This window comes from Danio rerio, chromosome 7, assembly GCF_049306965.1.
Source record: "Danio rerio strain Tuebingen ecotype United States chromosome 7, GRCz12tu, whole genome shotgun sequence".
Classification (NCBI taxonomy): Eukaryota; Metazoa; Chordata; class Actinopteri; order Cypriniformes; family Danionidae; genus Danio; species Danio rerio.
In genome coordinates this window covers 26,666,881-26,955,238 of record NC_133182.1, presented here as the reverse complement: position 1 = coordinate 26,955,238, position 288,358 = coordinate 26,666,881, and the positions used below count along the sequence as shown (strand labels likewise).

The 288,358-nt window shown below is 35.6% G+C and overlaps 6 protein-coding genes across 33 annotated transcripts; 2 read left to right on the top strand and 4 right to left on the bottom strand.

Moving 5' to 3' along the window:
* The first annotated feature begins 29,572 nt into the window (after window positions 1-29,572).
* alx4a (ALX homeobox 4a) lies at window positions 29,573-60,356 on the top strand. Its single transcript, XM_001340930.8, has 4 exons — window positions 29,573-30,229; window positions 47,335-47,645; window positions 54,945-55,073; window positions 57,034-60,356. Exons 1-4 carry the CDS (start codon window positions 29,881-29,883, stop codon window positions 57,349-57,351), a joined length of 1,107 nt encoding a protein of 368 aa, XP_001340966.1. The 5' UTR covers window positions 29,573-29,880; the 3' UTR covers window positions 57,352-60,356.
* A 1,311-nt stretch (window positions 60,357-61,667) lies between these two features.
* ext2 (exostosin glycosyltransferase 2) lies at window positions 61,668-105,131 on the bottom strand. 3 transcript variants are annotated; one of them, XM_073906521.1, is made up of 16 exons: window positions 104,966-105,131; window positions 102,431-102,849; window positions 101,988-102,326; window positions 99,615-99,838; window positions 99,037-99,126; window positions 96,546-96,662; window positions 96,267-96,462; window positions 93,370-93,509; window positions 91,277-91,370; window positions 85,720-85,851; window positions 77,556-77,745; window positions 73,480-73,646; window positions 70,893-71,036; window positions 70,624-70,752; window positions 65,823-65,905; window positions 61,954-62,913 (listed from the first exon to the last, which is right to left on the bottom strand). In XM_073906521.1, the coding sequence occupies exons 3-16, from the start codon at window positions 102,300-102,302 to the stop codon at window positions 62,775-62,777; spliced, it is 2,160 nt and encodes a 719-aa protein (XP_073762622.1). In that variant the 5' UTR covers window positions 102,303-102,326; window positions 102,431-102,849; window positions 104,966-105,131; the 3' UTR covers window positions 61,954-62,774.
* Window positions 105,132-105,326: 195 nt separating this feature from the next.
* On the top strand, window positions 105,327-108,274 carry si:ch211-107p11.3. The gene is given in 5 exon segments (NM_001386565.1): window positions 105,327-105,802; window positions 105,873-105,943; window positions 107,242-107,427; window positions 107,510-107,568; window positions 107,682-108,274. Coding segments are annotated over 5 exon segments (642 nt in total). The 5' UTR covers window positions 105,327-105,641; the 3' UTR covers window positions 107,847-108,274.
* A 5,133-nt stretch (window positions 108,275-113,407) lies between these two features.
* On the bottom strand, window positions 113,408-195,813 carry tspan18a (tetraspanin 18a). 26 transcript variants are annotated; one of them, XM_073906417.1, is made up of 19 exons: window positions 195,684-195,813; window positions 191,296-191,426; window positions 191,135-191,217; window positions 190,906-190,963; window positions 190,441-190,546; window positions 190,087-190,245; window positions 189,292-189,403; window positions 187,560-187,688; window positions 183,841-184,198; window positions 183,563-183,678; window positions 178,231-178,364; window positions 144,079-144,153; window positions 127,238-127,333; window positions 122,649-122,843; window positions 120,514-120,588; window positions 120,330-120,428; window positions 118,053-118,214; window positions 115,660-115,743; window positions 113,408-114,055 (listed from the first exon to the last, which is right to left on the bottom strand). In XM_073906417.1, exons 12-19 carry the CDS (start codon window positions 144,079-144,081, stop codon window positions 114,008-114,010), a joined length of 762 nt encoding a protein of 253 aa, XP_073762518.1. In that variant the 5' UTR covers window positions 144,082-144,153; window positions 178,231-178,364; window positions 183,563-183,678; window positions 183,841-184,198; window positions 187,560-187,688; window positions 189,292-189,403; window positions 190,087-190,245; window positions 190,441-190,546; window positions 190,906-190,963; window positions 191,135-191,217; window positions 191,296-191,426; window positions 195,684-195,813; the 3' UTR covers window positions 113,408-114,007.
* A 68-nt stretch (window positions 195,814-195,881) lies between these two features.
* cd82a (CD82 molecule a) lies at window positions 195,882-226,429 on the bottom strand. The gene is given in 9 exon segments (NM_212661.2): window positions 195,882-197,097; window positions 199,475-199,558; window positions 201,349-201,522; window positions 201,896-201,994; window positions 205,189-205,263; window positions 205,546-205,670; window positions 213,881-213,953; window positions 219,352-219,423; window positions 226,331-226,429. Coding segments are annotated over 8 exon segments (771 nt in total). The 5' UTR covers window positions 219,415-219,423; window positions 226,331-226,429; the 3' UTR covers window positions 195,882-197,019.
* A 4,567-nt stretch (window positions 226,430-230,996) lies between these two features.
* On the bottom strand, window positions 230,997-282,590 carry tp53i11a (tumor protein p53 inducible protein 11a). Its single transcript, NM_001013352.2, is given in 8 exon segments — window positions 230,997-232,341; window positions 234,297-234,398; window positions 239,734-239,824; window positions 244,602-244,650; window positions 244,856-244,914; window positions 254,206-254,372; window positions 278,142-278,249; window positions 282,521-282,590. Coding segments are annotated over 6 exon segments (537 nt in total). The 5' UTR covers window positions 254,308-254,372; window positions 278,142-278,249; window positions 282,521-282,590; the 3' UTR covers window positions 230,997-232,207.
* Between the last annotated feature and the right edge of the window lie 5,768 nt (window positions 282,591-288,358).

The following is a 288,358-nucleotide window of genomic DNA, read 5'->3' as shown; positions in this document are numbered from 1 at the left end:
ATTATGGGCAAAATATTTATATTTCAAAATGGCCTCAATTATGTTGAGCACTGTATATCCATCCATCCATTCATATCCATCCATTCATATATCCTTCAATCCATCCATCTATCTATATTCCATCCATTGATCCATTTTTCTGTGCAGACAGATAATTTATTTGACTCATCCATCAACACAACTGCATATCATACTACATATCTTTATTCTTTCTATAAGACTAAATACATATAATAATGTCAGTAGTGGAACAAATCCCTCTGTGAGTGAGGGCCACTCCTTTACTCTTTGCTACTTGAAGGATCAGACATGCTCCTCAGACACGACCCTTTGACCTCGGCCAGTAAACAGCACTCATAGCTATAATTGGAATCACTTGTACCTACGCAAGATGAAGAGAGCTTTGTTAAGAGCAAACTCTCTCTCTCTCTTCACTACCTACATTATTTCAGCAGGACGTATCACTCAAATGCTATTTTTAGCATATTGTAGAACTCAAGTAATTAACATCACATCACACACTGCAGCTGTGAAAGGACAGATAAAGCAAGTGTATAGTACATATAAACAAATATATACAAGATATTTATGAAAAATTATACAAGAAAAAAATATTACTGAACCAGGACTCTTCTCAATTCTATTTCAAAGTTAAATCACAGTTTAAACAATTTTAATTTAACCAGACACTGCACTCCAATATTGTGAACTCTAAACTTTCAGAGTGAAATAAAGCAATAACTGCCTTACATTGTATTGTATGTTTTTATGGCAAAATCTGTAGAGCGTTAGTTAAAGAACATCTTCCATGAAGTCTTTTTGTAAATTTCCTACAGTAAATGTCAAAACTTCAGTAATATGCATCTGAGAACTTAAATTGCATTACTTTAAGGTGATTTTTTCAATGTTTAGGGTTTTTTTGCACCCTCAGACTCAAATCCTCAAATATTTGTATCTGAACTGAATACTGTCTTGTTCTAACAAAACCTACATCAATGCAAAACTTCTTTTATTCAGCTTTCAAGTGATGTATACATTTCAATTTCCAAAAATCGATCCTTATGACTGGTTTTGTGGTCCAGGGTCACATATGTATGTGCACGTGTAACGCATGTGCCATCTGGGATGAATTCAGTTTTATGACAGATGCCCATAGCGGAGCCAAGTGTTCATTATGGCAGACCACTGGGAATGAATGAAGCTGTGAAGAAAGGACAAGTAAGAGCTGCAAGTGTCCCCCTAAATTAAATAAGGAACATGACTCTGATTAGGAGCCTATTTGAAAGAGCTTCTTTCTGTCCATTCCAGGACATTCTGAGATGTTAGTGGCACACAGACTCCCTTTGTTCCCCACTTTGGAAGACCTCTGCCATTGGAGTTGGCGCTATCGCAAGGCTGACAGCTCTGGTAAAACTTTGGCAACCGAGCTCACAATAAATATGCTGAGCTGCGTGGTGTGGTCCGGGAGAGCTTCCGAACAACAGCATTTTCCAAACATTCGGGGTTAACTTGACTCAAGTGCAGGTGAACCATAGCGCACAGTCTAAAACTCAGAGCAGAGAGCGAATTTCCTGGAATCTTTGTTTATAAGATTGTATTTTCTAATATACTGCCAGATGCAGGAGGCAGCATCTGTGAGACAGAGTCAAACAGGAGAAGATATTTCTTTTGACATAAACAAAAAACACTAATAATTTGATCCATCCCATCTATTGTATATTATGAATGTTTTTGATTGGGCTGTATGTCTCTTGAGCCAAAAACTGCGTTATGTACTCAAAACTGTAAAATTAAGCAATTTAATGCAGTGAAATTTGATAACAATACCATGATGACTACTGCTAAAATACAAAAAATAATAATAATTATAATTATAATAAAAACAATTCATTTTCTTTTTGGCTTAGTCCCTTTATCAATAAAGGGTCGCCACAGCGGAATGAACTGACAACTTATCCAGCATATGTTTTACATAGCAAATGCCCTACCAGCTGCAACCCATCCCTGGGAAATAATAATAATAATAATAATACTATTATTATAGAATAATAATACAATTAATTTGATCATTAATTGAAAAGCAAAACAGGTGTTCAAAATTAATCTGAATGAATCTTGGTTATTATTATGGTCATTTTAATTTTTGGTTGGTTATGCTTTGGTCTAAAATAACTAATTTAGAAACTTTTAAATACAGTATAACTTTTAATCTAAGATAAACTGAGGTCATTGCATTTGGGAACAGAGATGAGGTTCTCAAGGTGAACGTGTACCTTGGCTCTAAGGGTCAAACAACAAAAAATAAGTTCAAGAATCTTAGTGTGATTCTGAAGGCAGGTCTAAGTTTTTAGTAGTCATGTCAAAGCAGTAAATAAATCAGCATACTATCATCTCGGAAACATTGCAAGAATTAGGTGCTTTATTTCCAGTGAGGAAACTTGTTCATGCTTTTATCACCAGCAGGATAGATTACTGTAATGGACTCCTCACCAGTCTTCCCAAAAAGACAGTCAGACAGTTGCAGTTAATCCAGAACGCTGCTGCCAGGATTCAATTTAAGAAAAGTTTAAATCCTTGCTTTATTTACCTTTTAAAAAATCACTATGCAGCATGAAATCAATATTATTTTGAAGTCTAGTAGCATACAAATAGTACCTAAATAAAACTGACACATTTTGAACAATGCACTTTTTGTGCTCAAATAAAGCACTTATACTATGCATCTTTTTTTACAATTGGAAAAAAGAAGTGGTATGTAAATTTACTAAAATAGCTGTTAGAAACCTTCAGTACATGTGTTCATCAGACTGTATCTCCTCAAACAAGGAGAGCATTGTCTCAGAATTATAATTCCAGAAAGTTTGATTGGCATGAGGAAATTTGAATGGCTCCACACTGCCATCAAATTCAAAACATACTGTATACTCATGGGATGTGTGGCTTTTGACCTATTACTTTTCTGTATCGCTACAGGACTAGTTTAATATATTTCTTCATGAAATAATAAAATGTTTAGTGTGATGCATTTTTTTTACATTACTTAAGCATCTATAACTTGTTTTTGTTTTTAACATTGTAGACTTTAGACAATGGATAATAAAGTCTAAAGTGTCCTCTTTCCAAAGATACATGAATTGTAAATGTAGACCAAATTATTTAGCAACTATTGCTGTTTTCGTTTGGGAAGGTCATTTTTAAGAAAGTGCCTCTGACAGTGAGGGACAGTTATAGTCTCAGAAAACCTTTTACTAATATTGCATTTTGCATGCTATCTTCATCATATTCGAAATATAAACTCATGTAACACTTGGCTTTCAAGGCATATTTTTTCTATGTCATTATATTAATGTTTTCTTTTGTTTGTATATGGAAAAAACAAACAAATATTGAACACAATACATTTGGTTTCTAATTACTTTAATGTTAACTCATTTTTTTTTGCATTTCTAGATGGACCTTGTAAGCTTCAAAGTGTCTCCTTTCCAATGATACCTAATTTATGTTATATCTCACTGGGGTCAAGAACTGTTACTGTTTGAAGTTTGGTAGGTGTAAACCCCCAAAAGTGAGTTCTGAAAAAAAAAAAAACACAAGTGAACCAGAAATTATCATAAATATCTTTATGTTAAAATGGTCTATATTACAAAAACCTAACAAATTTGATTTGTTGTATTTTTAATTTTTAAAAAGTATTTGTTGTATTTTTAATAAGCACTTTGGAGCTACTGTATAACACTAAATGGGCTATAATTTGTTTAAAACGTGAAAGCAATAATTCCTAAAAAGAGCATCCAAACAGTGCTTTCCTTAGTTTCAAAAGTCTGTGATGACATGACGGCAAAATGATGTCAACACCATTAGCAGTGGCTGACCAAAGTGACTTGTGGTCCATTCTGAGTCACCAGACAACCTTGATGTCACTCACTAAATTCACCCCAGCCACTTTATAAACCCCGACAAACAACTGAATGTTAACTTCACAATTGGCCCTTCAACTGCTTGTAAGAAAACACTGCAGCAAGCCGATGCCAACAGCTTCTACCATCGTGACGAGTTTAATAGCAGTGTTTTATGTCAGAAACACCAACTCTATCATTAAAACACAGGCAAAGATATCCATAAAATTTGCAGCTTGTTGAGCTTCCTACAGAAGCTCCTAAAAAAGGAGCAGCAGCTTTCACTGTGTCCGCACTGGCTTTCCCTCAGTCTAGACCCAATAATATCTTTGCATTTGGTCCGTTGAAATTAACCCAGCAAAGTGAGTGATGTGGTCCCGCGCTTGTTAAACTGGTGAACATAGTGAAGGCTCAGTGTTGAAATGGCCCAGTGTGAATGTCACTTGGCTAAATCCCCATCTCCAACTCCTCACCAGATTCTGTAAGCTCTTTTCTGTGGCATTCATTCTCAAATGTTTTATGTGGCAGGCAATGTAAAATGAGATTGTCATTGAGAGCTTTTAACAACTGTTTCTCTTTTTCAAAATAAATGTTCTGTTAGTCATGGTAATTATTCTATAGTAAGACCAAGAGAGAAAGAGAGAGAAAGAAAGAGAGAATCCACAAACCTTCAACACCACTGCAGATCCAAGACAGACAGGCGTCTCTCTTCACCACGAGAGAGAGAGAGAGATCGAACAAAGAGAGAAAGAAAAAAGAAAAGAAAGAGAGAAGGAAGGAAAGAAACAAAGAAGTAAAGAAACAAAGGGAGTAAGGAAAGAAAGGAGGAAGGAACGACTCATTTATTAGTTTAATGAAAAGAAACAATGAATGAAATTAGAAATAAAAATTGATTTGTCAAAATAATGAAAGGAAAGGACAGAAAGGAAGGAAGAAAAGCATGAATGAAAAAATAAATAAATGAAAAAGGAAAAACTGAAAAGAAAGGAAATGAATGAATGAATGAATGAATGAATGAATGAATGAATGAATGAATGAATGAATGAAAAAAATGAATGGAAAAAAGAAAGAGAGTTACCTAATGAATGGAAAGAGACAAAATAATGAATAAAAGGAAGATTAATGAAACTATATGTTTGAAACGAATAAATGAATGAATATCAAATGAAATTAATGAATGGAAGAAAAAATAATGAAAAGAAAGAAAGAATTAATTAATGGATGAAAAGAGAAATTAATGAATAAAAGAATAAAAGAAAGGAATGAATAAATGAATGAAAAAGGTAAGACAGTGAAGAAAGAAAAGAAAATAATGAATGAATGAATGAATAATTGAATGAATGAAAAAGAAATAAATGAAAAAAAGAAATAATTAATTGAAAAAAGATTATTGAAAAGGAAAAAAATGAATGAATAAAACTGAAGGAATAGGATTGAATGAATGTATGAATTAATTAAGTAATTTTAAAAAATTAAAAGAAATGAATGAATGAAAAGAAATGAATGAATGAAGTAAGATTATTGAAAAGATTTGAATTAATTAAATATATGAAACAAAATAAATAAATGAAGACAAAACAATGAAAAGAAAAAATGAATAAAATACTTAATAAATGAAAAAAATGAAAAGAAAGAAAGAAAGAAAGAAAAAAAGAAAGAAAGAAAAAAGAAAAAAAGAAAGAAAGAGGAATGAATGGACGAAAGAATGAATGAAAAAATAAATGACTGAATGAATGAATGAATAAAAAGATAGACAGAAAAGAAATGAATGAATAAAAAAAGATTATTGAAAAATAAATGAATCAAATAAATGAATATAAATGAATGAATAAAAAAAGAAAAAATGACTAAATAAAATGAATTAATATAAATGACTAAATGACTGACTGACTGACTGAATGAATGAATGAATAAATAAAAGAATTAATGAATGAAAAAAAATGAAAAGAAAGAAAGAATCAAACAAAAAAAGAGGAATTTTAGTTGTTTCATTTGATCATAAAAACTACACCCATGAAAAATCTCAATCAAAGTAAACAAGGACATTAACATGACAAAATTACATTGCAGTTATATTTCTCATGAACTCTAATTAAAATGGTTCTTAAGTTAAGTACGAATAGTTTTTTTAATTATCACTTTATTTTAAAAAAGCCAAGGGACTCTTAAAACAACCAAAAACATCTCATGTAGAGATTTTATGGATACTAAAACTCACTGCCAACTGAAATACAATTTGTGTATGAAATGACTATAGTTAACATCAAATTAGATCCAAACAATATTATAAAAGATAAGCAGAAAAAAAATGACCAGGATAATTAAGATAACGTTTGATAATAAAGACCAAGAGTGGCCTATATAAATGCATAAAAAAATGAGGAAACAATCTATCATCAATCTTTTCGTGAAACAAACTATTATCTGTCACCAGTCCTATGTATACATTCTAAAAACATGTATTTATAAATAAAATATTTTGTGGCTGCAGAAAAAAAAGTCGAATTCCTCTGCACAGAGGCAGTTCAGTTCGGCTGCATTCTTTTGCCCTGACCTGTCTGTGACCAGCCGGTCTCTTCCTGCATGATCCTCTTAAACCAATGTTTAATTAAATTATGCTCCAGAGCCTTAGGGGAGGGCAAGGACAAAGGGGAGACACAAACCCCAATGATAACGTTTCCACTTGGAGCCCCGGTGGCAGTAAGAGCATAAGAAGCAGAAAGAAAGGAAGAGAAAGTGTAATGTTTATGCCTGACTGCCCAATGGCAGGTGGGTGACCTGTTGCTCTGTTTGTGCAAATGGGCAGCATTATGCATTCAGGCTCTGGCTTAAGGCTGTTTGACCAAAACTCTACACAAGAAGAAATGAACAAAAATTTAGCATAAACACACATTTAACAGGCTGAGACCTTATAAAAGATTTAAAAGATTGATAAAAGAAATAAAGATTTAGATATTTTCATTACAATATCTGGGGTCTGGGGGAAAGGGAAGTCTGGAGTTCTCTCCTAAAGCAAGTCACACACTGGATGCGCCGCTCGGTGCCACAACTAGATGTGCACATGACAGTTGGACTTATCGCAAACCAGATGCGCACATTTGCACATTAAAAAAATATATTGATAAATATGAATATTTATTCAACAAGAATAGCTACATTACATTAATAAAAAGGATAGTAATATTGTTTATATTGTGGCAAAAATATTAGGAATATTGTTTTTTGTTTGCAAGGCCACATTAAATTGCTACAATTTTGCAGTAAACATATTTACAATCTAGCAAATTATAATTAAAAAATGCAACATTGGCAACAAGAAAATATGTTTCTTGAGCACCAATGTATTGGAATAATTTCTGAATGATAACTGATGTTTGACTTCTATTAAAATGAATGTTCTATTTCTATTCTACTGATTTGTTAACTAATATAAGATATAAATTTAAATTCACATCAAGGACTACACACCTAAACTAACAACAGAACTAACAGCATCTAAAAAGTTCTGCAATCATTCTAACTGTATAGGAATAGAGATGTCAAACAATATAACAATTTTGACAAAAACTATATAATTTGAATCTTTTTAGATCATATACAATAAATGTTCAAAACAGATGATAATTCATCAATTTATAATTTACTGGCATCTAAAGTGACGGACAACAAAACCGCAGCACTTGCTCATAATAAAGTGAACATTATCATGCATTGGTATAGAATAGATATTATTGTTTTGTGTGAACAGGCCTTAAAAGAAACAACAGGGACCTAAAATAAAAGTTAATATATAGAAATATGCCCAGAGATTCTGAGGTCATGATTGAATGGATAGAAATGAATGAATGACAAGAAAGACATGAATAAAAAGAAATAAAGAGGTGAATGAAAAAAGTAAGAAAGTCACTGGTTCGAGCCTTGGCTGAGTCAGTTCGCATTTCTGTGTGGAGTTTGCATGTTCTCCCCGTGTTCTCGAGGGTTTCCTCTGGGTGCTCCAGTTTCTCCCACAATACCAAACACATGCGGTACAGGTGAATGGGGTAAGCTAAATTGTTGTAACTTTATGTGTGTCAATGGAAGTGTATGGGTGTTTCCCAGTGATGAGTTGCAGCTGAAAGGGCATCCGCTGCGTAAAGCATGTGCTGGAAAAGTTAGCCGTTCATTCCGCTGTGATGATCCCAGATTAATAAAGGGACTAAGCCGAAAAAAATAAATGAATGAATGAATGAATGAATGGACAGGACAAAGGAATGAATAGAAAGGAATGAATGAACAGAACAAAATGAATGAATGAATGAATGAATGGACAGGACAAAGGAATGAATAGAAAGGAATGAATGAACAGAACAAAATGAATGAATGAATGAATGAATGAATGAATGAATGAATGAATGAATGAATGAATGAATGAACAGAACTAAACAAAATGAATGAATGCGTAAATAGAAAGAAATTGATGGATGGATGAATGGATGGATGGATGGATGAAAAGAAACGAATAGAAAGAAAGTAATTAATAAATGAATGAATAGAAAAAAGAATAAATGAATTGAAAGAAAGAAAGAAAGAAAGAAAGAAAGAAAGAAAGAAAGAAAGAAAGAAAAAAAGAAGGAAGGAAGGAAGTAAAGAAGGAAGGAAAGAAAGAAATAAGGAAGAAAGGAAGGAAGGAAAAAGGGAAGAAAGAAAGAAAGAAAGAAAGAAAGAAAGAAAGAAAGAAAGAAAGAAAGAAAAGGATGGAAGGATGGATGGATGGATGGATGGATGGATGGATGAAAAGAAATGAATAAAAATAAATGAATGAATGAATGAATGAATAGAAAGAAAGAAATGAATAGATGCTCAATAATAATGATAACAATAATAAGTAATGATATAACAATAATTAAAGAAAAGCTATATTATTTGAATAACTTTAGATTTTTTATATATGATGAATGAAGCAACAGACAACAAGACTACAGCACTAACTCAAAATGAAGCACACATTATCATGCATTGGTATAGACAGCGATATGTTATCATTCTTGGTGTGAACAGGCCTTAAAAGAAGCTACAGGGACCTAAAATAAAAGTAAATATATACAAATATGCCCACAGATTCTGATCTTTGACCCCTGCATGAATTTCAGCCGCTGGTCATCTGCAACACTGCCCTCAGCCTCAGGAGTCCAGCGTTTGCCCACAGCCGAGTTCAGAGGTCACAGCGATGACAGCGGGCACCTCACTGAGAGAGTGCGGCCCACCTCACTAACACAACAGCAGACGATCTGTTCAACCATCTTCCAGTGCGGGACTGAGGCTCAGGCCCACGCTTGAGAAAACAGATACAGGCTCACCCCATGACCTTTTGGGATCACACTGAGCTTTCATCCCTTCCAAACGCTGGCCCAGAGAGACCGAGCCTGTTTTTCTTGCAACGGAATCATGTTTGACACTGGCAGAAACAAATTATTTATTCTCTACTTCGCAACATTACAGTTTGCCAGATTCATGGAGAAAATGATCTTGAACTTATACAGCGATCCTCCAAATGAAACGGACGCCACATTCACCTTCAGTCCCTGACATTGTTTGCTTGAGGATTCAAACAAATCACGCTGCATGTTAGACTGCACGTCCTCCCACAACTATAACACAGCAAATCAAAAGAAATGTTTGTTTAGTTGAACTTTTCCAAAGGACCAGGGTTCTTTCAAGGATTTAGAGAAAGTGATGTGTTTAGTGGGCAAGACCGTGTTTAGAGAGATACACATTTAATATTGTGTTAGAATAGAAATAAAAAAAGACACAAAAATGCAGCCAAGTCTGTAATTCCAGCCTAATCTCACGAGGAAACGATTTTAAAAAGGAGGCGTGGCACCTAACCCCACCCCTAACCCCAACAGTCATTGGGTGATCAGCAAATCGTACTAAATTGTAAGAATTAGATCGTATAAATTCGTACGAATTTGCCACTAAATCAAAAAGTAACGAATTGCCGTGAGATTGTGTTGGTAATTCTCCAATTCATGTATGCTCCATGGTAAGATTTTTAGTTCAGATCAGTCAAATCACATTAAAAGGACTACTTGTCAGTTAAGCCACTCACCCACTGGCCTTCATTGTTAAAGATGACATTTTATCTTTGGTATCACATTAAAGACAAGCGGTTGCACAGCGGATGCACATCGGTTGCACAGCGGAATGGACCACCAACTTATCAGCATATGTTTTATGCAGCGGATGCCCTTCCAACCACAACCCAACACTGGGAAACACACATATAGGCAATATGAAAGTAAAGGTGCCATTGAGTGGATGTTTGTAATTACCTATGCATAGTGAAACTCAAACACCATTTTTCCCTCCTCCTTATATAAATCTTGTTCAAGTAAATGTGCACAAGAAAATGTGCAAATCAGAACAAAAGTTAAACTGCTACAACAAAACCAAAACAATCAAACGGTGCTTCTTTATGAGATAACAATCAATGATAATATATAAGTTTCCTTTTACAGCTTGCCTTGTATTCAAATGATTTTGGGACTTTTATTTTGAAAATTATATTTTAATGGATTGTACACTTTTTCACAATGAAGTCAGTTAACTTATTTTATCAAAGCTTTTTAGAATACAAATGTCAAATATGGGAATCACTTGGGCCCAATCCTAATTCTACCTCTTAGCCATTTCCCTTACCTCCCAATTCTCTTTAGCTTGAAGGTGTAGGGCTAAGGGAAGGGGTAGAAACCAAGGAGTAAGAAAATTTCCCAGAATACACCAGCCACAACGGCAGGATATAGCTGCAACCGGAAGTAAGAAGATCCACAAATTAGTATTTATTACGACAAGTCATTATTACGAATTTTTATGAAAAACAAGCACGTTTTAATATATTCATAACCGCGTTTGTGTTTACTGTCATGCTTTAAAAAAAAAAAAGCTAAAATACAAACCGCTTAATTTCACTATCTATAATTCCTAATAATAACTCCTGTATAGCAGTCCCAATATTCTGACACTCGATGACGCTCAAATACCCTGTCAGAAAAGTCTAGTAGCTGGGAATGACCTTTTTACTGCTATAATCAGGGTTTATACGGTCATGGAATACCTGGAAAAGTCATGGAATTTTGACATGGCATTTACCAGGCCCGGAAAACTTTCGGAAAAACAGAAAAACCCACAAAGTTTTGGAAAAGTCTGTGAAAACAGATATCTGTAGACTTAAGGTTCTTTACATCTTTTCTATCCTTAGCCAATCAAGTAAACCTCTGTAAACAGACACTGTAAAAAGGCCATTATCAGCCACTAGAGTTTTCTGACAGGGTATTCCATTCCATTGGGATTGCTATACAGAAGTTATGGATTATAGATAGCGAAATCTAGCGTTTTTTTATTTTAGATGTTTTTTAAAAAGCATGACGATGAAACATGTTCGCGGGTATGAATATAGACCTGTTTATTTGTTGTAAAAATTCGTTATAATGATAAAAATACTAAATTATGGATCTTCTTACTTCAGGGTTTAACTATGTGGCTGGTGTATTCTGGGAAATTTTCTTACCCCATGGTTTTGAGTGTGGTCCTGAAAAAAATCTTTGTTCGAAGGGCTATTTACCCCTTCCCCTTAGCCCTACGCCTTCAGGCTAAAGAGAATTGGGACACTGCATTACCTTAGCCAGATACCTACTATGTAGATAACAGAGAACAACTTAAACATATTTTATCAATGCATTCTATGACTATAGCTTTAATAATTAAGTCTCCGGGTGATGCACTGAAATCTTATGAAGTAAAACAATCAGTCTGTTTATCAGTCTGTAAGTTTAGTTTGTTTATATTTAAAGAAATAGATGAGGCGTTTCACCAAATCAACCGTCTTTAATAGACTCAAACTTTCACTTTCAGTTTTACATTTACACTACCTGAAAAAATTATTGTCATTGATCCCAGTTGTAAGAGCAACATATAATAACTTGACTTCTAGCTCTTCATTTGGAAAAGCGGCAGAAGGTATGAATCATCTGTTGAACTGCATCATTATCATCACAAACACTGCAAGAGACCTATTGGAGCCGGCATGAACTCAAGATTCTCATAGAAATCAGTCAAGTTTGGTAAAGGAAAAATCATGGTTTGAGGTTATATTTAGTATGGGGCCGTGCGAGAGAGCTCTGCAGAGTGTATGGCAACATCAGCAGTCTGAGGTATCAAGACGCTTGTGCTGCCCATTACATAACAAACCACAGGAGAGGGCAAATTCTTCAGCAGGATAGCGCTCCTTCTCATACTTCAGGTAATTGGCCAGCCCAGTAACCAGACATAAACATTGTTGAACATGTCTGGGGTAAGATAAAGGAGAAGGGATTGAAGATGAATCCATAGAATCTTGATGAATTCTGGGAGTCCTGCAAGAACGCTTTCTTTGCCATTCTAGATTACATTATCAATAAGTTATTTAAGCCATTGCAGAGATGTATGGATGCAGTCCTTCAAGCTCATGGAAGTCATACACAATATTAATTGTTTTTCCAATGCATCATGACTTTATATTCTATACAGTACATCGTTTCTATTAGGTGACAAGCCTTTTGTCCAAGCAAAGTCAGACCTTACTGTCCTACTTAAATATTTAAAACTCAAGGCATGATCATATTTTATTTTGGTAAAATAAGGGTAATCTTGAGGCCTTTGCCTTTCATATAAGCCACTTTTGATACCAAATGATCAACCAGAAGTCAAGTTATTAATTGTTGTTCCTAAAACTTGGAAAGGTGACAAGACCTTTGTCAGGTAGTGTGTATTACAAAACAGTGAAATTACATTCATTTGGTGAACTGGTTGTTTGAACTACTTCATTATAATGAACTGTCCAAAAGAACCAGTTTGCAGATAGGAAAATATCTGCAAACATTATCTAAATAATGTCCAGTTTACTCTGTACTAAGAGTTAGTTGACATGCATTTTCAATATTGCTTAGTCAACAGAATGTCTCATGAAGACCATCAAAATAAAAGTATAACCCCTAAATGCGCCATAAATGCCCTGAACATGTGGACTCAAAAGCCTGTTGTGCTCTGGGATGTGTCACAAATCTACTACCTCCTCGACTTTAGCCCACAATAAAGCATTTGCACAATGTTTAAACGTATCCATTATTATTGCCAAGTTATTGGAAAATGTTTCTGTGTAATACCACTGTAATTCTATAGTATATTAGTGATTATAATGTGGTAAACAAAAGATTTTAAAAAATAAGATAAAAGTAATACTGAAAATAGTCACAGTTGCTCACGATTGAACCAGAAATCTTGAAAGGCAATTCCATAATGATGCTCAACACAAATATATTCCCACTGGAAAAAAGCCGCTCCTGGTGGGCATGGAAATCTCAGAGTAATACAATTTTGTGCCAGAATTCCTCTTCTCCACAATGAGCTTTTATATTGGCTTATGTAGCATATGTCAGAGCAGCCTGGGAATAGTATGATTTCTGTATTTAATATGCCAATACACTGTAGAACAACTCCATCCACCAGTTTGACAAACAGATAATATAATCTTCAATAAGCGCAAAGTGCTTAATCCAGTGCTAATCTCAACAGGAAACATAACTAATTAACTTATTGGCAGAAAAGTATCTTATTTCAACAAGTTCATATGATTTAAATAATAAAATATTTAACAATTTTAAACTGAGCCATGTCCTCAAACCCTAGCGTTAGGGGGGATGAGAAAATTGTACAAAAATATATAAATGAGATTGTCCTCTCTCTCTCTAGATTTATCCTCTTTCTTTATCTCTTCCTTACTCTAGCACTTAAATCTCTGAGCACAAATTGCATTTGTATAATTACCGCTTCTTGTGTGTATTGTCTCTTCTTATTGAATTTAATTGTAAGTCACTTTAGACAAAAGCATTGTTAATAAGTGTTAATTTAAATGTATATCTTGTCATCATGTACATTTGTCTTTTGTGGACAACCAACCTTTTGGGAAGTCTTTAATTAGTGATAATTGTAATATTCTTAAAATCACAGATATGGAATGATTGGTGGGGATGAAATTTCAGTCACTTTAAAAAGGATCACCATTTACCGTCAACTAAAATGTTTGACTGGGATGGTCAAATAATCACGAAGTTTACCAGCAGGTGCCAGATTAACACCAAATAACTAAATATCTAAAGTGCTCCCAAATTTTAATCAGTGTTTGTTTATAAAACTCTTATTAAGTTTCAAAATCTTTTATTTTAATATTAATTTAATTAACATTAATATTTAAAAGGTCATGTTTCAGATTATTGTCACTCATGAAATGTGCTTAAAACTGCAATTTTACTCACGTTACAAAAACTTCAAATAGGAGGGTTGAAGGTTATTTTTTATCTCCACTGTTTACTGACAATATATATATATTATATATATATATATATATATATATATATATATATATATATATATATATATATATATATATATATATATATATAAAATGTACTTATGAAAGGTACCACACTAGTTACAGCTCTTGTACCTTTATTTCTGAGAGTGTACAATGCATTATTATGTACATACATGAGTTTACATTAAATTATCTGCATGTAATTACATCTCTAATACATTTCTGAAAATTACATTTATCATTACGCTGTTTACTATTCCTTATACCTTAATCCACCCTTAAACCACCAAACCCGTCCAAAACTTTACCCGTATCCCACCTTAATACTGTAGCACCATAAATTGTGCAATTCAATATGAACACACTAAGTAAAATGTAATTTTTTTAAATCACAGTAAATAAAGACACTTAATTGGGAATTATTAAGTACGAGACCTTTAATGATATGTTCCCTCATGATTTGATTTTCACCAAGTTGAAAAAAACAACACCACATAATAGTAAGTGAGTCACCAATTATCTCAATTTTACTTCAACTTGAAAGAAATCTAATTCAGGAAAAAGAGGTGGCGTTAAACCGTTACAGGCATGCATTGACCCATTTCAACTACTTCATGAGACTAAATGAAGTTTACTTAAACATTTAGGATCTTGATTCCAATAAACCCATTTTCCAATAAACCTGCATTCCATCTTTTTCAAATAGCCAGCGTCTTAATAGGGTTTTCTTTTATTCACCTGACTCCACACAATTTGAACCAAATTCAGGCTCATTTGAACATTATGGGCTTGTTTTCCTTTCTTAAACAAAGGGGAATTGGCAAAATGCTGCAGAACAATAATAAACTTCAGAGTTTAATAGCCTCACATGAACACAATGACAACCATATTCCTCAAGAAAAAAAGAGCTAAAAATGTTTTAAAAAGCGCCAGCCCGGCATCACTCAGCTGAAAACTTATTAAACAAAACCAATACAGACAGACTAAAAAACATATACATGAACAGATTTTGCCTGGCACAAAATGTTCTAAAGAGTTGACAATTTCATTGGAAAATGTAAGACTAAATCTCTCACTTCAGCACCATTGTCAACATGATGTACATCAAATCAAGTCAAATGGATCATCATTCTTTTCATTACAGGCCAAGATGTAGTAAGAAATGACATTCAAAAAAAGTTCCTTTCTCCAAAACCTCAATACATAACAGAAGTACAATGACTGCAGCTTTCCATGCCATACAAACCATAGTAAGCAATCATTACTTCTAAATATAAAAACAAACAGTACTTAAAGTGGCCGATAAGCAGATTGGAGGAATCAATTAGTTAAGATTTCAGTTTAAGATCAGCGCTCGTCTGAATAACGAAAAGACAGACAACCAACAGATGGATTTCTAACTCACTTCTTACGTTTTCCTATAATGTACAGACAAAGCTGAGAAAACCATGTGTCCTTGGTTCAGATTGAAAGCATTTGGCCACCAATTAGCTGTCCTTAAGATTGAATCTGTTTTAAAGAAAATTCAAAGTCCCGGTGTTGCAGTGGTTTGCCAACCCTTGTCCTTTGACTACTGTCATAAAAGAGATCCTTGACTAGCCTTAAAAAAAACCTCATATTCCACTACTTCACACACTATATATTGCAATGCACTGGTCATATTGGAAAGATAATTCAATGCATGTGAACTTTAGAGATTGATCCACCATCAGCGGATCACTAAGCAAGACATCTTCTTTTAAAATGGAAATAGTAAACAAATCAACATGTTACACAATTCTACAGAATTATAAATATTGTTTTATTATCAGATGCTCAAATATATTAGAACCAACCACAGAACCCAACACATCGCACATCTGGCTTTTCCCAAAGGAATGAGGGTAGAGGGGAAAAAAGAAGACAATTGCTGGACATTTGTGTAATTTATTCAGAATAAATTGCTACCAAAATTGCTGTCTGCAAGCCATTTGCACAGCATTATCTGTGAGAAATGTTTGGAGATTCCCTTCGTTACAGGCCTAAAATGCGCTTTGAGGTGTCATGGAAGGATAAACCCATTTTTATTATTGTTGCTGTTGTTGTTATTATTATTATTATGCCATTTTCAGTGAGCAAATGTAACCTGCAGTATGTTCTTAAAATCTAAACCACTATATAAATATAATTTTACACAGTTTTGTAAAAAAAGGAGTTTGTTTATGTTTTGTTTTAAAAAAATTCTGTAAACTACTGATGAAAAGTACATTTTTATTTTAAATGTTAAAATTGTTTTAAAATGTACAAATATTTCTCATTACTTTTTTATTTTACTGAAATTTATTACATTTGAAAGAGCTCAAAATGTATTTAACTATATATATATATATATATATATATATATATATATATATATATATATATATATATATATATATATATATATATATATATATATATATCTTGTTTGTGTCAATGAACACTCAACGGCCACTTTATTAGGTACACCCTACTAGTACAGGGTTGGACCCCCATTTGCCTTTAGAACCGACTTCTTTGTGGCATAGATTCAACAAGCTACAAAGCATTTAACAAGGCATTTGCATCCACAAAACTGCCACTTACTGGATATTTTCTCTTTTTCAGACCATTCTCTGTAAACCATAGAAATGGTTGTGCATGAAAATCCCAGTAGATCAGCAGTTTCTGAAATACTCAGACCAGCCCGTCTGGCACCAACAAATATGAAACGTTGAAAAACTTATTAAACAAAACCAATACAGACAAAAAAACATATACATGAACAGATTTTGCCTGGCACAAAATGTTCTAAAGAGTTGACAATTTCATTGGAAAATGTAAGTTTAATAAATGTAAGACTAAATCTCTCACTTCAGCACCATTGTCATGGTCTCACTTCAGCACCATGATGTACATCAAATCAAGTCAAATGGATCATCATTTTTTTCATTACAGGCCAAGATGTAGTAAGAAATGACATTCACCAACAAATATGAAACGTTGAAAATCACCTTTCTGCCCCATTCTGATGCTCGGTTTGAACTAAAGCGGATTTTCTTGACCTTGTCTACATGCCAAATTTACATTGAGTTGCTGCCATGTGATAGGCTGATTAGCAATTTGTGTTAATGAGCAGTTGGACAAGTGTACTTAATAAAGTGGCCGGTGAGTGTATAATTACACACGCATATATTTTTTTATTTTGGGACTCACTTCCACATCTAACTTATGATGCTGGAGTGGCTGCCATGGGATAAAAATTAAAAGCAAGACACTCTCAGCACTCATAACTCTGCCCAAGCATGAGAAACACCAGTAATTTACATACCAGTGGTCAATTGTCAGATAGTTTTGGTATGATTGGTGTTCCTCGATTATAACTATGGACTTTCTGTGCATCTCTGCATTTCTCAGGAAAAATGCTGATACAATAGCATACTTTGTTTTTGACCAAAAATGTTTGAATGACAAATACTTGCAGTGACACGGATTCATGAAATGTGCCTATTTTTTGTTTTAGAGTGTTGAGGACTCTCACTCCACTCTGAAACACTCAAAGTATTTCTTTTGATCAATAATGCTGCTTCTTTTCTCTTCTTTTCCCCAGCTTTTCCCCCTTTTTTAACTGCCGTATGGCTCATGTCGGGTGTGCTCTGAATTTGATGAAGTGGCATAATTCACCCAACTGATCATATCACTAAAGGAGTGATTGCAAGATCAAGACCAGACTCCAGCACCAGTCACATATGGGAAGCATTTTTATAAATCTTAATAAACTTTCATCTACAGATTAAGGGGGTCCTGAGCACAAGCAAAAAAACTCCAATGTGATTAGCAGAACCAAATCCAGTGAAGTATACCAGCAAAATAATAATAATAATAATAATAAAAAAAAATTGGTAACACTTCATTTTAATGGCCATTTTTAGACATTCTGTTGACAACTGGGTGTTGTTAAGGTGCTAAATAAATTATTTGCACATTCAGAACTCCTGTTTTTTCTGAGATGATTAATCAGAATGCCTCTGATTGGCTACTATGTTCAGTAGTTACACAGAAAAGTGTGATTGGTTGCAGTGCGTATAGTGGCAAAAATAAAAAGGTGGTAAATCAAAAGCAACACGCTTAGATCTAAATGTAATGCCATGATATGACAGTTTTTGTTATTTTTCCACAATTGACTGTATAGTAGTGATGATGTCAGCAATAGTTTAAAGGCATAGTTCACCCCAAAACAATATAAATTGTAGTAATTTACTCTCCACTTGTTTATTACCTGTTTGAGTTTCTTTCTTTTGTAAAACATAAAAGAAGATATTTAAAAAAAAAAAAGGTAACCATCGAGTTTTTTTTCCTACTATGGATGTCAGTGGCTTCTGGCTTCCAATATTCTGGCCAAAAAGAAAAAAAAACTAACTTTAAGTTTGAGACCAACCTAACAGTGAGTAAATGATGAGTAAGTTAATTGTGCATGCGGAGCATCATAGGTTTTTTCAAGGTTTTACAATAAATCAAACCCCAATACCCAAAACCTGCCCCAGACAGGTTTAGGGAAAAATAAAAAATTAAATAATAATCATTATAAAATAATAATAATAATAATAATAATAATAATAATAATAAATAAATAAATAAATAAATAAAAAAGAAACCAAATCAAACACCAATTCACGTTCCACAGCTTCAGACTTCCAAAGCTTCTTACATTTCTCACAAAATTCAGAGGATTTTTTTCAGGAGCCAAACATGTTACATGGTTTTTTAGCCAAAGTCCAATAGAGGAGAAATTTACATTTTTCCAACATAAAGCAATACAACGCCTTGCTTGTATTAAACATAAATCAACCAATTTTCTTTTTTTAGTAGACAAAGCACAACTGTCTTCATACATATTTAATATACATAATCAAGGACTTAAAGGAATTGGAATGGAAATAAATTGAAAAATATACAAAGTCACCCCTACCCAAAATTGTTGTACCTCCTCATACTCCCACACACAATGAAAAAAGTACCTTGTATCATATTTTTTGGACTATTTTTTTTATATTTTGGGCAGCCTTTCTTTCTACCAATTAGTGTTGGGAGTTACGTAATAATATTACTTAAGTAACGAGTAAAGTAAAACATTACTTTTGAAAATTAAGTAATTTTGAAATGCTGTCAGTGGCTTTGTTGTAGTTATTGTCTTTATACTGGAGTTTATTTAATTATCTATTTTTTTTTTCTTTTTTAGCTGTCACTATTATGTATTTATTATTATAATTCATCTACTATTATTTTTATGTATTTATTTGTTTGTATGTAAATGTAAACATTCTAAGTGAATGTTTTGTTTACTGTTTATAAAAAAGTATTACTATTTGAGTTACTTTTTAGTTTCGTTAGTTCGCTTTTTAAAAAAAAATTGCTGAATTAAAATGAACGAAGTCACGTTGAATCACACACGCAATGAGAAAACTGCTGAGACTACAGCTCTGCACAAGACTTTTGGCCAGCGGAGAAATTAAAATGGTCGTGCCGAACTCAGTCTGGTTCCTCAAGGTTTTTTTTCTTCACTCTCCTATTGGTGAAGTTTTTTTTCCCTCTCCGCTGTCACCACTGGCTCGCTTGGTTCAGGATCTAAAAAGCTTCACATCGATGAATTTGCTCTTCAGTGTTTGGACTCTCAGTAATGATTTCAAACCACACTGGACTGAACTAAACTGAACTGAACTTAAACACTAAAAACTGAACTACCCTGATCCAGTTACTATGACCATTTATGTGAAGCTGCTTGACACAATCTACATTGTAAAAGCGCTATACAATTAAAGCTGAATTGAATTGAATTGAATTGAATTCAATTCAGCTTTATTTGTATAGCGCTTTTACAATGTAGATTGTGTCAAAGCAGCTTCACATAAATGGTCACAGTAACTGGAACAGTGTGGTTCAGGTTCAGGGAATTGAATTGAATGTAGAGCTCTGGGGTCAGGAAGTTTTCAGAAGATACCATCCTACATTCATTTTTTGTGGGTTTTTTTAAAGGTAAATTAGGCTATGCAGTGTGTTGTTAATTGCAGAGCCCCTTTATTTAAAAAAAAAAAAAAAAGAGGAAAAAACCTTCAAGTTGAGAAAGAGATTAAGCCTAAACAGGTCAGACAAAGTAACACAAAAGTAACTTAAAAGTAACGTAACGCATTACTTACCATAAAAAGTAACTAAGTAACACAACTAGTTACTTTTATAGAGAGTAACTCAATATTGTAATGCATTACTTTCAACAGGAACTTTCCCAAACACTGCTACCAACCATAACATAAGAGTCACCTGTAAATGACTTTTGCTGACACACTGTTACTTCTTCTCAAAGTTACTTCTAGTCAACAGAACATCTAAAAGGCAGCCGCCAAAAACTCTCAAATGTAACCGAAAAATTTAATTCCCAAATTTCTCTCCACGGATGAAAGTTGACACTTATCGAGTTCCCATCTGCCAGTTCTTTGGTCTTAACCACAGCTTTTACAAAGTGTGTCTGAAGAACCGGTCAGGACGGGGTGTTGAAGGCCTGATCTGCCGCTGGGGGTTAAACTATCTTTGACCACGAGGACAGCGGTGAGAACGAGAACTGATGACTCTCTCGCCTCCCTTCCTCGAGTCCTGTTTATTCAATTAAAGATCAGTACAACCGCTGCCTTTTTTCCCTTCTCTTTCTCTGTTTAATTTGATCAGAAAATCTGCTGATGCAGGCTGCCCCCAACTCATGTGAAACCAATTTCAGCTACACATAAAACTCTGGAGTAGAGCTCCAAATAGAAACGGCTCATCCTCGCCCAGGAGACGTTCTCATGTCTGGCCGAGTCAAAGAGTTGGGTGCCCACGTGACCAAGCGAAGGTCAGAAGCCAAACCCTGAGCCGGTTGGGGTTCGGCATTGGCAAAGCTGTGTCTCAGAGTGAACAGACACCACCACAAAACGACATAAACAAGCCTTCAGCCAAGTGTGTGCGTCATTTTGCATATGAGAGGACCACAGCATGACTGTGGTGGAAGAACAGCATCTGGTTAACATGGTGAGGTGATTGCAGAGATTCCTCCTCCAACTCGCACATATACGAATGATTCTGATGGGAAACAAGGATTGCCTTTCAAATGATTCCAGGGAAATCGAGACCTGATCATGGTTTTAGAAGCTGTGGTGTTGAACATCAGCTCCAGCAGTGCCAGAGAATAACAGGTTAAAGGAGAGGTTACGCCTACAGTTACTCATCCTTGTGTCATTACAAAAATGATTGACATGAAGCTTAAAAGACACGGAGATATTCTCAACCGGTTTCAGTCCATACGACTGACGAGAATAGAAGCTAACACTATGCATTAAACCAAACTTTTTTTTGAGTATGAACTTATCTTTAATAAAGCATTTACAGTCTTTCTTTAATTATTTAATTGTGTCTGCTAGCAAGCATTTTGCAATCTACCATTAAAAAGATTAGGATGGAAGGATTTGTTAATTTTTTTATGTGCGCTTAAATATATCTTGTGTGCTCCAAGGATACACTTATTTGTTCAAAATGCAGTCAAAATAATAATACTGCTTACTGAAATATACAAAAGTTGCTATTTTATTATACTGTACGTGTTCTGTTTTAATATGGGATGCACTCAGCCATTACTCCAGTTTTAATTTGTAATTCTTCTTCAGAAATAATGTGAATATGCTGAAATTATTCTTTCTGTTCATGTTGAAATCACCCGTATCGTTTAATATTTTAAATCTAAATTAAGGGGTGCTCAAACTTTTGCTTATGATGTGCCAAAAACCAATCCTGGTTGGGTTGTGGGTCTAACGCAAAACTGTCAAGGCTAATTTTCATAATTTATATTAAAAAGATTGCTTTAATTGTATAAACTAATGCAATATTATTATTATTTTTATTTGCAACAATATTATTTGTTTATTTTTTACATTTTATAATGAACTTAACTTAAACAATTTTACTTATTTATAACTTTAATGCTTAAAACACTAGTGAATTTGCACCTGCCTTTGATATCCACACTGATATTTTCTGCACTGTGCTCTATCCGTCAAGTGACAATATCTTCATTTAAAAAAATCGGATTTATTTACAACATTTATTTGAAACATTGAGTTAGCTGCTAAGTTGTAGCTTAACAAACTAACAAACATACAAACAAACAAACAAAGAAACAAAAAGATATATTAAAGTAGAAATTGCAATCTCTATAAAAGGTATTCTGTCCAACCCATCCCCATCATTCTCCTTCTCTTCCCAGATAAGAAAGGTGGGCCAAATTAAAGGTTACAACGGGCCAACTTTGGCTCGCAGGCCCTAGGTTGGGCATCTTTGATCTTAATCAATACAACTCACACAAAGAAAAGAAAAGAAACCCAATTTAGCACTTGATCAGTAAGAGTTTCTTTATTTGAAAGTTGACACTATAATACATTAGATTTTAAAATGTAATGTTTAAATTACAAATACTTTTATTTTAAAAAAGTGACGTTTTACATAATGTGAACATGATGAAATTCAAAATGCAATAATTTATAATCCAATCATTTATAATCGTAATTCAATTTGCAAATGTGTTTGTTCTCCAATATAATATCTCTCATATTTAAATTATTACTTTAAAATGTTCTCTTAAATTTAGGTTGGTCAAACATGCAAATGGAAGTGCTATAAAACCAGCATCAAACAAACAGTAATGTCACTCTCTTTGAAAAAACGAAATAAGTTTCACATTTTTTTTTTTACATCACACTGTTAGATATTATCCATGATAATTTAACACAGAAGTCTGCAGAACACACTGACACTGCAGCTTTCTTCAACATTCATTACTGCGTGGACTGTTGGTGTTAACTGTGATTTGGAAATTAGGATAAATTACAAATCAAACGGCACGCATGCCGAAAAAGCAATGTGAGCAAATCTGGGCCGCGTTCGAACTAAATGCATGGCGTTTATTGCACACATGCACACACTCAGATGAAAAAGTGAACTCAGTGCTGAGGCCTGCACTTCATCTGAACATTGAAACGCATGTCAACTTTGTTTGATGGCCAATTAGTGTTGTTTATTGCCTCGGAAAGCCTGTTTGGATTCTGGTAGAGATGCACTTCATACCGAGCATGCAGAATGTCGAAAGAAAAACAGGGATAAAGTGGCAATTTAAGCACAATGGCATACCATTTCTTACGCCTAAGGCAAAATCTTCATACCAAGTTTGATTCACAGTACTAAAATAAAAGAGGAAGCAACTTTAATGTTATTAGCCAAATTGATTAATAAGAGCGTGAAGAGCCTCTTCCAAATAAAATGACAGAGATCATTTCCTTGCTTGTTTTTCCTGCTGTCTGTCTTCGCTGCATCTGCACTGTGAGTTATTGTGAGCTGCCGTTTCTGAACAAAACCATCAATTATGACTCACTTGTCACACCACATTAACATCTTCAAACGGAAGAAGCCAGTGCCACAGGCCAGTGCCCCGTGTGACCAATAATGTGTTTTCGTCAATGGTCAACTTCCATAACTTTTGAATGCGCTTTGAGTAATACAGAAATAGATGACCCTCTGATTTACTTAAAGAAGTCCCATTGAAAAGGCTGTCAGAGGTCATTTGTTGACACCGTAACCCTTTTAGTATTGACCGCAAGAAAGCATAAATATTATAAAAATAGATGCAATAAGCATTAAATTTGGAGATAATTTGTCACATCTGCCATAAATCGAACGTCATAAAAAAGACGTTCAGATGAGACGGTATATCATGAAATAATAAGCCATGGCATTTCAACATACTAGACTATTTTACCTCAATACAAGCCACAAACAATAAGAAACAAATCTGTTATGCCTTATATGCAAGTTAAATGCTTCTAGTGCACATATGGTAAGGTTTTCCAAAGAGCACAGTCTGTAAATACAAGATTCATAACATGGCCTGAATCCATTCTTTTTCTCTTTGTTGTCTTTATTTTACATTTTGATTTTTTGATTTTTATTATTATTAAAAACGTCCAATTTTATTGTCAGGTAGGTTGTTTCAAGCACATTTTCTGTAATTATGTACAGTATGTCTATACTTAAAACACTCTTTTTAGACCTTTTAGACTTGGTGAATAAATATATTGAGAGATCCTCTGATTTTGCTAAATGTACCTATAAATGTGTAAAGAGTATTTGATTTTAAAAGCTAAAAGCATGCAAAACTGATTTTAGAATATCGCTCAATCTTTGAAGCACAACAAATACTCTTAGTCGAATGCAAATCAACAAATAGTGAACTTTTTTCAGTGATGCAAAGATTTCAACAATAATATAATGAAAGAAAGAATCATATAAGAGTGTGTTAATGTTTCAAATATTTGTGTTTATTGCTGCCAGACCTCACCATGATTAAATGCCTGTAATAAACATATGGTCTCACGTCCAAAGACCAATAAAAGGTCATAGAATTATTGATATTTAATTCAGCAGAAAACAGAATGACATCCCTGGATAAAGGCTTTCATAGGGCTCTGCCACAGAGATTTGGTTTGACGCTTGTGTGCATACGTGTCATAAACTTTCTTTTATATATCAGAAAAATTTGACAACCTTTTTTCCAAGTGGACTTTTTAATATACGCATGATTAAGGCTAAATAATTTTTAGTGTTTCTAAACATTTAAAAAAGAAGCAGTTAATTACAAGGGATAATGTAATTTAATCTAATTATTAGCCTTTTTTATTTGCCACTAATTAATCATTAGTGGCAAATAAAAAAAGGCTGATAATTAGATCAAATTAAATGAAAATGGCTAATTAGGAATAAGAATAACAAATGTTTGCTGTAAAACTAAAGGTTGAGAAAACGTAAAAAAAATATTGGATTTGAAGCAATACTCATAAAATATGATTATTGGGTTGGACATGAAGAAACCATAATTAAAATAAACTATTCACATGCACACACACACACACACACAAACATTTTATGACTAAATTGAAGTATTTATACTAAAGTTTACCAAAAATTATAAAAAGACAGTAAATTACTGTTGCTATAATGCCTAATCTATATGTCCATACAAGTGCATGCTTAATGATCTGCAAAGCTTACATTTTATAAATTGTATTTTAAAGAATGAGCAGGCAAACATAAATGTGATTTGAAAAAAATTAAGTTAAACTTAGTAATTTCAGCCCTGCAAAAAGTTAATAATTATGAATTAAATGGCAATCAACAGATTATTTATATTGAAGAGAAAGTTCTATAACAGTAACATGCAAAGCAGAGAATAAGTTCATTTGTATTTTACTTAATTGAAAGAAACAACAAAATCAATAAATGTGAGAATAAAAAAAATTACAGTTGTATATGCAAATGATTATGGGAGTACTAGAGTACAAGACTAACCTATAATTTCAGGTTCATGTTTAATTCCAGTGTTACTTGCCATTAATTGTGAAATTCAAATCTCAGCAAATTCTGAGATTAAACAATACAAATTAGATTACAAAAAAAATGACAAAAAGATTGAACAACAAATTCATACAAAAGCAGTCGCTTTACAACACTCACACAATGCCCAAAAACAATTCATCTAACCCTTCTATAAAATAAACATCTTTAAATTCAGTTTGATTGCAAATTCTAAAATAATCAAACAAAAGCAAGGAATTGATTTATGAAAGATGAGAGCAGATTGTGTTAATAAACTACCTTGACATTCAGACAGTGGAATAATTTTTTTTTAAAAGACACTTGTTCAAGTAGCCTATATATATCCAGCCATATAGAGGAAGACGGGCAGGAAAAAAACTGTTGCTGCTTCACATGTATTCTGCTATGGCATGTGCGCCCCTAAACACGGTTTTGCTCTGCGAATAATCTTCAAAACAAAAAGTAAGGTCACTTGAACACAACCTGATACAAAAATAATACTAGTAACACAACATTATTCCTGCTCACTCCAGATTTTTCAATTAATTACACCAAAAATTTATTTGTGAAGGCAGGTTAAGGGAGACGTTTCACCTATGTGATTTTTTTTCTCTATCTGATGCCAGAACATATGCCATTCCCCTCCAGGGCAGGAGAATCTAGACAGAAAATGAATAAAGAGCTTAATCTGTTCTGCTTTACCCAGCGTGTAAATGATTATTAACATGATGTGCGGACAAGTGTGAAAAGCAAGTATGCTTTTGATCGGCAGCCTTTGTGTTAACTATAATGAAAACAGGACATCCACGATTAACGGTGTTTAGGAGGAATTTTGAGTCCGTAAGTTCGTTAAAGTCATTTTATATTTGCCGAATCTGTTACAGAATATTAGCTCTTCACACCATTATAAAAAGTCAATGCATCTTTTTTATGCAACCTTGAGTTTTTCGATTTTTTAATTAAAATAAAGGGAACACTGTTTAGGATCATGTTTTATAAATACTTTCAAATTGGGAAACGTTTAATTAATATTACAACAACAATTAACTACCTAATCGTTATTTATATTATTATTTAATATTATTATTTATATATAGGCAATATTTGATAAAGTCTCGAATGAAATATTTTAAATGCAATAAAAAGGGCGAAATTGGTCATAAAACCCATTCAGTGAATTATTTTCTACTTTAAATGTAAGAAAAGCAAAAATCGTTCATCGGTGTATTCCAAAAATAACCTGCTCTAATGAAATAATCCCAGACACGTGCGCAGTGTTGAGACATTCGACAGCAATAAATAACTGGAGAGATAATAAGTCAAACATGTTTAAAAAATACCCAGGAGTGTTCGACATGAAAATGCAGCCGGTTCTGGCGGGTCTGTGTTTATCATTCACGAGGGAAGTCTGAAAATTGAGACCCAAGGCTTAAACCTGAGGTAATTCAATTACATTTAACCTTGGGTTCGAAGCGAATCTAATCAATGCACTTTTCTCCGAAAGTGAACTTTTGCGACAGATATTTGCGCATAAAGTGACCTCAGAGTTTGCTCAATGAGAGAGGGAAATGCACACATTCATTTAATATATTAATAAAAAATTGTGTCAAATAAATTAAATACCTTCGTACATGATCAAACAAAAACGAATTAGGTAAAATAGGTAATTAGGAAAGAAATATGCATACAATAATTATTTGGGGAAAAAATCTGTAATTGCAAAAAGGTGAAAAACTAATTAAATATTCTATAAGAATGTTTTAAATCAGTGATTATTAAAACTAATTTGAACTAAAGTAAAGACTATTTCTCGTTTTAAAGATATTTACAATTAAGTTTAGCTGATTTTGAGGCTGTTGGACTCAACAAAAAATCCTTTTTAAAAATGATTTAAAATAACTAGTCCGTGTTTTATTATCAGTGACAAACAGTACAGGTGATATTAGCAGTAGAAATACCAATATCAGTTCAGTATTGTTACAAGCGCAAGCATCAAACCCATGTGGTGCATTGCAGAAATCCAATTAAGCTCGTGTTTCCTTTATTAAGTCAAATATTTGGTTGCGGTGGACAGAATGATCACTTCTTTTTTTAGACGATAGTTTTTCTTCATTGATAGCGTACGACAGAACTTCAATGCAGCACCAGAAATAAATGCTCTATTGAATTTTATAAGGAACGTAGCTTATACTGACATGGTTTTATGACGCTCTTTATTCTCTCTCTCTAATGTTTTCGGCTAAACTATTGCCCTACAGTGCCATTGACTGCAACCCCCCAAATCCAAGTGTATTTAAAATAATCAAGGCTTTAAATTATTAATGTCTTTTCTAAAAACTAAAATAACAGTTGGAAAATGAATCATATTTATAATAATATTTGGAAAACACTGCGGTGTAAAATTGTGTTTATTATGCAGCTTTCACTGTACTGGATAAAGTTGGTTTATTACAGTTTGTAATTTAGACAGGTTTGTTATTCCCATTCTGCTTTTCGTGCTAAACTACTACTGTACAACAATGAGTTTTTATTTATTTATTTTTAGTTTTACGAACGGAATTAAGGCAACTGTGTAAACATTTGCAATAAATTAGATCCCAAACTATGTTTAGCCAATTCAAATCTTTATTTAACCAGCTTAAAAGGATGTGACTGAAGGCCCATGCAGCTTGTTGCAAAAAGTAATTCGATTAAACACTTAGCATATGCAATAAATAAAATGTTTATTGGTTTTCCCACATAAATTAGTTGACATCTCGCTCACCAAATAAAAAGGCCTCGAGACTCATCTTGTCTCTGTTGTGGGTTCGGATTAATAGCGTCAAAATCTTTAAATTAAATAAGACCATGCAAAGGTTAATTTGCTGTAAAAACACGATTGTCTCTGGCAGGTTAATAAACAAGACTTAACATGGCAAATTACGCATATAATTATCACAAATTTACAGATTTCTCAATAAAAATACTTTGTTGAAATTTAGTTGTAAAAAGTGATATTTCAAACGATTAAGTTATAAAGTTTAGCAATAAAGCAACTAATTTTTTAAACTGCAAAATGGATGTTAAACATGATGAACTTTTGTTCATCATCATGGCTAAACGTCATAAAGTATTACTTGCGCGTACATTAAATACATCATGAACACGTCATAATAAACAACATGCAACAAATAGGCCAAACGAGTAAGAAAAATCTAAAAGATTTGTCAACGACATCATTCCACGCTGATTTTTAAACAGCAAATAAAAAGATCTGACAGACCCCACCAACAAATATGCCATACATGAAACATGATACAGTGTTTGTAGTAAGAGCACCAGGAACTTCCCGAAAACAAATGAGAATTTAGTGACAAGCTCAGTGGAACGAATTTTACGGTTTTAAATTATTTTAGCCTTAATATTCAAAGTTTAACAGTTTCACCTTTCAAATTACTGTATAATTTAATGGATGGCAACATAAAGATCAACACAATTAAATATATATATTTAATAAACAGTCAAAACTAACAAGCATTCGTAATAGAAAAGTAAAAACAAGAGTATAAGAGTGAACGCGCATCAGTGGATTAAACACAACAAGCATATAAAACCATAGAGCTTCTAGTCTGTCTCTTTGTTGGCAGGATAAAACCTTTACTTAAAAAGCATTGCGAATCAACCATTAAATTGCTCCCTCCGTGTTGCCCTTCACATCCAATCAGTTATACATTTCATATCCTAATGACATTAATGTCATGTGTTAAGTCCCCCCACATATTTCCAACAAAACATTTTTTCTTCTTAGCAAAGGTCTGACCTCACCCATTCATTTCATCTACATAATAACCGAGGAGAGGTCTTGACGTGCGTAGTGGTCTATAGCGAGAAGATCTGGGCTGCATCTTCAGAAGACGCATTTTTCGTTACTCCTCTAACCTTAAGGGGGCTTTTTAGCTTTTGGTTAGCTATCCGTTTCTGGAAAACATCTGAATCATTTTATGACCAAAGCCAGCTGCTCCACAAGTCTATGCGCGCGTGCGTGTGTGTGTGTGTGAGTGTGTATTCGTTTGTATGAGGAAGAGGGAGAGAGTGTGAGAGTATCTGTTCGCTTTGCTCTCCAAAAAGGAAGAAAAAAACGTTTGGACGTCTTTTTCCTCCCGAAACTTTTTTTTAGGAATGAACGCCGAGACGTGCGTTTCATACTGCGAAATGACATCCATGGATTCATATTATAGCCCATCTGCACCGCAAGGTAGGGATCACCAGGCGAACCCTTTCAGGACATTCCAAGCGAGTGACACCAAATACAGCCCCGCTTTCCTGACCAACAAAGGTCAGGGGTACGGGGAAAAATCTGGGAGCCCGTTCCAACAGGAATGCCAGTCATTGGATGCCACTGCTGGGGAAGGCACCTTTAACAAATACCACCTCTTCATGCAGAGGTCCTCCTGCAAAACTCCTCCAGACAGCAGCAAACTCCAGCAGGAAAACAGCGGACACAACGGAGGGCTCATCGCGTGTTATGGTGAGTTTGAAACGAAGCATTTGCAAAACAAGTCTTGGTGTGCAGAGAGAATAAACTCAACATGTCTTGTACTTTCTCGTCTTCGATACAAAACAACAGCAATGAGCATATAGCTTCCGTTACCTAATGACATTCGCGTTTTTATGACTGTTAAGACAGGATAATCTGCAAAGCCTTTCAATAAAAAAACTACAATTAGACCAGAAGATATTTTTTTACGTGAGAGGAGGTTATTCATATTGATAATCACATCAGCGTAAAGTCAATCTGTAGGATAATATTTACAAAGCAAATGCAATAGGCTTCACAACTTACTACCAATATAACTGGCTCAGCTCTCACAGTAACACAATTAGGAAGAGGCATAACCTCCCCGTTATTGCATTTTAACTTTGCGGACCGAATTAAATTATATTTAATGCGATAATCTGAATTACAATCCTTAATACTGGATATGAACCAGACAATTGAATTAACACGTTTTGGAAGGCAAACGCAACTATTTTATGCGCTTTTGTCGACGGCACATTAAATAGATAGTTTTGAAGTTTTCTAACGTGTATGGTTGCAAGCTCAAAACTAGGTATATTTCCCCCCCATAACTATTACAAAAACAAGCAATTTCTTGTGCAAACCGGAATTAGCTAGGCCTATTTGTAATAAAACATGAAATATGCCGCGAGGTATGGCACATCAATTAAAATCTTAGTTTTAATCATAAGTTAAAAAACACACCACTTAAATTAGTACAAATGTATTAAAATGTGTTAAATATTATACAAATGTATTAAAAAGAGAAAGGAAAAAAATAGGCTATATATTCCTTGCAATCTGTGAATGAAACTACTGTTCGATTGAAACTAGAAACTGGAAGCCAGGTATCAAAAGATTTTCAGGATTTCCGTTCTTTTGACATCCATAACTATATAATAATAAATAATAATAAATAATAATAATAATAATAATAATAATAATAATAATAATAATAATAATAATAATAATAACAACAATAAATTATTGTTATTATTATTAATATAATAAAAAACAGGAGGGAAAACCATTAAAATATTTCCGGATATATGTAAACCAAAGGGTCGATAGCGGTAGCCCATAATGAGGTTGGAAAAATGTTTCAATGTGTTCGTAAAAGTCTACTGTAAATGTTTGTTTTAGTTAATGGATCTTTAACAATGCACATATTTTAAACTGACACTAATGTGTTTGAGATTAAAGGAAAAATTTATAGACAAATGTCTATGAAACATGTCAGGTGTGCTGTGCGCCTATTTATTTAATATACGCAACATGAGCTGTCTGGGGTGTAAAATAGTAGATCAACAGGCTTATAACCACAAAAATAAATAACTATTTTAGAAGTGGAAATATATTGGCTAAAAAAAAGGGGGAAAAAACGAAGTTGGTGCATAAAATAGTTTATGAACATGTTATTTAACTCTAACATTATAAATAATTCTATAAAAACAAAAACGAGTTTTCAGATATCATACAATCTCTTGTGATTTAATAAAAGAAATGATGAAAGCCTAAAGAATTATAATAGAATTTTGATACTATTCTAAGATCTCAATCTGTGATAGGCCTTAAAACCTTATGTCCTATGCACGTGAGGAAAAAGCAACATGCGCTTTAGTGGTCTAAAAGATCTTAATGGCAGGCCTACATTGCAAAACTGATCGTTAGAACATTGCAAGATTATTGTTAGGCCATTAGTAAAATAAATAAAGAAGATACATTTTAAAAGTGGAATAAAAACAATGACTATTATTATAATTTATTATATTTATACCAACACTGTCAGATATTTTAGAGAATAATGACGTAAGTGTGTACAATTTTTTATAAGGACAAAATACAAAAGCGTCATCGGTCTACAGCTGCAGCTTTCGGCAACGCGCTGCATAATAAACGGATGACGCAACGAGATATCGACATACATTAGACTTAATAATGGTCTGTTGTGCAGATGTTGTCAAATAAAAGTCCCATTTCCAAAACTAATCAAAAACTCTCTGACAAGGACAAAAGTATTATAGCAGCCGCTTAACAGAACCTTTAAAAGTGAATGGCAAAATTAAATATGCAAGCCTGTGGTAAATATTTTGCAACAGCCTACTTTAAAAAATGTCATGCAATGTCTGACAGATAGGGCTTGAATCGATATTTAAATGTGATTATCATGAATGCACATTAATAAAATGCCTGGCTATATACATGACAAAGTTAAAGTCTTACCTGGTGATGGTGAGCTCAATACTTAAATACTTTTTATACAATTATTAAATTAATAATTGAGCTGCAAACAGATTTAACAATATAGCCTGTAGATTATATAGAATGTGTCAGCAGTAAACAGATGGATTTAACTCAACAGCTCCCTTATAAATAAAGCTTCATGAAAAAAATAATAGAAAACAGTTAACATGAAGCAAAAAAGGAAGTCAGTCCATGCAGAGCAGGTATTCTGACTCAAACTGGTAACAACAAACATGTGTCATGTTAAAAGTATCCTGCTTTATTCACAACTATAATAAACGGTTGTGGCAGAATATATGAGTTTATTTGCATCCTGTCTAAAATAAAAAAGCAAAAGAAAAAAAGGGAGTCTCAGTTCAAATGGATTGTTTTTTAATAAGGCATAATGAATGCATGACTGTAATTGATCTAGAGGTTAGTGAACCTTGAGTAACTGGCTGCAATTCAAAACACATTTTATCCATTTATTCATATCTACAAAATTAATTAGTTCATGACTGTTTGTGTACTTTATTTATGGTATTAATATGTTTGCAATGGACAAACTTCATGCAACCTTTGAATGCTGCCATAAATAATTCTTATGTCGATCATATAATTATTAAAATTCAACTTTGAAGCAATAAGGTTGGCGGATACAGATAACTACATTTCACGACAACAAATAAATCAGAAGAAATGGTTTTTAAAGACTCGTATAATTATCAAAAAGCAAATCATAACTTAATATCCAGATTTGCATTTAAATTTACAAGAGCTTTTTAAAAGGTGACTCACTCATCTCTAAAGAGACATCATTGCAGCACCACAACATCCAAAAAATAAATTTTTGGGGCCAAAATTAGAATCGCAAAAAGCCCATTTTGTGCATTTTAGTTTTATGGCGTGTGATGCCTACAGGCGAATGACAACCAGTTAGTGAATAAACAAATAAAAGCCTCTGTTTAAACCAGAATTCTTAGCCAAAAAGTAATAATACTAATAATTGTGCGAGCTATAGGCTTATATCTGCTGTAGGAGCCGCATGCAGTCACATTTCCCTCGAGTGTGATTATTTTATGCTGAAGAGAGTATGTGGTTTTCAAAACAAGCTTTTGACTAATTCCTCCTTTGTGGTCAGAACCAATAACAAAGGAAAACGACACTCTTAGGAGGGAGCCCTTCATCACCTCTTCACTTTACCAGAGCAATGTGTCCCATTAGTGAACACTGTCCTTGCAAAAAAAAAAATGTAAATAAAAAATAAAATAAAATAATATTTTTATTCTAGGTCAGATGCAGATAGACAACAAGATCCCTGTTAATCAGGATTGAGCCCAAAACCAAAGGGAGTCTATGGAAATGTCAAAGTATGACGACATTAGGCATCCTTGTAAAACAAATGCCTTAGACAAAGACAAACGCATCACTATCATGGCATCTGATCTGGCTTGCAATGTTGATGGAAGTAATTGCAAAAACTTATCAACATTGGGTAATGTGGTAATATCAACATTAACGACTCCAATTAAGGACGTACTCACAGCAAGTGCCTGCTTTAGGGGAGGTTGTGATGAATGAGGTATTTAAGCAAGTCAGCATTATTATACACTGTAAAAAATGCTGGGTTCCACACAATCGAATTGGTTAAATTTGACAAATTTAAGTGGACTGAACATAAAACAACCAAGTTAAAGCAAAAAGAAGCCAAATTGTTGTTTCAGCTCATTTAAAAGAAGCAGCTTGAACAAACAGCAAATGTCTTTTTTTAAAAGTGTAAGCCATTGATATTTGAGGGTTTAATAGGGTAGATAGTACTGCTTGGGTACAATATTTACAGTGCAATAAGAAAGTTGGCTAATAATCAGTTAATAAATAAAGACAGTGTGATATACAGTGTTGTGCAAAAGGCAGAAGACATAGATCACGGTTTGTGTTTGGTTATCTGTTCTTTTTCATTATTATTTTGTCTAATGGTGGTTGTGTGTACCACTATGGCTCACGTTTGTTCAAACTATTATATTCACAATTTAAAGTTCCTCTTTAGTTTTGGCAACTGCAAAGCAAAATTGACCAAGTTAGTTGTTGTTTTAATACTTGCTTAGTGACCTGTTAATCATTTCTTTGTCTCAAATACTTATTGTGTGAATAAAAAAACGACTGCAGTAAGTGTAAATAAGTTTTAAGAGCCTTTTTATAATCCTAGTTTGTCTTTGGACGGATTCATTAATTCTCATTGCTTGTAAACCTTTTTTAAAGCACTGTTAGTAAATCTAGCAAACTATGGTTTATGCGCTTCTGAATAACTATATTAGAGGAAGTCACTCAGCTGCATTTCTTTAATGAGCATTCACAAAGCAGCGAGACTTTTTTTTCCCTGTTGTTAAAGAATACTTAAGCATAAAATAGATTTAAAACGTAAAAGTTGGCAGAAATATATTAGAGCTTTTTAACATTTTTCTGTCAAACAAACACATCAAAAACAAATGAAACTATTATAGATTTGACATGCTGAAAATGATTAAAAGTTTAATTTGCATTACTGAGGTGATCAGTTCTGAAGCATGCATTAAAAGTCTGCTTTAAATTAGTTTAACTATGAATACCCTTTATTTGATCAATTTATTTCAGTAATAATTCACAATGTGTGTAGTGCTATACCATAAATTGAATTAACTTGAAAAATTATTACCCAATAAATCCAAAGAACTTCAAAATATCACTTACATAATTACTAAAACATTAAAATGTACACGTCATAAGAGATTAAGCAAACAACTTAGTTTCAGTCAATTCAAACATTGATCAAGCAACCAGGCTTATTGCACCATAAAGCCACTAAGGAACTGCATAACTTTAAGAGAGAAAAAGACATATTCCCATAGTCTGTTGATCTAAAAAGAGTTGACAAGGACTTGGGTTCACTTTACGTGTTTACTAAAATTTGGTTTTAAAGTTTACATTAGAATCAGTCGGCAGTTTGTTTCAAAGACAATTCTATTTAAACAGCATAATTGAACCCTAGTAAATTCCCTCTAATACATGCTTGTAGCCAGGGGGGGTTCTGGTGGTTTGAAAGACCCACCCCCCCACTGACAAAGTCCAGAAACTGTCCTCTATATAAACTCATTTATCTGATTTTTGTCTGCTATATGCCACCATAAATTGTGAAAATTATAAATAGTAGAAGGCTTTAAGACAAATTTAATCTTTAATTATAATTTTAATTAAGTGGCCAAATTCTGACGGAGAAAAGTTGAATGAGCTGGCCAGTTTTTATTTGCCCATAGGCTAGAGTTTTTGTTTTAAAACAAGTTTTACCAGATTCATATTTTGTTTTAAATTATGGATGATAATAAATTTGTATTTAAAAGTAAGTATTTATTTATTCATTTAAAAAAAATGCTAACCTCATAACAATATTTACAAAAGTGGTTTAACTTTCAGTTTAAATGCAAGTTTGTAAATAAATATTTCATAGTAATATAGTATGGTGAGCACTTTGACAAAACTGTAGGAAATATTTTTGGTGCATTAAAAAATAGTAGTTATAATCACCATCCGACAAGCTGATCCAGCATTATTGGTTAGCTCTTAAAAGGTCACTAAAATGCATAATTGAATAGAAAATGAGGCGAATAACTGCAAAAAAGATCCACTTTTTCAGAAAAAAACCCCACCACTTTCAATGGGCTGGCTACGGGCCTGTAATGGGTTCGGCTGAGCATTTGATCTTTTTGAAGCAAACCTATCGAAATGCGTTGCTTTATTACTTTACTTATTTATTTTAGGAGAAAATGAAAATTATCTTATGCGCTCACCTTCATGTTGTCACAAATACATTTCTTATGTAAAAGGTAAACAAAAAATGGTTTTACAACAAAAAAATGGTCTCTATTGACTATTTTCTAAAAATAATAGATGCCAATTTAAAATGACACAAGGGTGAGTAAATGAGAGAATTTTCAAAAATCTCTTTAAGCAATAATAAATGTTTCTTAACATTAAAAAATGTAATGCATGCTTTCATGCCACTTTATCTTTTGGCTCTTTTATGTATTTTTTTCTTGTCATTATCTTACAAGACAGTCATTAGTTAGATTTATTTATTTTTTTTACAACATTCCATAGTGCTTGTTAACTACAGCAGCGCTTTATTATGGTTCCTAATGCCGTCCAGGAGATTCCTGATTTTACTGAGGGATTGGGAAATGCAATGTCAACTGCTAAACAAACAAAACAATACAATGAAAAAATAAAAGAGTAAACAAGCAGCACATAGAGAACAAGCTGTTCCCACACATTTCAATTCTGAAACCCTCATGCCAGAGAAATACTCAGTGAGAACTGACATATTTGAGCTTGAGGATGTTCCAAAATCAAAGCCACAGCTGAAATCACCAAAATCACCAAATTAAAGCACTTACACGGAGTGCTTTAACTCCCTATATATTATTTTCAGAAAAAAAACTCGAATCTGATCTCTCCCTAATCATAATAAAGGCCCAAAACAAGCAGTGTTAAACTAGCAGATTTTTGATCTGGCACTGGTATTTTTACTTTTTGATGGTGCATACAGATTCAAAAAGTATTTGACACACTCGGGTTAAAGCAATCTTTTTGTGCCAACACAAGAGATCTGGACGAGCTGTGATTTATCGCGAGAAGCAGCTTAAAGGAAATGCTGTGTTTTCTTGCCCAGCATGTGCTCTTTGCTGCAGCCTGCTGGGATAAATCGTCCTTCAGGACTAGCGGTGTGTTTGGACTTCTCTGCGTATACCTATCAGATTCTCACTACCGGGCTTTTTTCAGCCGGCACCAGCTGAGACGCAACTCTCCCTCTGAAACAACCGCCGTCTTATGCATCATCTTAAATAGAGTCCTGCAGTTCCCCAACACAAAAACAAGAAGTGACCCCTAAAAACGTAAAGCAACTCAAAGGAGACAGTCCCTGTGGTTTAGTCAGGCAATGTTTAGAATGGAGCCGCTGTTGTCACATCTGCCTTCGAGTATGTGATTTGCTCTGGTTTTGCAAATGGCTGCGTGCGCAGACGTTTACTAATGAGGCTCCTTCTCTACTAATATCTTGTGGTGTCACGCTCACAATCACCAATAAAGGAAAACCGTTCACCGGTTCCATATGCCACCAGCCGGAGCCACTCTTCATATCACAACCTATCAATCTCTCCGTGCTGTGTCCGTCTGTAAGAGCCTGAAATAATTAGATAGCGGAAGGCAAGTTCAGACTGCTGGCCTGGCTTCAGAGCACAATGCTGCCTATTACAATTCAATCCATATTTTAAGCACCAAAAACAAACCTAATTACAGATAGAAACAAAAGCTTAGATGAGCAAACACTCTTCCGCCATTTGCTTTCAGTCATAATAAAGATGAAACCAGGGCCGCTCTACACCTTATTTATGCATTTTAATTTTTAGGGCTTTGGCATATTTCATCATTAACCCTTCGTAGAGACCCCAGGTAGCCTAATTTATAGTGTTTCTTTTATTTGCCTGCTGCTGACCCTAACAATCAGATTCAGTAAAAAAGCATAGAGGATGCCCTGCCGCTTTACAGCTAGTTAAATTACACTTTGATGTGTTCCCCCGTTTTCAGCTGGTACTAAATGACTGCCCCTTGTAAAGATCTGACCCTTGCTAACTCATGGGGTCGAGCACCGACATCCTACAAAGCCAGGAACTACTGGCGTCTACCGTCGAGCGCAAGGCACCTTTTTAGTGCGTGCGGGTCTGGAACCACTGTGTGAGCCATTCATGCATATTTTATGAAAATATATAGTGGTGCCCTTTTCTCTTGATTTACGGGATGTATCGAATGGCGACCCATTTGAAGATATTTTACTCTGGAGTCAGAGGTAAAAGTAGATGCTGTAAAAGAGGTTTACAAGCCCCATTCTTGCTACGCATACAGGTGTGAATCTACTCAGGTTAAAAAGCCAATTAGTCTTTTTCTTGAACCTCACCATCTCCTAACCTACAGCTGAACTTCACGTCCTGCCTGGCAAGTGCTGAGGTGATAAAACGCTTCACTATGGTACTGCTGTTATACTTATCTGCATAAGTAATATTTTACATTAGAAATCCAGATGCAAAGTTTCTCTCTTGCATCACTGGAAAAGTAAATCATTGCTTCTTACTCTGTAAGAAATGGATGTGTGAGTCTTGGAAACAATTTTATCAAAGCTAATGAGCAGATATCTAAACGGAAAACACACAGATGCCATTATATGTCCACATGGAAACGATATTAAATAGAAAGATCTCCATCACCTGAATCATTTGTAGGTAAACATGGTAACTACTAATAACAAAAAGGAGAAATAAAGCAGTTTTTTGCTAGCTATACTACTAAAGTGTGGTGGTCAGAAAGTTTCAATACTTTGACACATTTATTATAATAAATCTAGCACAGGGGTGCCCAAACTTTTTTTGTATAAAGGGCCAAGAAACAAATATCAAAGAGAGCCATGGGCTGAGGGTAAATATCCCACACTTTACATTAAAGTTGCCCTGGGTAATTTCCTTATATATTTTATAATATTCTAAAATAAATGTAAAACATTACTTTAAATCGTGTTAACTAACGCAGTATAATTTTTTGAATGATAACTTATAGCAATAAAAACAAACAATCCTATTTATAACATAGTAGAGTTCAATTCTGAATACACTAATCAAGCAGAATCTGCCTTTGACTTCATTTGCCCACTAAATTCTCTGTATTGTCAGGTGACAGTGTGTACATTTAAACAAAATCATATTAATTTACACTATTTCATTGAAACATTGAACTTCAGTTAGATTGTAACAATAAAACAAACAAACACAGAGCTACATCAAATATGAATTGATAATCTTGAAACCATCCCCATCATCCTCTCTCTCTTCTCCGAACCAAATCAAATCAAATCACTTTTATTGTCACATTATCAGCAGCACGGGTATTATTATGAGTGAAAAGCTTAGGTCACCATCAAAGGTTACTAGGGGCCAACTTTGGCCCGTGGGCCCTATTTTGGGCATCTCTGATTTAGCAAATCAGCATATTAACATGATTTCTGAAGAATTATGCGACAGTAAGAACTGTAGAAATGGAAATATTCAGCATGGCCATCAAAATAAATATTATCGTTTTAAGATGTGAAGATATAAGAACTTTGAACTTATATTTTACTAATATTTTATGGCATTTCAGTCAAGCTAATGTTGCTTTGTCAAACATAAGACTTCTTAAAAATCTTTATAATATGTTGAATGCATCAGACAATGCTATTTATTTCATTATAGAACCTCTTCATTGAGCAACTTTCCATCATAGTGGAAAATTTTTCTTTAGATTATTCTAAAGAATTTATAGATTACTCAAATGTTTTTCACACTAAAATAAGGCTCTTTTCAGTAAACAGTAAGTGAAAGGTACTTTGGGAAAACAAAAGTCGTTCTTCTATGGCACCACCCTAATTTTTTAAAGATGTACAGTATCAAATTGCAGCATATCTATGATTATCTATAATAAACACTAGAAAGTTTAACCTTTAAAAAGGCAGCGTAAAGCTATGAGTTTAAAAAGGGTCAATGAATAGTTTCCCTGTTCTGAATTGTATTGACAAATAGTCAATTTAGGGGATATTTAAAACCTTTAATTCTTCAGTGCTGCTAAAATATTGTTTCCTTTTGCATTAAAATTGAGATTTTCCCGATATCAACTGTGGTATATGGTTTTCCTAAACCTACACATGACCTCATGAAATTTCAATGTGTCTGACAGCATGGCAAACAGGGTTAAACAGCAGGACCATGTTTGGCTCTGCACTTTGCTGAAATTTTCAACCGCTACCCCCCTCCGAGCTCCGGTTCAAGACTTTTCCGATTCTGACAGAAATATTCTGCCATGAGATTTCATGCCTAGCAGGCAGGTCATGTTACTCGCCCATATGGTGGAGATACAGGGGCAGCCAAGTCTCTGTTCACCTTGAGCAGCGGAGAAAGCCTGGCTTGAACCCTCGGTGGACTGTGAGACTGTCACAATACTCCGGGTCTGCCAAAAGCCATCAGTGACACTGAGCATAAACAAGAGCCTTTGATCGCCAGGCCTTGATTTCAAACAGGCTGTCAGCTTTTCCATGTGGGGGCAAGAGGCGTGAGGCATCTAAAGGGACAAGCTGAAAATATTTATGTTTGAGTAAATATGCTGCTCCCAACTTGCTTAACAAGATGTGTCAGTCCCAAGCAATGTGGGAGCCATTATACCCCCAGGCCTGGCTCCAATGTCTGCCACTATTGAGTCCATGGTGCCTGGAGAAGGCAATGGGAAACAACTTGGGGGGAAAAAGCATACACAACATGCTTTGTGGTCAAGAACAGGAGCAGTCCCTAAGGTGTACTTATTGACAAAATGTAAAGAATACACGCGTCTAGACCAAATGCTAGGGTTAAAGGCACAGATCACTCAAAAAGATAAAAATTCTCTTCATTTACTGTATTGAACAGTGCAACATAAAAGAAGATATTTTGGGAAATGTGCCACAAAACGAGTCACCAAAATATTTAGTTGCTAATGTTCTTAAATATATATATTTTTTGGAAATGGTCACCAAATAGTAGCCAAACTAGTTTAGTTAGCAAAGAAATATATACAAGTTAGAAGAAAAGAGATCAAGTAGTTGAGTTGTCAACAATCTTCAAATTGTATTTTGTTTAAAAGAATAAAAGTCACCAATATTCATCAAAAGTCATCATACTGTATATATTTCGTTTAGCAAGTCACAGACAAAAATCAGTCAGTAATACAGGTTTGTTTTTTATGACATGAGGGGGACTTTTTTTCCCAAAGTCAAATTTAAGCACCCTCCATGTGCATTTTCAAACTTTCTCAGCACTTTGCAAATGTGGTAAATTACAAACTTACATTAACATTCATACTTCATCACATTATATCAGATACAATATTTTACACCAGGGATTCTTAACAAGTGGGGCACGAGATTAAATAAAATTAACTCTCTATATTACACTATATTTTTTTGATTCAATTAATAATATGCCATAATAAAATGATCGAAGTATTGCCCTTTCTCCTGTTCTCTAAACGATTACTTCAGACTCGTGTAAAAACAGCCCCATAATCGCACCTCAAACCTGAGAAACCCTATATTAAAACTGAAGCATTTTCAAGATATTCCAGCACTAATAAAACCCTGCATCTGCAAGGAAGAAATTCAGCCAAAAGTCAAAAAGCTGCTTCCATTTCATGGAGAATGTCATATATTAAAATAAAGATTTTACCCTAGACAGACACCATACATGATTCACATAGTCACAAAAATCTGTTGTCTTGATCATAGTTGACGTGGTTATTGGCATGTGAAAAGAGTAGAACATGGCGGAGTGATAGGCTGGTTGTGCCAACATGTTCTCAAAAGAACTGGAATAGGTAAATGGACATTTCAGTTGTGCAGTTGCGGTCATTAACTTGGTGGTAATCAGAGGATGTCATCTGGTTTAGGCTTGCGTATTTAGAGAACAGAAATATTATTTGGTCGTCAATTTTTACTACAGCTGTGCTTGAAGTCACTGAACAACTTGTAACAAGAATATTAAGATAGCCAGTGTGGTATTTGACCTGACTATAGTTCACTGTGATTGAACAGTTAGCTAAAAAAGATGGTGAAGAACACTGTATTTATATATATACAATTTTTTTTTTTTTTTTTTTTTTAAAGGTCACTAAATAATGTTATTCTAAACAAAGTTCCATTTATAAATTGAAGCAACAAACTATGATTCAGGTTTGCAAAAATGGTTGATGGCAGGATTTTTTGGTTGGGTGATCTACTTTATGGTCAAGGTCAACCTTAAGGCCAATCAAAAGTGGATGACACTAAATACAAGTGTAAATGAGTTATGAGAAATTTTGAGCTTGTCCAGCTTTCAACTTAAATTGCTTTCAAAGTCTAGATGCTAGTGGAAGTGGTTGAATGTGTTCAAAAAGCCACAAAAGACCATCTAGTCTTTACCTACACTCAAAAATGGCACTTGCTGTTTGTTCAAGCTACATATTTAAAATGTGCTGACATGACAATTCTTTAGTTTTCTGGGGGGACAACTTAATCATTTTATGTTCAATCAACTCCATGTTGTTCCAACACACGATTGTGTGGAATCCAGCCTTTTTTTAAGTGTACCAACCTAATTCTTAAACCTCAATACTGTTGTAGGGCTCTAGCCAGGCACGATTTAAACATGACATCTCAATAGCTAAAATCTTGAGTATGCTTTGAAAATCATGTTGTTTATTTTTATTAAGTCATTTATTGGGGTTACCAGTCCTGATACTGAGCACAAACGCATAGCATTTCAAACAGCTTGCACTTAACAGAGTTGAAAAAAGGTTTCGTTTCTATATTGTTTTTTTGTTGTCTCCTTTTACGCTCAACTGTAAATTTACAACCTTATTACACAATATGTGACCCTGGACCACAAAACCAGTCATAACCAGTGTAAATCTTTGGATATTGAGACATATGCATTATTTGAAAGTTTAATAAACTTTCCATTGGTACAGGTATTGGTATAATAGGACAAAATTTGGATGTGATACAGCCAAATTTAAAGTCTGGAATCTTAGGGTTAATAAATAAATAAATAAAGATAATAAGAAAACTGCCTATATAGTTGTATAAAAGTTGTTAGCAATGCATATAACCACTCAAATATTGGGAAATTTAAGGAACATGATCTTTACTTATTCTTTTAATGATTTGTGTCATAAAAGACTACTTGATTAATTTAACCCATACAGTACAATAGCCAAAAATATACCCATGCAAAATTAGGTTTTGTAGTAAATAGTCAAATATTAGACTGAAAATATCATAATTGGCACAGGAAAGTGAACTAAAGAATGGATTAAGGTGTAAATGGGAATGTGTCTCCCTCCTCTATATGTGATCTGATCTAAACAAAATGTAAGAAACTAATATGCACCCAGTTAGAAAAGATGAAAAAAAGTACTTTATGGGCAATGGCTTATTAAAAGTGCTGGCAATTTGTTTTTCCCCCCATATTGCTAACAGCATATCCAGGACCACCTCCACCCCTGTACATTACCCAACATGGTTCTGTAAGGAGCCCTGTGGTGCTGAAAAAAGCATGTGTTCCAGTAGCATTTACCCATCTGCCTGCAAGCTCAAACCCGAGAAGGCTTTAATCAAGTCTCACATTAGAAATTGAACACAGCTCAACACTGCATCCCCTAAAATAACTTTCCATCACCGAGCACTGAGCTAAAGACAGACATTAAGCACAGGGTCGCCACTGGAACGCCCCCAGGGGAACCCTAATCCAGCTTTACACCCTATTCCTCCTTAAAGCCAAGTGAGTGGAACAAGGTTAAACAGCCCAAAGTTTGCCAGTGCAGCCATCATTATGATTTGAGCGAGCAAGTCGTTCTTGGTAGCTCTTCCACAGCATACAGACAGGTAATGAGTACCGAGAGGGAGCTGGAGGAATGACCTAATGTACTGGAATCCTCACTTTCATTGATCTGACTTGAATTTATGACCGGCACGCTGACTGGGGTTTCACAGCTGAGCCGCTGTGTGTTTTCAGTGGCTTGACGCAGAAAATTACCACTCTAGAGTCTTGTCACTGGGCAAGTGCAGCCCTGTTACGAGCCAAGCTCCATTTTGCACCCTTGCCACAGACTGTGCATATGTTTGAGGCCATGCTCATCAAGCAAGGCTGCAACACTCGGACTGTGCCTAGGCGGGAAACCTGTAATTTTCTATCAGTCTGCAATTACAGCCACGGTGTCTGTTTCACATGAGTAGCTGATTTATGAGCTGAGACTGGCAGTCGTTACTGCGGCATGTCTGACACCAGGCCTTACAGACTTTCTCCCTCCGTAAACTCAGTGCAGACCGAGTGAAGAATAATCTCAATATTATGATTGAAGAAAGCATATTTTTATGAAGTACAATTAAATTTGGAGTAGTGGAGAGAGCACACAGAAAGGTTGTGTTAATTGCAGTGGTGTAAAGTAACAAATTACAAATACTCAAATTACTTCAATTGAGTAGTTTTTTTTTCTGTGTGGAGTTTGCATGTTCTCCCTGCTTTCGCGTGGGTTTCCTCCGGGTGCTCAGGTTTCCCCCACAGTCCATGCAGTACAGGTGAATTGGGTAGGCTAAATTGTCCGTAGTGTATGAGTGAAAGTGTGTGTGGATGTTTCCCAGAGATGGGTGGCGGCTGGAAGGGCATCCGCTGCATAAAAAACTTGCTGGATAAGTTGGCGGTTCATTCCGCTGTGGCGACCCTGGATAAATAAAGGGACTAAGCCGACAAGAAAATGAAATGAAATGAGTAGTTTTTCTCAGAAACTGCAATTCACGTAGTTTTATAAATGTGTTCTTTTACTTTCCCCTTGAGTAAATATTTACTGCTGTTTGGGTACTGCACCACTTTTCTTCAACCTGTAGTCGCGACTGATTTTTTATTGTTTATAGGGCCGAGTATAAAAATCAGTCCTGTGATTCCCGTCTAATCTAAATCACATACAGAAATAAATCACATCATATTGAGCAACCTCAAGACATGGACACTTTATAAATGCAGCAAACCATTTATAAGCATTAACACTGTCCAAGAAGATATCTCAAATCTTTGCACGCAATGACCCAGAGATGGTTTAGACTGCTTGTCAATGATGAGAAGAGGAAGGATGCCTACTGATGACTGAAATACCAAATATTAAACAAGAGCTAAATGCACTACAGAATTTTACGTTTTCGCAAACAAGCACAAATTGCATGAAAACATTTCAACCTTTCACGATGTAATACTCACTACTCTTGAGTACTTTTAAAAGGGCAACTTTTTATAAACATACTTTTACTCTACTTGAACTACATTTTTGGGTAAGTAATGGTACTTTTGATTATGATTTTTCAGTACTTCTTCCACTACTGGGTAATCGGGAAAAAAAGGTTACTTTACAATAAATAACAATTATACAGTATTTATTAATGTAGCTTTTATTTGTTTTGCAATTTAGATGCTTGATCTTTAATCGTTACCTAATCTTCAAGTATTATGAACAAACATAGTATGTTATTAAAGTAACATTAGATCAATAAATGATGAAGGAATTGTGTATTGTATATTGTAATTGCATATTTTATTTACATCCTGTAATTTTTTTGTATATAGTTAACTACATATTTTAATTGCAAAAAATCAATGTGAAAATATATTAAAACTGGAATTTTAGATTTTTTAATTATTTAAATAATTGGTGAAAATGTTCCAATTTCATTCATTTCAACAGACACCTATTTAAAAATAAAAAATCTAGAGTTGTTGTAAACCATGTCAAGAGATTATGCAGATTTTTAAAAAAGATTTATTTGCTGATAGATTGGTAAATCCTTATAGTTTGAAGGTAGTCTAGATGTCATCATCAGTATATGCTAAATAAATGGCTCATTCATTAAATACTATTTTATTAATTTGAATAATTTTTGCTGTAAATGTGCTTGAATTGTTTTGTGTACATAAAATATTGCTATACTGAATTACACACTTGTAAATTATTTTGTTGCAAATCATGATTTAAAAAAATGCTCAGGAAAATAAGTGAAATAGACCCTTTCTAATCGTACAAGAATCCACTTTTACTGTTTAACAATAAAGCCACGTTCACACTGCACTTTTAGGGGCCGATCACACCGAATGCGGTTTATGCGTTGAGAGGTGCCTCTTTTAAATGGTTTACTACTGGCCGAGAGCGTTTTGCGCGCTGCTTATGCGCCCTTCTCGCTTCACGTTTTTACCGCCTGCTGGGCCTTGCGTTTTTACCCTTGCGGGCTGTGTGCTCTCAATTGAAAAAAAAGTCAACTCTGAGAGAAAGAAGCGCAATACATCACTCTCCTCTTTTTTATTCTCCAATCAAAGGAAAGCAGAGGTGGAGTTTCCGTTGAGGTGCCTGCAGTGTTTGTGTGGTCAAGACAACAATGGAGATTTTCGAAGATGAAGCAGAGACTTGAGGTTGCCTTTTTTGGGTTATCCAGGGCTGTATGAGTTGACAAATTATGAATATTACAATATTATTAGTTATTAAAATTTTCAACAGCAACACTCTCGAACAATACCCAGCTGATTTAGTCGTTGCCAAGCGACATTTAAAAAACGCACCGCTTTCGGTGTGATCGGCCCCTTAGACTTCCATTCATAAGCATGCAAATATGGCAAATTGGAAACGCAAGCTCATGCTGCAAGTTTCGCAGTTTGCTGCATTGCAAAGTTCAAGCTTTGTGAACATGTAATTGCATGAGACCAATCGAAGGTTGGTCATAAACAATGCCATCAATGACACAATGGAGTTCAATGCTGAATACACTAAGCTGCCACCTGCATTTGCCCTGATTTGCTCGCTGATGTCCTGTGCATTGCCCTTTTTATCAGTTGCGTGACAGTATTTACATTTTTTAAAAATCTGATTCATTTACAAACAAAAAGGTTATATTCAATTAAAAACGACTATCTTTGTCAAATATATTCACTCTAACCACCTCCCCATCATTCTCCCTCTCCTCAAATGAGGTGGTGAGGCAAATTAAAAGTTAAACCACGGCATAACTCACTTTACTTCTTATACCTTTACTGCTTTGATGCTTAGAAATCATCAGAAGCAATAAAATCAATAAATTAATACTAAAAATAAAATGTTGGCTTAAGTAGCTTGAGATAGGCACCACCGTGCCACGTGCAATTATTTTCATAATCCTCCATTTTCAAGTAATTGACAATCTCTGCCTCTTCTTGTGTCTGCAGGTAAAGACAGCACAGGGTTGACAGATTCCGAGTTGCCCCAAAACAGTGATCCAGCAGGGATGGATGGCAGCTACCTCAGCGTAAAGGATTCAGGAGTGAAGAGCCCGCAGCAGGCAACCTCAGAACTGGCCTCTCCACTGGACAAAACCGAAGGAGAGAGCAACAAGGGCAAGAAAAGACGCAACCGTACCACCTTTACAAGCTATCAGCTGGAGGAGCTGGAGAAGGTCTTTCAGAAAACACACTATCCTGATGTCTACGCCCGGGAACAACTCGCACTGAGAACTGACCTGACAGAAGCCAGAGTACAGGTAAAAAGCTCGACATTTCAATACCATGTTTTGAATACGTCTGTGTGAAATCAAAATTTGCAATGTTTATTTTGCTAGCACACATTGTTAGACTAAAGGTGAACAATGAATCTATTCAAGCTAGTTTATTTACAAGAAATGTTTGTTTTGATAATCTTTCATCAAAGTCTGACCAATTGCTTCCGTGTTTGGAGTAGCAGGTCTTCTATGTTGATATCAGTTGGCAGCTTCAACCAAAATATTCTTAAGCCCACCCTTCCCCTACTCAAGATTCAGTTTCAGTTAGATGCACGAAAACATACCGAACTAAAAGTCTCAGTAACTTCCATTTCACACCGCCTAACTGTGAGATTGCATAAACATCAGAACATTTCAGTTCATTTGAAGTTAAAATAGCTGTCAGACTTATCACAACAGATCATAAAAGTAAAAAAAAAAGCTTTCAGATTAAATATGTGCAGAATTATTATTATTTTTTTAATCCTCTACTCAAGAGTCTAGCTGTTTTAAACTTAGGCTATGTCTGGAAAACCAGAACCTTTTTTGTGACCGGCACCCCTACATTTGCATATAATCCCTCCAACACGACTGCTGCATTCCTGCACCGACAGACAGACCGGGAGATCCCTTTACCCGACCCCAAATGTGCGCTTTACTTAGAAGCCCTGGATTTACACTGTTTGTCTTTCATTAATGTCCCACTCAGGAAAGAATGTGTCCCTCCCTGCTCTCAAGGGTAGGTGAGAAAACCTGGCCTAAAGCTCCTTTACATGGCGAGGGTTTACTTATGACCTACATCCAAGTACACGACTCTAGAATGATGGGTAAAGAACCACAATGGCTGGTTTTGATGATAATGAACACCGTCAAACGTTTTTGTAATTTTGCTTTGCGTGGAAGCACAATGAACTAGTCTAAAGATAGCAATATGTATTGCATGTAAAATGAAAATTAATTATCAGTTTTGGTAAAAAGAAAGCTTAGTTGGATGTGCTCCAACATTGTGGAGTGATGCATTTGTGCAGGCAATTGAAGTTAAAGTATGGCTTGAGTAATTTGCTGAATCCACCCCCTTCTTTTTCCAGTAGCTTCTTTTCTCTCCTGTCTTAATAAAGTAAAAGAAGCCCAAATAACAACAAGGATAGATTAAGAAATCTATGAGAACAATATATTTGCAAACAGACTTAACTATTTAGGCAAGTAAATTACACTGTCTAGAAATTTTTTCCTACTCGTCAAATGATTTGATCTTAAAATATCTATGTTGGAACCAAGGTTATAATAGTTTTGGATTTTACATTAGTTTTGGTTTTTATTTCGTTTTGGCTTTTTGTTTTCAAATTTTTAAGATTTAAGATTTAATTTGTTTTAAGAGGTAGATTTAGTAGTTTTCATTGGTTTCTATTTTTGTTAAATTGCTTAGTTTTAATTTAGTTTTTATTCGTTTTAATGACTCAAACTCAAATAATTACAGTAGACACATAATAATTCCAAGCTCTTTGCTGCATGGAGGAGAACTGGCTTGATCTGGCCAATGGCATCAGGATTACAGACACTGAGGTGCTGTACCAGTTAAACACCTGGCAGCGCAAAATAAATAGATTTACTTCTAAAAGGCTTACAGTAGGCTTATGTAATAAATACATTTACAAAGATGAAAACAAAGAACATTTTTGTTATAAGTTTAGTTAGTTTCAGTTTCATTTTAGCATAATTTTAGTTCGTTTAAATGATCTGATAATCTTAATAAATTTATTTTTGGACCAAGGTTAGAATAGTTTTAGATTTTTCATTAGGTTTAGTTTTCATTTTGTGTTGACTTTGTTTTTAAACCATACAAGTTCATTTTAATTCGTTTTTAGAGGTAGATTTACTAGCTTTTATTCATTTCTATTTTTTTTTTTAAACTGCTTAGTATTAGCTTAGTTTTTTATGGACCCTTTTCACGAGACTGTTATGACACGTTTAACAGTCATCATAGTCTTAAACCCTTGAAAGTTTTTAATATTTAGATTTTTTTTTAAATGTATGAACATTTATATGCATTAATGAATGTAGTGTATAATATTTGCAACAAATTACAAAAAACGAATTACTGATTATGCAAGTCGTTTTAAATGCAGCGTCTATGGGGGTGAGAGTAAATTTGACATTATTCTCTCTGGGTGCCGTCATCAGTCTCACGTTTTTTTCTGAAAGTCTTGATAACATCATTGTGAAGTTTTTCGTTTAATATTTCAGCAAATAGAGTACTCTCCCACTCATTGCGCTCTAAGTTTACCCAGCTATGATGCTACTGAGAAACCTGGAAACTTGAAAAGGGTCTATTAATTTAGTTTCCGTTTTTATTTGTTGTTTTTGAGTAAATTAGGATGTTTGTAAGGTGCAAGATTCAAAATCATCAGAATAAATATTGCATAATAAAAACTTAACCACTGTGGCGACCCTGGATTAATAAAGGGACTAAGCCTAAAAGAAAATGAATGAATGAAAAACTCAACTAAAGATAGGCTACATTTTTTTGACACAAGAACACTACCCATCTACCACTACCATTTACCCATCCTCAAATTTAAATAATTAGATTAGAAACATGATAATTCTAAGGAGGGGAACTGGCTTGATCTGGCCAATGGCACCAGGATTACAGACTCTGAGGTGCTGTACCAGTCAAACACCTGGCAGCATGAAATAAATAGATTTACTTCTAAAAGGCTTACAGTAGGCTTATGTAATAAATACATTTACACAGACAAAAACGAAGAACATTTTAGTTATAATTTTAGTTAGTTTCAGTTAGTTTTGTGTGTACACAATACAGTTTCAGTAAGTTCTAGTTTTTTTTTTTCAGTTTACAAAAACGATTTTCAATTCTATTTTTTATTTTCGTTAACTGTACTAACCTTGGTTTGGACACAACTCGGGGCAGTAGCAATCAAGATCGTCTAATGACTTTGTTAAATCGTCTAATGACTAAGACTAACTAGCAGTTAATTAAGTAGTTCATTCATTCATTCATTTTCTTTTTGGTTTAGTCCCTTTATTGTTTAGGGGTTGCCACAGTGGAATGAATCTCCAACTTATCCAGCATATGTTTTACGCAGCAGATGCCCTTCCAGCTGCAACCCATCACTGGAAAGCACTCATACACTTTCATTCAAAAACATACACTATGGACAATTTAGCTTGCCCAATTCACCTGTAACGCATGTCTTTGGACTTGTGGGGAAAACCGGAGCACCTGGAGGAAACCCATGCGAACACAGGGAGAGCATGCAAACTCCACACAGAAATGCCAACTGACCCAGCCAAGGCTCAAACCAGCAACCTTCTTGCTGTGAGGCGACAGTGCTACCCACTGTGCCACCTATTTAAGTAGTAATCCGTCTTATTTTTCAGACTCTGAATAGAACGTTTACCACATATTATATTAGTATCTGAAATCATAAAGTTATGCCAACATTTTTAAAAAGACTATCAATGATCAGGACACCACAAAAGCATAAAACAACTGACTCTTTAATTACGTAAAAACATAAATGTATCCAGAAGAAAAGAAAAACGCTAAATGATTTTGAAGTAGAAGAGGTGAGATTGAGTGACAGCAGAGGCAGACCATCAATCCTCAAAGCTACTCTGGACTTCAAAGTTTCTTTTTCCCCTTTTTTTCCACCAGGTTTAGCTCAGTGTTTCTGTTCTCTCTCCCCTGGTGCTGGAACATAAATAAAGCTCCATAATAAGCCTCCAAGCTGTTTTAGCTGTCAACATCTTTACCAATTACGGTGTTACTTGTGTGCATGAACAACATTCAAAAGATTTAAAAATAACTTTTCTAATATGTTTCATACAGGTGCTGCTTAAAATTAGTCAACTTGTTAATACTGGCAGTCTTGTGATGAATCAGAAGAAACCAATAAAAGGAAAAAAACAGGATTTAGATACCATAAAGTGAGCCTCTTTTGTCTCTTTTCTCGTCAATCAGGTTCAAAAGTGAACATTTGGTTCATGCATACACAACACAACTCAGCATTGGATCATCAGAAAGTAGCAAGAGAATTTCCCCCACTCGTCTACAAGAGTCTACCGGGTTGGAGAGTCAGATATGAAAATCCAGGGGCTTAAGAGTCAGGAAATTAAACACAAAATGAAAACAAACTCCATTTTGAACTTTATTCTCATTCTCTCATCTTCCACGCATAGATTTATGAGAGGAAGACAGTCTGAGAAAAAGGTAGATATAAAAACAGCAATAAAAAAATCCTAGAGCATTCAATGCATATTAAATAGACGGCATCTGTATCAACATCATTGCTTCATTACACAGGGATGCTAGTGGAAAGCCACCAAGAGTAATAATCACTGGGAAAAAAGCGCAATTCAGAAAGCAAATGTTCCCTTTTTTACTCCAGGCAGTTAGTTAAGCTCTACAAACATATGATGTGGAGCCAAAAGGATGTTGATGTCCACCGGTGCATTATGTGCGAGCAGAGCTGAGGTGTTATCAGGTTACACTGAGAGATAGGCTGACGTCTTGCTGGCAATGAATGCAAAAGCCACAAACTGATTGACCAAAGAGCCATCCCAAGATGCAAGTTCAAGCTCCGTGACGAATTGAGATTGCAAGACAAAAGAAAGTCTCCACTAGAAAAAAAAAAAGAACTTTCCACTCCACAAATCAATAAACAGATAGTTCTAAACAGAGAAGAGCCAGGATTAAAAGAATGGAATTTTGGCAACTCTTCAGACTGCAAGCCATGAGAAATCACTTTGTGTAATTTGTTCTCTAATTCTCAGGTCTTTAAATAACAGCCATCTATTCAGGGAAACAATGCATTGTTTTACTATGAAAAACCAGAAAATAGAAAAAATGCAAATGCAGATACAATCCAATTCAGACTATTTATTAAAGGGATAGGTCATCCAAAAAAAATAATTATGTAATATAATATTTATTCTCATGTCATTTAAACTTGTGAGTTTGAAATATTTTAATAGTATCTGGATGCAGCCTTTATGATGCAAGCTGAGATGGCATTACTCAGCGATGCAATGTCAGACACAATGCAAGCAGTGGAGTAAGTAATGTCACTGTGACGGATAGGGTTAGGGGCGGGGTTAGGTGAGCGCATTAAAAAGCATTGGATGCAGCTCAGATTGCACTGCACCAGACCCCTCTCAAAAATTTTGAAAGATGTTCAAACTCTTTTTGCGGACCAAATCAACATTGCAACCCAGTGCCTTTCATTGCATTATTAATATGTATTCATATGAGTTCAGCACCAAAACAGAAAATCATACAGGGGTGCGTTTCCCAAACAACGACAAAACTCGTAGCTGAACTATCATTGTACGATGCATCATTTGGGAAAAGAACAATGTAGTGACGAGTTTTTCCCAAAATCCGTAGTTTCTCTGTTCTTCTTTATAGAAGAACCCCATAATTTCGTTGTGCAAATTATATTTTTTTACATTTTTACCATATTTGTTTTGGTAAAAACATGCACTTGTTTTTTGTATGAATTGAAATATATAAATGGCACAAATATTATTGAGAACAGTACATATTCTATTCTTAAACATAAAATCACTTATAAAAGCTAACACATTCTAATATCATATAAATAAGGCAAGGCAAGTTTATTTATATAGCACATTTCGTACACAGTGGCAATTCAAAGTGCTTTACATAACCAAGAATAAAAGAAACAAGTAAAAATAATAAATAAAAACAAATAATAAAACTGATTAAAAAACATAAAAACAGGTAAAATGTGATATAAAAGAATGAAGAAGAAGAGAAAAACATGATAGTGCAATCTTTCGGACGCAGCACAGTGCTCATTCAGTAAAGGCACAGCTAAACAGATGTGTTTTTAGTCTTGATTTGAATGTGCCTAATGTTGGAGCACATCTGATCATTTCTGGAAGCTGACTCCAGCAGCGGGGGGCATAGTGGCTGAAAGCTGATTCACCCTGCTTTGACTGAACTCTTGGAACTTCTAGTTTGTATGATCCGAAAGATCTGAGTGGTCTGTTGGGTTTGAATTCAGTGAGCATATCTGTAATGTACTGAGGTCCTAGGCCATTTAGTGATTTATAGACCAGTAATAATACTTTAAAATCTATTCTGAATGTAACTGGGAGCCAGTGTAGAGACTTGAGGACAGCTGTGATGTGCTCTGATTTTCTGGTTCTGGTCAGAATTCTGGCTGCAGCGTTCTGGATGAGCTGCAACTGAATAATGAATAATGAGGCTATTTATTAAGAAAATCCTACTTTAATATCATGAAATGGTATGATATATCAATAATATCAATAATCATAAGCCACAATTGTGTTCAAAATTACATCAATGTTTTTAAAGTGCACTGCAAAGGGAGCGCAGTTGTAAACATGAAGATCACTTAAACTGAACTGTAAAAATACTTTGAAAGCAAGTTACACCTAAAAGAGATTACTTTAATGTCTTTTTTATTTTTAATAATTCCAGGTTTGAATGTTAGAATGTTCTAAACGAACAGGACATAGGGGGGACAACTGGGAATAGAACACCGCCAGGAACTATGTTTCTAACTACAGCTCCAGAGGTATAGTTGCAAGCATACAAGTTTGCGAATCAGTTTGCGAATGTTCGTTGGAACAATGGATTTGGGTAATGCCAAATCAACAAACTATGCTTGTAATGACATCCTTATTTGGCTAAAGATGGTTTTGGGAAACACACCCCGGTCGAGAATGACATCAGAGTGAGCAAATGAATTTTCATTTTCACTAAAAATCTCCTAATTCATCAAAGAGAGTCTGTAATGGTGGTGGAAGAGGAGTGACATGGTTCTCTGAGGCCTCTGGCCCCGGCGGGTTCCTGCTTTCCCCTCCCTGCCCCCTGCTGCTGCTGATGGCTCTGATAGAAAAGAAACTCAGAGGAGGCCATCACAATCTGTCAGCTCCCACAACATCAAACAACGGCCAGGTCTCACTGAACAGTTTCCAGGAAAAGATGCTGAAAAATAATACAGACTAGGGGCTTCCTACATGAGCTCTAGACTTACAACTGAAGGGACAGACTCTCTCACCCCAAAAAATTTGCAACATGATACCAAATGAGCTAGACAATGTGATCACATACAAAGTAAAAATATGATGCTGATATTGGATGTTTATTACTCCATCAATAAATCTTCACTAAGAAAACATTTCCTGTCTATGATGTAATGCCACAAGTGGCCTTCTAGCATGAAGTCATTTAATCATTTGCTAATGCGATAGCCTCATGATTAAGAGTTAATGTCTTACTTGCAGGTGTGGTTCCAAAACCGCAGAGCCAAGTGGCGGAAGAGAGAGCGTTTCGGACAGATGCAACAGGTCCGGACACATTTCTCCACAGCCTATGAACTTCCACTTCTCACTCGGCCTGAGAACTACGCTCAGGTATAGTGCTGTCTTCACTTTAGCAATGGCACTGAAAGTCAAAGAAATATCAGTGATGAATATTAAGAACAATTAATGCTGATAAAAGTTGCAAATTGTAAAAAAAAAAAAGTAATAATAATAAAAAATAAATGTAAGAGAAATTGGTACATATTAAATAGTTCCAATAATTGTTTAATATTCCAGCACCACTGAAGTAGTGGATTTCAGTGTAGAAAATCTCTATTTTATAATTACACATGTAAAAAAATAGGTTTTGTAACTGATTTTCATTGGCTTTATAAAAAACACAGTCTACCTTAATGAATCTTAAAACCTTTAAGTGCCATCTGAAATTTTTAATTCATTATTCTCAGGCTTCAGTGTGTAGATTGGTCTTTTGGATGAGATGTTAAAACGAGGTCCTGATTCTCTGTGACTCTCATTAAAAATCCCATTGCACTTCTCAAAAGAGTTGGGGTGTAATCCGTGTCCTGGCTAAATTTTCTCCATCTGCCTGTACCCATCATGGCCTCCGAATCATTCCCATCCATCGATATAGCTGGTGTGTGGTGAGCGCACTGGCGCTGTTGTCCTGTGGCGGCTGTCGCATCATCCAGTGCTGGTGTTGAGAGACCCCCCTTAATGATTGTAAAGCGCTTTGGGTGTTTAGCCATACACAATAAATGCGCTATATAAATACACACAATCCATTCCATTCCATTTAATGGCAAAGAATATGTTCTTTTAAGTTAATTTTTACAAAAAAAAAATTTGAGAAGAGCATGTGATATGATTGATCACGGCTGGCCTCTCATCTGTAATCAGCAATAATCCAATCAGATTGATTCAAGCCTACAATAAATAGACCGATTTCACCCTACCAACTTTTCTTCGTTTTGGAAGAATCCCCCCTTCCACCCCATCTCCCCTGTTTCCTCCCTTTACCAGGGGGAGCTCTAGAGACCTATCTGATCTTGGTCACCCTTATATGCTTATTGACCAGGCCGGAGGCATGGGCTCAATTATCTCCGAGCTCAGGGTTCTTTCCCATGACAGCATGCCAAACCTGCTAATAGTGTCAAGAAATATCTATGTGTGAACTCTTGAAATGCCAAGTGAAATAACTGATCATAAACACTGGAGGCTAGAATTTTTTTTAGATAGTACTAAAGAACTATTTACCATTTCAAACATGAACATGGGGGATCAAAATTTGAGCCATTCTGTTTTATAAAGAAATATTTGGGGCATTTTTGGGACTTGAACTCAGGTCATCTAGAGGGTAAACATGCTATCAGTTCTGACAACATTTGAGTCGTCTGAGTTTCCTATTATTTGAGAATTTCTAACAATCGACAAATAGATTAGAGTATCACTGACAATTTCGGGACCTAAAGAAGCACAATATGGAGGTCAGGTCAGACGAGGGCTGTGGCCGAAGACGACACGCCTTCACAGGAGAGCCAAAGAATCTCCTGGATTTATTATGAATATGTGGCCGGGTCGAAGGGCAGGGGTGGCTCTTTGGGGAGCGCGCCTGCAGCTGTGGAATGCTGCTTTGCTCACATCTGGGGCATCTCCCTGAGAGGGCTTTCATCTCCCTCCACAGCCCTCCCTCAGACCCCCACCTCCCCAGGCCCAGAGCAGAACACAGGCCTATCAATTCACTCTCCGCTCAGCAGAGGAGGTTACTCTGGGTGTTGAAGGAGCGTACAGAGACAGAGGCATTCCTCCTCTGCACAAGGCAGGCAGCTCCCACTCAGTACGGGACCAGATGAATGCCTCACAGCTCCTGATAAATCTCCAGGTCGAGTACCACTGAGGATTCTGCACCTTCGCCAATGCAATATTTCAAAACAAGCCAAGTCGGATTTGATAAATGCTCTCATGAACATAAGTTACTTTCATGTTATTGTTGCTGAAATTGCAGAACATAAACACACTGTACCTTAACCTTCTGCATTGGCCTTTGTTGCAGATTCAGAACCCTTCTTGGATAGGCGGCAGCAGTGCAGCGTCTCCAGTGCCTGGCTGCGTCGTACCATGTGACTCGGTCACTTCCTGTATGCCACCTCATCCACATGCTGCTAGCGGAGTGTCTGACTTCTTGGGTGTGCCCAGTCCTGGAAGCCACATGGGACAGACACATATGGGCAGCTTGTTTGGGAGTCCAGGCATGGGCACTGGCATTAATGGGTACGACTTAAACATGGACCCCGATCGGAAATCCTCCAGCATTGCAGCACTGCGAATGAAAGCTAAAGAACACAGTGCAGCCATCTCTTGGGCTACATGACTCCCCCAACATCAGGACGTTATCTCTGAAGTCCCTCAACAAATAAGAGGAGGAGCAAATGTGAACATCAGTTAGCCACCAACGCATGACCTGCGAACGAGGAGTGTGTGGATTGATAAAGACAATGAAGGGTAATAGAAAAAACCATGAGATTTATTTCGATCTGAAATCTAGAGAGACAAGGGTAAATCAGAGATCATAAAACGGAGAATGTTCTGGCTTTAAAACAAGAAAGAAATACAAGAAAGAAGACAGAAACTTGACATTTGAATGCATAAAAGAATTACACAAGTATGAAAAAAAAAACACACTGCACTTATCCGCCACCAGTGTCCCATTTGTAAACACACATGAATTTATCTAAGAGCATCTGGCTTTGGGCTCAGCAATATCAAAACTTGTTAATTCTTGTTCTGTCACAGATTCCTTTTTCCATACATGCCAATTCAACAAGATTCACAATACAGAGTTTCTCACAATCTCATTGTAGCCTATTTCCAAACAGCTAACTAGACATCTAAAGAAGGCTTCCTGGTTCCTTAACGTATTGTATCCGTGGTACAAGCAGTCTACCAAGTGCCTTAACACAGTACAAACAGAAAATTACATAATTAATGACCAAAAGATTAAGAGTGGGATTTTCGGTCGAGAACGCAATCCATCACTTATAATTTCTCTTTCAATTTTACTGCAAGAAAGAGTTGCTCTAAAGCCTTTTGGCAAGATACAGATCCATCATAGCAGCTGTTAATTTGAAAGTCAAACATCACAATAAACTACAATCTACAATGTGTAAAGGATTCAAAACGAGTTGAGGAATTTGTTTAGATTGCAATATCTTTGCATCTTTTCAGCAATTGTTTGTTCTGTAGCTACCCTGGCCCCAATCTCTACGTCCAGGGTGTGTAAAATGTACAGTGTTGGGGCTGCCTGAAATTTGAGCCATGATTCATTCATTTATTGGCAGTACTTCTCATTTTGCCATCTTAAATATAACTATCAACTTGCCGATCTGTGCCTCATCCACCACCATTCTGATTGGAAGCAATACTGAGCTCTGGCATGTAATCACTGACTTTGCCATCCACTAAGGTGACAGAAATAGAAAGCCCCATTTCAAGGTAGTACAAGCTTTCTGATTTTACCAGAGTCAGATTCAAATCAGGTAAAACAAAGCTGTTTGAAATCTGCAGCCGAATTTGATACGTTCTGCCCCTTGGAGAAGCCATTTCTAATTTGTAAATGAGAACCACATTTCCTTTCCTTCCTTCTGCTATGCAATGTATCTGGATCCCCGGAGATATGTACATATACACACAACTTTTTTATTATAATACCAGAGCAGTGACTTACCTGGATTAGGGGGGTCACAACATGGAATCATGTTTCATATCGAGTTTGTTTTAAGAATGACAGAAAACTGGAATTCTATTACATATTGTAAATACATAATGGACTAATTGAAACACGTTAGAGTCTTACACTTAATGGTGAGGTTATACGATATCCAAAGTATAGAGGCTACCTGAAGTTTGAGCCATGCTTCATTATTTTTGCAGAAGTCTTCACTGAATCACATGACTGAGAATCTCATCCCTCAACTCACAAAATGCACTTCCTGAAAAAAAAAAAATCTGCGATAATGTTAATGGGATTTCCATTAATGCTCTTATGCTCTTATGCTCTTTCAGACCAAGGATCTACAATGATAATACAAATCAATCTAATTTTAAAAATAGAAACAAAGGCATCACTTTCAAATTATCTCCAGCTGATACACTGAATAAATACTGACATCAGAATCCAATCCATCCTAGTTGAAAAAGCTAAAGCATTAAAAATAGTGGTCAAAATGGACCTTAATGTGCATTGGTGAGGATGGCAATAAACTTACCATTCCTTAAATCACAGGTGTCAAGTTCCAACACTACTCCAACACACTTACCTGTAGGTTTCAAACAAGCCTAAAGGACTCAGTTTGATTAGAAGTCTTTAATTAGGGTTGAATCTAAACTGTGCAGAGCGGCAGCTCCCCGAAAACTGCATTTGACACCTGTGCCTAAAATGGTAAACATGTAACTCTTACGGTAAACTTACCATTCCTTAAGCCTTAAAACTACCAATTGTTACTAAAGTAGGCCCGACCAGCAGATTCACATCCACCAGAGTGACAGTTCAACCTTCAGCCCTCATTGACCACCATGAGAAGTTCTGCCAGTGCATAGATTTGGTCTTTAAGAGGTTAGTGAGAGGGTGAAGCGACTAAAGTGTTCCGGTGTTCTGGGAAAGGACAATCCACACAGCTGTGTGTGAAGTAAATGCAAAACAAACATGCCTTGCTCATGCTTCCCTTCAGCTGTCATGGCTCTTCTTTCAAAGCCCCTTGCTGAACAGCGACGACCCAGCCAAAGCATCAGTCCTCAGCGACTCCGAGTCACTGCACACTCGTGCTCTCTGGCAGTCTTTTTAATTAACACTGAGACATCTGTGGAGAGGGATTCTGTGACAGAACAGAGCAGCCTGGACTCTCTGTTTGCCTATCTATAACTATAGTGGAGCCATCAGGGGCATCAGCGAATTTTAGGTCAACACTATTATTAGTTTGTGTAGAACCAGCACATTTACATACCATTAAATGAGCTAATCTGCATATCACCCAAGTCATCACATTTGCTTTTAAATCTCATGTATTTTGTTCAAAGGTAAATAAATGTAAAATAGTCATTGAATAGTTCAGGATTGTAAAGTACCATAAAAATATGGCATTTGCCAAAACGGTACCTTGAAGATGCCTACGAGTTACAGAGATGCTTGCGTTTCTGTTCCATCTCTCAAAACGTATACTACTGAAGAAGGCATATCCAAGTACTACAATAATATAATGCTTTGTTTTGCGTGTGGTTGCATGTGTACGGTTTTCTTTGGATTCCTTTCTTGCATAAAAAAAAAAACTCTTGGAGCCGTTCTTTTGTAAAAAATATCCTTATTAGAAATATATTATTTTATGTGTGACTGAGGGTTCTTGCTTTTGTTGTATTTTGTTGCTTTTGTTGTGGGTCTGGGGTTAAAATGCGATAGGTTTTGGATTTGTGGGTATGTAAATGAACCTAAAATAGTTGTGATGGCTTTAAGCTAAACATACGGCTTTTGAATCGTTTTAAATAATTATTTACTTTCAAGCTTGTTTATGTTCTATATATATATATATTGTGTGATTTACAACCGTAAGTTATTGCACTTACAATTTTATTGTTTGAATTGCTTTGAGAACATCGGATTTGAGTGGAATATCACTATAAAATGTATGCACTCATTTGGCTATCAAGAACTCTGAGAACATGTTGGTAAAGTACAGAGGGCTGGTAAATGTTGCGAGTTTGCTTTTTTCAGATTTGTTTAACCTCTGTAAAACAAACTGTATTATTTGTTTTACTTGCTCCAAAGACAATAAAAAAGCAGCAACATTTCTTTAAAAATGACAGAAAATGTTCTCAGAGTCTGATGTAACTTATAATAAAGATATACTGAAAACGTAAAGTTCCAATTGGCTAAAGATTGTGCTTTTAACTAGGATTTCCCGTTAATGGGTTACAAAAATCTAAAGTTAATAGCTAAATACAGGTGCTGGGTATTCTACTATAGATGTTTCATTTAATTTCATTCATGACATTTTCTGTGTGCTCATTTTTGTTTGTTTAAATCCAGATGAATAATAAAAAAACTAATCATACTAAACATTCCTGTGCATTATTTTAGTAGCTACATTTTTATAATTTGCAATCCATTAAAAATTAAACTGAATGCAGCTTGTGCTTTATATAAAAAGGTAAAATCTAAAACGTGATTGATTTTGCCTTTACAGAATACCTAAATGTCATGTTCAGCTCAAAGATTAGTGCTCCATTTCTTATACATTCTGTATTATTGATTGCTGTACTTCTATAACAGCTCCTAGTCTGTATAAAACACAAGCTGCAGATAATCTGACTCTCTGTGTGCGATTGGTTATTCAGTGACATTTCCAATACTTAACATGTTGCTGAAACTTCCTTACCAGATTTTCACTCTCTTCACGCAGGAAGAGTCAGAACAGAAATAGATTTCTCTTCACAAGTTCACTCCCCATGGAGATGAAATGAATTTATCTCAGACGCGCAGGCTCCCGAACCTAAATCACTCAAAAGAGCTCAGACATCTGCTTCTGGGCCCAGACAACAGAGGCAGCTGGGGAAAAAAAGAAGACAATTCATCCAAACTACGCTAAGTCAACATACCTTCGAGTTAGGGATGAGCATGAGAACTTCAACACTCGGAAGTGACATAGACACATGAAAACTTTATAATATCTCTCACCAATCAAATTCCAGTGTGCATATTTAATTCTATTACTTTTTTAGATTATAGAAAAGGATGATTGCTTGTATCACCCAGGAGAAGAGTCACTTGTTGAAACCAAACTAAGGATACTTTTAAGCAATAGAATCTTAGTAATAGTCTTAAAAATGCAATACTCACATTGTGAGATGCTGCAAACTAAGCAAAGGTATTAAAAAGTCAATTTAAAAAGTATTTAAACAATATACACATTCATACTTAGAATAATTTAGTGTTACACACTCACTGTTTATTACATATAATACATCTTACTATAAAAAAACAAACAAACAAAAAACAAATCAAAGGAGGAAACTGAGAAACCGAAATGAGACTAATAATCTTTGAAATCTTGCGGTATATAACCGTATCAGCTGTACAGCATATAATTCTGCAAATAGTGTATTTTAATATCTATTAATACGCAAATATGCTTTAACAAAGGAAAGACATAATAGCGAACATTTATATAAAATACTTTTTCTTTTCTCCAGCAACATTCAAAAAGTCAGCAACTGAATATAAAATGAAATGTCAAACTGATAGCACTCAAAGTGTAATATTAAAATCAGTGACTGTGCAAAACAATATCTCATGTACAAACTAATTCCGACATCCCAGATATTCAGTTCAAGTTATGCTACAATTTGTTCAGCATGATGCATATCTTTAAAATAAAAAAGTTAAATGTAAAATTACATTAATACATAGTCTCCACTGTTTACCAGTGGATTGTGATACACCTCAGAGTGTTCACTTTTCTCACACAGATACACAGGCGTCAGCCACAAGGAAGGTTTCGGCTTGTGACCAGTCCTCATAGAAATCATCCACTGCTTTGATGCGTCGCAACTGTTGTTTCAGCAACTGTCCTCAAGAGTGAAAACATAATAAGTTATACAGTGTGTGAGTTCCCATCACAAAACAGTGGAACAACACTCCTCCAGAGTCATTAGGTCAGATAAGGAACATAAAGAGAAATCCCGGAGTGCCCGTAGCCTGTCTGAGAGAAAAAAAATAAGTGGTGGGAAAGAGTCGCTGTGGTAGTGTCACAGACTGCCAATGTTGGGGAAACTTTTGAGTTTCTCTGGGAAGTCGTCTTTGTAGAGTACAGGATCAGCACGGTGCTCGACAACCTTCAGAGGCATGGTGCCGAACACAGAGGCGAACTTGTTTATGCACTCAGACCTGGAAGGAAAAAAGAAAGAGGCTGAGGAATAGGGCAATGTGGATAATCCTGCTGATGTCGGGAAATTTGCCTTCTGTTGAAAAAAAGAATTGATAACGAGACTTCTATACAGTCGCCTGAATCCTGAGACACAGTTGAAAGCAAAATTTTCCTTTTAGTTATTTAAAAAATATTTCCCCAAGCGCCGTTTAATGGCGTACAGACTTTGACACATTTTTAAACATAATTGTTTTAATAACTAATTTATTTTGTCTTTGCCATGATGCCAGTTCATAAGCAGTTCACAGTCAAATTTAAGACTTTTTAAGACCTTTTTAAGACCATAATAAAAGGAATTTCAAACTTATACAGGATTTTTTTTATGTTATACTATATCATAATAAGTTATTTCTAGGGCCAGACAGAATCTGCAGACATTTGCAGAATCTGCAGACATAAAAACTTCATATATGAAAAAAAAAAAAAACTTTTTAACTTTTAGTTAATGTTTACAACGCAAATCCAATTAGATCCAAATAATTGGTAAACAAAGCAAGCCTCTTATATAATATATCTACTAAAATACAGATATTCTTACTTTACAAACTGTATTGTAAAAAAATCATATGAACATTTTCATATTAGTCAATATTATTACTGAAATGAATATAAAAACTGAACAAATATAAATTTAAAGAAGTAAATACATAGATTCTATGATGGGCAAAAAAAACTACAGAAATGTGCAAAACTGTTGTGGTTTATTTCTTAGCCACATGTCTTAAATGTATTGTCAAAACAAGTAAACTCTAGTTTTCAACTTCTTTTAAAAAAAAACTACACTTTAAAAACCATAATAAACTACATGTAAGAACAACAGTCTGTCCAGGTCAGCATCCTCACCATATATAGACTATAAATACACTGAGAATTTTTTTAGCAAATATTATTGTAAGGACCATAATTGAACCGTATTGGTAATTAGAGATATAAAAAGAGTTTTGTTAAAAGTTTTGTTTTGATGAACTGTTGGTGATTGGATGTGTTGGTCCTATACAGTAGCTGTCACGACATCTATTTTTTGATGGGTGATATATTGCACCCAAATTAATTGCGATAAACAAAATTATTGGCACTTTATAACTTATATCACTAATAAAAAATAAAAAATAAATTTTTACAACATAATAGTGTGATGTGTTTAATGGCTGCATCTCTTTAGCTAAATAATGGTGCCTGTCTATAAGTGTGTGCAGTTTTGCGCTATCACATCTATATTTGCACTGGCAGGTAAATAAAACCATTATAGTTAACTGTCTGGAAGACCACTCTCCAGTACCAACTAAAGTTTTCTTTCCCATGTTAAAAAATGGTTGAGGTGTTTATGTTTTTGGTGTGATTTAAGATTAGCTGTGTTGCCCTTTTTCATTGCCACTGTTCTGAAACAAATTCAACATTTCAGCTCGCTCACATTAACGGGATCTCCTTTTTTCATTCAACTTAAAGCCAAATTGTTCCCACACCAGAGCTGAAGACTGTGGCTTTGAAACCAAGTACATCGCGACTTGTTTATCCTAACTGACTGTGGTTCCTAAAAATGAATCAGTGGGTTCGCGTCTTGCCTTCTTCACCTCCACTATCCGCTCTTTCTCTCTGTCTGTGTGTGTGTACGCAGCGTGCGTGGAGGAGATGCTGCATAAGCCCCGCCTTCCACAGAAAGCAGATGCAGTGTGTTTGACAAAAAAAAAAAAAAAAAAAAAACATAACTTTTTATATTATGCAACCTCATCATCATCTTAAATTTCTTAATATAAAATGTACAATATATATCACGCCTCCAAAATTAACCACACTCATCTTCATATATTGCTCAAGTCAATATATCGACTACCATGACAGGCCTAGTTTGCCCGAATGGGTAGTTTTACATGGGCATAAGAAAATTAAAACTTGTTTAAAAATGATTTAAGACCTACAAGACACAATTTCACTGAATTTAAGACTTTAAGGCCTAAAATTTCGATTTTGAAATTTAAGAATTTAAGACTCCGCAGACACCCTAATGATATTTTACAAGACACTAGCATTCAGCTTAAACGCTATTTTAATGCTTAACTATGTTAATAGGGCAATTTACTGGACAACAGTGATTCGGATTGCAGCCAATAAATATAACACCCTAAAAATGACATATTTTTAAAATAAAATTAAAAATTGCTTTATTTATAACCAACAGAAATAAGAATTTATCCAAAAGAAAAACACTTTTAAAAATTCTTGCTCTCTTAAACATTATCTGGGAAATTAAAAAATTTCACAGGAGGGCTAATAACTTTGCCTTCAATTGTACCCACAGAGTGTAAAACAAACCGTTTTTTGTTTTTAAAATACATCGCATTCCCAAGACTCTCTACTTATGACAGGAAACGTATTGAGAGAAGCATAACCAGAGGCAGGAAACCCTTCATCAATCTAAACAAGTGTGACCCTTGGAGAGGTTCAGGAGTCAGAGGAGCCTCTGATTGGCTGCTACCACTCCATATTCACTTCAAGGTCAAACATTCTCTCGCAGGCTCAAAAACAGAGTGGAAGAATGAAACCAATCATCAAGACTGATTATGCTTCAGCGGATGAGGAAACGGTTGTGATTTTCAAGGAGAATCAATTCAAGCCTTTCCAATACTTAGCCTGGTTCAAACTTGAACTGAAACAGAATGAATTAATGATATGTGGTCAATGCCTGACAGAGAGGAAAGTCACAGTTGTTTGAGAAGGAACAATTCTTAAGGTCCAGTGAATTTGAAAGTTTTGATCTAAGAGCACAGTAACGTATCTCCTGCGCTACAATAAGCCAATGCTGAAAAAAACCCACAATGTATTTCATATGCCAACAAAAGGAAATCCAAATATACTGTATGTTATACTGTACCTCTCCACCATGTGTGTCTGGTCCAAGGACAACCCATCAATTGCTGTGCACTCCGGGCATTTAAATTTCTTCCGAGGAGTAACCTATAAAAAAGTAAGAAAAACAAAATGTGATGAACACAAAACTTTAGCTGTTAGCTTTATTGTGAAGTTGCTGCATTTAAATTAATTGTCATACCACATCAAGCCTAATCTAAGAGCGAAAATTGATTTAGTTTTCAATTAATAAACATTTAACAAATAAGAACATTCTCATCCTTAAAACAGTCTAGTGGTTCAATCATGATGGGAATTCTTCTGTGCGCACAAAAAAACAAAAATAATGACTTGATGAACTGACAGGAGAGATCAGCATGACGGGTTTCAGGCCAATGAGGAACTCAGAGTTCGTGCATAGAGTCCATTCAACCGCTTCTTCTCTTCACTGTGCTCTGTATGTGTGTCGAGCAGCTGAGGTATACCCCAGATGCGCTCACACTTTGTCTTAAACAAAGGAAGCAGCATGTGGGCATCTGGATTATAGATCAGCACAAAGTGCTCTTGTTAATGCATACCCTGAACTGACTCTCAAGAGACAAAAAAATTACAAGTCATTAGTTTAGTTTTTTTTGTGGACATTAATAGCTTTATAACACTTAAGACACACACAAAAAATATTAATTGGTATCTTTTAAAATATTGTTTTGGTATCTTTATGAACATGTCAGTAGTTTGGAACAACATGATGCTAAGTTGTGCCAGAATTGTAATTTTTGAGTCATGGTACACAGTCTTCCTTCTAGTGGTATGCAGAGGAATCACTGAGTAAAAAAAATGTTTAAAACACAAAGCCTTCCACACATACAATCACACCAGTGTGATTAGAATGTTTTGTGAATCTTGTCATGAGCTGCTAAAATAAAACATGCTTCTCGCAATGGCTCGAGCTGAGACAGACAAAAAAATGTGTAGTGCTCATGAAAAAAAAAAAACATTATGAAAAAACGATATAACAAGGAGTGCACACAACTGGTCTGCATAAGAATGTAAAATAAAAATAGTAGGCCAGATACCTGCCAGAGAGGCGCTTTTGCAGATTAACTCTGTTGGCATTTCAGTTACTGCAAACTCAGGAATTTCCCTATTCTTTATCATTAGTAAGGTAATATGCATGCAATACCCATGCAGCTTTAACATATTTGAAGCTTTGAGGAAGAATTGTTAATGTTTAATCTGTATTTATACACATGTTTAAAGTGTCTGACAATAATAGATATTCTTATTAAGAATAAAACTGCCTGTTTTTTTAACTGTGCAGGAGCTGAATAATTAGGCCTACTGTATCATTAATATCTGGTACTTAGAGAAACAAATACTTTCTTTATATATGGTACTTGGTGTAAAAAAAAAAAATATGATCATTATATGATACATCATATATACACCATTAGAAATGTAAAATGGTAGATGCACATTTTACCACCACAGGATTTATCTCCCATTGTTTATGTTGACAATATTCCCATTCTTCTCTGCATTTCTCTTGAAATGGTTAAGGGCTTGACATGCAAAAGGTAGGTCTTCTGTTAGTTTGCTACTGTTTGACACTCTTGAACATGCAGTGGAAGTTTGTAGGTGTGTAATATATACACAAATGTAGATAAGCTGCATAGCAACTGCCTTATCAAGCATGAAAATGTCCATAAAAATCTCACTTGTAAAACACTACAGCTACAACTACATAAAATACTGAAATATAGAGACTGTAATGTATTAAACATGCTCATAACTACATTTTGCTTTTTAGAGTATTCATGTAAAATTCACTATTAATCTGCTATATAATGTCTTAATTACTGAACACACTCCTAAATAAAAATGACTATCAAAAATAAAGACATGGTTGACATTACAAAGCAGACTTCACAAAACTCAAACATGTGCCCGTAGCTCCCAATTTAAGGTTGAGAAATCACGACACAGTTCTCATATTAAAAAACAACAAAATCTGACAAAACATTGATAAATAAGGCTGTTTTAATAATGAGCTGGAACTGCAGTGATGGGCCTCTCTGAAGTGTGTGTGTGTGTGTGTTTGGGAGCTGAGTGGGAGGAGATGACTTGATGACAGGTCATATAAGTCAGATGTAATGAGAGAGCCGTCCATGCCCGTGGCCTAGCTAAATGACCGTATCTGCCTTGCTCATTAGACCAATGATGTACGACCCATCTGCCCCATCCCTCCTTCAACACACACACACACTTGACTGACACTCTCCACAGTGGGAGCACCAGGAGGTGTGTGTGATGTGGGGATGTGGAGGAGAGAGGGGAGAAGGTTCACAGCGTAACTGACGGCAGAATGAATGTGCCCCAGTGAGTTTATGAAAACAGAGCACACAGGAGAGAGGCAGACAGTGACACGCAGATAACAGAGGTTAAGGCCAGGCCTTTACAGGCCGAACAGCACCTGGACAGAGTCACTGTAGACCTAAGACTGTATAGGCTAGAGGGGGGAGAAGGGCGAAAGCTGATCAGAGACAGAGCACCAGGGCACGCTGTCAGGACGGCCACATTCTTTTAGGGAGCGCCCTCATTAATTTTATAGACAATGCTTTTTTTTCATTATTTTATACATTTTTATTGTGACCTGTTTGTCAGTATGTATGCTAAAATGGCAATGGTTTTAATAATCTGCTGTTTTAACACCAGATTAATGTGTTCCAGTGTTAATATTTCATGCTGGTGCTAGACTACAGGTGATTCAAAAAGCACTGTCCCAATAATAATAATAATAATAATAATAATAATAATAATAATAATAATAATAATATATTATACAAGAGTTGTGAACTTGTTCACCAAAATAAATGTGATTTGATTTGTTTATTGTAAAAAAAGAAAGGCATCAGAATCCAAAGGTTTGGGGCAAGCAACATCTGTTTTTAAAAGAAATAAACTTGCTGAACTTTTATTATATAGCACTTATTTAGTATATAGTACCACACTTTTAATGTATATAGTTGCTGAATTAAGGACATGTATATTAGGGTTGGGTGATGTCGACCAATTGGCATGGTTTGATATCTAAGGTGAAACATCGCAATGGAAGATAGCATCGTTGTCGTAGGTGGCAGTGAATTAATTATTTATGAATAATTAATTAATTCATAATAAATTAATTATTTGTAGCCTACAGATTCCACTACCTGACCCGCATGGTCTTTGTTTTACCCATAACCAAACCATGAATAAATAATAAGTTACACACAAATTACCATCTGTCAATCACTTTTTCCATGGGACTCTAGCATGAATAGGCAGAGTGATCTGTGTCATTATAATGGCGTCGACAAACCTGGTTGGTCAAAAAGGTGAACAACCAACAGGAACCAACTACAGTATCTGAGGTTTTGCTAAAATTACTAAGTACAAGCGTGAAAGCGAAACATTAAAGCAGTGCACTGACGCTGTGACACGTTACCTGATAGATTCAAAAGACCAAAGAGTCACTAGATAGAGACAAGATGAATTAAATATCATGTTTAACAACTATAGTGAAATGCAATCCAGTAGTACATCCTTGATAAACGTGCACTGCTCTCTTTGGTTTTGTGCTCAAAGCACCCGCTGACTGCTGGAGATCAGATGCTTGGATACGCTGCAGTGCATGACAGAGTGTGTGTGCGTTTGTGGTCACGTGATGTGCGTTCCCAGCAGTATAGTGTGGATGGAGGGCTTTTCAGAAATGCAAGGTGAAACGCCAGTGTGGATGTGGATCGTTTTCGTTCTAAAATGTCATTTAAAGAATAAGACATATTAGTGTAAACAGGGCCTAAGTGTGTATTTTTCACAAATGGGTTGATGCTGCGATGGGGAAGAACGAAGAATAGCCATGTTGGCTCAGCATCGTGATGTCTATCGCCCATCGGCGATAGCATTGTCTATCGACCCAACCTTAACGTACAGTATATACGACAAAAGATTTACATTTAAAATTTAGTAAATGCAGAACTTTGCTTCTGTTGAAACAATGAAAAAATAATGCTGATTTTACCAACATTTTAACAACAACTGTTTACAATATGATAAAATTAACTGTTTCTAGAAAACCAAGTCAGAAAGTCAGAACGATAAAGAGTCATGTGACACTAAAGACTGGACAATTGACTGCTGTAAATTTGACTGTCATCACTGCAATTAATAAAAAAAATTAAGTATATCAACATAGAAAAAAAGCGGTTTTACATAATACTTTTTTATTTTCTATATTTTTTATTCAGATTTTTGAATTTAAAAAAGCCTTAGCAACTATAAGACACATCTTTTAACTAAACTTGTCAAATTCAAACAAACCCCAAACTATTTAGTCATTTAGTAGACACTTTTGGGAAGCTATTGAATAGTAGTATATGTGTCAGTAACATTAAGAATTCAGTTTTTCATTTTTGTTTGATGTGAGTGGACTAAAGGAACAAGTTTGTGTAAGTAAACACAAAAAAGGCAGCAAGCAACATCTTGTCCTTAGATTCCATTTACATTTTACATTTAGTAATTTGGCTGACACTTTTGTCCAACGCGACCTACAATTGAGGAAAATCAGAACTGTTTGTGCTCAGAAAATTAACGCTAGCGTAAAGAAGGGGTAGTGTTTTTTGTATACTGAGAAATCTGTTTCTACAGGTGGTTTATCATACCCACTCACCTATGTGAATTACGTCATAAACGCACAATTTATTTATTTTTTAGATTCTCTGTAGACCCAAAATAAACGTGTGCTATCAGAACACAACTGATTGTATCATACTTTAAGTTTATGTTACCTTTATTGGTGCTTTTCCAGTGATGTTGGCCACAAGGAAGTTCATAGCAATATCCTCACAGTTCATGTGAGCATCCACCCAGTTCTTGATGTCTCCAGGCATTTTATAGGTGTAGAGATAGTTGAAATACTGGAGAAACAAAACATTAAACTAGTGATAAAATGTTTCTAGCAAAACATAACATCAGCAATTTAATATTTGAAATCTCAATGAGGATTTAAAATTGCAAATAAGACACAGACACAGAGGACGGGGAATTTATACTGTACCTTATGGTAGAAAGCAGCACCAGTCAAGACCATGGATACTTCATTAGTCCATTCAGATTCGTATTTCCATTTGCCCATTTCATGATCCCATAAATGGAGCCGACCAGGATATCCAACCAGCCTGTCAGGGAACTCACGCCATACCTACAAAAAGAGACACAGATCCTATTTAAGACAAAACATAAAAGCATCACAAATGCTAGAACCATAAAGAATTTTCAATTAAAGTCAACTCAAATAAAACTGCTTTCAAAGAATGCTAAACCTTGCATATCAAGGGTTAAATCAATAAAGTTTAGGTCTAATGGTTTGTTAATCCCAAAAATGACAGGCAGGCCTAACAGGACGTGATGAAGGAATTCTCGAATGTCATTCCCGAGTGGCATAAGCAGCTTGTGTTTTAGCCAGGCAGCCATGACTAAAGCTGTCTTCCATTTCATACAATTATCCATAAATTACGCTTCATTCTCTCAATAGTGTATAAATGCCTGCAGGTGAGTTGAAGGCAAGCCTATAGCCATGGACAGCATTGCTTGTCCTGTGGTCCTTCACATATTAAAAAAACCTCAACTATAAATATGGAGACATCAACTGTAAGGAATGCTTTGTGATGCCGAACGCAGACCATAGTTGAGTTCCGAAATCCTGCACTGCATGTGTAAGCTCAACATGAAGTAGGACTGATTCCAAAAAAGGTACTGGGATACTTCTGATGCATCATCTTATGCACAGGGAAGAGAATTAACTCCAGAATAATGCCTATTCAGTGAATGTGGCAAAAAAAAAAAACTACTTCAGTAGAATATATTGCACCATCAAGATATAAGTTGGTCATCCAGAGCATCCTACATTACCATGTAAAAAGAATGAGAAATTTAGTAGGAATGTCTTTCTTTAAAACAAAGTAAGTTTGCTAATGTTTTTTGCTGTCTACTAAATTTCAGAGCATTTTTAGCCTTGTAATTTGTTCGCTTTGTTCATACACAAACCAAATTGAAATGCATTTATTTCCCCCAAATAGCATGATAACTAATCATAATTCACAAACTACTTTTGCTCTGTTAGAATTAGAGCTTTCAAAGTGATGGGGTCAGTAAAATCTTTTTTTTTCTCTTACGCTTAGCAGTCAAGTTGTGAAACATTATTTCAATTTAAAACAATTCCTTTTTGTTTTACTATATTTACATTTAAATTTATTCCTGTAAAGCTGATTTTTCACTTTCAGTTTTCAATAACTACATTTTCACGCAGCCTCATAATGCTATTAAAATGAGATTTTGCAATCAAACTTTCCTTCATGTACACACAATACACAGATCAAACAAATGAATTATATGAAGGTACGCCAAAAAGAAAGAATACAGCTCAATGCTGCCTAGACACGTAATGTAATGTTGTGCTGTCAACATCGCACTCAGTAACTTTAACTTTGTATTAAAAAACGTATAAAGAGCACCTGCAGATCAGCCAATAAAGTTTTGTAGATATCGCCACTGTAGGACTTTATGTTGTTTGTCTTATTTCCATCCATACTCCAAGCAATGATAAATTTCTTCAACATTAATCAATTTTAATAAATTTTCTAGTCTAGCCTTAATAACTGGCAAATAACTGAGAAAACAGCAATATTAAAGGCTGCATTTTTATGATGTCATCATGTAGACTTCTCAAGTATTTTACACCATTAAAAAAACTAAAATACAAGACACTAAGGTATTTTCATACAAAATATTAACCAATTTTCATAAACCCTATCAAATACAAATTTCTAGTTTATATTTAAAATAGGTATTTGAAATAAATGTATCATAAATACTGCCCATCCCTGTATATATACAGTATATATAGGCGACGCAGTGGGCGCAGTAGGTAGTGCTGTCGCCTCATAGCAAGAAGGCCACTGGTTCAAGCTCAGACGGCGTTTCTGTGTGGAGTTTGCATGTTCAACCTGCGTTCACGTGGGTTTCCTCCGGGTGCTCTGGTGTGTGTGGATGCTTCCCAGAGATGGGTTGCGGCTGGAAGGGCATACACAGCGTAAAAATGTGCTGGATAAGTTGGCGGTTCATTCCGCTGTGGGGACCCAGGATTAATAAAGGGACTAAACCGACAAGAAAATCAATTTTATATATATATATATATATATATATATATATATATATATATATATATATATATATATATATATATATATATATATATATATATATATATATATATATATATGCATGTATAAAACCCATGACATGTGCACATGTAAATGTAATTCTTACTGTGGATCTTTCATAAATCAATCTAATGAGTCAATTTGATGCTCAAAAACAATTTTCTGAAACCTTTTTAATGGGCTGATTAATGTTTTTTTGGGGAAAAAACTAATACTCTTTGATGAATAGACCAGTGTTTATTTGAAGTCATTTTTGGAGCAATTTAATGCATCCTCAGCAGAAAATAAAAGTATTAACTGCTTTCAAAAAGTGTTGTGTTATATTAGATTACAACTGATTTGCGATCTAATGGGACTTAAAGACTTATTGTACTAACTTACTTGAAGCAAATTGTCATAGCAAGTAGTATACGGTTTCACTACCTCATATCCAAACTGTAGCTCATCTGAGGTTAACATGATGATGTCATCGTCAATGGCCAGGACAGCTTCTGTCTCGATCTCATCAAACGGAAAGAAGCGATTGCTGAGCTTGTTTTCTTTGGTGCGGACCACTTTAAGAGGCACTGCGACTTTGGGCCACAGCGACTCTGTAACAGAGAGAAGGAGAGAAAGAAAACAGTGAGCTAATAATAATACACTGTCGGTTTCAGAGGAGATGAAAAACTATGAGAGATGGCAGCAACTGTGGAAAAGAGAGCGTGGGTGGATAAATCTAAACACATCACTTGAGTAAAAGCACATATGAATCTGACCACACTAGCATTCTTCTCAGGGCAGAAGATACAACGCTCTTTATTTTCACTTGTGTAAGAGCTTGGGAGGAGTTCAGAGCACGCAGAAGACAGATGGCACGCACAGCGTCACCTAATAAAACTGAGGAGAGAGAGAGTCTAGTGGAGCTCAAACACAGAGACCCTAAGACTGAGAGTCAGCTATGATACCTCTACCCCAAAGCTGGGGTGTAGACCCTGGAAATCTCCAGAGATATGGAATGAGCTCATCTCTATCAGGCCAAAGCAGTACAGCCCACAGTGCTCGTCCACAAGATCACACAACAAACTATGATGGGAGAAGAAATGAAAAGTATTTCCTAACTGCCGGAAAATCTCCCCAGTCCCAGACAAAGGCTGAAAGAAGAGCCAGCCCTTCACATGCAAGGAAACTGATACTGTCACCACATCCAAGCCTGGCACAGTCCATTCAACTAAGATGAAAACAAACACAGACAAGTTGGGCTACAAAATCATGCAAGACTGCAACAACCAACCCTTACCAGCGAAATCCAGAGTGGCACAATGCGCAATCTTAGATGTTCACACATCATAAATCTGCACCATAAGAAAATGCAGGAATCTTGACTGCGCCAAAGCAACTTGTGTGAATGCTTTTTAATGGGCTGTAATCACTTCCTTGCCCTGTACTAAAAATTTACATGGGCTGACTTTATGTTTGAGCATTTTTTAAAGAGCTTTAGCAAAGTATATCCCTGGTGACACCACAAAATAAAAGCCCTCCATTTGAGAATCTCTCTAAGCACAATCCTATTGTTAGAGTTGGCCAGCACCTCATTAAAATGACAAACAGGCAAGACTTGGGCCAATAAGGCTGCTGAAAATAAACAAACATAATCAGCGATTGGAAAAGGGTGTGGAGGAAATCCATCCTCATCAGGGCCTGAGCCCCAGGTTGACCCGTGAACAGACCTTATTAATTCTAATAGGTCACAAAGCTCGAGCCTGGCTTCAGCGACGCCTCTAATCAAAGGCAACAGCAAACCATTAGTGTACTTCAAAGAATTTCCCTTCATAATGGTATTACTCAAATCTATGGAGAGGATACGTTCATTTCCCCATTGCTCTTTTCTTTTCCCTAGCGACTTCATAAACATACGCATAGCTAATCGCCTTGTTAGGCAGTATCATTAGAGTCAGAGCCACAATAAATAACTACTAATATCAGCTTATTTTGACACGTCTAATGGGCCATAAATTTGACCAAAGTTGTTAGAAAGGGAGACTGTTATGGAAACGATCCTTTCAGTTTGACAAAAAAGTTTAAGGGTGGACGTCTGGTGAAAACAGGCCATATATCAATATGAATTCAAATACACTACATTCGTCTAGTCTGGAATAATCAGACTTCAACAGCTCATAAGAAGTCAACGAGAACTTTTTTTGGTCGTCTATATGCCAGTGGATGTACCGAATGTTTGGGTTCTCACTCCATATCGGAAGATAAACCAGAGAGGTTTGGCCCGAGACCAAGGCACATCATGCTTTCAATTCTCCGACCTCAAGAGGAACATGATTTGGCTACTCACTAGCTTATCATTCATCTGTTCCATATCAGTGGTTTCATGTCTTTTGTGAGAGCTGCACAACTGCATTTCATCCTGGTGTCACATTTTCATTGTTTAATAACAGAGGCTGTCAGAACAACATTGCAGACATACTCATTTTCAAATTAAATAATTTCTTAAATAACTGGAATACATTGTAAAATACAAATCTAAATCATTTTAATGTTGATTAGCTTCATGATCTGTTAATACCTCATCTTATATCGCTGATAGTTCATTTTTAAACTGTTTTTATATCTAGAATATGAATAATTCAATACACACTAAAATGAATCATTTTAAATACTAAAACTAATTTAAAACGCATCATATTATAAAATACATTATGAAAATCTATTTACATTTAGTCACACATTATTTTGATGGTCTGCTTGTTACATTGCATATACATGCCAACTAATTATCATTAAATTATAAGTAGACTGTTAGGTTGAGGTTAGGGTTAGTGTAAGTTGACATGTACTTGAATAGTTTCTTATAGTCAGTTAAATGTCTGTTGAAGGAGCAGTATAAACAGATATTAAGCAGACAGTCTACTAATACTCAAATGGACCACAAAATAAAGTGTTACCCAATACATTTTTTATATTTATATTTAATTGTGTAAAGTTTAGTGTTCCATGAGCATGACAAAACAATGTGTCACGCATATTTACTTCATAGCTTCCTGAAGTACTTGCTTAAACACACCAGTGATTAGTTATCCATTGCTACAACAGGCCCATCCAAGTAACTGAAGTCAGTACTATATGGTTGGTAGGAACGGTTTTTCTTCACGGAAGTTTTGCACTTGATGAGCTAATCATATTCTAATTTCAACAATATTTTGCGTACAATCATTTAATTATGTCAACCAGATTTGTATATGTCATATAATTATTATTACAAATGCAGTCTTACATTGTAATTATTGTTACAAATGCAATCTTACATCTCTGCAATAAATATTAATTATACTAAACATAAAAAAATGGACTTGCAAAAATGGACTGAGTATGTCAGTGTAAACTATTTGTGATAATGTACTTCAAATGTATTGTGACTTGATTTAGTAACCCATATAACAACTGCTTTGTTCTTTGTTTTTATTCATTAATTTTTTCCCCTTCTGTTATTTTATTTTCTCTTAAAAAAAAAGGGGAAAAAAAGGATTTTAGCATTAACAGAACAGCAAAACGTCACTGTAAAAGAAGACGTCATGCATATAACAATCCAAAACAATCTCAAATAAATATTATTAAAAACCTAATTATTCATGAGGTAAAAAGATGAGTGGTATAAATGGAATGACTGGTACCATATCCCTTAAATCTTTGAATAGTCTGCATTTTCTTACAAATGCTTTTTGTTTAGCAAGCCAATAAAATATTCAAACTCTATATAAAAATAATCTATATTTTCGGTCCAATACTTCACTTACGCGAGAGGAAGCTGTGTCATGAAAATCTAGACAGTTGTTATCTCAATATAATCCCTTTCACTGTTATACAAGACACCTATGTGTAAAACTTGTATTTAAAGTCCAACTTTGACTTAGTCTACTTCGCAAAACAACCTGGAAGTACATTATCCCTTACATTAGGGCTGCACGATATTGGACAAATCTAACATTGCACTATTTTTTTTATTCTGCAAAAAAAAAATACAATTTAACTAGACGTGTTGAATAATTTTGGAAAGAATTTATCATTTAAGACTGAGATAATTCTGCAGCGGAGTGCATATGCATGAAATATAAGAAACAACCTACAAGAATAGATAAGAAAATGAAACTGATAATAAATAGAGCGCTTGATTGTTTTTCGAGGAGTCAAACTGTATTCAGGTATACAGTAGTTGAATAATCAAATGTAAAATAATAATGCATACTCTTCGTTTTATAAACAATTAAATTCTGTACTATTTCTTAGGCCTGAATACTTTTAAATACACAGTCACGAGACTCAAAGACACTTTTATTATTATTATATTATATATTTTATTATATTATATCATTATAATCCAGACTCAATATTGTGTATACTTGTGATGTGACTACTGCGAATGATCACATTGTGATATTAATGCTGAAACGATATATTGTGCAGCCCTACCTTACATAATGCATCACTTGTTTAAACGACAGTGTAACACTAACCTTCAGGTGGGCTTTTGTTCTGGTTGTTCCACACCACCAGTAGTTTGGCCAAACTGGGCACCTTGGAGATCTCAGTGATGACCCTAAAAAGGCTTTCAATACGATCATAAGTCAACACGACAGCTGTGAACCCAGGAGAGCGTGGCGGTATGAGAGGAAGGAAAAGTGGACTGTTCACACTCGACCATTTCTGTAGGAAAAACAAAAACAAAAACAAATCTAAATAAATCAATGAGAACTCAATTGAATAATTGCAACTTTCCATGACTTGTTTAATGTCCTGAAGTGCAGTAAGATAATCACGAGCCTCTGCCAAAACGTGGCTTTATTTGGAAACACGCATGGACTATAAAATTCAAAGATTACTGAGAAGGCTAATAACCAGCAGTGGTGGGTAGGTGATTAAAAGTGGCATGGAATGTAGAGTGCACAACCAACAAAGTTTAGAGCGGAGTTAACAAACAGCTGGAACAGCATGCCATGACCTTTCACTACGCCAAAGCGTTCACCTAAACCTTCTCATTCAGACTCTGGCAAAAACAAAAAGTACTTTAAATTATGATTTTGCTCTCTAAAACCATAAGAGCCACCATCAGCTGGACATGAAGCTACCCAATAAAGCATCCCTATTGTGACAGACCTGTAAAACTTATATCGCCATTTAATCCTCTAAATGCTTTGTGTGCATAGGTGCTACATTCCTTGCTTTAGTCGAAATTTCAAAAAGTGGATGGATTAAGAGAGAATGTTTTCCTTAGCTGACCTGAGTGAAATCTGGCGGGGAGCAGAAGACGACAACGTGAAGATTCAATGCACTGCGGTCAGATATTAGGAGCTAAATTAAATACTTCCTTGCTTTAGGCTCTTTGTCATTCCATGGCATCCGTCCATCCTTTTCCTGTTAACTGTTATGTATCTGAATTTGATTATAACATTAAACTTCCTGGTGTTCCTCTTGAAACAAAACGCAAACATATGGCATCCACTGATGCTTGGTCAAAACATCAACGGCTCTTAATATTTCCCCTAAGGAAAAAGGAGTACTGAAACTGGAGATTTAATTCCACTGTTGAGCATTTATAAAGCAACAACTGTCATTACTAGTGAAGTCAACATCAATTCAGTACGTTTAATCTCATCAGGAGTCCATCAGGATCAGTTGTACGTCCAACTTTGTTTTTTTTTTAATCTACACAGCTCCAGAGGATTCAATTTCATATATCAATTTATAATACTCTGAATCATTTGAGGCCATGAGTAGTTGTTTATAAGATCTAAACTCTTGCTATTTGGTATACAAACATAGATTTCCTCAAAATAGCACTTTATATCAGTTACTTCTTTATCACCTATGTGCTTTTACAGTTTGGGCATGTATAAAACTTGTTTACTGTGGCTGTTAATCCATCAGACCACCACCAAAGCAAGCTCAAGTTTTAATGTAAAGTGATACACCTATTAATGAGTGCAATTGCGATTCTAATTTGGATCTCTTTTGTTGCTATTTATCCCGAGCAGTTTTGTTGAGAGTGGAATTTTATGATTGTACTCCAGCAACCTCTGATACAGCAGGGGTGCAGATGAGTCCTGGCAGGGCCGGGGTGAAGCAGGGGTGCTGGGACGCTATCGGCGTCAGTGGCTGTCTACTGCCAGTGTGGGGCTTGGCTCATCTTCCTGGCCCGCTTTAAAACAGCCTGTAAACTCCCAAAGATGCACGGACTGGAGCCCAGATCAAGTGACGCTGTAAAGTAAATATTGCGAGTGCTTAAAGGGCCTCTGATGCGGTCATGAAGACTGCTGTTTATTGGCCTGAAGGATAAGGACTGAATGCAGACTGAGTACACAGGCTTTCTTTTCTGTTTCATGATATCTTTGTCAGTAGGGAAATTATGTATATAAATTAATTAATTAATAAAAAATATTTTAATTCAAACAGCTTGGCGCAACTTTAGTAAGAAATATAGTTTCAGATCGGTTTAATTGACATTTTTCCAAAACTCAACAATTTGCATTGAAAAATTTGCATTGGATATGAACTGAATAAGGGAGTCACCGTTGTGCAGTAGGTAGCACGATCGCCTCAGGGCAAAAAGGTCACTGGTTCGAGACTCTGATGGGTCAGTTGGCATTTCTGTGTGGAGTTTGCATGTTCTCCCTGTGTTTGCATAGGTTTCCTTTGGGTGCTCCCCCCACAGTCCAAAGGCATGCACTACAGGTAAATTGAATAAGCTAAATTGGCCGTAGTGTATGAGTGTGAATGCAGGAGTGTTCGGGTGTTTCCCAACCCTTGCGTAAAACATATGCTGGATAAGTTGGTGGTTCATTCTGCGGGGGCGACCTTTGATTAATAAAGGGACTAAGCCGAAAAGAAAATTAAGGAATGAATAAACTGAACAACTTTAGGTCTAAAGAATGCATATTTAATAATCCAAAGTGTTTAATAACCTGGCATGCATTAGAGGCAGCATTTTAGTCATTCTCAGTAGGGTTGGGTACCGAAACTCAGTGCCAATATGGCACCGGTACCTATGTAACCAGTATGTCCTAACCACTATGTCCTGGACCGAATCAGCATATGAATTTTGGTGCTGCGACAAGGACATAAGAAGCATCAAGGGGTGCATCAAAGGGACATATAGGTACACGTTGTCATGCAATGTCTTAACGGACACCGTCGTCGACGTTAAGCCTTTGTTCTTGTTACTTAGGAATTTATAGAACGCAAAGCACGTAGTATGGTGCACATACAATCAACTTAAAGGCAGAGGAATCACTAAGTTAAATATTTAATATAAAATATGAATTGATGTATACTTTAAACTTAATTATATTGTTCAATTAAAATGATACAAATATTTTTTCCACGATAATTTTGTGGCTCAAAATGATCGGTTTAGGCACTGGTACCGTTTTAAAAGTATCGATTTAGCACCAATATTGAAATTACCTTAAACAATATACCTAACCCTAATTTTCGCAGAACTGTAAAATGAGGAATCAATATGACAAATTTGTGGACAATAATGTTTTCAATTATTGTTGTTTATTTTTATTTTCTTTTTTACTTTTTTAGTGTACAGTATGATTTGAATCTGATAAAGAGTGAAAAGGGCCAAAATATTTTACTTAAGTCAATCGTTATTTCTACCAATCAAAGACAATCTTTAAATTCATCAGTATTAAATTTTTACTTTTGGTGTGAGGCCCTTGTTTATTTAAAATGTATACTAAAATATTCCTCATAAAAGCATGAATAACACTTGCTTTAATCAAGGCATGAGATTGATAAAAAAAAAAAGAGAGAATCAAAAGGTCTCACAAAATGAGACCAGCACCTACAAAATGCTATGGCACTGACAGCCTGCAGCAAGGCTGTGGGTCCTTTACACCCTCCTATACAGCAGCTGCTGAAGGTGCCCACAAATAGAGAGTCGTGGTTAACCAGCTCCCTTGCAGCGTCCGCCATGGTCTGTCACCATGGACACAGCCGTCCTTCATACAACATCAGTCAACCATCCTGCTAATAAAAAGCAAACTTTATACGCCAATGGAAATTTCTTTGAGGTGCCTGACATGGACACCAAAAGCAGAGGGGGAAATAATTAAACTACCACTGTGACATATAAGTGGTAAGATGAATAAAGAAGAACACTGGGGTGTGGTGCATATAAGCTTAGTCTGAACGCTCTGATCTAATTGGGCAGGCTCCAGTGTGGTTCGGCGCATGTCGACTCTTTGTGATTTGTTCAAGTAAATAAGCAGGAAAACAAGACAAATTGTTTTTTCGACATCAACAGAGGAATATTTGCTCGCGGTTCATCCACTATTTAAAACAAGCCATAAATGACCAGGTTCTTAACTTGGGTTGCTTCTGAAAATTGGTAGTGGGCTTCAGTAGGACTGGGCAATCTCAATAATTATTTTACATTCTGAACGATAACGATATACATTTCAATATCAGTTGTTAATGCTTCCAGATTTAAAAGAGTAACCCAAGAATAACTGAAGCCACAAAAATGAGAGGGTCCATTAAATAGCATAACATATTTTCGGTCAATGAATTTCGTACATCTCTAATATCAACATACTTTTAGATTCCCATTTTTTCACTCATTTCTGATGTGTGATTGGCTCTTAGATCAATATAAGTAAAAAAAAAAATTTAATTAACATATAGGCTGTGTTCCACTCCAGTTTTAGGCATCCACTCGCAAACTTTCACTTGTTGAATGAGAGAAGCCTCCATGAATATATCCAGCTATAGCCATTTTAAATCCCAGAATGCAATGCGACTGTGACATCACAACACTGTAGATGCTACAGTTTACTGCATTCCATTCCATTCAGTAGTGGACACTTGTTCGTAAGTTTTTAGAAATATACTGATGAAAATATACAGATGATTTACTTAAATAGCCACTTGTAAAATTAGGCATTTTTTAAAGATTTTATGATTTTCTTTGAGTTATAAGAGCTGTAATATACTGAACTATGCTTGAGCTTTGAGATTTGGCTTAAAAAAAAATGTAGTAACATTTTAAAATCCAGAGGTCTGTGAAAGACAAGAAATGTTTAACCCTTTATTTCATTTTAAATGATGACGACGCTAATTCTGTTCATATTTGTCATGTGTAACAGAGAAATTGCAACATCACAATGCAGATTTGATCAACTCAAAATAAGTCCAAGTCTAATATAGGGCTGGACAATTTGGCAAAAATTTATACCACGATATATTTCTTCATTTCGGTTGATATGATATAATTCCGATATCGATATGGACAATATTAAAAACACAGGAAAAAACTGCCAAAACCGCACACAATAGATATCTGTACCTACAAATCTCTGCAAACTGAATATGCAAAGTATATCTTTTTTTAAGTGCATTTTTACTCGGGGAAGCTTGTTTATTCACATCTGTATTCAGGGCACACTTCAGGGCAAACTTTCTGCGATGGAGCTAACCAACTGCTGTGCTGGGCTCTGGCAGCATGTCTGTGATGTTACTTGCGCCTCTTTCTGATGGCTGAGCACTGACCGTCACTCCGTGACAAATGATACAATGATAAGATCTTATAAATATAATATATGTATATATATATATATATATATATATATATATATATATATATATATATATATATATATATATATATACACACATATATATATATATATACACATATATATATATATATACACATATATATATATATATATACACATATATATATATATATATATATATATATATATATATATATGTATATATATGTGTGTGTGTGTGTGTATGTAAATTTATATTGAAGTACCGGAAATAAGTTTAGAACTCATATCACCGTTATTTAAAATTCCATCGCGACATATATTGATATTGAATTATTGTCCAGACCTAGTCTAACGTCTAAGTTATAGTGCAAAAAGTCCCATTTGAACTTCTTCATTTTATCATGGTAAGGAATATAATGATCTAACATCAAGGTCATTACAATCGTCTTGGTTACGAAAGTGCGTGAGTTTGTGATTCGTTTCAAAGATGTTCCCACTGCATGACTATCTGGGGTAGCGTTTCGCTGCTGCTGTGTTTACACTGCAAGTTGGATCGGCGACAGGGGGTTTCACATTGCATTTAAAATAGGAACATTGTGTTGGTCCACAAATTACGTCTCAACCAAACACACGCAAAATGTGACATGGAAACAACGTAAGGTCACGTAGTATATTTTTTGTGATTAACTACATAATGAGAAAGAAGCCTTTTAGTGGGGAAGAAAATGTACTTATTTTGCTCACCTGCCCTTTGAAGGGAATTAGCCATTCTCCTAAAATTTTTTTTTTCAAACAGACTGAAAAGAACCGCTTTTGACTTCTCTTTTTTTTTAACTTCTCCCCCATCTTCCACTGGCCTGCAGATACCCATACCAGTGGATGCTGCTCTCTCATTGGCTCTAGGAAATCGCCAATGTTATTTTCAATTAAAACACATGTCATACGGCATGATTTGAATAACTGACAACTCCAGATATTTAGCATGCCAAATATCTCACTGTTGTCAGCGACCCATCAGGGATTCTCTTAGATTGTGTCTTTGATAGTTCATACTGTGTGATTGTGACTCACGTGAACGAGGATCGATTTTCTTGTGATTTCAGGCATTTATCATTAATTTCTCAAAACCTGACGTCAAGTCAAAATCAGGGCTAAAACCATGCAGCCTGAACTCGACATTAAGTACAATTGCTCATGAAGAGCTTGTTTTGGGCACCAGTTTTCTTTTGTCACACGTGAAAAGAAGAGTTTACAGGCGGCTCAAGTGACGGTGAGGGATTGCAGGCCGTTTCATGTGGGCCGAGGGGGCTTGGCGAGTCTTGCAGCTGGGATCATACTAGTACAGCTTTGGGATTAGTGGAAAATGGAACCCAGATGAAAGCATGGACGCCTGTTCAATTGCAAAGGCTCAGTGCACAGAACATTTACCTCTAGATTCTCATTGAAGCTGATGGGCAGCGATTGCGAACATCACAGAGACCGGGCTAAAATAAGAGCAGCATTCTAAGTGGCAGCGGCTTCCTGCAGATTTGGACTGTCGGGAACAGGCAGCGGTCACGTTGCTTTAGTTTTCATCCCTCAAACACATGAACAGAGCCTGCCTTCTTTCCAGCTCAATAGGATGAGAAATGTATATATCACCAGGAGACATGATAAAGTGCATGCGCGTTTACAAATCACACATCTGAAGTAGAAGCTTATTTTCTCCTGCTCTATTAACTTTTCCAGCATTTAAAAATCCGACCTGGCATCCCAAAAACGAGTGATGTTAAAAATTCTTCACAGATAATAAATGTATGATGGAACATAAAGCATTCGTTTGGTAAGCAAAGCCTCAATGCGAGTTCCCTCAGAAGTCAAGCACAAAAAGCTGCTTGTCCTGATGTTGTCTCCTAAGGCAGAGCTGAAGAAATATGCTTTCAATTATGTCCCGGTGGATATAGGGAAGCAGAACAAGAAATGCACTCGATTTATGTACTGCTCTGGTTCTGTGCAGTGTGTTCTTACAGAACATTCAGAAAGTATTTAATATTTCCAGTAATATCAACAACAGAAAACAAGACTATTGGCCTACTGGGGATCTGGATCCCTCTTTGTGATCTGATTTGTAGCAAGTTGATGAGAACGGGAGAACCCCTAATGAGTTGCTGTTTGGTGCAGTGAAGGCAACATTTAATGCAAGACTTTGTGCTGTGGTTAAAGAGATAGTTGAAACTGAAAACTCTGCCATTCACTAGTCAGAAACCTGTTTGAATTTCATTCTTCAGTTCACAAAAAAAAGAAGATATTGTGAAGAGAGCAGAAAACCTTTAACCATTGACTTTCACAGTTTTTCAGCTTCCTTCAAAATATTTTCTTGTGTGTTCAGTAGATAAATAAACTCATAAATGTTTGGCGCAAGTGAAGGGTGAGTAAAATATTTAAGTCAACTATCCCTTTAAGACGTTTCAAAGGACAAATTAACACCTTAAAAATGTCTAAAAATACCTGTCATTACCTGTAGAATTTGCAGTTTTACAATGTTCTACAAACACACTTAATATTCTCACACAGAGCCAGAAAGGCATAAAAATGAACCTTATTCACATTCTCACCAAATCTGAACAATGAAAACATGCAAATTAAACAGACTGAGCTAGGTTATTAGGCGGTCTAGCAGGTTAATTGGTGAATCACAGCTGAGTATTGTATAGTAGGCAGCTTTTACGGATTACCAAGAATGTTATAGCTGTAGCTCTCATCCTCTGTCTGAGAAGTTTAACCTTCTCCCTTCAAGTCGAAGGTTTCAGATGTTTTTTGTATGACATTGTTTGTATCAAACTTTGCAGCAAAAAGAATCTACCTACGGGTACCTATAAAGTCAACTGATCTGAACTTCTTTAAAATGAAAATATTAAATTGTTTACATTTACATCCAAATAGTTACATTTACATCAATATTATATTTATTTATGTGTAGAACTTTGTTAATGTTTAAAAAGTCAACAGAATGGATTTTTTTAATGACTTTGAATTGGTTCCATTAACTGTGTTTTAGTCACCAAGAGATAATATATGGGCTGTGGGCAAAAACACATTTTGTGCATGATAAAAAAAAAAAGAGGTCACTTACAACCACAGGAGGATTGTTCCATTCTTCATAGGTATGAGCTGCATAAGGGTAAATGCGATCATTAATGATCTGGAGAGTCGTCATGCCAATAGCCTTCATGGAGCTGAAGTAGGCTTCCCAAAACCAGCGAGCCTAGGAAAAAAATAAATAAAAAGCAAGGCATTCAATTATTAGTTGGAAAAAAAGACAAAGCACAGACAACTAAACAGATTTGAGATTTTTGTCTAATATATTTGCTTTAGTAACTTTTTATGGAACCGATAGATAACAAGAATCAATAAGATTATTTGGAACAAGATTCATTAGTATCTTTGTTTTTCATCCAAAATGTGTATAGTAACAGATATTTTCATATAGGAACGTGTACCATAAGACAGAAGTGAAAAGTATGGTCTATGTATGTTCAGAAGTGTGCTGAATAAACAAGAACACACACACACACACATGTGCAGACACACACACAAACCATGTAAACGATACAAACCAAAAGTAAAAGATAAGGCACTCACATCCTTTTACTCCCACTGTCCTGCTTATGACTTTATGACCCAGACACACGTTCAAAGGCAAAACAGCCCATTAAAAGACTGGTGACATGACTGCAGGGACCATTCGAGATGGTTATGAGCCCTTTACACTATCAGTCTTTTAACTTTTCCACTCAAGTGGCACTGAGACTGCAGCTTGTTTAAGAGCAGAGGTCAGGTCATTTTACTGCACACAAGCACAGGGAGACGCGCTTCAATGCATTACATTTTTCTATGACACTGCTAAATGTAGATATAATGCTAATGCTGTACAAAAAAATTAAGTGTACTGTCCACTCCAAGGTTCAGGTTTTATGGTTAGTTTTAGAGAATCATTATTTTTAAGAAATGTATTTATAAAGAATAGAAAATTCTTCATTGACACAACAAATTGTATTTCAAATATATGATGTTCTTAGGATCATGTTATAGGGTATATGCGGAAGTATGTGAAAGGACTTTTAATTTGTCAGTAACCTGGGTTAAGCGCTTCCGGTGAACTGTATGCCATTACAAAATCAGTGCGTTTGAGGTCTGTTTTCTTTAAAAATCAGCGATCTCCACTGGCTGAGTGATACCCAATATTAAGTGGGTCTCAGATTGTACAAGTGGCACATTAACCAAATTAAATGCATTAAATTACATCTGTCCATGCCATGTCTTTAAAATATAAACATTTATTTTACCCCAGTATATTTGATGGAGTTTCTTTGTTAGCCTGCCGATTCTGATGTGCGCATGCGAGTAAAAGGCTTTTTGTCTCGCTTTATGCTTGAGCAACTAAATGAATGCCAAAGTCTATTGAACTGATTGTATTTGAATTACATTACAACATCGATACTGTAAAAGGAACCGTATAAAAAGAAGTTTGATGCACTAGCTCTGCATATACTCAACTGATCAAAATTAGCGAGAATAGTAATATTCTTCAAACTTTAAATCTACCATTAACATAGAAACATATTTTTGTGACAGCATTTTACAATAGTTTTATTACTGCAATGTGCAGTATTTATTAATCAAATCAGTTCAGCTTTACTGACCTTAAACCTTTTCACAATATTATTTTAAATTACAGACCCCAACGTTTTTACTGTGTGTATATATTCATATGAACAAAAACCTACAATATCAGGTAACTTTTAATAATTCATTCCTGATGGTGTTTTATTTTCACCAAATGACTAAAAGCAAATTTCTAAAATTGTTCATTTCTTTCATCAATACTGTTCTTTCGTCAATACTGACTCTTTTCACTAATACCCAAATGACCAATTATATGGGAAGACCATTGTCAAAAAAGTGATTATTAAAAGTGGACGTGCTTCAATGAATTACATTTGTCCATGATACTGCTATATGCTGCTATAATGCTAATGTCTCACAAAAAATAAGTGCTAAGTAATTGTCCAAAGTTCAGGTTTTATGATTTTTAAAAATATATGTATATTGTGTAATGTACTGTACCAACAGTCTGTGATAACAAGATTATTTTTTACAGCATGCCATGGATGTATTATCTTGAGTATCTCAAGTAACTGTAAAGAATTCTTAACTGACACAACAAATTGTATTTCAAATAAACAACGTTCTTTGGTGTGCATGTATGTATACATACAAATGGCACGGAAGATTAATAATGAATTCTTGCCATCACAAAAAGGAACATTTTAACAATTTTAGTACTTACTTTAAAATAGTTTATAAAATTAGATCAGCTTGAGTGACCGTAAACCTTCTTTCAATTTGTTTTTAAAAGTTACAGACCTCAACATTTTTTACTGTATTGACTAATTAACTGAAATGACTGTGTATATGAAGCAAAAACCTAAAATATCTGGAAACTACTAATTATTAATTAATCCCTGACAGTGTTTCCACCAAATAATCAATAAGGATATCTCCCAAATTTCTTTTATCAATACTGTTGACTTCTCTTTACAGAATGCCTAAATCACCAATTACTTATCATATGAAATACCATAATCAAAGAAAATAATTATTAAAAGTACAAATTAAAAGGTAAACATTTTACAAATAATCTGTCAATACAAGAACACACACTCTTTGCCCTCTACTGCTGATCCATTAACAGACCCAAAGCTCCAGCAGTGAGGGGCGAGGAGCACATAACAGTTAATCACCCATAAAACAGAGCTATCTCCAGCTAGGCGGCGCCATGCCGCAGTGACCCAGCTCCACCCTTCCTGGTCCTGTTTGACCCTGTCCTCTTTAACAGGCCTGACCAAGAGCATGCTGGGGACAACCTCATTACCTGGGCTGACCGCAAACAGCGTCAGATTGGCTCCAACTACAAAGAGTCAAAAGAGACGTGAGTGAGCACTGAAAGAAGAATAATGGCTGTCCTACACTTTCTTGGGCCAATTACTGAACACCGTCAGACAGATTTAATGGTCCTCCTCTTAACAAAAACTGTTCAAAAATGATTTAATGCAACATTTTATGAAGTAGAAGTTTGTGCAACACATTAAAAGCAGGGAATCCTCTGACCATTCCAATTAATCTCTCCAAAGTGAACTAAACTTGCTCGCTTTTGAGGGTTTTTCATTTCATTGACCGCCGTGTTTGTTGTCATATACCCAACCCAGAAGTTCAGCACATCAGAAGAGTGCTGTCGCTCCCCCTTCCACCGGCCCCCAAGGGCCTGGCCCTTAAACCTTAAAGAAATACAACTACACAAAAACAGCTTTTCTTTTTATGGAGAGTGGAAGAGGATTCAAAAAGACTTTCTGATCCCAAGGGGAGCACAGCCGCCCATAAATCAGCTTGTGATGAAAGTTTCTTTTCCGACCAGGAGGAGGCAGAGAGAAAACCGCACCCACCAAGCACTGAACCCGCCCCGTTTGAACGCTTGCAAGAATTTTTATGAGGAGGGAAGAGACAGAGTCTCGTGAGAGGAGAAAATATTGGCTGCTCTTCACACACACACACACACACACACACACACACTTAAGGTTGTTCATACAGTTCACTAGACAGTACACTCTTAAACATACATGGAGCATTGCTTTCAATACCCCCTAAAAGAACACTGTTTGTTCCTATATAAATATTCTGAATGGCAAGAAAAGAATTTAATGATTCCTGTTCCAGTTAATCTTACTAATTGTGGTTGTCTATTAGTTTAATAAACAATTTCTATAGTTTTTTTTTTACAAATCTAAATTGTATAAATCATTCCAATTACAATATATAAAGCATCTAGCAAAATATATGACTTCAATGACTTTCAGAAGAGGCATAAAATGAAATCTAAAAAATATCCCTAACTTTATCAAATACTACATCAATAAAACCATATAATGTGATTTTTTAATAAAATATGGACATGAATGAAGTGGGAATATGCAATGGTTTATCTCAAGGGGCTATTCCATTTAATAATTTCAAATTCAAATACAGTGGATATTTAAATACACCATGTCAAATTAATAAATTGCCAATAACTACATTAATGTATGTCTCACAAGTCATAAGTCATTAATTAAATCTGGAATGATTGCACAGTAATGTTGGGATCTACCAAAAATATATTTTTTTAATAAAACAGCTAACATCGTTTTAACTTAAGAAGAACATATTCATTATAGTCAGAAATGAAAGATAATCAAACCGACTGCACTACAACTGCAGAGCATTGCTCAATAAAAACATCAATCTCGTAAAAGTTATGTGTAATGAGAGTCTGACTGCACCCAAAAATAATCATGATGCACAGCAACCAATGTCAGAGTAGTTAAGAGCTTTTAAAACTGGATGCTTGAAGATCACACCATAAAGCACAGTAGTTGGCTGCTCCCTCTATGGGCCAAAATGCAAAGAAACAACACTACATTACTCCTTACAACTGTCCTTCTGACTCGCATTATTTGTAGCATCTGCATTTTATGCAGCCCTACACTGAAAGTTCAAGGGGGTTGTTTTCTGGCAAGACCAAGAACAAAGTAGTAGGATTTTTTTCTTGATCCAAGTCAGGTATATATCAAGAAGCAGTTCTTTTGTACAATGGCAGCCATACAATCGCTCTGCTGTCTGGAGGTGGTATAGGCTAGTAAGAAAGGAGTGGATCAAGATGTGTTCAAGTGTGGGCTGATATCTAACTGGCTTCATGCCATGTCATAATTCCAGCACAAGATGTGTTTCTGCACACTAAGACCTAACACCGTCCAGAAACCTCTGGAACTGAACTATAGCATTCTCCTCTCACTAAATATCGAGATTGAAGTTGAGGTTGTTCTAAAAAGCCAATGCCAATAGAAGCAGAGTGCAATTACTATTAATTATGGCTAACATATAGTACTCTCCATGGAAATTTATAAACCATAATTATTACAGAGTGAAACCAAAAGATCTCTTTACATGTAGTCCATGTGGTTTAGCCACTCAAACATAAGCGTACAGCTGAAAAAGCTAAAGAGAAAAAAAGTAAGTGTGTGGTTAACAATTTGTTTGGATAAAGACACATCACTAATACTTAAAATTAGCTTTCATCATGATTTACTACAGTGGGAGAAATTTCATCTTCAGAGAATCAAAAGCACACACTTGTAGGAATATTGTTTTTGGCATTAGCCCACCTGTCTAACAGTTATTTTCATAGTGGAACTAGCACACCATTGAAAGGAAGAAAGAATGTTAGAGGAGAAGAAAAGAGGTTGTGACTCCTTTAACCTCGTCTTCACCTTGTATTAAGCCTGAGAGGGTTGCTTGCATATAGTCTGAGAGTGACTCCGCTGCTATGGAACTGTTTCGACAGCATTTGGTACTGTTTAGTAACTGTCACACTGGGCTGATGCTTGTTGGATTGTTTTTCACAAATAGCTCCAAGTGTATTTGTAATTCTGATCAAACTTTTGCAGAGAAGAACAGAGTGAATGTTTTAGAAAAACAAACTGTCTACACTTTAAATTTCGGCCCTTGGATTGACCCTAGATACAGTCCAAAAAAACAGATGAAAACAATGAATCTAAATGTTTAGTGTGACTGCAATGTTGTAAGTGCATTCTCACCTGTCTCTGCATCTCCTCCACTTGTCTGTGAGGTATGCTCTTCAAAATGGTGTACATCTCTGGCAACTTTTCTTCTGGAATGACAACAGACGCCCTGCAAGTACACGTACACACACACACACAAATGGCACTCCATACCTTAAATTTCATTTGGTCAATATGAACTTGTGATCACTGACTCAAGACCAAATGGGAAATTAGAAGCATGGCTTTTAAAGATATTTTAGGGATATCTGCTCAGCTAATGTTTAAAGTATAGTTTTTAAAGGTATCCCCATTTAATGCATTTATTTTAAAGCACTTATTTAAGAAGTTTTGCAAAAGTGTTTCTTTTTGTCACTGATTTTAGCAGCCTTGCTTGTATGCCTACTTTAGTAAAACTGAAAACATTTATAATAATCAAATATAGATCAAGAGGTGGGAAATTAGACCATATTACTAAGCTAAATAAATAAATAAATAAATAAATAAGCTACTTTTGTAAGGCGATAAATAAATGGGGCCCTTGGGTTTGCTATAGCCCCAGGGCCCAAAATGTTCTTAATCAGGCCCTGCTTATGATAATGTTAAAAATATACTAGTATAATTCATAGCCTTACATAAAACACCATCAGAATGAAAACATCCTAATTTGCTTTATCTTCCAAAAAACATCATTTATCTACAATACAATTTGTTGTGTTTGCTTCACATGCATGCACACTGCAATTTGAGCGTTTAAGGAAGGTAAACGTCCTACTATTTAAAAAATGATTGCAATACTATTGTAAATTTTTTGCATTGTTACTGTATGTTTGGACAATACATGCAGCCTTGCAAAACATAAACAGCTTTCAAAGACATTTAAAAAAATTAATCACAAATAATAGAGCTGAACGATTAATTGCAAAGGCTGCTATGTAAATTTGATATGAATACATAAACATATTTAAACTCCTTCTGGGCGCAAATGCATGACTGTCTTCCAAATTTTTTTCACAAATCAAATCTTAAATGTATCTGTCCAATAATTAAATAAAATGTATATTTTCACAGATTTGCCAGGCCTTTATTGTACATCCATGTAAAAATATGGTAGAGCTAGGGGTTGGCAATACTGTATGGCAAAAATATAATTTCACAATTTTCTGATAATGGTTTATAATAGTTGACCCAAATATTAATAATTTACTTACTCTTAAGTTCTTTTAAACAAAAAAAAAAAAAAAAAAACTGGGTAACAGTTGCAGGTCTCCACTGACTTCCACAGTATTTCTTCTTGCTATCAGTTTCCAACTGTTTGTTCACCCACATCCTTCATTATCTCTCTCTCTCTCTCTCTGTGTGTGTGTCTGTGTGTGTCTGTGTGTGTGTGTGTGTGTGTGTGTGTGTGTGTGTGTGTGTGTGTGTGTGTGTGTGTGTGTGTGTGTGTGTGTAAAACTATTAAAGTCAATAGAGGTAACATTTTTCAAAATATCTTCTTTTGTGTTAAACTGAACAAAGATTTTAAAAAAATTCTAACTGGTTTGAAACAAGTCAAAGGTGAGTAAATTATGTCAGAAGTTTTGTTTTGGGTGAACTATGCCTTTAATCAAAAGTGACAGCATGTTGAGTATATTAGACTGCTGTCCCCTAAAGACCTATAAACATTATGCATCGGTTTGGTCTTGCTTCCTTTCACTTTCGACACAAAACCAAATATGTTTATGTGTAAATATTGGGTGGTTTTGACAGTTTTGGCTTTAACACGATCAGACATTAAAGATAGCCTAGTCCTGTAATTAGGTGCTGTTTGACAGGCTTTGTAGTGGCGCACATGTATCGCTCTCCTCAGGTGTGTGTATGTGTGTGTGCTCGCAAGAAATGGGGAGGTACATTAGCTATTAATACTTAAGCCAAAATGGTTAAACTAATGTACAATATGAATAAGTGCTGTGTTAATATTTGATGTGAATTTATATGTCGTGTTGTAAAATGTTATGATTCAAATAAATTTCCTGTCAGTATCTACTTTCCTATCATAAGGAATCTTAAAAATAAATAAATAATAACTCATCAAGTGAAGCAAATGGCTCATAGTCACTCATGACTGAAAAAAGCTTTTTGGTGTATACCTTTTCCAGTCCAGCACTTCAGAGAAAGGCAGAATATAAGAATCAGCCATGATGACAGGGACACATCCCGCTTGCAGCACGTCACTGAGCGTGGCTTGGCCTAATCGAGCCCCACGCAGAACCACACAGAATGACGACTCCTACAGAATACACAGGGGACGTATTTGTCATCTTCAATTTTGACACACTCCCAAACCACTTTACTTATGCCATAACCCCAGACAGCAGTGTGAACTAGGTGTGTGGTGTAATTGAAGGGGTTGTAATGAAAGGTGCTCAGATCAGAGTTTAGAAGGGCTTTGTGTTGAAAAGAGGGGGTGATGGCTCTCACAGGGATTTGGCCTCCGCTCCTCCTCACTGTGGAACGTCTCCCAGATGTGCTGCAGCACCCAGCCCAGATGATAAGCATACTTCCTGTCTAGACAGGGCTGGACGGGGAGATGAGCATGGTGGACAGGAACAGCGCTTTGTTTCTATCTCTTACACCCATGGAGAAATGTATTGAGGTGGTGAAGATTGCATCTGGCTGGGTTGCAGATTTAAAGTCTCTTGGAAATTTAGAGGCACACTAGGGTTAATTTGCTGTAGACAGTAGCTATGTTTCAATCAAAAGATGCGATGTAAATGTATGCGTGACACAGTATTATAGCATAAAAGACGTGCAAATAAAGCAGCACTTCCATCCCAGTAGTCAAAGAGAACAAAATCGTCACTTCCTGATTATCTGGCGTCAAATATTAACAGTAAAAACGCAATTTGCTGCGGTAGGAGAAGCTGTGTCAATCTTTTTTTTAATTAATAAATGACTTGTGCCTCAGAGGACAATGCTGACACGCAATGAACGTATGGTGGCGTTCGAAGGCGTGAGATGCGGAGAACAGGCGGTTTTGGAGGTTATTAGTAACATAATAACATTAATACTGAGATGGTTAAGTTGTTTTAGAATGATCAAAACAACATTTCCGTTGTTTCACAATGTGCTCAGCCTGCTGGTTTGTCCATTTACACACATTTTAATCACCACATGATCTCTTATAACAAATTAACATGACCTTTCTTAATGTGCATACTGGAATTTGTTCGATTTGGTGGAATTTGTTTCCATCACAGTTTAAGCACATCTTTTCTTATCGAATAAAAAGTTTATCCTATTCGGTTATGCGCATGTTTTTGTAAGCATTTTCAAAACTTATGCACATCTTGACATTTCCATTAACCCTTTTTTTTATTTGCATATCCAAAATGTGCATAAAAATAGGTGGATGAAAATGTAGCCTGTGATGTGGGATCATTAAGGAGTAAATTCAGTGCAGGGTGTAGAACACTTTTAGTCATCAGAGAGTTTAACTATTGTTTTGACTTAAAGAAGACGGGAGTCAAGTTGTTACATGCAAAATAAATAAATAAACATTATTTTAAAAAATATGTATACTTATTTGTAATCCGTGCATTAGGTCTTAGTGACAGTAACCCCGTAAACATGCTGTAAACTGTGTCAAAATTAATCAAACAACAAAAAGCTCTAATAAAATTAGTTACTGATCTTGACGGAATTACTGTAGATTAAGCTTAAACAAAAATTTACCTAGAAATGTTAAGATTGAGCAATATAAATTTACATTAGATTATTTGATTTTTATCATTACATTTGACCCACCTAATATAAGGTTTTTGCTATTAGTAAATTGACCTAAATAAACGTTTATAATTTATATTAATTAAGCTAGTAGTGTTTGCTCTTAATTTAAAAAAATGGTATTTAAATTGTTAGTCATAATAAGCTCAAGTTACATGGGTAAAAACAAAGACCAGAGAATACACAAGACGTGTCACTCATTTAGTCTTGAATGGGGAAAAGTGTAATGGTCAATATGGCAAATAAAGCCCCACCTACTAGTACAGTAGCCAATCATTGATCGATATAGACTTATGTTTTGATGGTCAACAAACACACATTAATCTCAACGAACACTTGCTTTACAGACGTAAAAAATATTTTCAAATAAAGCTTGAAATCTCTACTTTAAATGAAGTTTGTGCACTTGAAATCAAAAGTTTTTTGAATTTGTAATCTGTATGAAACACGAGGTACAGTCTTGTCAAATGCAAATCACATGACAGCAACTACTCAAACTTGACAGCAACTCTTTGTTTAGATTCACCATCTAGACCAAGCTGTGAATTACTTCAGAAGAGCAGCACGATCGGATGAGACATTATTAAGAGGATGATAATGTGTAGAACGGCCATAAATGAGGTTGGTGTTGTGATCGGTTTCCTTTCGAGTGCACATGCACATTAGCTTGGGCAACATGAAACTATGTTATATTTGTTTGATTCAGACATTTAGAAACTAAACTTATGAGACAGTTGTTGTTTCATTTTGTTGGTGATTTCAAATATGTAATGTAATTGTAAGCTTGGCAAACAGTTTTGGAGAATTGAAAAGGTTTGCCCATTGAGAAAGAATGCCCGAGCATACTGCCCGAAAGGTGTTTCAAAGATGGCCACCGAGTGAAATGACTTGCCTTAAAGGGACTTTGGTCCAAAACAACAACCAAAAACAAAACAACCATTGTAATTTATTTATATTATTTTAATACTTTTTTTTTTAATTTGGGGCTAAATCATTCTAACATGTGAAATATGCTGCCTACAACTATGTGGACACATTCATTGTACATATCGCTGTCAATTTTACATTGTCCTGTTTTTTTGGGAGTATGCTGTTGTAATTTGTTCTGACTGTATTTTGCACTGCCGTTGTAGTTGCACTGTCTGGAGCCAGCACCTAAGCTTTTCACTCAACATAGCACACGTGCTGCTGATGATGTGACAATAAAAGTGATTTGACTTGATTTGATTTACATGCAAGCTGAATGTTGAGACACACCAACCTGTAAAATTTGTGGGTAGTCGTACACCTGTCCTTTATAGCAGCGCTTTCTAACCGAGGTCAAACCCTGAGAGAGATTACTGCATTTGTCTAACAGGAGCAGGGCCTCCCCATTCTCATCCTTCAGCCTTTCCAGTTCCACACGGTATTCCCTATGAATGGCTGTCTGAGATGACAGAATGAAGTAGCGCCGAGGACTGGAAGAAAAACATTTTATGAGATGCCATTTTGCATTTTTACATAAAAAACAATTGGCCAGCGTCAATGAGCAGGATCTCACCCGGGTTGCCTCTCAGGAAGGTCCACCTCAGCAGATAAAGGGCTATACACAGGTATGCTGACATCATAACCTTGTCTGTAGGTCCATGTGGAGAAGCCTCCCCCAGCCAGCAGGGCTCTGTGGGAAAAAAAACAACCCAATGTAGATGACAACGCTGTCAGCGCGAGCATCTGCAAAAGGCACTGAAGATAAAACACATCCCCAATCTGGTTTTACATGACTAATGTGCGAACATGCCACTCCGGAGCATTTAACAGAGTTGCTTTTGCGTCCTGGTTCTACAACGAGTCTATAAAACTTCAAACGACGCTCGGTTTGAGGGAACGAAGTGAGTATTGGGAGAGCTGCAAATATGGCCATGCAACATACACTGTCTTTTTATCTCACCCCACACATATGCGCATACGGGCAGCTGGTTCTGATGAGGCTGCACTCCAAATGGAGCACAGCTGGATGAGCCCAGGAAATTCCCTACAGCTCCAGATAAGTGTTCATCATTTCAGGGCTTTCTACTACACAAAAACTCACCTTTTCCACCCAAAGCAAAAGATCAGCCAAGTAACAGGGCTGAGAAACATGGACTATGTTGCAGTAAATGCCACAAGATTATATTTGTCGACTTGCTTTAGGCGGTTGTGTGTTCTTCCTTTTCATGACCTCTTTCACTGGATCTTTGAACTCACCAGGTAGATTTACAACGATATAGACAAACATACACATTACGATTTTATATATAAAATTACGATTATGTATGTATATATGTATATATGTGTATATATATATATATATATATATATATATATATATATATATATATATATATATATATATATATATATATATATATATATATATATATATATATATATATATATATATATATATAAAACAATTCTGAACAGTCAAAAGCGATAAATCTTTGACAATGATTTGTGTTAATGATCGGCATTTATAATATGTACTGCAATAATTTAATACGAGACTGATGATAATAATACAGATCTAGAATGACTGTGGACAACCATGAGTTCAAGCTACTCTATTTTACAGGAATAAAGTAGAGAAACAATTCTTTATCAAAGATAAATGTATCAATGTAAAAGATAATGTATATAGATAATGATGAGCAGTGCATTTAAAGCCCAAAGTGACATTGCAGTTCTGCAAGGTCAAACATAGAGACACACTGCCCTCAGCTGGCAGACAACACATACATTACAACAGGGCTGCTCAATCCTGTTCCTTGAAATCTACCTTCCTGCAAAACACAGCTCTCACCCTGATCAAACACACCTGAACCAATTAATTAGGACCTGAACAGCACTTGATAATTACAGGAAGGTGTGCTTGAAATGGGTAGCAACTGAAATCTACAGGAAGGTAGATCTCCAGGAACAGGATTGAGCACCCCTGCATTACAATATCGAATCAGATATTAGCCATTAATTTAAACTATTTAAACCTCAGACTGTTTTTCTGAAGTGCATTGTATTAAATGCATGTTTTAGTACAATTTAAATGATATTAATGTGAACAATTAATGTCTCAGAATTACAAAATCAAATTAGGAAAGGGATTTTTTTAAAGATATAGTCATAAGCTCATGTAATAGATAAGTTTTAGTTGCTGTTCTAATGTTGTAGTATACTGGCATTCCATTTGGTATTGGGAAGACCATTTCACCACCAAGCAACGGTAAATGAAAAGGAAGGGGATTTTGAGCCTTTCTGTGATGGTATCACGAAATCAAGTCCAAATTTAACTTAATAAAAAACGTCGTTTTAGCTGTATGATGAACACAGCTGAAAGTGCAAATGAAACTTATTCTTTCTGGAAAGCTAGTACATTAATGATTTAACACTAACTTACTAAATTGTGGGATAAGTAAAAATTTGTGGTTAGGTCATTAGTTCCAGTCTGCAAGTATTGTAGTTTTGTCATGTTAAATAATAAGATGGTAACATACAGTAATTGTGTCAAATGCATGTTTTTGTACAATTTAAATGATATTAAATATAAACAATTATGTCTGAAAACTATAAAATTAAATTATCAGTTACTTTAGTCTAGGTTTTAAATTTGTTTATTGTTTGGACTACATTTGGTTATTACCACTGAAACCGCAAATGCAAACTAATCTGTCTGCAAAGGTAGTAAAAGTTTGAAATTTTTTAACAGTAACTTACTGAATTGTGGGATTGGTACAGTTTATTAGGTTAGGTCATTTGTTCTAGTCTGCAAGTATTGTAGTTTTGCCATGTTAAATAATCAGATGGTAAAATAATACATTCAAGAAAAACTTTTTGATAACTGATCAAAGAAAATGTTTTTTCTAAGGAAATTCTCATTTTTGGTTAAAGTTCGTTGTTTTTTGACACACAGTTTGACAATGTAATATAAAACATTTCATTTTCATTCAATTAACCTCAAACATTTGAATCGCAGTTTACATTTAACATATTATCAAATGTTACCTTCTACTTAATCTCACCTGTCTCTTGGCACATCCAGAGCTGTATTGTAGTCAGGAGGTCCTCCAGGAAGCATATTAAACAGCAGGTGGTTCATGCCTTTGTCCCACCTGAAGAAGTATGAATAAACATGCTTAATGTTTATATTGAAACAGTCTGTTATGATTTACAGTAAAATTTGTAACTAATACTGCACATTCCTAAAGCTTATTCTTAAAGGGGTAGTGCACTCAAAAATTTTAATTAACTCATCATTTACTTACAATCTTTTAGTTGTAAAAACTGTATGAGTTTCTGTCATCTGTTAAACACAACAGAAAATATTTTGAAGAATGCTGAAGGCAAAAAAAATTACTATGACATGAAAGCAATGGGTCCCAGCAAACAGCACATTTCAAAAGATCTTTTTTGTGTTCAACAGAAAAAAAAAAGAAACTCAAATAGGTTTTGAACAAGTGAAGGGTAAGCGATGAAAGAACATTCGTTTTTGGGTGAACTAACCCTTGAATAAAAAAAAAGTAGAGAGTGGAAGATGTCAATGCACTTTAAAGCAGAAGCAGGTAGCGATTTGCAGACACTAAAGGATAAACAGTTCTACCTAGGCAGCATGGCCAGTGCCTGAGCAGTTTCTCGAATACGCAGAGAGTTCTGATTCAGCACATCAATAGAAGGTACAAACAGACACGCTCTGGACACATCATCAGTGTAGAAGTCACTGTCCGAGATGGCGCTCAGCAGGTCATTGTATTCTCGAGACAGGCCAGTGCTACTGATGGGCACTCCTACTTCATCCACAAACCTCTGAAGTGGATAGATGTACACCTGAGTAGAAACAAACAACCACACCGTTATATACTAATGCACTTCTAGTGAAATCATAGAATAAAACTTGTGTGGCTATAATATTGAAATAATATAATAATTGAATATGTATATATACTTTCCAACCATAAATGCTCATATTGCACTAGCTCTGCAACATAGGTCCAAGAACTAAAGGGCATGCAACATGATATTTATATGTGAAGTCATAGATGCAACTTGCAGAGCTCCTCTAAGACTTGTTTTTCTCTTAAACTTTCATTTCTTTTTGACTAAAGAAAGAGACATGAACATCTTGAGTGACACAGGGGTGAGAAAATGATCAGGAAATATTCATTCTGGAGTAACATTGCTTTTAAGCAAACTACTGTATGACAGGCCACAATACATAAAGTGTTAAATTGCTATTATCAGATGCTTTCCTAAAGGTGCATGTTTTTGATCTGCATTTCTGTGGGGTTACCGAAGGATTGATAAGGTTAATAAAAACCCTCTCCCATATTTTGAATTTGGACTTACTGTACATTGATTTGGCAGATGATTTGACCCAAAACAGCTAACATATAAGAGTAAAATCAGCACTTAAAAATCACCAGAGCAGCAAAATGCATTTGCCATGACAAGTCTGAGTTAGTCAGCATTTTTTTTCACTATTATTGAGTCCTTTGGAGTATTTGTAAAAAAAAGTGTCTGCTACATTTTCACTGCATGGTTCAAGTGACCCAATTGCGATTTTTTTTCTCCCATGTAGCACAGATCAGATATGGTCCATGTTCTTGTAAGCAGGAAAAAAAAGTAGTCATAATACATGGCCTTGATCTTCAGGCCTTGCTCATATGTGAAAATTTATCCAAAAACAATCGAATGTTTCCCTCATATCTGGAGTCTAAGTTGGATGGAAATTTTACTCGGCCAATGCGAGTAAAAGAAAGGTAACGAATGACGTAAACTCTGATGCTTTCACTTCGGAACAAAGTTCTACACAAGCATTAATATAATAATAATAATAATAATGCATTTTATTTAAAAGCACTTTTCTTGAAACTTAAGGTCACTGTACAGAACAGCAAGAACAGTCAGTTCAAATAAAAACACCATAAAAGTCAATACAACACAATACAAATTTTAAAAAGCGCAGTTGAGTTAAAGAGAGTAGGCTGTTCTAAACAGATGTGTTTTGAGTTTGGATTTAAATTTTAAAAGAGAGTTTAGATTACGGAGATCAGGAGGAAGTGAATTTTAAAGCTAAGGAGCAGAGTGGCTGAAGGCTCTGCTTACCCTGGTGGCGGACAGGGAGAACAGTGAGGCGAATAGAAGAAGAAGACCTGAGTGTTCAGTAAGGTGTGGCGATATGAAAACGACTAGTAAGGTATGGAGGAGCAAGATAGTTGATGGCTTTAAAAATGAGAAGTATTATTTTATTATTAATTCTGAAAAAGATCCAACAACTTAAGTCTAAAATACAAGGAGAAAAAAAAAAGCTTTTATATTGTCATGTAGCACAAGTTAATGGATTTAAGCACGTAAACGAGAGAGAGCGAGTGCAACATCTGTTGTGCAAACATATAGACTAATAGAGCTAAAATTGCATAGACCACATGCATAAAGCATGCCTTGGAAACGACATTAAAATGCCTACTGGTTTAAAAAATCTTGATTGAAAGAAGATGGCCAAATAAGCGGTCAGTCAGCGCCTGCTCTTTATTTCTTTGCATGTGCAGTGCAAATGCAGACAAAAGATGATGTAAGTGGGTCGTCAAAAAAAACAAAAAAAACGGATGCAGTCACAAAATTGAATTTAGCAACAAGATCTGCAGTGTAAATACAGCCTGATAGAGGAAAGAGTATGTTTCCTTATGAGTGATTGCCAAGCCCACTCACCTGTGTGAAGCACAGCCAGGATTGCTCAGAAACATGGAGTGTTTATTGTTTATTATAGTGTCTGATGCATAGGGAGAGGAAAGATTGTGTCTCTCACAGGTGGCTTGTTTATTTAGTGTGCATCGTGAGCTGATTCCGAATGTTCACTAACATGATGTTTCAAATTTGCAAATGCTACTGCAAGTTTTCTTAATTAAAAGATGCACAGGGATGACATCCAGCAAACAAGTTTAAAAATTAGATAAGACATTCTCTGTTTGTGCATTACCTTGATTTTGTTCTTAGGATTATATCCACAGCGATAAACATCAAAGCAGGTGTGCATCCGGCAGCTCAGGTCACCCCTCCCAGGAATAGGACTGTTCACAGGAATCCTGACCAAAGGAGCATCGTGCACACTGCGGCGGTCCAGACTCCATTCGGCTGAAGACTCAATGGAGTGAGGCCAGAACTGGAACATCCCTGTTGCGATCAATCCCAGCAAGACCACAGAGAAGAGGGTGATGTAGTAGATCCGGTGTTTAGTCTTCATGCGGGGTATGAGAGCAGGGCCCCGTGAACCGTACTTCCCTGATGCACACATGATGAGCCTGTCCAGACAAAACCACTGCGAAAGGACACAAAATAGCCCCTCAGAATACACTAACAGCACTGATGTACTGTATATGAACATATGTCAGAGAATATCATTAAATGTTCTCAAGGACATACATGATTTTAATAAATTAATTAAAGCTGCAAGCAGCGATGATAGGGACCTCGCACCCGGGCTCACCGCCCCCGGTGGCCTCAGGATGACAGAGAACAGCGAACAATATTAATTTTGGCCGATATATATAAACAACCTGAGAAAATCACACATTTATGCCAAACTTTCTCCTGTCAGCAGGTGGTGCTATGACTGTGACTCAAGATTGGCATGTAGATACCTTCAGTAGAGGAATTTTATCAACCATGTAAAGTTTCAAGCAGTTCAGACATTCTGTGGCTGAGTTATGAGCCAAACTTATTGTTGCCAGCAGGTGGCGCTATGACTGTGACTCAATATTGGCATGTTGATGTCTTCAGAGGCGGAATTCAATCAACCATGTGAAGCTTCAAGCAGATCAGACATTGTGCGGACAAAACCACTGCGAAACGACACAAAAGAGCGTCTCAGAATGCATTAACAGCACTGATGTACTGTATATGAACATATGTCAGAGAATATCATTAAATGTTCTCAAGGACATACATGATTTTAATAAATTAACTAGCTATATGCTTGATTTAAGTGATTTCAGAAATTAAATATAAACATGTTGTTACTGATTGTTTAAATTACAGTTTATTATATATTTGATCCAACTAATTGAATGGAATTTATAATGCAGTTAATCCATCAAGTTGAAATCAATTTATTATGATAATTATAATCAAGGATTAATACAAAAAATATATATAAAATAATAAAAATACTAAAAAATAAATGAATTACTTCATTCTAATTTATGAAATCTGAAAAATTTAAATCTGATTCATTTATTCAGTTCTACTTATTTCATGTTTTGTATGATCGTTCTAATTCTGATTTTATAACTGATGAGTCCAAAAATTTTTTAATTACTTTCATTGCTTGTTGAAATTCTGATATGATATATGGTTGAACAGTCTAATGAAATTATTCTCATTATGATTAATCCTAGGTCTGCACGATATTGGAAAATCCAATATTGCAATTTTTTTTATATTGCGATATATATTGCGATATGAATACATTTTCACCAGATATCTCTATTTGGAAAAAATATATAAATGTTAGATCTGTTGGGATGATTCAGCAATGGGAATGCATCTCCATAGAATCTAATAAATAATCTATACATTTTTTGGAGTCCCCTGACACATTTACACTGTGGTTTGTGCTATTTGCAGTGCATTTCTGTATTTGCATCTGTTAGGAGTATTTTCATGCACATGTTTAGTCAGAGAAAAATTCATGTTTACTATTTGCATCTCCATAAAAACCAATAAACAATCTATAAATTTTTTGGGGTCTTCCAACAAATTTTCATTGTGACCTGTGCTATTTGCAGAGCATTTCTATAGTGAGAATTTATGCATAACAATCTATAAACACACTCAAGAAAAAGATACAGTTGAAATAAAGTGTTTTATCACTTTACGAGTCTGACAGTATTCAAGTACAGTGACTGAAAGATAAAATTAAAAATAATTCAATAAAATTAATCATAGTTAAGGTCACAAATGGTACAAGTTCTTATACCTTAATGCTTTTAAAAATCATAATACAATCACGGTAATCAAAAACACAAGCAAATGATAAATTATTATACAAACTTAACATCACATATCCTGCGATCTCATTAAAGCGAATAATTACAATTGCAATATCAATGCGGAACCGATATATTGTGCAGCCCTAATTGATCCCAAATTAAAAGAATACAATAGTAATTCATTGTGTATTTTCAAGTTATTCCTACCTGAAAGTACTTGAATTAATCTGCTCTAGTAATTCTCCGTTTTCTGTGAAAATACAATTATAGAATTCTAAACTTATCAACTAACTTTTTCTACAACTATATACTCTACTACAATATACCACAGTTTGCTGTATTAAAAATTTAAGTATACTACAGTATTTCTAGTTTATCAGTTGAGTAGTTAATACTGCAGTATGCAGTAGCATTCTTTAACAACGTGTTTTAAAAACTAAAATACATACAGTATAATACACGATTCTATAGTATGCTTCAAAAGCACTTTTGTATTTATTTACTATGAATTACTATAGGATTTATTCATGTGGGATTTCATCAGAATTTCTAGACTGATTACATGACGGACTATTCTAACGTTAACGTTAATTGTTCTTTAGATAACTGCAGAAACTATTCACAATGAAATTACATGACTGTTCGTTCAAAAACGAATTGTCAATCAAAGTTATCAACTAACTTTAAATCAATCAATCAATGTTATTATGTGTTAACGTTGCAAATATTCTATAGTAAGTTAATGGTCAACCTAACAGTTACGAATAATTCATTAATGCAATTTTTTGCTATTTACTTATGCCAAAATCCACTTATCTCTATATGGTTCATCTTTAGTAATAAAACCAGGCCGTATTTGACCATCCTAAACAAAATAAGTCCTTTCCTGAGTTGAATACAATTCCAAAACACACTCGCTAACGATAGCAGACAGGCTACGTTAGCCCTCATAAAAACATGAACTAACCTTCACGATGTCCAGCTTACGGCCTCAAACTTCAGCACGCCGCAAACATTATTTCATTTGTCGTTCCAGTATGGTGAATATTTAAGTTGAATGTTATTTATCATCCCACAACACATTCCTTACACTAAAAGGACAGCTGACAGGAAAGAAGAGATTTGTCTGTCCTTCGTGTATATTAACGCACGGATTTCTTGTCACTTGGGTTGCGTCGCGCCATCTGCTGTAGAGGAAGAACGAATGTAATCAATGACTGTGTCTTAAAACCTACAGAGCCACCTATATAGACAGCATGTTTGGTACGACAATACTTTGCTTCGCTGTCTAGATAGCTAGCTCGTTCGGTTATTTTACACACAACCACAAACAACAGCTATCATCTCACCGATTCAGCCACCATTTTTTCATACGGCGTAAATAACTTAAAAGTCTACTATTGTACATTATTTCGAATATTAGAGCAACCTTTTCTATAAGCCTAATGTTTTTAAGCAAGAAACAGGCATCTGGGTCCCGTTCTTCGACCGTGGTTTAACAAAGCCCGAATTAGTTCGCATAGCCCGGGTTGAGCTAGCTCGAGTCCGTACCTGAAATGGGGTTTCGGTCCACATCTCGGATTTAGGTTTCAGACTATTTACAAACAGACTGTTGTTTATTCTAACAAAAAGTCAAGATGAACATGGCTAAGCAGCGTGCTGCTTATTTCAGTGCTGCTGAATTGCAACTTTTAATGGAAGGATATGACGAAGTTAGACATTTAATAAAAACCAAAGGGAATACTATAGCGGCTGCAAGACTCCGTCAGGATGCGTGGCGAAAAATAGCCAGCAAACTAAATGCGTAAGTACAATTAATTTTTAATTACAACAATTCCGCTCCGCTGTTCTTCAATCCTACATTTTAATGGCAGATCCAATCCTTTGGGACCAAGACGAACGTGGCAGCAGGTGAAGACGAAATACAAGAACGTCGTTCAAAGTGGTTAGTCACTTTTTTGAGAGGTTTAAAATTGTTAAGATTAATCTACCTTGTTGTGGTTTAAGTTCCATAAACATTATAATGAGGGGAAATTTTAAAATTATATTGTAAAAATGTTAATTGTTAATCAGGAATTGCATATTCTGTTTCTTTTTCTCAGTAAGATATATTATGTACTTCATTATTGGCAGTACTTTATTTTACAGACCAGTTCCTCGTGTACATTAAATGTGCTACTTATTATTATAATTGCACTGGTTAATACCTAGATTCTCAGCATATCACAACGTACATCTCGTATGGCATGTGGATTAAAAACAAATGTTCATTATTCCTTAACTGCCCCACCAGGAAGAAAATAACATCCCAACACATCCCATAATTTCTAAAAATACCAGCCTCTATCTAAAATGTCAGTTTATGGTAAAAGTACCAGGAATTAATACATATAGTGTGAGAAATCTGAAAATTTGAAGTGTAAGACCATTTTATTTAAAAATATAATCAAAATAAAACAAATTGAATACTAAATCATAATTTCTTTTTTAGTATGCCTTTAAATATTTCAGATTCTCATAGGGGTATGCAAGAGGTACATACATTAGGAGCACATACAAAGAGAACAAAACAACAACAAAAAAAAGATGAAAAAACAAAAAAAACAACATCAATACTCTCAGGTGCACATGTTTGCATGTACAGTATGTGTGCGTGAGTGCATGTAAAGGTAAACAGGTGAACATGTCAGAGTACACACATAAGAGAAAGAGAAAATAAAAGATACATATCATAAAACAGCATGCATAACAGTCAATAAATGAAGCAAATAACTTAGAAATAAAACATAGATAGAAAGAGACCAATCAGTGGTGAGAGACAAGAAAGTAATGTAATGATAGTAATGTTAACAGTAAAAAGAAAAAAGGGCAACCGTAATAATAACACTGATAACTATTGTTTTTCTTTCTTTTTTTTTTGTACAATAAAACCAATGTGTAGTGCAACAGGATTATGTTTGTTTGATTTTTTTTATAAACCTACAATGCTGTAAAGTGCAAGCCATTATTTAGGACAGTCATTCTTTAAATGACACTCATTATTTAAAAGAGTCAAAACTTAGTCAACCATTTGGTAGAGATGGCAGTTACTTTAAAATTATTATCATCAACCTTTTCCTTGTTTTTCTGTGCAATCTTTTGTAGACCTTTAGCACCCTCTAGTGGGCCTCTTTTAATTTAATAAAAATTAAGAGCTTTAAATGTTTGTTTTTATTATTAACTCCATGAATACGTATAATTTAGCAAACAAGAGAAAGGCTGCATTGAAGAAGATGGGATTGGTCCAAACAAAAGAGGAGTACATAGATGAAGAGGAGCCACCAATAGAGAACAATGTAGACGGTCCTATCATAGAGAGCATAGTTGGTGGCTGCAGCTCTGATCCAGGAGATATGCCTGATATGCCTGGCTGCAGCAGTTATGTCAAAGGTATATGTGCACCACAACCTTCAGTTGTCTTCATTAATTGACCCTGCTGTAAATATACATCATTGACACAACCTCATTTCAGTGATTGAGCATGGAATTACCCTGATTCAACCACCGTTATCAGATGAAGAGCAGGACTCTGTGAGTTTGCTGCTGTTTAATTTTAAAATCATTGAATATTGCTGATTAGTAAATAAATAATATAATATTTAACACACAATACATGATAAATAACTAATGCTGTCTTTTTAAAGGAACCTGTGGAAGATGTAAAGACTTTATACAAGAAGTATCTCCAAACAGAGATCAACAACAGAAAGCAGGAAATGGCATACAGAGCCTTGAAAATGCAAAAGGTGGAGAAGGAAATACAGTTGTTGGACAGAAAGTTGGATGTAAGCGTAACTGTGGACTTTTGAATATGAATCATCAGAAGGAATGATGTGTACCCTTTAAACTTTTTTGATGTTTGAATAAATATTTCCTTAGTTCAGATCAGTTGTGAAAACTGATAAATGAGAAGATTCTTAGTTTTCTATGCGGTTAATTTCTGCAGTTTTAGGAAATTAGTGATTAGTCAAAGGTATTGTGAAATGTAATTAAACTGAACAGGATGGAACTGCAGCTTTATATGGATCAAGTGCTATATGTCACATTTTTGTGACCACATCAAATGAAATCTACAGAAGTGATTTTATATACACTGAAATTCTTAGATCTAAGTGTAGACTGCTGTTGTTAATGACTTTTGATGTCAAATATGAATGAAATGTTTTAACCTGCAAAAAATGGCATTCAATGTAAAGGTCCAAACTTTGATTTTGCATTAAATAAATATAAATAATACACTAAAATATCTATGTTTTTGTAATGTACAAAGTGTTTGCTGTATTACATTAAAACTAAGTGGTATTGTTTTTCTTATGCATTGAAATAACCAGGGGACTTTTGGCCCAGATATTCGGTTTGTTAGAGTTCTTTCATAGTAACAGCATCTAGAGGGCATTTTGAAATCATTATAAAACTGACATCATCAGAGGGCACCATGAGGACAGTGTGGTGCTACAGAAGGTGAGTTTATTGCTTTTAAATATGTCACAGTGTGAGAAACTAGAGAAGTATAATACAACATACTTGAGTAAACTCACAAAAACAACTTTATTGATGATTTTATTTTAAATAAGTCATTGTTGATTAATAAATATATTTTTATTATTATATGATTATTGTTAGTAATTGTGTTATCTTTATTTGTCAAGAGCATGGTTTAATATATTTGGCCTTGATAGCCTGCAATTTAAGCCAAAGTCATTCAGGGTAATACAAAATCTCCAGTGTTTTCACCATGCACGTCAAGATTTTGGCAAATACGATGTGATCCTGTATTAACATCTATGTTGATCCTGAAACATAATTTTTGTTCAAAAAAATAATCCTACTTTCTATTTCTAAACCCAACCATAACTGTAAAATACTCCCAAAATCAGAGAGGAATAATAATTGGATAGCAATCATGTAGAAGTGCATAAACCTTGAAGTCTTGAAAACTTGACATATACAGTAAACATATCCCATACAGTAAACATCCTAGGATCAACATAGATGTCAATCCTAAAACTTGTCCTACTTGGTGAAATAAGGTTGGCGTTTTCACCACAGTGTCATCCGTTACACTGAATGACATTGTACAGTAAATGTATATGTTACAATATTCACACCGTATTTACATTTAATTTAAAATATTTTAATGCAATTTAGTATTTATAAGTATTATTTGCGTTATTGACTTAAGCAAATTTAATTGTGAACCAAAGCAAATAGCCTAATATGACTATGCAAAACAAATTTAACAAATAGCCTAAATTTCCAGAAAAAGAATAGGAAAAAGCATATTCCTATTTAAGCCCTTCTCCACTTTACATCAATGATAAATAACAGTCCATAACAATAACGATTTGTGTTATTGATTTATTTAGATGTCTGCAAACAAAGGCAGGGTTGCTAGGCATCGGCAAAAGGTTAATGCAGTAGCTAAAGCGGCACTCATAGCAAGGAGACGGAAAGGGTATTGAGGATTGCAATTCTCAATAGCGAGGAAGACATTAAGGCAAATCTCCACCAAAATACTTAGGAAATATTTCATTTTTGTTGGCACAAGTGATCATAATTATTAACACAATTTATATATGTCACCAATTATATTTATGTCTATTATAATGTTAATAGGTTATATGTCATAAGCATCGAAATCTACATTTCAGCTAGCAGAAGAGAAAGCTGCTTTGGGCGCCAATCATCCATAAGGAATTTATCTGAGGCTGAGAAAAGACGAAAACAACCCTGCTGAAAAATCCAGCTTAAACCAGCCTAGGCTGGTTGGCTGGTTTTAGCTGGTCGACCAGCCTGGTTTTAGAGGGGTTTTGGCCACTTCCAGGCTGGTTTCCATTCATTTCCAGCCTGGTCTAAGTTGGTCAGGCTAGGAGATGACTAGCTAAAACCAGCTTGACCAGCCTAGCCAAGCTGGGAGTTCAACCAAAACCAGCTATGTCCAGCTTAAACCAGGCTGGTCGAGATGGTTTTAGCTGGATTTGGCTGGTCATTGTCCAGCCTGACCAGCTATGGCCCCGTTTACACTAATGCGTTTTAGTTTGAAAACGCATAAGTTTTGCTACGGTTACGCCATCCGTCCACACTACGCCGGAGTTCTCGAGCGCCGAAAACGGAGCGTTTCGAAAACGCTGGAGAGGCCGTTTTCATTCTAAAACGCTGCAGCTCCGTCTCAGTGTGGATGGGGAAAGACGGAGATATCTGAAAACGGAGGCGGGGCTGCAGACATTCGCCTCTCTGATTGGGGCTTTTCCTCAATATTAAGTAGCCTAACACACAGTTCAGTCCTGAATCTTCTCCGTGTAAGTTCAGACTTCGCAAGTTTGATCAAGGCTGCATCTCTTCTTCTCAGTTTGATATGGAAAACATACCGAGGACACGCGTCAATCTTCACAGGGAACAGTGTACTTTATAACTTCATTCACATCAACTTGGCTACGTTGTTTCACTTTCTCAACAATAAAATGTAAACTTGATATAAGGAACTGCCTATTTTTATTTTAATATTAACAACTAAACAGACAGCAGAAATGTTGAGGCGTCGTGCTGCATGAGAGTCATCTTCACTGTGTGCATATTTATAACAAAACGGAGCCGATAACAACTGCCTCCTTTCAATTTCAGTGAAAATACGAAACACACCCTCTCTTTTGCTGAATATCAGTTTTAATAATCGATAATGGCCATTATAAAAGTATAACATACAATAAGTTTATACATTATAGGAAATAAAGGCAAGCGATCAGTCAATATACAGAATGTAGGCTACGTGCTTACATTAATCATTAACTTATCTTTGCGCTCAGCCAAAACACGTTACCTGAGAACAAGTAATAGATTCCAGTGACCAAAGTCAGGGAATATGTCGTTAGATAAAGACAACAAGATGAATGAAATATCACGTTTAATAAATATAGTGAGATTAGATCCAGCGGGAGATGCTTGATGAGAAGTCCGACTAGCAGAGCTCTCATCTGGGTAGATGGGCTCCAGCGATTACCAAAGTGTGTGTGTGTGGTCACGTGATGTGCGTTTTCAGCGTTTTGGTGTGGACGGAGAGCAGTTCAGAAACGCTGGGTAAAACGCGAGTGTGGACGCGGATCGTTTTCATTCTAAAACGCCGTTTTAAAACTAATACGCACTAGTGTAAACGGGGCCTAAGACTAGGCTGGAAATGGCTGGAAACCAGCCTGGAAATGGCCAAAACCCCTCTAAAACCAGGCTGGTCAACCAGCTAAAACCAGCCAACCAGCCTAGGCTGGTTTAAGCTGGATTTTTCAGCAGGGAATGGAGAGAAAATCAAAGAAAACAGAGCAGAAGCAAAGATGTTTGGACCAAAAACAATAACCCGAGAGATTCCACATTAGCTTGTGCAGAATGAGTTTGTTGAGGCAGAACGATGCTTGCATGTTTCGGTTCTTAACATCCAGTTCTTAGTCAAATAAGAGACATATGCTGTATTATCACCAGTATGTCATAATTAACAACAATAGAACAATAGAATTTATATCCAAGTCAGCAATTATATTTAAATCTATATGTTATAATGTTAATAGGTTATGTCAATAACCACACATGAAATCTACATTTCAGAAGAAAGCAAGCTTTGGGTGCCAATCCAGATCACCCGGCTCTCGGGAATTTATCTGAGGCTGAGAAAAGACGAAAGCAATGTAGAGAGAAAATCAAAGAAAACACGGGGCAGAAGCAAAATGTTTGGACCAAAAGCATTAACCCAGATGAATTCCATGTAGTTGGTGCAGAATGGGATTAGTTTGTTGAGTATGCAGAAAAGTGCTTGTTTCAGTTCTTAACATTCAGTTCTCAGTCAAATGAGAGACATTGCCTGTATTGTATTATCACCAGTTTATTTATTTGAAATTTCACTGTGTGTTAGTTCTTTAAGTTTTAAGCTCTCAGTTAAATGCGCGATTTAAATTGCAACCAACGTTTTTGTTTTATTTATCATCCAGTGCTCATAGTGGCCTACCCCCTACCCAGCCAGTGCATTCAAAATCACTACTGTCTAATTGGGAATACTGATAAAATATATCAAATTTGGACTCAATTAACAACCATTAGAAAAGTATGTTCAATTTAATATAAATAGAACTAAAACAAATAGAATTTGAAAGTGTGCCCATCATGTTGTCATTATCATGAACTTTCACAAAATATACCGTGGCCTCATGGTATGGTCAAACATTGTAAGTAGCCATCGCAGGTATGTTTCACCCACTGTTTTTTGAATACTGTGAACATTTATTGTATTGTATAGTAATTGTAAGAGGGCTGAATAGGTGAACTTCTTTAAATATTTATGATTATATATCAGGATTATCTGCCACTCTTTTTTTAACTACTGAGCTGCAATAAAGAATGTTTTATATAAATCTACTGTTCTTGGCAATATTTACAAGTCACATCATTTATGCTTAGCAAGACCCCAATTGAAAACTGGATGTACTTTAGGGTAAGTAGAAAAGGTATATCTGTCAATAAACTGGATAGTAATAATTTTTGGCTTCTCACATTGTTGGATTCTCTGTCCCTGCAGACATTAGACATCTGTTAAATAAGTATTTATAAATCTTGGTTCCCATTTCTGATAGATCTCATTGAACTTTCCCACCTCATTATGAAAGTGCGCATGACCTGAATTGATTAAGCTACAGATTACAAAAGCAGCTCTATCTTTAATCTACCACTAAATGCAAGTAACAAGTATAAATAGCAGTATTATAAATAGCTTACTCATTTACTGTTGATTTTTCTGCTTGTCGAGCATGAAAACAAAATTAAATGAGCTGTTAGCACTCAGAAAATAATTACAGGTCATCAAGCAAATACAAATCACTGAACATGTTGATGCTCTCAGTGGTCAGGAGATTATTAGCACTTATTTAAAAAAATATATATATATACTCTGGCAGTAAATCTAATGACAAGCTTGTTCAACATACTAAAGCATCATAAGAAACTCAAGTGAGATTTAATTTATCCCTCCATACATCACGTGGTTCCTGTTGTGGCCTCATATATATCACCTGCAAGTACATAAGAAAATAATCAAACTGAGATTAAGGCACTTTGTTTCTTACCTGTGTGTTTTTTGCATTGAAAGAAATCAATGCACTGGCCTGATGTGTCCACTGATGCTGCATTTTCTGTGTATTTCAACTGTAAATCCTCTTTTCCGCAAAGATTTGTTTAAAAATCCTAGATATTATTTCATGATGCATTTCGCTGTAAATGATAAGAACATCAAGATTCCTACCTCCTAATTCAGTTTGGCCACCTTGTCACGACAGTTTTTTTCTCTCGTCTGCTTGATTTGAATGAATGAATGAACACAGAAAAAACTATTTGAATACACAATCAGGATTTTCTTTTTTATTTTAATATCATTCAATGTCATGTACAATATACAACACAATTACAGCACAGTTTTGGTAAAATCACAAAATATTCAAGGTTGCAACTCACAAAAAAACATTACTTTATAGAAGCTGCTGGCCTCTCAGATTTTTTTACAGAAACACAAACACACACACATAAATCAAACGTCTCTGTTTCACAGACACTCTTCCATTTGCACAGTGTATTTCGTAAGCATGGCTCCGGAGCAGTGGTGAACAATCTACTGTAGATAAGAGGTACAAATCAGTCTTTTCTCATCTATAAATATTCAACCAAATATCAGTGCAAGGTGTCCCTCTGTTGACCGTAAAGGACTGCCATAGGTGCAACTCTTAATTAACTAATGAGTTTTGCTTTTGTTTTTCACAAATGAGTACCTCAGAGTCCCAGCTGTGAAGTACAATTGACAAATTTTTGGCAATTCTCAGATATTCCAACACAACAATATACATAGAGATGGCAAATATATAAGTGTTTTCTTGTTTAAAAACCGTCTTCCGTGCCATACCATGTTCTTCCTCCTCAGAATATCTTTATATACAGCATGTAAAGATTACTGGATTCCCCGAAACAAACACATAGCAAACACCATGGCAAACAGCTGAGAAGAGAGAAAGAACAAATAAAAGTTAGTTTAATGCAAACATAGTAACAACTACATTAAAGTTGCAAAAATACAGTAACAATTTATAGTGATGCTCCTCTTTTAACATTCAGTTAACTACAATTCTAAAAAAAATAGTTTTTACATTTTATCAGCTAACTAAAATTGCTCGAAATAGTTTTTACAATTTATCAGCTAACTAAAATTGCTCGATATAGTTTTTACAATTACTCAGTTGGCTACAAGTGGTCGAAAGGTCTGTTGGAGTCCAAATGACATCTATTGAGGAACTGTATCAACAACGATGTTTGTCTATAGGGCAAATAGCATTTTAAGGGATCCAACCCACCCTGGCCATAGTCTGCTCACACTCATACATCAAGCAGGTCTTACCGAAGCCTGAGGAGCAAATCAGTGCAGTTGTGCAATTTTTATCCTGTCATTATAAGACTTTTAAATAAAACCATATTTTAAATACTTTTGATTACTAGTACGTAATAGTAAATGTATAAAAAGTTAAACTAGCACATATTTACAATATTTTAACTATTATAACAAACTGTTCAATAGTTATTCAATTATGTATTTATTCCCTTCTGTGATTTATATATATATATATATATATATATATATATATATATATATATATATATATATATATATATATATATATATATTTATATTTTAAAACTATATTTTTATATATTTATAAAATTACAAAGCTTATGTTAGGTTTTTAAAGTATTTTTGATGTTTTGTTGGGTCCGATGTAACAATTTCGTTCTGCATTACAAATTATTGTGATGTTTTGAATGACAAAAATAAAGGAAACTGAAACTAAACTGAATTAAATGTGCAGCTACATGCCATTTATAAAACAATGATACTACTACTACTATTATTATTAATATTAATAATAATAATAATAATAATAATAATAATAAATGATTGTCTTGCAAAATCTTAATTCAAAGTATTTTTTGACTGTCTGCTTAACCTGTCAATGCTCATTTATGGTCCCCTTTAGCTTTCCTGTTAACTACATGTAACAATGCAACTAAATGTGAACTAGCAGTCGGTATTAGTAGCATAATTGTTGCTAACACTTTATTCGGATGATGGTCCCCTTTAGTCATTCTGCTAATTACGAGTAGCTTACAAGTAAATGCCAACTAACTCATTAATTAACAGTCTAATAATGCTCTGAAAATATTTATAGTCTAAACCCAGGGGTTCTCAATCTCAGTCCTGAAGCTCCGGTGTCCTGCAGATTTTAGCTGTAACCCCAATCAGACACATCTGTGCTGGCTAATCAAGCTCTTAGGCTTTCTGGAAACATCCTTGCAGGTGTGTTGAGGCAAGTTGGAGTATAAATCTGCAGGACATAGGACCTCAGGACTGAGTTTGAGAACCCCTGGTCTAAACTAACCAAACACAGTACGTTTACTCCCAGCTTCACAGCCAAGCTACTCTTGCTCTCTCCACTAGGTGGTGCTCACAAACTATACTTCTTGCGAAACGATTTATCATTATTTTTTAGATCTACATTCTCACGTCATAGTTTGCCTTTTATATTAAAAAGCAAAAACTCATAACCTTACTTCAATTGTCAGGACCACGATTGCAAGTGCTCCAGCCATATAGATGTACGTCTCAAAATAGTCCACCACTGCCGAGTAACAGCCCTGTTTCAAAGAGGATTTTATTATGAGAAAACAAACAGATATTGCATTTTTAATTTATTACAAGCTACTCAAAGTTATTCATTTCTTAACCAGTTATAATTCCTGTATCTATATTGGAGAAAGTGTATGAGTCAAAGATGAAAAGTGTTTTTCAAGCATCAAAACAATAAATGTTATATTTATATTGTTTAATATTTGGATACATTATTGTAAGTCTTGTTTTCTGTACACAAAATAATGATTAAACACTAAATACACGATTTACAGAAGAGTGTTATTCAGTCTAACAGTAGGTTAAATATTATTCATTCATCAATTTTCCTTTGGCTTAGTCCTTTTATATATATATCAAGAGTCACCACAGTAGAATGAACCAACTTATCCAGCATATTTTTTATGCACCCATACACACTCACACCCATACACACTCACATTCATACACATACACTACGGGCCAATTTAGTTTGTTCAATTCACCTACAGTGCATGTCTTAGGACTGTGGGGGAAGCTGGAGCACCCAGAGGAAACCCAAGCCAACACAGGGAACAACGCTAACCACTGAGCCACTGTGCTGCCCCAGGTTAAATACCAAATTATTGCTAATTTTAAAGCATGAATCATTAGACGATATATTAAAATGCTAATGAATTGTTATTTTAAATCTCAATTCATTGCCACTGTTCTTTAAATTAGTATTAGTACTTAGGGATGGGCAAAAATACATTGAATTTTTTTAAAAATAAAATGCGAAATACTAAGTTTAGGTGTATCAAAATAAACTACAAAATACAACAGTCACAACGTATCAATGTAAAATAGAGTATTTTGTGTTTCTAAAAGACTACAAAAAACTTTTACAAAAAAGCATAACATTTCTTTGCAAATCTTCCATCAATAGACCTATTGGATCAAGCCCTTCCCCATTAAACTGACTTGGTAAAGTAAACAATATTTGATAACAAACGTGACCAGAAATATTACCATCACCTCTGTACAATGTTATTCAACCTCTTAATATTATAAGAGTGTTAAATAAAAAGTTCATATAACTTTTCACAGAATTTTTCAGAAATCTATTTGTTTTGCTGTTGAACTCTTCAATACTCAATGTTAAAACTGTTATTAGGAGTTTTTGATGATCAAATATTTGTGTTTCATGTCACATCTTAAGGCTTCATTAACTATACAGTGCACCAACTGATTAACTACTGGGATTAGAAACAGCCAATGAACTACTGTGGGAATTGCCACTGTAAGACTTATTTGTATGTTGTTTGTTTCACCGACAAACATTTGGCAACAGCAATTCATCCAAAACTACTATAATTATTACAGTATACACTTTCTCCTAAGATTTTTTCAAATCTTTTTTAAATGAAAGAGTCAATAACATCCAAAGCACCAATCAGCAGTGCATTTACAGTTGAAGTCAGAATTATTAGCCCCCCTGTTTATTTTTTCCCTATTTTTTCAACACATTTCTAAACATAATAGTTTTAATAACTCATTTCTAATAACTGATTTATTTATATTTGCCATGATGACAGTAAATAATAAAGATACTTCTATACAATGATAATTTTCACATTAAAATGTTTTCTAAAAATTAAAAACTGCTTTTATTCTAGCCGAAATAAAACAAATAAGACTTTCTCCAGAAGAAAAAATATGATCGACATACATGAACATTTCCTAGCTCTGTTAAACATCATTTAGGAAACATTAAAAAAAGAAAAATATTCAAAGGGGGCTAATAATTCTGACTTTAACTGTATATGATGTCTTGATGTAGATTTCTAACAAAGTATTTTACAGTATTTTACAAATACAAAAATACAAGACACTAAAGTGTTTTGATACAAAATATTCAGCTATTTTCATAAACCCTATCAAATACAAATTACAAAATACAATTTTGTATTTAAAATACGCATTCGAAATACATGTATCCTAAATACTGCCTCCCCTATTAGTACCCATTTGCCAGCAATAAGTTTTTAATCATTAGAAATATAATAAAATTTATTGTGTTAACTATGTGTGGGGTGTATGTGTGTGTGATGGACATTCTATTTCACAAATGTTATAAACTCTTGTATCTAAAAAGATTTCTATCTAACTTTGATTTCGATTAGATGCAAACACCAAAATGTCTCATCGTTGACCCATCTACTGTATATCTCTTTCATTATGAAAGCTATTATGCAAACACAGTGACCACTCTTCTTCTCAATTAAAAACACATTTGCATTATTTTATTTCGCCGTTCATCTGATTTCACCTACTAATTTGTAGAGTCATTGCTGACCTTGTTCCGGATTGGCATAATTCCCCTCAGACACTCCTCCTTGCTCATCATCAGATCGGTTCTCTGGCAACAGACCTCCGGCACTATTCTGCTAGGGTTGAGCCGTCTGAACAGACTCTGATCATCAAAGTCTTCAGCGCTGTTCACCCCACAGCAATTGAACTATAGAGACAGCAATACAGCATTATTTATTAGCATCATACTTTTTCCCACTTGTTAAGTCTGTCATCATGCGTCACATTTCTGGGTCCAAACACTTTTTCAGAAGTCAAAAGCTACAAAAAGATGGTAATGGTAAAATGTGATACTATTGAAAATCATAACTGTAATGTTTATATCCATGGACAATCTCAGATGGTCAGACAGTGATTCATCTTTTATAAATATTTAAAGTATTGGATGCAGCAAGTCCAGTGATTGCAGTGAACAAAAAATTCTCTTTAAAGGAGCAGTTCTCACTTTAGCACATATTAGAGCTTTCTTTTTTCTCTTGAATGTACAAGAACACATTTTGAAGAATGTTGGAAAATGGTATAGCCATTGACCTTCTACTATGAATGCCACTAGCCATGTTTCCATCCAAAGATGCATATTAAATGTATGCACAAAACAGGAATATCTGGATTTGCAAATAATCCAGTGATTCCATCCTATGAGTCAAAGAGAACAAAATCATGGTGGTTGAAAGAGCATAACGTGCTGCAATTTAAGAAACCCCACAAAAAACAAATGCAGAAAATGTGCTTCAATTTTTCACAACACATGCAAATAGCACTGAACACAACGAAAAAATTTTAAGGGAACCCAAAAACTTGAAAGACCCATCTATTTAGGTTTATTTTTAATTAGGCTAATAATAAAAAAAAACAAGGGAATCGTGTAATCAGGATTGTAAAGGCTAAGTCTATTGCTTGAAGTCCCTGAGATGTTGTTAGACAGGCACCCAGCTGACGCACATTGTCCTCTGGCTGCTGAAGTGTAAATGAAATGAACAGTCTTACTTGTTTCTGTAGATTTTTATGTTTATTGCAGTTGCAAACTCCAATAGTTCACAAATTTCCTACCAGGTAATTTTCTGTTCGTAGAAGTCAAACACTGCCGCATATCGTGACTTACAAACAAAACGAATTTTTGAATGAATGAATGAATGTGCGTGGCTCTCTGTGTGAATGTGCGTGAGCGTTTGTTTGTGTGTGTGAGTGTGTGTGTTAGTGTGTGTGGTCAAAACTGTATGTGCTTCCGTCTAGCAACACCTGTTACCTGAATGTTCGTTCCCACTTATAAAGCCTGTTTAAAGAGCACCACCTAGTGGAACAATGAGCAAAGTTGCCAAATGGCTCCTACAAGATTGTTAAAATAAACAAACAAAAAAAGATCTTTCAAAGATCACCTACAACTTCACTGAGCAATAGTCATGGCACAATAAGCAAATCCCAGCCAGGTTTGTCACGTTTTTGGGTCCCCTTGAAACGTTTCCATTGTGTTTTGTGCTATTTGCATGTGTTGCGAGAAATTGCAGAGCGTTTGATTAACTTTGTTTGTGTTGTGAGTATTTGAATCACGTTTTCTTAATGTGATTGCATTGTGAGGATTTGCAACACGTTTTAATATTATAAATTATTTATGCCACAGACGACAATGCCAACAGGTAAATGAACACATGGTGACATTTGGAGATGTAAGATGCAGAGCACAAATGCTCAAGACAGTCTAGAGCACAGGTGTCAAACTCAGTTCCAAAAGGGCCGCAGCTCTGCACAGTTTAGTTCCAACCCTAATTAAACACACCTGATCAAACTAATTGAGTCCTCCAGGCTTTTTTGAAACCTACAGGTAAGTGTGTTGGAGCAGGGTTGGAAATAAACTGTGCAGGGCTTCGGCCCTCCAGGAATTGAGTTTGACACCCCTGGTCTAGAGGCAATTAAAAATATAATGTTTTAGAATGAACTAAACAACATTTCAGGTGTTTTACAATGTCCTCGCACCACTGGTTTGTCCATAAATAGTGACCATGGCACCGATTTTTATCATCAGATAATCTCTTATAACAAAATCACATGACTTTTTAAATGTATATACTGGAATTTATTCGGTGTTTCCATCGTAGTTTACGCGCATTTTTTCTTAAAAAGAATAAAATGTTTATCCTACTTAGTTATGCGCACTATTGAGATGAGTAGAGGTCTAAACCCGGGAAACAATATTCCATACATCACAACTTAACCCAGTGGATTGTGTACTGCAGTATGGACAGAGTCATGGAGCATATTATCATACCGTGGTCATAATGGCGTTCCATGTGGAAGTGAAGACATCGGTGCTGTTGGTGCCTTGATAGTGTGTTTTCAGCTCCTTGGTGAAGTAATCTCTGGTGAGCTGTTGATCCACAGATAGAAAAGCAGAGTGAGAGCAGTGGCATATTACAGGTGGCTTGATCATATCCAGCTATAATAATACTCACATGCTCCCGGAAAATAAACGCCAGAATGGCCACCGCCAGCTCTGCCAGGAATATGACCAGAATGAGCATGAAGAACTGTGGAGGAAAAACAAGTTTCTCACATGCTTGCATTGGAATCAAATTTATAGTCAGGGGTGGGCAAAAATACACTGAAATGTACATCAATTTTAAGTCGATCAAAAGAACGACAAAATACAGCAGCCACAAATGTATCAAAATAAAACACTGTGTTTTTGTATTTTACAAATACTACAAAATATTTTGAAAGGGAGAATGAAATTTCTTCGCTATCCTTCTATCAATGGGCCTGGTCGATCAATCCCTTCAACAATAAACTGACACAGTAAACAATGTTTATAACAACAACTTTTCTCTGCCATTTTGTTCATGTCAAAGGAAGTTGTGGCCTAATGTTTAGGGAGTTGGACTTGTAACTTGTGTTTCTCCTAGAGTTTAGTATACATTTTGCACATAATAATTTCATACATAAAGTCTTATCTTGAAGATAAATATCCTATGGTTTAAACCATTTAATGCAGATAGTCTGAATATAGTACCATATCTGTTGATTATGTTTCCACCCATTGTGTGGCCTGTAAAATTCTCATCATCTCTGTTTAATGATTATTCAACTTATTAACAATCTTAGATTTAAAAGGGTGATAAGCTTATATTTAGAGTTCATTTTCATTTTTTTTTGTTCACAGAATTTGTCATAATTGTTTTTTTTCTTTTTTTGTATTTAAACTATTCTATACTCAATGTAAAAACATGACTGCAAAGAATTTACAATATTTTCAATACAAAAATACAAGACACTAAAGGTTTTTGATCCAAATTTTAAGCCATTTTCATCAACCCTATAATTCATACAAATCATCACCTTGGAATTACAAGGTTTTATCTGCGTTCTGAATGATATTGAGCTTCAAAGTTTTTGCAATCCGTATAGCAAACAGAATGTGTTACATTTGTTTTTTAAATAAAATGTCTTAAAATGTACTTATAACTTATAATAAAAAACATCCCATAATGTAAATAAGTTGTCATTTAAAAAGAATTTGTCAATAACTCAATTTCGAACCATATAATTCTAAAATGATGAAATATTTGAAATACGTATTTGAAATACATGCATCATAATGCCTATCGCTTTTTATGGTAGATCAGGTGTCTACATGTTCAACAAATATTGCTTCTGATACTAAAGAGGGATGAAAAAATGTGATATCAATTTTAGGTGATATTAAGAAACTTTTATTTTTAAGTCAAGTCCAAAATTATTCATACAACCATACTGTCAAGCCCGAAATTATTTATACCCTTGTCTAAATAAATTAAAATAAAACACTGTTAAAAAAATGTGTTAAGTATTGTACACATTAATTTGTGCTGCAAAATAAGGATTGCTATTGCTAATGATAAGATTCATATTTTCATGTTAATTTTTAATAATGCAAAACTTTAAATATCAATTAATTTAAATAAAATAAAGCTAAATTTTTTTAAGTGTTATTAAGCATTACATACATTGGCTTTTGATGGTAATTAATGTGAACATTGACAACAATCCAATATTAACCAAAATACAGTGCTCAGCATAACTGAGTACACCCCATTCGAAAATGAATGTTTAATCCATTTCTCAGTAAATGTAGGCAGTGTTTTGGTGGGTTTAAACAAAACAGATTTATTAAACAGATATACTTATTAAAATAATATTTTAGTCACCAAACGTGTTTAGAAATTGAAAGATAATACAACTAAATTCAAGTAAAAAATTGCAAAAAACAAATACAACCTACAAAATTTTCAACAAAATTTTTTTTTTTGCTTTTCTTGATTTTTCCTCTTTTATTCAATTTGTATTTAATATTTTTCTAAAACATATTAATTTGGGTGTATTAGTTTTTAGTCGTAAGTTATTTTGTTAGATACGCTCCAGATTTGGCTTAAGTACTGATTAATCTAATGAATATGCACAAATATAATATTGCATAATTTCCTATTAAAAATATAAATTTAAAAGATAGATTTGTGAGGGGTGTACTTATATATGCTGAGCACTGTACATTGCATAACGAATGAAAACAATAATGTATACAGTATATCCAGAAAGAAATAAAATCCCATACAAACAATAGAAGGCATTTATTTTCACGAATGGCTCCACAGCAGCCCAAAAATCCCAGTAGGAACAGCATCCCGCCCATGATCAGAATTGCATAGACTCCAGTGAACAGCAGAGAGTTGGCGGCCACAATCTCCCGAAAACCAGTCGGATCCACCAGCACCCAGATTCCCACCCCTAGAAGGAAAGAACCTCCAAGCTGAAGGAGGTGAACGTGGCTTAGTACAGCATGATAAAAATGCAAAATACGGCTTCTCATATGAGCTCATTTTCCCACAGCACTAGTGTGGCAGTGGGAAGTTCACAAGGCTGCCATCTAAACACCTTTGAGGAACAAAGGAAGTTCAGTGTGGTTCATGAGCAAAGCGAAGGCATGCTGGCACCAGATCAGTCCGGTTGTTTACAGTTTGTTTAGAGTGGCAACTTGAATCCCTCAGACTCTTTTGAACTGTATATTGTGACAGGAAGGCAAGACTGCACCTGAATATCATTAAAAACTGGTTTTAAAACATTAAATACAGATACATTAAAAGTCCTGTAAAATGAAAATAAGTCTTTTTTAGATGTAAGTATCACTTTAAGTTTTAGGGATATCTATTAGCTAGAGTGCTTCAAAACAGTGCCAAAATTTGTGTTTAGAATATATAAAAACTGATATAAAAATCCAAAGTTTGTCACTTCCTCCTTGTTACGTGCCAACACATAATTATTTTTTGTGTGTCTTATTGTGTTTTTCTTTCTACCACCCTAGTTCACTTCATTATTTATTCTGCCCACTGCTGTCCCTGGTTGGCTGGTTCACTTTTCACTGCTCAACCAATCCCATTACTGCTTCATTCTGATTGGCTACTGCTTTGAAACTCTGATTCATTTTCCCCCAATCCTCTAATGCCACCTCTTCTTTAAAAAGTCTTCAGTTCAGCGATTTGACAGTCTTTTAGATCTCTTTGATGGCTTGCGTTTGTGCTTTTTGATAGTATTTTCAATTGTTTTGATATCCCAGTTCGTCAATATTGTACGTCCTTATTTAATTTACACTTTTTTGTTATTGTTTGAATTTTGTTGCTGTCTGTTTTTACCCTTGTCAAAGAGCTTAAAATGACAAAGAAATTACATGCAATAGAACGTTCCATTGCAACAGTAGTGCCCAGAAACAGCCCTGGATTCCACTATTTTGGAGTGAAAGCGATCGGCTGTCTATTGAATCTTATTGCTGTCGCGATGGCAAGCAGCTGTTTTGTTTTTTATTTATTTATTTAAAGAGCCCATATTATACATGAAATAAGGTCATATCTTGGTTGTAAGGGTCTCCAACAACAGTCTAATATGCATGCAAGGTCAAAAAACACTTTCATGGTCTTATAATCTGCATTTATTTTTACCTAATTATCCCAGCGACTCCTGTATGAATCGTCCAGTGATTCATTTGTTCCCAAACCCCTCCTTAGCGCGAAGCTAATCTGCGCTGATTGGACCGATGACAGTCTGTCGCGATTGGTCGACTGCCTTCAGTCAGAGAGGGAAATGGCCAATAGCTAATCAGCAATTTAAAAAGTAATCACAGTTCATACACGCTCGATAGTGTAGGCGTGGACTTTAGCTGCCACACTATGGCGAGTGGATAGTGCCACGGATAACAGAACGAAGGAGACAGTCGTGTACTCGCCATACCACACACACACAAAAACACACACACACCTCCGGATGACAACGCTCCCGCTTCAGCCCGCACCCGCCAGGTTTTAGCCTGAGAACCCGCTCCGTTTTCTGCCCGCCGCGCCCGGTCCCGCTAGAGCGGAGAACACAACCAAATATCACCCAGTATACAGTCCAGACAGCCAAGCTGTCAGTATAAAAACACACACACAGCACAAAGTACACAAAGCTCGTTCGTTCGTTCGTTCGCTCTCTCTCTCGCTCTCTCTCTCTCTCTCTCTCCCCGCGCCAGATTTCTGCGGCGCGGGAATACATTTCCGAATAAATCGCGGGAGCAGAACTCTAGCACGGAGCTCCATAAACAAACAGCACGCGTCGCGTTTTTAACGTGACTTTGCACGCGATAAGATAATATATCCAGTTAACCTGATACAGTACACGCGGTTACAAGTAACAAATCACAACTAAATACATTTGCAAGCTAGAGTAAACGAGGCAACAACTTTAATCGCACGTACTTACACTTGAGAAATGTAGGAAGAAACCCATCCTGACGTCCATCAGTTACTCTTTACTGATCCTTCCTTTAACAAACTCAGATGAAGTATTCTTTGTAGCATGTAGCTTCCAGAAGTTTCCAACTGCTTGGTTATAATGCTGATGTTTCATCTTTGGGTAGAGACTCAATATAATATCCATCTGCAGTGTGACTTCAATCGACCGGCATGTTTGTGTGCGTGTGTTTGTGGGTGTGCGTGTGTTTGTGGGTGTGTGTGTGTGTGTGTCTGGGTTACTGCGTCAGAGGGCGGGGCCTCAGGTTTGAAATCTCCCGGGTTTGCGCGTGCACGTGAAAAACTTTGTTTCGTTCGTACGTCATGGCGAAACACCTAATGAGTCGGTATCAAGGCGACTCGTTTGAAGCACTATGATTCGACTCTTTTATAGATGAATCAACAGTTTTAAACACTGTATTCTTACAGATTTAAGCCTTAGCTGGATACTTCACTTCACTTAGAGCTGTGTTACACACTACATGGAGGGGAATTTTCAAAAACCCATAATATGGGCTCTTTAAAAAGTACATTAAAGCTGAGATACAACCTAAAAGACGACAATACAGCACTTACTATGACAATCATCAGCACTTTTAATAGTTTATTTTACAGACTTACAATATGCTGTTGTTCTATTAGAGTTTTCATTTCAAAATGGCCACCACGCCATCTAGTGGTTGTTTCCCAAATCGCACAACAGTGTCACCTCTCGGTGATTCTAAGCTCTTTGCCTTTTGTTACCCAGGGGCGGACTTAATGATTGCAAGCGGTTTCACTTTCTCCAAAGAGCTCGCCATCGCGTCTATATTTAAAATAATTAACTTTTTGAGCTGATAATAATAATGTACGCATGATTATTGATGTGCTCTGACATCCAATCCTTTCAGAAATGGACAAACTAGTAAAGTGCAAAGATACAAATTATTTTTCAGCAAACTAAAACATGAACAAATTGCCATGTTTAACTATTATCATCACCTTTTGGACTCTTATGAACTCGGAATGACGGAAATACTTTCTGAAAGAGACTACATGTGCTGGTGAAGATTAATGATTAAGATGAGAGGTTTTCACTGACTGTGAGCTATATATTGCATGTTGTTTTTGAAGCCAAATAAGACTAAATGTATGATGTGTGTAGTTTTTCTGTAATCGGTAACATATCGAAGAGTGTAAGGGTCTGTATGTGTACATATATGTTGCATTTATTTATTTATTTACACAATCATTGATCTGCAGTTATAATCAAATTATGTTCATAGAAAGGTTAGTCATGAACATTTATACACAAGTATTTATGTGTATAAAGCGTCTGTTTTGTGAAAAGTGCTTCTCATATGATATGTGAACAACCCATACAGCTTTACTGTAGACATTTCCTTGAGCGAAAATGACGTTGACTGAAACTTTCTGACTTACACCACGCCCACCATTGGTACCCTTTTGGCAGTGGAAATGCAAGCCTGATAAAGGTGACACGTACCAAACTGTACAAGTCAGTGGAAATGGGCCATAAGTGTATGGCAGCGTCCGAAACCTTCCATACTATACAGAACGCTAAAATCAGTATGCGAGCCAAGTAGTATGTCCAAATTCATAGAATTTGAAAATCAGTATGCGAGAAGTACTCGGATGACTTTCTAGTTCCGGTGAGATTCTGGAGTGCGCATCTCATGCACGCTGCGCTATCCCATGATGCCCCATGAGCGAATTCATGAATGGGAGTGAAGCGACACAATTGACGCAGGTGGGTCGCGTGACCTTGACAAAATGGCGGATGTAGTACGTCCGAATTCCATTCATACTTTTCACATTCATACTTTATAGAACGTACTTTTCTAATGGCTGAGTAGTATGTATAAACTCAAATGCAGTACCTACTGAGTAGTAGGCGGTTTTGGACGCAGCCTATGTCTAAAGCTTTTAACTTTAATTTTTTTTACAGCTTTTTAATTGAGGCTATTTTGTGTGGTAAACCTTCAGTGCAGTGCCAAAAGAGTGTAGTTTGAAAATGTGATGTTAGAGTGTTACGACTAAATGCATAACTAATCATGTGCTTCATATCCACATACTTTGAACAGTTACAAAACCCTGAAAATATCAACTGTAATTTCAGCATTTGAGTGGGATAATGTCAAACAGCCAATTGCCAACAGACGTCCTGAAGAAGAGACCAGTTCCTACCTTAATAGCTCTAATACTCTATTTAGGAGACAAACTTCAGCGTCAGTTTATAATATTTTATTCAAGACATAGTCACGATCGATAGTATGTGTTTCTAGTGAAGAAGATTGTGTTTACTCAGGCTTTCAAAAGACCCAGGGTTAACGTTTTCAAAGCCCTTGAGTGTTTCAAGTGAAAGTAAAAGAAAGAGAGCACTCACAAATATGAAGAAGTTGAAGATGAACATGAGGTACTTGATACAGCTCAGACAGTCCCCCTCCATGCTTGTGCCTCTTGCTGAAGCTTCTCCCTGCCCCTGCAAAAGCATCGTGACAAACAAAGAGAGCTGTTACTCGCAAAGGTCACATGATCCGTTTAAAGATGATTCTGTGAGTCAGTGACTTGAGGGCTTTTGTGTTTTAAGCTCGATAAGTCAGATCATTTAGTAATTTTGTCACTTAAATAATACACTGGCATTGACAAAACGCACATTGACTGACATATTGTGTTGAGGCGTTCCAGATGAATAATGTTGCATTATGTAGCTCGGAGAATGACTGGCAGCTCCTGTAATCATATGCCTGGAAATGCGACACAAAGATGGACGTAAAACAGAATTCACAAATTTTTCTCGATAAAAACATTTCACACTGACTGGTCATGCATGTCACATGCTGACTCGACCTACACGGTGAGTTGTTTGCAAAGGGAAATATGGAGGAGGAGTAGTGAAAACGGGCAGCTTGGTTTAAAAACACCAGCAGGACTGCTGGAGCACATTTGCTCATCTTCACACCAAGACCGACACACAGCCAGCTAAATAAACATGTCCTTTCAGCACTCCAGACCGCAAGCTGTGTGCCCCGATCCCTCCATGAATTCATCTGAGCACTCTCAGCTCTTTTCTGCTCATATGCTCCAGGTGTTTTCAAATGCTGCTCCATCACCTGCGCTTCTTTAATGATGCAAATTTCCCTTTGCTGTGCTGCAAGACAACAAAGGGTGCACAAAAACACTATTAGAGGGTGCTAAAGCAACATAATGAGTGGTCGAATTAGAATCAGGAAACCCAAAATTAATGACCATTTTTATCCTGCCCTGCATTTGCACTCACTATTTCAGCTGCACGTTGATATTTGTTGGGTGTTTTCGCCCCTAGTCTTTTTAGACTAATAAGGTTGATGGTAAGTGCTCCCTCTGTGAAAAATCTAAAGTGTCCCTCGCTGACAATGCACTCTCTATAATTACAGGCCATTAGGGGAATTTAGGTTAATGAAGGTACAGTTCTACATTAGTGCATTGGGTGCTGTGTTCACTTCCCTCAGGTGGCTGACTGTCTCAAAATCTGGCCCTTGAGATCAGGTGGAGCAGTACTCCGTATAATAACAGAGGGACTCTCATATTTTCTGCTGGCTATGACCATCCAGTGTCTCGGCTAGTCTTCTGCAGCTGTGGTCCCTGTAAAAATAGCTCCGAACAGCTGGGCGATTTCACGGGAGCTGACGGTAGATGCCGTGGCAGCGAATAATTCCACCTCTCTTCTCACGGAACGGATCTGGCATAATTCAATAATCCCCTCAGCCTGGGTTCTCCAAAGTAATTTCCTGTGCAAGGCTGCGAGTCAGTCAGGTGTTATAAGTGGCGGAAAGGAAAGGTACCTCGGGAGCCCTGCTAAACTCAGTTAACCCGCAGGTGGAAAAGCAGTTGCATTTGTAAGCGTGCAGAAGGGTTGGCCATTTTAGACTTCTTAGATGAAGTCCACGATCTCAGAAGGTTAGAAGGCTCAGCTCACAAGTCATAAAGCCATTATCACACAGCCACAGCTGACTTTTTTATGAAGGTCTTTAAAGCAGACATCACAATCCAGACAATCCAATAATGGGCAAAAGGAGTCGTATTACATCAATTAACTGGCCCTGAACTATTTCAGTTTGTCTCTTAGTTATTTTAGTCATCAGTGCTGCTTTGTTAAAAGGACATCTGAAGGGCTCCAGGCTACATGTAAAGTGGTCACAAATTCTACACAACACTAATTTATGATGATGGTTTTACAATGAAAATCTAGTCGCCCATGGCATTGGTTGTTTTGCTGTCTATCTATGAGGTTGCACTTAATCATGTCTATAGATTGCATGCTGGTGTTTCCAGCTGGTTAAAATAAATAACACTGTGTGAGCTATTGTGTTCATGAACAAATGACTTGCTATCATTCAGTTTCTTTAAATGAGGTCATTAAAACCATTAATGAACAGGCTAAAAATGAAATATTTGCGATGTGTTTGCTAAAAACATTTATGACAACCATGTATTTTTCTGTGCCTGCAACTATGCTTGTTCTAGCTCCGTTTTCTCAGTTTTTTTTTTTAATGCAGCAATTGATGCAATGCCGTGTGATGAAGTTAAGTGGTTTGGAAAGCTGTTTAAATATAAAATGCCATGTATGTCTAAAAAGAAATATAAGAACGCAACTGTAATCTGTGCCAATAGCCTAGTAATTAGTGCTCCAACCCGAGTTTGATTCCCAGCTCATGGTCCTTTGCAGATTCTTCCCCTAGCTCAGCTTCTAACACTTTCCTGTCTGCAAATCTCCATGTTCCACTTTTCATGTATGTTTCCTCTGGATGCTCTGGTTTCCCCCGCAGTCCAAAGACATGCGTTATAGGTGGATTAAATAAGCTAAATTGGCTGTGGTGTATGTTTGTGAATGTGGGAGAGTATGGATGTTCCCCAGTGCTGGGTTACAGCTGGAAGGGCATCCACTGCGTAATAGCATGTGCTGGATAAGTTGGTGCTTCATTCCACTGTGGCGAACACTGATTAATAAAGGGACTAAGCCGAAAAGAAAATGATTTATTCAGCATGATGAAATCTAGTAAATATCTAAGGAAAGTTATTTTGTGCTAATCCAATCTGATAGTAATAAAGAACTGTTAGTTGTAATTAAATTGACATATTCACCACACAATTGTATTATAATAGTAAAGAAAAAAACAGACCAAGAATTGTAATCAACAATGCTTACTACAGCAAAAAAATAGGAAATAAAGCCCCGTTCACACTGCACTTTTTGCCTCAAAGATTTCCATTCATAGGCATGCGAATCCCGTAGACCAGGGGTGCCCAAAATTCTTTGTATAAAGGGCCAAAAACCAAACATCACGGATAGCTGTGGGCCAAAGATAATTACACTAAACTGTTTTACATTACAGCTGCTATGGATAATGTCCTAAATCATTTTTATAATATTTAAAAACAAAAAGAAAAACATTACTTTGAATCGTACTAACGCAATATAACTTTTTCAATGATAACTTATTGCTATAAAAACACAAACAAGCATATTTATAATAGTGAAGTTTAATGCTGAATACAGAAGTCAAGCAGAATCTGCTTTTGCCTTGATTTTGCTCCCTAAAGTTTTTTGCATTGTCACCTATGCATCAGGTGACAGTATGTACATTTTAAACTAAATTATAGCATTTAAATCGAAACATTTAGTGTAGATTAACAAACAAATAAAAGCTTACATTAAATTTAAAAAACAATCTCTAAACCATCACCATCATTTGCTTTTGTTCAGTTAAAGCTCAAATTTCACACTCTTAAGGTGTTTGCTCATTGAACTACAAAAGGAAACCTCAATACTCCGTCTTATTAATTCCAAAGGGACCTCTTGAACTGTATAGGGGAGCACTGTGAGAGCAGTAGATGAGAGTCAATGACCGGGGAGATAACGGGGCAGGATTGAGCTATGAATTCAGCATCCTGTTACAGAAAAGAACCAATCACGCTCCGCTTCTGCCTCTCATAGAATAAATCAACCTGTCTCAGCTGCCTGGAGCAATCGGAGCATACACATCAAGTGTTTTCACATAGCTCTGGCAAAACACTGGCTTCACGTCTCCCTCATCCATCACAAGACAGCCTCCAACTGGGAGGCAGAGCTCAGAGACAGACAGTATGGAGGATCTTCTTCATCCACTCCTCACACTGCTTGTAAACACTGGTTATAAGCTATCTGAGTGCATTGTGAGGACACTGCTCTTCAAACCATCTGGGCATGTTTTGTCTCAGCTGGCCTTATGAGATCCAGCTCTGGTGTAAGATCTTTCCATCTGTTCGCCTTCTTCTGGTTGTGAAGTACAAACTGCTCATCAAGCAATAGCATTAGGCAACATGTTGCAGATTAAAAGATTATCGTGTTTTCCAACTACACACTGTGACAACTCTATTTTGGGGATGGACTCCACACCCACCGACCGCTTTTGCTGAAGCTTTGCTGTCTTTGTCAGAGGTCTGTAATGCTCTCTGATTAAAAATGGAAGAAGGGGCGTCTGACTAAATGACTGCCTCTGACATTTCTCTCTGATGTGAATTGCAACCCCCGTTTTGACAGCAAATCAATCTGAAGTTCAGCAAAATAAGAACAAGAATACCACAAACTTCCCAAAACTGAGATGCTATGGTGTTACAAGATACTTCACGTGTGTTTATTGGCATCTTCAGTGAGAGTAAGGCCCAAATCCTGCTTCACTCCTTAAATCATTTCCTAACAGCATCTTGTGACGAACAAAATTCAAGTGACAAGCAGTTTAGTTGTCAGCTGTCCTGACATTTTAACCCCTATCTTATTATGCTAACAACACTGTATTTGAATGGTTCTAAAGTTGGGGTTAGGGATTAGGGGAGTTCAGGGCACAATTACAGCATCCTATCACATGCCTCCCATATGAGAATTTCAACATATTGGCTCATCCTGAAAACGTAGCCCTATAAACATTTCTGAAGATCATTGATTATGTAGCTAGAGGTAGTGTGGCTGCATTTCGTCTTTAAAACTAATGATATAGGGAAGTATGCACTGTTCTTTTTCATGCTTACCAGCTGACCCGTTGCCTCTGTATGGATAGCTTTCCCTCTGTTACCATGTGTCCAGTAGTTCGCTATATAGGTTGGCAGACTTGAGACGCAGAAAGAAGTTGACCATGACGATGGGGTTAGAGTCAGGTGAAGAACGGTTCCAGAGGGTGGGTAAGACAATAACAGAAACCAAAAATAAAATAAACAAGTAAATAACAGGGTGAGAACGTGGTAAAATCTGAAAGCATGGTAAAAATTGTTTTCTGGATTCCTTTTTAAAAAACGTTGGTTGGGTTTTAGGAAGAGGGTGGACAGGTCAATCGGTGCTTTTTAAAATATTATTGGTTGGGTTTAGTGAAGGAGGAGGTTCAGTCAGACGATCAATTAGTCAGTCAGTCAGTCGACAGCAGCTTCTGGTGGATTTACGCAAGAACAGCAGGCGCGAATGTTACTCGTAATAGAAATATAAGGTTTTAAAAAGCATACACAGCGGCCTCTGATTGATTCGCGAAAACAAAAAACTGCAAAAATCACACCTCTCCAAAAATTTATATAGGGTGTTGCATTAAAAAATCTGTGTGTGTCTGTTTCCCCCGTCTCTCTCTCTCTCTTCACCCGCTTTTGCTCTCATCACAGGTCCCGCCCTAACTAGGTCTGCGACGTCACTGGGGATTGGCTGGAGTAACGTCTGGCTTCTTTTAAAAGATGGAACGATCAGGAAGAGCGGGGAGGGAGTTGGTTGGTGTATGGTTGTGAAATTGAACTGTTGTTGTAAACATATTGTTAGCCACACTTGTTGGTTGTGTATATCTGTGGTGTGTGTAATTTAGATTTTTGTGTTGTTGTGATCCCTCCAATGTTTCTCCCCCCTCCTGGAAGATTTGTTTTAGACTTTGTCACTGTCACTGTAAAAATATTGTATATAACACGGTTCGAAGCAGTTCGTGTTGGATTTCACACTTTTTCGAACCGTGTATATACAATATTTTTACAGTGACAGTAACAGTAACAAACAAAGCCAAAAACAAATCTTACAGGAGGGGTTTGACAGGGGCGACAGTTTCAGAATGAGCCAGGGTTGCAGAATTCACAACATTAGCACAATCTTATGGGTATATTTTGTCATCAAGATGGGATGCTACTTCTTGAATTAAAGGCAGGGCAATCTGATAAGGTATAGCATATCGACAGAACGGGCACCAGACACAATATGACAGAAACATTTGGTACCACAGCCATCCAGAAGCACATAATAGTGCACTTCACTTCCAGCAAAAAGAATAAGTTTTCCAATCCAATTAATAAACATTAAATCTAATTAATATTATGAAAATACATGCAGAAGACTGGTGTTTTTGGTCAAAAAATGCCTTTCAACATAGAGAAGTAGAAATACTTAAAAACATGACTACTTTAGTAGTAGTTTTTTTCTTAACTACTATCAATTGTAACATCTGTGTAACAAGATGTTAGACAAATAGATCTTCGAACAATGATTTTTCATTTTAGAAATTTTCCAGAAACGTAGGTATGTTTGATATTAATAATGGTTTTAATGACTAATTATCATTTGGTTAAGGTATATTTTATTTGGGGGGAAAAGAGCAACAATTTGATTTTTAGATGAAAGTGTTATACTGTAAAACTGAAAAAGTTAAGGTAACTCAAACAATTTGAGGAAACCGAGTGCAACAAACCATTTTAGGTAAAAAACTAATCCTAATGAGTATTGTGACCTTATTTCATTTGAGTAAACAAATCAATGTGAGCACAGTAAAACCCAATGAATGAAGAGAACTCAAACCAACTGAAACCGATTGCTACAAACCATTTTAGTAATAATCTATAAGAGTACTGCGAAGCACAAAGTGGTAACATTTTAGCTTTCTTCAACCTAATTTAAGTCAAATAGGTCAAATGATGTACAGTAAATGTTGAAATATTTTTCATTTGTGGATGAAGTAGTGTTTGTCTAAATACCTTTGCATTTGCTAATAATGTGGTTTACTAACAAATCTGCACACACTGACTACTGTTAATGCTTTAATGACAATAACCAACAGAAATGTAATCTCTTGTGCACTGTAAAAAGAAACAATTTAACAAATTTGTCATATTCTAAGAAATACAAACCATGCAGCATGCTTTTAACTTTTCTTAGAGGTATGTATGCCAGCATGGGGCTGATTTCAGTAGAATATATTGTGCTTCAAACACTTTAACACTGACATTTAGAAGAAATACAAAGAGAGAAATTGCTCAAAGTTAAAGCCCTATTTCAATAGTGCCAGACTTCTTTATACTTTAAAATCTTTGTTCACACTGATGAAATGATTTTGGAATTGACAATGCTGAAAGAGAGCAATATACTGTGAACGCCCGATCAGACAAAAACATTAATAAGCCAGATATAAAGTCCCACTATTTGTCAGAAAGAACCTATTGTTATAACTGCACTGACCTTTCATTATCTAGTCCTTTTCATGAAACCAAGTTGATATTTTTGGCATACGTTCCTGAACTGAGCCTGACCTAGTAAAGATTGAATTTTTTCCCCCTGGAGAGTCCCTTCGTTCTCTTCCAGATCTTCATTTCCAAGCACCTGAAACTGAGGTCAAGCTGCTATTGCTTTTACCTTTGAAGATTAGCCACTGCAACAAATAACTTCAAACGAATGCTATGGCACGAAATTAAATAGACACAATAATATACTATTTTCTTATTATGACATTAAATTCACAGAAAACGAAAAGAAAAAACATGGTGAAGGAAAAAAAAATCCATATTAAAGAACAGAAGTCAATGGCTGCCGCGCGAGGTGATCTGAATGCTAAGCAGACACATAAAGTGAATTTATAGGATATCCCGCTCCTCTGTAGACAGTTGCTGAAGCCCTTGGGAAGCGGCTGTTTGAGTTCCCATCTCATGTGGCATCAGCACATACATCATAACCTCTGTGTTAATGAACAGCTCTGTGGTGCGGAACCAGTCAGTCAATGAATGCAATTCTGCTTCTCAAAAGAGTATATTGAACTAAAGGCACTCAGCTTAAAGTAATAATAATTTACATTAAAAATGGTTTGCTTTTCTGAGCTATGCCATACAAAATGATGCCAATTTTTCACTGTAATATAGCTATTTTCAGAGCATGCATCGGTAAACTTTGCCATTATTTATGACATTCCTTTCGCCTTCAATCATGCACGGGTCTCTGGACTCTAGAGCAATGTGTATCTGAGGATGATATTTCTGCAGAGTGATGCCTATGTATCTAATTATGTCAAAAGCTTAAGCTACCCAAAAGAGATGCTTACAGCAGTGCTACAGGCAATCAATGCATTTAGGGTAAGAATCGATTTGTTGATTAGTTGCTACATTGATATTCTCACTGCCTCTCCTGAGATTAGGGTTGTGATACTTTAAAGCACGTACCAAATATGCAATAGAATTAGTATGTGGCAACATTTTTGTATCTATATACAATTGAAGTCAAAATGATTAGCCCTCCTGTGATTTTTTTTCCCAAACATTTCTCAAATAATGTTTAACACAGCAAGGAACTTTCCACAGTATTTCTTATAATATCTCGTAATAAGTCTTATTTTCCTTATAAGTCTTATGTTTTAAAATTTGTAAAAAATATTTTAAGGACAAAATTATTAGCCCCTTTAAGCTATATTTTCTTTCGGTAGTCTACAGAACAAACCATTGTTATACAATAAGTTGCCTATAATTACCCTAACCTGCCTAGTTAACCTAATTAACCTAGTTAGGCCTATAAATGTTACTTTAGGCTGTATTGAAATGTCTTGAAAAATATATAGTAAAATATTATTTACTGTCATCTTGGCAAATATAAAAGAAATCAGTTATTGGAAATAAGTTCAAAAATTATTATGTTTAGAAATGTGTTGACAAAACTCTTCTTTACGTTAAACGAAATTGGGGAAAAAATAAACAAGGGGGAAAAAATAAACAAGGGGACTAATAATTTAGGGGGGCTAATAATTCTGACTTCAACTATATACATATACACAGTATATATTATATATAATAATAAGCACAAATTTATAAGTAATAATACACTTAAAAATGTTTGTCTAATATGGTAGGGGTGTAGCCGTATTCAACTGTATTGTACAGTGAGTTCTGAATGAGTCAAATAGGCTCACTTTCTATATTCAAATATATTTTTGCTTCCATGTATTCTATAAATAAAACTGCCACTTTTCTAATTAAATAGCATAAATATATATATATTTTAAACCCGCAGGCTAATTAACATATTTCACAATCTAAATCATAATATTAAATAAGTAATCCTATTTATTTTTAAATAATATTTATTTTTTATTCAAGACTGTATGGTATAGTTAATGCCACATGAACTGTAATGTGTTTTATATTGGTAGTTCATTTTGAAATAAAAATAGCAAAATATTCCATTTTCACTGGAGGATACAGCTGTGATGATGAGGTGAGCACTGAGGAAACCCAATTGCTCCTCCATAACATTGGGTACAAGTGATACAAGTGTATCTATAGCAAAGAACGGCAAATAAGCAGATATTATAATAATTTATTGATAAACACACACCTTCTTTCTTTCTCGCTCTGCACAGCTGTGGTTTGCTGATCAAATGAAAAACAAAAGAGGGGAGGAGCTGAATTCTGCCACTATTTTCATATAAAATTTAAAGAGAAATGAGGCAAAAATTTAGCTCATCAGCTAATCACAAAAGTTTTAGGGGGGCTGAGTAGAAATATAGGGGGACTACAACCCCGCTAAAATAGGCCTAGCAACGCCCATTGAACAAACCGTCGTTATACAATAATTTGCCTAATTACCCTAACTTGCCTAGTTAACCTTATTAACCTAGTTAAGCCTTTAAATGTCACTTTAAGCTGTATAGAAGTGTCTCGAAAAATATCTAGTCAAATATTATTTAATGTCATCATGGCAAAGATAAAATAAATCAAGTATTAGAAATCTCTCCATTAAAACAGAAATTGGGGGTAAAATATAGGACTAATAATTCTGACTTCAATTTTATATATATATTATATTATATATATATATATATATATATATATATATATATATATATATATATATATATATATATATATTATATATATATATATATATATATATATATATATTATATATATATATATATATATATATATATATATATATATATATATATATTTATATATTTATATATTTATATATATATATATATTTTTTTTTTCCTTTATATATATATATATATATATATATATATATATATATATATATATATATATATATATATATATATATATATAAATAAAAAAGAAAATGTACTTGTAAATTTAAAACAAAATATAATGGAAAAAAATACAAATGAAGGAAAAATTTCAGTAAAAAGTTGTAAAATGGTGCATGCAAGTGAAAGTAGAACAGAAACCTGATTTTTGTGATTAACTGGTTTCTGAATATGTGAGAAGTTTATTAAATGCAGCAAACTAATCCAGACTGTAACCAGTAATCAGGCGCTAATCAAATTCATTGCAAAACAGTCCAATCAAGCAAATAAAGCTAAATGAATGATAATCACAAAACAGGTGTGATATTTAAAACATTAATCAAAACAGCAGGCGATAATTATTGACAAAAGCCTTTTAAAGGAAGGAAAGCTTCTAGATTGATAGATAATCTGTTTTACAGATTTCCTTCCCCTGATAGTTAAGCATCTATATTATCTCAGGTATAGGTTGTGCAATTTTGGGTTTACTGAGAAATGTGGATGTGCTGAGATATGTGAGTGAGCAGTACTGCATCAACTCTATTCATCTAACATCTAACTATTATTCATTCATTCATCCATTCATTCATTCATCCATTCATCCATTCATTCATTCATTCATTCATTCACCTTCCTTCACCTTGGTCCATTATTTATCAGTTGTCGCTACTGAGGAATGAACCATTAACTATTCCGGCATATGTTTTACACAGTGGATGCCCTTCCAGCTGCATCTCAGTACAGGGAAACACCTATACACTTCTTCACACATGTACTGCTACATTATTGCCAATTTAGTTAATCAAATTAACTTATGGACTGAGCCACTATGCTGCAAAAATTATTATAACTTTGTTAAATTTGGTCTGATTTAATTAATAACTTCTTTTTATTTCTAAACCATGTGCTGCAGTTTAAAAGCAATAAAAATTATGTATACAATCTGCTGCTGTTTAGACACCAATGGAAAAAGGGTTCTTTGCATTTCAAAAAAGGATTGAGTAACTTTACTTTTATTAATTATTAGAAGCTCAAAATGCAACATATTAATAGATAAATCATTCACAATAAGATGTGTGAACACAGAATTCTATTTAAATCTTTAACTATGTATATGTAAAAAACAAACAAACTTTGATTTGATGAATAATTCTTTTTTTATCTAGCACAGTCCCATTGGTATTCAGGAGCTGTTACTCTGAACCGCACAAAATGCTATGACCTTCAAATGATGTGCTTTGACTCAGACGTTAGGTCAGACAGACAACAATGATTTTTTTTTTTAAGTGAAAACGCTGACACTAAAATACACCAGAAATGTGTACACTGAAAATTCACCTAGTATAAGTCCATATAGCATGACATTATGGAGGACAATGATATAGTGGAAATATCATGACAACCAGTCAAATCACATCAAAAGTCTAATCAAAAAAGAAATAATTTTTAAAAATGCTGCAAAAATCTAATAGGATATAATAAACATGAGGAATTTATTTTAAAATGCATAAATTGAAATGAAAAACTCTAGATACTTAAAAAGTTAAACAGTTAATAAATATTAGGCCATATATATGGACATTTTTATAAACAAAGTATTCTCTGATTTTACTGTGAAAAAAAATCTCTGTCCAAATAAAAACGCAAAAATGCACTGTGATGGGATTTGTGTGTGTTGAGCATCAGTTAAAACAACGTTAGCACCTGTCAGCTTTAATTGTGGGAAAAATGGGATCATTTTTTTGAGCTTTTGTTAGCTAATTTCATCTTACGGGTTTAAAATCATTTGGTGGGATCAAAAATCGGTGACGTAGCACAAATCTGCTAGTGGAGTGATGACACGTCGGTTTATCATTATTATTCCTAGTCGAGTTTTCTTATACTTATATATTCCTGAGAGCATGTGCAAGCAGGAAGGCAAAGCAAACCTGCCAAGCAGTGAGACCTAATATGAGACCGCATCTGCGAACGCCAAGCAGTATTTAGCCATTTGAGGGATGTAACGTAATGCATTTGTTTCCATGATTTATGGGGTTTGTTGCAAGTGTTTCCTTGCAATGCTGTCAGGGATGATACAACAAAGCTCTTGGTTTTGTATAGAAAGCTGTACGAGAATTGGAGAATGGAGGACTTTGTCTTTTATCAGTGGGGTTTGTTACCATTCAGACACATGGCCAATATCCGTGCTGCTGTTGTTTAAAATCCTCCAGATTACCAGCAGGGCTAATGGTTGGAATAGACAGGGCAAGAGACCTGCTGCACTGCTATACACTGTGTTTGCATTCAGACCCGGGGATTCAGGAGGAGATAAGTGCTCATTCGTAGTGTTTACATGATTATCATTATAATGATGTAACAAATTGTGGTTATGTTTATATGAAATTATGACTAACAAATGTAGCAGGGCATTACATTTCTGTTTATTTCTTTGCTTTTTAACTTTGAAAACTATAAAATCATGGGTCACCTCATGGTTTGTGTCTCATTTTGTGAACCAACAGACGACTGTTTTTCGCTCCCCTCTTTTCCCCCTGCTCTGCCAGCCACACCCACTGTTTCCTCTGCTCGCAGCACTCCACGCCCATTATGAAGCATTTTTTAAACAAAATTCTGAGGCAGACTTATACCGAAAGAGGGGGATTTCATGGCCTTTTAAGGGTCACCAAACGAAGAATTTAGTATGCATTGGTTGCCAACGTGCGAAATCTGCCTTATTCACATGTTCTGCATTTGGTGTGAACCCAGTTGTGTTGGCCAATCAGAAAGAAGAAAACAGCATGCATGCTAATGCCATGAGGTAAAAACTCCAGTTGTAGTGTCCACATGACCACAATTTACATAGTTTTAAAAAATCTTCACCCTGGCTGGAGTTTTTGGAACTCCATTTCAGTGATCCGAGTCTATTTTCGTGTGGACAAATAGCGAAATCGCACAGACAAAAAGTTTGGTTTTGAAAATACCGTGTTCACTTGGAAAGGGCTTTAGTTTATAGAGCAGTTTTCTACATTAAAATATTCATATTCCTAAAATAGGCTTTTCATTAAAATGTGAAGGACTAGACTTGATTATGGCTCAAGAAACATTTCAATTAAGTAATTATGGAATAAAATAATAAAAGAATGAAAATTTGTGTAATTCGTGTAATACAAGATTTTTTACCATTAATTTCGGTGCATCATAAATTAGTTATAGGCGGTCTCTCTCATTCTTTCTAATTTCCTCCAAATTCCTCTCTATGACAACGGAGAGAATAACAAGTCTGAAAACCTCGCAAAAAAGAGCAGTGCATGAACACTAACATCGTCTGAGTGTTCCAATAATGTTCCCGGCTCTAATTATTCTAAAAACAAGGAGGCTGTTGGTGTCGGAGGGCAACTGAGTGCTATCTGCTAACTGACAGACATTGAACTGTGCTGTTCTTCATCATCTCTAGAGGATACCAGTCACAGTCTGAGAACAAGACATCTGCCAGAAGACATCCAGTTCTTTCGACGACATGCTGAGAATGCTACAAACATGTACGAAAGCAGGGGAATTTTAAGTGCATGAAATGTTTGCATTCTAATAAACTTCCAGATTGCCATGACACTCTTTCTGGCATGCAACCTCGAAAATGCATGAATTTAGCAACGAAAATCTAAACATGATGGAAAAACTTGAACATTAGCTCTACTGAATGTCTGCTAACACCCCGTTGAGATAAGGTTTGACAGACGCCCAGAGCCAGAGGGAGGAAAAAAAGAGCAAAACTGGAAGGAGAAGTATTGATAAAAACCCCATTAGAAAATAGCCAGCAGGAAACCTTCTTGCACAAAACCCTTTACTCTTGCACAATCTGCTCTAAATAGCAACAATAACACGAAGGAAGCAATGCAGAACAGTGTTAAAACACTTCAGACTGCACTTCAGTTTAGAGAAAGTTTACAGTACTTTGAGTTCTTCAAAAAAATTTTGCACTTTTAGAGGAAGGAAAGGGGGAAGACAAAACAAGTTAAGAATGGGAAAAGGCTATTTTGAGGTACACAAAACCAGAGATTAAATGTATTCTTGTTCTTTTTGTACCTTCTAAGAAGGGCTGGATTTTTGTAAGAAGCCACAATATTCTCAGCCTGAGAACGACATTCTTTCAGTGTCTGAAGCTGCTGATAGATAAAACCATGGCAGTCTCTGCTAAAAAACTAAATTGAAAAAGTACTTTCTGATTGCTCTTCAAATGGAAAGTCCACAGTCTTTTCTCCCTTTGCTGTAATTTTCTTTTTTCAAGACTGTATGCTGAGAGCAGCTTTAGTTTTTTCTGATGCGTCATCTAACTGCACACACACACACACACACACACACACACACACACACACACACACACACACATATACACAAAACAATAAAAAAATGTAATTAAAGGTGCTGTATGTAAGTTTTTGACTCTAAAGCATAAAATGTCATAATATGTTTGCAGATATTTAAGAAACATGCCAAGTGAACATACTTGTTTATCTGAAAACAATGCTGAAGTCAGACATTCTGCTTTGAAAATGTGTTTTGCGTGCCGGAACTCTCAATTAATCAATTATATTTCAGCACCCCGGGTTGCCTTAGTGGAAAACCGCATTTTTCATTCATTCATTCAGGCTCTAAAAGCATGCGTCCATGACCGAAATGCGACCTCTGGTAGACATTAGCAGACTCCACAATGAGACGCAGATTCAGAGTTCCACATGAGGTTATTAATTAGCAAATAATATAAATATTACAAACGCAAACATTAGGTGAGCAGGTTACATTGTAATCTTGTGTCCTAACAACATGCTCCATGCTGAGATACGCTGCAGTGATGAGCAATTTGGCTGTTTGCACCAGACGAAACACGACAGAAATTTAAATACAGCCATTCTGAAGCACAGAATATGCACTCACTCACGAAATGGTAAGGTTTGTAATCCGATTAATACATAATAACCCTCTTTAACATTATTAAATGTACATGCTAAATCACTGTTATGTGTTGGTTTTAAGTCTAAAGTTCAATTTCAGACGATTTATTTTATTTTCAATATCTGAGGTGAACTCTCTGCTGCTATTTTCAGTAGTATGGCAATAAATGTTATGTAAAATAGCATTCAAACACACATTATTAGCATTTAACATTGAATAAAACTCACGAGGTGTTTCTGAGGAGATCATTGTCATTTTTCTGTTGTTCACCTGTAAGAAATAGAAGCCGTTTCTAATATATCAATTCGAAGTGTTGTTTAGAACAAAAACAAGTTTTAATATGGAAAATATTCTTTCTATCGGGTGCCTTTGCTTTTATTTAGAACAGGATTTAAATCACTCGCTCGTGTCCTCAATCTGGCACCCTGTGCTTGCATTTGTTTTTATCCAGGACTACAATACCTAGTTCAACCGCTGGGTGTCAAACTTACATACTGCACATTTAAAATGCTAGAATTTTAGTTTATAGGTGTATTATTTAGTTACTTTATTTTGATTTATTTAGTTTATAGTTTTGTTAACATGCTAAAAAATATCTTTTTTTAATAAACTGAAAAAAAAAATTTAACAAAAATTTGAGATCTAGTGGGCTAAAGGCACTGACACTTCTTTGCACATAATGCTTATTTATTACTAGAAAAAAACATTATTATAGAACAGTCAGATCCTAAAATACATTAATAAGTGGGTAAAACAGCACATGTACTGTTTTAAAGTAACCAAACAACAAATTTTAGTCATCATCATTCCAATCCATCAAGCTGTCACTCACAAAAAAATGGATTGCAATTATGAAACCTTAAGGATCCAATCAATTCCAAAACAAACAAAAAAAAAACAATAAATCAAACTCCATCTTACATGTTTTCTCATTCAAAAAGCCATTTCACTCTAATGAGACCATCACAATTTTCTGTTTCATGCCGACTGTTTTGAAAGATCAGGAGGAGCATTGACCATCACACGTCAATACGACTTGACAAGCATTAGAGACAAACTATTGATTTTTTTTTTCCAAGAAATGCTTTAGGGAGATGGAAAGTGTACTAAATTATATTGGGGAACATGTGGACAAGGATAAAAATAGCAACCAATGAATGAATAGGGTTTTATTAAAAGATGAGTGGGTAGATGGTTGTGGTGTTAGTGGTTGTAGGCTGCATTCCCAGTTTTCCAACATAGGCTCATTCTGAAAACGCACCCCATATACATTTCTAGAAATCGTGAATTATGTAGCCAGAAGTATACGGCTGCATTTTGTCTACAGGGTGGTTTGACACTTTTCCTTTTGTGTTTACCAGCTGACCGCTTACCACTACCGCTGTTACAAGTTTGTTCAGTAGCTTGCCATGTATGTTGACAGACTTGAGATGCAGAGTGGAGTAGACCACGAAGACAGGGTTTAAAAAGAAGGTAAGACTAAAGCAATAGCTAAAAATAAAAAAAACAATTAAACAAAAGGGTGAAAATGTGTTAAAATCTGAAAACGGGGTAAAAATCAGGCGAGGGCTTTTCTTTTCCTGGATTGCTTTTTAAAACTGTCAGTTTAGTTTAGGGAAGTGGATAGATGCTGGTCAATAGATGCTTTTGAAAACACTATTGGTTGGGTTTAGGAAAGGAGGAGGGTGGGTCAGTCGATCGGTCAACCAGTGGATTTACATGAGAACAGCAGGCGCGAATGGCACTCATGAGAGAACATCTTAAAAAACATACACAGCAGCCTCTAGTGGATTCACGAAAAAAAATTTGCAAAAAAGTAGCTCCTGGGACATATTTGAGAGAAATTTATATAGCGGTACGTTTTCAGAATGAGCCTGGGTTTCAGTTTTCAAAAGGGAACGTGTGAATTTTCATGCTGACCTTAGTGACAAGAGCCATCAGATTTTGATGCATGATTAAAAATGATCAAAAATCACCATACCATATGTACCTGTAAATGTCTCTCCCTTCCAGCTGTTGCCTTTTCTGAAATCTGCTCCACACTTCTTCTCTGCGACTGTGGATAAATGTGCATAAAATAAAGACAGTCATTATAGGGCATATACTTTCATATGAGAATCACAAATGCCGTGGAATTACTTTCTCCAATCCCTTTAAAACATCAGCATCTATACATCATTTTAGTGCTTCAGCCTGGATCCCTTCTGCAACAAGAACTTCCAACTAAGACTGTAAGCTAACAATCTGACCTTGAGATCATTGGTGGCAAACATAAACAAAAAAGAGACCCTTGCAATCGGTTTAACCTTCAAGCTTGAAGATGCTTTCTAACTCTTCCGAGACGCAGAATATCATTAAAGCTTTGATAATCAGCTAGGAGGCCACACTACTAAAACAATACACTAAGGCTCTTGTGTCCTGAGCACTTAATGCACTGTGGAAAACTCTTTGTCAGCCTGTACCCTCGGAGCACAGAGCATGGAGAGCAGATTAGCCGTACTGGAGAGTTCGTATAGGGCACGACGCTAAGGGACTAAAATGTTCATCCGTTTCCATGGCAACAAACAGAGAGGAAAATGGAGTACCAATAAAACATTGCAGGAAACGGTCTGAGGTGTGCAGAGCCGACCAGATCACATCAAAAGTGTGGTAAAGCCAAACGCTCTAAAGAACAAGAAAGAGGTGGCAAAATATAAAGCTTAAGTACGTCGGCCTGAGAGATTTCTGTTGCTGATTTGAACAAAACCTGAAAATATATGAACAAATACTTTTTTAATACAATTTTGTGTGTGATTTTCAACCTGATATACTGTATATACTACAAAATATTGACGATAAATAATAGTAAAAGTAACACATTTAATAAAGTGTAACAAAACAAGAAATACATGCTGATTTTCATCTAGTTTATGTTTATTGTAGTAAAGGCCATGAATGTAGATTTTGTAGTGTAACCTAGCAGAATAACTTAAATAAAAAACTGTTTATAAACTAATTCCTCAACACTTACCACCTTCATCTTACACATACAGATACTGATTTTTAGTATTATTTTCCTATACAACACTTTACTCAGCACAATTCCTCTCAGGTGTTGACTGTTTGTTTTTCAGTACCTATTTGCAGTTTTTTTACATGTCCTAAAAAATTCATTGAAAATGTAAAATTCAAATTCTATATTAGTAAAAATTTTTCCAAAGATAAATAAAATCAGTTTCAGACAACAGCTTCATCACCTTGCCCTGAACTTCGCGCCAAGCATGTCACCAAATTTACTGCCCATGTGTCACACAGAGATGAGATATACACCTTTATAAAAGACAACAAAGTGACTATTTCTAAACGCAACCCAGGCTCATTCTGAGTGATTATGTACCCCTATATATATATTTCTGGAGAGTGCGAAATACGTCCCAGGAGCTACATTTTTTTGCAGTTTTGGCCATTCTCACCAGCCCGTCTTGTGTAAATCCACTAGAGGGCGCGGTCAACTGACTAAGTGACCGATCAACCGACCCACCCTCCTCCTTCCCTAAACCCAGCTGATAGTGTCCTCAAAAGTACAGATTGACCCGCCCACCCACTTCCCTAAAGACTACCAACCACATTTTTAGATTTTACCACATTTTCACCCTGTTGTTTACTCTTTTATTAAATTTTTTGGCTTTTGTTTTTGTCTTATCTGCTTTTTGGAACCATTCTTCACCAGACTCAAACCTTGTCATCATGATCAATTTCTCTCTGCGTCTCAGGTCTGCTGACGTACACAGCGAGCCACTGGACAAACTGGTAACAGCAGGAAAGCCGTTCATACAGAGGTAGGCACTGGTAGCTGGTAGTCAGCTGGTAAGCGTGAAAAACAATGGCATCATACTGCCTCATAACATTTATTTTAAAGCCATACATAGCTCTGGCTGCTTAATTTGCGATCTCCAAAAATTTATATAGGGGTACATTTTCAGAAGGATACTATCCATCCTAAATAGTATTTGAAAATAGAATTAGTGTGTCCCAAATAATTTTATGTTGAAAAGAGTATGTCAAAGGTTCCCGGATGGTTTACTACTTCCAGTCCGATTTCACTATTAACTGTGCTTTTATTCGTCACAGTTAATTAATCGTAAAGGCTTCTCTAAGCCGCATTTCTGTTTTATAGAACAAAATGAAACTGCTGCAATTAAACAAAGTTGTGCCAAGTTGCCAACTTTGCGCTAGTTTAAAGTTCCAAGTATTATATATTATGTTAGATTAATTATTATTAAAATTGATTATGTACGCATGAACGCAGATGGCAACAACAGTTAATCTAAATAGCTACTTACCTAATATAAAACTTGAATTTACATTAGACGTGATAACTGTGAAAGCATGATTATTCTTCAGACTATATAATAGCACAACCAAAATCTAAAATTGTTGCATCCATAATTGTTTTGCAGTTCAAAAAATAACATATGAATGTGTCTGAATGTAGACGAAGCCTACTTCAGCAATGCACTGCTTTTGTTGTGCTCTTGTAAAAAAAAAAAAAAAATCTATTGTATAATGCAATGATATTATGTAGTTTCAAAATACAACATATTAACATTTTAATGTAGAAAAAGCCAACATGGGTGTCTTCATGAAAAATAAAGCAAATGGGCTCTTATATGCAGTTGTGTTATCACTCATACAGTATAGCAAGTCCTATCTCTCCGGCCCTTCGTTTGGGATGCTTTTCATGAACCAGTCCCCATGACAAACTAATTGAATAGCCCTGCTCTAACCGCTGATATTACCCACAGTACATTGCATGTTGGACATGAATTCGATTAGAACTACAAACATGGGTGAAAAGTGTAAATAAACTACATACTTGATGGACACGTGAGACCAACTGTCAAGTAGAGAGGCTTTGGTAAAGATGATTGTATGACTGTTAATTAACATCTAGCCCACTGGAAAATATTTCAATTGTGTTTTCTATGTTATATTTCATCTGCAACAACAATTCTGAACTTATATAAGCACATTAACGTATGAATGCATGATTATCCAAAGACCTGAGGAGAGTTCTCTGCATGAAAGAATCATGAATGGCAGATTACCCTGCTGCTGCTTCTTTTAATAAGGTAGGAAATTAAATACAACAGAAATGTGGAGGATGTGCTGATGATTGACAGGGCTCTTAACTAAGCAACACTTGTTAATAGTTAATAGAACAGCTTGAATACTCTTCTGTTACACACTCAAAAGTATATATTATTAGTTCGCCAAAAACTACATACTTTTTTGTGTAGTAGAAGTATGCGAATTGCGAAGCAGCATCTGTATCGCACTGAACGCAGTCGACCAATTACAACAGACTGAGTCATCGGACCAATCAGCACAGATTAGCATCACGCTAAGGAGGGGTTTGGGAACAAATGAATCAATGAATAAATCATATGGGAGTTGTTGGAATAATTAGATAAAAATAAATGAATATTATAAGACAATGAACGTTAACACTTTATTGTGATGGTCCATTTGACTATTAATAGACTGTCTGCTTAATATCCGTTGATACTGCTGCTAAACAGACATTTGCCTAATTATAAGAGACTTACATGCAAGTACATGTCAACTTACACTAACCCTAACCCCAACCTAACAGTCTAGTCTAGACCCAATGAACTGTTGTTGTAGACGCTGAATGAATTTAAGTATCTTGGCATAACTCTAGACATTAATTTAAAGTTTGATTTAACTTAAAGTAAGGAAGTTAAGTTAAGTAAAGTTAAGTAAGAAACTGTTATGGTTTTATTAGAAGATTTTTAACATATAAAACAGCAAAATTATACATCCACACCATGATATTCTCTCACTTGACATATTGCATTACATCTTGGTCACAAGCTTCTTTAACTACATTGAAGCCTATTGACTCAATATATAAACAAGCAGTTAAAAATATGGACTTAAAGCCTATGTCATGGCATCCTTGTGAAGGTTTATGTAAACATAACCTTTTTCGTTTTGATAGTTGTAATAAATTTTATTATCTTAAATTGTTATCTAAATGTTTAAATAATCATGTTACAATCCTGTTTTCTGATCTAATCAGTATAGGCATCAAACCTCTCACAGAATTACACCGGCAACTGCTAATGGTGACTCTCTAGTGCCAAAGTGTAAGACCTCCTTTAGTCAATCTGTCTTCTTTGTAAAAAGGAGCCAAACTGTGGAAGGATTTACATGTTAGCCTAAAATCAGAAAGTAACAAATATTTTTAGTAGTGTTCTTAAAAAGTGGTTAAAAACAAAACAGCAGTGTTTGCACAAATCGTCTACTATTAGTTTGTTGTTTGATGTCGCCTTTGCTTTTGCCTTCAGTAATTTATTAGTAAAAATTATAATGTTGTGTATATGTATTTATTATATTTCCATTTTGTCAATTTTGTCAAGCCTCCAAATGCATTTGGTTGTCCAGTGTAACTATGATGTCCATGTCAAGTAAATAAATAGACCCCCAAAACCATAATATGACCCGTTTTAATGAACTAAAGGGCTCTTTAAGAAAATTTCAAACCACACATTTTTTCCCTTACATTACCTCCACTCCCCCCAGTAATAACTTTCCAGCTGTTGCGCAGCGGAGTTACATCCTCCAGGAGCCGTTCAATTCTGCCGACTCCACAGCCTGCCACGCTTCACAAACTGTGAGAAATGATGATTGAGAAAGAGCGGCACATTAACTTCACCATGGCTGGAGCACAGTGCGATGACTAACTCATCACTGTAGCGATAAACAAACCAGCACTCATTACCAAGCCTTGTTTCCAGCTGTCATAAGGGCTACAAAGGCAATTTAAAGCGTAATACAATAAGAGTGAATTTGACTGTTTTGATTCTGCTCAAATGGGCGGAAGGATGTCAGCTCGACTGGAGAGTGGCTGTTTATGTGTTTTACAGGTCACATCTGCGTAGGTATACAACTACCTTATATAACGTGCATTTTACTACAGTCATCTTATGGATTATAGTTTGGTTAGAGAAAATGTGTATCATTTATGTGAAATAGATGTCATTGTGCTGAGGTGTGCTCATATCAGAAAGAGGATGAGTATGAATAAGAGTATGTAGGTGTGATGTTTCTTTGTAAAATTAAGGGTTTTTTGATCGCTTATGAAATATAGGACCTGTCTAATTGTATGACATAATCAGTCCTAAAATAATGTGACAAAATGAGCGAAGGGGTTGCAAGGAACTTTTAGACAGTAGAGCTAAATCAGAGAGATGAAAGATGAATCATCTACAACAGAGGGCAAGCCACAGGCTGCTTCCTAATACTCTCAGGACCATTATTATTTTATGTGAAGAATAACTGACAATGGGCATAGTGATATAACTGATGTAACTGTAATGCCTAGTTCAGACTTCGTGAATTTAGCCGCGATTTTGGCTCGACGACAGCTTTTGAGAAATCGCCGACAAATGCCTGAAATCACAGGCAAATCTCTGCTCGTGCATGTGAGTAACAATCACACAGTATGAACTTTCAAAGACGCAATCTGAGAGAATCGCAGATGAGTCGCCGATGCCTGTGAGATATTTGGCATGCTAAATATCTGGAGCTGTCGGCGATTCAAATCATGCCGTGTGAATTGAGTTTTGACTGAAAATAACGTCAGCCATCGCCTACAGCCAATGAGAGAGCAGCTTTCACTTGTGTGTGCGTGTGTGCGTACCAGCTGCAGGCCAGCGGGAGGCTGGGGGAGAAGTTAAAAGCGCTCTTTTTTGGTTTATTTGGACCCACGAAATGGAGGAAAAACTAGTGGAGGTTTGACAGGACTCAGGAGCAACCGTGTTTGTTTGACGTTTCATAAAGAAAGAAATTTGTTTATTATCAACGTTGAGGAGAAATGGCTAATTCCCTTTAAACCCAGGTGAGCAAACATGTACATGTTCTACCCCATTAAAGGCTTCTTTTTCATTATGTAGTTAATAACAAAAGATATACTACATGTTTTTGGCTGTGAGACAGAGTTTGGATGAAGTTGTCGGCGATTCTTCCTATAGTAAAGTCATGCAATGTGAAAGTCCCTGTCGCCTATCCATCTTGCAGTGTAAACAAAGCAGCGACGAAACGCTAGCCCAGATAGTCATGCAGTGTGAAAAGATCTGTGACACGATTACTTTGAAAATCATGCAGTCTGAACTCGGCATAATGTGGTTCATGACCGGTCAGAAATTTAACTGTGCATTTCCCTGAAAATTACTGCACACCTATATATATATATATACATATTCCTGATATTTTGAATTATACTTTTATTAATTTTCCTTTGACTTAATCTATAGGTCTCAAACTTGATTCCTGGAGAGCCGCAGCTCTGCACAGTTTTACTCTAACCCTCATCAAACACAGCTGATCACACTAATCAAGGTGTTCAAGACTACTAGAGACTATTTGAGTTTAAGACTATTGGCTTAGTCCCTTATTTATCAGGGCTCCACCAACCACCAACTATTCCAGCATATGTTTTACTTTTCAGCCACGACCCAGTACTGGGAAACACCTACAGTATACACTCCTGCATTCACACACCCGTTTATACACTACAGCCAATTTTTGTTTCACCTATAGCGCATGTCTTTGGACTGTGGGGACTGGAGCACCCAGAGGAAACCTACGCAAACAAGGGGAGAACACAAAAATGCCACCTGGCCCAGCCGGGACTCAAACCACTAAGCCACCATGCTGCCCTATTTTGAATCATATTTTATTACACTCCATTAATTTCCATTTAATTTTTCATTTTTTAGTAATTTCATATTGAGCATTTTATATGTATCTGTATAGTATTGATATTTTTTATTCCAGTTTTCGATTTCAGCACTAGACAATTCAGGCTAGCATGTTGCCTTGTCAATTCCATTCAAGTATTTCATTAATATTCATATTTTAATTAGGATTTATTTGAACCACAACATTTGGATGCATTTAGATTACAAAAACAACAGCACTCAAGGTCAACTAACACCTCTAATATTTCACATTTTCACCAAGTGCTGTTGTTATCATCACATCTATAGAGGAAAATACCAGCACCCAACACACAGGGATAGGCAGTATTTATGATAGTAGATGTTTTTCAAATATGTATTTTAAATACAAAATAGTATTTTGTACTTTGTATTTGATAGGGTTTATGAAAATGGGTTAATATTTTGTATCAAAATGCTTTAGTGTCTTGTATTTTAGTATTTTTAAAATACTGTAAAATACTTAAGAAGTCTACATGATGATGACATCATAAAAATCTGGCCTTTAATAGTGGTGTTTTCTCAATTAATTTCCAAGGCTTGAGATCTGATTAGAGAATAGGTTAATATTAATAAAAGTAATCAATGCTTGGAGTATTGATAAAAAAATATGCATCACATATAAAAGAAAGTAACAGATATATAGCATGGGTAGATTCGGGAGCAAGTCATCTGCAGGTGCTCTTTATTTGTTTTTAATTACAAACTTAGACATAGTTAATCAGTATGAGACAAAAATATTTACTAATTCTCCAGTCTACATACTGGTCAAAAACTTTCAACTCAGGATAAGACAGTAAAAACAGACATCATGTTTTATATTGTGTATTAAAGTGTACAATGGCAAAAAAAAAACATGATTTATGGAAATGACTAAAACTGGAGATTTTAGTAGATTTCAGAAAATCACGAAATTCAGAGACTTGAATATTTTAATTGCAAAAAAAAAACAACAACAAAAAAAACTAAATTTATTAAACAAATTATGTGAACAAAATTTTGAATAAACTTTACATATATCACTCTTTTATAATATAAGACTGTTTAGAGATGGTGGTAATATTCACAAAAAAAAGAGATATAGAGAGAGATAGTACTATATTCCAACTCATTATCTGCATTTAATGGTTTTACAGTGATTAATCTTTAAGGCAGGACTTTCTGTGTGAAATTTGTACAAACTCTACAAAAATCAAAGACAAACACAAGTTACATTTTTATGAATACCTCCTCATGTACAGTAGAGGTGAATGTGGTGCAAAGAAGGGATTTGGAAGGTTTGCAAAAAACTCATGCTCTCTTGTAAAAGTATTTTGTAGTATTTTCAAAATACAAAAATACACTGTTTTATTTTTATATATTTGGTTGCTGCTGCATTTTGTAGTTTATTTTGATACACTTAAAATGGAGGTATTTGGCATTTTATTTTAAAATACATTTCAATGTATTTTTGTTCATCCTTGCCTACACATCATATGATGAGTGCTTGGAATGTCATTCAATGTCATCTGATGCACTCAAACACTTTTTTAAACTAGAGTCTGCACTTTAAAGCAAGCCTAAATATTTACCATTTAAGTAAGGTCTTGCTACCGCTTTCCTGGGAACAATTTGTCCTTGGTCAGATCAACTTCAGAGTAAAAAAGAGAAATAGGTGAGAAAAGTTGAAAAAAAAAGTCCTAATAACCCAACTGCACCACACTACTTCCCTCTGAACACTATAAGGTACAATTCAGAACAGGCTCTGGGAAAGCTTTGTTTCTGCTGTTTCAGATGACAGGTATCAGAGAAAGTCTTAGGCTTTAACAGGGAGCACTGAAGGCCAGACTCTATACCCCAAGGACACAATTATGTGCCGTACCTTCAAAGAACATGGCAACAGCACTGAGGGAGTCTGGCTGCTCTCAGTCTCTGGAGTCTGGTCCAGTATGGCAGGGGAAAAGGGAATCAGTCATGACCCATATCTATCCACTAACTGAGCACAAAGTTATTCTGCAGTACTTGAGGTCCCATAATCAACCGAAGCTCACTGACAGGACACAGAACCAGACCATGGATCATTTGTCCACTTTTGTTGTAGAAAGAAAAAGTAATATCTTTTTATGCTATCATTTGCTGGTGTTTAAACACCTTTTGATATTATTCTTCAAGCCAAATCTACACTGTAAAAACGTTCTTGTTGTTTCAACATAAAAAAAGTTTTCGTGCTGCCTTAAAATATTAAGTTAAATTCACTAAAATGCACTTGAATGTTTACAGCCCAAACTGTTTAAAACCCTCCCAATATGGCCAAAAATTAAAAATGAGTAGGTACGCACACATGGGTTTTGTTAAATATTAAACAAAAAAAAAAATGCATGTTTAAAACATTCAAAGTCATCCCAAACCTGCCCAAATTGTCAACCTGCTTAAACAATTTTTACATGTTTACAAAACACATACAAATATAATTTTAAAGTGTGTTTATTTAATTTATTTATTTATTTGCACATATTTGTACTTTTTAAAGCTCAGATGTTTCAAGCAGGCAACACGGTTGCTCAGTGCTTACCACTGCCGCCTCACAGCAAGAATGCCGCTGGTTCAAGTCCCGGCTGGGTCAGTTGGCATTTCTGTGTGAAGTTTGCATGTTCTCACCGTGTTCACGTGGGTTTTCTTCCGGGTGCGTTATAGGTGAATTGAATAAACTAAACTGGCCGTAGTGTATATGTGTGAAAGAGTGTGTATGGATGTTCCCCAGTACTGGGAAAATGGATGAATGAATGTTTGAAGCAGTAAAGTTAACTCCACTGTTAACCCTTGCTGTAGATTACGCGGTAAATAACTCTAAAATTGCCAGTGTTTTGCTGTACGAAAAGGAAACAGTATTTTACTGTAAACATGTAGGATTTATATATAAAAATTGTGTAGTGCAAAGAATAATTTATAGTAACTTACTTGATTGACCCATTACATGTAGTAACTACTGTCAATAAATGGTAAATTAATGTTCACCAATTACTGTTCCATCTACTCTGATGCTTTATGTTGCTATATGTTGCACGTACCTGTAGATTTCTAACAAGCCTGAAGGACGTCAATTAGGTTGATCAGGTATGTTAAATTAGGCTTAAAGCTGAACTGTGCAAAGCTGTGGGCCCCAGTAATATATCTTAGTTTCTTGAACATGACAATGAGTTCACTGTACTCAAATGGCCTCCACAGTCACCAGAGCTCAATCCAATAAAGCACTTTTGAGATGTGGTGGAAAAGGAGATTTGCATCATGGATGTGCAGCCAACAAATCTGCAGCAACTGCATGATGCTCTCATGTCAATATGGACCAAAATCTCGGAGAAATATTTCCAGTACCTTGTTGAATCTATGCCACAATAGATTAAAGCAGTTTAGAAGGCAAAAGGGGGTCCAATCAGGTACTAGTAAGGTGTACCTAATAAAGTGGCCAGTGAGTGTATATGAGTTCAGGTGACTCTTTCTTTTTTAAGTCTAATTGGCACAATCATTTTTTACAGTGTAGAATGTGTGTGGTATATACTTTGACATGAACAGTCAAATGCACACCCTTTCAATGTTTAATCAATTTTAATTAAACTAGTTTACTTAATTTACTAATAATAAGAATAATAATAACTAGTAATGAACTCTTGCAGGAGTCCATACATCTGCAATCTCTGACAGCGAGTTACTGTGTAACCCACATAAACATTGTTGTATTCTTTCATGCTAGAGTTGTACATGTGAGGGTACTTTCTAACCTCATCACACAAACTCTCATTTACGTAGGCACTGTGAGAACTTAACACACGTTTAGTTCTTCTCTTCATTCCTTCAGACATAACACTCCCACAATGCTCTTAAAATTTACTAAATGTAGCACATTTACAGCCAATTTGTCCACTGATCTGCACTACGCACTAGCTCTTGGGTATTTCAATAACAATGACCTACTCGGCAATTCCTTCTGTATGAAGTCACATTATACTGCAGAGGTTCAGTCAGTGTGGGTGGTGAGCTATTATAAATGATACTTAGAAATATCCAGGGATGGACCATTCATTCAAAGCACCAGGGTCTTTCCCTATAGGGAAGTTGACTCGTAGGCCAGCTGTTGAACTCAATTTATGTCAATATACAAAGACTTCGAAAGAGAAAATGTACCGACATCTTTTGACCAGCGCATTCATGGTGAGACTGAATTCTGTCAAAATACCCTAACCAGCCACTTTATTAGGTACACCTAGATTGTACGAGGTTGGACTTTTACATTCAAACTATTTTAAACCATTGGTTTACTCCACTGTAGCGACCCCTATTAAATCAGGGACTAATCCAATAGAAAATGAATGAATGAATGAATGACTATTTTAACTATTGATGGTTTAGATTTGATTCTGAAAAGGAGCCCAACCAATCAAGCTAGAGAAGGCAGTGGCAAGCCAAAACTCCTCCAATTGACAGAAGTGATGGAACACATTGTGCTGTTAAAGAAACCAGTCTGAGACGATTTGAGCTTTGTGACGTGGGACATTATTCTGCTGGACATAACCATCACAAGATGGCAATGCTGTGGTTATAAAGTGATTCTCATGTCAGCAACAAAACTGAGGTATGTTGTATTAATAATGCACAATTGCTGCTAGGAGTCCCAAAGTGTGTGAAGAAACACCTCCACACACTATTACACCAACAACAACTATAAACATGTTGCACCAAATTATGACCCTACAATCAAATGCCTCAGCAGAAATCAAGTCTCATCATACAAGACAACATTTTTTTCTTCTGTTGTCCAATTTTTGCATAAACTATAGCCTCAGTTTGCTGCTCTTGGTCGACAGATGTGGTAGTGTGGTCTTCTGCTTAAGTGTTTAAAGGGTAATGAAACACCAAAACACATTTTTTGAGCTGTTGACAGTCATATATGTGTCTCACACTGCTAAAAACACCATTAGGACACATATATTTCACTAAAAAGTGAAAATTGGTTGTTTTTGCGTTATTTCGAGCAAATTCGTACCTTCAGTTTGAAATTAATTTTTTAAGCTGCGTCACGGCCATGAGATCTTAGCGTGTATTCCAGCATGTAGACTGGACGTCTGTACCTGAGAGTACCTTGTGACGTCTCTGAATGTGCTGCATTCATTCATGTGTAAGACTTGGTTCAAACTGATCAGCGCGCTCTGTTGGGTATGCGGTGCAACTTCATTAATAAGCATGATAGCTTCGAAGACTGTTTTTACCTGTTAAAGTGTTCAGACGGCAGAGAGACGACACGTTGTGTTGTCAAGCGGGAGAACAAGAATTGTTTGGAGATATGGGTCGTCAGTGTTGCTTTTATAATTTGCTGCAGTGAATGTTTTGTTTTCATTTTCCCCCTATGAGAGCGAAGCTGGACTCACGTGTGGATGACAGTGCATGCGACAGAAATACGTGTCCAAGGAGCTTTTCTCATCTGGAAATGGTGAACACTGGATTTGCTGCTCGTCTCCTTTTAATAAAGATGAGGTGTGTTTATTGCCTTTCTATAGGCTCAAACCACTCTGGTTATCCTCCTCTGGCACTAACAACATACAAAACTAGGAATGCACAGAATTTTCTGGCTCTGAAAATTATCGTTACAAAATGGCATTTTCAGCCGAAAGAGAAATACTGTAGCCAAAAATACAAGGCTAAAAAAAGGTTATGCTGTGCTTCTAGTTAAAAATTAAGCTATTATCAAGTCAAGTTTTTTTGAAAGCAGTATAATCTGAGTTATTGAGTGAATAAAACCAGAACTATTACTACTGTTCCTGGTTTTCATCATAGTACTGTACATCCAAGATTTTCGCTGACCTGAATTTCATTGTCAATGCATCCCAACACAAAACTGCCACTGCCACTGAATATTTTCTGTTTTTCAGGCCATTCTCTGTAACCCATGGCTGATTTGACATTTGTGTTACAAACAGTTAAACAGATGTGTAAAGGCTTCACAATTAATCTAATATTAATTAATTACAGCTGAATAACAATCACAGTATGATCATTGAACATAAAGTATGTGATTTAATTAGCTGTAATGTCAGAGTTTCAGATAAATACGTCAATTATTTCTTTCAATTTATTCCATATCAGAAAACGCCAGATTTTATTGTTTATTATAGGTCACTCTTTATTTTGATGGTCCATTTGTTGAATTTAAGTTACATTGCATCTAATGTCATTAGATTATAAGTAGGCTGTTAGGTTGGAGTTAGGGTTAGTGTAAGTTGACATGTACTTGCAAAGTTTCTTATAGTCAGTTAAATGTCTGTTTAGCAGCAAAATCAACAGATATTGAGCAGACAGTATACTAATACTCAAATGGACCCTCAAATATAAAAGTGTTCTCTTTATTTTGTTCCCTCAAGAAATTCTCACAACAAATGCATTGCTGTCATCTCCTTGTTTTGAATACATTCATATTAGTTATAGTACATTTTGTGTTCTTAGTAAATACCACTTAATAATGTCCAGATATCATAGACTTCCTTAGGCCTGATATTATTCCACATGTTCTGCACGTCAGAAGTAAATTATTCAGATTAATGGATTAAAAAAGAACTTAAAGAATGCATAAAATCAAGCATGAGTGTCATAGTCTTATTAGAGTATGAGTAAATTTAAATTTAAAAAGTTAAATACAGTATTATCAAAATAACAAAGACATTCTTGGGCTGCACGATATTGGAAAAATCTGATATTGCGATATTTTATTTTTCTGCAGTAAATAAATATTAGGATATGAATACAGTTTCAGATGATGTTTTAGATAGCTCTATTTGAAGGTTTACAAGGGAGTCTAACTGCATTCGGTTATAAATCGAATAATCACAATGCAAAAAAAATGCTTTTCTTACTTTTCCTGTTTTTTCTTGTTTCTGGTCCAAACATCCAACAAATTCTTAGACCAAGCAAAAATACTAGTTTTCACTGTCAAAAGAAATAAGTGAAAATTAGGAGATTTTTGCTTGTTTTAAGGAAAGCGGAATAATTTTGTTTTCACTTTGAAATGTAAAAAGACAAAAAATTCTAAGTATGAATTTTTTTTTCATAAATCATACAAATTCAATATAAATACAGCATTAAACACAATTCTGCAGCTCCTGGTCCATTATAATTCAGACAGGACATTGCATATCTTTGCAATGTGACTAATGCGCATGCACACATTGCGATATTGATGCTGAAACGATATATTGTGCAGCCCTACTGACATTGTAGATATTTACACACATATTACATTCATATCACAAGTGAATAAGCATGAAATAGTGACAGGTTGCAGAACAGCACTGAAGGAGAAAAATAAATAAAATTGCTCATCTACCAACTCATTCATTTTCATACTGCATTGAAATTGACACCAGGATGAAAGATTAAAATAGTAGCCATGAGATACCTAAAAAAAGACAAAGAGGCATTACCTTACCAGATTCTTTGGCTTATTTACTGCATTGCCACATTTTTACCCCATGTTTCACTGTCTGAGATGTCCGAACGTCCTAAGGGAGTCGGTGTGATTTATTACAGCACTGGTCAAAAGCAATGGCTCTGATTTCACTTTGCAAAGCCTCAAAGCAAAAAGCGTCTACCTAATAAATGGACTCTGGGAGAGAGTTCACATCACTTCATAATGGCAAATTCAAAACATCAGATTAGGTTCACAATTCATGGCCGCAGCCACCATAAGAATCAATAAACATCATCACATTCACAAACGCAGAGCTATGACTGAAATGATAAGGTCATTGCACCTATGCTCCAATTTCTGCAGGATTCATGAAGGACCGGTGCATAATGTGGCTTGTGTTTGGGCCAAGTTACCTCACAATCAAGCCATCTGGCCCTCCAGATTATTACAAAGAGTTTCTCTTCACCAACATGAAGCTCGGTTTCTATTAGAGCACAGTAGGACACAGTGAACAGCGGTAAAGCAGTGTGTTTAATGAATTGTGGAGAGCAGTTTCTCTCCCTTAATCCCCCCTTTTCTGCTCTTATTTTAAGCATATGGAGTTTGGATGTGTTATTTTTTATTATAATATCACTTTAGATCCCAACGGGTGCCAATTTGGAATTAAAGGCGATTTTGTTTTCATGCAGAGATAAACAAGAAGGCTGTGCATATTGAATAGCACTGTAGCAGCGTTCCCAATTCGCATACTATCCGTCCTAAATAGTATTAGAAAATAAAAATTAGTATGTCCCAAATCATAGTAGCCTATGATGAAAATATGTCAAAAAATATGTTGAAAGTATGCTGAAGGTTCCCAGATGGTTTACTATTTTAATGTAGAAGCGTCAATAGACATTATTTAACCCCAACCTAACAGCCTACTCTAATGACATTAGATACAGTGGAAGCAAAAGCGTCCACACCATAACCATTAATATTGCCCACAATGCATTGCAAGTTGGATGTAATTTTGATTAGAACTACAAACTCGGGTAAAAAGTGTAAACAAACTACAAACATGGTGAACGCGCGAGACCAACCGTCAAGTAGAGGATTCAGTCAAAATGTTTGAATGACTGTTAATCAAATAGGGTATCTAGTCAACTGGAACTTGTTTAAATCACTTTTTCCTTAGTATATTTAATATGCAAGAGCAATGTGAACTTATTTCAAGATATGTTTGGCCGTTAACTTCTGAATGCAGAATGATCCAAAGGCCTGAGGAGGTTTCTCTGCATGAAAGACTCATGATTTTAAGATGAACCTGCTACTGCTTCTCCAATACGGTAGGAAATTAAATATGACAAAAATGTGGATGATGTGTCGAGAAGATTTACAGGGGAGGTAACTAAGCAACATAACAATCTGTTAATGAAAAAAGTAGTATGTATGTCCCCTTCTTTTACACACTCAAAAGTAGGCTATTTACTTTTCCTTCACAATAAAGCACATATTTTTTGGGCGTAGTATATGTGAATTGGGACGTAGCAACTGCAAAAGCAAAAACTAAGTGCAGATAGAGAGATCGAAAAGCGAGCTTATGCTGCAATAATCTTGTGAGTTCTGCCATTTTCACATTGCTAGGTTATAAAAAATTGGACAATTATGGAGGCTGGGAGCATTACTGAGCCACAGGCCAGAGGATTGTGGAGAGACTGATGGTGTTGATTTGGGGAAATGACGGATGCCTGATAAGGCAAAAAACGTTATAGACCAAAATTGAAACTGCATTTTTCATTCCGCTGAAACAAAAAAAAAACTAAAAAGTTATATTAATTAAAGTGATTAAGTAAGGTGAACCCAAAATGCTTTATCAAGTGAATAATTACTCTAGCAGCTTCTCATTTTTTCATAATGCTATTAAAATTAATATGTAATGAAGAATAATGATAAAGAACAAAGCTCCTGATTTAAAAAAAATACAAATAAAAAGAATAAAACATTCTATTTAAACCTCACGCATCACGCAGAGGATGCCCTTCCTGCTACATCCCAGTACTGGGAAACATCCACAGGCATTCATTCACACTCATACACTACAGCCAATTTAGTTTGTTCAATTCACTTTAGTTTGTTCAATTCACTTGACTGTGGGGGAAACCGGAGCACCAGGAGGAAACCCACACCAACACGGGGAGAACATGCAATCTCCACACAGAAATGCCAACTGACCCAGCCGTGACTCGAACCAGCGACCTATTTGCGATGAGGCAGCAGTGCTGCTAACTACTAAGCCACCGTGTCACCAATTGATTTTGGAAAATAAAAAAACATAATCAAAGCTAAGATTACATTTTTGTCAATGTCTGGTTAGGGTCGAGCTGATCAAGATGTTTTTTATTTTTGAATCTCAAACCGAATATCCATTTTTCATACTTCACTTTATATTGGTGATGTTTAAATTCACTTGTAGAATTTAATATAATGAATTTCTCTTTTTAATGTAATTGTATTTTTAGTCACAGTCTTTATTCATTCATTCTTTCATTTTATTATCGAACAGGGGTCGCCAAAGTAGAATGAAACGCCAACTTATCTGCAGTGCTATATCACAGTGGATGCCCTTCTAGTCGCAACCCATTACTGAGAATCACCCATACACTCTTACATTTACACTACAGACAATTTAGGTTTTTTTAATTCAGCTATACCACATGTCCGGGGAAACCGGAGCACCTGGAGGAAACCCACGCAAACATGAGGAGAACATGCAAACTCCACACAGAAATGCCAACTGACCCAGCGACCTTCTTGCTGTGAGGCGATCGAGCCACCCACTGCACTACTGTGACACCCACAGTCTTTATACTTCAATACAAAGAAGTAAAGATTTTTAACAGCTATATTAAACATAATAAAAAACAAATCTTCAGTATTGAACAGTGCAGATGCATTTTATCATATGGCCAACATTTTTTTACAATCATCAAACTACACCTGTTTTCAGAATAATTACCAAACAACAACAACAAAAAACTTAATAAAAATATGCAGCACACTTATGTAAAACAATAATTGTTCCTGTTTTCATGAAGCTTGGAGGTTGATGATAAAAATAGCAATTACCACATTTAATAGCAAGAGAAAAAACGAACTGGGAAACACCCATACACTCATTTACACACACACACACACACACACACTATGAACAATTTAGTTTATTCAATTCACCTACAGCGCATGTCTTTGACTGTGTGTGAGCTGGAGCACCTGGAGGAAACCCTTGCGAAGACTGGGAGAACATGCAAACTCCGCACAGAAATGCTAACTGACCCAGCCAGGACTCAAACCAGCGACCTTCTTGTTGTAAAAGTGCTAACCAGTGATCCACCGTGCCGCCCTTCAACCTTTATGTTAACAGAAAAATTTTTGGCATATTCTAGTGTCTTAATGTGATTTAAAAGTTAACTTGTCCTTTAATGCCCTTTATTAATCCAGGGTCGCCAGAGCGGAATGAACCACCAACTTATCCAGCATATGTTTTACGCAGTGGATGCCCTTCCAGCTGCAACCCATCTCTGAGAAACATCCATACACTACCCATAGCACATGTCTTTGGACTTATGGGGGAAACCGGAGCACCCGGAGGAAACCAACGCGAATGCAGGGAGAACATGCAAACTCCACACAGAAACGCCATCTGACCCAGCTGAAGCTCGAACCAGCGACCTTCTTGCTGTGAGGCAACAGCACTACCTACTGCGCCTCCCCGTCGCCGTCAACTGTAATAATATATTTAATAAGATTACCTTTTTAAGAATATTTGAACTGTAGTTATTAGTGCAACCATACAACACACTAAATAAATCACATTGGTACACTAGCACTCCACAGTCACTACAGCATCCAAAACACACTGATTCACTGTCAATTGCAAAAAAAGAAATTAAAAATCTATCTGACAACAATTTCCTTTTCCATCCTCAGTTTGCTAACCAGCTCTATGGACCCACATGTGTTAGGGATTTGAGGCTTCCAAGTTAATTACTTTAAGCTTTGGGAGATGCACATTGATATACAAAACTCATTTCACTGTAAATTAATTTTTGCGCATGCCGAAAAAGGTCTGTCGAAGAAAACAATTAGAGAGGGACATTATTCATAGCTCTTTGATATTACATGCTAAATTTCCTGCTTTATCAAAGTGTTTTTGACAGAAGGCTTTCTGGCACCACCTGGCCATTGTTCAGTTTGCTGCAGAAGCCGGCGAGGACGTCTGCCACTATTGTAGCTGACTTCAGAATGTGGAGCTAATGGTCCTTTATCTTTTTTTAATAAAACAAGAATTTTAGTTCAGCAAATCTGGGTTTAGAAGTCTGACAAACAAAAGAGAGTACTGCAGAAGTAGAGTGTTGGCCAAAAGTGATGAAAACTGACATCTTTTATTTAATACTATTAAAATTCTGAGCATTTTGCTACAATGATTTATTTTCAGTTGTTCTAATTAATCTGGGTAATTCCACCAAATATTGCTTTCCTAGCTTTTTAAACACTGCGATCAAAACACTTTGCTATTGTGTTGTCTAACAATACTTACGCTAAAACTCCTCTAAATTATCACATTTTAATTTTAAATCTCCCAACAAAATAACAGGAGTGCACAGACTACTATATCATTTAATGAAGTTTTATAAACTAATTTCTAGAGGAGTATGTGATATGATTGATCGCAGCTGATCTCGCATCAGTTTTCATTGCTAGTCCAATCATATATCATTGCTAGACCAGTCAGATGAGTTTTAGCGTATAATAAATAAACCCATTCATCCTACCTTCCTTATCTTCGTTTTGAAGAGTGCCCTCATCCATCCCATCTCCCCTTTTACCTTCTTTACCATGGGGAGCTCTCGAGACCTACCATATCTCGGACCCCCTGTCATGATACACGACCAGGTGGTAGCCCTGAGCTCAAGTATCTCCAAGCTCAGGGTTCTTTCCTGGGAGTGTGCCAAATCTGCAAATTGTATCAAGCAATAGCTCAGTGTAAACTCTTGAAACGGAGTATTATAATTCAGTTTTACACAAAAACATGAGTTTTCAAGTGGTCTCTAAATTCTTGCTTTAGTTATAGATTTTTGTTTAATCAGTGAACTACTGGTCACAATGCACAAAAGAACAACTACACACAGTGTAAACTCTCTAATTGTTCACAAAATGTGAATACCCATAATATGTTAAGCATGTTGCTAGATTATGTTTAATATAATTATAACTAATGATCTCGCAGAAAGATATGGTGTATTTTAAGAACTATAAACAGTTTCTTTGCTAGTACTGATGTTTATGTCAATGTATGAAACCTAAAATAAATGTGTGGTTGAAAACAATGAGAATTTGTGATCTATGAAAATCAATGCTTCCATCCAATGATGCAAATTAAATTTATGCACAAAACTGGAATATTGCATAAAAAACAAATAAAGCAGCGTTTCCATCCAAGGAGTCAAAGAGAACAAAATCGTCACTTCCTGAATAACTGGTGCTAATATCAACAGTAAAAACAGAAATTGCTGCAGTAGGAGAAGCTGTTTGAATATTTTCTTTACTTAATAAATGACTTGCGCCTCAGAAGTTGATGCCAATGCACAATAAACATGTGGGGACGTTTAATTTATTATTAAAACAAGCATTACTAACATAATAAGACTGATACTGGAGTGGTTGTTTCTGAATCAGGTATTTTAGACGGACCAAAACAACATTTTAGATGTTTTACAATGTGCTCAAATGGCTGGTTCATCCATTTGAACATTTTTATATCATTACATGATCTCTTATAACAAAATCACATTACTTTTTTCATGCGCATACTGGTATTTGTTCGGTAAAAGTTTTTCTAATGTATTTCATGCACATCTTCAAGTTTATCCTATTCAGTTATGTACATGTTTTTTATGTGCATTTTCAAAACTTATACTCAAACTTGTAATTCCGTCAACCATTTTTTACGCGCATGTCCAAAACGTGCATAAAAATAGGTAAATGAAAACGTAGGTTCTGACACAGCTTTCTCTGGCTCAGTGCCAGCGCTCGAGGTAAAGCAGATTTGAATTTAGCAGCTAATCACACCACCGTGATCTTTTACTCCAGAAAACTGCCAAGATTGACCACACCACTGTAGTGATCTCATCAAGAGTTAATGAGCAGATACTGGAGTAAGGTAAGAGCATGCATGCAATGCAGAGTTCTGATATATATATATCGATCAAAAATGAGAAAAGTCGCATAAATTCCAACATAACTGTTTACACTTAGGATCTATTGCAAAACATCATATCCATATAGGATTGAATACCATGGCACAATCAGAAATAAAAAGATCAGATTCCATGCGGCTTGTGGTTTTCACAATGTCGTGTCAAAAACACATCTGAGTCACATATGGGCAAAAAAATTGTACTTTGGGCCACATTTGCCTGCTGTGTGAAGCCTAAGTCTTTAGAGAAAGCAGCAAGGCTGTGACTGCAGATGAAAAACAGGAACAGATGGGACTACTGTGTGTCCCTGGACATTTTATCATGACTCCCCACAAAGACACCAGTCAACACATATACATGCGGCAGGGAATGATAGAACTGCCTCATTGAGAAACAAAAATTTCTCGCTTCTCTTTGCCTCCTAATTAGCCGATGCGCTGCATGGTGCAGGTCCCTGACTCGCATTAGAAAGTAGAAATGAACACCTGTGAGCTTTACCCACATTCTCAACCACATATACGGATGCTTCAAAAGGCTTTCAGATGGGCCTAGACGAGACCTCAATCCATGGCCCCAGCCTTCACAAGCAGAAATCTGGGATCTCCTGGGTCGCCATTGATCGTGGCGGGGAAGAAACATCACAAATGCTCACAGGTGGAGATCTGGACAAAGGAACTCTTTATTGTTGGAGACATGGCCTGGTGGGGAAAGCACATGCCCTGACATGTTGCATGATGCAGGGTTGAGCGATTTAAAATGCTTTTTAAATTCCAAATGAATTCCTGAATCTGAATTGAGAAGTCAACTGCCTGCAGACTTGCTATTATGTCATAGTAAAAATATGATAAACTAAAAAAGATGATTATGAACTGAAGAGTTGTCGAGTTAAACTCTAACGCTTTGATAGAGTTTTGTTTAAAAGATTGTTGGAATGTTTTATAGATCTTACAGGCAGACAAGGAAAATAGAATTTAAAATCTAACATTGCAATATCTAGTTTTTCTGCAATATACACTCACAGGCCACTTTATTAGGTACACCTTACTAGTACCAGACTGGACCTCTTCTGTCTTAATCCTTCGTGGCATAAATTAAACAAGGTGCTTGAAATATTCCTGAGATTTTGGCCCATATTGACATGAAACAGTTGCTGCAGATTTGTCGGCTACACATCCATGATACGAATCTCCCGTTCCACCACATCCCAAATGTACTCAACTGGATTGTGCAGTGCAGTAAACTTAATGTCATGTTCAAAAAACCAGTCTGAGATAATTTGTGCTTTATGACTTCATAAAGTAGCCATCAGAAGATGGGTAAACTGTGGTCATAAAGGGATGGACATAGTCAGCAACAATACTCAGGTAGGCTGTGGCATTGACACAATGCTCAATTGCACTAATGGACCAAAAGAAAAGAAAAAAATCCCCCCCACTATTACACCACCATCACCAACCTGAACCGTTGATACAAGGCAAGATGGATCCATGCTTTCATGTTGTTGATGCCAAATTCTGACTCTATCATCTAAATGTCGCAGCAGAAATTAAGACTGATCACACCAGGCAAAGTTTTTCCAATCTTCTATTGTCCAGTTTTGGTGAGCCTGTGTGAATTGTAGCCTCAGTTTCCTGTTCTTAGCTGACAGGAGTGGCACCCGGTGTGGTCTTCTGCTGCTGTAGCCCATCCGCCTCAAGGTTCGATGTGTTATGTGTTCAGAGATGCTCTTCTGGATACCTCAGTTGTAACGAGTGTTTATTTTCTCTTTTTTGGACCGATCTCTTTAAACCCTATGGGAGATGGTTGTGCGTGAAAAAGTTTCTGAAATACCCGTCTGGCACAAACAACCATGCCATGTTCAGTCACTTAAATTACCTTTCTTCCCCATTCTGATGCTCAGTTTGAACTGCAGCAGATCATCTTGACCATGTCTACATGCCTAAATCCATTGAGTTGCTGCCATGTGATTGGCTGAATTTAAATTAGTGTTAACAAACAGTTGTACCTAATAAAGTGACCAGATAACTATTTAGAAAGAATTTATTTCTTTAGATTGATTGGGATGTTTTTTTGTAGGAGAGTGCATCTGCATAAAATCTAATAAACTAAAACTTAAAAGCACAGGTAAATACAATAAAGAAAAAGTTGCAATTGAAACAAACAGTCTTTTATTGTTTTCTAAGTCTAAAGCTGCCTTTCCACTGCACATGTCAAACGACAGGTGACAGACCGGAAGTCATTCATTTCCAATGTAGAGAAGTCCAGGAGCTGCGTGGAGTTTCTATCATCTCCGTATGCTAAAAATTGTAACTTTGAAAAACTTTGGCATGAAGTTCACAACATTTTCAAAACATCACAAGCATTCATAAAAACTATTAAAAACACACAACACTGTACAAAAGCCATCACTGGGGGCTCATCCTTTTAAATTATACTTTTTGTACTTTTTAGGTACTAAAATGTAAGCTACAGTATAGAGCACAGGTGTCAAACTCAGTTCCAAAAGGGCCGCAGCTCTGCACAGTTTAGTTCCAACCCTAATTAAATACACCTGATCAAACTAATTGAGTCCTTCAGGCTTGTTTGAAACCTACAGGTAAGTGTGTTGGAGCAGGGTTGGAACTAAACTGTGCAGGGCTTCGGCCCTCCAGGAATTGAGTTTGACACCCCTGGTATAGAGCCTTTAGGTACCATTCTGGATCTCTTTACATACAAAAGTGTACCTTTTGAAAGGGCCAGGTCAGACATTGACAGTGCCACATACAGCAGGACAGAGGCAGTCTTGTGGTCTGTCTATATAATATGCATCTGCATGGCATCACTGTTTTTTACAAAATTGCAGTGTACGAAAAATGTTTTCAAAAGTTACCATTTTCAGACTTCTAAAACACTCTTGCCATGTAAATGACCAAAGAAAATGCATGAAAAGTTTTCCATGTTTAACATAAAAACACGACCCTTAGTTTTTGATGGTGCTGTTGAGATTCAAGTGGTCTACCAAAATGTGTCATTACTCCAAACAGAAACCGAGTACAAATGCCAGTACATCCGGCGAATGGAATCAGGGCAATATAAATGACAGATCCAATGAACGTGAATGGCGATAATGGCTTTAATTCTACCCATCACCTTTCTTTCACAGAAGAAAAAATTACACAGGATTAAAACAACAGGAGGCTGAGAAAATGACAACCTCAGCTTTGCTGCAGATGTGGGGGGTGTCTAAATCCAACACATGCAAGGACTTTTAACCAAGAGACAGACAGGTTAGGTTTTCAGAACTAATTCTAGCAGGGTTACAACATTCTGCTGTAATACCACATTCTACCCTAGGCATTTAACCGCAATTATATAATCTATAGTTGAAACCTAGCATTACCGTGTTTGCAAACAAAGTAAAGGAAGTAGACAGTAGACATTATATTCTGTACAGTAACCGTCATCACAGGTGTACTGATGTAGACTGTCACTCAAATGCTGTGCCTGCGGTGCTGTTCTGCTCTTCTGTGCCCACTGCCAGCCACAAGCCTAACTAAATCCAACAGCGTTCAACACTTGACAGGTTGTATAATTGACTTAAACTGTCTGAGCCTGATTTATAGGGCCATTGTTTCTGGTGGAGATATGTGAAATCGGTTTTATGCCGTAAATAGCATATACGCAGGGTGGAAAGTCTTTGTGTTGACATGTCAAGCCCTTCACGCCCCTCTTTTTCTCCACCCAGTAAATACGTTTAATCGGTTTAATCACTGAAGGGGAATCAGGTCCTGGCCAAGCTTCTCTTCTCCTCTTTTTTTCAGACACTGTTAATCCTGCTGCCTCGAAATTCAGCCCCTCACCTGCCAATCAGCTCCTCCCCTGTGTGACTGCTTCTTTTAAGTGGCTTTCCCGGTCTTAGCTAAAAGCTAGAGGATGAATAGTAAAAGATATCAGATAGATATCAAGGGATAATGTCTCTTGCTGCTTTAAAGGGGATTTTTCCTGACATCTATCTTAAGTTTAAATGGCCAGTCAGACTCTAGGAGCAAGGATTTGTGACTGTGGAATGTTGTGAATGACAACACATTGCAGAGACATTAAGAATACTGAAGAGCAATGCGTAGGGCGGGGGTTCAGCATAAGTGAGACTTTAGGGACTTTTAAAGCTAAGCATATAATGGGTTTTCATCTAAATACATTTTTGAAAATGTTTTCATTGTCACAATGGGTGTGATTGAACAGGCAATTAATAAATATGCCTATTTGAAGTCAAAAAGAAATCAAATTTGAATCACATTCTCAGATGTTTTATGGTAGGTTAAACTGACAATTCGATGAACAAAATATTATAAACCTTAGCTATTTCATAGAACAATATAGCTTGCAGTCTAGATACTTTCCTAAATGATTATGTTCATTGTTTATGATCTGAATAATTATGACACTTCTTAATGATCCTACAATAGTTTGAGCCTGAATATGTTGTAAATGGAGATGTGCTGAAGTCAGGTAGAGTTCACTGGTAGCTTGCTTCATTAGGGTCCACCTGGACATTTTGTGGTCATGAGGTTGTCAAGATTATCCAGATAATAAAGCAGGCATGGTAAATATTGACCAGACCTTAATCACAGAGTAGTGCACCAATGACAAGCTAGCATGTGCCACAGAATCCTATTGACCACCTTCAGCTGATTCATTTTCCAGCATATAAATATCTTAAAATATTGAGGTAAAGTTTTATATTCACACATTCGGACTTTCTCCTTAACAATACATTTCACAAAAATATTATTATCAAATTCTAAATAGTGAAATAATATTAGCAGCCAATGACTATCACAGTATAGCTTTAAGAGTTCACACTTAGCTGATGATCGATTCGCGAAATTGGCATGCTGTCCAGGAAGAGAGCCCTGAGCTCGTAATATCCTGGAGCCTGGGGCTCCCTTTCGTTAGAAGGGTGAGAGGGGAGTTCGAGCTCAGGTAGGTCTCGAGTACTCCCCTGCTTGTTGGCGTGTGGAAAGTGTAAACTAAGGTATATCATTCATTCATTCATTCATTTTCTTGTCAGCTTAGTCCCTTTATTAATCCGGGGTCGCCACAGCGGAATGAGCCGCCAACTTATCCAGCACATTTTTTTACGCCGCGAATGCCCTTTCAGCCACAACCTATCTCTGGGAAACATCCACACACATTCACACACACACTCATACATTATGGACAATTTAGCCTACCCAATTCACCTGTTTAGCTTACCCAATTCACCTTTACCGCATGTCAACCGCATGTGTTTGGACTGTGGGGAAAACCTGAGCACCCGGAGGAAACACACGCGAACGCAGGGAGAACATGCAAACTCCACAGAGAAACGCCAACTGAGCTGAGGATCGAACCAGCGACTCAGCGACCTTCTTGCTGAGAGGCGACAGCACAACCTACTGTGCCACTGTGTCGACTAAGGTTTATCTTAGATGATAATTTGGATTAGTCGATTGGCTATGGTGTATGTCTTTGGATCATGGGAGGAAACAAGGGAAACCAGGGGAAACCCACGTAAACACAGGGAGAACATGCAAACTCCACACAGAAACGCTTACCAGTCCGGTAGGAGGCTGGACCAGAGGTGTTCTTGCTCCGAGGCAACTAGCTACTGGGCCGCCGTGCCGTCCTATCAAAAAATTGGGGGAAGTAGGGGTGGAAAGGGGGAAACTTCAAGATGAAGATAACTGGACTGAAACGCTCTGGTTATTTATAATGCATTTATTATTTATAATCATCTGATTGGACAGAGCTAATGTAAGCTAATGTCATAAGCACGTGACCCTCTCGAAATTAGTTTATAAATAAACTGCACATTGTACACAGTCAAACAAATAGAGCTATTGTTGTTTTCAAGTCATATTTACACGTGATTTTAGACTGAATATTCAAAGTACCATGGTAAACATTATAGGGAGCATGTCACAAGTTGTCACCGATTGAATGTGTAAATATAAAACCAACTTTACCTCAATCTAAAACATTCTCACTTTTGACACTTGTAGCATCATCTAAAATTGCTGCAAACAAACTCGCTATACACAAGCAAACCCAGCTGATGCTTCTACTGGTGATTTTCAACGACTGAAAATGTTTGTAGGAGAAACCGGCTTGGCTTGAATTCAAATACAAAACATAATCTCAAGAAGCATGTGTGAGGTTTTGGCAGCCAAATGAGACTGCTTAACCAATTCACACGTGAAAAAAACAATTCAGCCAAAAATAAAAAGCTGGACTTCTTGCCAACAAACAAAACCGACCTCCATCTTCCAAACACATTGCAAATGACTTAAAGGTAAATATCACGTGGCCGCTCCCACTGAATGCAAACGAATAGCAAGCAGTTCATTAAGCTCTGATGATTAAACTTGTAAACAATCCAACTGTTATGTCATCTTTGGGTAGCAATAGTTAAAGTATGGGCATGCAATGTTAACAATGTGAATAATTTAAACAATTATTTAACTACAACAAAGTCCAAACTCGATATAAAGTCGTTGTAATTTGTCTCTTCAAACAGTCTTCTCTCTTCTAAAGTACAATTAGGATCAAGTTTAACTGATGCATAAAAACCCAAAAGACACAACTTTATCAAACATATCCTATGATTAGCCATCGCAAAACATCATCATGCCCTCAAAAAAAAAACTTTCAATGAGAAATACACTCGTCTCCGCTGTTTCAGGGTCCAGTTCTGTTTTCTGTGGATCAAAACACCTACCGTGTTTTCTGATATCCTCGCGCTTAAGTGCAGATAAACTTGACGAAAACTCGGCTATCCAAGAAGAAGATGGAGATGAAAACGTCCTCAGGACTCATTCAGTCGCAGTGTGAATCTCTCGCCCGGTTTATTCATTCCTCTCGACAGCAGTGAATCAGTGAGCGGCTCTCCTCTGACTCCACACTTCACTGTGCTCTCTGTGATGATTGCGCTCAGCCACACACAGTGGCCAGGGGCGGATACTAGACCCTCACGCCTCCTGTCATTAATTCTTCATATTGCACATAAAGGTGACGAATGGTGTTATATCGCATATACTGGTATATGTAGCCTATATAACACAACTGGAAACCTCCGGCAGTGATTTAATCCGTTGCTGTGCACCTATAGGCTATGTTACAGTAGCTGCATGGCTCCCAAAAAAACATACTGTCTCCAGTTAAGACCAAATTACCTCTAACCCCCTTAGTAATCTTTTTCATCGGGAAGCTTTAAAGGGCTAGTTTACCCCAAAACCCTGGTAATTCATACAATATACTGTTAATTATTATAATGACAGATTCAGAGTTCAAAAAAACACAACGTTACAGGTAACACTTCTGGTTCCGACAATGGAGGTTTTACCTGCATGAGGAGAAACATTGGTCAATGCAAGAAACTTAACATTACTTATGAGCGTTAAAGACTATTACTTTTATTCCACACCCTTGGCAAATGGTAGTATTAAGCGTTTTCATGACAATGATAATAATCAAACTTCCTGTCACATAATACATAATATGGCACATAAGCTAACACTGTTTGTTTACAGCGCTGTGTTGTTAATCAAAAAGTATTAATGTTTATCTTGTATGTTGCAAGCTATTTTAAATGTAAGATTATGTTTGCAAGACGAATCTCAGTTGGCAAGATCGACTTTATATAGATGTTTGATCTGCATTATTATGTGACAGGAATCTCTAGGTCCAGATTGTCATGAGCACACTCAGCACCATTGGCCATGCTATATATATAAAAAAGGTAATAACTTTGTAAGTAAAGCTTAGTTTCTTGACCAGACCCTTTATGGTTCATAAGACCATTGTATCATCGTGAGTATTAATTTAGTTTTGCCTGTATATGTTTTTGTGTCAGTAGTCAATGAGTCATGCATTGCATGAATCATCAAGGACCACAATTTCAGCTAAATCACCTTCTTGGGTGGCCATAGGGTGAGAAAATTAACTGGAACTAAACCAATATTTGTACGGTTTGTGAAAAAAAAACAGCAAAGGGGTATAGTGTTTTTCTTCAGAAAAAGATTGACAAGTTAGCCTACTGTTGACTATTTTTATGATCTACTGTGGGCGAGTCATATAATACAATAACATTGAATACAGAAATGAGATTTGGTGCAGCAGATCAACAACTCAAGAAAATATGGCACACTGAATTGTCACTCTTTAATAATTGTGAACATCCTGCTATATTACCTTATCTGATTGTAAATTTAGCTCCTTTTTCAGATCCCAAATATAAACACAAAATATTAGCACACATGTTATCAAAGTTTCAAAGCAAGAAGCAATTAATCATAATAAATGATCAACTAAGTAATAAGCATGGATGCATTGCTATATAATAATTATTTGCAAAAATAAAACCCAACATAGAAATTATTTTCTTTTCAAATTAAAACCATGCCTTTTAATCTCAACAATTTACTGTGCATTGCTTATTCAATCCATTCTTTGCATTGCCACCTATAATGCATTGTATCATGTTAAAATATATATTCAATATAAAGACAGATTGAATTAAAATATTTACACCCATAAATCTAACAGAAGTAACCATAATGATTACCTGGGGAAGCCTGAGGTTAATTGTACTGATGAATGAAACAATAATGATAACACATGGCTTTCTCCTTTCAGGATTCCTTTACATTTCCAGCCCTGCATTCTAGAAACAAACCCTATATATGCGTGCTCTGCTGAAAATAAACATGAACATGAGAGTGTGGAGCTTCACTCTTGAGCAGTCAGACTGTGTATTGACTGTGACATTCAAGTGAGCGCTCAGTGTTGCTTGTGGGAACTGTAACTGACTGATCTGGGCTCTGTGAGGTCCGAAGAGAACTGCATAAATAATGCTTCATGCCAAGGTGACCCAACCTAGATCATTACACGCTCCGCTTGAGCCCTGAGGCTTATATTTATAGACAAAGACTACAGGTACATTGCTCTGTTGCACTCTTCACTTTATTCTTTCCTGTCGCAGACAATTTCAGCCTTGCATTCAGCCAGTGACAGCAAACACATTTTTTGAGGCATTTTGCTCAAAAGCAAGCTCAAGGGCAAGAGTGCAAATATTACATTGTTCAGAAAGTTTCTTGAAATTATAGCCAAAACGTTGCATAATAAAAACAAGTATAATGTAGTTTTGTAACCAACCCAGGCTCATTCTGAAAACGTACCTCTATTTCTGGAGATCGCAAATTATGTCCCAGAAGGTACGTTTTTAGCTGTTTCTGTTTTCGTGAATCCACCAGAGGCCACTGTGTACGCTTTTTGAGATCTCAAATTTCTCTCGCGAGTGCCATTCGCACCCGCTGTTCTCGTGTAAATTGACCAGAAGCCACTGTCGACTGACTAACTAAATGACTGACTGACTGACTGACTGACTGACTGACTGACTGACTGACTGACTGATCAACTGACCCACCCTCCTCCTTCCCTGAACCCAACCAAGAGTGTTTTCAAAAGCACCGACTGACCCGCCCACCCACTTCCCTAAACCCAATCAACAGTTTTAAACAGCAATCCAGAAAAAGAAAAGCCCTCGCATGAATTTTACCACAACTTCAGATTTTACCACATATTTACAATGTTATTTGTTTGTTTATTGTATTTTTTGGTTTCTGTTTTTGTCTAACCCGCTTTATGGAACTGTTCTTTGCTGGACTCAAACCCCATTGTCGTGATCAACTCTCCATGTCTCAAGTCTGCTGACATACATGGCGAGCTATTGGACAAACTGGTAACAGTGGGAAAACTGTCCATACAGAAGGTAAGCAGTCAGCTGGTGAGCGCAAAAATGAATGACGTCCTGCCGCCCGAAAGTATTTGTTTTTAAAAAAAGAAATGCAGCCATACATACTTCTGGCTACATAATTCACAATCTCCAGAAACATATATAGGGCTACGTTTTTAGCAGGATCCTATGTTGTTTGAAACATATGATGAATTCTAATGTTATTCATTTTACGTTTAGAAGATTACAGGTGATCGCTCCAACTTTTTAATTCAATATCCTATGCAAATTAGTTATGCATATTCATGCCAAAAATATGCAAGTACGTTAGTATGTAATCGTCTGGTTCTATATGCACGTGTCGAAAAAAAATCTGTGTTCTTTAGCTGTTGTTTTTGCATAACTTAATTCAAAACATCAAATTTAATGTATTTTTATTGTAACAAATCAGTATTGTGATATTTAGTACACACACTGTACAAAAAGAAGAAAGAAAGTGTTATTTGTATACATTTTGGTCCAACTTAACAGGAATTGTTATTTCACAACATTCATTCCTGTTTACTACTAGTTACAGCACCAAATAAACATGAATTAACATCTCATGTCTCATAAAATAACTCAGTACGTGCTTTAACCTTGGTAATAAAGACTTTTCTCTTAATAATTACATTTCCACTATTTCTAGACATATTTTATACCAATCAACCTGAGCAATCAGTGTAATTTTCTCAGCTGCATTCTCTGGGAACCAAACCCATGACCTTGGTGCCTCTAACAGCATAATCTATTATTTGAACTACAGAAAAGTGTTTGGGCTGCGAACACTTCTTTTAAAGCTCTCCTGGAACTCAAGCTTGTCAACAAGTCTTGTGAAGAAATTTAACCATGCGAAAAGTTGATCACTACAGCATTAATTTGGTTTTCAAAGGTCTCATGAAACTAATATAATTTTTTGAGATGTTATTATCAGTACAAGGAGATCTATACCCTAGTGTGCTCCAAAACACTGACAAAATTTGCGTTTAGAAGATATAAAACTGATATAAACATGTAAAGCTCAATTGATCAACAGTTTTATTCAGGTCACCTCATACTACATTTTCTCATCACTTTATAACCAATCAAATGCTCTCTAGTATCTGACATGCCCCACCCGCTTCAAGACACTACTAATTTGCTTTTTATTTGATGCACTTGATATTAACCACTCTCACTGGCAGAGCTGTGATAAAAACTGAAAGCTACTGGCTGTTTTTTTTAAAGAGGAGGAGCAACACCATGTCCCTCTCTCTTTTTCTGTTTTGGATGAGATTGTGTCAAACATCAAATAAAAATTAATATTTCAAAGCACTTCACAGGACCTTCCATTGTTATGTGGGTAAAGGTTAATACTAGCATAATATAACATATATATATATATATACATTTTTTTATTATTATTAATTTTTTTTTACATTTTACACACAGAAATCTCTAAAACAGGGACTTCTTAGGTTGTACAATGAAGATGTAACTGTTCTGTATGAGCCTCATGAACAGACTTATGAACTATAGATTTAGTTTTATTCAGTCCAGCAATCTGGGAATGATTCTTAATGAGTAGTGTTGTCTAACAAGCCTTAGCTCTGTTAAAAGGCCACGTACTGTTTGAAGCTCAGTGCGTGCTGTATATGTTCTGCATGCCAATTTTTGATTTCATTGTTATCTGTTTTCCAGGGACGCCCGTTGTCTTCATTGACCACTGCACGCAATCAAAATAGCATCATGCTGTTCATTACAAAAGTGCCTTCTCTAAAAATAAATCATCAATACCTGACGTACATTTGGGAAATACAATTTAACTGTATATCTGGCAAGTATTGTTGTCATGCAAATCCATATACACCTCATGCTTTTCTAATATTTTTATTTAGGTGCATCAATGCCTTTTTATACATTAATGTCTAATTAGTGTTCTATTTGTAGTTTTGAGGTTATGGGAATTTGACTTAGATGAAATGATAATAAGGGAAATGTGGGTCAAACAGTGCCCCTGTCAAATCCCCAAATCCCAAAACGAGCATTTAAAGAGCCTGCAAATGTCTTCCTTCTATTCTCCCACACTCTCGAGTGCACTCATTCTGTGTTTCCTCCTATTCTGTCAATGACTGTCCATGTCCTGTTGTGACAGTCGCACGAAAGGAAGAGGGAGGTCATTCATAACAGGAAGATCCCAGCCATGTGAGCCATCTTTGATCAGTGTGTTCATATAGATGGAATTGACTTCTAGGACAATGTATTTAGATTCAATCTAGCAACTGATGAGAAAGGCCCAGCAACGTATGGGCACATATGATAACACTATCTTACATTACAAAGGAACACAAATCACAATAAACATCAGCAATTGTGTGGAAAAAAAAAAGGGGGAAAGTGTTTTGTCCCTGCAGGGCTTCAGTGAGTCACAAACCATGACGTACACTTCTGTTCTGAATAATAGAGAATGTGTAGTCTAGTTCTGTGCGGGGACTTGTCTATAACGACTTACTAGTTTCAACAGGACTCAAGCGTTTTATTTTAGACTGACAACCACTTAGATAAGTTAAATAAAATCTGTAAAGTCTGGGTGATCTGTGTGAGTCGGCCAGGCAAAATAATCCACAGGGACTGATCTCAGGAATAGGTTAGGTCTTTGCCTGTTTTGAGGAAGGGCATTCCTCATCACATGTGCTCAAACCAGCCACTGCAAAACATAGAGAGTGTCGTCTAAACTTTTGAGTAAGGACTGGTGTATGAGTGTTATTTTAATGGAATTTAATACCGCATGTCGAATGGAAAGAAATGCAGCAAAAAGTCCTACATAACGGTAATATTTTGATTACAGTGTTTACTTCAATAATTCAATAGGGGGGTTGTCCTAAAAGGTTGAAAACCCCTGGTCTAAAGCATCTAAAATTTAATGTTTTGGCACTCAAACTGACACTAATTCTGCACGTTTGTTCAGTGTAGAATGATCTAGAAATAATCCAAGACCACCTTGACATTCAATGTCTCAATTTACTAACAAAGAGTTTGCATGTTCAATGATGCAAATTGGCTAATGTAGCACAATTATCTTTTTTGCTTGTGTTAACACTTAAGGTGCATTTTGTAAATAACACTATATACAGTTATAAAAAGGCCTGAAATAATTAGAGAACTTTTGACCACTTACAGACGCAATTACAAAACACTCCACTGGATTGATTTTGTAGTGTAAGTGCTGATGTGGTTAAATTAACTCAACAGCTCCTAAAGACCACCTACTATCTGCCTACTGACTTAATTACAGGAGGTGTTGTTGAAGTTAAGCTGCGGTCACATTGCACTTTTCTCCCCATAGACTTCCATTCATACGCACGCGAATGCGTCAGGCCGGAAATGCAAGCTTGTGTGTCAAGTTTCACAGATTGCTGTGTTGGAAAGTTCAAGCTTGGTGAAATCTGACCTGCGAAATCGCACCACTAAACTGCATGAGACCAATCAAGGACCAAAACATAACTTCTCCGTACAAAAAATTTAAATATGTTGCAATCGCTTGCTTTTTTTAATGTCTAATCAACTTGTTTATTCCCGCCCCTTTTCACAGCATCGTACGAGAGAATTTCGCAGGATCAAACCCTAGTGTGACCGCAGCTTTAAACTTTGAATTGAGTTTGGTTTAAAGTGAAAAAATGTCCTCTCTATGTCACAGTCAGACCAGGTTAGCCCTTCTTACAATCCCCACGATCACCCTCACCTGAATTCTGATCAGTATCGTACCTCCACGTCATCACCGCCCATTATCCCAGCACCATAAATACACTCATCACTCTGCACTTTGCGTCCGGCCTTGTTGCATCAATGAAGGACAGCACTCTCCATACGGTCAGTGTCTAAAACTTAATTTGAAGTAACTCACCTGTTTTTAGTTATCTCCAGTGTTTACGTCTTTCTCCAAGTGTTGGTCTGTCCTGGTTCCCCATCTGGTCTCAGTGTCAGGCTCTCATTGTTCCTGGTTCCCTGTCATTCTCCTAGTATCATTCATCTGATCATCTAAAACTAGATGTAAACACAGCCTTATACGAAGTCTGCAAATAACATTTTTAAATATCTTGACATTTCTAAACAACAGCCGAGCTGTATGATGACATAAAGCATTGCGTTTATCATGCAGTAGCTATTATATCTAAAAACATGACTAATAAATCCATCACAGAATTCATGCATGAGGAGAAGCTCATCTGCACACTGCTAGCCTGATTCAAACTATTTACTCAGTGAAAGAGAGAAAAAACCATGAATTGCAGATCTGCTGTGACTACAGCCAGAGGTCACTATTAAATAATGCACAGTTCTCCCTGTCGCCTGTGGGGAGAAAAACAGATCACAGTGTGAGAACTCAAGTTATTTACAGCTCCTGATGTCATCACAAGACAAGGCATGGCGATTCTTCAGCACTTGTCAACAAGACATTTTAGTTAATGCAATTTTATATTAATTGTGTCTCTGTGCTGTCCACCTGTGGATATGAAATTACAAATACTGATGTGCTAATATTTAACATGGCTGAAGGGCATGACACAAGTTACAACCATGTGGGCTCAAACTTCAGTGTCTCAGATAGCTTTAGATTTTATAGTGGTGTGAAAAATGTTTATTTATTCATTTTCCTTCGGCATACTCCCTAATTTATCAGGGGTTACCACAGCGGAATGAACTGCCAACTATTCCGGCATTGTTTTCCGCAGCGGATTCCGCTCAAGCTCCAACCCAGTACTTGGAAACACCCATTCACGCTCGCATTCATACACACATTCATACACTATGGACAATTTAGTTCATCCAATTTACTTATAGTGCATGTCTTTGGACTGTGGGGTAACTGGAGCTAGGATAACACAAGTACACATCATGCATAAGGTCATCATAAGGTTTTTATTATTAAGGGAAAACAAACTCTAAATCTATATAGCCCTGTCTGAAAAAATGTTTTCCTCCACCATTTCTGAAGCTTTGGGAATGCAGTGAACCACAGTGAGAGACATTAACTACAAATGGCAAAAACATGGAAGAGTGAGGAACCTTCCCAGGAGGGGCCAGCTGACCAAAATTACCCCAAGAGCGCAGTAACAAGTCATCCAAGAGGTCACAAAAGACCACACAACAACATCCAAAGAAGTAAGCCTCATTGTAAACCTCAACTGCCTTAGTTAAGAAGTTTTTATGACTCCACCATAAGCACTGGCCAAAAATGGTTAGCATGGCAGAGTTCCAAGAGAAATCACATGAAAGCTAATAAACTTGTAACATCGTTGAAACAGACTCATTGCAAGTTGTTGAAAATGCTTGATTGCAGTATTTGCTGCTAAGTGTGACCCAACCAGATTTTAGGTTTAGGGGCAAACACTTTTTCACACAGGGCTATGGAGTTTTGTATTTTGTATTCGTATTTGTTTCCCTTAATAATAAAAACCTTCATCTAAAAACTGCATGATGTGTTTACTTAAATGTGTTAAGATGTGTTATTTAAATTTGTTTGATGATCTGTCACATTATAATATGAAAGACAAGCAAAAAAAAGAAAAAAAGAAATGAGCAAACACTTTTTCGCACCACTGTATATATATATATATATATATATATATATATATATATATATATATATATATATATATATATATATATATATATATTATAGAGGAACTATATTTTTACAGTTATTTTTAAGGAGTGCCCATGGCAGCGGTATGACAAGGTGCTGAGCATCTATTTTTTGCAAGCAACTGTCTAATCACTAAGCACAACAGCAGAAAACATAAAGGAGAAATTAACACTGATCAACACTGCACTAACAATATTAGTGAGAAAATCTCTACTAGTTACTGCGGATATTCTATCATAGCATAACTAAAGCACATCAAAGCACAAAAAAAAATGCTGCACCAGAGGAAACTTTCTCAAGTGTCTATACAATTAGAGCACTCAGGTTCTGCAATAGTATGACTGCAGACATGCAAGCTTAGACACGCAGTCTCAGACATGCAATCTCAGACACAACACAATCCATGTGAGCGGCAGAGGCGTTGCGAGGGGGGGCCTTTGGGGGCTCAAGCCCCTGATGTTGTCAAAAGCCCCTGATCTTTTGGAATGTGTTGCACTTAAATAAAAAAATGTTGTATAACATTTATTTTGTTATCTATGTACCAGGGGCGTTGCTAGGGTCGAAAGGGATATGGGGCTTAGCCCCAAGGAAGTTGCCCCCCCCCCCCCCCCCCCCAAAAAGTTTTAATTCACCCCACTAATACACCTCCACTTTTATAAGGTGATCTTCTCTAATCTTAATAACAGGATTAAAAATGGTTAATAATAAATAAAGGGGTTTTTGTGACTTGTAACACCAAATAGGAAAAAACACTGATAAATCAACCCACTTCTTACTTACTAGTCTGTTATGAGCCATATCATACCTCTTGAGCCTCTTATCTCCTCTCCTGATTTGCAGTTTCTGTTTGTTTTTTGAAAATGTAATTTTTTTGCATATCTTCAAATCTGAAAATATGATTTATTTTATAGTGTGAATTGTTATCCAATGTGATACAAAGCTACAAACATGTTCATTTGGACAGAGTGATTAACTGAGGTGTAGTGTTGTCAAGATACTGGAATTTCTAAATTCAATAGCTTGCAAAATATAGATATTCAATAGGCTACTATTTTTTATATAATAACAATTCTATCAAAAATAGTAAAAAAAATAAAGATCTATATGCTAGAAATATGTTTACTTCAAATTTATTCAGAGGGATTTTTTTTTCAGTTTTCTTCAAAATAGGGTGATGTGGGCATTGTAGCACTTTAAATGCATGTAATGCCTGTTTTATTCATACTTGAGCAGAAATTCCATATATGCCTCACAAAAGTAGTAGAACATTCTAGGAAATCTCTTATATGGGTGAAGACATCCAGCTATTGCTGTAGTAGAATGACAATAAGATCTGAAAAAACATAAAAAGGCTTTAACAAATCATTTACACGACTGAGATAATAAATGTTTTATACAGTTGAAGTCAAAATGATTAGCCCTGCTTTGAATTTTATTTTATTTTTTAAATATTTCCCAAATGATGTTGAACAGAGCAATGACATTTTCACAGTAGCCTATGTCTGATAATATTTTTCTTTTGAAGAAAGTCTTATTTGTTTTATTTCAGCTAGAATAAAAGCACTTTTACATTTTTAAAAAAACATTTTAGGGTCAAAATTATCAGCCTCTTTAAGATATATTTTTTCCCTATAGTCTACAGAATAAACCATCATTATACAATAACTTAATTACCCTGCCTTTAAATGTCACTTTAAGCTGTATAGAAGTGTCTTAAAAAGTGTCTAGTCTAATATTATTTACTGTCTTCATGGCAAAGATAAAATAATTCAGTTATTAGAGTTGAGTTATTAAATCTATTATGTTTAGAAACGTGTTGAAAAAAATATTCTCTCTGTTAAACTGAATTTGGGGGAAAAATAAACAGGGGCTAATAATTCAGACTTCAACTGTATGTGTTCTTCCAACCATTTTCGGTATTTTCATAAGAAAGTCGATTTATAATTTGATGCTAACTGACATAGCATGTTACAGTAGAATATTGCTTTATAATAAGCTAGATGCATGAACTCACTGTGATTTTATTACAGAAACTGATGTGACTGACTATATCATATAAATATGCCTAAATATCTATATCATATCTAGAAAGCTAGTACAATTTACGTTTTTTGACTAATTCGCATGTATTTAAACTACACACATTTTATACTGTGGAAACAAATGCTTCATCAGTAGTTAGAACTAATCAGTTTCGCGAAAGAGTTGTATTATTACCTCATAGCTTCAGCTCCTCAAAATAATGAATGAATGAAGTGCAGTGGCGGGATTTTTTTAACACCATGTGACAACAGAGCCACTCCCACCTGCCGGTAAAAACAGGTACTGCTGAACAGCTGACGATTTAAATACCTGACACAAACGCTGCGTTAAGTGGAACGTTCGTGATGTATGTGGTAATTTTCAGCGGTAAGGTTAGTGGTGGGGTTAGGTTTGAGCATTAAAAGCATTGCATGCATCTCAGCTTACAGTACATCCAAGAAAGCATTTTTTGGTTTTAAAAGATGTCTTACAGATGTCTAATAGACGTCTTGGCTAAAGCAAGGCTAAATTTGGATTGTCAGTAAAAATCTAAGAGACGTCTAAAAAATCTAAAAAGACTACACATATAAAATCTGTCTATTTGACGACTAGTCTAGTTTTGAGCTATTCTTAGACGTCTATTAGATTTTTCACTGACAGCCCAAGTTTAGCCTTGTTTTAGCCAAGCTGTTAAAACTATTAAACACAAAATAGTTCGCTGGGATCTGTATCCAGTCTGCAGCCAGCTGTCAAAATCACTTGTGCAAGAGAGACCTTTGTGCAAAAAAATAAGCAGCTCAGCTCTCAGAACACAGTAAATATAGTAAGTGTGTTTAAGCGCGCTCACTACAATTTTTTGTTTAACTCTATAGAACTCCACATAAAAATTGGAAACTTTTTTTGCACAGACCTATCTAAAGCGTTAATAGAGCCTACTGATGATCGACAGTAAAAATTAAAGCTTGCGAAAATAGAAAAACACCAACAATCAAGAATTCATGATTATTTGGTGTCGAAAAATGTCATTATAATGGAAGTCAATGGGTCACAAGTGTTATATATAACCAGAATTGTTGCTGAAATGCTTATTAGAAAGGTTCTGACAATACTTTGACTATATAGTTTGAAAAAACTTTAATATGTTGAAACCACACATATGCCTATATGCCACACTTAAATATTCATCAGCCTATCAGAACTACACATTAAACATTGTATAATTGTGACAGGGGTTTAGTCTGTATTTATTCAGTGCAGAAAGTCTAGAGCATTTGTGATAACGAGGCAGGTCTGATTCATCATGTTCAGTGAGACAGAAATTATCTTTTTCAGTTCTAATAATCTGACAGGCCTAAATCTAGATGAGTAACATCCAAATTTAACCCGCTTTACTCAATGATGAACAATAATGATGTCAAACCAATTCCCTTAAGTTTCCTGAAACAATCACCAATGGCTTTAGGAATGACGCTTATTGGTTATGGGAATTGCAAATGTCAAAAGACTGAAGCAAAGAGTCTGTGCATCTGTGTGTGTGTGTGTGTGTGTGTGTTATCGTCACATTTACCTTTTTATAGAGCTCCTGGTTATCAGCTGCTCCTCAAGTCTTCATGTCTTTTGTTGCTCCTTTGTATTGCAGTTGCGGCTCTTACCCTCTAGCTCTGATATCATTCCTGGCAGGAACTATTAAAAGGCAGCAAAGTAAAGGGCTTGAGGAAAGGTCAAGCTCAGAGGGTGGGGAGCGGGGAATGGAAATGTTAACTGACATTATTAATTGACGTCCACATGCTGAGAATACAAGCAAGTATAGATTCTCCTTTACAGGTAATGTATGTTGATACTCACGGTATACTATATGCATCCATCATCATGTATCAAAGTAGTCTTTTTTTCACCATACTATGCGGTGCTTGGAGGAGACAGGTACCGTCCTGTAGGGTAGCCTATATATAATGCTATTAGGCTTTGGCAAGCTGCACTCCTCATTGTACACTTTAACCTTGCTGCTTTTAACTTTTTTATGATTCATCTCCTCTCCTCCTCAGTCAGACCACAGGGATTGAGTCAACTCTTAAATGTGGGTACTGACATTCAGTTATGTAAGCCAGATGAAACAGGGAGGCGAAGGTATAGTGTGTTATGAAGTTCAATTCCCATGTGTCGTGTCCAAATACCGTCCAAGGGAGGGATAGTCAGCTGTCAACTGTCCAGAAAAAATAAATACAGAGGATAGTTGCAGTGGGCGATGCTCTTCACTTCTTTAAATGACAAACAATTGATATTTTGGTAACACTTAACAATAACAGTACATGGATAATGATGTGTTAATATGTAAACTAAACATTATTCTGAACTAATGATAAGTGTTACTGATATTTTGAACATGCTTGGAATAAAATACCAACTCCTTTATCCTACTATGGCTAATTTTATAGATTATGCTTTATAAATGCACACAGTTGAATAATATATTTTATTTAATAATTATAATATTTAAAAATTAATCATTTAAAATTTTTATTTTGTATATTGACAAAGTTAAGCCTTCACTAAATAAATTGCAAATGAAAATATGTAAAACAAAAGGAATTTTTCATTTTCCTTTAGCGTAGTTCTTTTATCTATCAGGGGTTGCCACAGCAGAATGAACCGCCAACTTATTCAGCATATGTTTTACACCGCTGATGCCCTCCAGCCGCAACCCAGTACTGGGAAACATCCATATACACTCATTCACACACATACACTACAGACAATTTTGTTCATTCAATTCACTCATGTCTTTGCACTGTGGGGGAAACCAGAGAACCTGGAGGAAACACAGCGAGAACATGCGAACACAGGGAGAACATGCAAACTCCACACGGAAGCACCAACTGACCCAGCTTGGGCTCGAACCAGTGGCCTTTATGCTGTAAGGTAACAGTGCTAACCACTGAGTCGCCATGATATGAAATTTAAAAAAATTGTATTGTGTTTTATTATGCTATTAGTGTTACTTAAACAAATGACAGTTTGATGATTTCGTTTTAGATCAATGTGGTTTTAACATTAAATATTTTGATAATAAATGATAATATATTTAATATATCTTAATTTAATCTGAACTTAATTTAACAAGTAGTAGATTCGTAAATAATGATTGCATACAAATTACATAATGAAGTATGAATGTGGTATACATATTACATTTGAAATTATTATATAGAGAGTATTATTTATCATACAGTACATATTGTTTATACGTATTTTTGTAACTATTATGTAATAACATAATCTATATATCACAACTGAGGAAATATAATGTCTAAATCTTATTATCTTAAAGTAGGGGTTTGGCCTAAAAACGTGTTTGGTAATTTCTGTACTACATAAAGAAATCATTCATAAAAATAACATTACATGGTTAAAGTCTTTCAGTTTTTTTTTTCCCATTCAAGATTTCTAAAATCTGTAATTATTGAATGCCACTGATGAAGACATATTCTGCAACACTGTAAAAAAAATGTTGGGTTTCACACAGTTCATTCATGATATCCCAACACAAATCAATTTAGTTAACTTTTTTTTTTCTTTTTACAAATTTAGGTTTACTGAACATAAAAAATCAAGTACTCCCCAAAAACTTATTTTTTGTGTCGTTTCAACTCATTCAACTGCAAAAAATTGAGTAAACACATTGTCTTAAAATGACAAGTAGATTTTACATAAAATTTTAAGTGTATATATATATTGTAACTTAGAACTGTTAAGTTCACGTAACTAAATTTTTATAATTACGCAAATAGTTTATTCACCTAATAATTTAAAAGCAACGAGTTTACTCACTTTTTCAACTAATTGACTTTTACAGTGTAGATCATAATAAAATATAATATAATATAACATAATATAATATGTAATCATAAGCATACCAATAAAAAGTAATTGTAATCCAAAAATGTAACGTTATCAGAAATAACTTTAGGATCCGATTGGCCAATCCAGTTTACATGTAATCATTTATACCCAGCAACGATGTCCTCATTCAGTTGCAAGCAAAAAAAATCTCTGAAATGACATGTATATGTTTTCTTTCAGCGCAGAGCCTGCCAAGTCAATTTTGGGTGAAGACCTGTCTTGACACACTCATCTCCACATTACACAAAGACAGAGTGACAGCCTGACTCCTCTGGGACTGTGTTTTTTCTCCTGGCTGTCACAGGAGTTTCAGCCCCATCAAGTTGAACATCAGATTCTTGACAGAGAGTAGATGAGAAAGAGGCCAGTCGCTTTCCATGCATTTCTGAGGAGTGATTTGGAGTGATGTCATGCCAGATGGCTCAAAGTAATGGCCTTTAAATCTTCAGTCTTTTGGATGCAGTCCATTTAGATCAACAAAAAGCAGTCGTACAGACTTGCGTATGTGTCGTTATTTATTCGGTCGAAATAGATCAGAAAAGACAGCTGTCGTGTAGATATTCATAGCTCTTCGCGTCTCATAAAAATTCCATATACTGTAATAGAAAAGCATCCTCTGCCTAAACCCGTAAAATTGATCATTTCTTCATGTCATTGGGGATGCAATAACCCCAAACTAACACCTCAATTTATGCTGTATTTGCTGTAAGAATGTATTCTGCAATAAACCTCAGTCTCCTGCACAAGTGTTCAGGATATTATTTACTGGGTGTGCAATCTTTTGCCTGAACTAATTGAGCAGCACCGCACAGCTGCCACCCAGTTCAGATTATCACAGGAGCAGTTATAGCTGCGCTGTAATAGATGACTTTGTTAATGCAAAAAGACTATGTAAATGACTGTATAATATAGATAATGCTATTCATTTAGACTGCAAAACAGCTATAAAGGCATGATAAAATGATTGATATGGAGTTAGACAGAAGGCCAAATAACAAGTGAAAGACATCTAAAGACTTTTTTATAGAATACAAAGTGTTGGCATTATATGATTACAGAGAAGGTGTGGGTTTTCTGATGGATGTCCACTTTAAGATGGAGTAACACGTCTAATTTCTCATGTCTTCGTGATTATTAATAAAGTGGAATGTTGAAGAGCGTATACAATAGTATTTTAATGCAGCCTTTATGATACACAATGCACTTAATGAAGCTAGTGATATCACTGTGACAGATAGGGTTAGGGGTGGGGTTAGGTGAGCCCATTCAAAAGCACTGAACAGTGAAGCAGAACAGATTGCATCTGCAGCCAGACCATTCTCACATTATATGACATTAGTATCATTCTTCTTCAGAGTAAAACTGAAAAAATATGCATGTCATTGCTTTTCTATAGGCCAAATAATTTTTTCCTCAGGATGTACACCACAAGTTTAAAGACATGAGGTACAGGTGAACTGGGTAGGATAAACTGTGCGTAGTGTAGGTGTGTGAATGAGAATGTAAGGGTGTTTCCCTGTGATGGTTTGCAGCTGGAAGGGCAGCCGCTGCGTAAAAAAATATGCTGAATAAGTTGGTGGTTCATTCCGCTGTGGCAACCTCAGATTAATAAAAGGACTAAGCAGAAAAGAAAATGAATGAATAAACAAATGAATCTACTTAACCAGGTCAGGTGTCATGAAGACCTCTTAAGTCGACCCGCTGGACCCTTGAAGAATTGAAAACAACTGTTTCCTGTGGCATTTCCCATTTTAGCAGTTCAATCTTCTAAAGTTAATTCCTTTGTATGCAAGCTGCCAGTGCAGATGTTGATTTTACCAGTTTGATAAGATAGCTGAGAGTACACGAAACAGTCTTGAGTAAGAAACAGATTGTAATTTGTGTGTGCGTGTTCTATGTGTGGGTCATTATTACAGGTCTGGGGCCAGCTCTGAATACCCTAGTGGCTGTCTGACTTTTGTATGTAATGCTAAGTATTCATTGGAATACTATTCATATTTATATTTACATTAGATGTTGCCTACGCTGTTGTTGTCTATTGGAAGGAATGAGTCAATAGAGCCGCCTTTTTAGTACAGGGTAGCGCTTCTTTGAAATGAATGTGGTACCAAGGTGTAGTGGAGGACTGGCCATCCGGAGCCCAAGATATATACACATATATCCATGATCAGGAGTTTTCCTAGAGGTCAGTACCCAGTAGGTTAGTCATTTGGTCTGACCCACGTCCTGAAACACTCCCCCTCTCCTGCTTTCACTTCCATTCTAATGGAGGGAGTGATTAGTTCGTGAATGAATCTCCGCTATGAATGACTCGTGTGAACCATCAATATCCCTGCGTCTCAATGTGCATATGAAGCTTTCTGATCTAAATGTTAGAAAACATTTGTAATATTCAATAGTTTAGGGTGGTCATTATGCATTGAAGCGCAGGCACTGTTATGTTATCAAGCAAGTTACTTCAAAAACTAGGCGTTACTTCAATTAGCCAACAATAATATAATAAGTAGGTTTCTGGCACCGCAGCATCTTATTGTCATATTTAATTTACATTGTTTGCTGATTTTATTTATAAGCCTAGAAAACTAAGCCTAGAATTTGGTGCGAGTTGGTGCTACTTTGCCTCATGATCAGTGCAGTAAGGGACTGTATTATCATCAATAATGTTTTTAGCACAGCTTTTTTTCAGTTCCCCAACAACAAACTGTGCAAAAAAAGATGGTTTAGATAGAAATGTAGTTTTTTTATTGTCTATGTAAGCTAAGTGTGCAGGCTATGATTTTAAGCTTGCTGACTCAGTACAGCTGTTAAACAGCTTCAGTTTCCACTTTTCTTTCTGTTTCTAAAGCCTGGTGTACTTCATTGCTGTCAGTACAGATACAGCAACACTGAACAACCGAGTCTCTAAGATCAATACAGATTCACTGTTATCTCTAAAGTTGCAGTGTGAAGGAGTGCAGCTATCATCAGAAGTTGATTTAGCTTGAAATATCTTTGAAACAGGATGAATTTGAGTTGCTGTGGCGGTCTATTATCATTGCATCAAACAAAAATGACATGCTGCTTTTTGGAAGCCAGAAAAGACGCCAAACCCCCCCCCCCCCCCCCCACCCCCTCTCTTTGCAGTTCTGCTGGTTTGGTGTATGCATGTATTTTACCTGTCAAGCAAAGCGAACTCTGTATTTACTTTATTGAAGCTTTTATCTCCTGTGATTTCAAGTTTTATTGCTGTTCACTCTCATCTTTAATTCCTTTTTTAGGCCACATGATCTTGTATTCTGTCTTCATGTGTGAAAATTTATTTAAACTCAAGAAACAGGCACAACAAAAACATCACCATTCAGCGTGTACAGAGATTGACATCTTTCAGGTCAGTTAATTTTGTTAAATGTAACTTACTTTCCCTGTATCAGACTCATCTGTAAAACTGGACCAGTGTCATTTTCTCCATAAATGTCCAAACCTTGGAGTTCCGGGAAGTCTGGAGTTTGTTAAGGACCAGGACATTCCTCTGAGAGATCAGAAATAAAAACATCTGGCTCTTAACTAGGAAACACAATTCCCAGGAATCTTCCTAATAAAGATTGCCATAAAAGTTGACATGTCTGAAAAAAAGCTTAAACATTATTATAGGAGTAAAAAAAATGAAAGGGCACAGCATAGAGACAATAATGAAGAGTTTGTTAAATTACTAGTACCTGCCAAAGTATTATAATAGCAAAGTAAATTACAAAACTGATGCATCTTGCCAGTACTGTCACTTATATACAATATATAATGCCTTATGTAAACTACCTGACAAAAGTCTTGTTGCCTATCCAAGTTTTAGGAACAGCAAATAACTGCATCCATACATCTCCGCAATGACTAAAATAACTTTATTAATAAAGTCATCTGTATTGGCAAAGAAAGTGTTCTTGCAGGACTCCCAGAGTTCATCAAGATTCTTTGGATTCATTCACGACAAGACTTTTGTCAGGTAGTGTACAGTATATTAACAATTAAAAAAAAAAAAGTCATATTCCAGGACGACAATGCCAAGATGTGTCAGCTCAAATAGTGAAAGAATGCATAATTTTCACACACAAATTGACCATTACCTGACATCAAACCAATAAAAGATTTTGTAAGTGCAACATGTTTAGTGCTGGATAACTACTGAGAGAAGCAGGAGAAGAAAAAAGCTGCGCTCACACAGAACGATCATATACATAAGTCAGCAGTCTGTTGTAGTCTGTAAGTCTCCAGCAGCTGCCAGAAGCAAAAAAAGGGTCATAACCTATAGATGACCTCATCCAGAGAGTGGAGCAGCACAGCATCTTTGGTGTTGATCTCATGTGTTATGCCGTTTTTCTAGGATAAAATTATTTCCAGAAAGGACATTTTAGTCTGTTATACATTGGGGATGAAATTTGCTGGTGATGATCTGGTAGTTCAGTACATAGTTTGGAGGTGGTTGAACTATCAAAGTAGGGTAAATATTAAAAAAACTCAACAGTTGAGAAGTTCAGTCGCTTTAGTCAAAGAATAAAAAGAATGGAGACTCACTGAATTCAGACTGGCTAGATGAAGGGAAAAACATATGCTTTAGTACATCACATTCCCTCTACACAGACCACTTAGTTCCTTCAAAACTCGCTTTTTTCTCTGGTGTCTGTGAATAAAAACATACCCTATTAAGTACAGCACAAAAACAAAGGTATGTTTGGTCAGTACCTTTGCAGGTACATTATTTTATATACATTTTTTCCCCATGCACTGGTATAATATGTAGCTATTTGGCTTTCTGTAGCATGTTGTTTCAGACTATTGGAAAAAACACCTGCAAATACACCTCTAAGTCTTTATTTTATAATATTATATCTGATTACATCTGTAGATTTGTATTAGAATGTATATTATCTTTAAAGGCGTCAAAAATTAATTAAAAAACAACTAAAGATTTGTACTATAAAAATGTTAGGATTTCTTAAAGCAATAAAATTGAGAGATATAATTAAAGGGTTAACTCACCTCAAAATGAAAATATATTCACCCTCAAGTTGTTTCAAACCTTAATGCATTTTGTCTTCTGTTGAACACAACCGTTAACTTAGGATGTTTTGCATATTGTTTTTAATGTACCATATGTTGCAGAAAACCCACCCACTGTATATATTAACAAAATATTATGATCACGTTCAGACTACAGCTACATGTATATACATATTACATACATAACTATAACTTTATCCAGCCTTACCAGTGTCTCTACTGCTCGTGTTTGATCAGTCCAGATGAAGGAAAGTCCTGAAGAGGTTAACAGGAGGAAAAGGTCCATCTGGCCTGGAGGAGGGAAACCATTTACTGGCCTTAGTCCAGACCCAGTTTTATTACATGTCCATCTAGATGAGCGCTCCAGACCTGCTATGAGCGGTTCTTAAGATCCTCTCCAGCCAGAAGTGTTTCCAGGTCAGCCTTGTTCACCTTCACATCTTACGTCAACCCTCAAAGAAAACAAGCAGATTTCCTGTAGAGGCCTGTACTCTGAAACTCTAGATACAGTTCAAGAGCAGATGTACAGGATGAGTCACTATAGGAACAATGAAATCGTGATTAGCATAAGTATACGCACAGTGTGGATACAAAAATTAACATATATTAGTAGCAGTGGCAGCAACTATCAAAGTTAAAATGTAACTATCAACACAGTCGTAAAAACTAATAAAATATGAAGTGACATACTTTTTTTTTTTTTTTCAAATAAACAAAACTAAATTATAGAATTAAAAAAATGAGTCGAATGAGTATATTCATATGGGTATTCGTTCAACTAAAGGAGATACAGTGGAGATCCAAGTCGACATCTTTCATTTGACATCATTCTCGTCTGAAGAAAAGCATATTTGGAAATGCACAGCATGTTTAATCCTTATTTATGTTCAAAGACAACACACAACATATAGCCCAGTCAGTGCAAACCTCTCATCGTAATCTTCACCAGTACATGTAACCTCTTGTTAGAAAGTAATTCTGTCATTCTGAGTTCATAATAGTCCAAAAGGTAATGCCATGCCAGTTTGTTTATGTTTTAGGTTGCTGAAAAAATCATTTACTCTTTTGTTTTTCTGGCTTCTCCTGTTTTTTCACGCTTCATTCCCGCGTTTGTCTGCTTCAGAAAGGATCGGATGTCAGAAGCGCTTTAATGATCACGCGCACGGTATTATCAGCTCAAGAAGTTTGTTATTTCAAATATAGACATGCGGCGGGTGCACAAGAGCTCTCTGGAGCAAGTGAAACAACTCGCGCTTTTATATGGTCTCGTAAAACAAACAGGACACTGCAGATTTTCTTTGCAAATTGTACCCAAAAAGCGGTACGGTACAGTACGGTTCACTTTTTGGTACCTTTTTACAGTGGAAACGCCATAAAAGCATACTGACCCGTACCTTACCACACAGTGGATCAGGCCATAATAGAATTTGTACTAAAAGCCACCACTCAGTGGCCAATTCTTTTATCAAAATGATCAAATCAAAAATGTTGAATAACCTTTGCTGAGGAACATGTTGTGTGGACAGATTACTGGCCCAAAGATCGTTTAAATGATGAAAGCCAATTTCATCTGATAGGCAATATCATGCTCTTCATCAAACGGTGGAAAGACTGAAGGCAGAGTGTGTTAATTCCTTCGCAAAAAGTGGAGAACATGTCATGATAGTTTGCAGCCAGACATTATTGCTAATTTGGCTTCTATTACAGCTACAAATAACATGGCAGAATGAATCCAAACATGGCAGCAAAATGCGTTTCCTTCCCTACATTCAACGCCAATCAGTTTTCTTGCAGGACAAAGCCTGAAAGCTTCAAAACCATGAGAAAGTTCTTGGGACACAACATTAACAACACGGTTATCACAAAGAACAGCCTTACCATCATATAAAGATATTTGTCAAACTATTTACAGGGATGGTTAATGTTATTCCAAATTAAATGTTCATTTTTCTGCTGAACACAAAAGGAGAGCCAAGTTTTTACAGGGGTTGGCAGTGCTTGTTCTTAATCTACTATGCATTGGTGATTCAGAGGTAATTTGACTTTTTGAACTTCCACTCGCTTCCCGTATTATTGGTGGACTTCCTCCCTCCTCGCATTCATTAGCCGTCTCTGTGAAGTGAAATTAGATTAAATTCAATGAGGGTAAGCAGAGTATGACTTGGTCACAAGTGTGTGCACGTGTGTGTGTGTGAATGACAGCTCTGTCTCGTGTGTGTGCAGTCATACATGTCTCTGTGGTTTCCTGTCAGCTGCTCTTTCTCACAGTGGCCATCAGGCCTTGACATCATGCTATAATTCTGGCTTGATGTGTAAAAAGCATGATGAACATTTCTAAAACCAGTCTATTAGCCAAAATGGACACTGTGAGAAAAAAACCCTCAGCATTAAACAACTGTATGCACTACAGCTACATGATAAAATGATTCTGCCATCTAGGAAAGCTATTAGAGGAAAAAAGCAGCAGCTGTTGTTGTTTGGCAGACTGGCAGTACATGATCAGAGCGATATTCCAGACTGCTTTCTGACAAAAGACAGTTCAGCTCCAATGTCATCCCTTTGCCATTATAATTACAAGTGTAGCTCTGGAGACCTGGAACGGAGCATTACCGGAAGGATAGCAAAGGAAAGCGACGTCCACTTTGAGCCACATTACCATAAATAATGGAGACCTAACGGCTCAGGATTGAAAACAAAAATATAAAATGTACCTCTAATGAAGGATTAGAGAGAGAACATTTATAGTACACTGCATTTAGATGGATTTTTTTGTTGTCGTTTGCATGTTAAAAACAAATTTGATTATGATTATTCATGTGTGTGGCTTCAGGGCAAGGGTACGGAAACACATAGTCTACTGAAAACAGGATGGTGCTCAGTGGGCAGGCCGGATGTGAAGGGGCGAGAGCAGGTGGCAGTCAAACCTCTATTGTTAAGGGAAAAAAATGGTGAAACTTGTCATTTAACACCTCACGGAAGCACAGAGGAGGAACAGACCACCATGATGACCGCATGAGAGGTCCACCATCTGGAGAAATGAACAGAAAGCACTAGGAATGTTAAAGGGAATGTGCACACAATAATGAAAATTTGCTGTTAATTTATTCATACTCACCTTCTTGCAGGGATGATGTAAATAACTTATTCTTCAGAAAAACTCACCATAGGCATTGGTGAATTAAAATGCATGTCAACAGCTAACAGCATTTTGAAAAAAAAAATATGCAGGCTAAACTACATTTATACATATATATTAATATGAAAATGATCAGTCAATGCAAGAAATTAAACATCATTTACAGTATAATCATGAGCAGGTTCACAGCTATAGAAATCTAACGAACAATATGTAAATCACATGTTTAGCATACAATTGGGATATCACAGATATAAAAAAACGAAATTTAATGTACATTTATTTACTTAATCCCAGGATTATTTACATTAAAGTTGATGTTTAGCTGCACCATATTGGTGTTTCATAACATCTAGCTTTTTATGAGGTGAGTTGTTAGCCCAATGCTCAACCCCAAACCTGGAGGACCAGGACATATATGCATACACTATGGACAATTTAACTTACCCAATTCACCTACAGCACGTCTTTGGACTGTGGGGTGAACATGAACATGCAAAGTCCACACTGAAATGCCAACCCAGCCAGGGCTCGAACCAGCGACCTTCTTGCTGTGAGGTGACAGTGCTACCCAATGAGCCACCGTGTCACCCGCAATGTACATTTACATAGTATAATTTCAAAATATTGCACATATGCCGATGTACATATAATAATTTTCAGCTATTAGAAACACTCAAGATATATCAGTAGTTTAAGAATTTGAGGTTTTACATTTAGGCTATGTGTGCTTTTGAATTGCATTATAGAATCTTAATCTCTCCTCTAACAACTTTTGATGTTGAAAAGTTTGAAAAAGTTACTTTTATTTACGGTTTAATAGTTTGAAGTGATACATTGTCTGCTTGATGACACAACCCCCACTACCCTTTCTATTATTTTATTGACTTAATACTCTAAATAGGCCAAGTATATATTATAAAATATATCGTTTCAATCCAAAATGTTAGTAAAAGACACTTTGTTATACTGCAGAGTTGAATTTTCAACATAAAAATACGAGAGATGTCAACCTCCCATAATGCAATTCGCAACCGTAAATAAACGGAAAAAACATCATAGCATATGTTATCTGTGTAGGATTTCAATATCTTGAGCACGAGGATGATAACTATTTTATTGTTAAAATGTTCAGCTTCTTACAAAGACTAATCTTTTGGTAACGCTGCGTTACCAATCTTTTCGCTTCATAAACACCTAAATCAGGGGTTCTCAATCTCGGTCCTGCAGATTTTGGCTCCAACTCCAATCAGACACACCTGTGCAAGCTAATCAAGCTCTTACTAGGCTTTCTAGAAACATCTTTGCAGGTCTGTTGAGGCAAGTTGGAGCAAAAATCTGCAGGACGCCGAGTTTGAGAACCGCTGACATAAATTAATCATTAGGAACCACAAATACTATTGGAGTTTTTTAGTTTCACCAGTTAATATATCATTAACTTATAAATGTATGAATCACCAAACACCAAAAATCGTACTTAATGTTCTTCCGAAGAAAGCAAAAAGTCACTTACATCTTGTACGTCGTCAGTAAATTAGCAACACAGAGTCGTTTTAGAGTGAAGATCTAGTTTATATTTTAAAATGCAATGTATTAATGAATCATATTTTTATATACTTACGATATTACATGAGGTTTTTCAGTCTTTTAGATACCATGTCCTCATTTGAAACCCTTTGACATTATAAAATGTATGAAAATATAAAATAAGGCGTTGACCAGTACTTCTCCGAGCAGTTCACATTATTTACAGATGTCCTGCTGCCACCTAGTGAAGATCTGGCAGAATTACATGGCGCATAAAAACAGTGCAAACGAGTTGGGTGAGTTATTTATTGTATCACATTCGGCTTAAGAAAGGTACATGTAGTTACAATACTTCAATAATATCATAATTACTTGGTAGGGGACTGTATTCCCAGTATTACAAAAAATAGGATTTGTTTTTGGAACATCAAAACACTAAAATAAGTGAGTACCTTATATTACAAAACTAAAAGTTTTACAAATGCAAAATAATTGTTACAGATGATAAAGAAAACACTGTTAGAACTCTTCCATTATACCTGTCAAAAACAAGTATACAATTAAAGACAAAGTGGTGCCAGAGGAGAAACTCGGTTAAATTAGGATCAACGCAATACAAAATAAATCAAGTCTGCAGTCAACTTTGGGGGCGAATCTCTTAATTTTGGTTCACATCATCGAGGAATAGCTTCATATTGTACTTCCTTACAAACGTGCTCATACAAATAAGCTCGATTTACGCATGTAGAAAAAAGACATACAATTTATCATCTGTACAAAAAAAAGGTCTCCCAAAACTTATCCAAATGAACATGCAAATGAAACCTAAAATATATACACACTAATAAAAGAAAAACCTGAAACAACACTGATGTACAAACATAAACGGCAGACTATATAACAAAACTTTCGTATTTGAGACATGCCACTACAGAAGGGTGGGAATTGTGTCAGTATATGTATACCACAAAATGCTAAATATCAAAGTAAAATCCTGTTTTAACAAAAGCAGGCCCTTTGTGGTTTTCCTGTTGTCTATAAAGAGCAAACCGAAGTTTAATTGGCTGTTAACTCGTAGTTTGGGCCTCTATGATCAAAGCAAACAGACTAGAATGGGTGTTAATGAGTTTTGGTGTATAAATAAAGCATTCAGGGGCAGCGAGTCTCGTCATACACGTTTCATTCATTTATGTGGGCAGCCTTCATGTGCTATACTTCAAACTGTCATACAATGGCCTATTCAAAATGGACTAAGAAGATCTCATTACAGGGATAGTGTTACTGACAACGGGTGAAGTCTCATGATTAAACATACATTTTTTTTTCATTTGGAAACACTGTGTATACTGTAGAAAAAAAGAGGGAGATCTGTTTTTCCAAAAAGAAAAAAGGACTGAATACATTTTTGTATGAGTGTCCGTGTTTCCTTCTCAGTACTTCGGTACTTTGGTGTAATCCTCTTGGTGTACACTCTTGCAAAGGCCCATAGAAAATATCATTCCAAGCAGCTGTAGGAACAATAATTAAAAAAATCATTACAAAGAGATCAAAATGGACATGTTAAGTTTGGTATTTTAGCATAATGTAGGGCCTATTACACTTTTTAAAGATCAAAATGCCTCATAGATATTTCACTTAATCATGCAACAAATAGGAACTAATCACCAGTGGTGTGAAGTAACATATCACAGATACTCCAATTACTGTAATCGAGTAGTTTTTTCTCAAAAATTGTGATATACTAAGTAGTTTTATAAATGTGTACTTTTATTCCCCTTGAATACATTTTTAGGGCTGTATCGGTAACTCCCCTAGGGCTGTAACTCCCCTACTTTCCTTCAAACTGCAGTCACTACTCTATTTCTTTCTTGTCTGTGGTGATAGGGATTTCTTTATGGCTAAAGTGGAAAAATCAGTCCTTCAATTCCTGTCCAATCAAATCACACAAAGTAAATCGCATCATACTGAACAACCTCAAGACATGGGTGCTCTATAAATGCACCAAACATTTTGGAAACATTACATAAATGTCCACGAAGATGTCTAAAATCTTTACACACAATGACCCAGAGACTGTTTATATATAGACTGCATGTCACTGATGTGAAAATATAGGATGTTGACTGTATGAGGATTGAAATCACCAAACAGCCTTAAATAATCACTACATGAAATGAAGCAAAAATGATAGGAAGAGCTGAATGAATGAAAGAAGGATTGAACTAATGAAGGAAAGACCAAATGAATGAAGGAAGGATTCAAGGAAGGACTGAACAAACCAAGGAAGGAAGGAAGGAATGAACAAAGGACCTAATGAAGGAAGAGCAAAAGAATAAATGAACGAATGAAGGAAGGACAGAATAAACAAATGAAGGAAGGAAGAAATATGAAGATAACTGATTGCACTATAGAATGTACGTTAACACATTCCTGCACAAACTGCATGTAAATGCTTAAACTTTTCACTGTGTAATGCTGCGTTCACACCATATGCCATAGGTGGCCAACCCTGTTTTTGGAGAGCCACGTTCCTGCAGATTTCAGTTGCTACCTATATCAAACACACCTGAACCAATTAATTAGGACCTGAACACCGCGTGATAATTACAGGCAGGTGTGTTTGATATGAGTTGCAACTGAAATTTGCAGGAAGGTGACTCTCCAGGAACAGGGTTGGCCCCCCCTGCCATATACGAATGAAACGTCAAGCGCAAGTGATTTACATGTTAAGTCAATGCAAAGATGTGAATAAACATCCTACGGTGTGATTGCGCACAAATGAAGTGGCGAAAATGACACAATTCGCACAAATGAAGCACAATTAACATGTTTAATGCACATGTTTTACATAAATTGCTCAAGAGAAAATCCTGCTGCCAACACCAGACAACAGTTCATCAAACTGGGCTGGGCTCAGTTGGAAGCACCACTAAAAGCTACCATCATCCATGTACTCACATAGCACCTCTAAAAGAATCTAGTGGACTCAGACACGGCTCCAAACGAATCAACGCTGTTTTTCAGCCTTCCTAAAGCACATAAACGCAGCTTTTCTCCCGATAAAATCCATGTTAGCCATTAAGCAACTAAGCTCGAGTCACCAGGCATACAAAAGCCCTGCCCATGATGCAAATCCACGTCTATTGTACGGGAGTAAACTCAAAATGTTCACGCTTCTATTTATGCGCAAACAGCATGATTTATTCGCATGTTCCATGTTTGGTGTGAACACAGCATAATACTCACTACTCTTGGGTACTTTTAAAAGGGCTACTTTTTACTCATACTTTGAGTAATTTTTACAACAGATACTTTTACTTTACTTGCACTACATTTTTGGGCAAGTAATGATACTTTTACTTGAGTATGAGTTTTCAGTACTCTTTCCACCACCACTAATCACCAGGGCTAATTTCCTGAGAACAACCTTTTGCTAGCATTATTATTAGATTCACACCAGACTAGGAACTCTAAAATGACGCAAATCGACTTGATGATGTGCTGTTATACAAAACCAACAACTGGACAGAGGTCACCAAGATTGAATCTGTGTCTTCATTGTGTGTTTTATGATAATAAAGATAATAAAAGGTATACATTATGCACCAGAAACTACATAAAGCACATATTTACATCACTGTAGTTCCTAATGTGGTGGATTAGACCCTGCTCTGAAGTAAAAGCTAATTTAATTCCCCAAATGTAGATAACTAGATAAATTAATTCCTGTGGTGTGAATGCATCAAAAACTTATGCTTATTTATTATATACTTCTGCGCCTTAAGTGTAAGTAAAGCATTATAGGATCCCTATAAAAAAGGCTTCGATGATAAACACCCCGAAATTCTGTACTAGTACACATAAGGCAGAGGAGATAGAACATACCTCAATGACAGCCACCCCAAGACAGATTCCCAAAATAATTCCATAATTTGTGAAGAGCCAGCTCCCCACATGCTCCAGACAGCCCTGAAGAAGAATTAAAAATACATTTCTGTAAGAGCATTCAACTAAACTAGAACTGTTACCAAACATTTTACGTTAAGCATAACATATATAAATAATAAAAATGATATCTAAGAAAGTGTTTGTTTTTTTCTATAACTGGTTCACGTAGATGTGTAATAAAGTTGCCCTCAGCAATGTATTTAAAAGTGCATCTGCTATATAATATAAGTCTTTTATATAAAACAGAAAATCACGTGATTATTTTTTCTCCTACATGAAAATGTTCCATGTTTCATGTGTGTTTGACGTGATTTTAATGTGTGGTTTTTTCTGTAAGAGCTCTCTATTACACACCAATATGTGTTTCCAAACCACTATGACTGACTTTCTTCTGTGGAACACACATTGAAATATTTAGAAAAATGTCGGTAAGCATAAAGTTTCATTACTTATTGTCTTCTATTAAGGTTTCTGCGGGTTTCATCAAATCAAATTAAAAAAATTTTAAAGACATTTTTAAGACTATGAAGAATGAAATTTCAGACTTCTATAGGGATAAGTGCTAACGGTGTTTTTAATGACACAGCAGAAAAAAACTAATTAGTCATTTCTTAAGCAGGTCGCACACCAGAAGTGCCGCTTGGCGGCGCGCCACGCAGCGCCATGTATTTTAGAATTCTAAACATAGGTTTCTATCAGGATACACACACCGGCGCCGCAAGTCGGCGGCGCTCGGCGACGGCTCAGGACGCAGTTCATTTTTCAGCCGCGCCACAGAGCGCCATCTGATTAGTTTCATGTTAAATATCATTCGAATGTGCGCGTCTGGTGTGTGATACTTTAAACTGTCATGTACGCGCCGTGTCGCGGCGCCGAGCGTCGCTTCTGGTGTGCGACCTGCTTTGGTCATTAGTAATGGGCTCTATGCACAGCTAGAGTTTAAAGCCAACAATAAACTTCCAGTGAAAGCTTATTGTGACCATTTCCAATTTCATAAGGCTGTTTTTACAGCATCCATGATGTATTGTAATTGCAATACATTCAGTCAACCATTAAACGAGATGAAAGACCATTGTAACTGCTAGCGCCATCAGTAGCAGCAGAAAAATACTGGGGTAAAATAAAATGTCATATTTTAAAGACATAGTGGGGGAAAATGGAATGCAATGCAGTGCTTCTTGTCCAATCTGAGACCCACTTCATATTGTTTATCTAACAGGCAGTGCAGATCGCTGATTTTTAAAGAAATCAGATCTTAAACATTACATTTTTGTAATGGTAAGACAATTCACCAGAAGCCTTTAGGCTGCCTGGCTAAAAATATAAAGTCTGTGTGAATATAGCACATTACTCATTTCTTAAATGATGTGTCAAAACAAGCAGACCTTTAAGTGAATTTAAGACTTTAAGACCCCACGGATACCCTTGTCCATTAGATTTTCTGACCATATAATGGAAGTCAATGGGAAATGGTTTTCACCATTCTTCAAATTATTTTTATTTCTGTGTTTAAGAAGTTAGCTGTTTACACAAAGCACTTTTATTCCACTGTGCTACTTTTAGATTATTTTTAATGTAGAGCTAGACCGAAATGTTTGACCACTGTGATCGCATTTAAAATCTTTTGCATGACATGCAATCTAAATGGGGCGCACAAGTCAACAGAAGGGTAACTTTTTTAAGTTGGAGAACTTTTTCTTTAGCTTCTAAACAAATGCTTTAAAATGAACTATCCCTCCATCAACAGAGAATTACAGAAAACACTTACAGTAGCATGCTAAAATGACCACCATTAGCATTAATTTCCATACCGTCTGATAGATGGGCCAATCACTAGAAGAGGCCTGACAGAAGCCGTTATCAGGTACAATTGGTGCTTGGATGGAGTAATTGTGGCAGGAGCATGGGTACAGCGGCACTGTATTGTTCTTTATTATATGGTTCTCGTCCCAGTCCATGCGTCCATTCCAGCCACAACACTGCATCTGAGATACATCAGAAACAAAACAACAGGGCGTTTTATTAGGTATTCTATAATGCTGAGTGTAAGCCACAATAGCTCAATGCACATCTGCATCATATTTCTTATGAAATGTTTGCAATATTCAGCCTACGGCATTTTTCTGACGAAAAATAAATGACATTTGATTAACTGAAAAGAAGTTTTAAATACAAGCAAATGAACAGTCAACAGTCAGTTGTAAAGCAATCTAACAAGCATTTCTACATTCCAGAGATAAGCCGCCCACAGTAACGGTGTGTTTTTCCACTGCAATATATTCAAATGAGCTATAATACACACTTTAAACCTGAATTTAAAACAACATGGGCAAAGAGTTCTGCCCATTCTCAACTCACTGTTCTCTGCAGGTAGTCCCAGGCCTGCTCTGCGGTTTTGTTCTGTCCAGGGTAGTTTGCCACAACTTGAGACACAATTTTATCCGCCTCAGTCTTCAACTGCAACGAAAGCATTAAAAATGGTTTCATTTTCGAGCTCCAGGTATTTGGCCCTACATTCACTTTGCTAAGTTAATCAGCTACTAAAATAAGACACACTTGCTTTAGACAAATCTTTATTTACATGAGACAAACTTTAGCTAGGCTCATCTAACCTGTTTGTGTCCAAACTGTTTAAGCAAATAAGAAATTAAGTGACAACGTCTATCATCTACCTGCTCCAAATACTCTATGATTTACTGCATATCCTGCTCAGATGCTTCCTATAGTGTGGTCAGGGACAGGGACTGCAGTTTGACCTAGATGGAGAGTGCAGAAATGTTGGCGTGTACTTCTTTTCCTGTGTCGAACATGTCATTTGATTCTTTCTTTTTATTCTTTTTTTGGGTGAAAGTCTGTTCAACAACAGTGTTCCTCAAAAGAGTGTATTTTTAGGTGTGTGCAATAGGGGGCGGTGTATATATTTTTTTTTCTACACCGATTCTCCTGACCTCTTTTCTGGCTGTTCCAGAAATCTAAACAAGCCTTCACAATGAAATCTTGCTGGCAGAAGGAGCACATGGAGATCTGACCTCAACTATTCTGTGTTCCGCTGAACATGCAAGTCGTAAGTCCTTCACTCAGAAATGTTTTAATGGCGCACCTTAAATGGAGAGTTCAGTCAAATATGAAAATTCTACCATCATTTAATCACCCTTTATTTGTTCAAAACAGTTTCCTCCTTCTGTTAAATACAAAAGTTGTTCTTTTAAAGAGTGCTAATGGCTGGAACCCATTGACTTCCCTAGTATTTTTCCATGGGTCCAGCCAGCATTGTAAATATCTACTTTTGTATTCAACAGAAAACAGAAACTCATAAAGGATTAAAATCATAAGAAGAAGAGTAAATGATGAGGTCATTTTCAATTTTGGGTGAAGTACCCCATTAAGAAATACCCCCATTAAGGTTGTGAATGAGAATACCTTTATCTCATTCACAACCTGTATGGCTTTTTTGTTCTGTGACATGCAAAAGAAGATATGTGACCTCTGCTGGAATGCACAATGGCTAATTTACAGGCTAAAGGCAAAACAAGTAATATATCATTCATAAAAAAAATATATATATATATATTTTAACTCTTTATTTCCATTGCAAAAACCTTCATGCATACAGTTCGGCCTAAATCCTTACAGAAAAAAGATGGACCATATATCTGTAGGAAGTTCTCTAGGAAGTATTCTATCACAGTGAATTTAGCTTACTACAAAACGGAACTCAAAACCCTATACTGTACCTCCCACCCAGGGGGGATTTAATAATTCTGTGGGCCCTAAGCAATTCCAGCCATAGGGCCCAAGTCCTGAAATGCACCTTTCTACCTTCATTTTTATTTATATTGTTGTTTGTTATATCACAATCTTTTCTTCATTTTAAATGATTATTATTTTTTATTGTAAAATGAGTTTACAACCATTTAAAATATATTATAAATACTATATTTAACATTTTTTATATATAAACTTGACTGCTGGACTGTTCCATGATGGATATTTTATTCTGTAATATTATTATTACATAACATTGCATTAATATAATAATATTATATTTGACTGTATACTAAATTATTTTTAAATACATTAAAATTGTATTTATTTAACTCTCACCATACAGAATATGGAATATAGAATATAGAAAACAAATGTTATGTATAGTTTATAGGTAAAATCTATACTTGTAGATATTTATTGGGGGCCCCCAGATGTTCTAGGGCCCCAAGCAGCTGCTTACCTCGCTTTATTCCTATTTATGTAAAGCACTTTGAATTGCCACTGTGTATGAAATATGCTATATAAATAAACTTGCCTTGCCTTATAGGTTAAATCCACCCCTGCTCCCACCCCACCCATCTAACCTTGACCAAAATATTTGTTGAAGGTTCATAAAAAATAAAATAAGGCATACATGAATAAAATTCACAATCATAATATGGAACTGGATGGGACAAAAATTTGTGAAGCAAGGTATACATAGACAATGAAACCAAAAGAGACATTATAAGATAATTATAAAATAAGTAATGAAATAAAATTAATTAATTAATTAACATACAATAGTCTTGTAAAATTCTATCAGTTGGACAAAATGGAACAATTTGTCACTTAGTGTGAATTTCAGTTCTTCAAAGTGCAACATATTTCCAATTTCTCTAGCCCATATTTGAAAGGTGAGGACGGCGTCAGATTTTCACATTAGTAAAATGATTTTTTTTGCAATACACATGCAAAGTAGAATTACTTGTGTTTGTTTTCTACAGCAAGAACTGTCCTCTGCTCCTAAAAGTCCAATACTAGGATCAGGTTTCAGATTCATTGAATACACTTCAGAAAGAAATTTAAATATATTTTTCCGGAATGGTTGTAGTTTACTGCATGGCCACGAAGAATGAAACAGAGTTCCTGATGACACTTATTACAACATGAAGAGATTGTTGGGAATATTTTATGAAGTTTTTTATTTAAAAAAAAATGTTTATTAGGTCTGTTTTTAGTGATCCCAATTAAACATAGGACCAGGACAGAACACAGTATCAACAGTCCTGGAGCAATTCACACAAAGTAATTTTGCAAAAGATCTGTCTGTCTCTGCTAATTTGAGTTAATCATCATATAATATATTATTATATTTATTTCCTTTGGTTTTACAAAATACTTACTGCTGCTAATATTATTCTACTGTTGTTTTGCATTCAACTAATTTAGATTGACTTCAAAACACAACATTTTGCTTAAGAAGTTATCAGCATTTTTCTCACTGAATTCATGAATATTAAGTGTTTGAGATCATATTTCATGTTTTTATCTTGCACATGAGATTATTTTTCATTTATAGCATTGAATACTTATGTATATGTATTATGTATATGTGTTATGTATATGTAATATGTACTGTGCACTACTTGGAATATAACTCTTTAAACTAGATGTTTGTGCAAGATTGTTTAATATAAATAGTGTTGTTTGACATGTTGTAGTTCTGGTTTTTAGTAAAACATTATCTTGCATGTTAAATGATTTTTTAATCAATCAATCAAATAAATAATTTTTATATTATATTGGCCAATTATAGAAAATTGTAACTTCCTGAAGTTGAGTAAATCATGACTTTCCGTTCTTGAGTGAACATCCCCATTATTACAGTCACATTCACTCACCAAATCACGCTGGAAGTAGATGAGAATGGACACAGCCACTTGAGCCAGGAGAATGAGCAATAGACAGGTAAAGTACTGTAGAAAAAGACAAGAAAAAATATCACAGACCCATATAAACACCCATCACATGTGCCAGATTTCCATGTGCACTGCACTGCTATGTCTCAACATATGTGCAACAAAAACGCAACAGCTGCTTCAGTCCTGTCTGCTCAGATCATGTGAAACGAAAGCGCTCAGCACAGCAAATTTTTACATGACAGCAGAAGCTCTTTGAGTTTGCATGAGAAAAAAAGTGATTTACACAAAAACAAACAGCCAGTCAATTATATGGTGCTGAGCATTTTTGTGTCTTACCAATCCAAGCAAGCAGCGGATTTCATAGATGGCTCCCAGACATCCCAGAAACCCCAGAAGCATGGAGAAGGAGCCCACGCCAATCAGAATATAAGAGACCACCTTCAGGATCACGGATGACTCCTCTGTTAAAGAGAAATACAAAAATAAAAAATAATAAACTTTTAATTTACTCCCTATTTATTCACCCTCATGTAGTTCCAAACAATAATTGGAGTTTCTTTCATCTATTAAATAATAAAGATATTTCAAAGAAAGCTAAAAACCTGTATCCACTGACTTCCACATTGGGAAAAACAAATACTATAGAAGTCAATAGATACAGGTTTCATTTTTCAAAATATCTTCATTGTGCATACAGAAAAATGGAAATCTTAAACAGTTGAAACTATGAATGTCCAAATCCGAATACATGATCGGAAAACAGGCCGGATCACGCGGTTTCAGACTCGATCGGGGTGGATGCCCTTCCAGCTGCAACCCATCACTGGGAAACATCCACACAAACTCATGTACACACATACACAACGGGCTATTTAGCATACCCAATTTACCTGTACAGCATGTCTTTAGACTTGTGGGGAAAACCGGAGCACCCAGAGGAAACTCGTGCAAACAGGGGGAACATGCAAACTCCAGACAGAAATGCCAACTGGCCCAGCAGAGGCTCGAACCAGCGAACTTTTTGCTGTGAAGTGATTGTACTACCCACTGCACCAACGTGACACCCACTTAAAGGGATAGTTCACCCAAAAATGAGGGTTCTGTAATCATTTACTCCCTGTCCACTTGTTTCAAACTTGCTTGAGTCTTTTTCTTCTGTTTAACACAAAAGAAGATCTTTGGAAGAATGATGGAACCCTTTAACTACTGACTTTCATAGTATATATTTTACTCCTCTAGATGCAAATGGTTACAGGTTTTTAACGATTCCAAATTATCCTTGTGTTCAACAGAAAAAAAGAAACTCATAAAGGTTTGGAACAACTCGAGGGTTGGTAAATGGTGAATAAAACTATCCCATTAAGCTCTACCTAATCAAATGCACAATAGCCAGTCTCAAATGCAGCAAGTCGGTAAATACATTCTCGGGTCGCCCTCATGAATATGCACTGTGTAATGTTGGGATAACCCTTACGTTCTTGACTGAGTCATGATGATGGTTTACAGTACCGGGCGATGCTGACTGTACGCTGTTGTGGCTTTACCTCAGAAACTGCTCCTGCTTCTGTCAGGCTTTTTCCATGTGTGCTCTCATAGTGCTCTCTGTCATGTCATCCAGCCTCAAAAAGACACAACGGCTCCCCAGCAAAAACAACAATACCACAGACAGCCTCGCAAACAATAGTGCAGTGTGACCACAGAGGATACAATGGGCCATCATGTGACCTGATGTAATCATCATTACCAAACCAAAGCACTTAAATGAGATGACCATCTCAAGCCTGATGATTACAGCATGCGTCAAAGCACAAATAACAGAATGAGTTCATCCTTTCACACGCTTGAGAAGACACGGCCTACGGTTTACATAATTTAGGCTATTTAGTAATTAATCATTAAGCAACTGGATACTGAGAAAACAATGTGAAACTGAGAACTAGCAAACATTTAATCACAAACATATCTTAAAGGGACAGTTCACCCAAAAATTGGAATTCTGTTCATTTTTTAACCTCCACTAGTTTCAAACTTATATGAGTTTCTTTCTACTGAAGAAAATGAAAGAAGATATTTTAAAGAATGCTGGTAACCAAACCATTGTTGGACCCTATTGAATTTTATATTTGAATACTGTTTTCTACTATGGAAGTCAATGGAGACCATCAAATTTTTTTTTTCAAACATTTTTCAAAATAGCTTCTTTTATTTTCAAAAAGTAAAAAAAAAAAAAACATACAACTGTGAAACAAGTAAATGATCAGTAAGTTTTCAGTTTTTTGGGTGAACTAACCCTTTACAGAAAATGTGGAGTGAGTTAACTTGCTGTAATTTTTGTTCAAGGCAAAAGAAATTCTCACAAGGTTCACAGCGGTTGGTTGTTCTGAAATGTTTGACTTCAGCAAATAAAAAGAAATTAGTGAGTTTTTCAGTTGGAAATAGTGAGACAAGGCTCTTTTGTGTCATGTGGTAAATATTATCAAAATTCTCTGTCTCCATAACAATCCCACAAACAATGGCAGAATAAAGAACTTTTTCCTTAACAAAGCAAATGCCTTTTTAAGTTCAACCGCTGCGCTCAGCAGAAGCACATTTCAAAGCATTTGGCGCAGGAAACCGGTTGCGATGTTTCAATTATTCTGCCCAAACCCTAAGAATGGGCAGTGACATTGCTAATAAAAACATAAAACATATGTATCTGTGCTTTAGCTCCAATTGTGTGGGCCGCTCTAAATCTCAACCCACCCCATGCCTGTTGAAGTGCCTAGCGGTGTCAAACGGAAACAGGAAAATCCTCTAGGGATCAGTGAGCCAGTGAAGGCCACTGGCATCTGGATTAGAAAAACAATGATGTTCAGAAAACCTTTTTTACGACGAGGGGGAAAAAGGGGCTCACTGTTTGTATGCATGGTTGGGAGTCCCAACAAATAGCCAGCGGCTGCTGTGCACTGTAGGAATGTGTCTGTCAGATGAGTTATGATGTGCAAAGGAGGAATACGAGAGGCTGACAGATTGACTGCTGTTGGTATCATGCTTTGGTGCGAGCCTGGCTGTTTTTAAATCAGTTTTATGCTCTGAACAATCAATCAAGCTAAGAAAAAAAAAAAAAACTTTTTTATGGCACAGCCACTCAGACTGGGTTCAAGTCTCATGTCAGGGCACAGCATTTTGCAAGGCAACCTTTGAAAGTCAACTGCTAAGTTAATCTGAGAACTGTCAATGTGCTTAAAGCAGTGATCATTTACACAGTCTTCTGTTGTAGACTTAAAAATAAGCTCAGTCCTTGTTTTGTCATGTCAGACACATAACCTTTTGGCAAAATCTGCTATGCAATAAAATGGAATCTAAATTCATTCATTCATTCATTTTCCTTCAGCTTAGTCCCTCATTTATCTGGGGTCGCCAAAGCGGAATGAACTGCCAACTATTCCAGCATATGATTTATGCAGCGGATGCCCTTCCAGCCACAACCTAGTATTGGGAAATACCCATACATTCTAAATTTAGCCAATTTAATTTATTCAATTCACCTATAGCTCATGTCTTCGGACTGTGGAGGAAACCGGAGCACCAGGAGGGAATGAACGAGAACACTGGGATAACAAGCAAACTCCACACAGAAATGCCAACTGGCCCAGCCAGGACTCAAACCAGCAACCTTCTTGCTGTGAGGAAATAGTGCTAACCACTGAGCCAATGTACCACCCCAGAATCTAAATCTAAATTTTACATATTAAACATATTCATGGTTTAGTTTCAGCTTACATTTACATTTTCATAATGTGATTTTTTTCGTCTTCACTCTAGGCCAATTTTTTTCTTGATTTGTTTTGTCAACTATTTAAATATTTAAAAAATCTATATTTTAATAAATATATTTTATTCAGCAAAGTTGCATTAAATTGATCAAGAGTGAAAGTAAAGATTTTTCTATTGTAAAAATATATTAATAAAAAAAACAATATTGAACTTCACATAATCACACAACTATTATAAACACTGATCATAATAAGAAATGTGTCTTTAAAATCAGCAAATTAGAGTGATTTCAGAAGGATCATGTGATACTGACAACTGAAGCAATGATGCTGAAACTAACTTTGCAAATCACACACACTACCGGTTAAAAGTTTGGGGTTAGTAGGACTTTTAAATGTTTTAAAATAAGCTTATCCTGCTCACCAAGGCTGCTTTTATTTAATAAAAAATACAGAACAAGTCGTAAAACTGTGAAATGTTATTGCAATATAAAATAACTGTCTATAAATAGCTTATAATTTAATCATTTATTCCAGTAAATTAAAGATAAATTTTTTGCTTCATTACTTCAGTCTTCAGAGTCACACGATCCTTCAGAAATCACTCTAATATTAATTATTAGTATTATTATTATTATTATTATGAATAATAATAATAATAATAGCAATAATGACTGAGCAATAATTTAATTTGAAACTACATACAATAAGCCACTATTTAAAATCTTTATAAACGTTTAACAATTTTTTTACATTCAATAAATGTCGCCTTGTGTACATTTAATATACTTTTAAAATTTAATTATATGTAAAAAGATTAAAGTTGAACTCTATTTACGATGCAATAAATATAGCCTTGCTGATAACAGATAAGAGACTTCCTTCAAAAACATTTACAAATCTTATCGACCCCAAACAGAGGCTCTTTCTTTTCCCTGCTAGGAAATACTTGCTCACCACTGTTAATTTGTTCTGTCCAATGACTAATGCAATGAGAGGCCTGATCTGAGCATTGACGTGATGCATGCTAATGAAGCAGCCACTAAAAGAGGCCTGTGTGGCAGCGAGGGAGCACCTGCAGACTGCCTCAGATGTGCTATGTCACACACAGGCCCTGCCTGGCTCGACTCAATAGCTGATCCGGAGCCAGCTGTGAACATGTAGCTCCAGCCTGCTCTACAGTGTCTGTAAGACCCAGACCCAGTGACCCAGAGCTCCCTGAAATGGCCCCTGGGCTGGAAAACAGATCAGAAGAGTGTGTGCATGTGTTTGTGTGCGGGGTTGGGGGTGGGTGAAGAAAAATACAGAGCTCATCCTGGACGATCTGTCCAAAAGCCTGAATCATGCTCTTTAAGACCAGAGTAACGATGATCATCAAACGCAAGTCAAACGAGAGACAGATGGATCCTGTAAAAGTGAGTCACAAGCCCAGGAGGGTTTATTCAAAGGTAAAACAGGGTAAAACTACACTAATGAGAGCTTTAAAGGCAGGACCAATTAGCTATTTACAACACTTCGTCTAAAACATAGTTGTTCTGTTACCGTTAGTGAAGTTCATTTGAATAACTGTGAAACCTGCCATCTGAACCTGGTGCATGCCATACAAGTGGATGGAAACCTGAGGGCCTACTCACACTATGCTATCTGAACCATGCCCAGGCCCTTACCTGGATCGTTTGAAAAGTGTGAGTGCTCTGAATCAAGCTGATTCAGAGCACGGTTCACTCGGGCTTTGGCGCCGTATGCGTGTGTGTGAGTGCAAAACATGCCTGAGCTCGAAACTGAAGATGACACGTGACTTTACGGGACTGTTTCATATGGATAATATAATAATATATAGTAATAATTATTTCTACTTTTCAATAAACGCAAATTGTCATCATTTATTAAAGATGCAAACCCCTCACTGCATGACAGCTGCACCTTCAGCAAACCTCCTAATTCCTGCAGCACAAGGACTTTATGATTGGTTTTGAGCGTCAAAAGTGACTGATCTGTTCTGCAAAATATCTGACAGCGTGTCACTGCATATCAAACCACTATATTATAAAATTGAAGAAATATCCAGAGCTGAGCGAGAGCGCTTACTGAACAGCACATTATTGATGACGTAAGCTTGCCCAGGCCCGGATGTAATGTGAGTGCGAGCCGTCGGGGAAGATGGGAGGGGGGTGGGGGGAGCATGCTTTGGCCCGGTTCAAGGCAACTGTACATAGTGTGAGTACGCTCTTTAGTCTGCTTCCAAATTAACGCCTTTGATTTAAAAATGAATGCAACACCAAACGCTTTCTAAACAAACCAAATGCAGAAAAAAAAAAGTCACCAAAAAAGATCCATCAAAAGGTCAACATTTAGGCATACCTGATTTTTTACGTCATATTATGAAGGTTTGGAGTTAAAAATTACAGTGCAAACAAACCAGGTCGAAATGTATCAATTTCCTCTTTTAGTTTAAAAGAGAAGATAGATTAGGCACACACATCAAGCAATTGAGTAAAAACATAGTTAGCTGTATAGATGTAACGATTCACCGTAAGCCAGTTAAAAATCGATTCAAACAGTTAGAAATGTTTAACGAATCACACTACGTTTTTTAACAGTGGGGGCACTGTGTTTACAGACACAAACCCACTTTACTTGCACATCAGCGGCGAGCACGAGGTGGGGCAGCAGACTAAGGGTGCTTTCACACCTGTGAATCGATTCAGTTATTCCGAAACAGAGATTACAAATGTTACATTGTTGCTCTTTGCTCTTGGAGTGGTTCGCTTTCACACTGCAAAGTTTTTAAACGGACCAAAAGAGCTAAAACAAGTCACGTGTGTGTAAACTCTCCTTACATTGGTCAGTGTCAGGGTTTATTTTGCAGCGTCCCGCTCAGCTGTCAGGAGAGGTGGTGGTTTGGTGGTGATTGACAGGGTGCGCGCGACGTGTCTGAGGAGAGATGCGGTGGGGAGGGGTGAGAAGGGTGCGCGACGATGCCTATTTGAGGACTGGGAGGAAGACGCAAGATTACCGGGAGATCATCACTCGATTGCGGGCATCCGGAGACTCGCGAAACTTCCCGCCCTACTCATAATTCTCTCTTCATATAGCCGTAAGCCTATTACATATCCATAAAACACTGTGATATAACCGTGCTCGGATCGGATCGCTTTCTCACTGCAATCGAACCGCTCCAGGGATCGTTTTAATCGAGCCGAGACCACCTCATTCAAGCGATCTCGGAGCGATTACTTTGGTGCGGAACAGAGCGTGATTGCCCTGTTCACATATGCCAATCGAACCGTGCTAACTGGGCAAACGACATACGTTCCGAAACAAAAGTGTAGGTGTGAAAGCACCCTAAGATGACAGCAGTGAAGCAATCCAGATATAACACAAACGGTGCAAATACTGTAAAAAGACGTTTACCTACACTAACAGAACAATGAATATGATGCGCATAAACCATCAGCACAATGAAAAACTACTGTCACAGATGTCTATACGCAAAAAAAAAAAAAAACTATTAATAAGCCAAATAAGCCACGGATCAACGTATCACGGATTTTCAAAGCGAAAGCGTGAAGATGGTTTTCAGACTGAAAGAGAAAGTTGTTCTGTTACAGAACCAGGTATTAGATTATTTGGAGCCTCTCCTTTTCAAACCAGTTCATGCATATTTTAATCATTTGCTTATTATTATTGAATATTTAAAATGTGCAAGATTATCTCTAGTTAAGTGCCTCACACTGATACTTATACTAATCAATTTTACACGTAATGTTATTTATTCACCATCATAATCATGTTCAACTTCTGTCTCCTTTCATTTTATTTTATAATTAGTTTTTATGCCAGTGGCCAGTCTCCTGGAGCAGAGGGTCTATTGTCCACCTCTGTACACACTGCTTTCTGGTTAAGGAAAGGCTTTCCTTTCCACACCAGACATCTCAATCCACAGTGAAAGAGTTTATTCATCAGCAGGGGGACATTGTAGATGTGCAAAGGCCTCAGCTTATACCAGAAAACATAGATATGCTTATATTTATTTAAAAAAAAAAAGTAAAATTCCAGCACAGTCACAGTTTTAGTTCCTTCTTTATATTAATGAGTCTTTAGTTTGTACTGTTCATTTTTTTATTTATTTTTTTAAATGGCAATTTGGTTGTGGCAGAAAACATATTACTTTGCAAAAAATGTGCAGGAGTTAAGAAAAAAAATGAAAGGGCTCTTTACCTTAAATTTGTTTCAAATTATTTTGTTGTTGACTAAATCATGAATCTTGAGATTAGTATTGAGAATCATATCGAATCACGAGTCAGGTGAATCGTTACATCCCTAGTTAGCTGTATACTAGAGACTTGCTCCAACTGGATCAGTGAGTTGTTTACTGGAGACCATTGAATCAGTAATTCAGCGTGAAGTCACTTTGATTAGATCATTTGAATGAGTAAGTCTGTAAATCATTAAGATCCTGGAGACACATTATCAACAAATCATTTAAATCAGTCTTAACTTGGAGACTCGTTACAACTGGATCATTTAAATACACAAGTTGTTAACCAGAGACTCACTTTTATCAAAATGTTTAAATAAGTAAGCAGTTATCTGGACAATGTGAATCAGTGAGTTGATGACTCCAAAACCTATCCAATCTGATCTGTCAGATTTGCTAATTATTCATTCGGTGTGGTTTGTGAACCAATTTAACAATACATGAATGAGTAGTAGAGTACAACGTTACAGCTAGTACAAGTTTCCAAAAATAATGATTTAAAAAAAGTACTATAGTGAAAAAGGAATATTTACAGTCCACCACTGTTAATGTGACTGTTTTGTAAGTTATTAGGAGCATAACTTTCCTTCTTGTTTGACTAGATGACATTTTATGGTTTTCTTCTTGTTCACACACATTTTATCCAGACACTTACGCAACACTGCAATGAGACTCTGATTGTCTAGGAGGATCCACAGTCCAAATCCCATAATCGTGGCTCCGAAGATCTATAAGAGAGATGAGAAAGAAAAGACAAGGGGGTCAGAGGAAGAGAGAGGAGAGAAAAACGAAGGAGAGAATCAATCATGTAGCGCAGGACAGGAGGGGGACTAGGGGCCCCACATTTCACTTTACAAGCTGCAACTTGTTCGCTCCAAATCTCTTGGACAGAGCTAAAGATGGAAACTCGAGTATGAATGCGTTCCCTCAAGGTTGCGTTCGCGAGTATGTGAGGAACACACTAATCCTGGCCCGTAGGAAGCCATGAAATGTTCCCTGATCTCTAGCGGTAGGGTTCCAAACTAGTTCTCTTATTCCTCTCGGCTCACATCTGGGACTGATTGGGCTGCGCTTCTGCGTGGCAGTGGCAGGAGGGGAGGAAGGGGGAACTCAGCGGATGTTGCATGAGTTCAAGAACACCACAGATTTTGCTAAGCCTTCTCAGGCAAACACTCCATCTCCATCTCTCTTTTCTAACAACAGAGTACATGGTGTGGTATATTTAGTGTACATGCTAGAGCATTATAAGCAGTAGGGGAAAGACTACCTAAGTATCACGACTTGTCAAAAATATATAGTGCAAGCAAGTATCTGTTCTAAATGCAACTCAAAGTATGAGGCTGCATCCCAAATGGCACACTATGCACTATGTACTTATGCACTTACACACTTAACAGAATAGTATGTGTATGTAGTGTCATCCCAAATAAAACAAACTTTTTTCTAAGAGGAAATTCAAACCATTTCCTAGATGATGTTTGACTGTTGCCAAATCAGTGAAATAAATGACCAAATCACCAAATAATAGCTGTCAGGAGTATAACCACATTTACCATCAGAAGGCGCTATAATCACTCTTGTAGGAGATTTTTGGTTTCACAATCCAAAATAAATAAAGCTATCCATGTGCACCCGATAGCTCTGCCCCTTCCATTACGTGAGCAAAGCAGTGGCCGCTGAGTGCGTTAAGTGTGCATCATTACACACTTCATTTAACAGGTTGAATAAGTGCATCATCCGGGTAATTAAAGTGTACTTATTATTTTTTAGAGTTTTCAGTGTGAACACACTACTTACACTGTTTATACTACAAAATGGTGTAGATTACAGCACAAGTATGCGATTTGGGGCACACCTTGAGTAAAAGTTTATTCCACCTTACACCCTCAAATTAAAGAGTCTTTCAAAGTTAACTTATTTGCTTTTCATGGGGTATAAATTTAAAATGAGAGCTTAATTTAATGTGAAAAAACATTACATTAATATATGCACCTATAATAAGCTGAATAAGTAGGTTGACATGTTTACATCTGGAGCAAAACATAGGTTATGTACTTTGAACAAGCTACCAGTGTACAGAAGTTGGTGTCATAAACAAAACTTGCGGTATTGATGTAATACATGGAATTTGTGCATGTGTTTAAAAACGTAACATTCTGTAGTGCATTTATTTGTTGTTTAGGGCCATTTTGTGATTTTACTCATGAAGTAGGCATCGTTCATCTTTTCATCGGAGACACTAGAAGTCTAAACAGTCTCTCGGTCATTGCAAGTAATAATTTAGCATCTTCTTAAACACTTTAAATGATTCCACATTGTACATATTTGCTGTATTTTTAAAGCATCCATGTCTTGAGGTTGGTCTGTTTAATGCTACTTTTATATGCGTAAAATAAAAATACACATTTTTTTTCTACTTAGTAGAGGTCTTCAGAAAAAGTACTTCGGTACAGTAATTTGAGTATTTGTAATTCATTACTTTACATAACTTAATCCTTTAGTTATTTTGGAGAAACTTCACAAATAGGGTGCATCGAAAGAAAATTTTTGGATTTAAATTAATGCAATGTGTTTAAACACAGTCTTTCATTAAGTTTCATGTAATTGCAGGTGTTTCATTTTTAATGTATCGACTTTAACTGCAGTCTGGCACTTTCAGAAACATTTCATGCATGCCTCCAATGACAAACGAGATGTTTATATGCGAGTATGAACTGCTGAAAGAGTGTTGTTTTTTTAATGGAATATAATACAGCACGCCGAATGGGGAAAAAAAACTTGCAGGTGTCTGTGGTTCTTTACTGACTCGGTAGGTGCAGAGAATAGTGTCAGACAGCCGTATTTGTATGGAATATCCTGTAGCAAAACATGGCAAAAATCCCACACGACAGTAATTGATTGCGGTGTTTACATGTCTGTACTGCACTTCAATAATTAATTACACTAAAATCTGCATACTCCACATTTCTTAATCCAGTTTCTTTTTTATCGATTATGACCTTATTCAGATTAAATTAATCAAAAATTGCCACTTACATGGTCGAGTCTTAATCAGTGTATTGTCTTAATTGGATCAAAATCAGATTATAGGTTTACATGTAAACGTACTCAGTGCAGTTGCTGATATAGTGATCATTATCTTTATAATTCGTGGCATGTACAGACTTCAAGTCTTTCCTTTTTTAATGTTGTTGTCATACATTTGACTTCCTGTAACCACTTTCTCAAGTTCATTTTTAAACATGTATTTAAGTGCATCGCTTGTGTGACAAATGTGCAGAATTAATCATTGAGCTCTTCCTGTGCGCTTTGAGCCTGAGCACCCTGGCCTGCAGAGAATAAACTTGGATTAGAGATTTCATTTTTTCCCCGCTGCATGGAACAAACCCAAAAATGACAAGAGAGAGCAGGCTGTTTCTCTCTCTGAGTTGGAGAAGAGTAAACTGTCCAAGTAACAAATGGCAAACACTTCATCTGGACGGTAACTAGAGTGCATTCCTGTCACAGACAGATGCACGTCTGCTATGACGCACCGATAGGACAACTAATAAACATGTGGCTTCTTCATCAACTGGAAGACCTTAAACAGTACTGACTTATTTATATCAATCTGAAGATAACATCAGTTCAGTAAGTACCAGTGTTAAACTAATATTAAGGAAACTGGGACATCAGCTGCGAGTGAGCTTAGAAGCAAAATTTATAATAAGAAACAGGCTGGGGAAAGGTTGTCCCACTTGGAAAACCTGCAGTACAGTAACGCTCATAGAGTTCGATGACTTCTTCAATGAAGAATCCAGCCATAAAAGCAGAATTAGCAGTGGAGCGCAGAATGTCACAGAATTTGGCACATTTGGTTAACGCTTGAATGCATTAGAAGTAGGGCTGTACACTTAATCTAATCCTGATGTGGTCTAGTGTCGGTGAATATTAAATCAGAAAAAAGCCTCATTTTACAAGTCACCTACAGTTAAACTGCTGAGTTTGACCATTTTTGAATCCATTCAGTTGATCTCTGGGTATGACAGGAGAACTGTTAGTTTAGCATAACCAACTGAATCGGATTAGACCATTAGCATTTTGATCAAATCAAGGAACTTTGCTGCTGTACCCATGTACCCTAAAAATACTCCCACCTTGCTTGTGCCTGCTGCAGCCCGGTACGACAGAAAGTCCCTCGATTATTACCAAAGTCCCTTTAAAGCAAGTCATTTCACTCAGCTGCCATCTTTGAAATGCCTCTTGAGCAGTATGCTCGGGTATTCTGTTTGAGAGGGGAAACATCAATATCTCCAAAACTGCTAGCCAATATGATTTAATTTTTATATTAGGAATCAACGCTTGAATTAAATAAATAAGATCTCTTTAGTTTCATTTCTAAACATTTGAATCACACAAAATCTGCAGAAACTCACGTCTGATCTGGAGAGTCTTAAGTCAATAGCGATCAATGATTGGCTCCTGTACTAGTAAGTGGGGCTTCATTTGCCATAATGAATGTTAAACTATTCCCAGTTCAAAATTATAGAGTGACATGTCTTGTGTATAGTCTTTGTTATTTTGCCAGAATGAGAGTATAGTTCCTAGCCAAATCGGCCTAGAAAATGGCAACTTTTCATTTTCAGTTAGTCTTAGTACATGATGTAACTACAGATGAGTCAAGCTTTAAAGGTTCAAGACACCCTGGAGTATTTTTTATTTTTATTTTAACAGATTTGTGTGTGTTGAGCATCAGTTAAGACAACGTTAGCACCTGTCAGCTTTAATTGTGGGGAAAACTGGATCATTTTGAGCTTTTGTCAGCTAATTTCATCTTCCGGGTTTAAAATAACTTTTGGGGCGGGATCACAATCGGTGACGTAGTGCGAATCTGCTAGTGGAATGATGACGCATCGGTTTCTCATTATTATTCATAGTTGGTACTGTCAAGGTCGATACAGCAAAGTTGTTGATTTGCAGCAAGCATTTTTGTCAGTAAAGCTGCACAAGAATTGGAGAATGGCGGACTTTGTCTTTTCTTATCAGATGAGTCCGTCACCATTCAGACACATCACCTATATCCGTGCTGCCATGTTTCCAATGGGCTAGCGCAAGATGCGTGGGCCCACCCACAAGAATCAAGGCAGGGGGAAGTGCGGAGATCACCTGCCCTGCAAGCCCATCTGCTGCGCCACTGAGTAAGAGACCTGCCGCACTGCTATCCACTGTGTCTGCATTTAGACCCAGGGATTAAGGAGGAGAGAAGTCCTCCTCATAGTGTTTATACAAACATGACTATCTTTATAATGATACAACAAATTGTGTTTATGTTTATTTGAAATTATGAATAACAAATGTAGCAGGGCATTAAATTACTGTTTATTTCTTTGCATTTTAACTTTGTATATTATAAAATCATGGGTTTCTCTACAGTTTGTGTCTCATTTTGTGAGCCAACTCACAACAGTTGTTTGCTCCCCTTTTTCCCCTGCTCTGCCGGCCATGCCCACTCCTCCCTCTGCTCGCAGAGCTCCACGCCCATCTCGGAGCATTTGTTGAAAAATTTCTGAGGTAGACTTGAACCGAAAGAGGGGGGTTTCATGATCCTTTAAATATGAAAATTATCAAAACTCTTTTCTGAATGTTTTGAGCAAGATGCTAATTGTCTAATTCAATTCAATGATCTATGCTAAGCTAAGCTAAAGGGGCTACAGCCAGACCCGGAGAACGACTGAATGGATAAAAAAAATGGTAAAACTCAACTGTTTAAATTAAGGAGTGGTATGTTCTTTTAAGAAAAAGGGATTTGTTTATAGATTTAACTAAGTTTGACCATTAAACAATACCTTTAAATAATTTATGAACGTTTAGTAATGTTTTACATATTAACAATCATGTGTCAGAAACTATAGAACTAGCAGGCCTATATATTCAAAAACAATCACTACTTAAACAATAAGGGAACCTTTATGGTTATGGTTTCACCTAATTCTAACATTATAAACTAAACCATATTATTTTATTTAAATCTAACATCAGTTTTAGATCTAATTCTAACCAAGGATCAATAACAAACCACAAAGCAGATTCAACTAATTCAACAAAGCAACAGTTTACTTTGTTAAAGAAATACGAAGTGATACTTACAAAGAAGATGAAGTTGAAGAGAAACAGGAAGTACTTGGTCGCAGTTATGCATCCTTTCCCCATTTTGCTGACCTGTAAAATACCAAAAACAAGTAAACAGCATTAAATGAAGGATCGGTTTATATGAGACATGACAAAGAGAAATCATAATATAACATGAATCAGTGGCATTAACAGGTTGGTTGTAAGATCATAACAGTGAATGTGAGCTTGATAACAAACAGTACCGCACTTTCATCATGCGCACAGACCAGTTTAAAAATTCAATACTGGATCCACATGCCTTCAGACACGCCACGCTGTGATCGTCAGATAAATCTATAGAGATGCCCACAGATCTAAATTCCACAGGAAGGGTCAATACTCATCTGTAGACTGTGTGATGGCTGTTGCCACACTTTTTTTGACGATTGACCCACATTCCTGCTATTATTAATAGGTTAGTATTATACAAGCTTCACATGCTATTTGTGGGTCTGAGGTTTCTGCGTGTCACACTTTGGCTGGTCTGATGACCTCAGAGTGAGCCAAAGAATTGTGAGTGTTGATAAGCAGATATAGAGCAACAACACAAGGTAACCGAGGCCACAGATGGAGAAAACACTATGGACAAACACCAGAGTTCATCCAGAGGATTAGTATGGTGGAGATGAACAAAAGGACTTTCATCCCACCATTCAGAGATACTACACTAGAGATACTACATCTTAAGAACCCTGTTCAAACTTGTTAAATGTTTAATAGGGATAATTAGATCACATTTGACTTGAGTGCATTAATATATCAGCAAAGAATTTAATGGGCGCATATGCACTCTTAAAATAATGGATGTGAAGAACGTTTAGCATTCCACAAAATATAATGACACAAAACATTTTTATTGCAAGTAAAAGTTTAGCAGCACAACTATTTTCAACACTGATAATAATAATAATTCATATTCAATATTCAAAAAAAATATTTAATTTTAGCTTTCTTTTTAAATAATCATTCATTCATTCATTTTCCTTTAGTTTAGTCCCTTATTTATCAGGGGTCACCACAATGGAATGCTGTGCTATTCAAGCATATGTCTTACACAGCAGATGCCCTTCCCGCAGCAACCAAGTGCTGGGAAAATTAATGATCACGTGACACTAAAGACTGTAGTATTTCTGCTTAAAATTAAGAAATGTCATTCCAGGAATTAATTATATCTAGTCTAATTAAACAGTAGTATAGTATTATATAACTTGTAGATAGACAGTGATGGGCTAACGTGTTTTAAGTAATGTGTGTTACATAATATTACTTTTCTAAAGTAACGAGTAAAGTAACATTACTTTTAAAAACAAGTAATACTATGAGTTACTTTTTTTTAATTTCTTCATTATCTTGCTTAATTGGCTTTTAAAAATATATATATTTCAGAATAAAAATTACCTTAGGTTGAATCACACACTTAATGAGAGAGCGTGCTGTGAGGGGACAGACAATCTGCTCACACTCATCATCATCAGGTCTCTTTTTTTTCACAGTAGATGAGTTATTGTACTGCACTTGTAATTGAACATTTCAGGATATTAGTTTATTTCAAGTCAGAGGGGGTATCCGGTGTGTTAAAAATTAAGTAATAAAGTACTTAGCCTGCTGAAGATGCAACCGTTTAACGCTGAATCATTTCAATTTGTTGAAAGACATTGAATTGTTTACTTAGAAGATCCGGTTAAAACAAACAATTCATTCGCAAATCACCCATCATCACTACATGCAGTCAGAAACAGAAACAACTTATCTTAGCAAAGAAGGGGATTGTTGTTAAGTGTAGATTATACGAAAGTAAAATTCTTGACAACTACGAGAAACACGACATCGAATACCTCCAGCTAAACACCAAATGGTTGACATCAATTCCACTACATTTAAAAAAAAAATGGTTATTGCTTTTATTGTTGAGGAGATGCAGCCTCTATCTACGGTAGAAGCGACTACTGTTTGTAATATGGTAAGATTCAATGGACAGTGAATTAATTAATTCATTTTCTTTTTGGCTTAGTCCCTTTATTATTCTAGGGTCACCACAGCGGAATGAACCACCAACTTATCCAGCATGTTTTACGCAGCCAGTCCAGCTGCAACCCATCACTGGGAAATACACACTCATACACTATGAACAATTTAGCCTACACAATTCACCTATAGCACATGTCTTTGAAATTGTGGGGGAAACCGGAGCACCCAGAGGAAACCCACGCCAACACGGGGAGAACATGCAAACTCCACACAGAACACCAACAGACCCAGCCAAGGCTTGAACCAGCGACCTTCTTGCTGTGAGGCAAACGTGCAACCCAAAGCGCCACCGAAGACAAACTTTATGGTGGCTTGAGAAAACCTAGTCTGAGAGTTTTATGTAGTTTTAAAGTTTAAACTATTGAAGCAGTTGGAAACTGTTTTAATAAAATATGTTAGCATGTTTCTAGTATGATTTGGCATCTTTCTTGCTAGGCTGTTAATCGGGGGTCGAGTGGTTGCTAAGGTGTAGCTAAGTGGTTGCTAGAGTGTTCTGAATGGTTTCAAGGGTGTTCTGAGTGGTTGCTTAGGTGTTGCTTAGTGGTTAGTATGGATTAGTATATTGTTAGCATGAATGGGTATGTTGTTAGTATGTCCAATGTAAAGTCAATGGCAGTTTTTTTTTACAATGGAAGTCTATGGGACAGTTGCTAGGGTGATATAAGTGGTTGCTAGCGTGTGGCAAGTAAGGTAAGGTAATCAGTGTTTACCAGCGGAATGAACCCCCAACTTATCAAACATGTTTTACACTGCGGATGCTGTTCCAGCTCCAACCCATCAGTGGGAAACAATTCACCTAAACCACATGATCGGTAGTCTAAAAGAGCCCAACCTTAAGTCTGTATGAGTTTGGCGCAAAGTTGTGGGGTCCTAAAACTTGGTCCAACGTTATGTCAATGGGACTTTTCCAAAATTTCCAGCACAGGTTTTGGAAAACCGCCAGTCAGATCAGTTGAGATAGATTTAGCCACTTGATTCAGTATAGTTTGGAAGTTTGGAGTTAGTTTGGTGGTTGAAGTATGAATGGTCTAGGAGGAGATGCTTTCTTAAAATAGTCTAAGAAGAAGATGAAGAAGAAGACGGAAGAATAATAAGTTTATGTAGTACAACAGTATGTTAGCTTTCTCAAGCCACCATAAACAGTATTTATATATTACTATGTATATTAAATAGTGTTATATAAGTTTTTTGGCTGTATATCTGATGAAATTGATGTTAACGAGACAAACATTTCCCATAAGCCAGAGAGTAATTAGACAGTGTTTTGTTTTTTCTTTTTTTAGAAAATGATATTAAAACTTCACAAGCAAACTTGCATAAACTTCTTTTTAATTAACTCACGAGGAACTAACCTTGTGAGACTGAAATACAATTTGAAATGCGTTTAATTTGCTAGTTTCATTTTAGTTTTGAAAAGCGAATCACTGTGCTGCTGAGCTGAGGCCAACCGGCTCAATTAAAAAACTCTTAAATATTCCCAACATGGGAGAGACCGTAATGTTTTTTTCAGACATTAATAAGTCCCACGCGACACAAGCCTGTAGAGTCAAATTACCTGCACATCCTTCTCCTTCTGCAGAGAAAAAATAAGACCTTTTTTTTTTACCTGAAGCTAAATCTCCAAATGTTTGCAACATGTCTTAGACGAAACAAACAAATGGGGCTGTAAAACTAATTTAGCCTTGATGTGAGCACTGTTGTTCTGATCTAGGCCAGCATTGATGCAGCACTTATGAAGGTCACAACTATTATGTCTACGTAAAAGAGTGCCAACACACATGCAACTTCACCCAGACTGATAAAAAGTGTGTCACGATGCACTAAAATGTGAATCAGGCCAACACCACTCTACAGGGAGAGAGATGGGAATATATACAAGATCAGGCCCTGTTTATCAGTAACAGTAGTCTTATCTCCATTTCCCCGATGCTGAAGTAGCAAATGTATCCTTAATCACCCAGAAAGCTTGCGAAATGAGTACGCCCACTTTCTCAGTATCTTGAAAGCAATTAGAAGTGCGCTTTGACGCAGAGGAAGGCTCAAACCCCTCATCCTGAAGTTCATCAACATTCAGCTCATCCAGCCAGAAAACACTGAGGCTCCAGTTCACACCCTCCCCCACACTCACACACATACAACCGGCTTTGATTTCCCACAGCCACAATGGCAGCTTTCAGCCACGCTTTTCACATGCAACAAAAGGAGAAACTCCACACACCCGGGAGCCCACTGTAGCTTTAAAAGTTAACACAAAATCCAAGACATCCTTAAAGGGGCGGCGACTTCGACCATCCAAGGTAAACTCATGACTGTTATGAAATCCATTCTTTGCCGAGCAGGAGTGCTTATGTGCAAGCTTATCTGAAGCCTAAAGTTGACAACTTAACTCTCTAAAGGATTTCCAGGCTTTGTCATTCCACAACAACTTCATTGGGATGTGTGCTTGCCAAACAGGTTGTCACAGCAACCATCAAGCAGGCTGGCATGAAGGGGTGCAGTGTCCCCTCTTAAGAGACTAAACAGTCTCGCAGCATGGAGGAAATAAAGAAAAGTGAAACCCCAATTGGGGGAAACCCACATGGGCCGGTGGCCTTGTCTATCAGCAGTTACTTCAGCCAAAAACAAGGCGTACATTCATTAGGATGGTTAATCTCTCCACCTGAACACAAAGACCAACTTGATGCCACCAGTCATGTTAAAATGGGCTGCGCAAGTGGCTACTAAAATGGCCTTGAGAAGTTATTAAACGCTAACTAGATTTATGATGATTGATGGCTATGGATTTAGCAACATTTTAGCAGCAGGGAGGGATGCAGGTTCTTTCTGAAACATCACCTAACAATGGAATGCAGGCAAACTGGAAGTTTGTTGTAAAAAAGAAAGTGTTATTGTTTAGAGATAGCTTTTGCTAAACTCATATTTATGTCTGTTGGATTTGCTTTGTCTCAGATGCATGTGATAATTCAAAAACTCCAAAGGTGAAATTAAACTAGAAAAATGAGAGAACTGTTTATGTACAGCAGTCGTAAGCAGCCACAACAATTGACCATGGTTTTGCTACAAATAAAATATAAGACTGGCTTATAACTACACAAATAAACCAATAAATAAAATATGCCACAAAAAATAAACCCCAAATTAACTATGACTCTGCTACACTACCCAAAGTTTACTGTTTTTGGTGGTATGATAACCTTGAATAAATTGTTATTATATATTGTGATTACTACTCTAAAATAAGTTTTTTTTATGTTTTTTTTTAAGTAAAAAAAAAAACAAAACATCTTGAACACAATATATTTTATTTTAGGAAAGACTTAAAATATTTTGGAGCAGTAAACATGTCAGGCTAAATAGTTAAAACAAATCATTAAATTCTGCTGTCTTTATTAGTTTAAAAAACTAAGATTTCTTTACCACACATAAATAATCATACGCATATGAACGGTATAGTAGACCAGTGAGACGGTTTTAAAACTGTGACTTTTTCAAACCACTGTAAACCTTGAAATCGATTATTGTCCCATGCCTAGTTTACTGTGCTATTTAAAGTGGTTGTACAAATTCAGATTAATACATTAAAAACATGGTTACTACACTTTTACTATAATAAATCATTTATTACACACAGTTAATCGTTGTGAGTTTACAAAAAATATATTTTTTACTCTCAAGGAAAAAAATAAGACATTTCCATTTGAGCTCAGTTTATTCACACTGCTGTCTATAGACTTAAGAAATATTTGTCGTTCCCATGTAAGTTTACCGTCAGCTAATTCAAAACAATTAAAATTTAAAATCTAATACATGTATGCACTTTGCCTCCTAAAACTTTTTTATGAGTTACTGAATAAATTAATAAGGTGTAGCCTACTTGCAAGTTTTTTAATTAAATGGACGGCTATCAAATAGCTTGTATTTTGTCATTTACTTAATGACAAATAACTTAAGCCAAGCTTAAAACCCATTTGTTTAAATTGCACTGCATAGCACTGACACTTCTTTATGTTTTTAATGCTTGTTGTATTTTATTAATATTTCTTGCATTGTTTTGCATTGTCTGCTTTTATATGCGTTGTATAATTTGTTTTTTCCTTAAGCACTTGGTCAACCTTGGTGTATATAAATAAAGGTTGATTTAAGTTCACTAAAACACACACACCAACTTAAATTAGGCAGACAGACTCAAACTATCAAACCTATTCACCTAATGTCTATTAAATTCATATTGGCTTCCAAACAGAAAAGTCTACTTCGCTTCACGTGCCAAATCACTTACAGTTGTAAACCGACCTGACCTACATACGACAGATCTCATATTACAGTTCATAACCAGTGCATTAAGCCATCCTCACAAAGACAGCTCCCAAAAAAAGACTATTATGATGGAAAAACACAATGTTCAGAGGAAAACTAACTTTTTCACAACTCTGAACAATAACAACTCAGGTACGCGGACTATGAACAATAACGTTACATCGTAAACACTCTTTAATCATACCCGATACCAGCTCGTCAAGGAGGATCAAAATATCACAAACAGAAAGCGAAATCATTTGGAACTGATTGTTTAATAAAAGTAAAATAAACAAACATAAATTGCCAAAAATGGACTCAAAAGACAAAACAGCTCAAGGAGCAACAATTGTAAACTCTGTTCACTATTAAGACTACTTGAACTGGCAAACTAGGACAGAAGATCGATTATTAATGACAAGTCATAATAAAAATCTATTTTTGTGAAAGTAAAAGAAGGAAAAGAGCAACAGAAATACTACACGATAAGCGCCACATGACTGAATGCCATTTAAACTTTACATTGCAGTCCTATTTCTTAACTTTAACTGTACCAGGGGTTAAATACATGTTCGTATCGAGTTAAATAGCATTTATTACATTAAAGCTCGTGTTCTGAAATCATACTCACGTTTAGAGTCGTTTAGTATGGGAAAATGAAAAAGTACACTAGTTGTCAGCTGCGCGTCTCGTCCAGCGTTGATGAGCCAGTGTGAGTGAGTGAGCCGCGTTCAGGCTGCAGATGGAGCTTTTTATGCTGCTCACTGGCGCCCCGAGCGGCGGACTTTAGTAACCCTGAAGCAGCGCTTCTCATACGGTCTCGGTGAACTCATAACACTTACAAACTGTCACTGTCTGAAACACATTACATTATTAAACATATTTAACAAAACAAAAAATTAACCAGTGTGTGTTTACTAAAAGTCAGATGACTCAACCCTTACAAAAACCAAGCATGGTTCTACTTACAACAAAATAAATCAGTTATTGTTGACCACAAGGTAATCACAAATTCACCATAGTTTAACCATGGTATTTGACCAAAAAAATTTACTCAATTCATCCATATTTCTTACATTTCTCTACACTGTTCTCTGATGTGTATATGGTCACATCACATACACTCTCAGAAATGAAGGTATGGAAGCCGTCAATGGGGTGGTATACCTTTCCAAAAGTTACAGATTTGTAGCTTAAAGGTCCATATTATTACCTCAAGGGAACATATCAGTACCTAAAAAGAACAAAAATGTTCCTCTTAAAACTTTCTAGGTACTAATATATACTTTTGTGGTACTAAAATGGACCCTTTAAGTACAAATGTGAACCTTTTGAAAAGGTATCACTCCAGTGACAGCTCGCTCACCTTTATTTGTGAGAATGTATAAACTACTTGAAAGGTTCATTTTATTTTTAAAAAATTAATTTATTGGACCTATTATTATTAACTTATCCCCAACTCTGTAAATTCGATATCTAATGCCAGTTTTAAAAAAAAAAACTATGGATGATTATGACAAATGTAGTCTAAAAGTAATCCAGAAGTAAAACATGACCTAAAATATAATGCAACTGATTACATTACTGACGTATGCAATTTGGGATAAGTAACAGACTGCAGACTTAACCATCCACTGGTGGCAGGTGGGTGTGTATTTAAAGACATCATTTAAGGAAGTCTTTAATAAACAGAACATACAAACCAATGTCTACCTTATTTGAAAGTCTCTCACTGAAAATTGTCAACTGAGAAAGCAAAAGATTCACTTTGACATTCTTGTTAAACGAGGAAGCAAATGACAGGTGGAGAGGGGAAAGTAAAAGTGAAACTCCCACAGGGAGAAATCCAGTTATTTGAGACCCCAACTAACAGATCAGTCTCTAAAAATAAGCAAGCCAACATCAGCCTTCAACAGAAAAGTGAAAGCAGAATTCAACCTGGTGTCTCACACATTTGGATATTGATTTTGTTACTATAACAGCATGTATATTCAAAAGTAAAGTGAAAGCAAAGGAAGTGGCAGGGAAACCAGGGAAAGCCCACAGTCTCACAACCAAAACCTTTCAGGACAGTTACAGATGCCATGTTTGTTTAACATCTCTTAAACTTTTCAAACTGCTTCGGGGCACACATTTTACAGTCGATTAGAATAAACATGGAAAGGATTCAACAATGATTTTTCCATTTGAAAAACTTTAAAGATTTATTAAGCACATTTACTGTTTCTCTACAAAAAGTAGATGCATACCGGTCAAAAATGAATGTATTTTATGGTAACACTTCTAAATAATGGTCCACTAGTTTAAAATACAGGCTTTATTACCATAATTTACCATTAACTAATCCAATTATTAAAATCCAAAGTATGTATGTGTGTATGTATGTATGTATGTATGTATGTATGTATGTATGTATGTATGTATGTATATGTATGTATATGTATGTATACATACATACATATATACATACATATAGTTAATTAGCTAGTTATCAGGACTAACAATGAACAACCTTATTTTCAACAGAGATGAATAAATACTGTACTGTAAATGTATTGTTCATTGTTTGTTCATATAAATGAAACATTAGCTAACATTAATGGACCATTATTTTTAGTGTTACCCATTTTATTAAACATATAAACAATGTTCTTAGAAAAAAAAGTATTCAAACATTGAGATTTCAATCATTCCCCAAAATAAAAATACAATGAAGAGCATTTACAGACATTAAAGGAGTGTGACACATTCCCGGACCATTCATATATTTACAAAGCAAATAGTGCGCTAAAATATATCGAGTCTAGTGTGTAATCATAAACTGTGCTTTGACTTTACAAATCAAACCGTGATCCACTGTCCTCCTATAGTTGACTATGTATATCTAAACAGCTCATTTGAAAAGAGATGCACAGTATAAATAAACAAACAGCAGTTTTCACTTTGAAGCGCTGCGGTTAATATTTGATTATGAAATGGGTTAATCAGACCACCTCATAGAAGACATGAAATTTACCATCTCTCTGCCTTTTTCCAAAAATGATCCTTTAATTTCCCTTTGGAGCAAAACCCAGTGGAAGCAGTTGCTGAGATCTGTGCAAGGACGATGTGACCGTCTGTCTCTAATGACAGTTCAATGATGGAAGCATAATATTAGAATTATATAATAGTCATTAATACTATTATTCTTCACAATTGGATTTTTGCTGATGTTGAGGGTATGAAAAGAACTGCTGCGACATTCTCGATTTCGGCTACTTCATGGTGATTATAGGAGGTGAAGGAAAGTTCAGCATGCTAACTTTTTAAACACTGTGGAAGAGTTTTCATTCTCTGTCATTTACAGGCATCTGCAACCTGACATTTAAACAAAGTGCTACATTTTAGAGCTACAGTTGATCTGCAATGTTCACTTCATGCCGTGATCACCAAGTATGTCTTAATATACATATACGATTCTAAAATGTACAACGGTTGTGCATAATGTTACCTCTTAAAAGCAGAGTTCAGCCAAAAATTCAAATTTTCTAAAGTTTGGTGTCAATGACAAGAAGACGCAAAGAAATGAATTCAGACTGGGACTTTTAAGTTGCAATTAGGGCTGCACAATATATTGCTTCAGCATCAATATTACAACGTGCACATCTGCAGTAGTCACATTGCAATGTTGGGTCGGAAATATAGTTGACCAGGAGCCACAGAACACATGTGATTTGAAGAGTTTGCATGTGTTTTTAAAGCCTGTGACTGAGCATTTTATTAGAGTTTAGAACATTTGAGCACAAAAAATTGTGGTGTAACAAAGATTTATTTATAGAATTACCTATACAAAAGAATACCACGTTGCCAGATAATTTAACATAAAATTTTCTTAAAACAAGCCAAATTATCTGCCAACGTGGTATTTATTTTGTATATACTTATTTATGGTATATATATATATATATATATATATATATATATATATATATATATATATATATATATATATATATATATATATATATATATATACATACATGGTAATAATAATAATAATAATAATAATAATAATAATATGTATATATATATATATATATATATATATATATACATACATATTTTTTTTTTTTTTTTTTTTTTACCTGATCTTATAATTTTTATATATTTGTACTAGAAACAAGACAAAGCAAAGGAAAGACATTTCTTTGCATAGTGATTATTCCATTTTTGTACCCAATTACTGTTAGACTCACCAGTAAACCGCCAAATAGAGCTATTCAAACCATCTGTTCATATCACAATATTCATCCACATTTCATGCAATAATAAAATATCCCAATACCAGATTTTTCCAATATCGTGCAGCCCTAGTTGCAATCATAAATTTTTGCATAAAATTATGATGCAAAATTTTGGCTTGTGATGAAATGAACTTTCCCTTTAACAGTAACATTGGTTAAACCATGAGTAACATGTAAAAAAAATAGGTAACACTTTATTTAACAGTGTCTATTACACAGTCCATCTAATTACTACTATGTATACAATAAGAATAAATTATGCATAACTAAATGCAACTAGCTCTAAACCTCATAACCATCATAATCTTATAGTAAGTACATGTAGACAATTACTTATACTCAGCACTTGTTTCTCAACATAGATTCATTGGAAATATGTGTTCAAAGTCAGAACTATTAGCCCCCCTTAGAATTGTTTTTCTTTTTAAAATATTTCCTAAATTATGTTTAACAGAGCAAGGAAATCTTCTATTCTATTCGGCTAGAATAAAGCAGCTTTTAATTTTTTAAAAACACTTTAAGGTCAAAATTATTATTATCCACAACGTAGTTGATGAAAGCTTACGTTATCAAGCTGCAGGCTGCAGAGAGGACATCTTCTATGGTTCACTAGGTGATCTGTACGACAAATCCCACCTTCTCATGAATGTGTGCAAGAAAAATGTAGTATTTGACAAAACACACCCAAGTAACATTTTTCAGATTTTAAAAAAATGTAGACAGAGCCCTCTAGTGGATCTGTCACTTGAAATGTGCAATGAAACTTACCCGGAGCAATGTACTTTTTGTTTTGCAATAATGTAGGTTGAGGCATTTATTTCCAATGACCCTGGGCTGAGATTTAGGCATCATTCATGTAATCTATTTACTCATGTAAATGTGTGTAAATACATATAATTATTTACCTTTTAAATATTTACTCGTTACATTTTTGTAAAAATAAGCAAATGTCTAGATGATCAGATGATTCGTGTACAATACTATTTGTAAAGCAATACTTTCTTTAGTCTTTAAGTGGATGGGTTACATCAGATACTTACTGTAGCTTTGTTTACCAAACAAGCCATTCTTATTCTATTTGCATTTTAAACCTTAAAAGTGAAAGAAATTTTTATTGTTACGTTTCAGCTCCTATACCATCAAAAATACACATAAATCCAAAGATTTTTGACAAACCTTGCACAGAAATAACAAAAAATTTTGGTTGGACCCATGGGTATACTCCCCTGTAACAAAGACACTGTAAAATAAAGCATAACCAAAAATAAATTTGACAACTAATTTATTCTTCTTAATGTTTTAAATCTACAATTAAAGGGGACTAGTTAATAAACAACACTATTCACTGTAGTAACTGTTAGAAAACTGTCCATTAGGTATACTGTATACTGTGGAATTTTCTTGTTTAAAATAAACACAGAGCTGACTTTGCTACAGACAGTCAAAGTTAATGAGATGCTTTCTGAAATACACACATTAAATTGTATTTAATACTACATCCATTATTCCTTACCATATGACAATATGTACTGCTGGGAGTCTAAATTCCACAACAGTATATCTGCAGACCTCACTTTGGAATTTTAATTCCCACTTTATAATAAAATGAACAAAATAATCCATTTAAAATCTCAGTAATGTAAATGTAACCACTCTATTTCTCCTAAAACACATTTGAATTGTATGAAATTCCTTGGTTTACACTTTTTCTTGCATTATTAACATATATTCTGTGCTACGCTGTGTCTACGCTTGTGCCTGACAACTAAAAATAAATAAATAAACCAATTTTTGTGTTGCGGAAAGCCACACCACATTCAGGAATTTCACAAACTCTTACATTATACAACCTGAACTGTGGGCAACTTCCCAAAACAATGTGATACATTTGGGAGACAGGATTCTCTGACATGTGCAATAAATCTACTCTCCATTCAATATGCTCTCAGAAAAGGCTTTTTACAAACAGGTCAGATAACGAAAGACACTTACGTGAACAAGGTAACTAAAACAACAGTCGTGATTCTCTGGTCCTCGTTAGCCAATAAGAGTAAACACCCAAATTCTGTACTCACATAAAAGGGAAAACTGCTCACAAACAGAGGCTGATTTTCAGTCAAGTGTAAATTCGTTTGGTCCAGGCAGTGATGCTACTGTATTCAAAGCATTCAGTGGTGCCAAGCCACACATCTAACAGACTCTGCCAAATCGGTGATCAAACTCCATCAGATTTTCTTAGGGCGTCGGCCGAGGTAATGATAGTAACTCAAGGTGATGAAGAGGAAGGAAGCTTCAATGAGAAGAAGAACAACTGCACTGTTGGACAAGATGCCCATCTCCAACAGGGTGATGGACGTCACTGAAAAAAAAAACAGAACAGACTAATGAAAGAACTTCTCAATACAATACTTAGTTATTGTTTTAAAACAGTATATAGTTTTATAAAACTTAAAATATTATGAGTTATGGTTAATTTCACAAGCATAGCCAGAAAAGAATTGAGTGTCCTACATTTGTTGAAAACTTAATCAGTTATTACCATAGAAAACAGTGAATATTTGTCACGGATAACACACAAACATTATCATAGGTGTTTTATTTCTTTTATGAGTCAGATCTGGGTTGTGTTATACTTTCTCATTGTCCATTACTGACTAATGTAAAAATCCCATCAAACTATTAATACCCATTTTGTTAATTATTTATGCCAGCTATTAATTATATAAATAATTAATTAATCAGATATTTAAGAACTTTAGTTTTCAGGTTACGTTTTTATTTTTATGACTAAGTTTACAGAAGTTAAACTAAGAGTGACTATTTTTGACCCATTAAAATACTTCATATTTTCTATTATTACTCTAATAAATTAGGTCTAGCCCACTTAAAAACAAATGTGTCAAAATGATACACAAAATTTACACTCACCGGCCACTTTATTAGGTACAACCAGTCCAACTGCTTGTTAACGCAAATTTTTAATCGGCCAATCTCATGACAGCAACTCAATGCATTTATGCATGTAGACATGGCCACGATGATCTGCTGCAGTTTAAACAGAGCATCAGAATGGGGTAAGGAAGGCAATTTAAGTAAGTTTGAAAGTGACATGGTTGTTGGTGTCAGACAGGCTGGTGAGTATATCAAAAACTGCTGATCTACTTGGATTTTCACGCACAACCATCTCTAGGGTTTACAGAGAATGGACTGAAAAAGTGAAAATATCCAGTGAGCGGCAGTTCTGTGGGCACAAATGCCTTGTGCGTGTCTTATGTGCGTTTTTGAAACTAATGAAGACAGCAAAAGTCAATGAATTATTTAGTCTGACATGTTTACTGCTTCAAAATATTTTAAATGTTTCTCAAAATAAAATATATTGTGTTCAAAGGGGGGGAAAGGTGTTGTTTTTTACCCAGATGTTTAAAATATAATGTATTTTAGAGCAGTAATACTGATGCTATCATGTCAATATGGACCAACATCTCTGAGAATTATTTCCAGTACCTTGTTGAATCTATGCCATGAAGGATTAAAGCAGTTCTCAAGGCAAAAGAAAGTCCAACCCTGTACTAGTAAGGTAAAGTGGCCAGTGAGTGTATTTAAACTGTGTTAGTACAAAAGATATACTGCCCTCTTATGGAAATCCATGCAATAGCACCGGCAAGGCAGTAATGCTACTGTATGCCCTTAAAAATATAATGGAAATACTAATTGTGAAAAAATATAAAAAAATCCTAAACCAATCCAAAATATCATATATGAATCTAAAGACTTATTAAAATTAATAAACCATATAAAAATAGAAAGCAAAAATAAATGAACCACATATTCCAGAAACACCACTAAAATACATTCATTTTTTGGCCTTTATTACTTCTATGGCAGCAACCATAATAGCAGTCTTAAAATAAGAAAATTATTTTGTTTATTTTTTGTTTATTGGATTCATCTTCTAATATACTTGGGTTACTTTTAATTTTGCTGGTTGCCATAAGAGGGCAGTACAGCTCTTCATTATACACGGTGAGGATGGCCAAATGATCAATTTAAATAAATGCAAACAAAATTTAAAAGAGAAAAAAAATGGTTTCCCAAATATACAAACATACAAAAAAAATAAAATATAAATTATTTATTTATTTATTTATCAAATAAAATACAAAATTTTATGAAAAATGATCTGTTTAGCAAAGTAAATCACACTGAAATGTCCCAAATCAATTCCCCCCAGTTTAAACATCCCTTAATTAAGGGCAAAATAAAGACTGAAATAAAGAATGTCTCATGTCCTTCAGCACAAAACCCCTCTCTCACCTAGAAACTGTACCCCGAAGTAACATGCTTCTGTTAGCAGCGTCCACTGAATGATGACCTTTTCCGCCGTGTACAAGCCATTCCACAGGATTAATGAGATGCCTGTTGGGAAGAGGAAACAAGACAAGTCAATTCAGAGTTCATTCCAAGTCAGGTACAGACATTAAAGAAGCCTCATCCATTAAATATAAAGCAGAATATCCTCAACAACAACAAATATATATTAAAAAAACACGAGCACTCAAGCTGAAAAAGCTCAAAATCTGGCCTGAGATCAGAGAGCTGACGGTTCTGATTCAGTTCAGGGAGAAAGGGAAAAAAAAAGGGTTGAGAGTCTTTCTGATCTCCTCCCACACTGCGGATACGGATAACATTGATAGTAGCGGTTTCTTCAACCCTGCCAAGTGCCATCTGCCAGCACTCTTTTTTCCGGCTTGCTTGAGTAATTCCCAACATCGAACTGGCCATTGATCTGACAGAAGAGCACTCACACCTTGCAGCGCCGAAGGGGTATGAATTGTTTGTGAGCTTAAGCAGGTGTCATACTGTATAAAGACGACTGGAGCTTGGTCAGGGGTCTAGATTGAAAAATTGAGCCCTTGCCTTGCTTACACATAGCATTAAGATGAGTTTTTGTTGATACGATCACAAGTGGACAGTGCTAAATACAAATGTAAATGGAGTCAGAAATATTTCAAGCTTGCCCACTTGCGCGCACTTCCAGTGGTAGTCCTAAATGTGTTAAAATGGACTAAAAAGTGTATTATATTAATATTTTATTGCTTCATCCTCATTTATTTTCAGAAATCTACTTTACAGTAGATACAAAAACTATTATAAACCTACAGAAACATTAAAACTGAAGAAATATTAAAGCAAATAAAATTCTTAGTTAACAGCTTTCCATTTTATTGGCAAGGGTAATGTGGGGAAAAATGTATAAAACCCAATAGTTAGCTTTGTCTAAAAATTAGATATAGTCACCGGCCACTTTATTAGGTACACCTTACTAGTACAGGGTTGTGCCCCTTTTTACCTTCAGAACTGCCTCAATCCTTCGTTACATAGATTTAACCAGGTGCTGAAAGTATTTCTCAGAGATTTTAGTCAATATTGACATCATAGCATTACGCATTTGCTCCAGATTTGTCAGCTGCACATCCATGATGCGAATCCCCCTGTTCCACCACATCCCAAAGGTGCGTTGCTGCCATGTGATTGACTGATTAGAAATTTGCGTTAACAAGCAGTTGAACACCTAATATAGTGGCCGGTTAGTGTATATTTAGAAGTTCTTTAGCCAAACTAAATTAGTGTTTGAAAACTATATTTCTCTTGAAAAAGCAGTTCTCCTGCAAAACATAAGGTTGGTGCTTTCTTATGAAACACAGGTAAGTGGATGTAGAAATATTTAAATGTGCTTTTAATTCATTTTATGCAAAGCCACATCCTAAGATGCAATTGCAGTCATGATTTACCAGGTGTTGAAATGGTCTGATCCTTGCGTGAATCCACAATTTCATTTTCAAAGACACTTATCTAATTGATGATGCTACTAAAATGTTATTGAACAAGTTGTAATGTATAATATAGACAATAATGTACATGATAAAATTGAAAATATCAGTTTATACATTACTCAATTAATAAGCTACATTTAACTGATTAAACTGCTTTTAAATTTGCTCAGTATTTTAATTGTAAAAAAAAATATGCAAAGTGGACAAGCTTATTTCTGAATAATAGACTTAATAATTAACAAAACAGGGTTTCTGCAAATTTTAAAAAGTCAAATCAAAGCTTTTTAAAATCGTTTTAAAACTATTATGACTTACACAAGGCTTTTTTCTAGTGGCCCTAATGTGTCAAAACAAGCAAACCCTAATTATATAAATACACATTTCTTTCAACATAACTTTTTCTAAGAACAAAAAAAAAAAAACCTATAAAATGTATGAACAACACTGCCTAGGTCATTGTCCTCATCATATATGATCAATAAATGCAAAACTTTATCAAACAAATTGCAAGGAAGATAATTAAACCATATTGGTAAATAAAGTTGTAGTTATATATTTTTTTAGATGGATTGATTTGATGGGTGTTTGCCCAATTGGGTATACATGGACATAGGACAATTACAACCTGTTTACAATTACTTAAAACCAAGAAGACAACATTTCAGTGCATTTAAGACTTTTTTTAAGTCCTTTCCTTTTAAAATAAAACATTTAAAAAGTTTTTAAAGATCCTGTGAGCACCCTTGTATACATAATACCACTCATAGACACTTAATAATCAGAAAAGGTGGTCAAAAGTGAACAAACAAAAAATTTAAACACCAGGTCTACCGTCATCTCCCTGGTCCACTTGTGACCAAAATCCTCCAAATCCATCACTGATTTGCACTAAAATCTATACAATTTGAGTGCGATACAACGTTCTACAGAATTAAAGTCTGTTGTTGATAATGAAATAAAGGCACATGAATAAAAGGGATTTTATTCCCACAATAAAAAAAGCCTCTCACACAACCATAAGCCATGTCTGCGATCTTTCATAATACTGGACCTCCTACAGCTGACTGTAAGCTCGAGGCCTTGCATGTGCTGTTGTTGTGAAGCGTCCTGAGAGCAGCAGGGGCTCATTATACTGTAGGCCTCATACAGAAACCCTGGCTACCCTCTAAAAGCCTTGCCCTATATGTGCATAAATGCAACTGAATGGACTCATCCATTTTTTAAGACCAAGGCGTTAAATATTCATACCTCTTGAAATCATACACTAATCTGGCAGCGAAAGCCTCATCTAGCCATGAATATTTCCTGTGAGTGGGAGACAGACTTGCGCAAATGTGTTTACATCATACATTTGCTATGCATAAATTGAGATGGAGCGAAAAAGCAGAAAGGAGTGCACTTATATATGCTACATATGTGGAGAGATGTGCATTTTAATGCATGTAACAAAATGATTTATGCCTTACCATGTACAGGGCCCAGCATATACCAGTACACCCCTCAAAAATCATTCTTTTAAATTCATAATTTTAAAAGGAAGCTATACAATATTATATTTGTACATATACATTAGATTAGTCAATACTGAAGCCAAATCTGGAGCTTATCTAACAAAATAACCTACAATAATGGTCCAAAAACTAGTACACCCAATTAAAAAAATAAACAAAAAAAGAGAGAAAAAACCAAGAGAAACAAAAAAAAAATGTTAAATTTAGTTGAAATTTTGAAGGTAGTAATCAGGCCCCGATTGGATGATCGGGAGGACCGGGAGAATTCCCGGTTGGCCAGTCCGTTTTTTGGCCACGAGGGATGGTGTCCCTAGCTGCATGCACTCTCGGCGGTCACACTTTTTTTATTTATGTAATTTTTATTTTTTTTACTCATTTATTTATATTACCATAGCCTCACTATTTTTATTCATTAATTTATCACAGCTTCACTCTTTATTTATTTTCTCGCAGCCCCATGAGCAGAATGCAGCCTGCAGGTTAATGATGATGTAATTATCATTCAACTGCTCCAACAGCCTCGCTCGTCAGCAAAATCATTTGTAAAAAGATACACGAGAAATGAAAAATTTATAAAAAAAAAAAATTTTTAAAACGCAAAGGTGGTGCTGAAAAGGCCAGAACTTAAAAGGCTGAGTAGGTTTTTCGTTAAAACCAGTGGCAGCGAAAATACAACCACACAAAGGTGATGAAATGGCCGGTAAGTTAACGTTAAGCTAGATAGGAGCAGTGCAAAACAATGATGTCTGCAAACCACCGTTTAGGTACCAAACTTTTTTTGTAGCTCTTCAGCAACAGCAGCCCCTTGTCCATTTTGCTGTTAACAGTGAAGCCCAGTAACATTACCAAGCACCAGCCATGAGCCCAACACACTAGAATGGGCAAGTAGGATTGTCATTTAGTGAACTTAAAAATTCTAATATTAATATTAATATTAACAAATATTACATCTGCTTAATAAAAACACCCTGAGACTATTAATGAAATCAGATAATTCACTAAATTAATAAATCTGACTTAATCAGAAAGCTAAAAAAGGGAAAAACATGAAGCTATCATTAGAAAAAAAAACACTGTGGTTAAATATGTCTGGCAGATATTCAATACTTGTTTAATTCTTTATTTGTGTTCCAGGACTGGATATCTGAAAACAATTTTGCACAGAATATAGATTCAGATATTGCAGAAAAGGACATTGTGATGTTTAAAAGAATAGTGTTGGATATTTAGCTACCCTTCAGTAAGCAGCTTTTAATCAGCTGTTTCTTTGAAAAAGACATGACAGTGTCATTTTAAAATTCTATATATTTCCTTTAATCTTTATTTTATATATGTAGCTTAATATATATATATATATATTTGTATTTATTTGATATTTTTTCATTTCAAGGTTTGGATATTTATGGATAATTAAAATTGATTCTGATACTGTTAAACATTACATTCAAATAAATCTTCACTCAAGTACTGAATTAGAAATGACTTTATTTTAATATAGTCAGTCGTGAACTGAAGTGGGCCGGTCTAAGGCTTTAAACTCCAGGGTTGAAAAGAAGTCCCACTCTAGCCCTGTTTGTAATTTATTTAGCAAAGTTTTGCTTGAATTTAATTGTTATCTTTCAATTTCTAAATATGTTTAACGAGTAATATATATTTTTTAATAAATATATCTGTTTAATGAATCTGTTTTGTTTAAAAGAGTACCAACAACTTTATCCACTTCTGTAAACAAAATGTGATGTTTCTTACTTTTAAATAAAGTAATACTCTCCTTGTTATTAATGTTTGGCATGTGAGTCAAATACGAGATCTATGCATAAAAAAAACATTCAAATGTGGGTGAAAACAGCCATATTAATGTACAAATGAAACGGCATACTTATTTTTCTCCTGTACTTTAAACTTGAAAAAGAAATTATTATTATATTTAAAATTATTTATATTTATGGTTAAAAACATCTTGCCAATTTGGCAAAACCGAGTGCTGTGAAAGATAGTGGCAAAGTATATACACTAAAAACTGATTTTTATTTTATAGCCGTACTGTGATTGTTAAACAGATTAGATACTAATATGTGTTAAAAATGATTCTTGTTCTAAACATGCCTAACAAGACCTGCTGACATATACGCTTAATAGCATTTTAGTCCGTCTTCTGTAAATCAAAGTAAATGCAGACCTTTTTTTTTCTTTTAAAAAACGTATTTCACTACTTCTTGTTTTGATTTCTGAAAAACCCTTTTTATATTTGACCTCTGTGTGAAACGGCCAGACACATATGGAAAGGCTTTCTGTATTTATATGATCTTATACACTACATGAGTCTGTCAGAACAGGTTACTTTGTAGTTGCCATCATCCTTTACAGTTTTTTTCATCAAATTGATCCCATTAGAGCTGTACATACATAAAAGGGCTCCTCCGTAGAGTCTGATGGAGACCCTGGTGGTGGTGAGCTCAAATATGATCTCATAGAACTGGTTGGGGAAAGCCAGAGCCTGCAACACAAACAAAGAGGTTACATAATGACTGTAACATCACTGGACCAGTAGGGAGATGCGTTTTTTTCTGCAAAAATGTATTTAAGATGACAGAGAGAGATGAAAGGCCAATCATCATTATAATAATATTAATAATAACAATAATGGGTGACACAGAGGCGCAGTAGGTTCTGCCGTCACCTCACAGCAGGAAGGTCGCTGGTTCGAACCTCGGCTGGGTCAGTTGGCGTTTGTGTGGAGTTTGCATGTTCTCCCTGCGTTCGCGTGGGTTTTCTTGGGGTGCTCCGGTTTCCCCAACAGTCTAAAGGCCCGTGCACACAGAGACGTTTTTTGCTCACATTTTCTGTCGAGGTTTAACACCTTTTGACTAAATAAAGGGCGTCAATGGGATCGTGCACACCAATGCGCAAAACGGCAGGCGCAAAAGTGTCATTTAAAAAAAAAAACACCTCATGCTCGTTTTTTGTTTTGACGCACTGCGTCAAAAACTTCTCCACCAATCAGATCAGCACTTTTGTTCACGTGCACGGAGCTGCTGGAGTTACAGTAAACAGCACTTGGAGGCGCTCAAGCACAAAACTGTCAATGCGAGCGCACATTGAAGATGCCCAGAGGCGATATGAACGTTTAGCTGCGAGTCACCTGTAACTTTACAACAAGCATTGATATGAACAAGCATGTGAACTTCCTCTCCTCCTCTTCTTGTGTTATAAGCGGGTGTCAGAAGCTTAAAGATGTGTAGCTCCATCTAATGTCAAGGAGTGATTTTGCATCCTCTTCTGCTTGACGCCAGTGAACTTTGCTTGGGTTAAAATACGGAAAAACAACTTGTAAAACGATGAGCATAAATGCAAACGAAAAGCGTCCCGGTGTGCAGGAGCCTTAAGGCTTAACTAGATGAATTGTGTAATAAGTCAAGTTGCAACAGAGGTGAGGATCCAAATATAGTTTATCAAGAGAATCATCAATCAGGAAAAGATCAAAACAAGGACAGGAGCATGCAGATAATCCAAAGGTGTAGTCAGAGTACAGGAGGGGCAGGCGGCAAAACAACATAAACAGTAAAACAAAGCAAAGGTCAAAACATGACAAGGCAAGACAGGGAAAAAAGACTCAGCAAAGAGTGTGTGTGCGTGAATGTGGTGTCTTTATAGTCCTAGTAATCAGTCCATTATGAGCTTCCAGCTGTGTGTGTATTTCATTTAGTGGCAGATATGTAGTTCTCTGATTGTGCCAAATAAAGCAATTCATTGAATAAAACTGGTTTGTTCAAAAGCCAATCAAAAAAATAAAAATAAAAAGTACCGGGCTATTAATATGGACCATAGAAGTTTTCACTTTTTTAAAAAAAATATTTCTTTATTCCAGTCAAAAAAAAAAAAAAAAAAAAAGAATTTACCCACAAGAAAAATTAAATCTAAAATAATGTGAAAAAAATCCTTGCTCACTTAAACATCGCTTGGGAAGTATTTAAAAAAGAATTACATTTTTTACAGGAGGGTAGGGCTGCTCGATTACAAGAAAAATCATAACCACAATTAGGGCTGTAATGATACACGATATAAAATTGAAATCGCGACACTCAGATCTACGATCCTGTGTCGCGGTGTGATAAGGGAGAATCGCGACACACCCCGTGACTACCTTTCCAATAACGTCACGCGTGCCTGCAAAAGTTGAGCTAGTTGAAGAAGAACGTGAGGAAACACTTTTTTTCTGCTCGACATTACGAGCACTGCTCCGTTTAAGCCCTCGCAATTAGCGTTTAACCGGGAGAGCTCGCACGGAGCTCTTAGTAAGGGAATGTCTGAATGTGTCAGGAATATCAAAAACAAAACCAACTTAACCCCTCTTGACAACAGACAACGGCAGAAACATTGCCAGTGCTGTCAAAGCATTGTTGTTAATGTGGCTGCGCAGAGAGGGATGGGCGTTCACCAGATGCCCCGACTTCTCTGCAGAGGAAACTTTTCTGTAACCTTGCTGTGCGCTTTCTGTTTGAACCTTTGAGAGTTAACGTTACGTGCTGACTGACAGCGCGATGCGTGAGGCCAGGAAACAGGACGAAGCTTTCAGTTAAGATGAACACAGTTTCTATAGTTATACTTTATTTATAGATAAAGGTATATGACTCTGGTTATAATCACTCTATCTTGCTGGAAATTTATAGCCGTTTCGCTTTACTTTAGGACGCATGCCACTCTGAAGGTCTAATCGCTGTTTTAAGTTATCCAGAGCTCTATGATTGTACAAATCTTGAATATAACAATATCATTAAATATTACAATTGTAACAACACAGACAGCAACACTTATGCACAATCGATACCCAGCTGATTCAGTCGTTTCATAAGAGGACCGCGCTTCTTCTCTTCTTTTTTCCTTGTCAACATAAAGGCAGTGAGATGCGCCTTGTTTTCGGCTTATAAAGCATGTATGCACATTAATGCAATAGCATATTTAAACAACAAAACTGTTTACAAAGTCTACATATGCGCGCGTTGTTGTTGTCTTTTCATCATGCAGCATGCGCACTTGAACCGCGAGGGAGAGAGAGGAAACCATCAGGACTTATTCTTTAAAATAATGATTTCTATTAAAATGTAAAAGGTTTTGTTATAATAATAATAACAGCGGGGCATTAAATAAATGCGTATTGTTTCCGTGGAGCAGGCAATTTGAGGAAGTCTGCGATTTTTATTTGACGGAAGAAAAAACATGATTGGAAAAAAACAGCCTATGCCAGTTGTTAAAAAGAATCAGTCAGTATTTTTGTTTTGTAATATAAATTAATTATTTAAATGAAAATAATTTAGGGCAGTCCTATTTATTTTATTCATTTTATTTAAATTATTCTGCTCTTCTGTGCTAAACACTGCAGGTGCGTGAAGATGCTCTGTTGTTCTGTTCTGTTATTAATATGCTAGCATTTAAAAATAAATCAGTAGCCTATTTTAAAATGCAATATTTAATGTGTCAGACACAAAATAGACACGTCAATTTGTTTAATATAAAATGAATAGTAATCTGACCAGTTAACCATTATTATAATAACCGATTAATGAGCGGCGGTTGTCTGTTAGCAAAATTAACCGAAATGAGCATCCCTAGTAGCCATTTAATTTACTTTTTCTATGTAAGAGAACTTGGTTGAAAAAGAATTTTTAACATGCTTGAACCATCTACACAATGGAGTTTAGTTCGGTTTGGTTTTTCAAAAGTATTTTGTTACAAAGAAAACAAAAATGATATAATTCTATTTAATAAAAAATAGTTTTAAAAATCTTTTTTTCCCAACCCCACACGAAAAAAAAAATCGTGATACGAATCGAATCGTGGGTCAAAAATCGTGATACGAATCGAATCGTGGGTTTGGTGTATCGTTACAGCCCTAATCACAATTATTTTGGTCATAATTGCTGTCATGATTATTCAAAACGATATACAGTTAAAAGTCAAACTTTTTTGCACTCCTGTGAATTTTTTTTATAAATATTTCCCAAATTATGTTTAACAAAGCAATAATTTTTTTTGCAGTATTTCCTATATTTTTTTTCTTCCTGAGAAAGTCTTTGTTTTATTTGGGCTAGAATAAAAGCAGGTTTAAATATTTTGAAATCTATTTTAAGATCAATATTATTAGCCCCCGTAAACAATATATTTTTTTAAGGGCTGCAGAAGAAACAATGGTTATACAATGACTTGTCTAATTAATTAAACCTTTAAATTGCACTTTAAGTTTAGATACAGGTTGGGAAAAAAAAATTCCGTTTTGGGGGGAAAGGGTTGCTAATAATTCAGGTGGTCTAATAATTCTGACACAACTGTAGTTATTTTCCTCCCTGTAAATAAGAAAAGGGAAATAAATACAATAGAATAAAATATGAAACAAACTGTGTTATAAGCATCTTCACTGTAAGAAAAAAACTTCAACTATTGCTACAGTCCTGCAGTCAAGAGCAGTAAGTGATTTGCTCCTTTTGTTGTTTGATTAATAAAGATAACAGTCAGCAACAGGAATATTGCGCGCTGTCACTTTAAGAGCAGTGCCGCTTTGATTTATGGTTTCACTTTCACATGTCTTTTGATTCTCAACTCGTTTATTACATAAATGAGAGTTAATATGAATAATTACTAAACACTGCATTTTAACACAAATTTGCATGTATTTGACCATTAAAGCGCTCACATTAAGATGATTTTAGATGTGTGTGCTCTGCTCGTCTCTGAGGCTAACCGCGCACACACAACAGCATGCAATCTCTTTCACGCTTTTAAAAATATGAATGATTGGGATGTACATTAATGAATGATGCGTATCCCATGCTGCAAAATTTACATTACAATGCTTTTAGTAAGGTTCACATGAAAATGAGCTTTGCAGAGCAACAAATCTGTACAATTGGAAAGGGGGCAGTATATGATGCAATAATTGTTTTATCTTAATTAAATGTTTTTCATAATATTTAGAAGCCAAAAATGAAAATTTGAAACTTTACTTATGGATTAATTGCACAGCCCTACAGGAGGGCTAATAATTCCATCTTCAACGATACATTGTTTGTAATATTCAAATAGACACTACTGTAACTCTTTCAAAGAAAGAATACACCCTTACTAAAAACAAGTATTCATTTCTTTACAAATCTTACTTGTCCAAGCTTTTGAAAAGCATTAAAATAATTTAACTGAACGCAAACGAGCCTTGGTTTATTTTGGATCATGAACTGTTAGATGAAAGCCAGAGCACCAGGCATTGGAAGTAAACTGCTTACCATTAAGGATGTTGATGTGAACAGCACAGCAGAGACGAGAAGCCAAAGCCTGCGAGAGAATGAAAGACACCACAGATCAAACTAACAGGCCTCTAATAAGACACAAATGAGCCACGACCAAAAGAGTCAAGGTTTGGCAAAAATAAAACAGCAAGGAACATTGGAGCAATTAAATTAGTCGAGTGTCTGATGTCACACGCAAAAGACAGACGCAGGCTTGAATTCACTGGTGTGATTTGACGAAAAAGTCTTACCGAAGGCCAATGGGCTCACGAACAGCAAACTTTATCTCATTGCCCAACATCTGGCTGATCTGCAAAAGGACAGAATTGCTTATATATTTTTGTTTTCCTTTAAAGAAACAAATGCATATAAAGGAAAAAAGGAAAGCAAAAAATCTTTGAATATTGTTTCAGTCTAAACAAATCAAGTTAAACCCATTTAAAGAATTTATTATTATTATTATTATTATTATTATTATTATTTACTAATTGGAAGAAAGGAATGGGCAAAAATACTGTTTAATATTTGAAACAACATATTCTTATGCTTACCGTTTAACCTATCCAAGTTAATATATTCCCTAAATATATAGAGATTCATAAGTAAAAACAATGTCTACTTTAAAACAGCTTCTAAATTCATTATAATCTCTTGCCAATATAGGGTTAGTTTCTGACACTCAAAAAAATATGATAGGGGCTACTTTTTACCCACACAATCTCCAGCTTCCATTGGTGTCCTTTCTGTGATGGTGTGTTAAAAATAACCTAATATCATTCTTACAAACAGAATTCTCTCCACATCGCTGAGCTAGTAGATTTACAGTGTTTTGCAAATCTTCCCCAAATCCTTATATGACATATTCAAATTTCCTTCCATTTTCCATTTGTCTCGAACATGTAAAGTGTTTTCAGCTACAGTCTGGAGAAATCATTATATCATTTATTTATTATAAACATAATTGTGCCTTACAAACACTGCAATTACTTTATTTTAAATTCTTTGGATTCAATATTACGATAAATATATTGCCTATATATAATACTGGCCCATATTTTCACCTTAGCAATTCAAAGCTTTGAATTTTACCTTTAAAGGTAAAAAAGTGTAATAATTTGAGATTCCCAGCTTAGTCCAGATTCAGAAACACTCATCTATTGTGTTTGGGATAAAATAAGTAACAAAGCACAACATCTTAAGGCCAGGACACACCAAGCTGATGTCAAAGTACTAGCTGTAATGAAAACAGACTGTGTTGTTGCCTCTTGTCGGCTGGGCCTGGTCCCATCTGGACCAAAAAAGAACTGTATGTGAAAAACAGATCAAACAGATGGCAGATGTTTGAAATGAGAATGTGTAAATTGTCCCTGCGTGAGAAGATGCATCTTTCCACACTTGCAGGTGGCAGTATCTATATAGTAAACAAGAACTATTGCTGGACACATACACGCCAAATAATTTATTATTATTTTTTTTTAATCAGTGTTTACGTCACTGAACTTCTCGCTCACAGGAGGCATACACTCATCCAAATATGTCTGATAATCCATAAAGTTAAAGAAATGTAACAAAATGGCATCCGACGTCTTAGTGTTCCCTATTGAATTGCATTGCTTGCTTAGTTTCGTTTTAGTTATTGATTGGTTAGTGCTGTGACAGATTGGTAAAAGTGCATTGTTGCTTATTATCTTATTTGTAATTGAGCAGCCAATCAGAGCATTCTCTTTCACAGATGACAAGCCCTACAAACCACCCATTATCTGTGATGCCAAATTTAAGACAATAATTTTATTACTCAGACAATACATTTTTTTCACTAGTTATGAACTAACAATAACATATGTTCATATGTTATTAATATTATTATTATTATTATGTATGTCTGTTCAAACCAAACATGCACCCAAAACCCAGTGTCCACTTTCACTCCGCTTCAAATAGCGTGTACAGAATGGAAGGAGCAACAATGTCTGTAATGCAAAGGAAGGAAATCCGGCCCTATTTATAACTATTTCAAAGTGTTTTCATGCCTAAATAAAATGAAAGCAAAGAACAGATTCACATTTAAGAGCAAGGAGCGTCCCCTGGTGGTTCGGAGGTATAGGTTGTATATAGGGAGGATCAGCCCTTTAATGTTTATTGCGACCCTTCGCAGAAAGATTGAAAAAAATTTTTTTGAAGAATTATGGGAAAATACCTTTTTGGGATGATAGCGGGATAGAATTGGAAAATATGGGAGAATCCTGGAAAAAAACAGTAGGGTTGACAGGTATATTTGTTGGATTACTTTTTTAAAATTAAAACAGAAGACCTCTAGTGTTAAATGTCTGCAGTAAAATATAAGGGGTAAAAGTGCCAGGATTATTCTATTTGTATGAAATCCAGGTGTTAAAAAAGCGCATATATATCCCATCCTCTTTTTGATTTATTTCAAATCCTTCCCTCAGGATCTCGGTATAGGGTCCCTTTAAAGCACCCACAGATTTAAATTGTAATTTGTTCTTTGTGCGATTGGGCTTGCTGAATTTTAATGGTAAGAGATTGCCACTGTTTTTAGTACAATAAATGTTGTTTTATGTTTTGTGTCTTAAGTGTGTGGTGCGATACGTGTAAATCTATCACTCTGCAGAACAAATCGCCCCAAAAGAGGACAATAAAGTTTACAGTAACAGTAAATTGATCCATGGGTTTGTTTCTCTAATAATTCTACTATATTTCTTAGTTTGCTAAGATAATGGAGAATTTCCATCATCCCTGTGTTTCGATTTAAATCGATCTTGCTGAATACACTGAACTACTCACAAAAAGACTTTATCAGTACTGGCCTGTTGGTAAAAACTGAATTATTAAGCCAACTTTACAGCAACCTTTTATAAACGGAGCAAGGTGGTGCACTAAAGGTTTGTTCAATTTAGGAAAACAGCTCACACAGAGGGATTATCAGATTTGCTGACAGCACACGCCTGCCAAGATCGAATGGTCCATGCAGTCCTATTTTGTGAAATTGAAAACCGTGTTGTAGCATCTGGAGGGAATGATAGGAAAGTTTGAGGTTTGTTTTGATTTAATAGGTCTATTTTGACAGCAGGCTGGGTGGTTTCACAATGAGGGCTTTGTGTTTGTGTGGGCCACAGGGGAGCACAGGCGCTTCAGACAGAACCAGACCCAGACTGATAAGAATGTGGAAGGTGGTACAATATAATGCTTTCTTTGGGCAGCTGAGCTCCCGTCATTTCATAAGTGACATGGACTGTTGCAAGAGAAAACTCTGTTTAGAAGAGGTCTATATAAAGCTCAAACAGCCCCGGTCAGTATTTTATAGCACAATGCTGAAATACCAAACTAATAAGCATGTGAATCTGATCTAAATAAGTAGGCCACATTATGAATGCTACATTATATAAAGGACATTTATATACACATATACAGTGGTTGGACAATGGAATTGAAATACTGGCCAATTTAGTGTTGGATGATTCATGGCTAAATTTGACCAGCCTGGTGGCCAATCTTTATTGACCGACATTCCAGCAGTAAGAGCAAAGTGTGAAGGTTTAATTAGCAGAGCAATAGCACAGTTTTACTTAAAAAAAATTGCAATGCACACAACTTTATGGGTCACATTTCAGAGTTCAAAAGAGGACAAACTGTTGGTGTGCATTTCGCCGGCACATCTTTGTTCAAGACATCAAGTCATTGTGATGTACAGTATCAGGAGCCATAGTATCAAGGGTAATGTCAGCATCATACCACCAAGAAGGACAAACCACATCCAACAGGAGTAACTGTAGATGCAAGAGGAGGCTGTGCGAAATGGATGTCTGAGTGCTAACCCAGATTGTATCCAAAAAAAAAACATAAAACCACAGCAGCCCAGTTCACTTCAGAATTAAATTCAACTCTCCTTTTTCCACCAAAACTACTCATCAGGAGCTCCACAGGGTCAAAGATACATGGCCGGGCTGTTATAGCCAAACAATTAATCACTCGTGTCAATGTCAAACATCATTCTTGATGGTGCCAGCAGCAAAACTCTTGGCTGTGGACAATCTGAAACATGTATTGTTCTCTCATGAGGCCACCTTCATTGTCTTTCTGACATCTGGTTACGGTGTGGAGAAGCCCCAAAGAAGTGTATCACCCAGACTGTTGCATGACCAGAGTGAAGCATGAAGGTGGATATGTAATGTTGGGGCGGCAATATCATGGCATTCCCTAGGCTCAATATTTGTGCTAGATGAGCCAAGGACTACCTAACCATTCTGGAGAACCATGTGCAGACAATGGTTCAAACATTGTATCCTGAAGGCGGTGCAGTGTATCAGGATAACAATGCACCAATACACACAACAAGACTGGTGACAGAGTCATTTGATGAACATGAAAGTAAAGTTGATCATCTTCCATGGCCTGCACACCAGATATAAATATTATTGAGCCCCTTTGGGGTGTTTTGGAGGAGCGAGTCAGGAAACGTTTTCCTCCAACAGCATCACATAGTGACCAGACCATTTTTCTGCAAGAATAATGGCTCAAAAATCCATCTGGCCACTGTACAGGACTTGTATCTGTCATTCCCAAGAATAGCTGATGCTGTGTTGGGTGCAAAAGGAGACCCCACACCATACTAATGAATTATTGTGGTATAAAACCAGGCATTTCAGTTTCATTGTTAAACCCCTACATACAGTATACAAGCATATATAGGCTGCTTTTATTTACTTAAAAATACAGCAACAATTGTACAATTGTGCAATGTTATTGCAATATAAAACAACTGTTATCTTGTGATTCAAATCTGAATTTTCAGCATGATTATTTCAGTTTTTCCTGTCACATGATACATTAGAAGTAATTTCAAATGAATTACTATTTATTATTTTAAAAAGTATAATAATAATATAAATAATAGAAGTACTAGTTGTAGCAGTTGTTACTGTAGAAGTAGTATCTGCTAGCTGCTTCATATTTTTGAATCTTCATAGAGAAAACCTTAAATTGTTCAAGAGTGAAAGTAAAAAAATGTCACAGAAATATAGCAAATAAACATCATTATTTAGAAAAAAAAAGCCAAAGAATCCTTAAAAGAAAATGTATTGCAGTTTCCACAATACAAAGCAGGAAAAAAAAGGTTTTGTCCAATAGTTGTAAGAATCATTAATGATTATTTATGATAAGAGCTGCAAATCACCATATAAAATTATTTCTGATGGATCACGTCACACTGAAAACTTTGAATAAATAAATATATTTTGTAAACGTTTTTTTTTACTTGTACTTATTTTAGGGAGTCATTACTCTAGTCCTCACTATCACACAATCTAAATAGAAATCAATTTAATATGCAATTTCTTAAATCAAACTCAACCATGTCTTACTATGATCAAAGTTAAAAGTAACTGAGCTGCTCATTATATTTGGAAATAGTACATTTTCTCTGATGCTTTGATGCACAAGACAGCAACAGTTCAAAACAGAAATCTTTTCATAATCATAATTTATCAGTTTAATGCATACTTACTGAATCAAAGTATTAATTAAAAAATCTACTTTTTTAATCTAACTATTCAAAGTCATTGAAGGTAATCTACATTTAATCTACATTTTTGAAGACAAAAGGCAACAGGTGGTGAAGATAAGAAGGTTAACAGACCTTTCGCTAAGCCCGGCCTAAAAACTGAACAATCCTCCCCAGACAACGGCTGCCATCTGCCAAATTTCCAAACAAACTTTTGTTCTTGTCTACAGTAAACTCTGTGTATCTGTTCAGTTAGTAGCAGATGCTCGATAAAGAAAGCCTACTATTAAAAAAAGCCTACCAGACCAAATAATAATAACTGAAGTCAAGGCTAACCATATATCAAATCTGAAAAAGGAAACTACACACTAGCAATGTACATTTACATGTTTTTTTAATCACAGAAAAGGACTTTGACCACTTTGATGTGCTTTCAGAATAATTAGCACCATTAAACTACTTCACTCCTTTCCATTTCATCTCAACACATATGTGGCTTACAGGAATGAAAAAAAAACTGCACACATTTATGCCCATTAAACATACAGGCTCTCTCTTTCTTCCTCATCACTAAGAGAGAGATCCGTCCATCATGCTCTACCATGCGCACTAAAAGCGTGGGCCATTTAATGCTGATGAAAACTTCTGATGGAAAGATGAGGTGCTCAAATCATGGCTAAAGGTCATTTTAGAAGAGAATCAAGAAAGTATTTATTAAAAAGTCACTGCCATGTGAAATGTGTGTCATTGTTCCACATTTATTTGAGATTTGTATGCATTTAGTTGCTGTAGGCCCCTTTTATGAAAAAATAAAGTGTGCTTCTGCATGTGTTTGGTATTGGGATGTGTGTCAATTCCATGAGTTTAACTTGCATTGTCTTCCATCTGTTCCTTCGATGCATAACCAAATACATTTCTGTAAGCGTCAGTCCATAAGCGAAGGCAACCGTTATTTTGTTTGTTCGGCTGGCTGGTTTTATAAGCAGGTTGCTGTTAACATCACTATTACATATTTATTCATATTATAATACAGAATAGCTAACTGTGAGGCTTTACTCTTAAAAAATCATTATAAGTGCGTCTAAAATATTATTCTGACAATATTTGATTTGATTTCTACTTATTATAGGACTGTATTTAAAAATATATTTACTTTCTTCATTTAATCATCTTAATTTAATTTGGTGTGTTTTAATGTCATTTCAATTACAGGGGTCATAAAAAATCTTAAATTTTAAAAACTAAATTTTAGGCCTTAAAAAAATAAATCTTAAATTCACTAAAATATACCCTTGTAGGTCTTAAATTCTTTTAAACAGGTCTTAATTCTCCATTGTTTATGTAAAACTATCCAATCGATCCAACACACATGCATGCATTTTATTATTTAACTTGTTATTTTATTATAATTTTTATAAATACAAAATATAATAATATTTTTCAATAAAGATCCAATGGGTCATGGATTACTCACAGGAGAAAAAGAGATCACAAATATATAATTATGTTCAGAAAGCATGTCAGAATGAGACACAAGAGCATGTCCTGAGAGCAGCAGTCAATCAACACATTGCTCAGGCTGTTTCTGGGGGATTTTACACCTCTCCACCACTGCTGGGAACAGAGAGAGCTCTGTAAATGGCAGAAGCTGCATTACATCCAACCACACGACCGCAGAAGCCAAGGTGATGATTGATTTGTGTGAAGAAGATTATGAAGGTGATCGATATAACTTCAGTAAATATAATGTGTGCAATCCTTAAAGTAATAATATTTGTATAAATTATATTATGTACAAAATTAGTTGGTAAAATTAGTTAAAATAAATATGTATAAAAACATTTTAGAATTATATTTTATGGGGTTCGCCTTTATTTGATAGGACAGTAGAGATGGAGTAAGAAATATATGGGGAGCAGAGAGAGAGAAGGGAAGGATTGGGATCTCGAGCTGGGAATCCAACTCACGTTGCTGTGAGCCGGGTTGCTATATATTGGCGACTTAACCACTAGACTATTAAACTAATAATATCAATTTTATGCGTGCAAAATGTTTTTTAAAAGTATTAAGAATTATTATTTTTTTATTATTATCATTAATAATACCCTTCATACCTTTCATTATTATTATTATTATAACAAAATATTAATAACAATAATATTAGCCATTATTTTATACATCAAGTACAATTTTAGTATTATTTAAAATTATATAAATCAAATCAAATTTAATTAACCTCAAAAATTTATAACAACCATTTTATCAGTTTTAAAAATATTAGAATACATATATTAAGCACAATTATTATTATTAGTGTTACTAATAATAATAATAATAATAATAATATTACTATCATCATCATCATTATAATCAATATTATTATCATCAATATTATTATTTTAAATAATACTTGAAATTATTATTACAGATTTCATAAAAAAAATAATAATAATAATAATAAACAACAACAAAAATAATAATAATAATAATAAATAAACTTTTTTAATGATTAAACCCAAATTAAATTTACACAGGGAAAGACCCAGATCTGGCAATGTGGTACCGGAGTAGGTAGTGCTGTCACCTTACAGCAAGATGGTTGCTGGTTCGAGCCTCGGCTGGGTCAGTTGGCATTTCTGTGTGGAGTTTGCATGTTCTCCCTGCGTTTGCGTGGGCTTCCTACGGATGGTCCAGTTTCCCCCACAAGTCCAAAGACAAGCGCTATAGGTGAACTGGGTAGGCTAAATCGGCCGTAGTGTATGTGTGTGAATGAGAGTGTATGGGTGTTCCCACTGATGGGTTGGAGCTGGAAGGGCATCCGCTGCGTAAAACATATGCTGGATAAGTTAGCGGTTCATTCCGCTGTGGCGACCCCAGATTATTAAAGGGAGTAAGCCGAAAAGAAAATGAATGAATGATTGAATAAATGAATGAATGAATAAATGAAGACCTAGATCTACTTAGCTTTTTTGATTGACTAATACAGCACACCTTGTAAAAGCTGGTGTGGAGCTGGATTCATGCATAACATCTCCAGCCATTATGATGAAACATAGGCTGATGGCCGACTGCCCCTTAATGGATGTTTACTTTGATCTTCCTCTGCAACCCTACCCGGGGCTTGATGCACATGACAGGGCCACGGAGGGCGGCTGAGTGCCACCCGTGTTTCATGTGGACTCCCCTTAAAGCCTTGTGAGTTTCAATAGCACAGAGCTAGAAATGGCCAGACCTGCCAGTAATCTCTTATTCAATACATTTACATGGTCATAAATATTCTATTTAATTGATTTTCTGAAAAAGGCAATGTTATGATTGTTAAGGTGTTAACATGGGTTGCTTTTTGTATATTAACCTAAATTGTTTTTAGAAAAACAAAGACGTAACATTTTAATAATAGCAAAACATGTAATTAAGATAAATAAAATTAATACTAATTATTATCATCAATATTATTATTTTTTTTTTTTTATTATTATTATTATTATACAATATATTCTTTATCCATTATGTAATAATAATTACATTTAAACAGATGTAATTATTCATTATTTAGCAAAATCATTAATTTACAAATACATTACAAATAATAATACCAAATATTAGTATTACTACCTAATTATTATTATAAATATATAAATATATTTATCTTTTTTGTAATAATTCAAATAGATGTAATTAATTCAGTATCTAGCAAAAACATTTACTTAATTTAAATAACATTAATACAAATTATTATTATAATAATTACTGATATTGTTGTTGTTATTTAAAAGGATGTAATTAATTCATTACTTAGCAAAAACATTTAATACAAATATTAATAATACCAATTATTAATATTACTACTATTATCATTATTATTATTATTATCATTATTATTATTATTATTATCATTATTATTATCATTATTATTATCATTAGATGTATATATTATTTATATATTATGTAAAAATAATTAAATTTAAATAAGTGTATTTCATTCATTATTTAAGCAAGCAAAGCTTTGGTAACATCAAAAAGCCTTCAATCTGGGTAAAAAAAAGATCTCCCAGAGATCTCAAATAAGTCGTGTTATCTTACCTTTGACCTGTGCACCTCTCCATCATCGTCCTCTCCTCCGACACCCAGGACCTTGCGGGACTTGAGGCGACTCACCAGGTCTGTCTGACTGTGCTTCTTCATGAGGGGTGGAGGTGTGGAGGCCATGATAGAGGAGTAAAGCGGCACTTCTAGAGCTGTCAAGGAGACTGAAGAAACAATAACACATCAACAACCATAACACAATGACAACACTTCACTCTCTCGAAGTCTAGTGTTCCATTTATGGAGAAAAAATAAATATGCACATCAGGGAATATACAGGGCTTGTCAGATTTCATAGCAGAACTGCACAATACTGGAAAAATATGCAATATTATTGTATCGCTTGTCTCTACTCCTGTCATAAGAATTTATTTTCAACTCTATGCTCTGAGAAACTAGGGTTCATCTTTGGGCTGGTCTATAGATGATAACATACACTGTAGCAAATATTGGTTCCACACTATTCCTTCATGTTGTCTCAACACAAATAGGTTAAAGTTATGGTTTAAACAAATTTAAGTGGATTAAACATAAAACATTTAAGTTGTCCCTAAAAATCTTCAAGAATAGTGTTGTTTCAGTTAATTTTAGGTAGTTTGAACGAGCAGCAAAAATAATTTTAGTCTAACATCACCTACTTTAAAGGAAGATATGAAGATATTAAAGCCTCATTAACTCAATATACTAATATAATTACAACAATACATTTTTGATATACCTTGATATTTCATAGCATGTCATTCTGTCAGATTTCAACATTGAAATTTGATCAATGTTAAAACAGTCATGCAACTTTTTGTAAAATGTACAAAAATGTAAAATAACAGAATTGTTTTCAAGTAAAAAACATTATAAATGTCATTCCAGTCCATTCAAAGCATCCTGGATAAAATTATCATCTCCATTTAACACATTTTACTATGTTTAAATAAAATCAACATAAAAATACAAAAACAATTAATTTCTTATGTTGTTTTGAAATTTAAGCAGACATGGAATAAATTACAACAGAGCAAAATTACATAATGGTCAAACAATATGCATAGAATGTAGTGATGCACAATATATCAGCTGCCATATCTGTATTGGCCAATTAAAGCTAATGCCATTTCAGACCAATAAGAAAATAGTAAGCAAAGTGAAATGCACTGTGTATCGACATAAGACATGCTGTCCATTCAAAGGCTAGTGATGACCCCTATCAATTGGTGAAAGTGCCCAAGGGAGATACTAATGATGGAACTGGACTTCGAAGCAGTGGAAGAAGGTCATCTGGTCCAATGGGTCGCATTTTCTTTTACATTATGTGGACAAATTTCAAATGGGATGTTAAGTAAATGGTGAATTCCACATAACATTCAAAGCAAGATTTGTATCATAGAAAACACATAATTAGAAAACCTTTTGGCCAATAATATATTATCAGATTAAATGTTTAAATTGAATAAAAATAATTCATTAAATAAAAAGACTATTAGAAAAAAAATTAGTTGTACCAACTCAATTGTTTTCATTGCGCATACCTGTCAACATTGGGAGGTGTCCCTTTAAAACTGCACAGATCTATAATGAAAGCATTCGACTTTTGACAGCTTTCTTAACTTTTTATGCTCATTTAAGACAAAATGTGTTGTGTTTAAAAGAAAACCCAGCAAGATCGACACGTTTAAATGTTTATTATCAATATATAGCTATTAATATACAGGGTGGGCCATTTATATGGATACACCTTAACAAAATGGGAATGGTTGGTGATATTTACGTCCTGTTTGTGGCACATTAGTATATGTGAGGGGACAAACTTTTTAAGATGGGTGGTGACCATGGTGGCCATTATGAAGTAGTCCACCTTGGATCCAACTTTTCTTTGTTTTAAAAGGAAGAGGGTCATTTGACACAAACTTATTGGGAATTTCACATGAAAAACAATGCTGTGCTTTAACGGTTTTAACGTAACTTTATTCATTCATGAGTTATTTACACGTTTCTGACCCCTTATAAAAATGTGTTCAATTTGCTGCCCATTATGTTGGATTGTCCATGCAACCCTCTTCTCCTACTCTTCACACACTGATAGCAACACCGCAGGAGAAATGCCAGCACAGGCTTCCAGTATCCGTATATTCAGGTGCTGCACAACTTGTAATAACTAAAAATTTTAGGTCCCAATTACAAAAACAGCCAGCAATGACCTTGCTATACATGCACGTAAAGCTTCAGTGTCGATAAATTAGACTGTACCTGCTGACATGTCTCATTGCACAGAACATTTTATCAATAAGGATGAAAGACAGCAGTTTTATGCAGAACCGAAGGGAACAGGACGTGTTCCTCTGATATCTTGTACTGACTCCTTATTGAACAACCCCAAAGCCTGTTTAATCTAATTGATTAGCTTGGTGTTAATGAATAGAGCCTGATTCATGACAGCAGCTGCCTCATGTTGATCTCAGCTCTTCAGCCCTAGATCTAATGAGAACAGAAAGCTCAAACTGAGGCTGCTTAACTTATTGTGAGACACAAGACGCCGCTTAATGCTAAAAGACTGACTGGTGTTGTTGAAAAAACTTATGTTGTACTCTCTAATCCATTAGTCAACTCACTCCCATTAGACAACTCAGGCAGATAATAAAAAAGAGAGAGGAAAAACTAGAGCCGCCTGCCAAAATGGACCACAAATTTCCTTTATTGACGAATTAAACCAACAGCTGTCAGTGATAAATAAAGCGAAATGCTGAAATCTGAAAAGTGTATTAATGCTTTTCTAAATGCTATTAAAGCAGTCACTGAGGAGATATAATCCCTATAAAATCCACTGACATCATGAAAGGCAAATAGGCTTTTGGCTTATTTATACTTTAACTTAAACGGCTCTAGTGAAAGTGTGTTTTGGTTATTCATAATGAATTACAACCAAGCAATGTTTCAGAACAGCATGCTATATACTGTACCACAGAACACAGTGATGAAAAAAATTTCAGGTATTCTTCATAAACCCTGAAATATCAAATCATGCAACCATTTTAATTATTCATGCCACGGTGCAGGCTGGGTAGAATGTGAATGTGGCTCAATAATAAAAGCATTTTACAATATACACTCACCGGCCATTTTATTAGGTACACCTGTCTAACTGCTAGTTAACACAAATGTCTAATCAGTCAATCACATGACAGCAACTCAATGCATTTAGACATGGTCAAGACGATCCGCTGCAGTTCAAACCGAGCATCAGAATGGAGAAGAAAGGTGATTTAAGTTACTTTAAACGTGGCATGGTTGTTGGTGCGAGATGAGTTGGTCTGAGTATTTCAGAAACTGCTAATCTACTGGGACTTTCACACACAAACCAACTCTAGGGTTTACAGAGAATGGTCTGAAAAAGAGAAAACATCCAGTGAGCGGCAGTTCTGTGGGTGCAAATGCCTTGTTGAAGCCAGTGGGTGAGAGAAGAATGGCCAGACTGGTTTGAGCTGATAGAAAGGCAACAGTAACTCAAAACACCAGTTGATACAACCGAGGTATGCAGAAGAGCATCTCAAAATGCACAACCAGTGATGGAAAAGTAAAAGTACCATCACTTGTCTAAAAATGTAGTGTAAGTAGAGTAAAAGTATCTGTTGTAAATATTACCAAAGTACGAGTAAAAAGTAACCCTTTTAAAAGTAGTCAATAGTGAGTAATGAGTATTACACTGTAAAAAGCTGATGCATTTACATGTCATTTGTGGATGTGTGTAAACGTAACATTCTGTAGTACAATTAGGTATTGCTCAGCAGCACACAATGTCATAAGACGTTAATATTAGGTTAGATCTTTGGTTTATTTTAGGTAGTGTTAGCAAGTGACCAAATCAACCTCAAGCCAACATCTTAAACCAACGTCATATTAACGTCAAATAAAGACATTTATAAGGCAGGTATGACAATCAAAATCCAACATCTGATAGATGTCATAGTGGTAATATCCACACAATGTCAAGCTGTAATATCATTAGACGTTGATATTTGGTTGATTTTAGGTTTGACGTTGGACATTGACATAGGCCTGACGTTGGGTTCTGACGTCAACGTAATTTTTATTTCCAATGAGAATGCAATGTCCCCACAACATTGGGGTACAACATCAATCTGACGTCATGTGATGCCTGCTGAGTGTTTAAGGGTATTTCTGTCATCATACAGAAAACATCTGTCATCTTCTCATCAGTGACATGCAGTTTAAGCGGTCTCTGGATCAATGCATGTAAAGATTTTGCACATCGTCTTTGACACTTTTAATGCTTTCAAACTTTTCTGCAATTATAAATCGCCCATGTCTTGAGGTAGTTCATTATGATGCGATTTACTGGAATCACAAGACTGATTTTTGTAATCCCCATAGACAAGAAAAAATAAAGTAGTAAGTGCAGATTAAAGGAAAGTAGTGAAGTAATAGTACCAATATTGCACTAAAAATGTACTTAAGAGAAAGTAAAAGTACACATTATAAAACTGCTTAGTAAATTACAATTTCTGAGAAAAACTACATACAGTAACTTGAGCATTTGTAATTTGTTACTTTACAACACTGCGTATAACACATCCAACCTTGAGGCAGATGAGCTACTCCTGTCAACTAAGAAAAAGAAACTGAGCCAAAAAATAAAACAAACATTCGCACAGGCCCACTAAAATTGGACAATAGAATATTGGAAAAATGTTGCCTGGTCTGATGAGTCTCGATTTCTGCTGCAACATTCGGATGGTAGGGTCAGAATTAGTCGTCAGTTCATGCTGGTGGTGGTGGTGTTGGTGTAATGGTGTGGGGCATATTTTCTTGGCAGACTTTGGGCCCATTAGTACCAATTGAGCATCATGTCAACACCACAGCCTACCTAAGTATTGTTGCTGACCATGTTCTTCCCTTTATGACCACAGTGTACCTTCTTCTGACGGCTACTTCCAGCAGGATAACGTGCCATGTCAACGTGCAAATCATCTCAGACTGATTTCTTGAGCATGACAATGAGTTCACTGTACTTAAATGGCCTCCACAGTCACCATTTCTCAATCCAATAGAGCACCTTTAGGATGTTATGGAACGGAAGATTCGCAGTATGGATGTGCAGCCGACAAACCTGCAGCAACTGCATTATGCTTTCATGCCGATATGGACTAAATTCTCAGGAAAATTTTTTAGTACCTTGTTGAATCTATGCCACAAAGGATTAAGGCAGTTCAGAAGGCAAAAGGGGGTCCAACCCGGTATACCTAATAAAGTGGCCAGTGACTGTGGATTTAAATTATGATTTTCATCTTAAATTGCTTAAAATAAGACAAAATATGATAAAAAAAAGCTCAATTCAAGTTAGGTATTGTCATTTGTTTGCTCAGCACCTGTAATTTGTATTTTTAGCAGATAGGTTTTCACAGTATTAATACTTAATTTAAATTTGAATTTTTACACGGCCATTAAAAAAGTATGTTCTATATAGCATGAATGTGAGTAACATGAATGGAACTCAGACGAATTACACCCTCCGTCTGTCATTATGTGACAAAAATGTGTACTGTTGGTGTGCGTTCAGAAACACTGTGTCTTGCAGAGTTTAGTAACAACACAGTTAGACATACCTGAACCAGCTGATCAAGCTCTTACTAGGGCTGCATTCCAGTCAATTTTTTTATGCTTTTTCACTCTCTAACTTGATTGTACATTATTGATTATGTTATACAAGTGTCCACTGGTGCTACATCTAAATGTGTTTAAATGAAATACTCTAAACCACTGGTGTCAAACTATGCACAGTTTAGCTTTTAACCCTAATTAAAAGGTACACACCTGATCAAACTAATGGAGTCATTCAGGCTTGTTAGAAACCAACAGGCAAGTGTATTAAAGCAGGGTTGGAATCAAACAGTGGCCCTTTTTGTTTACACCCCTCACCTAAAGCCCTTGAACACTTGGGAACCACACTATTGTGACGTCACAATCGCATTTCATTCGGGACATAAAGGTGCTGGAGTGAACATATGAAGCCGGCTTGCTCCCTCCATCAAAATTGAGTAATTAAGAGTATGTCGGTATAAGCTTGTCTCAACCCCAACAATACATAACCCATTTTTCTCATTTTTAAATATACAATCAACCTACCAAAATAATTATACAAATTAACTTAGATACAGACTGTGATCTGAGATATGCATATTAATATCTGTTCCTCTAACTGTCATAATACCTATTATTAAAACAATGAGTGATAAACCATATTTATTTATTCATTCATTTATCTCATCTCATCTCATCTCATTTTCATCCAATTCTCCTGGACCGGGTCGAGGGGGCAGCAGTCTTAGAAGAGAATCCCAGACACTTTCTCCAGCTCCTACAAGGGGGATCCAGAAGCGTTCCCAGGCCAGCCGAGAGACATAGTCCCTCCAGCATGTCTGAAACAGATGCCCGAGCCACCTCTGCTGACTTCTCTCGATGTAGAGGAGCAGCAGCTCTTCTCCATTTACTCTGTGACGCTGCCCAGTATGGTGCAGCCGGGACCCCACCCTGGAGCCAGGCCTGAGGTTGGGGCTTGTATGAGGGTGCCTGATGGTCCGGTTGTTTCCCACGGAACCCGGCCGGGCTCAGTCCGAAGGAGCGACTTGGGACCATTCTCCTGCAGACACTCCACCCGAGGAGGGAGCCATAAGGGGCCAGTGCATTGTGGAACAGGTGGTGGTCGAAGGTTAGGACTACGACAACCTAATCGTCAGGCACAGAAACTAGCTCATTCATTTATTTATTTTTCTTTGAGTGATCCACAGCGACTGCCTTGCACTTAGGGGTGCATTAATACTACTGCGTGCTGTTTGTGTTGCTCTGCAATAAAACTTCCGGAACACTAGCTGGCAGTAGGGTTAAATCCCATCTCGAGCTTTTTCACAGGTATTTTGTTTTTTCTGAAAGTTACCTTAACGTCCAAGTAGCTGAAACTCGCTCATTCTGAAACAGGAACTGGTGAACATGCAACAACTTTATTCATAAGGTAAACACAAAGCATTTGTGTCTGCATTTGTAGCTTCTTTTCCGGACTTCACACTTGTAATCACTCGCTCTATCGGGCTCGTGGCTCTGAGCACTGCCACCACTCGTCACAGCTACCCAAGCCAACCAATCACAGAGCTTGAGCTACGCGTCGTTGCGGACCACAAACTATTCCAGCATATGTTTTACGCAGCAGATGCCCTTCCAGTCACAACCCAGTGCTGGGAAACACCCATACACTCATTCACACACACACTCATACACTACAGCCAATTAAGTTCAAATAATAGTCAATAGACAAATTCATCTTTTCTATCGGTCTGGTACACTGAATCAATGTACATCAATCATACTAGTACAGCAGACCGGAAACAACCCCCTGCGCATTTAACAGCTGCTATTCTGACATTTGGACTCTTCAGGCTGCACACCCTTAACATGGAAAAAAAAAGCCTCCAGGCTCTACAATACAACACCATTAGAAATGCAAAACATAAAAGTGTCTGCTCCATCTCTTTTATGCACACGCCGCCATCCATGACAGCTCATCCAATTGTTCTTCAATCTCAAATCATTATCTTCTCAGCAAACATTAAGTTGCTTCAGTTGCCTAGAAACACAAACGGTATGAACTTTCTGCCTTTCATATGATCGTAAACATATTCAGGGATCACGCCTCTCTAATCATTAATCAGCTATTTGAGGTCGGCTGTTATTAATGATGAGCCCTGTATTCAAATGTTGAGTATCTCATTTCCTCCCATTCATTGTCTTTACGTTCAAAGAGGTTTTTGTGAAGCTCGCGGAGGCCAAACATTTACATTCTCCAATAACCATCTGCTTGCAATGTGTTGCTTAATCACACCTGTGTTTCAAAAAGCATTTAAACAGCCATGATTGAAAAATACAATGATTTGACATGAATTAGACTTAAGCTTTATTTATTTTTTATAAAAAATTTTGGAAAGCGATTAGATTTGTATACTTGATCATAACAGAATAAATAAATGAACCCACAGCAAACGGTTTCTTGATGGGTTTTGCTGACAGCACCAGAATAAGTAAAATAATAATGAACCAGCCTGCTGAATGAAGTTAGTTGACCTGCTAATATGGTGCAGGATCAACAAGCTCTCTCTTAAAATAAGAGTACGAATATTTACATTTCTCATATTAATTAGGACCAAACATCCTTCTGCAAAACTACAGCAAGCACAAACATGTAGAAGTAGATTTCAGTTTGGACGTCCCAGCCTATGGGCTGTGAGTGTGTGTGTATGGTGTCCTGGCCTATCGGCAGTAAGTGTCTGTGTTACAATTACAGGTTGGAGGTAGTAAGATTGGTAAACAGGTGTCGCTCGTTGGAATGTGGATAAAAACCGTGTTCGGCGCGTTTGTGTGATAAAAGCTCGGTTAAACTTTGTTGACCATCCCATTTGGCCCAACCCTTCTTTCAGTCTACTTTATATTAGGGATGCTTCGATCCATCAGCAAAAGATCGGTATCAGCGGATCACATTTTATAACTTGATAGGTAGGTACTCGCCAATCTTGCTAATAAACCAATCGCAAGTGTTTGTTTACGAGTTTACTAACAGAGAAAGACGCACCTGCGCACCCAAATTATACTTCTATCTGAATTATACACACAGCAGCTACAACACGCAAGGAGGTAAATGATGCATGGAGGCATCAGCGCTCACTGCACTCATGTAAGTTTGTGCAGCTAAAATATATACAGTACATATGCGGTGCAACCTCTGTTTATACAATCTAATAGCGCGACTCACACAAGTGGGCTAATCATCTCTATCTAGTGTCTTATCCAATCTATGACCTCTACTGGAACCTCAGAGAGTCTCCTGCATTTTCATAGCGGCTCTGTAATGCCCACAAATTAAATAAAATACCTCACAAATCATAGTGACGAGTGAATGAGCAAGAGTACAGATCACAGGAGGAATAGTAATGTTCTAAGCATTACATTTCTTAGGTTAAACGAATAGAGCAGTAAAGATATCTCGAGCACAAATCCCCCTCTCCAAATCTGCCGTCAATAGTTGGAGATGAGCAAAATATTGGAATGTCCTTGCATGTATTTAGGCCTTTTTACATATAAGAACTGAAAGCTCTGTGTTTTTGACATTATTGCAAGTTCACTAAATCCAGGCCGGAAAAATTAGATAAAATTAAATAAAAAATATATTTTAACCTGAATACTCAAAAATATAACTTTTTGTAATATAAATATTGCAATAAACAGTTTATAAACAGTAAGTAAAGAAGTGTTTGATTTATAGGTGTGCAATTATTTTTTTTTTACTTCTGATGTATCCAATGTGCGCTCCAAACTTTTTCTTGATTGAGAGAGGTTGAAGTCTTCTTCTATCATCGTTTCCAAATAGCATTGCTAGTATTTTTCTTAGCAAAAGATCAAAAGAAAATCGGCACAGTACTACTATAGCTCTTAAAAGTCTTTAATATCACTCAAATATCACTTCTGAGTGATATTAAAGACTTTTGACAGCTAAAGCGGCAGTGTGCCAATTTTCTTTTGATCTTATGCAACAAATCATGTTTATTTTTGATCGAGCACCTGCCTTCGAGATTTTCTAGATGTTCGCACATTTCTGTTTTTTTGCCAGTATTTTATCTTACCAATTTTTAGTAGGGCTAAGGGGAAGAACTAAATAGCCCTTCGAACGGAGATTCTTCAGGACCACACTCGAAACTAAGAGGTAAGAAAACTTGCCAGAATACACCAGCCACAACGGCAGCATAGTTGCACCCAGAAGTAAGGAGATCCACAAATTAGCATTTTTGTCATTATTACAAATTTGTACAACAAACAAACATATACATTCATAACCGCATTCATGTTTTACCATTGTGCTTAAAAAACACAAATAAAAACAGCTAAATTTCGATAACTATAATCCATAATAATAACTCTTGTATTATAGCAGTGCCACAACATTGACACTCGATGACACTCGATGACCTGTCAGAAATGTCGAGTACCTGGGAAAGAGCTTTTTAGTATCTATAATGTTAATGCTGTTTTTGTGCGTTTACAAAGATGAATAGGCCACTGTAAATGCACAGTATAGTTACGATCTTATTGCCACATGACATATGATGACGTGTGCAGGTGCTATAGTGGTGTCCAAATTCTTGGGGAAGGGGTAGAGGTACAAAAATAGAATTAGGATTGGGCCTAAATGGTTATAAGAGACGTGTTCTCAAAACATCTCTACTCTATATTACTTATGTTATTGTTATTTTAACCGTGATGGTTCCATCTGGTCCACCTTTTTGTTACAGCTTTTCCTTTTTTTTCTTTTTTCTTTTTTTTAAACTCACTGAAACCTTTTTTTACCCCTCGACTTTCTTGTTTGGCGATTAGAATCACTGTTTTGATTACGATGTGTTTTCTCATAACTGAAGTTTTTGCTTTGTCTAGTAATGCATTTAAAAAATATTCTGCTACTTGGAGTACTTATCTTGTTTCTATATTGTTTTCTATATTCATGTTTAATGTATAAAAATAAAAAAAATCAAGAAGCATTTTCTAAACGAATAAATTTTTTTCAGAAATGATCTATTAAAATTAAGCGTTTTCTTTTTCAAGAAATAATTTAAATAATCTGCCAGTTATGCAAGCCAAAACAAGATTAATTACCCAAATGTCAGATTGTTTTTCTTGTTTTAAGGAAAATCCAACTTTATTAAGTGATAAGCATTATTAATAACATTAAAACAATATTTTTTTATGCGTCTAGAAAACATTTTTTAATTTTAAGAATTTTTAAATATTTTAACTAAAACAGGACAAAAACTCTATGTAAGAAAGGTATTTTGCAGTGTGCCCAATAACATAATTTAGTGATAAATGAGTAGATCCCAGAGCTATTGAACTCCTGCAGATGTGTACTGTATTCAGTATTTGCATTCCTCCTATTGTGAGGAAGTAGGTGTTGTTGCAAAAAAAAAAAAAAAAAAATGCAATCAATTCAGTTACACATACTACATTCAATGCTTTTCCACTATACTGCAGTAGCATCCACACACGCACACATTTATTTCTATAGTTGGCAGAGGCGTTTGGCTCATCATCATGGCGCTGGTTCATGATCAAGTCTGATTATGTGGGGGTTGGATGAGAATGAGAAAAAAATATACAATCACACCAGACTGCTCTAACACTCCATGACCCGAAAAACAGCGAATGAATATTTTGCGCAAAACACTAACAAACGGCAACCCGTATCAATGCACTGATCCAACAGAACCTGCTGGAAGCATTGTTTTGCAGGCGTTTGTTGTAACAGTGTGAATAGCCTTTGCAATCACTGCAGGAACTTTATCAGACAAGACCCTGCAGGACATCACTGAATAACTCTCCATCTCATCAATCTCAGCACTCATCCTCCACTTCCCCCCAAGACCAATACAATCTGCGGCTTCTTAACTTACTACCATCATCAAAAAGCCTTCTCCTGCTTCCATTATACGAGCCTCTCTGGAATACTCGAGATCCTGTCTGCAATATAACCTGCCTACACACACATACACATATCACTCCTGCACAACAATCTACTGTTCAGCATTAATGATTAGTGTATTAGTAAAAGCTTATTTCGACTCTATAAGGATAAATAATTAACAATAAATTCCTGTCATTAAAAAACAGTTTAAGGAACGGTTTGCTCAGAACTGATAAGAATCTCTATATTTCTCACATCAATGAAGGCTAAACATTCCTTAAACCCAAGCATGCACAAATGTTTATGTTCACAATAAACATTCATTTATTTTATCGGCTTAGTGCCTTATTTATCAGGGGTCACCACTGCGGAATGGACCACCAACTATTCCAGCATATGTTTTATGCAGTGGATGCTTTTCCAGCCACAACCCAGTACTGGAAATGCCCCTTATACTCTCTCATTCACACACGCACTCAAACAGTACGGCCAATTTAGTACATCCAATTCACCTATAGCGCATGTCTTTGGACTCTGGAGGAAACACACGCCAACACGAGGAGAACATGCAAACTCCACACAGAAACACCAACAGGTCCAGTCGGTACTCGAACCAGTGACCTTCTTCTCACCGTACCACCCGAAATAAAGATTTTGTATAATAAAAACAGACTTTTTAAATTTACTATTCCAAACTTTTTTATTATTATCACCAACAATATATTTGCTGATTTGATTAGGGAAAGCTAAACCACTGACGATCCCAAACTTCCAGACTTTCAGATTCAGTGTCAAATAAAATAGTATTCTAAAATGAACTCAAAATATCACACATTTATTAAAGTTAATGAAGGGGTGTGTGCCAATCATATGCAATTTCTTTGAAATCTGTCAAATTCAACCCTCCAAAATTAATCTCTGACTTTCAGCAATTAATGACACCTCTAGCATGCAAATTAGAGAAAAAGCCTTGTAGAAATTCCTGTAGTGTTTTTCAGAAATGTCCTTCTGTATAACATAAAAGATTAATTTTCTTTGGAGGCATGAAAGACTTGACTTTGAAACAGGTTCAAAACTTAACTTTGAATGTTTTACCTTTAAAAAGCCAATTACTTGGTAAATATGTGTTGTCTTTGATATCAAACAATTAAATTTATCCAGTTACTTCAATCAGAATAAACTGCAATCAGCAAACTGTTTAATGCTCTTCAGTGCCCTTTGTGCATATACATGTATTTACATTTGTATTTGTGTACACAACTACATAATTCAAATTGCCCACTACATACCATTTGCAACTATATCATTACTAAAATAATGTTTATTGCATCAAATAAAATGTAATGCTGCATGCAGATCTAAATGCAATCCCATGAATTGATACTCGAATGTAACATTTTAAATACATTTTAAAACAGCTGCAATATATTCATTTTAAAGTGGCGTTTCCATCAACTTATATTTAATTTGTGAGACATTTTTGCCCCAAGATTTCCAACAGTGGTTTAAATGAAAAATGCAGAAATGTGTTCATAGAAATATTAGTCAATCAAATTGACAATTACATAATATAATAATGCATGTCTTGTCATCTTGTAGTCATCTTGTAATTCATCAGCATGCAAATTCTTTCAATTTAGAATTATACTGTGCAACTAAATGTTAACTTATTACCATAAGCACATTACTAATAAAAATACTAATAATTTGGGTAATGCTCCCCGATCCTCTGGGTAATTTCATTTTCCTGATATTCCAAGAAAAAAAGCCACTAATGGAATCTTTAGTTAATGCAAATTCTGAAACAGACACACTGCAAATGCCAAATTACAGAGGACATTTGACATGGGCTTTTCATGCTACCTATCTTGTCTCTGAGGCTGGGATTTGGTGTAAGGATGCCTGTGAGCCTCTACAGCCGACCACTGAGCAGGTTGCATGCCAGGAACGCTTTCCCCAAGGTGAACTTGCTAGCTATCAATGGATGACAGTTTCAGGTTCTTTTCTAAGCTATAGAAAAGTCAGAAACCTAACTAAATGCAAAAAAAAAAAAACAGGTAAAACCATCTTCAAATGTCACTAGATGTGCCCTTTAAAGTAGCATTTAGTTGGACATAGCCTCCACCTTTTTTAACCACAGACTTGCATTTGATTTGGATTGTGCCAGACTTGATTGGTTAGACCTATTTTTCTAATAATAATAATAACGGATTTATTTTGTCTTTGATGACATTAAATTATATTTCACTAGATATTTTTCAAGGCACTAGTATTAAGCTTAAAGTGACATTTAAAGGCTTAACTAGGCAGGTTAGGGTAATTAGGCAAGTTATTGTATAACAGTGGTTTGTTCTGTTGACTATCTAAAAAATGTAGCTTAAAGGGGCTAATAATTTTGACCCTGAAATGGTTTAAAAAAAATAAAAACAGTTTTTATTCTAGCTAAAAATAATAATAATAAAGAAAATAAGACTTTCTCCAGGAAAAAAATATTGTCAGATATACTGTGAAAATTTCCTTGCTATTTAACATAATTTGAGAAATATTTAAAAAAGAAAAATAAATTCAAGGGGGGGCTAATAATTCTGACTTCAACTGTATATGCCTCTATTTATCCTGAACTAGTTGACAATGTAATTTTTCAATAATTCAATAAATCGAAATGGATTTAACATGTACATGCTCCCCAGCACTTGTCAATTTTCGGCCTGTTGCTCAGTAACCTTCTTATGAAAGAGTCCTTTTGACCCTAAACAAACAGTTTTGGCAGTAATCTAGTCATTAACTGCTTCCTCCTGCTTAAGTAAACATTGCATCCATGCGAGGTGGAAGAGGTTTTACTAAAATAGCAGCTTTTTGAATGTGAAGAACCCTTCACAACCCAGACATCTCAGAGCTTCAGCGGCAGAGATGAACATCGCGATCTCATGTCTACACATCAGTCCAGCTTTTACCATGACAACACTCTCATACACTCAGCAGATAAGAAAGGTCAGTGCAGATCTAGGTGGGATTTACAGTCATGCATAATACATGAATTGGGATCTGAAAGATTAAATATTTCAAATGCAAGCACAAATTCTGCAAAGGTTCTTAATACAGGACAAGTGGATACTGAGCTCGCTGAAATCGATGAGATGGAGCAGTTAAATATGTGTCAAATATGTGATCTATGTTTCAGTCAATGCATCAGTGCAGTGTTATGTAGTTTCCATTTCAATAGTCACGGAAAGCTATTATGATGCAATGCCTTCAGGTTCAGAGTCATTAGTTGCAAGCAGAACCAACACGTTTGAGAGAATCTGAGTCTCCGCAAGTGTGATGCTTAAGCTGTCAAGCCTGTCATATTGATTTGAAGAGGTCTACATGACGTGTTCTGCTGGATCCGCTGCTCTAAAAGCATGTCTACAAGAAACACCTAGTGTCAAGAGAAACAGGCTTATTGCTGAAGCTTTTATTATGGTATAGGGTAATACCACGATATTGATTACTTTAACAGGTATAAGCAAAACAAAATGTAGAGTAAGGCTTTATTATATATTCATGTTCAGAGTAGGCATGGGACGATAACCGGTTTAAGGTTTACTGTGGTTTTGAAAGGTCAAGGTTTTAAAACCTTTAAAATTTTCTGCTATACTGTTCCTACGGTATTTGTAAGGATTTTTTTCTCTCTTCAACATCTCTAGCAGAATAGGACCCTCCACATCAAAAGCTAGCGATCAGTCCATGATTCAGGAAACATTTGAAAAACAAAAAAAATCGCTTAAACCAACATCCAGCATGCTGTAGACCTGAAGAGTGCAATGACTATATCCACAGAAAAAAAAAAAGATATCCAAAGACGCCTTTTGAAGTTGTAAAGAAATCTGTGTGAAGACAGCAGAAGTCAATGACTTATTCAAATTATTTAGCCTGACATGTTTACTGCTCCAAAATATTTATTAAAATAAAATATGCTGTGTTTAATGGGGGGAAAGTTTTTGTTTTTTACCTAGACATTTAAATAGACATTAAATAGATATTTTAGAGCAGTAATTACAAAACCGTGATATCGTGAATCTGTAATATTTTTATCCAAAGATATCATTAGAATCTTATATTCTTATGATGTCTAGTTCAAAGTAAATAAATGCTTCAAACTAATTAAATTGCAAAAGGATGATAAAGTACAATAGGTAAAACTTTACACACTCAGAAATATTAGTACAAAAATCGGACACTACGGTGGTACTTTTTCAAAAGGACGGTACCATTTGTACCATACCTTTAGGGTACCTTTTTGTACTTGTATTGTTCTATGAGGAGCATGTTTGTATGTTTTAGGTAGTGCTAAACAATATATCATTTGAGCATATATATCACAATGTGTTTGACTGCAATAGTCACATCGGAGGATTAGATTATTTATTAAAAATAAATTGAATAATTGAATAATTTGAATAATTTCTTTTTCCTTATTTCTTATGTAATGACCATGTTATTTTACATTTTATTGTTACATTTCTATACATGCATACTGTTAGACCTTTTAGGAAATCATGAAAAGCACTGTTTAATTGTTAATTTAGCTTGTAATATATTATAATTTATGCAGATGCGCTGTATAGAAAAAGACTTGATCTTCCCAGGGGATCTAAATTAACAAAATCTTTCTATATAGAGCTATTTAAGTCATCTGGTGAAATTATATTCATATCACAATAAATATTGCAGCAAAACAAAATATTGGAATGTCAGATTTTTCCAATATCGTTCAACCCTAGTTTTAGGGATTAATATTTACCTTTAAGGGTCAATTTGAAGCAAAAATTTATTTTAAAAAAAGATACCGCCCCAGTGACAGATTTTGTACCTTTATTTCTGGAAGTGTACAATTAAGTCTCATTAGTAAATGCTTTAATGGGTTAAAATCAAAAGTGAAAAAAAAATGCAGATTTATAGGTTACAATAAAGAATGAATTTTATTAGTTATCAACTCTTTAACAAACACTTAATAAAACCATTATGATTTTTAATCAGATTACAAATACGATTTTAACTAGGTATGGCCGGTATATGATTCTGACTGTATGATAACTTTGGATAAAAATACCACGTTTTGACGGTATTGTGGTTACTGCTCTAAAATAAGTTCTTTTTAAAATGTCTGGGTAAAAACCTAAAACTTTTTCCTTTGAACACGATATAATTTATTTTGAGAAACATTTATAATATTATTTTGGAGCAGTAAACATGTCAGGCTAAATCATTTAAATGAATCATTGACTTCTGCTGTCTTCATTAGTTTAAAAAAAACCACAGATTTCCTAACCATTTAAAACACCATCTTTGGACATATTTACTGCTGGAGACACTGTTGTTCTAAAAAAACTAAAAATAAATAAATAAAAATCATACATATACCGTAGGAACACAGTACATTTTTTCAAACATTACCAAAACATTATCGTCCCATGCCTTATTAACACACTTATTAAGTGATTTTACCTAATTAATAAAAGCTTTTTTAGTTTTCATTTTAACAAATGGATAGCTCTAAACACATTTTTTTTTTAAACACAAATCATTATTTACTGTATTTTGAAATATGTGCAATTTCAATATTGTGCATGTTTATTATCATGACATAATGAATTATTGAGTCTTCAATTTTTGTAGTAGCAAAGCACAAATGTTGCTCAGAAATAGACTTGAAGTACCGGCTATTTATTGATCTCCAAATGTCCATTCAAACACCCAGTGATACCTTTTCTCTCATTTCAGATACAAAAATGTCACATGGCAATTTGTGTGAATTGTGCCTCCTGGCAGAAGGAACGCTCTGCCTGCTGTGTGGAAGTCCAAGATCTGCTCTGAGTCACCTCGGTGGAAATAATGGGAACAAGCAGTACAGACCTGCTGAAGTAAAGCAGAGCTGACATAATGCTCATATTCCAACCTATGAGGTGATTCATCAGCAGGAACAGACGGCTGCTAAACAATGAGCACTTTTTCCACCAGAAGATCGAAACAAAAGGCGATAGCAACACAACTTTACAAAGCTGAACAAAAATCAGTCCATTCTCATAAGGTTACATTTCACACTATTGTTCAATACACACAATGTATTATAAAAAATTGTACTCTAAGATCCACACAATTGATTTGTGTTGGAGCAACATAAAAGGAATTAAGTCAGCTTATTAGTTTTTACAAATGTAAATAAATTGAACATTTAAAAATCTCAGGAATTGTGTCATTTCAGCTCATTTAAAAAAAATAATAGTTTGAACGAACAGCAAACAATAATTTAGTGCAAGTTTGCACATAAAAAGAGAATTCATTCATTCATTTTCCTTTGACTTAGTATCTTTATTCACCAGGGGTCACCACAGCAGAATGAACCGCTAACTTATACAAGATATGTTTTACACAGCGGATGCCCTTCCAGCTGCAACCCAGTACTCGGAAACACCCATACACACACATAAAATATGGCCAATTTAGCTTATTCAATTCACCTATAGCGCAAGTCTTTGGACTGTGGAGGAAACCGGAGCACCTGGAGGAAACCCACGCAAACATGGGGAGAACGTGCAAACTCCACACAGAAATGCCAAGTGACTCAGCCGGGACTCGAACCAGCGACCTTCTTGCTGTGAAGCAACAGTGCTAACCACTGAGCCACAGAGTCATCCAAAACAGATAATACGTTACTTATACCATAACAGTTTTGCTAGTGTTGAAGCCATTCAATAAACACTTACTAATTCAAATGAATGAAAATATATTTAAAAAATATTTCTGGAAAAAGCAACATTTCTTATTTCTGTTTAATTTAGTTTTAAATATTTAGTTTATTTTACCTAACCCCTAAAATGTAATACTTATAAATGAATTCTTAAAATATTCTGCCACAATCTATACTCATCCACATATTGGTTTATATATAAACACAGTAAACGATGACAGAATTTTCATAAAAACAGTCACAATAACATTACTCAAAGATGCATTTATCCAAGACATACATTAATCCTGAAGTAAATAAATTAATCCTGAAGTTGCAGAATATTATTATGTTGCAAGAAAAAAAAATGACTTTACAAAGAAATATGAAGATGCACTGTCTGACCAAAGTTATATATCTATGTCATAAATGAGTAGTACAACATATAAACCAAATTAAATAAAACAACATAAATTAAATTAAAATTACAGTAGCACCCAAGAAACTGAAATTATAGTAAAAGCGAACAAGTATTTATAGACCTCAGCTAGCTTTATGAAAAAAGATATGTAGCTTTGCTATGGACAAAGATGCAAAGACTAAACACTACTCAATGGATAAGACAGAGGTTGTCAAGCCTGCCATTGGAAAAAAAATAACTTGCATACTAAAAGCTAAACTGCATGTATTTGATAAACAGAGTCCTTTCATAAGTTATATGAAAGATGTGGAATTAAAAGAGTAAGAAGTAGCTGAATAATTTTTGTGGTGACAATGCAGTTCCAGTCCATTCTGGACTTTCTTTCACAATGGGTTCATTTGCATCTCATTTCACATAGTTAAGTGGCATGGAACCTTTAAAACTTATACAGTGGAGAATAGAATAAGAGGGTGAACTGGCTATTTGTATGAAGATAAAAGGTTTATTGATCTGGTGAGAAACTCAGTAAGTTCAATAATTACTCCTCCTAATAAATAAGAGACAATCAGCCAGTATGTTGAGAAATATGTCAATGCGCTCGTTTAAATGGAAATGTGTCATCAACCTAAGTTTAAAACGTCACCGACCTATTGACTTATGTGAAGACAAATGCCAAACACTACTCAATGAATAAGACAAAATGTTGTCAAGCCTGCCATTAGAAAAAAATAACTTGCATACTAAAGGCTAAACAACATGCATTTAAAAACATATGGATTCATTTCGTAAGTTATATCAAAGATGTGAAATTAACAGAGGAAGAAGTTGATGAATAATTTTTGTGTGGACAATGCAGTTCCAGTCTTACAGTTCTGTACTGATAAACTATATAATTTACATATAATGATCACTTTTGAATAGATTACGATTAACAAAAAAGGAGCATTTTTAGTTTTTGTTTGGTTGTTTGTTTTCATTTTAAAGATATTATATTTTTATTTATTTATTTATATTTATTTTTATTATATATATATATATATATATATATATATATATATATATATATATATATATATATATATATATATATATATATATATATATATATATATATAGGTCTAAACCAATATGTGGATGAGTATAGATTGTGGCAGAATATTTTAAGAATTATTTTATAAGAATTAAATTTTTATATATATATATATATATATATATATATATATATATATATATATATATATATATATATATATATATATATAAACTTTTATTTTGTATATTTTGTAAATGCAACAAGGTAATTGCTGTAAAAACAAAAACGTATGTAAAATGTATTGTATTTCAATGTGTACAAAATGAAAATATTATAGCAAAATAAAAATTACAGTAGCTGCGATATAAGGTTAATGGCGCATGCCAAAAAATCTAAGAACAGGGATTAATGGCTTATAATGCTGAACTGACCAAACAAGAATTTTAAGTTACCACAGCAATAATTGAATTCACCCACAGTAAATCTGTCTCCCACAGTCTTCCTCCCTGATGGCTCAAAGCAATAATAAACCAAGCCGTTTGCTTACACTAGCTGGATGAGGTTACTTGTTATAAGCCATCTCTGAACACGAACATCAAGTTAACAAAAGAAACTGTTTGAGTGTTAAATTACAAGCCTGCTTCTCAATCAAACGTTTGACAGCCTCAAATCATAGTCTCTTTAACAATTATTCCGTGGTGACTTTAAACACAGGCCAAAACTAGATAAAACGCTCTCATTTCTATGCAAAGCTTCTAAACATCAATCTAATTCTGTGTGAACAGTTTAGCCAGATTTACTCTTCTATCAACAAGTGTGTTTATTGTTATAAAGTTCAGTAATTTACAGAATAACATCTGAAGTCTTTTCTAATTAACCGAAGCCCTTGTGGGAAAGGATATAACGCATTTGAAATACACTTGACTCTGTGGAAGAATCTTCAGCATTTAGCCAAATTTAGCCAGTTATACTGTATATTATATTATACATAGTATAGTATATTACTGTATACTATATATTATTATTATATTTAGCCAGTTATACTGTATACATATATAAAACAAAAATAATAAGTACAGATAAATATTTAAAATGCTCTAGCCAAAGAGATTCCTGACAAAACCCCACAAAGCTAATTAAACTGGAGGATGAAAAAAAATCCCTCTGCCGGTGTGCAGTCATCTGTGCCGGACAGTGAAAGGGTGGAGGATGTTCTTTCCATGGCCATTTGTAAGAAAAAAATCAATTTGGTTGATATTTAAAGGCTTCAGCCATTCAGCACTTTCTTTCACAATGGGCTCGTTTGCATCTCATTTCACATAGTTAAGTGGCATGGAACCCTCATATCTTATACAGTGGAGAATAGAAGTAGAGGGTCAACTGGCTATTTGTAGAAAGATAAATGCTTTATTGATCTGATGAGCAACTCAGTAAGTTAAATAGTTGCCCTTCCTAATACATGAGAGGCAATCAGCCCGTATAGTGAGAAACGTCACTGTGTTCCTTTAAATTACAACACGTTACGAAGTCAAATCTGACATATTAAAATCACAATTATTTGCAAAACATCATGTTATCTGGATGTTCATGACTTATGTGAAATCTGCTCTAACCTCAAATAAACCCTGGATAAACATACAGAAGCTAAGCATCACATTATAACAATGTATCATTAACCTTAATCGACCCACCATCTGTGCCTCTATTACTTTACAATACTGCACATAACACACCTAATTTAAACAAAAGGAAGTAATACACATTTTTAAAAGCTTGTTTAATAAATACCTTTTAATGATTTTTGTGCAATATATGTGAAAAATTCTTAGGAAACAACCCGAACCAATCCTTTAAAAAAAAAAAAAAAAAGAGCCAAAAATGATTTTTGGTTATGTTAAAAATTTTTAATAAATGTAAAGAATTTACAACATTTTTTAAGGTAAGTGGTTGCAAACTATTTATATGGGCTGAATTTAAACATTCATTCATTCACTTTCTGTTTGGCATAGTCCCTTTATTAATCAGGGGTCAGTTCTTAATTTAGTTTTCCTATAGCGCATGTCTTTAGACTAAGGAGGAAACCGGAGCACCCGGAGAAAAAAACACATTAACACGGGGCAATCATACATACTACACACAGAAATGCCAACTGACCCAGCCAGAGCTCAAATTTACAACCTCTTTGCTGTGAGGTGGTCGTGCTTCCCACTGCCCGCACCGTGACACCTCTGAATTTAAACAAACAAATTGAATTTAGTAATGTGCAATTTGATTTGTTTAAATTCAGCCCATATAAATTGTTTGCAACCAGTTTAACCACTTTACTAACAATTTGTAAATGTAGTTAATAATTTTTTTCAGTGCATGTCTAAATATTACAATTGAAGTGAATATGTACATGAATTAGACACATAAAACCAACTACATTTATTTAATAATTACAATACTAATCACTAATATAATAATAGCCGTTATTGCACCACAAGATAATTAGTGTGTGGGAATAAAGCAACACAACTGATGCAGGTAGGTCAGGTGATCAAGACAAAATGTCAGATTTAGTACATCCGATTTCCATTCAAACTACTCACATTCATACCGTAGAACATACTTTTTTTAATTGTCAAGTGGTAAATTCAAATTCTAACGCAGTACCTACTGAGCAGTAGGCAATTTTAGACGCAGCCTAGCTGTTCCATTTCTCAATTTCTTTTACTTCTGTACAACAAACCAAAGTCTGATTCAGCACTGATTTCTTGTGGACAAGCTAAATAGTGCAACAATGATTCAGAGCACAGTTGTGAGCTGCTCATTCATCATATATATGGTTAGAAACATGGGTCTGCAAGTGTACAGTAACCAGATTTAAAAATTATTACAAATTACAGTTATATTACCGACAGGTTATCGTATGGAGTAAAATGAGGGCCTTGTAAACTTGCAGCATAAAAAAGTTTTGAACAAAAAAAAAATAAACAAATGCAAATCCTCTGTGATGTCATGTTTCCAGCTGATGATGTCACTTGTATAAAGAATAATGTTCTTTATTTTTATTTACAAAAATCTTTTTTTTCTCAAAACTTCATTTTACAGTTTTTTTTTATTATTTTTTTTTGCTCAATACTTTTTCAAAACTTTAAATTTTATGTTGCATGTACATAAAGCCCTAATTAGACTTCATATATTTTTATTTTAAAAGTATCCTATTCACCTCTTCATGTAAAGCAGCATTTTTCTAATACTCTTGCTTTTTTAATTGACCCCTCAGGCATTTTAAGTCAATGAAGCACCATAATCTGTATTCTGATTCAATCGAGCCCAACTCATATGCTGTTTTCTTGACAAATAGTCTTATAAGCAAGATCACATGATGATCACGACCGCTTCAAGTGCAAAAACTGCAAAAGGAATGTATAGATGAAAACAGACGAGGGCTTAAATGTGCAGTGGTAGTGAGCCAGATGCATCTGAATGAAATGCCTGGAGTGTGTGCGGTGTTAAAGATAAGCCTAAATCACTGACTTCAAACTTTAATCCAGGCAGCAATTTAAACCTAAAACTGATGTGTTTTATAATCAGTATGCATATAGTTTATAAGCCCTCAATACTTGCAGGACATTTCCCTTATCACATGGATTGAAATCTCAAGATGTGTTGGCCAGCTCTACTGTAATGGTCCAAACAATTTTAAACCTTATACCTACAAACTTACCATTGAACTCCAGTCATGGGAACAAAAGTTTCATTCTGGTCCTTTTCTACCCTTGGGTTACTGATGATTCGGGCATTTGACTAAGCACAGAGCCATTACCTCAATCAGAGCTGTTAATGTTTCACTTCATGAAGCACAGCATGCATCTTCCACAGTGACTCACATAAATGCTTCGTCTACAGACCAAACGGTCACAATGTCTAAAGAGACAATGTCTCGTTAAATACGATCTTAAGTGTCCTGATTGTATTGACTCTTGAGACCATGGCAAATTAATACTGGGCAGTTAAAGCAATTGATGAAAATAATGCAATAAAACAATTACCCCAATTAATCAGACCACTAAGCCCCTGACAACCACACACATTCAATGAAAGAGCTTTTCCATTAAAGAAATTCAAGCTTGAATTTAGAAAGGGATAACTTATTTTTGGTCCTTTTGGAAAATAATGAATTCATTCCACACACTACAAGCATGTTGCTAATTCTCAAATACTATATAACATTTCTTACATCAAAACAGGATATAAACAAACACACATGTAAACAACTTACTTCTACTGAAGCGAGATGGACGCAGAACTCAAAAATCCCACTTTCTGAACATATGGTCCAGTGCGTTCCTGTAAATTCTCAGATACGCATTCCACCATGTACTGAGGTCTGAGGAACAGAGAATATACGATTAATTAATTTGAAGCAGGTTAAAAGAGTCAGACAGAGCTCAGGGGACTGACCCAATTAACAGCATTTACTGTGATACACATTATGTGCTTATTTCATTTCAAAGTTAAACTCCTGTAAAACTGTTATGTGAAATCAAATGAACCGTTTCTAGTTTATCCATTTAGAAGTCTTGACTGCAACACAGTAGATTTTCAGCATTTTGAAATCTTTTCTGTTTTATTACTATGACCCTCTGTACAGCCGTACCTGGTATTAAGATACATTTTGAGTCATCAAATAAAGCTCATTTGATCATTCGCAATAGTCACATTGCGAGTATTTTCAATGTTGAGTTTGAATAATAAATGATCATTTCTCAAGTGTTTTTGAGGCCTGTGACTTTCTGAGGGAGTTAAAAGCACTTATGCATAAGAAATTGTACCATTAGTAACCAATTATTTTTTGACAAAATAATAACAATTCATTTTACAGAATTGTCTATAAATAGAGGACTGGCAGTATTATTTAACATTTGATTATTTAATTACTGTATACATTTCGACTCTTCGGAAAACAATGATGTTTATTTAATTATCATACTTTTCTTCATTGAATTTATCTATGCTTGTATATAGTTTATTATGTAATGCACTCCCCTACAGAATCTTCCCAATCAACCTAAATTTATTGATTCTTTGCAAACATTTATTCAACTCATCTGGTGAAATAGTATGTCGCAGAATAATTTTTTTTTTTTTTAATTCGCAATGTGTATTTTTTTAATATATTGTGCAGCCCAAGTTATTGATAATTTCAATACCGTGCAGCCTTATGTTATAAATAAGGTTTTCTAATACACAGTAGATGATTCTTTTCGTGTTCAGATGATGCGGTTTCGCAATTCTTTTTAAGGAAAAAAAAAAAAAAAAAGTTAAGAAACTGTAGTGCCCCTTTTACGGATTTTTTTTTAAATGGCTTTTATGCATTGTAACACAGCCCTAAATGAAAAAACATCCAGCTGGTATTTCAATGAACCATGTATAAAGTTATTGACCCTCAAATAGTAAAAGCCGACTCAATAGTCATTTCAACAAGTCACTCTTTAAATGGATTGCAGACCCAGGAATAGAGCTGCACAATGTCGAAAATCTGACATTACAATATTTTGTTTTTCTGCGATTATACACTCACCGGCCACATTATTAAGTACACCTTACTAGTACTGGGTTGGACCTCCTTTTACCTTTAGAACTGCCTTTATCCTTTATGGCATAGCTGCTAGAAAAATTCCTCAGAGATTTTGGTCCATATTGACATGTTAGCATCACGTTTACACAACACCTTTACACCACCAGCCTGAACCATTGATACAAGGTAGGATAGATCCATGCTTTCATGTTGTTGATAGCAGACTCTGACCCTACCATCCGAATGTCGCAGCAGAAATCGAGACTCATCATACCAGGCAACATTTTTCCAATCTTCTATTGTCCAATTTTAGTGAGCCTGTATGAATTGTAGCCTCAGTAGTCTGTTCTTAGCTGAGTGGCACCTGGTGTGGTCTTCTGTTGCTGTAGCTCATCTGCCTCAAGGTTTGATGTGTTGTGCATTTAGAGATGCTCTTCTCCCAGTAGATCAGCAGTTTCTAAAATACTCACCAGCCCGTCTGGCACAAACAACCATGCCATGTTCAGTCACTTAAATCACCTTTCTTCCCCATTCTGATTCTCAGTTTGAACTGCAGCAGATCGCCTTGACAAAGGCTGTTTCTCAATATGCGTTCTTCAGCGGTCTTGTGTCCTCGTGTTCTCGTGCAACGTCATCATCAGCTGCCTAAGTTCAGTTCCAATACTCAAGACCGCAAGTACGGAGGACGCGTGAAACTTCCCGGATGTGATCTTGATATCGAGGACGCACTGATGCAGACTTGAGCACCAAACTCGCTCTGGAAGTCCCAGAAGTCATAGCGACTGGAGGTGGGAAGCGCAGCATTTTATTTAGATTCATTATTAAAGTTCAGAAATATCACTTATTTACCTCAGGAGTTTCCCTAAATGAAACGGTAAAAGTAAACATCAACATGAATATCTTAATAAAGGAATAAACACATTAAGGGGTGTTTGTTTACTGAAATTCGTATTAAAATCAGTTTTATTTATATTGTGCAACATATATTTTTAATGTTTTTATGCAAAGTATATATTTTGAAAAGGGGAAAAACAATAAATCGTTGTACGAGTGCTGTAATGTTTAAATAATTTACCATTTAAAACGCATGAAGGTCATGTGACCATCAGGAAGAACGCAGCATCTCATTTCTCAAAGGACGCGTTCTCTGCCCTCGCGGTCTCCTTAGTTCGTTCTTCCGAGGACACCTGGCAAGACCGGTCTCCACAAGAACGCAAGTCCATTCTCTGCGTTCTTGGAATTGAGAAACAGCCCATGTCTACATGCCTAAATGCATTGAGTTGCTTTCAAGTGATTGGCTGATTAGAAATTCATGTTAACGAGCAGTTGGAGAGGTCTAATAAAGTCACTGGTGAGTGTATATTGCGTTATGAATAAAATTTCACCAGATAGTTTAAATAGCTCTATTTAAAAAGAAATCCTTTCATTTAGATTAATCGAGGGGGATTTTATAAGTCTGCTGATTAAAATCATGTTAAAAAAAATAACAAATAAACAAACTGCAAGCAAAACAAATACAACTGAGCAAAGAAAAAGTCAAATAAACAGTGTTTTATGGTTTTCTGGAGAGTCAAACTGTTTTCAGTTACATAAAATAAATAATGAAATGTAAAAGAACACTTTAAAGTCTTCATTGTAATTATAACTAAGTACAATTACTCATCATTAAAGCTACAAATACACATTTTTTGTGCCCCAACATTTTAATCTCTCTTGAAATTACTTTAAAACACATATAAGTGTATACACAAATGTATTCTCAACTGTTGTGCTGATCAACTATAATCCCAAATCAACACTGCATATCCTGAAACGTGACTATTGCGCATGCACACATTGTGATACAGATGCTGAAACGATATACTCTGTAGCCCTATCCAGGAACACTTGAAACAGTAGACCAATCACCATTCCTTACGGGAAAAAGGGCAATGACATTAAGTGACAACAATTTTTTGTCTAGATGAAAATGTCATTCAGTCAAATAGCCCCTGTTGCATCTATTTGGATCAAATAAAGTACATACAAGTAATTTTAAACCCTTTTAAGACACTGCAAATGAGACCTTGGGTGCCATTATTGCACTAGTCTCCAAAACAATCTCTCTAACCACTGACGCAGTAAGAGCTTCAGACAGGATTTTGTGTTTGTGAAAAATAGATAAGATTGTTAACACTAGTTTTCAATGCTGTCCAACAAAAAGCGTAACTGTAAATTTGAATTATGACTTCACTTATGGGCACCTAAATAATAACTTCTTCAACAGTCGATTATAAAAAAAAAGCAAAAATATGTATTAAAAGGGTTTCAAAATGATTGCCACCATTATTTTTTTGTTATTCAACATAATTGTCCATTATTGAATGAAATAAAATGAGAATTTGACAGCTTAAGCGTTTGTAATTTACTTCAAATTCCTCCATAACCAATATAGAAAAAACGCTCAAAAACAAACACAATGCAGAAGACCATAGCAAAAAAAAAACAGATGGGAATTGCATGTTTGCATATTGCAATTAACGTGTAAAACTACTTGCATAGATACACGCTATGGTAATTAGTTGATTTTAAAGGCACTTGAGATATGTTGCCTACAGGCAATACATCAGATGACGCAAAAAGCAGAGGTTTTATTAAATAACTGACATCTCTCGAAGAAAACAGGAAATTAATGTCCCCACGATGTTTTGGTATTATGTATACTATATCCCTATCCCCTTCACTCACATATTTTCTGTTTGTTACAAATGTACATGTATTATGACAAATTTGCTAATTTATTAACTTTTTAATACCAACAAATCAGTTGTTTTTGGTTTAACGTTAGAGTTAAAGCCTTTGGTATCCTACTATTTAATCACCTTGTGACTTATTTTCACTGTTTCAACCAGAAAGAGATCAGTTATTGACAATGTATACACTCCCTCCCTTCAAACGGAAAACTGTCCTCATGATACTTTTGTTCCCTTTGAATAAAACCAACAGCGACATATAGGCTACTAACGCTTAACTTTTAACACACAGCGATAAAACCTGCATTGTAACATTTCAACAGACAGTGAAATAATGAGAGATTGTACCTTGTTCTCGCAGACAATCTGTTGTTTGCTGCCTGGATGTAGCGCGCTCGTGGGCTACAGTTGTGACTATAGAAAAACCAACACAAGCCACACGCACTTACCGTAAATAACAGAAGAGAATTCGCGCGCAGCGGCGGAAAACTACCGTAAGAAACGTAGCTGACCAAAACATCTCCACTTTAACCGTAACCTTGTGTATCGGACGACATGCGCATGTACTGAGGGGTTATACTAAAGCCGAATGTGCTATATTGACTGCTTTTTGTCGATATGAGTCACAACCTGTCTTTGAGATTGATGACACAACCTTAAATAGGCTACAACGTAGCCTTTATGTTTACAAAAACAAAATGTAGTTTCTGCGTGAGACACATTAAAGTGACAAATAATAAACTAAATGTAAACCAGATACTATAAGAATTATATAAAGCAATTTGTAGACATGTTTAGAGAGTTTTCTGCCTTGAAAGATTAAGCGTATCTATCAGCTTAAAGAGACAGTTTATCAAAAAAATAGTCAATATTTACTTGCCATCAAATGGGGGTTTGTTTATTCTGTTAAACAAAAAATAAGATATTTTGAAGAATGTTGGAAACCAGCAGGCTAACTATTGACATTCATTAAAAACAAATATGGAAGGCAAGGGTAAAAGGCAGTACTGTAAAATAACAAATTACAAATACTCAAACGACTGTAATTGAGTAGTTTTTCTCAGAAATTGTAATTTTATTAAGTAGTTTTAAACTTGTGTACTTTTACTTTCCCTTGAGTACGTTTTTAGTGTTGGTACTTCACTACTTCCCTTCAACCTGTCACTACTTTATTTTTTCTTGTCTATGCGAATTAGAAAAATCAGTCCTGTGATTGCTCCTGTGATTGCTCTAATCACACATAGTAGATAAATTACATAAGAATTAACTACCTCAAGACACGGGCAATGTCCAAAAAGATGTCCAAAATCTTTACATGCATTAACCAGAGACTGTTTAGATGCATGTCACTGCATGAGAAGATGACAGATGTTTACTGTGTGATGACCGAAATGCCCTTAAACACCCAGCAGGCACAAGACGTCAACATGACAATTGACGTTGTTCCCCAACGTCGTGAAGGTGTTGCATTTTGTTTGGAAATGAAAATCGGGTTGACGTCCAACATCAGGCCAATAATAATGTCAAACCTAAAATCAACCAAATATCATCGTCCAATGATGTTACAGCTTGACTAAGTGTGGACGTTACCACTATGACATTTATCAGACGTTGGATTTTGGTGGTCAAACCCAAGGACTATGTCATTATTTTATAATCAATATGACATTGGTTTAAGATGTTGGCTCGACGTTGGATTTTGGTCACTTTCTAACAATCTAAAATCAGCCAGATATCAATGTCATTTCACATCCTTATTGGACATCAAAAATAATGTCCTTAGATGCTGACTGGACATTACATTTTAGTCACCTGGCATCACAACCTAAATCAAACCTATATTAACATATTATGACATTGTGTGCCTGCTGGGCCATAACTAAATGCACTACAGAATGTTTCGTTTACACACATCCACAAGTTACATGTAAATGCATCAGCTTTTTACAGCGTCATACTCATTACTCACTCTTGAGTAACTTTGAAAGGTCTACTTTTTACTCATGTTTTGAGTAATATTTACAACAAATACCACAGCAATACTCTATTTGCACTACGTTTTTGGCAAGTAATGACAATTTTACTTAAGTATGGTTTTTCTGTACTCTTTCCACCACTGAGGTAATCTTAAAATATCTTCTTTTGTGTTTAACATGCGACGTGAAGCTTGAGTAAAATGATGACAGAATTAAAAAATGATAATTCTATAATCTTCCAAACGTGGATTCATTTCTTTTATCTCCAGATCACAGGAAACATGTGAGTAGCCTACATGGTAAATGTTGTTGTTGTTGTTTTTTATGCTTATATTGGTTTCTCTAAAATGGCTTACACTCTACATGATTGATGTTATCTCGTGTTTTCTGTTCTACCCAAGAGCTATTACAGAAATATGATGATATTAGAATTTTTGCTTGTGTAATTGGACTTTTGACTCAAATGGTTTCAGTTGACAAGACACATCCCATCTGACCTGACAAAATGTGCTTCATTATTAAAGAGAAAAAATGAAAACTATTAAACAGCCAATTTAGTGTGAATTGGTGAACATGCAGTCCTCAGCATAAATTACAAGCAGCTGTGGGGTTACTGTGCTTTATTGCGAGTATCTGTCTTATTGTTGGGTGTAAATGATTCACTCCCATTATTTAATAATGTAACAATGCTTTAGTCTCTCTCATGAAAATGAATATGAGATATTTGCATGAGTGCCTCAGGAGAAGCCATTGATCAGTGCAGATGTATCTGTAGATTGATCAGTACTTGGAAATTTCTCATCGCTAAATCTGTTTTTTGGCCCTAGAAGCATTCTACAACAAAGCAGGCTTTTAAAGAAATTCATAGAAAGACCAACCCTCAATTCAAATAAGGTGTCTGTATGATTTTTTATTATTATTACAGACATAGTGCACCTATTATGCCCCAAGTCTAAGGGAAAACAACTACGGGCATAATAAACAAAATATAGTTGTGGGTGGTGAATTTCCCAAGGGAAACAAAAAAAAATGTATGCAAAAGTTCCCCTTCTGTTGACAACCAAATGCGGACACTCAGTTGAGAGTAATTGAATATATTTATTGTAGATAAAAATAGCAATTTAAGTGAGCATTTCTCCAGGGTTGCCACAGGCCAAAATAACAAACAAAAGAATTTGCAAAGTAAACAAATTAAATAACCTGTAAATCTTTAATGAAAATTACAGGAAGCTTACCTTCCTCCCTGAACATAAACAAAGTCAAAATCTAAATAAATAGGCAAGCCACCCTACAAGCTCAAACTCCAAAAAGTTGCAAGCATACATGCAGATTTGGACAATAATAAAGCTCCTGGATAAAAAATTCAGGAGCTCTTCACTCCCTGCAACAGTTGAACTAAAAATGAGCTTCGCAAACTCTGTCAAAAGTTCTGTTTTCATTGCTCTCCGTGAACAGCAGCCAATCACAATCTGCACTTCATTAACATGGGAGCCTATAGGATAAGAAAAAACAACACAAGAAGGCAGGACAAAGAAAAAAGAAAAAGAAAAACACATACAATGAGCAACAAAAATAAATAAACATTAGTCATGCCCCGCAGATACAGATTTAGGAATGTTGTATTAAAATAAAAATAAATTTTCAAACAGAAAATATACAGTGCCGCTATCACAATCACCAGCAATCTAGCCCATGCTGATCACTGGAGAACTTAAATCTGCCAGCAAAAGAACTATATATCCAGTCATGCACCGCTCACACACACCTGTTCCAGGTTCCATTGATTACACACACACAGAGGGTCATTATGAACTGATTACTGGGACTACACAGCACACACGCACACCTCTGGCCTTGTTTACTGTGTGTGGCATTACGACGCAGTTTCCTTTTCCTTGACTTTCTGTTTTTGATCTTTGTTTTGTTTGTTTCTTTACGTTGTATTCTGCCCGCCTTTTGACCATCCAGCTGTTTTATGACTACGAACATGGATTTTCTGTGTACATCTGTTTGCCCCTGTATTGACAGTTACTTGCCTGACAATTTTACTAATAAACCCTGCATTTGGATCTGCACTTGTTTGTCAGCATCCCATTCACATAACAGCCGCGTACATAAGGCAACAGGGTTGTTTCTAGCCGTTCATAAATGTGGAAGCAGTATATGAATTATATCAAGCTGCACATGCATCAAGTGCTGTTTTGTTGTTGAGACATTTACAAGTTTTGTTTCCTAAAAGCGACTGTAGATAAATATTCATCCTATTATCTTAATTCCTCTTATTTTGTTGTATGGGAAAAGTGAAAGTAGTTCAGAGTGTGAGTGAATTGCCAAACTGTATCAAGTCAATTAAACTTAATTTGTCCCATTAGATCATATATTTTACTCTAACACAATGCACAAAAAAAAACATCTAGCTTCTGGTCCAAACGGTCACAGACATAAGCTTTAAATTACAAAACATTCAACAAATGAGAAAAAAAAGGCTGGAAAAATGTCCAGATCCAGACAGGCTGACCTTATACAGCTGACCACATGGTACCTAATCAATTCCTGACAATGGAAAGTCAGGTCGCTGGGTACTATTTAGGCTACAAAGCAGAGGCATAGAGTCTTTTGAACTCATTTATATAAGCACATGATCCAAAACATTATGATCACCTGCCAAATATGCTGCTGGTCATCCAGATGCTGCCAAAGTAATGCCAACCAGCACGACCCCTGAAGCTGTCCCATGGTCACTGGCAAGAAATGCTGTAAATCAAACTGATCTGTCAACCCACAAGTGCTCAGTTTGAAGAAAATCTGGGAAATGTTACCATCATTTAAATATTATGAAGCTTGTATTACAAACCTTCTGTTGGCTCGGTTCAGACAGGATGTAGCCTTCATTACTTGTGCAATTTCGGTTTGTGGTATGTCGTGACAGTAGTGTTTAACCACAAAACACGCAATTTCTACCAGGGAACAGCAACCTATAAGAATGAACATTTCAGTGAAACTCTGACCTAGTCCATGGTCTCTCATGGTCATGGTCATTTATCCTCAATTCAATACATGGATTGATTATTTACCATCTAATCCCACCAGACCATAATATGTAGCCTTGATAGGATACAATCAACTATATTTATTTTATTTGCCATATTATTTTGCCTTGTCAATAAAGTCATTTATTCTGCATGCAAATAAGAATTGAAGAAAAAACACTTCCCAGTAAGCACCATGATGTCAAAAATACAATAAATTGACATCAAGCATGATATTAAAAAACATGTCAAAATTACAAATAGATTTGATGTCAAAACCCTGACGTCGATTTGACATCCATGCATTGATGCCATTTTGACCACCAAAATACTGACACAAAAATAATTATAATATGAGAAGTTATTCACTCACCTGAAAGCTTCAATCACAAATGATACATTTACACACATTTTGTCTCCCTACAACGCATGTAAACTACCTTGATGTCAAAACGACGTCAAATTGACATCTAACATTGGTGTCAAAAACACACAGTGTTAGATATCAATTAGACATCAATGTAGTTAACTGACATCAAATTGATCAGGTTTTTTAATGTGAATTTTATTTATTTATATTTTTATTGGTGTTTAACAAGACAATACATCATAGTATGCAATACAACATATGAAAAATTACAGAATTACAGTCTTATTTTCCCACTTTCCCCTCAAAATAAAATAAATAAAATTTCTGAATTATAAACAAACATATCCTCTGAAAGAAAAGAAAAGTAATAATAAATTAAAAATTAAATTAAATTAAAACAAATTTAAAAAAAAAATCAGCAAGTTTACAATAAAAGAGCAAAAAATAAAAAGTTTACATTAAGGAGTCAGTATTTCCTCTCTCCAATTACTGTGTATTGGATCTGATATCAACTAAACAGGGTAAGCCTTTGATATAGTCTAAAACAGAGTTCCAGGTTTTGTAAAAATATTTGAGAGATCCTGCAAGTAAACATCTTTGTTTCTCAAGTTTTATGTAGCTAAAGATATCTGTGATCACATATCATATGATGGAGGAATCACATGTTTACATTTAATAAAAATGGCTCGTCTAGCTAAAAAAGTAGAAAACGCAATAAACTGGCAAGATGCAACAGTCAAGTCAACTCTCTCTGAAATACTAAGAGAGCTGTCAAGAGGTTAGGGTCTAGATTTATGTTAATAGATTTATT

What these genes read in the sequence shown, in the direction of transcription:
- alx4a (XM_001340930.8), top strand. Translation starts at nt 29,881, where the DNA reads ATGAACGCCGAGACGTGCGTTTCATACTGCGAAATGACATCCATGGAT. An exon ending in AGGGCTCATCGCGTGTTATG is followed by an intron (nt 30,230 to 47,334) that starts GTGAGTTTGAAA and finishes TTGTGTCTGCAG; the next exon opens with GTAAAGACAGCACAGGGTTG. An exon ending in GGCCTGAGAACTACGCTCAG is followed by an intron (nt 55,074 to 57,033) that starts GTATAGTGCTGT and finishes CCTTTGTTGCAG; the next exon opens with ATTCAGAACCCTTCTTGGAT.
- tspan18a (XM_068222218.2), bottom strand. Translation starts at nt 163,237, where the DNA reads ATGACAGGGGGTCCGAGATATGGTAGGTCTCGAGAGCTCCCCATGGTA. An exon ending in TCAAAACGAAGATAAGGAAG is followed by an intron (nt 144,154 to 163,129) that starts GTAGGATGAATG and finishes ATTTATCCACAG; the next exon opens with TCGCAGAGAAGAAGTGTGGA. An exon ending in TCTTCAACTTCTTCATATTT is followed by an intron (nt 122,844 to 127,237) that starts GTGAGTGCTCTC and finishes CACCTCCTTCAG; the next exon opens with CTTGGAGGTTCTTTCCTTCT.
- ext2 (XM_068222287.2), bottom strand. Translation starts at nt 102,675, where the DNA reads ATGGTTGATAAAATTCCTCTACTGAAG. An exon ending in ACTACCCACAAATTTTACAG is followed by an intron (nt 93,510 to 96,266) that starts GTTGGTGTGTCT and finishes TGTATTCTGTAG; the next exon opens with GAGTCGTCATTCTGTGTGGT. An exon ending in CAGACACACATGGTGGAGAG is followed by an intron (nt 62,914 to 65,822) that starts GTACAGTATAAC and finishes TTTTCCTTCCAG; the next exon opens with GTCTGAGTGCATAAACAAGT.